General features: G+C 41.9%; 4 protein-coding genes across 11 annotated transcripts; 2 read left to right on the top strand and 2 right to left on the bottom strand.

Moving 5' to 3' along the window:
* Positions 1-401: 401 nt before the first annotated feature.
* On the bottom strand, positions 402-20,034 carry ITGB1BP1 (integrin subunit beta 1 binding protein 1). Of its 6 annotated transcripts, none has more exons than XM_043510270.1 (8): positions 19,876-20,034; positions 18,878-18,976; positions 14,885-14,986; positions 12,456-12,534; positions 6,551-6,687; positions 5,423-5,515; positions 2,382-2,531; positions 402-888 (listed from the first exon to the last, which is right to left on the bottom strand). In XM_043510270.1, exons 3-8 carry the CDS (start codon positions 14,954-14,956, stop codon positions 817-819), a joined length of 603 nt encoding a protein of 200 aa, XP_043366205.1. In that variant the 5' UTR covers positions 14,957-14,986; positions 18,878-18,976; positions 19,876-20,034; the 3' UTR covers positions 402-816. The 6 variants fall into 6 exon arrangements, with proteins under 6 accessions (XP_043366205.1, XP_043366204.1, XP_043366206.1 ...); XM_043510269.1 differs by having other exon boundaries at positions 18,887-18,976; XM_043510271.1 differs by having other exon boundaries at positions 19,850-19,996.
* A 29-nt stretch (positions 20,035-20,063) lies between these two features.
* Positions 20,064-77,965, top strand: CPSF3 (cleavage and polyadenylation specific factor 3). Its single transcript, XM_038397778.1, has 18 exons — positions 20,064-20,218; positions 28,299-28,362; positions 29,065-29,162; positions 32,624-32,752; positions 39,244-39,421; positions 42,673-42,762; positions 44,512-44,662; positions 52,273-52,448; positions 55,769-55,927; positions 56,732-56,878; positions 57,985-58,137; positions 60,403-60,511; positions 62,817-62,915; positions 65,373-65,467; positions 66,269-66,356; positions 71,944-72,013; positions 73,582-73,678; positions 76,060-77,965. The coding sequence occupies exons 1-18, from the start codon at positions 20,148-20,150 to the stop codon at positions 76,159-76,161; spliced, it is 2,076 nt and encodes a 691-aa protein (XP_038253706.1). The 5' UTR covers positions 20,064-20,147; the 3' UTR covers positions 76,162-77,965.
* Positions 77,966-80,632: 2,667 nt separating this feature from the next.
* IAH1 (isoamyl acetate hydrolyzing esterase 1 (putative)) lies at positions 80,633-94,928 on the top strand. 3 transcript variants are annotated; one of them, XM_038397944.2, is made up of 6 exons: positions 80,633-80,752; positions 86,925-86,977; positions 87,454-87,602; positions 89,163-89,324; positions 93,564-93,685; positions 94,533-94,928. In XM_038397944.2, exons 1-6 carry the CDS (start codon positions 80,687-80,689, stop codon positions 94,707-94,709), a joined length of 729 nt encoding a protein of 242 aa, XP_038253872.1. In that variant the 5' UTR covers positions 80,633-80,686; the 3' UTR covers positions 94,710-94,928. The 3 variants fall into 3 exon arrangements, with proteins under 3 accessions (XP_038253872.1, XP_043366203.1, XP_043366202.1); XM_043510267.1 differs by lacking the exon at positions 80,633-80,752 and adding an exon at positions 84,522-84,735; XM_043510268.1 differs by lacking the exon at positions 86,925-86,977.
* A 3,066-nt stretch (positions 94,929-97,994) lies between these two features.
* On the bottom strand, positions 97,995-160,492 carry ADAM17 (ADAM metallopeptidase domain 17). Its single transcript, XM_038396363.2, has 19 exons — positions 159,536-160,492; positions 135,517-135,649; positions 133,850-133,983; positions 132,957-133,045; positions 129,646-129,814; positions 128,729-128,859; positions 120,416-120,505; positions 118,248-118,361; positions 116,518-116,662; positions 115,761-115,849; positions 111,643-111,795; positions 110,504-110,703; positions 109,282-109,385; positions 108,496-108,630; positions 106,794-106,924; positions 104,993-105,071; positions 103,647-103,735; positions 102,520-102,576; positions 97,995-100,129 (listed from the first exon to the last, which is right to left on the bottom strand). The coding sequence occupies exons 1-19, from the start codon at positions 159,798-159,800 to the stop codon at positions 99,779-99,781; spliced, it is 2,658 nt and encodes an 885-aa protein (XP_038252291.1). The 5' UTR covers positions 159,801-160,492; the 3' UTR covers positions 97,995-99,778.
* Between the last annotated feature and the right edge of the window lie 42,367 nt (positions 160,493-202,859).

Genomic DNA, 202,859 nt, shown 5'->3' with positions numbered 1-202,859 from the left:
GCAAAGCAATGTTTTCAGCACTGTGCTTAAAAAACGGACTAGAGCAGCTCAAAATCTTTTGCCTCACATTCTCCCAGTTTGACAGATAATTACTCTTTGAATATGGTTTTTGCACCAACTTTATAGGAATTTCATCTAGACTACATTTCCCTAATTTGCTTATGAAAAAGTTATGCTTTTGACACAGCCGCACATGACAAAAATCAAGGTGTCATGTCACATTACAATAAGTTTGCATAAGCCCACAGTATAATCCAGAGCAACGTACAACCTCTGACATGCAGATAAGTCAAGTCCTATAAGCATTTGCCCTTTCCCATTTGACTACTGCTGTTGTGTGTTCTGAACAATGCTATGTAAACAAAGATGCACTTAATGCTTTGACAGTTTCCTAGACTGTATTTGAGGCAAGTGTCCAACTTTTATTTTGCAGTCCTGCAATATTTACATTCATGTACAAAACACTATTTGGTACAAACTTCATGTGCAGTATAAAATTAACTGTTCATGGTTTTATATTAATTGAAATGTAAGATCAGCGATAGTCTGCAATGACTTCTTCAGGTAAGTCTTAGTTGGGCTGTGGGTTTCCAATTGTCATTCACCAGGGTAAATATCAAAATAACTTCTGTCCTATTTACAAAGTTCTATTATTCTTCTTTGCACAGTGTTAATGATCCTTCTTCAGGCAGTTAAAGGCTCACCTCTATTCCACTCTGAAATGCTTGGTCAGTGCTTATAGTCAGAAAAGGGAGCAGAACTTCCTCCCAGCATGAAGGCTTCTTGTACTGTACCATGACACACAGCTGCAGAAATTCAAGACTTCTCTGAGGTTAAAACTGAGTCAAAGGCTGTTGATAACACTTTACAAATAGCTTGTGCTTGTTCCTACATTGTATAATACAATTAAAAAAAAGTTAATTGTGCTCAAAAGCATAAAGTATTGACAGTTACATTTTCACTAGCATTTACCTAAGTGCTCTGCCTATTACATGATGTAGTACTTCAGCAAAGACTCCCATCTGTTAAACTTCAAGCAGAATATGATCTACAAAAATTTTTCAGTGCTTATACAGAATGAAACAGGAGAGCTGTGTGTGAAATTCTATTGTTTGCCATTATGCCTGCAGACATCTGTTTTAAATTAACTTTGGCGTGAAAAAAAAACAACCAATTTTTAGTCTTGTATTATCTATGCCTTGGTCTACACTGGGCGAGAGGGGAATTGATCCAAGTTAAGCAACTTCAGCTACGTGAATAATGTAGCTGAGGTCGACATACTTGGACCTACTCACTGCGGTGTCTTCACTATGGTGAGTCGACTGCTGCTGCTCCCCATAGACTCCACCTGCGCTTCTCGCAGCGCTGGTAGACAGGAGTTGACGGGAGAGTGCTCAAGGGTTGATTTATCGTGTCTAGACTAGATACGATAAATCGATTGCTGCCTGCCGATCCGGCGGGTAGTATAGACATACCCTATGTTTATAGTGTGTAACCAGCATCCTAAAGCTACTCCACTTGCTTCCTTATGCCTTTGCCAACCCATCTGAAGAGTTGGTTGCAAGGAGACTAGAAAGTATATACTACCATGACACTCTGGCACTATCTCATCTCCTGCTTTCCTTAATATACCACAGGAGGAGATCAAACTCCTCCCATGGTAATATAATGCCTGACTGTAGACGGAATGCATAGTGCCACTAAAATGGTTGCTGTGTTCCTCCAGCAGAGCTAATATGGAGAGGGAAAGAGGCTGTTGTATTTGCATGTATACAAATTGAAGCGCTCTCTAACCACTATCTTTACCAGTGGTCAGACATAGCACAGCAGACTGGTGTCACCAGCTACAATACAATTGCTTCACTGATTTAAATAGGCTTTTGACTAGAAATTTCTCATGTTATAGTCAATATCTTACCAGCTGAAGACAACTGAGCACAACTCCCTTTGTTGCCAATATATCCCTTTTTTACTTATTTTTAGGGAGTACAACTATTAGCCATAAGGATGGTAGACTGCATATCCAAGGGATACTACCTAAAGAACTAAGGAAAAGGCTGATCATATGATTCCTTTGTAATTTTAGAGCAGTAAAGGTATTAAGTCTCAAACAAAGTTAATCCAGTGCAGTCTATGATTTTTCTCCTTAAATGTGGAGCCATTTATTCTCTGTGAAACAGTTAACCCTTCAACTGCCAGAAGGCTGTGATTATGCAAGAGGAGCTACATCTGGGCTGTCCCATACAACAGAGCAGAATGTTACCACTGGGTTTCTGTGCTGTTAGAACATGGTATTTTTAAGTATGAAGCTTGGAGGTAATGAAGTTAGACCTCAAAATATATTGGTACCTAAATTAAGAACCATAAACATGAATTCTTACCAAACTATTACACTGATACACCCAGAGACTGTATTCTTCATAACTTGCATCTGTCGTCTTCAAAGCCAATAAACTCTTTCCTGCTCCCAGACCATCATCGTAGCAGACCATCCGCACAATTAAATACAGAGCATGTCTATGTAAAACATCCTACAACCATATGGCAAATTAGTTATTCTAAAACAGTGCACAGACACTGAAATTTTCTGCACGCTTTCACTACTGCATAAGCTGCTTTTTACAAAAACCTGTGAACATTTCTTTCTAAAGAATACTCTCTCTCACTCTGTGCACTTGTTTACAGAAGACAAACACTCCCACTGTCCCTGGTAACATTTCCTTAGATTACCCCGTAACATTTTGAATCTTCAAATGAGGGCAATAGGTAAAGATTTAAAAACAAAAAATAACCAAACTAGTAGCAGTTTAGCACATGACCAGGATACAACACACAAATTTGGCGGGGTCAAATACATTGGGTGGGTGGGTGGGAGGGAATATCTTGTTATCCCACTGCTGTTTGTCAGTACATTCTTTTAATTAGATTTGAAGCTGTTCAGGATAGGGAACATGTCCCTATCTATCCCATTCTTACATATCTAAGAACATTTTTGGTTGCTATAAATGATGATGAAGCTTTAGACTCAGACTATTAGAATAGATTCTTAATTTACTCTACAAACTATCTCTGCATTAATACAGTCTACATTGTAGCTGGATCTTTATGAAGGAGTGATAGCTGCTAAGTGGTCTAAATAAAATACAAATTGATGTCAATGGGTGACATTCAGCGGCCAGAATTTGTCTACGGAGTACGTAATGCAATATCACAGAACGAGCCAGCGCAAGCTGGCTTAATCATGGATGTCTGTCATCTTGTTTCAGGCTGAAGCCAGCAGAGGATGGATAAAAGACTTTAAAATTAGACAGAGATAAGGATCTCTAAGTACTTTCAACAAACGTGACCAAATAAACATGCTCCTGCATGTGAAATACCTACTGACTTTAGTGAGAGGTATGAATGTAGAATGACTGCAGTGAGATTAGATGTTTAGGTTACAAATACTGCATTTCCGCCTAGACAACAGAAACAAATGATTCTATGAAAAGAGTGAAGGAAGCTTTCTGGTTTTCTTTAAATGTAGCTAAATGTAGCAGTAATACTTATTGTCTTATTTCCAAAGGTTACATTGGAAAGCCTGCCAATGTGATTGTTATTAGGGCTTGACTTTCTAAGGTCAGGCATTTAGAATGGCTGTGGTTCCCAGAGGGGCCTAAAGGGAACCATGTGACTCGAATTTAAGACTATGCATGCGGCAAGGTATGCTCAGTTAGGAGACCAGGCTGAGAAAAGACCTGGAATAGGAACTTTCATGAAGGGATCTGGGGAGATACTGTGAGGAAGCTGGGGAAACATAAAAGGCGGGCAGCAGAAGAACCCTGGAAAAGGGTCTGGGTTTTTTTGGCAGAAATGGTGAGTACTAAAGGGTACTCTCTGTAGGGGAACAAGCAAATGCTCAATGCACTTACAATAACCATCCAGAGAGTGACGCCCTAGTGCATGCGTTTTGCAGTGATGTGCTTATGGGGGAGGTCAAGAGGAAGTGGAAGAAGATTTAGAGAGATGGAGATGCATACTTGAAACAAATGGCAGAAAATCAGCAGAAATAAAACAGAATTTGGTCTGCAGATTTGAAGATATCTTGGAGGAAGACAACAGACTATGTCTGGGGGGCCAGAACTACCAAAGGTATAGAGTACCTAGGTTTGATACTGCAGGATATTGATGAACTCAACAATGAACTTACAAAAGAGCAGGAAAGGCATGGACTAAACAGAGAGAAGTGAGCAGAGTGATCTGCAGTAGGAGAATGCCTATCAAAATGAAAAGTAAAAGCTACAAGATGGTAATTAGGCCTGTGCTTTTGTATGGCTCTGAATGCTGGGCACTGAGGAAGAAACAGGAGCAGATCTTAAATACAGTGGAAATGTAAATGTGAAGATGGAGACTTGGAGTTGCAAGGATGGACCATGTTTGGACAGAGCACATTGGAGAAGTACGAAGTTGGTACCAATGATAGAAAAACTGAAGGAATCCAGGCTTACATGGCTTGGGCATGTGAAAAGAAGATGGGAAGAATATATAGGAAATAGGGTATTAAACTCAGAAGGGGAGGGTAAGAGAAGGGTTAGACGACCCAAAACTAGATGGATGGATGTCATACAAAAGGATGGGGTTAGTCGTGGTGTTTCTGAGGAACTGCTTCAAGACAGACTAGAATGGAACAGAAGCACTCAAAGAGCTGACTTCGTACAGATGGGACTAAGGCTAGAACAAGAAGAGGGGAGACAGCAAGCATAAGGAACATCGAGACAATGAAGAGGCAGTGTGAGGCTTGAGGCCTGGAGTGAGCATGTGCTCTTGTTTAGGGGCTGAAAGATGGGATTTATGAGGGTGGAAGACCACCCCCTTCCATAACCACCTCATCCAGCAAAGACCAAGACAGACCCTAGTGTGTGTGTGTGTGGGGGGGGGGAATTGAACTTATAACCTAGAAAATATTGAATCTGCTGGATCAGCCTTGGTCATCATGGTTAGAGACTTTTACCAGAGGAGGGAAAGAGAACCACCAGCAGGATAAAAATTACTAAACCCAGGGAGGGTGAAAGACTATTTTGTTTTTTGTTTGGAATTCTCACTTGCCCTGAAGGAGAAGACTCTTGCTTTGGCTGGAGGGCCAAGAACCCCAAGTCACTCATGCATGAGAAGGAGAGTACAGACTATGTTCTGAAGAGAAGATCTGAAGCAGTTTTGCTAGAAAGGCAAGAATCTCCTGTCCCTCTGTTTTAGCTTAAAAATCCAAAAATCGGAGTCTTACTCTGAGATCAGAAAATCGGAAGTTTTGAAATGGAAAAGAATTACTGGGTCATCCAGTGTCCTTTAACTACAAACTCATCAAGGCACTGATAAATGTCTTTCCCAGAGTTGCCCACCATTCATCTTCCACTAAATAAAGCCCTTTATGAAGAGACACACTTACATACTGGTCAGATGTTGAGACTTTAATACCGTACTTGGAAACTCCCATAATGAACTCTTCTTCAGCTGGAACAAAAGGTAACTTTCCATCTTGCTTTGGAGAGAAACAAAAAAAGGGTCAAGTGTATAGAGAAGAGCATAAATAATGAAGATATTCATTACAAAACCTGCATTTTCTGTTTTAATTTTATTTCAGACTACCGGAATATTACCATTAATGGGGCTGTTCACCACAAAGGGTTTTCCTCTTTGAACACTCCTTGATACAATGGGAAACACTGCGTTTCTTTTAGTTATTCAGGATTGGGAAGGGAACTTTTTACAGTCCCTTCCTTTGTGTTCGTTCTGTGGCCCAACTACACTAGCAGCACACTGTTTCAGGGACAAACAGTGCAGGCAGAGGAATGTTGACAGTTGTTCCATCTTAGTGCACTGATGCTGATATTGGCAATGCTTGTGCAACACTAGGAATGCTTCTGTATATGGCTATGAGTGCTACCAGAACATATACTATATTTGCAATATCTAATTTCTATAATATAAACTGGCATTTAGGAATTCAAGTATTGAGCTTGCAAAGGAACCCAGACCATTTTTTTTTTTAAATAAAAGCTTGTTTTTATTCCTTTTGACACTACAAGGATCAGCACAGCTCTCTTAACACAATGGAATTATAAATAGCCATAAGTGGTCAGGCTCTCACTTTTATTCCTCAGCTGAAAATGTCCTCTCTGTTGAGAAAGGTTGACATAAGTAGTCTTCTTTCATGGATACTGCCACAAGGGCTGGAGCCAGACTCTTTGGAACTGTAGCTTTCTGCCACCAGAAAATCCCTGACGATATTTGTTCAACCTTGCCTCAGGCTTGTGTATCAACATCACTGCTTCCTGCAGTAGCCATTTGTTTTTCTGAGGTATACCCTTCAACTACTAACCAAGAGGTAGCTTGGCAGTTGTTGAACTCTCAGCATACAGGGTGAATGCTTTAATACAGTAAATTATTTGTACAGTTTAAGGCACTTCAGAAGTAAGACGTTTGATCATATAATAAATACACAGTAGGAAGAAACATATTGGTTTAAAATGTTTTGACTTATTTGTATGTTTTTTCTCTTCTTATAAAGACTTACCTGTGCCACATCTATGTAATTTATCAAGTCCAATGGCCCCTCCAGACCCTTGCTCTCATCAAGTTTCAGTTTTTCAATGGCACCAACATATTTAACTCTAAATTCTGCACAGGTATCTGAATTACTGTTGCTTTGTCCTATAAGAAAAGAATTGTAAATTCAAAGAACGGTTCTACTTAAGCAGTAATGTCTATTGCTCTTTTGGTAATGGAAAGTCTCTTTGGTCTTTTTTAATCTATTAATTTTGAATAATCTTTTGCTCCCTTGGCTCAAACAGTGGATCTTCTCACTGAAACAATTATGAAACAAGGGTAGCAAAGACACCTAACACTTTTTTGTGTTATTTGGTTCATAGTATAGTAACTGCATCTTTCCTTAACTTCTGATTCTTTAGTGTGCTATCACAGAATGGTCTTTGGTACAGAGCAAAATGTTATGACGTGAGAGTCTACCATAAAGTATGGTCTACTCGAACAAAAAAGTTGGGCAACTTAAACCCAAGATTTTTTTTTTTTAAATGTACAAGAGCTAACCATAGCTTACAAAACAAGGATTTTTGTTTGGATTTATACATCTCTTCCCCACGCCCCACCCTCTCCCCGCAGCCATGTTGAGACCCAAGAGTGGAACTTTTAGCTGGTACATAAGAACTGAAAAGTGAAACCAATTGCAGTGAAAGTCTCTGGTAGCAGGGAGCTGCAGAAGCCTTTCCCTGCTGCCTCCTCTCTACCAGAGCCTTTCACTGACAGATGTAGCTACACACTACAGTGTGGACACAGCCCACTTTTTACTGCGGCATATAGAGACACAGACTCTGGGGAACACATTTGACACTGAACTACCATTTTGCCTTCAGAGAGGTGAATGTTCTTTTTGGTATTGTAGTATCCTGTTAAACATTTTGTGAATATGAGCATTAAGTATTTCCTCTTTCAGTGATTATGTATGTAATGAAGAAGCACAATGAGAAGCCAGTTCCCTGGGCTGAGGGCTTTATCCAAAGCCCAGTAAGGCCATGTCTACACTCCGATTTTACAGAAGTCGATTTTTGGGAACAGATTGTATAAAGTCGAGTGCATGCGTCCACACTAAGCACATTAATTCGGCGGTGTGTGTCCACAGTACCGTGGCAAGCGTCGACATTCCGAGCGGTGCACTGTGGGTAGCTATTCCACAGTTCCCACAGTCCCCACTGCCCATAGGAATTCTGGGCTGAGCTCTCAATGCCTGATGGGGCCAAAAATTTGTTGCACGTGGTTCTGGGTAAATGTCGTCAGTCAACCCTCCCTCCCTCTGTGAAAGCAACAGCTGACAATCGTTTTGCGCCCTTTTCCCTGGATTGCCCGAGCAGACCCTATAGCACGGCAAGCAAGGAGCCCATTCAGCTCACCGCAGCAGTTATGACCATTGTAAACACCTCGCGCATTATCGTGTGGTTTATGCAGAACCAGCACCTGAAAAATCAGGCAAGGAGGCGACGGCAGCGCAGTGATGAGGACATGAACACAGATTTCTCTAAAACAGCAGTCCCCAGCAATTTGGAGATCATGGTGTTACTGCGGCAGGCTCAGGCTGTGGAACGCGATTCTGGGCACGGGAAACAAGCACAGAGTGGTGGGACAGCATAGTGTTGCAGGTTTGGGATGATTCCCAGTGGCTCCGAAACTTTTGCATGCGTAAGGGCACTTTCATGGAACTTTGTGACTTGCTTTCCCCTGCCCTGAAGCGCAAGAATATCAAGATCAGCCGCCCTCACAGTTCACAAGTGAGTGGCAATAGTCCTGTGGAAGCTTGCAACGCCAGACAGCTACCGGTCAGTCAGTAATCAATTTGGTGTGGGCAAATCTATCGTGGGGGTTGCTGTGATGCAAGTAGCCAACGCAATCATTGAGCTGCTGCTATCAAAGACAACGACTCTGGGAACTGTGAGGTCATACTAGATGGCTTTGCTGCAATGGGATTCCCTAACTGTGGTGGGGCTATAGACGGAACGCATATCCCCATCTTGGGGCAGGACCACCACAGCATCCAGTACATAAATCGCAAGGAGTACTTTTCAAGGTGCTGCAAACACTGGTGGATCACAAGGGACGTTTCACCAACATCAACGTGGGATGGCCGGGAAAGGTTCATGACGCTCGCGTCTTCAGGAATTCTGGTCTGTTTAAACGGCTGCAGGAAGGGATTTACTTCCCAGACCAGAAAACTGTTGGGGATCTTGAAATGCCTATAGCTATCCATGGGGACCCAGCCTACCCCTTAATGCCCTGGCTCATGAAGCCGTACACAGGCACCCTGGACATTAGTAAGGAGCTGTTCAACTATAGGCTGAGCCAGTGCAGAATGGTAGTAGTGTGTGCATTTGGACGTTTAAAGGGTTGCTGGCGCAGTTTACTGACTTGCTCAGACCTCAGCAAAACCAACATTTCCATTGTTATTGCTGCTTGCTGTGTGCTCCACAATATCTGTGAGAGTAAGGGGGAAGACGTTTATGGCGGGGTGGGAGGTTGAGGCAAATTGCCTGGCCGCTGAATACGCGCAGCCAGACACCAGGGCAGTTAGAAGAGCACAGCAGGAAGCGCTGCGCATCAGAGAAGCTTTGAAAACCAGTTTCATGACTGGCCAGGGTACTGTGTGACACTTCTGTTTGTTTCTCCTTGATGAAACCCACCCCCTTGGTTGCCTCTAAATTCTCTGTAAGCCACCCACCCTCCCCCCTTCGATCACAGCTTGCTTGCAAAGGAAAAAGTCACTATCGTTTAAAAAACATGTATTTATTAAATTGATTATAAAAATAGGGAGATAACTCACAAGGTCACCTGGGTGGAGGAGGGTAGGAGGGAAGGAAAAGGCCACTTTAAAACTTGTTGAATGACAGCCTTCTGTTGCTTGGGCCATCCACTACGGTGGAGTGGTTGGGTGCCTGGAGCCTCTCCTGCCCCGCGTTCTTGAGCATCTGGGTGAGGAGGCAATGGAACTTGGGGAGGAGGGAGGGCAGTTAAAGAGGGGCTGCAGCGGCAGTCTGTGATCCTGCTGCCATTCCTAAACCTCCACCAGATGCCGGAGCATGTCCATTTGATCCCGCAGTAGCCCCAGCATTGCCTCATGCCTCCTCTGATCTTCCTGCCACCACCTCTCCTCACATTCATTGGCCACTTTCCTGTACTCTGCTATTGTGTCCCTCCACGCATTCTGCTGAGCTCTGTTAGTACAGAATGACTGCATGAGCTCAGAGAACATTTCATCGCACGTGCATTTTTTTCGCTGCCTTATCTGAGAGAGCCTTTGGGATGGAGGAGGGAGGCTTAAAACATTTGCAGCTGCGGAAGGAAAAAAAGGGAGTGAAGTATTTAAAAAGATACATTTTACAGAACAATGGCTATACTCTTTCATGGTGAACAACACTATTCACATTACATAACACGTGATTTTGGCACAAGGTCGCATTTTGCATTGTATATTGAGTGCCTGAGGCTTTGGTAAGCCATAGTCTTTCGGCTTCTCCAACTTTAATAACAGCAACGCTCTCCTCTCCCATACCAACCAAAGCATGTTGAGTTGGCCATTTAGTGCTGCAGTGTTTCTGTTAACGTGCAGCATCAGAAACCAAACTAACCCACACCCCCATCCAATTCTCTGGAATGATCGCTTTACCCCTCCAACCACCGCATGGCTGGTATCAGGGAAGATCCCTGCTAGCCAAACGTGAACAGCTCGGCACCAATGCCCCCCCGCCCAGCTAACTACGGGGAGGATTCCTTTTCAGCCACCGGCAAACAGCCCAGTAGGAATGGCCACCTCTGAATGTCCCCTTAATTAAATTCCCCTATTTCAACCAGGTTACCATGAACGATATCACGCTCCTGAGGATAACACAGAGAGATAAAGAACGGGTGTTTCTTGAATGCCAGCAAACACCGGGACCATATGCTGCTAGGCTTTGTCATGCAATGATACCACATCACTTGCATGGTGTGGTAAAGTGTCCTACCATGGAGGACGGAATAAGGCTGCTCTCCCAAGAAACCTTCTGCAAAGGCTTTTAGAGTACCTCCAGGAGAGCTTCATGGAAATGTCCCTGGAGGATTTCCGCTCCGTCCCCAGACATGTTAACAGACTTTTCCAGTAGCTGTACCGGCCATGAATGCATCCTAAGTCCTCAGGGCTACTTAATCATATAAAAGCAAGCGTTTTTTAAACATGTATTATATTTAAAAATGTACACTCACCAGAGGTCCCTTCTCCAGCTTGGTTGGGTTGGGAGGGTATTTCAGTCAGGGTGATAAAAAGATCCTGGCTGTTGGGGAGAACGGTTTGCTGTGTGCTCTCTTCAATCTCGTTGTCGTCGTCCTCCTCATCTTCCCTGTCCGCAAAATCCTCGGGCATGGCGTAAAGTACCCCATCATCAGAGTCCACGGACAGGGGTGGGGTAGTGGTGGCGCCCCCCCCCCCCCCAAATTGCATGCAGCTCAGAGTAGAAGCGGCGTGTCTGGGGCTCTGTCCTGGAGCATCGGTTTGATTCTTTGGTTTTCTGGTACGCTTGTCTGAGCTCCTTAAGTTTCACGTGGCACTGTGTTGCGTCCCTGTTGTAGCCCCTCTCCCTCATGGCCTCAAAGATTTTTTGAAATGTTTTGGCATTTTGTCTTTTGGAACGTAGTTTTAATAGCACAGATTCCTCTCCCCATACAGCGATCAGATGCAGTACCTCCCATTCGGTCCATGCTGGAGCTCTTTTTCGATTCTGGGACTGCATGGTCACCTGTGCTGATGAGCTCGCCTGACCAAATAGGAAATGAGATTCAAAAGTTCCCAGGACTTTTCCTGTACACCTGGCCAGTGCATCCAAGTTCTAAGTGCTGTCCAGAGCGGTCACAATGGTGCACTGTGGGATAGCTCCCGGAAGCCTTGCGTCCATACTAACCCTAATTCAAAACGGTGATGTCGATTTCAGCACTAATCCCCTCGTTGTGGAGGAGTCCAGAAATCAGTTTTAAGAGCCCTTTATGTCGAAAAAAATGGCTTCGTTGTATGGACGGGTGCAGGGTTAATTCAATTTAATGCTGCTAAATCCGACATAAATTCATAGTGTAGGCCAGGCTTAAGTCTATAGAAATACTCTTAGACCTCATAGGGCTTTGGATCTAAGCCTGAAACTTCTTTTCTCTCAGCAATACATCCCTGTAGCATACATACCTGTGACCAAGTGCTAGGCCAGAAAGGCTGTGTCAGCACTTTGTTCACAGCAGCTCCAATCAAGCAAGGCAGAATGGAGCTGACTAAACAGAGCTGTCTCTATTTGTGGGTAGGGCAGGGCAGAAAGGCTAATTAAGCCATTAGCCAGAGCCCACAAATAGGTACAGGATGGAAATGGAAAGGGGGGAAGCAGGCGGTAAGGGGAGAGAGAGATTGCTCTCCTCTGCTTGTTATAGGGACTGTATATGTTATGAAGATGGTGGGACTCCATTTATAAACAAACTGCACAACGTGTTGGACCAGCATAAGGGTCTCTGAGTAGTTTTGTAGACCAGAACAGAGGCAGGAACCACGAGGCTCTGCTACAATACCCCGTTGTTTCAAACCAATCCCTACTGTTGCACCTGTTTTCTTTCCCTCCTTTGCCTTCCACAGTCCTGCTCCACCTCCCTCTGAACTTCTGTATACCTTCTCAGCATTTCTAGTCCCAAAGATCACTTTCAATTTTAGACTGCAGCCACTCATGTGCTAGTAAGTGGGTCATCTAATAGGTTTGCCCTCAGCTGACTACATGTAACTGTGTAAAGCATCATTCTCACAATGCGAACTTACATTTTTCTCACCTCTTCTCTTCTCCCAACTCTTACACAATCACACATTTTATAAAATTAATCCATCTTCAAGCAAGTCTGTCTCGGCACTGGTTACATACCTGAACTTTTAGTGGAGTCTGTATCTAGACTAGCCACAGTACTAGATCTGGAAAGTCCACCAAGACTGGAGTCAACAGACTTGTTAAAAGGGAAAAAAATATAAAAATGCCAATTAATTATTGAAAATGTTAATTTATCTTCAGATTTTCTGCCCCTACATTCTTCATTATAATCTTCTAACTTTTATGGTCTCGAGCTATTTAAAAGAAATTAAATCAACACAGTGAAACATGACCAAAAAAGTCCTACTTCTCCAAAGGATTAATATGATAAAACTTGAAAGAGTATCAGTCTGACTTATTTACACCAATGTAAACTGTACAAGGGTCTCCCAAAAACTTTCAAATGTTTTTGAAACAGGGAAAGGAAAGGTGGAAGAAAGAGCCGAGAAACTTTTTAAAGTTCGTGTCCACGGTCTCTTTCTTTTCATGCATCTGATGAAGTGAGCTGTAGCTCACCAAAGCTTATGCTCAAATAAATGTGTTAGTCTCTTAGGCGCCACAAGCACTCTTTTCTTTTTGCAGATACAGACTAACACGGCTGCTACTCTAAAACCTTTCCTTACACTGAATATCTTAACCTTTAGAAAACTGACAAGTGCATGTTTGTCACTAATATTTGATATAACGTGACCTTTAGCAATGAGATTTATATTAAAAAATGCCAACCATGTCAGAAAACCTACAAGATTTACGTCATCATTCACTGGCTATCAGACAGAATGTACTTATTAGCTGTCAGAGGACTTACGCTTTAAGATAGGAAAGAAATATTTTAGAAATAAATATTGTATAAAATAAAGAGAAGTTTTTTGATTTGGCTAGCTTATTCTGAAGAATCAAGCTCATTCCCACTTTTAACAGCTATTTTAGAGGTTCTTGAAAGATTCACAGATTATAAGGTCAGAAGGAACCACTGTGATCTAAAATGACCACCGGTGTAACGCAGGCTATGGAAATTCTCCCAAATAATTCCTGTTTGAACTGAAGTGTTTCTTTTACAAAAATATCCAATCTTGATTTAAAAACTGCCAATGCCTGAAAATCTACAACAACCCTGATAAATTGTTCCAATAGCTAATTACCCTCACTATTAAGAATTTGCACATTTCTCCCACTCTGACTTTGTCTAGCTTCAGCTTCCAGCCACTGTATCTTGTTATATCTTGGTCTACTAGATTGAAGAGCCCATTATCAAATTTTTGTTCACAAAAACAAAAGATACAAACAGTGATCAGATCAACCCTTAACTTTCTCTTTGTTAAACTAAATTGACTGAGCTCCTTGAGTCTTTCACTATGACATGTTTTCCAATCCTTAGTTACTCTCATGGCTCTCCTCTGAACCTAAGTAACTAATACTTCAACATTACAAAAAGCAGTAAGTTATATTTTTTTGTACAAATCCTCTCTCATGTTCCGTTGGTGTTGAAGTAGTCTCCAAATAGACTCCTAACAACATCAATGGGATTTATGCTTGTATGTTGGAAGGACAGCATGCTACTTACAACCGAAAACTAATTCTGATATTGTTTGATTTCACAGACCAAAAAAAAATAAAAGCAAACAAGATGTTTATTTCAGCAAACATCATCATCATCATATTAAGGACTCCAATAGCAAGGCAGTCAACTATCAACATTTACTATTTATTAAGCATCAGTGTGCTTGATGCTACATGACAAATAAAGATGCAGTCCAAACTCTGAGGGACTTGCAACCTAAAATCCCTTAATTAGTCATTTAACTTGAAATATTACTTTACTGGTCAAAAAAGGTTAAATATTTCATAAAAGAAATTCAGATTAACTCTGACAAGCAAAGTGACTTTTCTTCTTTAGAATGCAAATCTCCCTAAGACTCTGTTAATTTAATCTATCGCCCAAATTTACACCTATTATTAAAAGGGCAAAATAAATTCAACATGTATAAATATTGTATCAGTCAGCTGATTGACCTGTCATCTCTAATTAAAACAATGATTTGTCTTTGTGTAGATCCATTCTAGTTCTGAAAGAGTAATAGTTCTACATTTCTCTCTCCTTTTAAAGAATAGTAGGATTTTGTTTCAGTTAAGGAGTATAAACGACCCTCTTGAAAGCCAGAAAAAAAAAAAGGGGGAGGGGGGGAATTGAGTTCTTAAGGAATAACGTACCGTAACGGGTACCTGATAACGCTTTAATTCCAGTAAGGGTTTCTGATTAGAGCTGGTCAGAAAAATGTAAATTTTTGTCAATTTATTGAAATTAAAACATTTCACGGAGATGGTTTGATTTTGATTACATTCCACCAGAAACAATCTGGTACACCTGGCTAGCTGCCAAGGAGACTGGAAGCGCTAGGAGTCCCAGTTCCAAGCTCTCTGCAAACTATTAATTCACCGCAAATGAAACTGTCCCAAAAACTTACTATACCCCCAATTCAGCTTACCTTGCTTTTAGTACTGATTTCACTGCTTTGGGAGCTGCTGCTGCTGTGTCGTTTTTTCCCTTTTCTGAACATTTTTTCACCATAATTGGATCAAAGAAAATGCTAAAGGAAGGAGAATTAAAAATAAAATCTGTCATATTAATCATTAAGAGGAGGAATCCCGGCCAAAAACCACGATAGGTTTTGTGTCCAAAGTGGAAAATGGTTGGGGGACCACTAGACTAATGATTCTGAGCATGGGACTGGGAGTATGAATCTATTTCTTATGACTGTGCCACTTGTGTATGGCTTCAGGCAAATCACTTAACCTCTCTTCCTGAATTTCCCTATCTATAAGAATAGGAAGGATTTTAACTTTGCTACTTTACCCACATTAGAAAATTGATTCTTACAACAGCCTTGTGAGGTAACTAATTAACAGAACATAAAAGAGCAAAGTTAAAATCCTTCCTATTCTTATAGATATGGAAATTCATGAAGAGAGGTTAAGTGATTTGCCTGAAGCCATAGAGCAGCATAAAATCAGAGGCAGTCTTCACTATTATATTTTCATATTCAACCACTTAAGCTTCTCCTGAGGCTTGAGAACCAAAGGAATTACTTTATAAAGAACTTAAGAAGCAGAACTGTTGTCTATCTCTGACCTAACACCAACTATATCTCTTATTCTGGGAGGCAGGAGAAGTTAATCTGTACTGTACAGGGTTGTTAAACCTTGTTTCTTTGGACACAATTAGGGAAAAGCACTATCTGAACCGACTATAGGCCCCAAAGAGCATCACGTTACATGAACCAGAAAAACGGCCTACTTCCCATGCTATATAATTAGGCTTTATTGTGGTAAATTAAAGGAACTTGCAAGCAGTAACAGGCAGATGAGGAGGACTAGACATCTCCAAAGTCATCAAGAGTAGAAGAGAGAGAGAGAGAGAGATATCAAAATCAGTTTGCCAATAAAATCGTCATCAGGGAAGATAAAGTTTAGGTTTCATTAAGTAAGCTTAGGCAACCCCATTTGATTTTCCAGTGGGCCTCTAAACAAACAGCCCAGTATATTTGATATTGAGCCTGTACTGCACTTTGTTTGTGAGCAACAAAATTTAAAAAGGTGAAAATTGGATGCAGTCCTACTAATATAAGCACACGAGTGTCATTTATATAGCACGAGAAGGGCACAGGGCACTCTACCACAACTAAAAATGACAGGTCCATGCCCTTTAGTGATTGTAACTAACTGAATCACTAGGCTAAAACTGTAAGTTTAGAATGACTGTCTGTGACCTGGGAACCTCTTAGTGCCAACTGGCAAAGGACAAACAAGGGGTGCAGAGGGGTTACAGGGATCTCCTGGGTCTGGCTTACACATGCTAGTTCACCAAGGAGCACCACGTGAGGTCTCAAATACAAGGTGGTGTCACAACAGTCATAGAGTCATAGAGTCATAGAATATCAGGGTTGGAAGGGACCTCAGGAGGTCATCTAGTCCAACCCCCTGCTCAAAGCAGGACCAATCCCCAACTAAATCATCCCAGCCAGGGCTTTGTCAAGCCTGACCTTAAAAACTTCTATAAGGACATTTAGTCACTAAATATTTTTTCTGCCATAGTTCTCAGTTTTAATGGGTTTCCTAATTTTAGATTATGGGTAGTTTTCAAGACTGCATCTGTGATTTAGGAGCCTAAATCCCATTTTTAAAGTGACTAGGGCCAGATTATTAAAGATATTTAGCTGCCTAAAGATGCACTTAGGCATTTAGACCTAGGCTTTTTAGGTGCCTAGAAAATCACTGTGATCCACAAAGCCTGGGTTAGGTGACTAGGCTCTCTATACAATGAATGGGGATAGATGCCTCAGAATGGGATTCACAATAAGCAGCATGCTAGGCAGCTTGGGGCAGCTCCTCCCCCAAGCTATCTATATTGCAAAAGTCATGTGTGGATGTTACATAAGGAATTTTGTATATATACACTGAAAATTACAAGATGGCTAGGGACTAACCACCAGCAAAACTGAAAAACAGGTTTTCTGTCAGGGTATGTGTACCCTCAAACCGTATAGTGCAGGGATGGCCAAATTGTGGCTTGCGAGCCACATGCAGCTCTTTTACAGTTAAAGTGTGGCTCGTGGAACTCTACCAGATGGGGGGTGGGGGCAGAGTTTGGGACCTCTGCCTTGCAGAGAGGTGGTACGGTAGGGGCTTCTGCCCAGCAGGGAGGGGGGAATTGAGGCTTTAGCAGAAGTGGAGCTGAAGCCCTCAGCCCCAGCAGACGCCTCCCACGGGGCTAAAGCCCCAAATCTCGAACTTCTGAAGATTGTCATATGTGGCTTGGAGGGTTAGTAAGTTTGGCCACCCCTACCACAGTTGCACAGCTGTAGCACTTTATGGCCTGTCTACAGTTGAAAGGCTACATCTGTGCTGCTTAGCGCTTTACTGTAAACACTGCTGTTGCTGATTGGAGGGATTCTCCCATGGGTGTAGGTGGTCCCCCTCCCCAAGAGACAGTATGTAGATGGATGAACTCTTCCATCAACCTAGTGCTGTCTCTATGGGGACTTAATGACAGCACAACTATGCCACTCAGGGGTGTGGAATTTTCATACTTCTGAGAGCCATAGTTATGCCAACGTAATTTTCCAGTGTAGATCAGGCCTCAGTGTAGCCACTCGCTACAGACCACAGGCAGTAGCTAAATCAACAGATGAATTTTACCACAAATCTAGCGCTGTCTACACTAGATGTTAGGTTGGCTTAACTACATCGTTAAAGGATGTGCATTTTTCACACCCCTGAGCAAGGTAAGTGGGTCTACTTAACTTTTTAGTGTAAACCTGGCCTTAGACAAAAAACATTTATCTAGCTGGCTGCTTATATATAAATTTACTATTGTAGAATTGGCAATAGATCTCTTCTCACCAGTTTGAACTGAATGCTAATGAGGACTGTAAAAACTTCAAAGAGAGAAAAGTAACGGGTAGAAGCAAAGAGGAGGCAAGAACCCTATCTTGAGGTGCATATTAAAGGTTTGCTCTAATATATTTGGGAGACAAAGAAGACACCCTGTCATCCTTCATCTAGGAAATAAATGGACAGTGAATTTTACTTCATGAAAGAGGGGTCTCAATGAGGCTTGACTGAAAACAATGGAAAGAACTTTGTATGAGATAAATTTCTTTAGACGGGAGGTTAACTTGTTAGGTTTTCTGGACACTAAACTTAACTATGATTTTCTTTTACATTGGAAACCATTTGTTTCCAATATTCTTATTCACTGTTATTGAATCTCTGATCTTTGATAATAAACTTATTCTTGTTTTCGCTATAAATGTATCTAAGTGGCCTTACTTAATGAACCACCATAGTGTTCAGGAAAGAGAAAGCTCTGCATCTCATGCACCATTTCCGTTCTTGGCACATCCAACCCAATTTGATGATATTTTATTAGCCACAGTGAAAGATATGAATAGGCATGGAAAGATTAGATTTTTTATTGGTAAATGCTGATAAATGTCAATTTCACCAGGCACACACAGAAATGGACAAAAATATTTCCATCAATAATTGAAATTTACGAAGTAAGACAAATGCTACTTGAACTTATTAGAGTTTGATTTAAGGATATTTACCTTGTATATTTTGACATGTGATGCCAACGATTTGTATTAAGAGTTATAAAGCTTTAACTTTCTAAATCTCAATGTCTACTGTCATTAATTACTGACTGACACCTCTATTATCTAACCCCCGCCCCTGATTTCCCCCCCAAATGTGAACATTTAAATAAAAATGGGAGGGGGGAAAGCTTAAAACACAATTTTGTGAAAAATGTTAATTGACAAAAATATTTAAAATGCTTACAACAAACATCAACCCTACCCCTCTAAATTATAAACAAACAAATCTAGTTTTGCCAATCCTAGATATGAGTGGCTGGAATTTGGCACACAGAGCCAAAACCTCCGGCCCTGCTCATGAATAGCATAAAAAGCGGTTACCAGCTGCACCTGAGAGCCTACCAGGGGCTTCAGCCCTTTCTATCTGTCTAGGTATTTACATGGTGCGCACCGCCAAGGTATCTGACTCCAGACTGGCTCCTTAAGAAACAAGAAAGATGGGGAACTGACACCCCCATCCTGCCACGGAGCCCGCCACCCCAAGCAAGTCCCAGCTCTGGGATTCTCTCTCTCCCCCCCCCATCTCTACCCCCATCCTGCCACTGAGCCCGCCACCCCAGGCAAGTCCCAGCTCTGGGATTCTCTCTCTCCCCCCCATCTCTACCCCCATCCTGCCACTGAGCCCGCCACCCCAGGCAAGTCCCAGCTCTGGGATTCTCTCTCTTCCCCCCCCCCCATCTCTACCCCCATCCTGCCACTGAGCCCGCCACCCCAGGCAAGTCCCAGCTCTGGGATTCTCTCTCCCCCCCCCCCATCTCTACCCCCATCCTGCACTGAGCCCGCCACCCCAGGCAAGTCCCAGCTCTGGGATTCTCTCTCCCCCCCCCCCATCTCTACCCCCATCCTGCCACTGAGCCCGCCACCCCAGGCAAGTCCCAGCTCTGGGATTCTCTCTCTCCCCCCCCCCATCTCTACCCCCATCCTGCCACTGAGCCCGCCACCCCAGGCAAGTCCCAGCTCTGGGATTCTCTCTCCCCCCCCCCATCCCCACCCCCATCCTGCCACTGAGCCCGCCACCCCAGGCAAGTCCCAGCTCTGGGATTCTCTCTCCCCCCCCCCATCTCTACCCCCATCCTGCCACTGAGCCCGCCACCCCAGGCAAGTCCCAGCTCTGGGATTCTCTCTCCCCCCCCCCCATCTCTACCCCCATCCTGCCACGGACCCCTCCTCCCAGGGCTGGGACCCCCCCTCCCATGGGCCCCTCCACCCCAGACACCTCCCAGCGCTGAAGTCCCCCCATCCCCAGCCCGGCTCGGGAGCCCGGCCCCACCCGGAACGAGGATGGGGCCGCACCGGAAGGCAGGGCTCGCGCTCCTCACCGCAGCGGCCGGGCTCGGTACCCGCCGGGGACTCGCCTTCCGCCCAGGACCCGGCCCGGCTCCCCCAACGCTCGCGGCCCCGGGGACGCGCGTCTGCCGGCCCCCGACCCGCGCGCAGGCGCCGTGACAGGGAGCGCGCGCGGCCCGGCTCCCCGGAAGCGGAGGGAGGAAGGTGTTTGCGGGAGGACCGGAAGCCGGGGCCGGGTGGTGGCGAGGGACCCACCGAGTCGCCGGTTATTCGGCATCGCTGCGCTCGCTCCTCCCTTTCCGGGATGTCGGCGAAGAGAAAAGCCGAGGCCATGATCCCGGCCGAGGAGAGCGACCAGCTGCTCATCCGGCCCCTGTGAGTGACGGCGGGCGGCGGAGCAGCAAGGGGCTGGGGTGCCGGCGGGGGAGGGGCAGCGGCAGCAGGGGCGCTTGGGGGCCAGTGGGAGGCTGGGGCACTGGAGTCCTTTCAAACATAACCTGCACCAACCTGGTGTCGCAGACCTTAAGTGTGTGGCACCGCATTAATGTCACGTTAATGTGTCTGTCGCTCTGTGTGGAGTGACTGTTAGAAAAGGGGGCAGACCCCTTCCTCTCTCTCCCCTCCCCCTCCCTCCCTCCCTGCCCGCTCCCACTGGGCGTGTGTTCTACAATTAGTTTTCTCCAAGTCAGTGACAAATGTGAACTCCTGGATCACTCTACCAGTCTTACCGTTGTAGCATCACAGACGTTCCCCTTAAACTCTCCAGTCTATCTTGCCACCCAGACAAACTGGACTTAGTGATAAAAGGAGGACTTGTGGCACCTTAGAGACGAACAAATTTATTTGAGAATAAGCTTCCCTGAGCTACAGCTAAGTGAGCTGTAGCTCACGAAAGCTTATGCTCAAATAAATTCGTTAGTTTCTAAGGTGCCACAAGTACTCCTTTTCTTTTTGCAAATACAGACTAACACGGCTGCTACTCTGAAACCAGTGATAAAATAGTTACTTACACCAAACATCACATCACATTTCGGTTGCTTCCAGTCCCAAGAGACCAGTCACTTACTCCAGATCACTTAGTATCCTAGACTTTACACAAAGGACTAGGTTGGTAGCCCATTCTATAGTGAACTAACTAAAGGTTTATTAGTTAAGAAAAAGAAATGAGAGTTATTAAGAGGTTAAAATAGGTAAAATATATTAACAGATGAGTCACAGTTTGTAATTCCAAATGGTGGCAGTGATGTAATAAACTGCCAGTTTACCAAAAGTCTTTTCAGGGTTCCCATATTATCTCTGGAGATCTCTGGTTGGCGCCTGGTATACTTCCCTGGAAGAGTTAAAACAGTCCAGAGATATGGGTTCTTTCCTTGAATACATACTTAAAGCTTCTTCTCACAGAAAACAAGCTGACAAGGTCACTATCTCCGTGGGCTTTTCCTTTGATGACAGAGAGTAAGGAATGCATTTTGAGTCTTTGACCTCAGTCATCACACACAATGGTCACTTGCTTTGAAATTAACACTTTTCTGATAAAATTCTTCATTTGCATTCCACAAGGCTTCTTTCTTGTTTGATGGATTATTTAGTTACAGGGGTATACACAATGTAAATGATTGCTACTACATTATAGCATGATACAGCTAAGTGAAAACAACGCACATAACATTCCATTAGTTTTTATGAAGTTTAAACACCAAGTACATTCTTTAACAAAATCACTCTGATCTATATTAATACACAAGTGAATTGGCTTGAGGCTCTGGCATGAGCTGGCACCTGGTTTGTCAGTGTCACAGTGTCTCCTTCATAATCTAGACTCCCAGGTGTTTTACTCCACCGATCCACTGAAATGTAACCATCACTAAGGTTCCGTGTTTGTCACAGATTCCATGACCTCTGTGACTTCTGCAGCAGCCTGGTGCGGCTGGCCCAGGAGCTGCCTCAGCAGCTCAGGCAGCCCCTGGGCCTGTCACACTAGCCACTGCTGGGGCAGTCTTGGGTCTTCCCACCCCCCGGCAGCAGGAGTTTAGGTGTGTGTGTGGGGGTCTCAGGGCTGGGGATTGGGGTGTGGGGTGGTGCTTATCTGGGGGGAGCTCCCTGGAAGGCACCACCCCCACAGCTCCCATTGACCGCAGTTCCGAGCCAATGGGAGCTACAGAACCGGGGCTTGGGGTGGAGCGGAGGCAGCACTTGGAGCTAGGAGCTGGGTAGGAAGCTGTCCATGACTTTTACTAAAAATACTCATGACTAAAACATAGCCTTAACCATCACTGGTGTGTGAGCGCAGCAGTTACGCAAACAGCGTGCTGTCCAGCAGTTAGGGGCTGGGGAAAAGAGAGATTGAGGTAAGTCTGTTGTATCAGGCACAAGTTTAAAGAATCCATGACTCTTTTTAAAGTCCATGTAGAGTAGACAGCACCACTGTTTTTAAGGTCTCCTGTAAAAAGCCCACACATTAACTTCTGATCATGATGGTCCCTTCTGGCCTTATGGTCTGAGTCTATGAACTTGTATGGGATTCATTCTGGGGCTTATCCTGAGTCCTTCCTAGGAGACTCTTGCACCTTCAGGTGCCATTGTCTTCCTAGCATTGGATCCTTTCTGTTTCAGATAAAAGGCTTGTGTGCATAGTGTCAGGATTTTAAATTGGTGGCAAGGAGTCCTAAGTGCTTTGCACAGGTTGCTTAGATTTAGAAGACATCCTCTGCATATAATTTAGTCAGTATAATATTTTTATTATGCTAATAAAATGTTTTCAGTATGTTATAAAATTAAATATGAGAATAAAAATAGAAATGATATAACTAAAGGAAAAGGCTGCAATATCAGCTTGGTGAGATTCTTGTCCACTTAAGTTTAATAGGTCTGTGCAATGGATTTGTAATAAGATTCAAGTATGGATTAAATTTGAAATAGCCTTTTGTGAGGTATTTTTTTAAACTTTTATAAAGCACAGCTTTCTTTTTTTATGCTTTATACATTTTGCTTTGAGCAATGCCCGAACATTTGAAGATGGGCAGTTGAACAGCAACTGTATATACTCTAAGGCCTTTTTTACACTACAAAGTTTTGTTGGCAAAAGGCAGTTTTTGTCGACAAAACCGTGGAAGTGTATACACTATAATGCTCCTCCTGCTGACAAAACTCTCCTGCTTTGTCAACAAAATAAAAGCACCTCGATGAAAGGTGTAATGCTTTTTGCGGCAAAGTTAGAGCAACAGAGCATTAGTGTAGACGCTGCATTTGTTATGTTGCCCTAAGTGGCCTCCAGGAGATATCCCACAATGCTCACCGTGACCCCTCTGCTCACTGTTTTGAACTTCGCTGCCCTGCATCCAGCTGCACACGCATGTGCCCCATCCCTTTCAAAGCCCTAGGAAGTTTTGAAATTCCTCAGCATGGAGAGCTCACATAACTACTGCCCAGCTGAGCATGCTGGCTTCCCGCAGCAAACACATTCCTGCTTGGACTATAGGGGTGGGGGTGGATCTCCTTCATCTGTGGGGAGAGAGGGATGTGGGAGAACTCTGAGGGAGTCACAGAATCAAAACATTAATGCAGAATCTTGCTCTCCCCAGGACTAGAACCAGAGCAGGGGGCAGCGGAGGAAAGAATGCTGTGCTGTGCAGAGTCAGGGAGGGAGGCGCGGGCTGAGCCGTGTCCCTCTCCCCCCCACCAGTGTATTGTTCTCCTCTGGGGTGGGGAGACAGGGGGACACCAGCTGTCTGTGCACCAGCTTCTGTCTCAGGACTGACTGCTGTCTGAACTTGGGCTTTGTCTACACTGGAACCTGAATGACAAAAGTTTTGACAACAAAAAGCTCTGGTGTGAACAGTGTTTTGTCCCAGGAGAGCTCTACTGCCAACAAAGCTACCGCCGCTTGTTGGGGGTGAAACTTTTTTGTCGGTGGGAGAGCTCTCTCCTGCCAACAAACTGCAGCTACACTGCATGCATTTTAGCGGCACAGCTGTAGCGGCACAGCTGTGTCACTAAAAGGTGCGTTGTGTTGACATAGCCTTAGAGTCAGCAGACAGTCACTCTCCCCAACACAGTCTGTCTCTCTCCCTTATGCACACTCCTCCCTATGCACTCTCTGACACATTCCCCTAACACACACTCTGTCTGACTGTCTGTCACTCTCTCACACTCTTCCCCCCCGCCCCTCAACCTTCTGTGGGCTTGTGTTAGTGTTCAGCAATGTCATTTCGGTCATCTTACCAAGTACTACTTTAATAAGTGATTTAAAATGTGTTACTTTTCAGGCACACACAGCAGTCATTACAAAGTTCATAGCATGGTACAAACAAACAATGCGAGGCTCAACACACTACAGCAACACACATTACTGTAGCTCAGTGTTAATATACTCCTTCAAAGCATCCCTCAGCAAAATAGCATCCCCATTGGGCTCCTCTTATAGCCTTGTGTTCATAATGAAGGATCTGTACTTTCTGACAGAGATGGCTGGGTTGCAGGTTACCAGGGCAGTTGAAAAGCAGCTGGCAATCTGGTAGGATAGCCATGGAACGACTGGATTGAGAAACCCCTTATCATGTGATGCTGTACCTGCCCCCATGCAAATCCTTCCCAAAGCACCCTCCGGCCAGTTGCACAGTGGAATAGCTACCCACAGTGCTCTGTTTTCTGTCGATGCAAGAGCTGCTACTGTGGATGCACTCCACCAACACAATGAGCATAGTGTGGACATGCAACAGTGGTTTAAATACAGCGGTGGCTGTATGTCGGCGGAACTTGCGTTGACAAAACTCTGTAGTGTAGATGAGGGGTTCTCAACCCGGGGTCAGACGTCTTTTAATTGGTACATCAACTCATCTAGATATTTGCCTAGTTTTACAACAAGCTACATAAAAAACAGTAGCAAAGTCAGTATAAACTAAAATTTCATACAAACAGACAATGACTTGTTTATACTGCTCTATATACTATAAACTGAAATGTAAGTACAATATTTATATTCCAATTGATTTATTTTATAATTATATGGAAAAAGTGGGAACGTAAACAATTTTTCAATAATAGTGTGCAGTGACACTTTTGTATTTTTATGTCTGATTTTGTAAGCAAGTAGTTTTTAAGTGAGGTGAAACATGGGGGTATGTAAGACAAATCAGACTCCTGAATGGGGTACTGTAGTCTGGAAAGATTGAGAGCCACTGGTGTAGACAAGACCTAAATGGAAGTGAACTGGTTGAAAGGACTGTACATTTGTTTGCAAACTTTTTAACTTTAACAAAAGCTGCTACCATCTGATGGCTGTTTCTTTGCTTGTGTGAAATAGGTTTGGTGATTTCAGTCTAAAATTGCCAGTGAATAGGTATCCACATCACACAAAACACAATCACAGTTGGCACCCTTGGAGTTTCAACACAGAGCCAGGGATTCACACTGAGCTCCCATTACAACCCTCGGGTACTAAGAGACATTACATGACTTCACTTTCCCTCTCCCTTTTGTTCTGTCGCACTCGTTAAAAGGTACTTTGTTTATTTCAGAGGACAGAAGATACAGGTAGCTGCTAATTATTGGTAAAAGAAAGAAGTAAAACTCAGACTTTCAGCAAACATTATGCTAAGGCATATGAGAAAAAGAAAAGGTAGTTTCTTTAGAAGAATCCAAAACCAGTCATGTGGGAATAGAGTTCTAGGGGTAATGAGTTTATTTAAAAAAAAATTATTTTGACTGGTAATTTCTGAAACTACCAAAGGATTTGAAGCAGCTGGTGAGGCTACTGAGCAGTTAAAAGCAAATCTCCCTCAATCATGCAAGAAATATTCTGTGCAAAATGCATTGTACACATACATTAACCTAACCTAAGCTGAAAAAAAGAAAAGCAGTGACACCGCTCTCCTAGAATCATAAGAATCTGAAACCTGTCATAAGAATTACTGTACTGGAACAGACCCAACGTTCATAGAGTCCAGTGTCCTGTCTCTGACAGTGGCCAGTACCAGGCCAATCAGAGGAAGGCGTAAGAACTGTACAGCAGATAGAGCTGGGATAATCTGCTCCCCACTTTAGGTCTCTCCCTGATCACTTCGAAAGAGGTGAAACCCTGAAGTCTGAAGTTTGATCTCCCTTCCAAAATTGGGTATTCCTGTTATCCATATAAACATCTGATCCCTTTAATCTTGCCTTTGGATAAGTGATTTCTACGGTGGTGTAACTGGATGACTTTAGATACATCAGGAAACCAGTGTATACTTTGTTTAGGCTCCCCCTTTGTAATGACTACATTAATATTGACATTTTAGTTTCTTTAGTAATAAATGAAGAAACAGAAAAAATGTTAGATAAATAATTCAAAACTTTTATTCTGTCTCTTAGCATTGAATGCTGAAAGCTTCAAAATACTGTGACTTAAATGGCATTTCATAGCAAGGGAGTTGGGGCTGAGGTAACGGTAGAGAAGGAGCAGAGGGATAGGTTCCCTACCCGTACATGGTACTGTCGTCACCTGATTGTACTGAATTTAGTGAAGCATAAGGAGCTGTGCTCTCTGTTGCATCACCCTCTGAGAAGCTTGATGCTAACATCTTTCTTTATCAGTTTCTTTCTTCTTACTTGGCATCTATCAATTTTTATGCTCTGGAGGCTTGACCTATGCCACCAAATTGCAAAGATGAACTTGAGAGTAGATAAGTTAGGTCACTGCTAAATGACCCAAACTGTATTTACTCATTTATCAGAACAAAGCATATGAATTATTAAAGCATGTGTGTTTGCCAGTGTGGTGAACAAAATATTTTGGAAATGAGTTAGCTTTCAAAACAAATGTTCTCAGCTCAGTCCTTTTTTGTCACAGATGAAAGCATTGCACATCCTTAGGGAAGTAAAGTCGTAGCTGTGCAGGAAAAGGGGAAGTATTAATAACACACAGAGCCCTTTATCTTGGAATTTTCAAAGGCACCTATCGCCACAAAGCATTTCAAAATTTTAAATTGCTTTTTACTAGAGTAAGCCTGTGTCAAGGGCTGATATATTAGTACAGATTATACTGAAATAAAAATGTCTCAGCCCATCAGAATGCAGGGAGGCTGTATAGCTGTGGATACTTAATGTTTAATTCCCCCCAAATTATGCAGTTCACTACACTATGTTGTTTCATAGAGTTTAAGGCCAGAGGAGATCATCTAGTATGGCCTGGATATCACAGACCACTAATTTTTAGCCAGATACCTCTATATTAAAGCCAAGATTTTGTTTTGGGTGTGAGATTTGTACAATGACTGAATGGTTATTTCTTCCCCGTACAGTATGAAAACCTTTGACTGATCACCATTAGATAATCAGAGTACTGGTATTTGCATAATTGCACAAGTTCTTTCTTATTTTCCTTGCTGTGAATATGTAAAACATGAATCTGTTTGGGCTATTGTAATTCTTATCTTTGGGTTGGCTTCCTATTGAGAATTTTCAAGTTGCTTGTCGTCAACAAATATACGACCTCCATTCTTCACTTTTCTGACAGAAACAGAAAATCTCCCTATACATGTGAATCTGAAGGGGGAGTTTGGGGAAGAATAGCACACCAAAAGCAAGGAGATGAGGGCTGATACTCCATTGAAAGGGAGAGTGGCTTTAAAACATAAATTCCTGGATTCATTTTCCTCCTTCCTCTGATTTTTACTCCCTTTCTTTTGTACAGATTACTGAGACTCGTGTTTCTATAATAATAGCCATGCATATGAGTGTTCATTGGCTTTTTTATGTTAGGGGAATCCTGTCTTTCCTTCCCTAACATAAAAACCTATTGCAGTTACTGAGGACAAGCATTTACTTATCTGTAGGGAAGAAACTGAATGGCAGTGAGGAAAAGAGATGGTAAAAGGAAAAGCAAAAAGAGCTTAATTATTTTAAAACAATGTACCTTAGGGTAGTTTGACAATTGGTTTTGCTTTTTGTGTTTTTTCTCCTTTCACTGAAAATTTTGTGTCTAATAAAAAAAATCAGCATAATAACTTGCGGGCATTTCCTGTTAACTCTGAAATAATTCTGTGCTGGGCTAATAGTATCTGATACCTTAAGTTCATTCAGCCTACGAAACAGTTGTTGTATTGTAAATAGAAAGCACCCTCAAGTTATCAAAATATTTCAGGGGTCAGTTTGCTTTTAAGCATTTAGATTGCTTTAGCCCATGTCTGCAACAAGCATTCACTTGCCATCCTAGAGAAAAGATAGTAGTCCTTTCCCAAATTTATGTCTTCTGTGCTTTAGTCATGGACAGGATCTCAGTTTCATTCAATGAAATGTCACTGTTCAGTTTAAATAGTGATTGGCCTATCATTCTACAGTTGGATTGTTAAACAGCAGAATGGTGAGTTCTGCAAACAGGCATCTAAATGCACTTAAAACAGAGTTGTAGTTAACTGTATTTAGATAGCATGGGTGGTTTTTTGTTTTTGCTAACTTTATCATGGATTTCCTTTCACAGAGGTGCTGGACAAGAAGTAGGAAGATCATGCATTATTCTGGAGTTTAAAGGAAGAAAAATAATGGTAATTATTTGTATACACCTGAATTACCAGGATCTGTTGTAAAAAGCTATTGTGTGTTAAATCCAGGTTCCTCACAAAAGTCTGGTATCAATGACTGTCTTTCCCTAAACAGGCAAAGTCTCTGGTTCCCAAGAGCAACGTTACCTAGAGGATGTGATATTATATGAGATTTTAATTTAGTAACAAAAGATGTGTAAAAAATCCTAAGAGAAAATTCAGGTATCTATCTATGTATAAGCGTAGGTGATATGCTCACAATCTAGTTTTCAGTGGTGTCTGAGCCTAACCATTATTTTGTTCACACAGTTGTGTGTGTATGCACAGATGCTCTGTTTGCTTTTCCAGCATTAATGCCTGTGTGCTCAGGTGATAGAATCCACACATGAAAGGCTGTTTACCTATGCTCTCAACTGTTACTGTTGGAAAAGTGTGGCTGGAGGCTCGTGTAGGTACAAAATTGCACATGCAAAGGCTCATGTCTGAAAAATAGGCTTTCAAAAGGCATTCAGTTTTCCACTGAAGATAAGTCACCTATACAGATACCGTAGAGGCTAGCTTGGAGTCTAATATATCACAATGTGTCAAAAACTGTGAATAAGCAAAATGAATTTTTTCCACTCACTTGTAACTGTGCCATAAATTTGTGTGTGGTTTTTTATAGGTTTTTAGTAGGAGTTTTAATTGTTTTTCATCACTTTTCAGCTTGATTGTGGAATTCACCCTGGCCTAGAAGGAATGGATGCCCTTCCTTACATTGACTTGATAGATCCTGCTGAGATTGATCTTCTCTTAATCAGTCAGTAAGTTGCATTTAGAACAAGAATTAATGCTTGCTTTGAATTCTTGCTCTAAGCAGTGTTGACTTCCAACTTTAAGCAGTGTTGACTTTCAACTTTTAAGAAGGGTTGGGAGCAGATGTCATCCAGATACTATTGGTGTGATGAAAGGACAGTAGTTCCCAATATTTTTGTAGTGTGAACTGTTGCATAATATGTTGATTGCATATTGATTATATTACTGATTTAGTTTCCCCAATTAGCAGTCTGAAATTTGGCTGGTTCTTGTCCCAAAATCAGGCTCAGTATTATCAGAATTAGTGTTCAGTTGGGAGCCTTGACATGCACAGTTGCAATACTCTCACTTAGGAAATCACACTATATTTATAATAGTTTTATTAATACAGTTAGCAATTTCACAAACACTCCAACCCAGCAAAGCAGTTAGAGATAATACAAAATGAGCTGAGCATCCATAGGCTTACACCATCTTTTGCAAACAACCTGAAGTGTTAGTTATCTTTCTCATCTTTCCCCTCACCATTGTCAGTGGTTGTCATCCTGACATCTCCCCAGGTACACAGGCCAGGATACAGCTGTTATAATGACAGGTTTCAGAGTAGCAGCCGTGTTAGTCTGTATTCGCAAAAAGAAAAGGAGTACTTGTGGCACCTTAGAGACTAACAAATTTATTTGAGCATAAGCTTTCGTGAGCTACAGCTCACTTCATCGGATGCATTCAGTGGAAAATACCTTGAACAGGTGGTTCCGCAGTTTCTTTGAGAGTGTGTGGCATAAGCTGTCAGCATAGTCTGTGTGGTATGTAGATTATAATGGATTTTTTACCTTCAGTCCTTTTGGTATGATGTCCGTCTGTTTGCATTTGGAAAGGAAGATGATGTCTGTCTGTATCTGTATGAGTATTTTCCACTGAATGCATCCGATGAAGTGAGCTGTAGCTCACGAAAGCTTATGCTCAAATAAATTTGTTAGTCTCTAAGCTTTTATAATATGTTATATTGAGACCACTATGCTTAATGCATGTTCAATAGGGGTTTCAGTCCCTTTTCCTTATTTGTAGTTCCTCTCCCTACTGATATTGGGGTGCCCTTCTTTCATAGGTTATTAATCCTTTTACATCAAGCTTGTTAGCATATGTCAATTAGTTACCATGGCATTCTTGTGATCAGACATCTGCTGATGTCCCCAACTAAAAAATATTCCAAGCTGGTATAAACTAGCATCTTGTGATTACCTGTCAGCAGTTTAGTCATTACAGCATTCCATCTTATGATCTAAGATTACTCTTGGTTAGCTACTTATGCTAAGGCCTTTTGGGCCTTATGCCTTAATTGGTTTAGCTAAATTATTGTCTTGCAGGTTATTGGTTTATTGCCTTAATTTATACCTGTGGCTCACCTAGCAAATACCTATAGGCTACAAAACTATTTCTTAATGTCATGGCTATCCTTCATGTCCATTGTGACCTCGTGGCCACCCTCCCCTCCCTTTTGTGATCACATAAATCACATAAAAAAAGAACAGGAGTACTTGTGGCACCTTAGAGACTAACAAATTTATTAGAGCATAAGCTTTCGTGGGTTACAGCCCACTTCATCGGATGCATAATGTCAACTTCAGCAGTTGTTTATGTTGAAAAGAAATATTAGGAAAGTATTTATTGTATTTGTAGCTGTCTTTAATGGGTATTGGATCAGGAGTTGAGAAGGCACCTGTTGACTTAAATGGGTCTTGGATTGGGCTTATAATATGACTTAGCAGCTGGAAACAAGGAGAGCCAGCGCTGTGTGACCAGTTAGCTCTCCATGGACCACCAATGCCCCACAGACCAGAGTTTGAGAAATGCTGATAAAGGGGTTACAGAGGCATTCACTCAGATACTTTATGTAATTAAGATGCACTTGTTGCACCTTTATCTCAAAACCACTGTTTTAAAATTAGCATCATTAGTAGGAGTGACCAATTTGTTATCTAGTATGCTACTAAAAACATATTTTAGTGGTTCACTTCTAATCTGTGGTGGCCCATGTGCCAACTTTGGGGCTACTGCTATTAGCTTTATTCTGTCGTCCATTGTGTTTGTGTTTGAGATGTTCATTCTCTTACATCAAATTATCAGTCCTTTTTCTTTAGATGCAAAAACCCTGTAATTGTAAGGTTCTATAGTAAAATTTCATCAAGAAATGCAGATATTAAAATGCAAAAGTTAACTTTTCTCTATTCCATTTTAATATATCAATCTTAATATCTTGGAATATACAGAATGCATAATTTAGCCCAGTTAACATTGCTGATGAAAACCTAATTTCCTGATTTTTTGTAACATAGCATTAATGTGGTAAATTAGTGAATGGTTTGGCATTTAAAAAAGACGGTTGAAATCCTACTCAGAGTAGCTATCAATGGTTCACTGTCAAACTGAGATGTTGCATCTAATGGGGTCCTGCAGGGGTCAGTCCTGGGTCCAGTACTAGTCAATATCTCATGACTTGGATAATGAATTGGAGAGTATGCTTATAAAATTTGCAGATGACACCAAGCTGGGAGGGGTCACAAGCACTCTGGAGGGCAGGTTTAGAATTGAAAACGACCTTGACAAAATGGAGGATTGGTCTGAAAGCAACAAGATGGAAATTCAATAAAGACAAGTGCAAAGTATTACACTTAGGAAAGTAAAATCAAATGCAAAATCCCAAATTGGGAATAACTGGCTAGGCAGTAGTACTGCTGAAAAGGATCTTGGGGATTACAGGGGATCAGAAATTTAACAGGAGTGATTCAAGTGTGAAAAAGACTAATATTATTCATTGGGTATATTTAACAAGGAGTGTTGCATGTTAGAAATGGAAGGTAATTGTCCTGCTGTACTAGGCACTGGTGAGGCCTCAGCTGGAGCACTGTGTCCAATTCATGGCATCATACTTTAGGAAAGATGTAGACAAACTGGAAAGAATCCAGTGGAGAGCAACAAAAATGATAAAAAATTTAGCAAACCTGAGCTATGAGGAAAGATTTTAAAAAAACAGACATCTGTAGTCTTGAGAAAAGAAGACTGCGGGAGGGGAGAATCTGATAATAGTCTTTGAATATATTAAGTGCTGTTATAGAAAGAAGTGTGATCAATTGTTCTCCATGCCTATGAAGGTAGGACAAAAAGTAAGCGGTTTAATCTGCATCAGGGAGAGTTAGGTTAGATAGTAGGGAAAAAATTCTAACTGTATGGGTTGTTAAATTCTGGGATAGGCTTCCAAGGAAGGTTGTTGAATGCCCATTATTGGAGGCTTTTAAGAACAGGTTAGACAAATGACTCTCAGGGATGATCTAGCTTTACTTGGTCCTGCCTCAGTGTAGGGGGCTGGACTTGATGACCTCCCAAGGTCTCTCTCAAACCTACATTTCTATGGTTCTGTGATTTGTATTATGTGATATTAATGTATTAACTGTATTCATTTGTCTATTTTAAGTTTTCATTTGGATCACTGTGGGGCTTTACCATGGTTTCTGCAGAAGACCAGTTTTAAAGGAAGAACATTTATGACTCATGCTACAAAAGCTATTTACAGGTGGCTTCTTTCAGATTACGTCAAGGTTAGGTAAGTTGACACTCTGGTTGTTTTTATAATTCCCTCTTGAATTATTGCTCCTGTCTGTCCAGTGGGGGAAGAGTGTGGGAAATGATGCAATGACGTGGGGGGCTTTGAATGCAGTTTGTTATATCTTATATTTTTAAAAGACCACTGTCAATTTAACAGTCATATGTAAATTTCTTTAAAAGTTCACTTACTTAGGTTACTAATAACATTTAATTTAGAGCATTAAAAATGAAGGAAAATACCTCTAATTTACTTTCATTTGTCATGTTTACTTTTTGCATTTCCTGAAGCTCTGATAATGGAAGTAGACAAGTCTATTTCACTTTTAGGTGCTAATGTTGGGTTGCAAACATGAAAAGGGAATTTTGTTTGTTTGTTTTGTTTTAAAAACCCACAAAGATCAAATTGTGTAAAATTCCGTGGAAACACAAGTTTTTGGAAACATGTCCTTTGGTCTTATGAGATGGTTTGTATCAAACCTCGACTTTTTTTTGGTCCAAATTTGAACCTTTAGGCTGCTTTCATAGTTTGAGATTAACAGTGAGCATGGCATTATATATATTAAATTATACATTTCAAATGTTAACTATATTGGTATTGTGTTCAAGTATAAGGATAGTTCCTTTTGGTCTAACTCCCATTCCCCAAACATATATTGCCTGAACTGTGTGTTGGGTGAGTTTATTAGTAGGTAGTTCTGTAATTTATTTTTGCTCTCTTCCACAGGCATCCATTCCCTGAAAGGTCAAACAGTAATTGTCCCTTTGCATTATTGTAATAGTTATTATATAATGTCAAATGTAAACATTAATAGAGATGAGGTTGTGTCCCCGACCAGTATGCAAAATTTTAGGGTGCTTTGCATGCATAAGCCTGTTAAGTGGATGTAATAGGGGAGTCTGTGGAAGCAAAGTATTTGTTTGCAGAAAGCCTTAAGCAGCTTCTTGCCTGAAGGAGGTAATATAGCAGCTTTAAAAATTTTGGATTTATCTCTTGGTGGCAGGAATTATGGGAAAGAGATACAAACTTTGGGAAAGTGGTCCTGCAATCCTTGTCTAATAGACTCTGAGCCCCACCTCCTGTGAGTCACATGTGGAATATGTGTCTGCATCGACTCGAAGAAGAAACTCTTACTTATTGTAACTGTAGTTTTTTGAGAGGTGATGCTGACATGTATTCCACAAAACCACCCTCTGTCCCTTCTGCACTGGAGTTTAGTCTCTGGATATTCAGTACAAAGGAATTCAGGGGTGGAGGGCAGCGTCAGGACAGGCACCGCCTCATGTAGCCAGGGAACGGGCTTTGACCACAAGGTATGAACGCGACCCCTGCAGGTATTGCTAAGTAAAATTCTCTGACTCCAGTACCCTGGGCGCATGCACAGTGAAGTGGAATACACGTCTGCACAACATCTCAAAGAACTAGAGTTACTGTAAGTAACAATTTCTTCTGCCTAAGAGGCCACTAAGGGTTTTGTAGCCTGCTCCTTGATCTGTTCCAGGATGGGAACCTCTGATGATTTGTAGGCTTCCACAATACAGAGTCTAATCAACCTAATGATGGAGGATTTGGAAGCTCTGAGTCCCTAGCACTTTGAGTGGAAGGACATGAAAAGGGAGCCTGATCTTCTTGTAAATTCTATATGCTTAAGAGAGATTTTTTTCAATGGTCTTCTAACATATAAGGAGTGCCAGGCCTTTTCAGTTGGGTGTTGTGGTTTTGGACAAAACAAAGGAAGTATGAGCTCTTAAAGTGTGGAAGGAGGAATTTACCTAAGAAAGGATTCTAGTTCCCCCTTTAGTTATGTGTCTGTTGTCACGGTATCTGACTGAACCAGGACCTGGGCCCCCTTAGGGTGAGCTGGAACCTTTGCAGAGCTAGCTTGACCACTCTCAGTTCTAGGAGATTTAATCTATGAGCCTTTTCCTTCTGGTTTCCAAGGCCCTAGGATGTTGGGTCTCTAGGTGAGCTCCCAAGCCCTCCAGGCTGGCATCTGTTGTGAGGACTGAAGGATCTGGACAGCAGATGGACATATCGTTTTGGACTCACCACCAGTGTAAGGTGTTGAAAACCTGTGTCGGTACCTGTACTTGATCCTTCATTTGTTCCAGAGCCTTAGTATAAAGGCTTGAAAAGATGTCTGAACTGTGACTGTGCCCAGGAAGTGATCCCTATGCACGAGACCTGGAGTCCTAGCAGTTGGCAATATAATTCTATGGTGGGTCTCCTGTGGCTCTGGAGGAAGATAATTCCTGGATTTCCTGAAACCTTTCTAATGATGGGTAGATTCTTGCTATCAAGGTAGCTATTTCTGCCGCTAGGTGTTTTATTCTGGTGGACGGAACCAGGGAACTTTTCTTGGCATTGATGAGTAAGCCATGCACCTGGAGGAGACATGATTAGCTGAATATACAGTCTTTATTCACAGACAGGGAGATCCCTTGACTGTTTATAATGTTCCTTTTTACTTCCAAGTGGTTGATTGTTTGAAGTTGTCTTTGACAGTTTTCCATTGAGTATTCTGAGATGCAGTAAGGGTAGACAATTAAACCTTGTAGTTCATCACTGGCTGATCAGGGAGAGGTGAAAACTCCCTCATATTTGAATGGGCCAGCACTGAGATATATGATTCCTGGTGACTAACTTTTATTCCAAGACCATAAGGTATAATTTTCAATATAGTTACATTATTCCTTAAATATTACACTTGCACAAATTTTGCAATGATTATGAGAATTGATAAGTTACAAGCTTTTAGGAGAGATCTGACATGCTACTTTTCATAGATAAATACCATGGAAATGATATAATAGTTGTAGTGAGTTTGTCAGGTCTGAGATGGGAGTTCCTTATAGAGAGTGGTATATGTTGGCAACGGTGGGTCTCTATGTCCCAAGTAGAACCTGAAGAACATTTATTTTGGGAAACCCCCTTTAACACTGCCATATCCAGAAGATGAGACATTTCATTCTAGATCAGATTGTGTTTTACTGCATTGTTGGATTTAGGTGATTGGATGAAGAACCATTGGACTGGAGCCCACAGCTTGAGGGAATATCCCTGGCTCACTCTTCCTCACTCATTTTTCTGTGGTTGATGAGCCATTCCTCTAGGAAATGTGAAATTCTGTCCCCTAGCTTCAGTTCTGGACGGAGGCCTACACAATCTTGGTCATAAAGTAGGTCGGATGGGTGAGGGGCCAAGGTCCCTCTGGGCTTCCCCCTGAATCTCAATTCTACTTTTTTTCCCTTTGAGAACCTGTTGTCTCCTTGGTGGTACAGGTGTGGTTGTCCCTTCACTGTTACAAAGAGCGAAAGGAGTGCATGTGTCTGAAAGCTGATTAATGTACTCTCTGAACTTAGTGGGGCAGGTTGAGATTTTGCCACACTGTCAGCCACCACCTTCTTCAGCCTTTCTCCAAAAATGAGGGAGTCTGTCAACTTGGCCACACACAGAACCTGCCTAGAGTGAGTGTCCACCTTCCAGGCACAGAGCCCTAGGTGGCATCTAGATACACTGAAAGCCGTGGCTCGGACTGAGAACTTCATTGCATCTATTGAGGCATTAGTTACAAAAGCTGTTGCTAGGGAGACTTTCTTTAAAATTGAACCAAAGTCAGGGTGATCTCTTCCTTTAAGTGTTTTGAGATCTTCCAGCTAGGAAAGAGATGCTCCTGCAAAGCAGGGAACTGCCAGGACACTCGGACGGTGGTGGAGGAGTCCGCAAAGTCATTTTGAGAGTAGCCTCCATCTTTCTGTCTGTTGTGTCCTTAGAACACCCCCTCTAAGGCCTGGGCTACACTTGGGTGGGGGGTGGGGTTTTCGAACTAAATACACAACTTCAGCTATGCTATTCACGTAGCTGAAGTTGAAGTATCTTAGTTCGACTTACCTGGCCGTCCTCACGGCGGCAAGTTGACCTCAGTGGCTTCCCCATCGACTCTGCTTACTCCTTCTGCCAAGGTGGAGTACAGGTGTCGATTCAGGGATTGATTTACCGTGTCTAGATGAGACACAATAAATCGATCCCCGATAGATCGATCACTATGCGCCGATCCGAAGGGTAGTGAAGACGTACCCTTAGGGAATAACCATGTCCCTGGTGAGGGACCCTGTGGCGGGTCAGCCTTTGGTATCAGGAATAGATCCCTTTTGGTTCTTGAAAGTTATGGAGCCTGAAGTTGCTCTTGTTAATGCGCTTGCCCTTATAAGGCTTTTTCCACTCATCCCTAATCACTTTCTTGAAGGAGGAGTGAAGGGGTATCACCACCTCAGGAGTGGATTTTGAGGGAACCTATTTACTCTGAGGTTTACTCTCAAGAACCTGCTCAGGTTGGATTTGAATCATGGAAACAACCTTGTTGCACATAGCTTGAAATTTCTCAGGGGAGAAAAAACTTGGCTGCATTTTCCACCCATCCTGTTCACATTCAGAGAGAGACAGTTCACTTGCCTCGGTGCCCTGAGTCAAGTTGTCAGAGTCCTCATCGGTTTTTGAAGCCTCTCCCTCCTCTGCACGGGGGTTTCTAGTCCATTCTTCCCCCGCTGGAGTTGTGACTGCCTAGGTGGGTAGGGGACCCCACCTGCCTGTTTTGACTTGCAGCCCCAGGACTGGTTGGCTGTGTGCAAGCTGTGCACAACTCACTATCTGCCAAAACTAGGAGATTCACAAATAGAACACTGCTTGGATCTAATCTTGTGTTTTCTTGGCCGCTCTGCCATGACTTCAAGGGGCAGAGGAGCTGGGCAGGGCAATGCTACAGCAGAGGCTTAGAGAGAATTAAATCCTGAGGGAGGAGGACGAATGTCAGAGAGGGAAAACGTTGCTCCCCTCTGCTCAAAAACTGAGCAGAAACAGCTCAAATTGAAAAAGAGCAGGAGCAATAGCAGCCACCACTGTCTGCTGCCATAGAGGCAGAGAAACTGGTGGCAAGTGAGAGCAAAGAGAATGTGGCCAAAGCGTGGTGCCAAACTGCTGATCTGCCTCCATGAAGTTGCAGACAGAGGAGAGCAGCCCTGGTGTCCAGGATTGTGGGAGAATACTGGGCTGCTTGGTTAAATGCCTATATTTGTTCCTCCTTTCTTCATTATTCTTCTGTATTTTGGGAGAGGGGCCATCCTTTTAGTACGACGTTTGAGCCCTGAGCATAATTTGGGAGTTCCACAAATATTAATTGTACATTTTACAGTTTCACCAGATAGTTTAATTTTAAAACACAAAAGGTCAGTTTAAAGGAAAAAAGGTAATGGACCGGTGTATTATGAGAGAGAAGGTGGGTGAGGTAATATCTTTTATCTTCTGTTGGTGAGAGGTCAGATACAGTGTCTCTATCACTCCTAATCCTCAAAGGAAACCTGCACAACACTTTAGGAAGACTAGGCTGGGAGCTTAAATTCATAACTCTGCTCGACACTAGAAATCATGGCCTGAATAGAGACTCTGGATTTATGGCTTATTGCAACAATCTGTAACCCACTAGCCCCTTCCTCTTTATCTTATGACTGCAGGGGTACTAACGAAAGTAGCTTTTGAGCCACTCTACCTTAGGGCAGGTCTACACTACAGCGGGATCGAGGCTCTGAGATCGATCCACCGGCAGTTGATTTAACAGGTCTCGTAAAGACCTCTCCAGTCGACCCCTGTACTCTACCCCCAACAAGAAGAGTAAGATAAGTCAATGGGATATTTTCTGCCCTCGACTTACCGCTGTAATGTAGATATAGCTCACATTCCAAGGCACCATTCTAAGGCTAACTGTAGTAGGAAGAGAGCCTAAAACACTAACCACTGATGCTAAACAATCTGTTCCACCTTGCATTTAGCTGTGAAGCTTGGAGAACCTTTTCTAGCCCTGTATGAAGAGCTCTGTGTGGCTCAAAAGCTTGTCTTCCTCGCCAACAGAGGTTGGTCTAATAAAAGATATTTCCTCACCCATGGTCTCTAATATCCTGGGACATTTGTTTTTACATGAATGACAGAATCTGAATCTGGGAAATATGTCATAATTAACGTATGCTAACTTTCCTCCACATAGATTTTAGCTAAGCAGTATGTGATATCCCTCTCCACATTGGGATCAGATGTATGATAGATATAGCGATCGTTAAGTGTTAGGCATAGGCAGGCTTTTTTGTGTGAGAACTGTGTTATGATCTGGTTACTGAAGCAGGCTATAAATTATATTTTTATTATTTGTATTAAAGTAGTGCCCATTGGGAACCCATTGTGCTGGTAGTACAAGACGCTGCCTTGCATGAAAAAGAAAGTCTAAGGTGGCCTTTCTGAAAATATTACCTGTTCATACTGGTTAGGGAAATTGTGTTTGAAACCATGGCTCTAGCTGGTTCAATATTTAATTTGGAAGGAATCTGCAGTTTTGAATGGGGATCTTAAGTGGAGTTACAAAATCTATCAAAGGAGCACATCTGTAATTATTCTGTAACGTAAACCAATGAAACTAGCTGATACTTAGCCATTTCATTTTTATACAGCAATATTTCAGCAGATGACATGCTGTATACGGAAACAGATCTGGAAGAAAGCATGGACAAAATTGAAACCATCAACTTTCATGAAGTAAAAGAGGTGGCAGGAATCAAGTTCTGGTGTTACCATGCGGGCCATGTCCTGGGAGCAGCCATGTTTATGATTGAAATAGCTGGTGTGAAGGTATTGTTTTAGTATAGAGCAGTAACCCCTTGTCAAAAAAATTTATTATTAGTTTTTAAGCAATGGCAATGTGTTCAGAGCTCAAAATATGAAAACAGGCAAGGAACCCCAATCCAAACACGTTGGAAGACCCAGAAGGAGGCTTTGTCTTGAAATATTATTTTTAATCAATTATAGCGGGTGAGGGACAGCAATTTTATTTAAGTGAGATAGTATATGTGGGCTTTGTGGAAGAGGTGAATTTTAAGTATATGATCTAAGCTTGGAATGATTTAGCACAGAGATTACCAAACTGTGGTCTGCTGAGAGCTGGCTCGTAACCTGTTGCTAGCTGTCCTTGCATCCAGTAGTTAAATTGCATTAAAAGGCAACTTAATCCATAACTACTTTACTTTCCTATGTCTGTCTGTCTATCTAGGAACTTAACTAGCCTCCATCACTATAGTATTATAGTGCCTCACATTAATTAATTAATCTTCACAACACCCTTGTGAGGTAGGGAAATATTCTTTTTCCCATTTTTATGTACAGGGAGCTGAAGCACAGAAAAATGTAATAATTTGTCCAAGCTTTTACAACAAGTCTGTGGAAGAATCAGATGTCAGACACAGATTTGTGAATTCCAGTTCAGTATCTGGACAGGAAAACCAGTCTTCCTCCCTATAAGCAATTTCTAAGATGTCCACAGGCACACTAAGAAGTAATCACAAATGGGAGACAAAATGTTTTGTGTAGTTGCAAATGGGAAGATGGTGATCCACAAGATAATTTCCCTATTAAAATATAGTTTACATTATGAAAGTTTGAGAACCTCTGGCTTAGCAAGATTCAGAAAGGGTTAAGAACATATATTGAGAAGACTCTAGTTCAGTGGTTCCCAAGCTTGTTCCGCCGCTTGTGCACAGAAAGCCCCTGGCGGGCAGCGCCTGTTTGTTTACCTGCCGCGTCCACCGGTTTCGGCCGATCGCGGCTGCCAGTGGCCGCGGTTCGCTGCTCCAGGCCAATAGGAGCTGCTGGAAGCAGCATGGGCCGATGGACGTACTGGCCGCCGCTTCCAGCAGCTCCCATTGGCCTGGAGCAGCAAACCGCAGCCACTGGGAGCTGCGATCGGTCGAACCTGCGGACGCAGCAGGTAAACAAACAGGCGCTGCCCACCGCAGGCTTTCCCTGCACAAGTGGTGGAACAAGTTTGGGAACCACTGCTCTAGTTAAATAACTAGAATAAAAATTAGAACCGGTATTGGTCTTCTTGCTGATCATCACTTGGTGGTAGGAAGAAACAACCTTTCCTCTCTGTTGTGTGTATTGCTCAAATTATTATTTTTTTATGTGCATTATGTTCTGTGCTTTCTCTTGAAGCATGGGGTATCGGCTACAAGCTGCACAGACCAAGCAAGCTCCACAGACCATTTATCTTTTCCACTACTGGTCATCTGTGTTCTTATTCAGATTTTGAGCATGATTTGTATTTAAACTCTGTTCAAATGAGTGATTGTAGGATATAGCATGTTGAAATTATGAAGTGAAAATCCTGTAATTCACTCTGTTTGGGCTCAATTTGCCATTCACTATGCACTTGGGAATTGATCTGAGAGTGACCAATTTGGTTGGAAAGCAGGATAAAGACTTTACAGAAAGCATTTTAAATTATGGGTTTTCCTTTAAAAATAAGTGTGCAGTTTTCTCAGTTTAAAATAATAATGTGGAAATATCAGAGTCTTTAGTACAACATAATCTAATTAAAATAGTTCAGTTTGATGGTTGTTCATTGTGCTGATATTCTCAAATGGAAGCTCTTGAGTTTACTTTCTTGCATCATCAATAGTGTATTTTTTTTAAAAGATCTTAATGGCTTGTGGACTGGTGCAAAACTCTAAAAATGTCACTTTGTAACAGAAAGGAGGAACTACAAAAATATTGATACTTATGTTTATAGCTGCTTATATATACTGCTTGAAATCTTTCAGTCACTGCAATTAGGATTTGTTTATTGTATTCATAATAAAACCTATAAGCACAATGTATTTATCAAAGCAGTCTTCAATACAGGTACGTTTGAACCTTTTATTATAAATCCATAAACATTAGCTTTGCCAAAATATTAAACTTTTCCTCTACAAAACATGTTGTTAATATCTTTTTGCTGACTTAATCATTCTGTCTAGTTTCAGAGTAGCAGCCATGTTAGTCTGTATTCTCAAAAAGAAAAGGAGTACTTGTGGCACCTTAAGAGACTAACAAATTTATTAGAGCATAAGCTTTCGTGAGCTACAGCTCACTTCATCGGATGCATTTGGTGGAAAAAACAGGAGAGATTTATATACACACACAGAGAACATGAAACAATGGGTTTATCATACACACTGTAAGGAGAAAAAAGAAAAGGAGTACTTGTGGCACCTTAGAGACTAACAAATGTATTAGAGCATAAGCTTTCGTGAGCTAACTACGTAAAAGAATGAATGGACACAAATCAGATGTCAAGAATTATAACATTCAAAAACCAGGGTTGGAGAACACTTCAATCTCTCTGGTCACTCGATTACAGACCTAAGAGTGGCTATCCTTCAACAAAAAAGCTTCAAAAACAGACTCCAAGGATAAAAGGAGTACCGGTGGCACCTTAGAGACTAACAAATTTATTAGAGCATAAGCTTTCGTGAGCTACAGCTCACTTCATAGCTTATGCTCTAATAAATTTGTTAGTCTCTAAGGTGCCACCGGTACTCCTTTTCTTTTTGCGAATACAGACTAACACGGCTGCTACTATGGGACTCCAAGGAGAGACTGCTGAATTGGAATTAATTTGCAAACTGGATACAATTAACTTAGGCTTGAATAGAGACTGGGAATGGATGAGTCGTTACACAAAGTAAAACTATTTCCCCATGGTATTTCTCCCCCCCACCCCACCTCCCACTGTTCCTCTGATATTCTTGTTAACTGCTGGAATTAGCCTACCTTGCTTGTCACCATGAAAGGTTTTCCTCCTTTCCCCCCCCTGCTGCTGGTGATGGCTTATCTTAAGTGATCACTCTCCTTACGGTGTGTATGATAAACCCATTGTTTCATGTTCTCTGTGTGTGTATATAAATCTCTCCTCTGTTTTTTCCACCAAATGCATCCGATGAAGTGAGCTGTAGCTCATGAAAGCTTATGCTCTAATAAATTTGTTAGTCTCTAAGGTGCCACAAGTACTCCTTTTCATTCTGTCTAATTACAGGTCAAATATTTTTCTTTCTCTGTCACAGCTCTTATATACAGGTGATTTCTCAAGGCAGGAAGACAGACACTTGATGGCAGCTGAGATTCCTAATATTAAACCTGATATTCTTATCATTGTAAGTTTCACACTGATTTTTTTAAATTCATAGTTGGGAGTGTCTAGAAGAAATTACTAAAATCTGAAGTGCGTGTCAGAATAAAGATAGAAGCTTGATGGTGACATGTATCTTTAACAATGTGCATTATGGGTCCCTTACAGCCAGGCTACAGGGGAATCAGTACAGTATTTAGCATATAATAACTTCTGTATAGTGTGTTTCAGGCCAGTCTCAAAACACTGTCCAAAGCTTTATGTCACTTCTCTAACCTGTGTAAGCCCCAATTTTGTCCCAGAGGTGTTTCCAGAAAGCTGCTATAACAGGAGTAGCAGAAGAAGGAAGTAATTCCAACCACGACGGTTGAAGCTACATCAGGGAAAATGGGCAGGACACAGGTTAATGCTCCTTTTCTTGGTTGAGGGACTTTTAGCGAATACACAGAGTCAAGATCTTGTTTTTACATCTCTGCAAGAGAGCATCTCCGGCATCATAGTGCCTCCTACCAGCATAATGTAGCATTGGTTCAGTATTGACTCAAAGAAAAGAGTGGAATCTGGTACTTTATCTTTGGGATTATATTTAGATTCTGTGAACAGTTTATAGTTAGGGCCCTACCAATTTCACAGCCGTGAAAAATGTGTCCTGGACTGTGAAATAAGCCCTTCCCCATGAAATCTGATTTCCCCCTGGCTACTGGGAGCGCCCCAGCCAGCGGGCTCCTCGCTGCAAGTTGTGGCTGAGCAGGGGAGGGAGAGGACTTGTCCTTCCCCTGCTCTTGGGGAGATCAGACCCATGTCAGAGTGTCTCCCCCGCTGCAGGAAGTTCTAGTCCTGGAGGTTCCTGCAGCTGGAGGCGGCTTGTAGAGGTTGGTATGATCTCCCCCTGTTCCTGGAAGCGCCCCAGCCAGAGGGCTCCTAGCTGTGAGTACCTGCTGGGCTGGGGAGGGACAGGACTTGTCCTTCAATTGCATGGCAGCTCGGGGGTAGAGATGGGGAGAGAAAGGGGAAGATCAGACCCACTTCCAGGTACATTTTGGGTTGGGACCCCCACAATTATAACACTGAAATTTCAGATGTAAACAGCTGAAAATGTGAAATTGACCAATTTTAAAACCCTCTGGCTGTGAAATTGATCAAAATGGACCACAAATTTGTTAGGGGCCCTATTTATAGTGTTTTGAGCTACTTTTATCCTAAAGGAATTCCTTAAGGCTCCAGACGGAGACCTTTTCTAGACCATGGATTTGCCCCGATTTCAGCCACTGGCATAGCTGCAGTCTTACAACCCCTAGTTTGTGCTGGTGGAGCTTATCTTAATTTCGGGCAGGGTAAAGAGCAGCTTTGCCTGTCTACACTAGGGATTTGCACTGGTGAAGCTGCATTGGTGGCTGGCCATCAATGGCGGAAATAAGGGCAAATCTCCCATGCAGACAAGGCTTTAAAGAAAGTGAGGGAGGGTGGGACACCTCAGTGCACCAAAGTACAGCTCTGGCTACCAAGCAGGTTCTTCTGCTGTTGTAGTTTTGACTCGCAGGGATATGCTGGCCACTGCTTCCCACAGCTCCCATTGGCCAGGATCGGCGAACTGCGGCCACTGGGAGCTGCAGAGGGCCATGCCTGCAGACGGTCAACGTCAGCAAAATGTCTCGCAGCCCACAATCAGGTTACCCTGACGGGCCATAGGTTGCCCACCACTGGTATAATAAAATTGGGATGAAGGTCTATACAATTGTTTTAATAATAGCTCTTTATGTACTTTACTACTTAGGAATCCACCTATGGTACCCATATTCATGAAAAAAGGGAAGAGCGAGAAGCAAGATTCTGTAACACTGTTCATGATATTGTAAACAGAGGAGGTAGAGGTCTTATTCCTGTCTTTGCCTTGGGTCGAGCTCAAGAGCTGCTTTTGATCTTAGGTATGTATCTTCACATCATTTAACACTGAATGAGCAAAATACAGTGGCAATTTTTTAATGTCTGTCCTTTTATGTATAATAAGTTTTTATTTATTTATGTATTTATTTATTTATGTATTTAAACAAATCTTTCACCACCTTTGCAGTGAGGTAATGACTTAAAAATTCCAGGGTGATTTGATTTAAATCAAGATGACTTAAATCACCAAGTGGAAAGCCTGGATTTAAATAACTGATTTTAATCAACTTTTCCATTTGTACTTCAGTTAGTGTCTAAAGAAAGGTGCATTCTCATTTGTTGACGTAACCATTAAAGCGTGTTGATTTACAACTAAATAGATCCTTTTACACAAGATTTGGGACATCTTTTTACTACAAAAGACTGTATACTATATCATTACTTAAGCAAATATATAGTTTAATATTTTCCGATTCTTATTAATTGTGTATTTGTAGTATATTAGAAAATTGTGAATGAAGTATAGCTTATTTACTAGATAACTAGCCTTTTGGTCATGATTTGTGTCAAACTGCATTAGGATTGTAATTAGAATTTAATTAAACACACAAAACAGCATATAAAATGTATTTGTATTAAATAAAACAACTTTTAATGTTTTGAATACATAAACTTCTCTTGTCAAAATACATTTCACATTTACAACTAATGATTTATTAAAGAAACAGAGGGATTCTGTAGCCAATGAACTAAACTGATTTATTTCAGAACAGCCTGGGAAATTTTTCAAATATGCCTAAATGCAAGTGACTGGAGCTTAACTTCCTACTCATCTAAGTCCCTTAAAAATGAAACAAGTCTCCTAAGTTACTTAGGCTTTCCTTCAGACTTCTAAAATTGGTAGATCTCATCCCATCCCTTCTTGTTTTTATTCATAGCCTAGAAGAGAGAGAGAGACAATTTTTCCTGCTTTTTTTAATTCCCAATCAATTTCTCAACTTTGAATGAATTAATTCAAATTAAGAAAATATTATTTTTGTGCCTGCAGAAGCAACTACTGCTGTCAAAAACTGGTTTAGCACTTCAACAAATTCTGGTTCCAGGAGCTTAGTTAGTGACTTCCTCCAATTCAGTGCTGTGACTTTCTTACAAACATCATCAGCAAACATGCTCTGCTTGAATGATTCACCTCCAGTTCTGAAATTTACTATGAGTAGCATGATTGATGGCTGATTATTAGATGCCCAGGTCATAGCAGCAACATCTTATACCGTGGTACTCTGGATTGAGAATATTTGCAAGAAAATGAGGAGTAAATGCTTGATCCATCTGCTTCTTTGCTGCCTTCAATTTAACTTTGTGGTTGGTATTTCTTTCCTCATTGCCTCTTGAAGTTCTTTGCAAATTTCAACAGCGTCGGCAATATTTTAGCAATCGTTCTGCAATTTGTCCAAGGCTATGGAAGTAGGTTTACATATATTCAGCATATCTATACATTTTTCTTTAGTCCAATGGTGACTGCTTGGCTGTTCCATCGATTCTGTCACAATATTCTTCACAAATTATCATCAGAATAGGCCAGTTTGTAATAAATAGCTCAAAACAGTCAACCACTGAATTCCATTGTACATCTTGGGGGATAATTAATTTGGCTCTTCCGGTTCTCCTCAGTGAAGCTGAAGCAAAGTGGTTGTTATGGAAGTATTTTCCAATTTCAATAGCATTCTCCTTTATTTCTGGAGTTGTACTTAAGTCTTTGGCTAAAAGATGACTCAAATGAACGCTGCGCCATATGTTATAAATTTCATGTCCCCTTCATTATCTTCTAGGTTTCCTCTCATCTTTGCTACCCATGCAGTGGTAAAGCTACACATTTATTGACATTTGAATTTTTGTTCAGTTTGTTTTAGCTTTTACTGCTACTTCTTTGCATGTACTCTTCTGTATGGGCATTTCCTTGTGTATCAGTTGTTTCTGTAAGACAGACTTCTTTTATTCTTCTCCACCTTCTGTTGTCACACAAGCACATACTACTGTATGTATTGTATACATTGCTTCACCCATCAAGACTAAAAACAATGAATTTTTCTCTAATGTTTTTTGCACATTGTTCAGTTTCCCTCTCACACACTATATCCAGCAACCTTCCAGTGATGTCTGCTCTGCCAGATGAAGTGTAGCCTGTCATAATGATTGAACCATGCAACTGAAATATCTTGTTCTGAACAAGATGAAAGGTTGAATTTGTTGAATAAATTAACTGAGCAGTCTTTTCATCAATGGAGTCTTGTTGAAATCTGCTGGTCCTGATTACAAACTCATCCATCGTTTTACTGGATGATGAGGAAAGTCTTTCTTCTGATACAGGTAATACTGTCTGAGATAGATTCAGTTGTGGCACTGCTGGTGGTTGCAGCACATGACTCTGAAGTTGTAGACATTGCAGATGATGGATGTTCATAACCCCTTATGTCTAAGTTGGAGCCTGAAACAAAATGGTAAAAAAAAGTCTCTCACTGAGCATTACTCAGTGTGTAGTGCTTTAAGGAAAATGAGATTAAGTGAAAGAGTCCTCCGATTGCAGCTGTTTGCACACTATTTAAATGATATGATTTATTCTAAACACCGTTTTATAGGGAATATAATTAATAAATTATAAGGATTATCTAAATCTGTTTAAACGTTTTATATCTAGCAATATACCAAACAGCTTGAAAAAAACTTTTTAAAATGTTAACATTCATTAAATGCATAATGAAACTTCACTTTTAATCAGGAAATCCTCACCTAGGATATTTGATGATATTAAGCAATAAAAAATCATTTCAGAAAATCAGCAGTAACTTTAAAAATGTAACTGATAAATGCACCCACAACAAAACATACCAATTAATATTTTGAACAGAAATATTTTTAAATTCGTCAGTTATTCAACCAAAACACAAATGTATGATCATAATCTGTCATCAGTTGCTAGCATAGTAAGACTTGATATACAATCCGTAAAAATGGTGCAAAAATAAGTTTAATAACCAGTTGATCCAAATTGTTCAGATGTGTCCATATCATCTTCAAAGTCATGGCCTTCTGAGGAGCATTTTTCATAATGTTTCATTCTGAAAGCCAGGCCTTGCGTCTCCTTGTTGCACTATTTCCATTTGGCACGTGGTCCTTTTTTACCTAGAGGTACAGGAATTTCTTGAAACTATCTCCAAATAGTCTTCTATAACCTGCAGCCATGGCAGGTTTTTTTTCCTCCAGTTCTCAGATGTTGAAACACTAGAAGCTACAGTCTGAAGAATGCTACCCCTTCTTCTCGGAGACCTGTTTTGAAACCAGTGTTGCTCCTTTCTGGTTGCACTTTCTGCTCCTTCTCCCTTGTTACATAATTCTGCCACCCATTCCCAGAAAAACAAAAGAACGAACAACAATCCAAGACTTCTGGTCAGGTTACCCACATGCCTTTTGCACTGCACTGTTTTAGTTGTTCAGAGAGTGAGGGGGAGGCAGTTCAGCCGTTAACTGAGTTCTGTTTGTATCTCTGTCTGTATACACATGCAAGGAGACAGCAAGGCTATTTACTTAAAGTGCCAAGAACAATCCAGAAGTAAGGGCTGGTAGTTACTGGGCAGATCAGTGATTTTGCATGAGTCGGAGAGTAAGTTTCCATGGAGATTGGAGTCATAAATATTCTTAATTTTCAAAATGAGCCAGTCAGAACTCACGTAGGGAGAAGCTATAAAATAGGAGTATGAGCTCACACAGTGGATGATCGGGGGGCCATGGATCAATGTTCACATCGCATTTCCCGTCAGTAACTGGCCCAAGTGATGAATCCTGGTCATGTGTCACCTGAGGCACATTGCGCATTCGCTAAAACGAGTGGATAATCCTGCTGATATACGTGATGGTGTCTCTTGGAGTCAGAGGCTGGGTCCCAACACCTGTGATGACTGCAAATTTCTTGCACCCAGTAGCACAGCCCGAGTCCCCCACAAAATCAAGCCCTTAATATGGTACATCACCTATTGTGCCACTTTTATAAAGCTTGACCTCAGAAGTTTGATTTCCACCCTCCCCCCGATTCTTTCCTTACATAGATAAACAGCTTTTAACTCAAAAGATTTTGATAGAGCCTCCTGGATTAAGCATGTTTATTTTTTTATTTAAATGTTTTAAGAGATTATAAATTTAGGCCTTAATATATTTTGTATTAAATTCAGATTTAATTTTAAACAGGTTTATTTTTTTAAAGAAAAATATTATTTAAATAAGAAAATGAAAAATCCGATTTAAATTAAAAACACCTGTTTTTTAATTTTTTTAAAAAATGATTTTTATTCAGGTTCACATAAAATGAGTTTGTTTAACCCAACATTCCTTTACCTTCAGAAAAAAGGGAAAAAAATTGAGCTTGTGCCCTTTTTTTGCTGCTTTGTGATGTAAAAAGAATACCTGGAAGATTTTTGTCCCTCTCTGTAAAAACAAAATAATCTCTCTGCCCCAAAAAAGTGTTTTTGGGAGGGGGTGGGATTTTGGAGAGCAGATGGTTTAAATTTGATAGTGCGGTCTTCTCTACTTGAGAAAACTGGCATACAGAGAACAGTAAAATTATGAAATTACAAGTGACTTAAAACTAAGCAATTAAAAGGAAGTTGTTCATGTTGAAAAGATTCAGTGCCTCTTCCCTTCAATTAAGGCTCAATAATTCAAAAATACATCTGAGAAAACTGGAAAGACCAGACTGGACATCTGATATCATTAAGATTTTTTTCTGCTTTTTTTAAACCTGTCAGCCCTGTTTTACATATCATAAAGAAGCTTAAATAATTGTCAAAAACACGATTGTTATAAATCCTTTACAGTTTACCTTTAAAATGAAAATTAAAAGCAGTGGAAAACATAAACACTTATTTAATCAAACTGTAATCATTAATTTAAGTATAAAGGAAAATACTGCAAGGTTCTTACAATTCCATTTCTGCCCTTACTTGTACTATGTGAATGATTTTTGACAACTTTTTTTTCGCCTCTCATACAAACTTTTCTAAGGGTCCCCTCACAAAACCCTTCAAAGGCAAATACTTATATTTAGGCATGCTGATTCCAAAACAAGAGTGATTTTGAAATACTAGCAGTTCTCTCCAGTTTCCATTTTAACTCCGTTCAGCATTTAAATCTGGTGCTTATTCTCAGAATAAGTTATTGATCTGCATAAGTGTAGACTGGAAGTTCAGGCCTATGGGTGTACATTAGGTATGAGTTATATTTTTCTATATTCTACAATTCCATTATTTAAATATTTTGTTACAGTTGGTCATGGGTGGGGGGGGGAGTTGTAACAAAGGATATTTAAAATATAAATTTTAAAAATCTAATATAACTATTAATTTGTAGTTCTTTGTTCTCTATTTTCTATACATGACATTAGTATGCCTCTTAAAAAAGAGAGAAAGAAAAAAAGAAAATACATCAACTAAAACTAGACACACAAGGGGGTGCCTAATTATGCAGAAAATGTTCTACACTACAATCAATGCTTTTCTTGGAATCCTAACATTTAAAGTAGAGTTCCACTCTTAAAAGTGATTAAGTGACACCTGTTACTCAACAGACCAGCTTCCTGTACATCTTTGCTGGGGTCGTGGCTGCTGCTATCAAGTAACCAAATGAGTGGGGGTTTTACTGGGGGGGGGTTGTCTTTTTGTTTTTTAGTAGATTGGGTTTTTACTACTTCTGTTAGAAGAAACAGCTAAGAGATAGTGAGCTGCAATCTTGAGCTCTTGAATAGAACTGTTCAATAAGTTCCAATACTTATGCTTGTTCAAACCTATTGAAGGCAATAGTTATGTAACCTTTGCGTGGGCTAGAGCTCACTTCATTGCCCTTCTTCAGTGCCTAAAAAACTCAACTCCAATAGAAAAGCTGCTGGAGACCCAGAATTCAGTCTCAAAGGAGTTTCAGCAAGGATTGCCCAGGGTCAACCTTCCCACATTCAAGTCCCCAAAAGAACAAAAGGGATTAACTTAATTAAGTACCAACTTTATAAATCTTAATTTAAAGAATCATAATTAATAGTAATAAATAACTTAATGTTTACAACATAGCATGGCTATTTTAGAATTCACATACATTATCTTCACAGTTATACATAAACATAAAGAAAACAAATTAAATCTAAACAGGAAAATCCCCACAGAAACACAGTGAGAAGGAACTCAGAGTTCCCAAAAGCTTAGGTTGAGTTCACGTGAGTCTCAGAGGCTTTGATCACCAAATCTATAGTCTGTTGAGTCCAAAGCAACATCTTCCCTCCACTTGCTTGTAGGAATCTTCAGTTGGAATCCAGGCAGACTCGTCCTCTTCTGAAATCACTCTTAGCCAGTCAGCTAACTCATTAACCAGTCACACAGTTAAGTGTATAGATTTAAAAAAAAAAAACTGTTACAGAAAATATAAAACTAAGAATAGCAAAATATAAATTACTCTTTCCCCACATTTAAAGAAAAGTTGGTGACTCAGACTAGTTGAGACAATTTAATTAAAACAGTTTGGCTAAAATCAAACAACATTCAAAGTATACAATTAAAATAAATTTATTTTTCCTCCCAGTTTTCCCTTTCTATAATTAACCCTGCCCATGGTTCCCTGTTGGACGGTTAACAATATCACTCACTAAGCTGCTGCAAAACACTTCAGAGTTAGGGAAAACAGCCTGTTTTCTGCTCCTGGGCTCAGCTTCTCCCAACCCTCACAGTTCACATGGGCCTTTTGCAAAGCACCAGCCCTGACGGCTTGTCCTCATCAAGTCTAACCCCAGCAACAGGGAACATATTGGAGCATACCCAGAAACTACCACACCCAATTCCAGAAACTTCTGGATGTGGAGTGCAACTCTGCCTAGCAATAATGACCCACACGCAACTCACTCCTATCCACTCCTCCCCCTCCCCTTCCCTCTCCCCCCCATATATCTCTTAAAGAGAGATCTCCCTCTGAGGCTCTTAGATTAGAGTTGCACAGGTGAAACTGAGGGCAGAATTGTGGCTCAGGGAAAGTGAGTGACATTATAATGGCCTGTGGCATACGGGAGGTCAGGCTAGATGATCTAATGTCCCTTCTGGTCTTAAACTCTATGCATCTGTGAATTTGGCTTGCAGAACTTTTAATGTCTCACTAACAAGACTCTACAGATTTTGTTGCTAGCTGTAAGTTGCTAGCTGTAAGTTTTTTATAATTAACATTTAACATAGATATGTCAGCATGTTGATTAGCAGTAATGCACTAAAACTCATTTCTCTTTAAACAGAGTTGTTATAAAAGTGAATTGAATGCTTTGTGATTCTGCATGTGTATTTACAGGCGATGGTTGGAAATTGGTGGTTATATGGAGTCTGACTGGTCTTCTACTGAGAAAAACTGAGATTTGACTTTTTTGTCTAGTGATTTGTTTTATCTTTACTCCTTTTCAGCCCCCCCACCCATATCCAAGGTCAAAAGAGGCATGTCAACATCTTTTATTACTTTGATTTCCTGTCTCTAATGGCAGTGAAAATGTTTTTAAACCTGGCTTTATAAAACAACGTTGATTCTGAAAAATGCATGTTTGGAAGCTGCTAATATATTTATGCCTTGTAAAATGTTCCTCTAGATGAATACTGGCAGAATCACCCTGAACTCCATGATATCCCAATATACTATGCCTCCTCTTTGGCAAAGAAATGCATGGCAGTGTATCAGACATATGTTAATGCTATGAATGACAAAATCCGCAAGCAAATCAACATCAACAATCCATTTGTTTTCAAACACATTAGTAATCTGAAGGTAAGTGTAAATAAAGGGTGTTTCATGACAGAAGTAAGATGTATCAAATACTTTGCATTTACATGAGGTTTAACTAGTGTGTAAGTGTACTATCCCAGAAATTTAAGCCATTGATTGTTTTAGAGGTTTATAACTGAATCTTTCAGTAAAAATCTGCTCTCCTAGTAATGATATCTTTGTTATTTTAAACTCCATTCTATAATGCTGAATGGGTAATGCACATCCAATCTATGCTGCTTAATTTCCACAGAAATCCCAAGTATGACTTCCCTATAGGGTTTTCTGGCTAACGGCTTGAGTGCATACCCACTGCCTAACTTTACATTTCACCATGATCTCTTTCATTTTATAGTTTGGACAGAAGGATATTTGTGTGTTTCTGCCTCTTATTTTACTCCTGAGGACATTCTGCACCAAAAAAATAAAAATTCTGCTCAGAATATTTTAAAATTCTGCAAAATTTTGCAAATTTTATTTGTCAAATAAATGTGGAGGCTCCAGCATGGCATTGGGGAGCACAGCCACCAGCTGAACAGAGGTGGGAGATCACTGTGCAGCTTCTCCCCAGGACACAGACTCAGTGGTGAGGCTGCACCCAACCCTTACACAGTGCAAGGACCGGGCCTGCCCCAGAAACACCCCAGGGCCCTGCCTCTCCATGCCAGGTGCGCCAGGTGTGGGCAGGCAGGCTCAGCAAGGCAGGATCCAAGGTGTGGAGGGGTTTTGGGTGCTATGGTAATGGGACTCTACAGGGGGGTCCAAGTGAAGGTAGTTGGGGCTCAGCAGAAGGGGTGTCTGGGTGTGTGTGGGGGGAATAGAGCTCACTAGGGGGGTCTGTCTGTGTGGGCTCAGTGGTGGGATCCAGATGCTGGGGGAGTGGGGCTCAGTGGGATGGGGATCCAGGTACAGCTGGTTGGGGCTCAGTACGGTGGGGATCCAGGTGCATGTGGCTAGTTGGGATGGTCCAAGTGAAGGTGGAGTGTGGCTTGTCAGGAGGATCTGGGTATGAAGGGGTGTGACTGCGGTCCCAGTGGGGGCTAGCTGAGGTCACTCAATTAGGGTGAACTGCAAAGAATGGGGAAGACAATCCCCCAAAAGCTGGTGGATATTCCAAGACTTGGATTTACCAAGTCAGCATAATACAGCTTCTTTATTACCTTATTGGTAGCCCAGAAGCCAACAACAAAGTTCCTTTGAAGTAACCCAGCCTCAGGCCTCCATCCAGGTACCCAAGTCAAATTTGATGAAGATTTCTAAAATTTTATTTCATCATATAAAAGAAAAGGGTCTATCAATCCCAAAGGACCAGATACATTATCTTCCAGGTTATTGAATATTCCAGGTTTTACCCAAATACATACTACAGCCATTTTTTATTAACTAAATTAAAATTTATTAAAAAACGAGAGAGAGAGAGAGAGAGAGTATGGTTAAAAGATCAATATACATACAGACATGAGTTCAATTCTTGAGGTTCAGATTCATAGCAGAGATGGTGAGCTTTGTATTTGAAAAGAGTTCTTTTAGAATTTAGTTCATAGGTTATAGTCCAATGTTCAATATCATATCTAGGGTGTATCAGCTTAATTGGGATCACATCCTGTGGCTCAAACTTCCCCTCATGAAGCTTAAGCAGATCTGAGATAAAAAGTATCAGGATCTTTTATACAATTTCAGGTCGTCTTTGACAAGTTGGAGTCCCTCAGGGAACAATAGGCCCTTATTTCCTAAGCATCCTTGTTAATTATTCACACAGATTAACATAAGGCAATTTATCAGTTAGGCAGTCTATCACCCGTATTTAGCTATACATATTAACATAAGACAATTGCCTGTTCCTCCACCATTCACCAATGATTTGCTGTACATTTAAAAGAGAGATGAATACAGAGATATCCCGTGTTTAAAATTAATTTAAATGCTAGGATATTCTTCTGAGCTCTGAATTATCAGAATACAGCATAAACAGGGACTGTTGATTACATTGTTGACCATTACCCATATATATGTAAATACACAAAAACACAAACATTATTTCCCCACGTCTTTAAGCATTGAATTTGAGTCATTTATTTTGCATGATGCTTAACCCTTTCTGGCCATGCCTCACAGTGGGTCTGGATGCACGGGGATTGGGTGGATGGGGGAGCAGCTCCCTGTACAGTGATCCCTCCCCGGCAGCTGAGGAGCAATGGGTTCAGGAAGCACGGGGTGGGGGAGGGGGCTGAGTTTGCAGAGCTTCCTACAGCCAGGGGAGAAATGTGGGGATGGGTCTGATACAGCCCCGGATGCCATATAGAGGAGGAAGTCCCACCGTCCCGAGCCCAGCCAGGACCAGCAGCGGAGTGTGGTGCAGGGTAGGAGCCACCAGCCGGGTCTTCCCTAGTCCTGTCCTTTGCCCCACAGTAATTTACCTCTCTGACGGCTGCCCTGGGCACCTGAAACATACTGCTGGGGAGGGTTGCATGAGCGCTCTTGTGGCTTCCTTTTGCTTCCCCATCAGAAAGTCATTTTTTTGCGGGGAAGCAAAGAAATCTGTGGGGGACATGAATTCCCCCAGGAGTACTATTTGGGTGCTGGGGCCACTGCTATCTGCTTGTCTGACCTTAGAACAAGTACTTTAACTGAAAGTTTATGGAGGATTTAAGTTTAATTTCTAGAACAAACACAAAATCATACTCTTATCTAATATAACGCTTTCTTTGGAGTCAGAGCCGCAGCCGTGTTAGTCTGTATTCGCAAAAAGAAAAGGAGTACTTGTGGCACCTTAGAGACTAACAAATTTATTAGAGCATAAGCTTTCGTGAGCTACAGCTCACTTCATCGGATGCTCTGTTTTTTCCACCAAATGCATCCGATGAAGTGAGCTGTAGCTCACGAAAGCTTATGCTCTAATAAATTTGTTAGTCTCTAAGGTGCCACAAGTACTCCTTTTCTTTCTTTGGAGTGTATCTGAAATAAGTAAATAAATAAATTAAGGCAGTGGTGACCATACTTCTGTAATTTAAAGTAGTCAAATATTTAAATTAGTTATTTCATACAGTAATAGTAGTAGTTATATTGAGACTATCTCATCTATCCATCTGATATGCTTAGGTTTGGTGGGGTGGGGGGCGTTCCCTAATTCTTTCTTCTTCCAGAGATCCACAAAATGTCCTTCATGGGCAAAGGTGGGAGAAACACTGCCAAAGAGGTTAATTCCATGAGGATGAAGTGTGATCTTCCCGCATAGGTCCACTTTTGCGGACCAGGGGATGCAGTCAGGCGCTACTTATTTTAACCAACTGTACGAACTGATGTTCTTTCTTTTTGTTTTGTAGAGTATGGATCACTTTGATGACATTGGCCCCAGTGTTGTTATGGCTTCCCCAGGTATGATGCAGAGTGGCTTATCCAGAGAATTGTTTGAGAGCTGGTGTACTGATAAGAGAAATGGAGTAATAATAGCAGGGTACTGTGTTGAAGGAACACTTGCCAAGGTGAGTTATTACCATTTGACTGCCATGATATTTAGTTTACATGTTATGTTAAAAGGAGCAAGCTCTGGTTGGATTATTTATTTGAACTTGTTAAACAATAAGGTTGTTGTCATGTATGGATGACTGAATACAACCAAAGCCAATTGTACTGTGCAAAAACAAATGAAATGTCCAATAAAATTGCAGATGACAATTTCCAGTAACAGTCTATTCTTGAATGAAAAAATCTTTCTGCATACTATTAAAAAATTAGCAGGTAGCTTGTCCCAAGAAAGTGTGATTAACATACTTCTCTTCTCCCCCTTCACACCTCCCACGTGGTCTTTCAATTTTCTTGCCCTTATCCTGATCTCACTAGAATCAATGCCTAAACTCCCACTTACATCAGAGATCAGATTGAGATATGTAGCACTTTCACTTGCTTTGAAGTTGGGCAGTTGCAGAGAGTAGAACACTATCTAAATTTCTGCAATCAAGAAAGGACCGCAGAATCCAATTCTGCAATCAGAGATAGATACACACACCTTATATTGATTTCAGTGAGAGTTATGGTCATATGTATTAGGGCCGAGTTAAGTCCTAAGTGTTCGGTGCAAGGGACAGGATGCAAGTTTGTGTTTAATTTTTTTATGACTGATCCCAGGTGTTTGTAATTTTTATAATGTATATTTGTTCAAATATTTATTACTTAAACCAACTGCAGATAGTTATTTTTCTGGTTCTGAAAAGTGAAAAACTGGATATATTGCAGAAGATTTTTCAAATACCTTGTTTATTGAAAGACGTACTTTTCTTCTGTGACAGCACATAATGTCTGAACCTGAAGAGATCACAACTATGTCAGGGCAGAAGCTCCCACTGAAGATGTCTGTAGACTACATTTCTTTCTCTGCTCACACGGATTACCAACAAACCAGCGAGTTTATCAGGGCACTGAAACCTCCACATGTGGTTAGTATGTATGTTAATTATTTCTTAGGATATAGGTTGTATCATTGGTTTATCCAATCCAGTATAGTGCCTCTGGCAGTGCCCAGTCCTTGCTGCTTCAAAGGTAGGCGGAATACTCCTCACCATGCTACACCAGCAAAATTTAAATACCTGGTTGATTTGCAGCACTACTGTGGATGTGTTGTGGTGACTTCCCTCTGATGAGGTTACTCTGTACCCTGTTGCAGCAGTTAAGTTCTATGTATGTGGGTACTTATAAGATACACTACAGAACAAATACAATGTGGCATATGGTTACTGTTTCCAAAGTGAATCATGGGATAGGTGGGTTTCCAGGTATTTTGGAAGAATAAGGAGGAGGTTATTTAGTAAAAATTATTTGCAGTGGAATTTGTTTCAAGTGACCAGGGCAATGCGAAAGGAGGTGTAGAGATGCCAATGAAGACAAGGGGAACAGTCAGGGAGAAGCTTGAGCAGGAGGAGATGAGAGCAGGGACAGAGTTATAGGGTGCTTTGAAAGTGAGAAGTAGAATTTGGAACCTAAAATAGGGAGACAAGGAATATCTGTGCCAGCAGCTCCTTTCGAGAAAGGGAGAAGCAGAGGAAAAGGAAGCTGAACTTGGCAGAGATATTTATAAACTTATTAATGTTCATGAAGTTTTAAGTTTAAATACATGAGCAGTTCACAAATATATATGCATACATGTCTGTTGCATGCAAATGTATAAAAACATATGGCTAACTGTGACTTTTCTAGTTAAACTTAAGAACTTTATAAATTCCTTTTTCATAACAAATTACTAGCAGTTAGTCCATGTATTAAAATAAGTGAAAATCTATGTAGATTTTTGTACCTACACTCATCGTGGTATCTGAGCACTTTTATAATGCAAACTATAATGGATAGAATACACAGGCAAATGTGGAACTGACCACAGTGTAGTACAGTTGACCTTACTTATATTGGTGGCCCAAGACAATTAGATATATTTTTAAATATGATGCACAGGAAAGCAGCAACTTTCTTGGATGATTTATTTAATAAAGTGCACCTCTGTTTTGAGAACATACCCCATGTTAAGTGTGAAACTGTCTCTTTCTTGTAGATTTTAGTGCATGGTGAGCAGAATGAAATGGCCAGATTGAAAGCAGCATTAATACGAGAATATGAGGATAACGATGAAGTTCACATAGAAGTTCACAATCCTAGGAATACTGAGGCTGTGACATTAAACTTCAGAGGAGAAAAACTTGCCAAGGTGTATCATTCATGTTTTCTTAACTATAGCACAGCATTTTCCTCTTTGATGAGGGTTATGTTTTTCCTTCAAGAATATGCCTGCTTTTAATCAATTTCAGATTGTGCTTCTGGACGACTTCAGTATACTATGAGAGGGACATAGTGTAAACACTATTTTTTTTCAGTCTGCCAAGGTCTGTGCTGATACAGACAAGTCTGCCAATGCTTTCAGTCTTTTGATCTCGTTCCATATGGAACTTGTTCCAGGACAGCAGCCCTAGATAATTTCTTAACAAAGAATAGTACATTAATCTCTGTAGTGTCAGGTCACTGACATTTATGGAATGATGTAACAGATTTCATTTGCAATTTAGGAAACCATTAGTAAGTCCCACACACCTCAAAAAGACTGTATGTGTGTGTAATATAAAAATTACAGAAAAAGAGAGAAAAAATAAACCACTATATATTTTGGCTGGATTAAATAACACATCCTGACTCCATTAAGACACTCTCTAAAAATTAACGTTCTTGAATGTCTCCCATCTCTGGATACTTTAGGGATGGGATGACACAGGTTAAAAATAGGATTATCCAGCAGATACTTTTTCTGCTTTTTGGAACATGATAGTGAAACTACAAAGGGAATCCAAAGATAATATATTTTACCTAAAGATCTTTCTTGAAAAACAAAGATTTAATTTTGGATATAGTAGGTATTCTTGACAGTTAATGGATCTCCAGTGTTCTAGACTCTCTCTTGCAGAATGAAGGGATTTATGACAAATGACAACTTGATTTGATACAATGTTAAATCTTGCAATAAAAACTGTGAATATTGGACTAGCTGAGAGCAACTGAGCACAAGTGACCTTACAATGGTACATATAGAAAAATGTATTAATCAGCATTTTTCATTTATTCCCCCCCAAAAAATCTATTCTAGACACTGTTTTGATAGTTTGTCCAAAATTGTCATATAATGAACTTTCTCTCTGCTGAATATAGCCTTTAATTTTTTTTAAATGTTACATAAAGATTTAAAGAAGGAGTTTTTGAAAAATGAGTAAATGGTATTCATTAAGCATCTGATCCTACTCCCAACAAAATCACTGACAAAAATCACATAGACTTCCATGGGACAGGATCAAGCCCTAATTGACCTCTTCCAGCCTGGTTGACCAAGTATTTGTAGACTCAGAGGTGGGTAGAATATATAGTGTACACTCAGTATACATACTTACATTCTTTGTATGCATGCTCATCTAGAAATAATCCCCATAGCATATGTCTACTTAAAGATTATCTGTATTGTTATAGGTATATTATTATTTTTTGGTAGTAGGTATTTATATAGAACCTCTGCACTCACACAGTACTTTAGAGATGTTTGGGTTTTTTTTGAAAGGCGAGATCCTTGTCTTTGAAGAGCTTGCAATCTAAATTAGGAAAATATAGAAAGAAAATGAAGGTAATGACATATAATGTACCTGAGTTTGTACAGAGAATCTATAATAGTGAAGGTAATCTCTGGACTTCTGTATCTATGAATTCCCAGCATCCCTTTCTAGCAGGTGCAGTCCTAAAACTTGCATCATAATATACATTGTGCAGTTCTTGAAGGACATAATAGTTACCTGCAAGGGTTATGTTAAAAGTAAGAAGTTTGTTTTGTAAGATTTCAGAAGTGGAAAAGCATATATGGCTGCTGTTTAAGATGTAATTGGTGTTGAATTGTAATAAAAATACCATACTCCGATCCTGAGAAATCTGATCCACAGGCTTCCTTGTTGTTCTGCCGGTTAGTGACCCCAAACACTATAAACAGAGGAGATGAAAAATGTGTTGATAGTATTTATGATGTCGCTTGCTTTGGCTGAGAAACTAGAAAGTCTGCAGTGCTGATTCTGTATGGGATCAGTTGACCATATATATACTTCTCATCACTTGTGTGTTAAGTAGACCATGCATATATGTTCTATATGACAGCTGTTGCAAATGAAGGGAGACAAGATTTAAATATCATTGAGTATCTATGTCACAAGATTTGAATATCATTCTGTTAAAATTGTGCCAGATCTCTCTGTTGTGTTGTGTCTTTGAAATGTGCTTGCTATCAAAAATTACTCTACATGTATCCTTTGGCCGTGTTGTGAGCTTCCAGTGCTGACTTCATCTTCAGTTGTTTAAAAAAGAGCCTCCATTTCAAATCTGCAGAGTTAACCTCTATCCTTCACAGCTTCAGTTTTCCCTGTAACAATTTTGATTTTTCTCTTTTCAATAGGTGATGGGGTTTTTAGCAGATAAGAAGCCAGAGCAAGGACAGCGCGTTTCAGGGATCCTGGTTAAAAGAAACTTTAACTATCACATCCTTTCTCCATGTGACCTGTCAAGTAAGTGAAGATGACATACTGTCATGAATAAAAGATATAGAGGACCTTATATTTGATGCATTATGTTTCTACAATTTCTGTGTGATAAGTACTTGGCTGACATAGATTTTTAAACTTTTTTTAGGCTTAGTGTGGGGAAAAGTTGCTTGATATGGGTTAATTACAGCAGTGCAGGAATGTTTGTAATATGAAATACCTGTCAGAGACCATTCAAACTGATAGAGAAGGCTTATGCGTAAAGAACGCACTTTGCAAGCTTTCTGCCACCATTTCATAGATTCATAGATACTAAGGTCAAAAGGGATCATTCTGATCATCTAGTCCGACCTCCTGCACAGCGCAGGCCACAGAATCTCACCCACCCACTCCTACAAAAAACCTCACGTATGTCTGAGCTATTGAAGTCCTTAAATCATGGTTTAAAGACTTCAAGGAGCAGAGAAGCCTCCCTCAAGTAACCCATGCCCCATGCTACAGAGGAAGGCGAAAAACCTCCAGGGCCTCTCCAATCTGCCCTGGAGGAAAATTCCTTCCTGACCCCAAATATGGCTTTCAGCTAAACCCTGAGCATATGGGCAAGATTCACCAGCCAGATACTATAGAAAATTCTTTCCTGGGTAACTCAGATCCCATCCATCTAATATCCCATCTCGGGATTAGTCCTATTTACCCTGAATATTTAAAGATCAATTACTTACCAAAATCCCATTATCCCATCATACCATCTCCTCCATAAACTTATCGAGTAGAATCTTAAAACCAGATAGATCTTTTGCCCCCACTGCTTCCCTTGGAAGGCTATTCCAAAACTTCACTCCTCTGATGGTTAGAAACCTTTCCCTCCTGCAATGGCAGATGGTAACCTTAAGCCAGGGGTGGCCAACCTGAGCCTGAGAAGGAGCCAGAATTTACTAATATACATTGCCAAAGAGCCACAGTAATACGTCAGCAGCCCCTCGTCAGCTTGCCCCACCCCGCTCCCAGCACCTCCCACCCACCGGCAGACCTGCCAATCAGGCCTCCCCCTCCTTCCCCACACCTCGCGATCAGCTGTTTCATGGTGTGCAGGAGGCTGGGGGTGGGGAGTGAGAGGAGCAAGGGCATGGCAGGCTCAAGGAAGGGGCCAGAAAGGGTGGAGTAGGGGCAGGGCCTGTGGCAGAGCCAGGGGTTGAGCAGTGAGCACCCCCAGCACATTGGAAAGTTGGCGCCTGTAGCTCCAGTCCCGGAGTCGGTGCCTATACAAGTAGCCGCATATTAACTTCTGAAGAGCCGCATATGGCTCCGGAGCCACAGGCGGCCACCTCTGCCTTAACCCTTGGACTGAATCTATGTATTGAAGACAAGCATTTATTTATTTTTTGTAAGGCCTTAACCGATGCATCACTTGCTCTGCCACACATCTGTGTTTTCATTGTGTTTAACTAGACAATGTTGTGAAGTTTGGGTTTGGTATGATGCAAGGAATGGTGCATAAATAGCTTTCAGAACTTCTCACACCTGAATTTGCAGAAAGTCTGAAACAAGGTTGAGACCTAGGAAGCTAACTGCTCCGTTCAGTGGGTGAAGTCTGTCACCTTCAACAATTTCACAGCTGATCACGTTATCGGAAACATCCAACTAATATGCTAACTTGGCATTGTTGGATTTGGAGGCAGATATTAAGGTGGGGCAGTAGGGCAAATAGTTGTTATCGTTGGTTGCTGGAGTAAGAAACAAGGAATTCAAACTCTTCCTCTGTCCCTGCCCAAAAAGGGGGAGAGAAAAAAATGCATTCCCTCCCTGGTATCGAAAACCAAAATCTCCTCCCATTCCTGTATGGGTGCCAAAAATACCATAGATGGTGGAGGTGGGCCCTGGCCAGTTGTCGAAGCAAGCTTTCCCATGACAGCTTCTAAAATGTATTTATTAGTTTTCAGTACAAAAATCTGCAGCAAATTGAAAACTTAAAATGTGCAGAGAGCATGATTTGAATTACATTTATTCTCAAAATAAATAATACAAGGAACAGTATGTTGATTGAATGGGACAGTGAGACAAGGGGACTTGTGGGAGACAGTGGGTCCCTGCTGCATAATTCACATCTAATGGGCCACATAAAATGCAGGGCCTTTTCCATGCCTTAATCACAGACCCAATCTTCTTGTAAGCTGCAACTGGGTTTTTTGTTTTGTTTTTCTGTTTTCTGCCAACTGTATGAAAACTTTTCGAATCAACAATAGCCACCATTCCTCAGCACTGAAAAATCTATTTTTTAGAAAGTAACTTTAAAAGAACTAACTTCCTTTTCTTTTTTTAATTCCTTCAGATTACACTGATTTGGCTATGAGCACTGTAACACAGACACAAGCTATTCCGTATTCTGGCCCTTTCAATCTGCTTTATTACCAGCTACAGAAACTGACAGGTGTGTGTATTTGAAAAGAGATGTTCAAGATCTATTGTCATTTCTTTAAAGGTTTTTGTTTTGTTTTAATGCTATTTCTTGGGGAAATCTGAGTGGTAAATTCTGCTGTCCTTTTACTAACTAAGCTATTAATAATTTGTTGCAAATTTTCACAAGTTTCATTAGATTCTCACTGGCCTTGCCAGTTACCATAGGAGCACAAGTGAGGGATCTTTGTGGGATTCTCCTGTGTATATAATGTAAAAGAATGAGCATGAGAAAATATGGGATTCCCAAAATCCCATATTTCAGTAACTGAAAAATATCCAACTGGTATTCAATTACCTGTGTTAAAATTATTCTGGTCTTCAGTTGTTTTCTAGTAGTTAAATGTCTTTATCACAAAAAGTGCCACCACAGTTATCATCCCGTTAGTAATTTTAGCAGAGGCAATAGTTTAGACATGCTGACTGAAATATCCTCCTCTTGCTGCTTGAAGTTGTCTCTGAGGCTGTGTCTACACTGCAACCCAGTAGTGTGATATCCCCTACTAGTGTGCAGTGAGTATAAATAGTAATGTAACCACAGTGGCACAGGTAACGGCAGCAGAGCCACAACTGAGCCATGTTGAGTACAAATGTGCCTGAAACAGGTGGCAAGCTTGCCCTGCCTCCCAGTTGCCATAACTCTCCCTCTCCCGGCTTCAGAGATGCAACAAGCACTGACCCACCATCCCACTGTATGGAGCCTCCTTCTGATGTGTGTGTCTATATTTCTAGTGCTTTTTTTCCTTTAACTTTGTAGACAACATATGTATAAAAGCTTAAGGAATTTGATCCTAGGGTTCATAAGTATTTGGGAAAGAAGTGATTAACCAAAACAGGAAGCACAACTTCCCAAATTGTCAGTGAAATAGTGAGCGAATTTGAAGTCCTGCCTTTTGGACGCTGTTTGCTGAGACACTTACTCCAGAATAAGAAATGGGTACAAAACAAGGGCAAAGAAAATCAAATTATTTTCTTCCTTGGTATCTTAGTAAGTGTATTGTACATCCACTGGGATAGGGTAAAAATGATAGTCTTATACCTCACTATTTACTTAGTTTCCTTTTGAAAAAGAATCAGTCAACTTAAAGTCTAATTTTTTTAATAGAAGACAAAGATAGAAGCAGGTTGTTCATTTAATTGTAAATATTTGGGTTAAAATCATGGAAGATGTGTCTAAATCTCCTAGACTTCTTTGACAATCTCAACCTTTGTTTGTTGTATCTCACTGCATGATTTACATTCATTGAATTCTGAGGTTCTCCAGGTCACTTTACTATTTGCTTGGCTACTTTTCAATTCCATACATTACTTTTTACACAAGAAAATATTCTTACGTGTTATTTTCTACACAGGTTATAAAACTTGGTATTTGTGAAATCTAGCATCTTTCTAGCAGTCTTCACTAACAAGGCTAATTGTGACCAGATACTTAACACAATTAATATTAACAACAAGGGAGAAGGGCATCAGGCCAGAATAGGAAAAGAACAGGTTATAGAATACTCAGATAAGTTAGATGTATTCAAGTTGGCAAGGCTTGATGAAATTCATCCAATAGTACTTAAAGAACTAGCCCACCCAATCTCTGAACCATTAGTGATTTTCTTTGAGAACTCATGGAGGATGGGTGAAGTCTCAGAGGACTGGAGAAAACAGTAGCTATATTGAAAAAGGAGAAAAAGGAAGACCCAGAGAATCACAGACCAGTCAGCCTAGCTTTGATACGTGAAAAAATACTGGAACAAATTATTAAACAATCAGTTAGTTCAGACCTAGAGGATAAAACAAGTAATAGCGCTCCCAGCGCTGGTAGCTACACCCCTCATGGAGGTGGGTTTTTTTTGAGTGCTGGGAGAGCTCTCTCCCAGCACTCTGCCACAACCACACAAACCATGTTAAAGCGCTGCCAGTGTAGATTAGCCCTCAGATAGCTCCACATCAGAATATCCTATAGCCCAGTGGATAGGGCACACACCTGAGAGGTGGGAGATCAGAGTTCAAATCCCTTCTCCCCTTCAGGTGAAGGAGGGACTTTGAACCAGTTATGAGGGAGGTGGCATCACTACACCCACTTTCTTTGTGAATTTAGCCCTAAGCTGCTTTTTTCTGCTGGTGTGCTTTAGTTAATGCACTGCACTATTAAAACATATCAACTAGAACAGCTAATATGGCGAGTGTTACACACTAAAAAGCCAAAAAACTGTCACTGAGTGTGTGGAGGAGTATATGTTTGAGGGGAAAGAAATGGATTGCATATATATGGCCCACACACTCTAAAACAGAGAACCCCACTGAAATAGAAGAGTTTTCAATCCTTCAGCATTTGTTTAAACCAGATATATTTTCCTGTGCAAATATAGGTACTCTGTTTTATAATAATTTTTTTTGCTATGTAATTTGCTCTCATTAACCAATTTTTGCCACATTGTAGGTGATGTAGAGGAAATTGAAATCCAGCAAAAGCCAGCCTTGAAGGTTTTCAAAAATATTACTGTGATCCAGGAACCTGGCATGGTGGTACTTGAGGTAAGTGTGAAAAGGGGGAGAGAGAAATATTCCATTCCTTGTTTTGTAGAAACCAATGTAATGGACAGTGGTTTTCATGCTGAGTTAAATGAGAGATAATTAAGTTATTTGTGCTGAGTATCGAGTTAAAGGTGTAAGGTCAATGGTAAAGTTTCCTTGAGTGGTCATCTTACTCTGATATGTGTCATTTTATTTAATCTTTTAAAATGTTTATTTTACTTCTTCACTGCAGTTAGATACCCCAGGAGGTTTGATGTGTAAGCATCACTGTTCTTGCCACTAGTATTAGAGAGAAACTTTACAAACACCTTTCTGAGGAGGCAATTGCCTATCAGTGCTAGTCATTAACTAGCACTGTAGAAATGCTTTCAAAGTAATAGAGCAATTCTGTAGTGGTCCAAATTTCAGATCCTGTGCCATTTTCTCCCTGGCAAATAGTAGTTGAAAATAATGCCAAGACTATGTTCATTTGCTGAAGAATCATCTCAGATCGTTTGATAGTAATCCCTCTCGTGTGTCCAAAGAGAGTGAAAAACAAAGGAGAAGGAGCCTCTGGAATCTGAGAATGTGTCATGGTGGGGAATGGAGAACTTCTAGGTGACTCCATTTTCAATTCACAAAGTCATATTTGTTTTAAAATTAATATAGTGCAAAATGTATCCAAAGCTATTGAAGTTAGCCTCTTCAGCACAAATCAGAGTATAGAGTCAAGAGAATTTCATGGCTGTTATGACATTTTTATGTTGTATTATTCATTCGGTCCAGATTATGCTGTTGCCAGAGTATTTTTTTTTTTTCCAGTGGGTGGCAAATCCTGCTAATGATATGTATGCAGACACTGTAACAACAGTGATCCTGGAAGTTCAGTCAAATCCCAAAATACAGAAAGGTATTAAATTAAATTTGTGTATATTTAATTGTAGCATACTCCTTAGCATCTCTGCTGTTGAGAATCTTAGCAGACTTTTTACATTATGATAAATTTATTTTCATTATGAAGCGAAATGCTTATTATGAGCAAACGGACTTGCTGTTTAAAAACAAAACTGATTTGATTTGTATTGTTGGTTAATTGGATTCTTTTATATGTAAATGGCAACCTGTGCATTAATGTATGGAAAAATTACAGCCATATTATTACAGAACAGATGAAGTGGTTTACACATACAAAGCTAAAAGAAAGTAAATTTTACATTGTAAGTGATTCACGGTACCACATCTAAATATTTATTTTAGCCTCTCATTTGAAAGTCCTGTTTAGAAGTGGACTGCATCACGAGTAGCATTTTTCTGAAGAAATCTACATATGTTAATAATGCAATATTTGTATTTTGCCTAGTTCTGGATATATACCCATTGACATCAGTAATCAAATAGCATTACTAGATCATAACAGAATTATTTATCAGATGCTGGATGTGAAGTTGCTGACTAGTTCAAGTAACAAAGCAACTTTGCTGGGACTAATAGTGACGGTGTCTTATGACTAATTCATATGTATTTTACTGTATTAATGAACTGGAACAGGGGCTGCATGATGGATTGAAATGTACTGGTGAAGTTGTTTTCAGTTAGTAGAAAGTATGAAGAATGGTGTGACACTCCAAGAGGATGAACATTTAGGGAGACTGTGCAGCATGATGGCAGTAGAAATTTAAAGTTGGATAAATAATAGTAATGCACATTGGCAAAAATAGTCTAAAAGTTCTCATATCCTCTGTGGTCTGTACCATATACTCTTTGCCAATACATACCTTTATGCTTGGAACACATACAGTCTTCTTCACGTTAAGGGCCAAATCAAATTCTGCCTTCATATGCTCTTGCTCATCTATGAAAATCGATGAGAGCTGTGTGTGTATCTGAGAGCAGGATCTGGTCCCCAATTTTGGACATGGTCACGTAATTTGGACCACGATTTTGGTCCTTGGGGAAGGAGGAAATTTACAAAACGTAATATTTACAACATTCCTATGTGTAGGGTTTTGTTTTGTTTTTTAAATTAATAGATGCTATTCTGTTTTACCTTAAGCATTCCCTGCTGTACTTGCAACCTATTATAGTGAAGTGCCAGCACTGCTATAGTTAAGATTAAAACGAGCTTTCTTTTTAAAGTTTGATTCTAAGTGCTCTAACATCTGTATGATTACTTGGATTGCCTTGAGATTTGATGTGCCTCATGGGGGTTTGGGGTTAGGTTATACTGACCCAAGTTTCTGGCTGTTTGATCAGGAGGTTCCCTAGAAACAGCACACTTCCTCCCTTGGGAAAAAAAACAGATTTTCTTAAAGCTGACATATCTTATCAATGTTTTTTTTCGCACAGGTAGGGTTGCAATCATCACACTGAGATCTCAGACACTTAAGAGTTACCCCAACAGAGGGCATGCCACCTACTAGCCCCTTAGAGGAAATCAAATTACAACCTCATTAGTCAAAGAGTTTTGTTCTCCAGTTAGGTATTCACAAGCACTTCTAAGCCATATCTACACTACCCACTTTGGTCGACACAAGTTATGTCTGCAGAAAGTTGCTGTGGTTAGTATATTGCTTGTGCACGTGCATACTTAGCTCCTTGTGTTGGTGCTGTGTGTACTCACCAGGAGTGCTTGTGCCAGTGGGTAGGTATCCCACTGTGCAACGCACAACCATCCAGTGCTCTGTCTTTTGGGAAGTTTTGGCAATGCATGTGGGGCAGAAACAAATCACACAGAGGTGACTGAGAGCAAGGGAGAAACTTCCCAGAGTTCAAGTATCTCCATCCCATAATTTCATCTATATATCCCATAATTTTCGTGCCTTGTTTAAAAGTCCCACAAACCTATGCAGTCTTTGCTGCTTGCCTACTCTGGCAGAAGCATGGAACCTGCACAGCTCTGCACTCTTGTCCTGAGCATTGCAAGCACAGGTTCCATGATTGCAGAGCCATAAGAACTGCATCACCCGGGAATATGATGATTTTCTGAAAGATGATGATTGCTGTGGGACATAGCAAGAACCAATTCCAGGTTGTTGATGGCATTTGTAAAGCAGCTGCAGATGGTGAAGCGCCACTTCTGGGCCCAAGAAACAAGCACTGACTGGTGGGATTGCCTCCTAATGCGGGCTTGGGATGATGAGCAGTGACTGCAGAACTTTCAGATGTGTAAGGCCAGGTTTTTTTTCGAGTGCTTGCTCATGTTGATTCCATTCTAGGTGTGCACGCACCCATGGGCACGGCTGTCGGAGATTTTTGTCTTAGCGGTACCCGTAGAGCCGACTGTGGCATCCTCTAGCATGCCACGCTCATGCCATGGTATATCAGGCGCTGCTGGCCCACATCCTCTCAGTTCCTTCTTACCTCCCGAGGTGGTCAGTTGGAGCGCCTCTCTTGCTTTACAAGAGCTAGTAGTTTTCTTCCCTTGGACTTTGTGCCTTTCAGCCTCTTGTACATCATTGATAGTGTTAAAAAGTTGTTAAGTAGTTCTTAAATGTTAGTTAGTTAGTTAATAGTTAGGGTCCCAGTGGGGACTTTGCCCCACAGCAGGGCATGCCCCAGGCTCCCAGGTTTAAGCCCTACTCAGACTGCAGCTGGCCTGTGCCTGTGAATGACCACCATAACAGCTGCCTTAAGTGCTTGGAGGAGTCACACATTAAGGAGCATTACCGGATCTGCAGGAACTTTTGGCCCTGTACCCAAAAGGAGAGGGATATTCACCTCAGGGCTCTCCTGATGGAGTCCAATCTCCACCTGGCTTCCGAGCCTTCTACACAGGCTGCACCGAGCACCTCTGCCTCCATGCGCAATGCGCTGCCAGCACCGGCCTCTTCCCGACACAGTTCACCATTGCCGGTACCGAAAATGAGGGCTAAGAAGCACTCTCCAGCACCGAGCAAGAAGGCCCAGGTTCATCCAGCAAAAGGACCCAGGCCTGCCTGCCAGCCTTCGCCAGAGCTATACGAGCATGCCTCCATGGCTGGGGCTCTTAGCCCCTTTAAAGGTCCGCCACTGACTCCTGGGAGCAGTATGGGGCCCACAACTCTGCCTGCACTGTTGTCATCCCAAGCCCAGGTGCAGAGAGAGCACATGTCTCCACCTGCCCCTATGATGTCTTCGGTGCTGCAGGAACAAGCTAAGGCTCCCCAAGAGGGCAAGCCCGCCGTTAAGGCCTCTGAGGAAGCGGGGGAGCGCCACCAGTTACCAGACAACAAACAGTGATCCCGAGGCAGGTCCCAATCTCGTCCCTTGGTGTCCCAATCTCATTGTCGATCACCCAGACCCTCCTCCCAGTCTCCTCGGCGCTACTCTCCGGCATGGGGTCGACGCTCCCCACACTATGACTGGCATTGCTCACCTTCTTGCCGATCTATCTCTAGTCGTTAGTCTAGAGACAGGAAGGGGAGGGTGAGCTGGAAATGGTGGAGGTGGGGAACTTGCTATATATTGCAGGGGATTATGGGTGAGAGGAGACACACACACACACACAAGTCTTCCCTCACATGCCTAAAGTTCCTATAATCACCTTGTAATAAAACTGCCAAGTACTTGGGATATAGACCATGTCTGAGATTTCTCTCACCAGCTGTGCTAGCAACTACGCACTCCCTACATTTCAACAACCATTATCCCCATTCCGCTACAACAAAGTGGGGAGGGGGAGGGACATGTAGGAATCATAAAGCAACCATGCACCCTGGTGGAAACAACAGTGGACTGGGACTCAAAAAACCTAGACTCTGTTCTTGGCTCTGCCATTGGCCTGTGGGATTACGTTGGCCAAATCACTTTGCCTCACTTTCCCTATCAGTACAATGCGGATAATAATGTTTCCTTTCTGAAAATCTACAAAGGAAAAGTGCTGTATAAAAGTTAGGTGGTGGTATTATTTCCTGGCCCCAGTAGCCTCTGAACTGCAAATCTCCATGATAATTACAACTGCCTAAATCACCACTAAGTCTTACCAACAACATTTCTCTTTCTGGTTTTTTTTAAAAAGGGAAATTACTGGCAAAATTAATAAATGGCAAAAACTTCATCAGCGCACAGTAAAGGTTGCCCCATGGTAGCTCAGGGTCTTCCAGAACGTCAAGTTCAGCAAAACCCAAACTTGTGAAAATCAGGTAATACAGACAAATTAAAAGCCCATACTCTTAACACTGCCGTTTTTGAGCAATGCCCCAGTACAACCTTAAAACATATATGGACTCTGCATTTGCACTGTACTGAACAGGAGCTTCCTACATCCACTGCAGCCTATGCCCCAGAAAAGAAACCCCATCTGCTAACTTTTACAAACCCTACAGCTCCTTTTACAAACCTATCACCTTATGCACCAATGTCATTTAACACTATATTTTCAGGTTTCAGAGTAGCAGCCGTGTTAGTCTGTATTCGCAAAAAGAAAAGGAGTACTTGTGGCACCTTAGAGACTAACAAATTTATTAGAGCATAAGCTTTCGTGAGCTACAGCTCACTTGATCATAAATGCATCCGATGAAGTGAGCTGTAGCTCACGAAAGCTTATGCTCTAATAAATTCGTTAGTCTCTAAGGTGCCACAAGTACTCCTTTTCTTTTCACTATACTTTCACTTACTCTTCATTAAACTCACAGACAGCACTCATCTCCCACTTAACTGTTGACAATCCCCATGGCAAGAAGACTCCTGTGCCTTGCTAGTGACAGCCTACACAACACTGCTGAAATATATATACTGGATTTGTCCAGGGATACACTCACTTCTTTCCTTTGATTACACACACACAGGGGTCAAGGAGAGAAAGGAGCTCATATACACTCGCAGCAGGGCATAGTCCCACAGATTGCTTCAGACCACAATCACAACTGTTTTCAAGTTGTTCCAACTAATTCCTCTCTCATTCAATATAACTACACCTAACACAGTGAATGCAGCTGGATTACATGCAGATCATTCCTAGTGGTTAACTCTGTATTTCCTGGTTTTCACAGGAAAAAAAAAGTTTTTGTTTTGTTGCGCTTAATAAGATACTGGAAGGGCAGTCTAAACTGCGCTAAAGAAGTTTTTGCCATTTAAGAGAGTGAAGTATTGTCCGAACTTATGAAACGAGAAAGCAAAGCAGATTATAAACAGAAGTGAAACTTTTGTCATTACCCAACTGAATAAAATGTAAAAATTAAACAAACACCATAAATTGTGAAAAATAAATAGAAATAAGTAAAAATTAGACTTGTAAAACTCTTCCTATTTGAATAGCCTGGTGAAGTTAGTAACAGAAGTGAAGTAACTTGTTTCAAATATGGTCTTTAAGCTCTTCCTTTAAAATGCAACTTTTTTCTTAGTATTTCATGAAACATTTTTGTTTTCAATTATAAATTTCCATAAAGATAATTATGTAGACTTTTAGCAACTATGACTTGTAAATTAACTATATTGTAATGGTAAACATTTGTAAGAGGAAAATACAACACAAGCAAACGTCAATGAAAACCTAATGCTGACTTCTTAATTTTTTTCAGCTGCAGTGCATAAGATTTCAAAAAAAGTAGATATGGATGTATTTAGCAAAAGGATGGAGATCATGCTTCAGTAAGTTTGCTTGTCATATTATTCATAACCAAAACCGGTCAGTTAGAAATATTATTTGTTTGTCATGCAAATAAGGTGATTTTAGCATAATTTATATGGCCACTAAATATATGGCCTATAAAGAAACAGTTCTCTCCTACATTTTGCCCATTTCATTGTTTGCATGTATAGTAATTCAAAAAAGGCTGCAGAGATTTATATCAGTTTCATTTCTGTGAAGCTCAATAATTAAGTAAACCAAAGGATAAAAGGTAATAAATCCTGCAATATCCTGACAGACTGTTTCAGGATATTTTTTCTGATCATTTAAATTTTTTGAAGCAAGGGCGTGATTTTTTTTTTGTTCTGGAGATGCTGAGAATCTGTACTTCCCATTGACTTCAATGAGAGCTGTAGGTACTCAGCACCCCTGAAAATCAAGCCATCACTGTCACAGTTTTAGGGTAACTGCATTCCCCCTGTATTCCCCATCGGTGGTCCATTTCAGAACTGCCCAGGCAGATCTCCCGCGGTTGCCTGTGTCTTGGCAGGGGGACACTTGTCCTACTCCCTTCTGACTAGGGTTTAAGGCTGCACAGTGCTCTGCTTGACACTATCCCCAGCAAGCCAGTCTGCCTAAAGGCTAGCTCCTGGGCTCCCTCTCTGAGGGCTATCAACAGTGTATTGCCCGCAGTTACAAATTAATACACAGTTCTTTCTGAGTTAGCATGTTTATTCTTAAGCTAAAAACATTACAGAGAAAACATATAAAAACAGTAGAAGTTCCTATACACAGGCTAAAAACTTACCAGAAGTCACCCATCAGTCTTTCCAACCCTTTTGCAAGGGTTGGGACCCCTTTGGACAGAAGGTCCTGTCTGTTTGCTGGATCAGAAAGAATGCCTTGGTCAGTTTAAATGCAGCCTTTTTCTATGAAAAGTTCTTTCTTTGCCTGTTGGTCTCTGGGAAACCCATTGTGAACCAGTATATGCAAGACTCCCAAGGGGGTGGGTAGATTTGAGGGGTTTTTACAACCTGAGTAATTTACCTTAACCCCACCCCTCCCCACTGGTTTTGGTTCCTGAAGGAGCTGTGATAACCCTCCCACTGGAGTTGCATACAATACTTGGCCCACAGTGATACATCAACTTAATGCAATATGGTCCCAAAGATATTGCATGGAATTGCAATATCCATCACAATCACTTCTTACTAACATACTGTATTTTGAAATCCTGTAATATCTATATTTTTCGTAGACTTGCCTTGACATTTGTTCTCTCTGTTCCATAGAAGCTTGGGGCGGGGGGAAGGAAGCTGCACTTGCTGAAGTCAGTGGGACTTTTGCCCTTACTTACTAACAGATTTTTTTCGCTAAAATCCTTAAAGTTGTTTAAAAATCCACTTTAATAATAACTGAGGTCAGTATTTGTCATCTATAATTTTAAAGTTAAATTAACCCAGTCAGTGACTGAAACCAGATACTGTGCTAACAGAATCTGTCTGGAATCCAAAGATAATTTAAAAAAAGAGAGAAAAACTAGTTTGCCATTTGGCTATGTTTTTACAATTATAGGCCTTTGTTTTAGGGACATGTTTGGAGAGGACTGTGTTAGTGCAAAAGATGGCTTTGTTCTAAGTGTCACAGTGGATGGAAAGACTGCAAATATTTCATTGGACACACGGGTATGTATAGTTAAATTCATTGATATTATTTAAATTGTGCTCTAGAAGCAAATAGGCAAAAAAAGACAAAATATCTGTCTCATGGGACTCTAAAATCTGAGATATAATGGTGATCCCTGGAATATTGTGCATCACTTGCTAGGGGACATATTTTGGTACACAGCATCACAACAGATTAATCCTATTCAGAACTCTTTCAGTGAAAAAACTAAAAAACTAACATCTGATTCTTCCGCTTTTGAAAGAGAAACTTTCAATATTTTCTTTTGTAGCAACTGTACTTTCTATAAGTAAAATTGCAATTAAATAAAAATGTATAAAAACAGAGTAGGGATGGTAGAGATAGAATAACTGATATAACTTACTGATTTAGAAATTTTAGACTCTTAAAATATAGTCTCGGTCTAAATAAAGGCAAACAATCATCCAGTAGGCAAATGTGCCAAGCAAATCGGATTTGCCTATCTTGATCCTGAGTAACTAAATCCAAAATCTGCAATGCCCACAGAGAGAGTGAAATATCTTGTCTATTTATCAGTTGGATTAAGGAGTAAAGCTGAAATGTATTGAAACTTTGTTTTAGGAAGATGATGTACATCTGATGATTAGAACAATGCGGTGGTGAAATAAATGGTTAATATCCTCCAGTGTTCTAATCTAGTTGTCCCCCGACATGGATTAGGACCCCATTGTACTAGGTGCTGTACAACACAGAACAAAAAGATGGTCCCTTCCCCAGATTGTTTAGACCATGTAGAAGAGAGAAAAGTACCAGAAGCCTAAAAAGAAACTTGTACTGCTTAATCAAAATATATTTTATTATTATATTTTATATCATTTATACTGGTATACACATTACTGACTTCAGCGGCATGTTATTAGGCCACGTTTACTCTGGAAACTTGTGCCAGTATAGTAATGTTGGTGAGAGGTGTGATTTCCCTCCCTCGCCCCTCATTTCTATACTGGCAAAAGCCCTAGTGTTGACACAGTTATGTTGGCAAAAAAGTGCTTTTGACAGCATATCTTATTTCACGCACTGAACCAGTATAAGCTGTGCCAGCCAAAGCACTCTTTTGCCAGTATAAGTTATGTCTACACTAGGAGGATTTGCCAGTATAGTTTCTCCTTTCTGTCTGAACTAAAAGTGCCAGAGTGATTCACCTTAATCAACACTAAGACACTAAGAAACCATAAAGAAATGGATAATTGCCAAAAGCTTCTATTTTAAAAAACAGGGATTTTTTTAAAAAAACACACTAAATGTTAAGTAGGGTTAGGTTCAGATTTGTACACAGTGAATCATAGCATTTTGTTTTTGCATCTTGGCTTAGTGGCGCACAGGGATGTTGCTCAGCCGATTGGTTTTGGCTCAAGGTTACACTTTGTTGCAGAAGGGGGATCATCCAAGCCTCATTTTCATCTGCTTTTAAGGTGGAGCCTTTGTTTGCCCTCGTGGCTGGGGTGCCTGTCCAGAAAGGAGACAAGTTAAGAGTGGAAGGGAGTAAATAGTGTTTTCCAGACTAAAAGAGCCACAAGACGCACCAAAAATATAAATCCTTGTTTGCTGCCATTTGTTAGTTAGTTACATGAGTCAAAGAGCTACTACTGTCAATATATTTGTTAGTCTCTAAGGTGCCACAAGTACTCCTATTCTTTTTGCGAATACAGACTAACATGGCTTCTACTCTGAAACCTACTGTCAATGGGTTTCTCTATGTGGGTGAATTGGCAAGTTTCAAGTAGACATAGATGTTTTGCCTCTCAATAAAAAAACGAATTGCTTTAATGAGTAAAAGGGGCACTGGATTTTATTTTGAAATAAACTTTATTTTCTGAGTGTCCAGGTGACCATGAGTGGGTTAAAATTGAATTATTTTCAGCAGAGGTGTTGATTGGCACTCTATATTTATTCCAAGCTTCTACCTAAAATAATTTAGTAAAGTGCAGATGAGGTCACAGATTAAGTTAAAAACTTGGGAGTGCCACTTGATGGACTAGGACTTGATTTTGAAGCAAATCTAGTTCACAAAACTAGACTTGCTATTCAATAATTCCAAAATTAATGACTAATCAAGCACAAATTTGTATCTAGTTTTGCTGTTTCTCAGCAAGACTGATGTAAATCTTTTGCTGAACTATCTTATGTGTAGGCAAACTGCTTAAAAGACTGCAATGCAGCTGAAATCTCTTTCCTTACAATTTGCTTACAATTTTCCTTACAATTTGCTTCCCCACTGTAGGAAATGTTTTATTGCTGCTTAGACTGTTATCTACTATTCCTTCTCCTAATTGGCTTTACTTACGATTTTTTTAAAAAAAGGTAAATTTACAGGGCTGTTTGATTCTGACTCCTTGATTATACACCTCTCTCCTTCCAGACTGCTGAATGTGAGCCAGGAAATGAAGATGATGAATCCCTTCGGGAAATGGTGGAGTTGGCTGCACAGAGACTCTATGATGCCCTCAGCCCAGTACATTGACCTGACTGACCAGTATATATCTAGGAAACACAAGAACAATCTTTTTAATACTTGATTCAATTTCTCAATTTTCATTAAAAAAAAAAAAACAAAAAAACTTGCCTTTAGTAAGCCATATGTACTTATTTCCTGACCACAAAACTGCTTGGTTCTCATTACAAATAACAGATGGGCAATCTGTTATAGCAACTCAATTTATGTGTAATGTACATAATGAGTGAATTATATGTAAAAATTAACCCATTAATAGGACGTATGAACAAAAGAGGAGAAATTTCTTATCCTGATATGATGTAGTAGACAACCTAAAATGATGATAAAAAATAAATGGGAGGAATCTTATATTTTCAAGGTGTGCTGACCTGTTGGAGGAGGAGTTGGGTTTTCTGCTCCCCTATATATTTTATACAGAGAGTTGTCTTTTTATTTTTTCTTGCTGTTTTTTATGGTAATAGTATAGTGACTGATAAACACACCTCTTGCAGTCATCTGTACTAAATTATCACTTACCCTTAAAATGAGAAAGTAAGGTGAAGATCTGAATAGTAAAGGCTTTTTCAACTAAAATGAGAAATCACAATAGATTCCACACAAACCAAGGATAACTAAGGGCTTGATTTTCAGAAGTGTTGAGCATCCACAGCCCCTGTTGATTTCAGCTGGAGTTGTGTGGTTACCTGGAGCTTCTACAAGTCAGGCCTTTAGGCCCCAATTCAGTAAAGCACTTGAGTCTGAGAGAAGATAAGTAGGTTAAATCCATGCTTAAGTGCTTAGCAGAATTAGAGCCTAGAAGACAACATGGTGGAAGCAATAAAACTGTCTGTAAGGAAGAGGCTGTCAAATACACAAAATAAACTATGAGAGAGATCATTTTAGCCTATCACTATCCATTACAATAGTCTCAGGTGTTAATATTGGCCCAGTTCTGCAGTTCGCTGCATGTGGGCACACCAGTGTGCCCACACAAAGCCCTACTCAAGTCAATATAACTGTAGTTGCAGCTACACACAGTGAATTGTGGGACTAGAGGCCTAAAGTGGGGGAACAAAATTCCTATAGAAATGTGATTTTTAAGTCTGTATTTTTAAATCACACTGAAAAATGGTCAGGGAAAGTGTGGGGTTCCTAACAGAAGAATATAAAGGTATCTTTGCATCATTCACAAGAAATTTGCTTTTTTTTTTTTTCTCCAGAGTTGGTTAAAGTGGCATCAGATAATTCTCAGTAGTAATATCAATGAAGAACATTTATGTGTTAGCGTCTCTCTCTCAAAATAATTGGTTGTCCCCAACCAATTATATAAGGATAAAAAACTATTCATAAAGAAATACTGATAAATGCAGTTAGCATTTTTTTCAAAAAAGAAAACCTCTCTGTGAAATGTTCTTGTTTTTAAAATGATACTGTCAAGGATTTCAGATGCAACATCTGTTTTGCATTAAATGTTTATAATCTCGTGGGAAATATCCTCTAATCTATTTTTACACGCTTTTTTACTATCTATAATTTTTCTATGGTGCCCATCACTGTAGTATTAAAGTCATAGAGAATTTTTTTTTAAATAGCCTCTGTGACAGTGTTAATATTGTTTGGCTACTGCAAAGTGAGCAAAAAGTTAATTATTCCCAAGAGCTGTGTTGACTGCATGAATAACACTTCTATCTTAAGCAGCAAATACAAGAGTTTGAGTCATGCCAGTTTGTTTCATAAAAACTTCAAGTTTATTCAGCTGAAAAGAGGAGAATCATCTCTTGAGTAGAATGCTGTTTTCATGAACCAAAGAAATAAAAAATGGTCTAAAGTATCTGAAATTGTCCTTTTGTATTTAATCATTTAAGTATTTCAGTATATTGGTTTTCAAACTGGTTCATGGAATGCTTGTTGGTGCTTAGCACAGCTGCTTCTGCCGCATTGGAAAAACATTTCTCAATCTTCAAGTAGTAACATTTCCTGCAAATTGTGGTCATGTCTAAGACTCCCTTAGGATTTCCCGAGAAGAGATGCTGTATTTCCTCTCCCATAGCAAAGGACTTTAAATAAAAATAAACAGCTGAGATCCAAAATGGTCTGGGGATGTAACTAAGCAACTTCCTACCAACTCATTGCATTAAACAGGTTATTTTTAGTGGTAGGCAGGAAAGATTAAGTCTTACTTTGCCTGAGTTTGAGTCACTGTTTGAATTTGGCAAATTCTGAGGTCATTCTATAAGCTGTATAATACAGGACATCAAAGTAGATGATCACAATAGACCCTTCAGGCCTTGGAATCTGAATATGAAGAACCTCTTCTGTACAGGTGAGTACATGTTGTTTCAGCTGTGCATCCCTAAATTTATGAGCCCTCAGCAAGAAGGATTTGCACAAGCACTCATCAGGGATGTGGCTCTCTCCCAGCAGGAAAAGGTATCTGTGATGGCTATCAGCTGGAGGATAAACCTTTAAGGGCTTAAACCTTTAAGATTTAGAGTCTGCCATGGTGGCTGGTGCCGCACTCTGATGTGCAGAGTGGAGAATCTCCTGGTTTTTTTCTGAAACAGCCAAATTACAGAATTACTCAAAGATAAAAGGGTAAAGGCAAAGAAGTATATCTCAAACTATTTATAAAAGATGAGTTTACAGCCAAGAGAAAGATAGCTGATTCTACAGGTACGAGATTCAATGTTGCTGTTATGGGCACTAATAAGGAACTGAAGCAGGGTCATGGCTGAGCCTTTGCACGGAAGAATAAGGAGGCACAGGGTGGATGCATGGCCTCAATGTAACTGCTATTCAAAAATGTATTAATGTGTGTATTTTTGCTATCAGAATTGGGCTGCATGCCCAAAGTCCTGTTCAATATTTTCACTAATGACTTGGATAATGGGGTGGAGAATATACTTATAAAAGCGGCAGAGGACACCAAGCTGGGAAGGGATGAAAGCATGTTGCAGGACAGGATTAGAATTCAAAAGACTTTGACAAATTAGAGAATTGCTCTGAATTCAACAAGATGAAATTCAATAAAGACAAGTGCGAAGTACTACATTTAGGGGAAAAAAAATCACATGCACATTAAAAAATGGAGACTAACTGGCTAGGCAGCAATACTGTTGAAAAGGATGAGGGGGTTATAGTGGATCACAAATTGAACATGAGTCAACAATATGATGAAGTTGCAAAAAAGGCTAATACCATGTGCGGTGAGTGCATTAACATTGTTGTATGTAAGACTCTGCAGGTAACTGTCCTGCACTACGCAGCACTGGTGAGGTCTCATCTCGACCACTGTGTCTTCAACTATATTAAAAGCTGTTATAAAGAGGACAGGTTTCAGAGTAGCAGCCGTGTTCGTCTGTATCCGCAAAAAGAAAAGGAGGACTTGTGGCACCTTAGAGACTAACAAATTTATTAGAGCATAAGCTTTCGTGAGCTCTAGCTCACTTCATCGGAGGCATCACGAAGGCTTATGCTCTAATAAATCTGTTAGTCTCTAAGGTGCCACAAGTCCTCCTTTTCTTTTTATAAAGAGGACAGTGATCAATTGTTCTCCATGCTTACAGACGGTAGGACAAGAAGTAACCTACAGGAACAGAGATTTAGGTGGGTTATTAGGAAAAACTTTCTATCAGCGTAAAGCTCTGCAATAGGTTTCCAAGGGAGGTTGTGGAATCTCCCTTACGGGAGGCCTTCGAAGTGAGACAAACAGCCGCCAGAGACAGCTGGTCACCCTAGTCTAGGTTGACGTGGGGGCTAGACTGGATGACCTTGCACGGTCCCTTCCAATCCGACATGTCTGTAATTCTGTGTCATGCAAACTCTTCCCAGAAGGTTTCAGAGTCGCAGCCGTGTTCGTCTGTATTCGCAAAAAGAAAAGGAGGACTTGTGGCACCTTAGAGACTAACAAATTTATTAGAGCATAAGCTTTCGTGAGCTACAGCTCACTTCATCGGATGCATTTTCGATGAAGTGAGCTGTCGCTCACGAAAGCTTATGCTCTAATAAATTTGTTAGTCTCTAAGGTGCCACAAGTCCTCCTTTTCTTCCCCGAAGGGTTTCTAAGCGCCCCGCCCTGTGGCAGGCAGGCAGAGCATCTTTGACGGGGCAGCCCTCGGCAGGGGAAAGGGCTCATGAGCATTGTTTGCCCTGTGGCTGCAAATGCCAAAACGCGGGGCCGCTGCGCTGAGCAGCTTCGGGCATTCGCTCACTTGGCGCAAGCAAAGGGCCTGGGGTTTTGCCCGCGGGACCGGAGCAGCTGCTGCCGGCAGGCATCCCTGGCCCTGGGCAAGGCACCCAGCCCCGGGAGGGGCAGGCCGGGGCGATGCCTGGGCTCACCTGAGGGGCTGGTGCCCGGGCCCGGGCTGCGCCCCACAGCGGCTGCCCCTGGAGGCGGCCGGGCGGGCCTCGGACCCCCGTGGCGCCGCCCGCCGGCTCGCGAGGGTCCCCCCCCCGTGAGAGGAACGGGCGGGTGAGGGGGTGCAGCGGAGGGCGGGGCCGGAAGCCCGGCGGGCTCCCGCCCTGTGGCAGGGGCAGGCCGTCGACGGCGGGGATGGCGCTGCGCAGCCAGCTGGTGTCCTGGCCCCGCGTCGTGCTGTTCGGCGACTCCATCACCGAGGTACCGGGGCTGGCGGCCTCCCCCCGCCCGTTCCCGCCGCGCCGCGCCGCGCCAGGGGGCCGGGCCTGGCGCAGGGCGGAGCTCGGAGGCTGCCGGGCCCGCTCCGCTGTGGGGCCCCCCCCCCGTGGCACTGACCAGCCGCAGCCCCAAGGGAGCCTGTGGCCCTGGCCCCCATCGCCGTGTCGTGTAATCCGTAGGCGCCTTTACACATCCGTGTCCACACACACACACACACACACACACACACACACACACACCCCACTAATTGGCCCAATACACCCGCAATGGCCCAATGCACCTTTACACACACACACACACACACGGGTCCCATACACCCCCCCCACACACGCCACTAATTGGCCCAATACACACACACACCCTGCACCCTGTGGCCCCCTGTGGCCGTGTCCACACACCCGCAATGGCCCAATGCATCTTCACACACACACACACACACACCACTAATTGGCCCAATACACCCGCAATGGCCCAATGCACTTTTACACACACACACACACACACACACACACACACACACACACACGGGTCCCATACACCCCCCCCACACACGCCACTAATTGGCCCAATACACACACACACACCCTGCACCCTGTGGCCCCCTGTGGCCGTGTCCACACACCCGCAATGGCCCAATGCACCTTCACACACACACACACACACCACTAATTGGCCCAATACACCCGCAATGGCCCAATGCACTTTTACACACACACACACACACACACTGGTCCCATACACCCCCCCCCACACACGCCACTAATTGGCCCAATACACACACACACACCCTGCACCCTGTGGCCCCCTGTGGCCGTGTCCACACACCCGCAATGGCCCAATGCACCTTCACACACACACACACACAATGGACCCGTCTCCGTGCCCAAACACACAATGGCCCCATACACCTGGTGCCCCGTGTCCCATGCAGCCCCCCCCCCCCGACCCCACACCCAGTGGGCCTGTGCACCTCTTGGCCATGTTCCATATACCACCCACGCCCCCCCCCCAATCTAATGGCCCATACACCTCAGATTCATGTCCCATAGATGTCCCCACCCACACAATATGACCCTGGCCCCATACACCTACTGGCTCCATGGGTGCCAGGTTTGTATTATTTTTGTTGGTGCCCAGAATGGGTCCAGCAGAGCCAGCCCAGCCATCAGACAGACCAGGCAACCACCCCATGATTGGGGGGGGCTGTGCTTTAGGGGGATGTGAGGTCCAGGGCGGCCTGGGGGGGGCCTGGCACCAGCAAGCAGCCCATCCCACCTGGCCTGATCCTGGCATCATTGCGGGGGGGTGGAGGCAGGGCAGGGGCTTGGGGGAAGGGGTGGCATGGGTGCAGAGAGGGGGCACAGCAGGGATGGAAAGAGGGGCTTGGGGAAAGAGGTGGAGTGGGCAAGGGGGAGGAGGAGGCAGGGCAGGCTGGGGCCAGGTTGCTCGCTGCTGCCAGTGCCAGGTGCCCTGCTAATCACCCAGGCTTTCTTGGACCCCCACATGCCGCCCCATAGTCTCCTGCACACCACAAAACAGCTGATCAGGAGGCGCGGGGAGGGAGGGGGAGGCGCTGATCAGCAGGGCTGCTGGTGGGTTGGAGGAAGCTGATCCGGGGGCTGCTGACGTATTAATGTGGCTCTTAGGCAATGTACAGTGGTAAATTCTGACTCTTTCTCAGGCTCAGGTTGGCCACCCCTAGCCTTGAGTATGTAGTCTATAATCAATGTGCTCATGCCCATGTCCGGTGTGCCTGGTAGCATTTTCAGAGGCTACAAGCTCTCTGTATCACTGTTGGCCTTAACTAGCAGATACAGCATTACTGAATACCGCTGTAGACTAGACCAAGCAAATTATTTGCCTTTTGGGTTCTGTCTATATTAACCACAAGACTAGGCACTTGTAGCACCAATGTAAAACTGTAATTTTATCCACAGAATCACTGGTAGCTACGGTCAGTGGTTTGTCAAATTAGAATTGCTTCTCACCCAGGTGCGAGGCTAATATATTTTCATTCGGGTCAGAATTTTCAGTGAAGCATTGGCCTGGACTGGTGTTAGATTGAACACAAGCCATTGGTTAAGGTTATTTTTTACTTTAAAAGAAAAAAAAATGATACATATTTAATTGAGAGGGAGTTATGTTCTGATCACAAATCAGCCTGGCTACTGAACTGTTGTAGTTATGGCTCCCTGAACATGGCCCTATAGGGGGCCGTGGGCAAAGTATTTTAACTGCTGGTAGAATGTGCAGGGAGAATTCTGTTTTACCGTAAGAATCACTATAGTTCACATGTTGGGGCTGCAGTAGACGTGGCCATTGATGGTTTGCATTCACAGTGTTTATTTCTGGTTTAGTCTTCAATTTCCATCCAGGATTCTGTTATGAGCACAGCTTCATAGTTAAAACCAATATCGAGAGCTAGGTTCTAACAGGGAAAGCAGGAAATCAGAGCTGCTTTCTGCCCTCAGACAGAGTGAGGGTACATTTATCTGAGGTCAGAATTCCGTTCCTGATCTTTACCTACCCATTGAGTTTCTCTTCATTAGAGAAAGCATTTTAGAATCTGCATGCCTGGTGGTACATTATGACTGGATTCAGTCCCGCCTTGCAGCAATTCTGTATGTTCACATGCTGGAAGTAGTTAACTTGACAATGTCGCAGTCAGGAAAAATATGATTGGGACCAGAAAGAGAGCCGCAAAACAATACATTCTAATTGACCTAACTGCCTGATCAATAAAGGCATAAGTGGCAACCTGGCTCCTTACATATAAGCTGAACCGAACATACATGTAACAACCTACTGTGTACTCAAACTGATAATGAATGAATCACTATCCTAATTAGTAATGGACTGTCTACTTGTGTCCAATTTGCCTGTGTTATCAGATGGTAATTAGTTTGGCTGTAAATTAAAGCTAATTAAAATTTATATATTAATCTAAAGGATTTTCCAGCCTAACGCAAAGAAATGTTTTCGTTTTTTTTAAATTTAAAGTTTGTTGTTTATGTTTATGTTGTCCATGCAAATTTTGAAAGGCAAACTATGATGTGAGAATCAAAGTGAAAGGCCATAAACAGAAATGCAAGTGAACGCTTGTCATTATCCAAATTGAGCAGTAAAAAGTAAACAAATGACAAATAATAAAAACTAAATGCGATTATTTTGGTTTTAATCATCTAAGAAGTCATTAATAAAAGGTACAAAGGTTTGGGAGCAGTTAACTGTATTTTTAAAAGATTCTTTAACAGTTGCGAGTGTCTCTTTAATCATGAGCAGGGGTGGCCAACCTGTGGCTCCAGAGCCACATGCAGGTCTTCAGAAGATAATTTACGGCTCCTGCTAGGAGCCGACTCTGGGGGAAAAATGGTGGATGCTCAGCACCCATTGGCAGACCTATTAGTCCCCCCTCCCCAGTGCCTCTTTCCTGCCCGCCTGCAACCCCTCAATCAGCACCTCCTCCTCTCTCCCCCACGTCTCCCGCTCGCTTCGAGCAGCTGTTACGCGGCATTCAGGAGGCTCTGGAGGGGGATGAGAGAGGATGTGGTTTGCAACCTCACCCCTCCCTTCCCCAGCCCCTCCTCCTCTCTCCCTGTGCCTCCCACCCACCGTGATCAGCTGTTTTGTGACTCACAGGAGGCTCTGGGAGGGGGGGCAGGAGCGAGGACATGGCTCATTTGGGGGGCAGGAAGAGGTGGGGTGGAGGTGGCGACTGGAGAAAGAGGTGGACTGGGGGGGGCAGGGCCTGGGACAGAGCCAGGGGTCCAGCACCCCCTGGCCAGCACCAGTGTCTCCTTGAATAAAGCACACAGTGACTAGCTGGTGTGGAAATTTTTAATCAAAATTTTTCTTATACCATCTAACAATGGAATGCAAGTGCAAACAGAAAAGAAAATACACTGATGAAAATCGATGCTTCCAACAGGAGTGGGAGAATAAATACTTTTTTGTTGAACATAATGGTAAGGCCATGTGTCTTTTTTGCCAGACATGTATCTCTCAGTTCAAATCTTCAAACTTGCAGCGTCATTTTGCTTCGAGCCATGCACATATGCATCAAGAAGTCCCACAAGGTTCTGAACACCGCACTTTAAAACTGAAAACTTTGAAAAAACAAACAGATGTAGAAGTCCAGTTCTTCACCAGATTTGCCAACCAATCGCAGACTGTAATGTTAGCCTCCTATTATGTGGCCTGGCACATAGCCTGTGCGAAAAAGCCCTACTCTGAAGGCGAGGTTATAAAAACGTGCCTCACTGATGTATTTCAATCCTGTCACGAGAGAACGAGAATCTACAGAAGAAAATGTCTGGCCTGCAGCTTTCACGCCATACAATAGAACGCAGAATCTCCAACCTGAACAGTGACATCAAATCGCAACTGCATTTGCAACTTCAGCAGTGTGAGTATTTGATCATCACTCTGAATGAGTCGTGCCATACACAGGATAAACCTCAGTTATCGGTATTTGTCTGCACTGTGTCTGACGACTGTGTTGTAAGAACTCCTTGATATCATGTCACTAAAGGACAGAACTCGTGGATGAGATCTAAAGGAGGTGTTGATGTTGGTAGTTGTGAAAAGCCACTTGCCTTTACAGAAGCTCACTGCCATTGCAACAGATGGGTCTCCATCCATGTGGGGATCTGTGAATGGATTAGTAGGGCTTTGTAAGACTGACGAGAGCTTTCCCGAATTTTGGACATTTCACTGTATTATTCATCAGGAGCACCTGGTATCTAAAAATATCAAATTTGATCACATCATGAAACCTGTCTTGCACATTGTGAATTTCATTCTCTCAAATGCACTCAATCACAGACAGATTCAAAATCTAATTGAAGAACTGGATGAAGACGACTCCCCTGCCAATTTGCCATTTCACTGCGCAGTTCGATGGCTCTTGAGAGGTAAAGTTATTTTTTCGAGCTCCTGGAACCGACTTCCCCTCAACGTCACAACATCAAACCAGATCAAAAGAGAATGCAGCAGAACCCCTAAAACGGAGCACAACTAGATATACGAGTGTGACTAAAGATCATAAGGACAGTTTTGAGGGAAAATTCCAAGATTTGCAGCAGAAAAGACCTCAAATCAGATTTCTGACTGAACCTTTTAGTGCTGAAGCAGATTGTCTGAACCCCCCTTTAGTCACTGACGAAGCAACATCCCAGATGGAAATAATAGAACTTTTGGAAGATGCGAGATTGAAATCTGTTCAGAAGACAGAGGGGACCCTTACTTTCTGGAAATCTGTACCAAAGGATAAATACCCCAACATCAGAGGTGCAGCCCTAAAATTAATCTCAATGTTTGCCTTGACCTATCTTTGTGAGCCTGTTTTCTCGACACTCAAACATGTGAAATCCAAGCACCAATCCATTTTGACAGACAGCCACTTAAGAGAATTGCTATGTGTGAGCACAACTGAACACAAACCAACTTCAAGGGAATTGTTGAAAGCGAAGATTGCGAGAAGTCCCTCTATGTAAAAGATTAAGTTATCGTTAACTATATATTATAAATGTATAATAAATATGCATTATCAACTTATATAATGATTATGTGTGTGTGTGTATACACACACACACATATATAATCATTACATATTACTGTGGCTCTTTGGCAATGTACATTGGTAAATTTTGGCTCCTGCTTAGGCTTGCCACCCCTCAAGTATGAGGTAACAGATGCATATTTCATTTATACGAGCTGCTCTGCAAACTGAAATTAAAGCTACAGGTCCACATTTAGAAATGATCAGAAAAAATCCTTGGCATCAATCAGTCACTTGTTACACACCTAGTTGATTTACTTATGTATGGCTTGATCCTACACAGTTCTTTGGCCCATAGCCTGAAATTAGTGATAGTTTTGACTGTGGAAGGACAGTGCGATGTGTACTTCTCCTGTACTGTTCCCTAATGCGGTAACAAAATGTGTGGGGATTGGGCAGGGCCAACAGCAGCCTCAGAGACACACTAATGGCCTACGTTTCAGAAGATAAGAGAGGCCACATAAAAATAAAGGACCGTTAAATTTGGTGGGTGAGGAGAAAGGACAATAAAAAATGCAGGAAGTAGAGTGACATGCTAAATTGTAATCCTAGATATGTTTTAGTTAATATCTAAACTTTGTCCCTTTCATTTAGTTTTCCTTTCAGGACAATGGTTGGGGAGTGTTGCTTGCTCAGAAATTGGTCAGGTGAGACTTGTCAAAGTTTGTATTTTAAATGTAATGTTTAGGATGAAAGAAGGCCAAGCAGCTTTTCTGTAGTAAATTATTTTAGTTTTTTTTTTTTTAAAAATCAGCATTTACTTACTTATATTTGGAATTGTAAAAGGAGCATATGGAATGCCTCAGTACTTTCTCTTTCAGTATCTATAAATCCTTATTAAAGGCTATTGCAAAGGTTGAGTAAATACTCTCTGATTCTGCAGTCAGAGCCATGTATATGGATCTTTGTGGCCATGTGAATCAGATTGCAGGATTGGCACCAATATATTTAGACAAACTCTACACATATACTTTATACAAACTCTACATATATATTTAATTATCCCACTTGTCTACTGTGTAATCTAGTTGATTTTAGAGGGTATCCAAATGGAATGTTTTGAAATTTCTAAAATTTTGCTCTATGAGGGGGATTTTGTTCTTGTTCTTTGTGTTTGTTTCAGAAAATGTGATGTTTTAAATCGAGGACTGTCAGGTTACAATACCAGATGGGCTAACATAGTTCTTCCCAGATTGATCAGCAAAAGTTCTAATGTTGAAAATACTATTGCAATTACCATCTTCTTTGGTGCTAATGACAGTACTTTAAAAGGTAGGTTAATTTACATTTTTTCTCTCTCAATTGTTCTCTTAAAACAAGTTTTAAAAAGTGTAATATGTCAGAGATTACCAAACAGAGTGGGCACAAAGGGGTTAACATTTCTCCTGGTCCTGCTCTATCAGTTTTTTTTTAAAATGAGTTTACTACATTACCGTACCGTTAATCATTTAAATCTCATGTGTACTTTTGGTTTTTGTTGCTCTTTCTCTGGCCAAATATTCATGTGTGAGACTATGGAGGAAATTTTCAAAAAGGCACAAATGGCTCTAAGTGTCTAACTCCCTTGGGACTTTCAGTTGGAGTTAGGTGCCTAACTCCCATTTGTGCCTTTGGAAATAGCCTTGTAATCCACTGGCTGATGGAATTGTAGTCAGAATGTGAGAAAAGACAACGGAATGCCTTTCAGCCTCTGTTAAAGGTATGTATACTAACAAATATAAATATTCTGAGGATAATTATAAAGTCAACAGTGGGATCAGCCCTCTGTAGGGTCCATGAACTTTTTGCAGCAATAAATTATTGTGGGCTATTGTATTCTATCCTCACATAGCATTCATCTGTTTTCTCTCTAATTTTAGTGTGTTTGCTTACTTTATTTTGTAACCCATTGTTCCATGATGACACTTATAGGGAGTGGTTAATCTCAGTCCTAAACTTCTCAACATTTCTTGTCTACTTGTCCTGAATTGGCACTGTGTGTATGACTTGAAATTTTTGTTTTAAATGTTTTTGGACATATTTTGTGATGTCTTTTTCTGTTAATATTGAAAAATCCATTGTTTATTCAGGCTACACTCAGGGCTTGTCCATATGGAGCAGAAATGCATGCTATAGGAGTGTGATTTCTAAGCACACTAATGTGTTGTGCACTAATTGGTCTATACAGTATTATGTTAAAACACACTAGGGAACTTTTAGTGCACACCAACAGGGTCTACAGGGACAAATTGGTGTGTAATACATTTATCCACTTTACAAATCACACCTTGTTGTGTGTATTGCTGCTCCATGTAGACAAGCCCTAAGAAGATAAATGTGCTAAATCTTTGTAATCAATTAATTTTCTATTAGGTAAGTGTACCAAAAAAAAATAATGAATTAATCTGTTAGTGACCTTGGATCATTTTCTTGCTGTTACAACATATTCCTCATTTATTAGGTTAAGCAGCAATATCCCACCTCATGCTTTATTTCTGAAAAGTACAGTTCTGACAGCAAGAAAATGTGTCTCTGTCTGAGGAAAAAAACAAAAAAAAGTTTAATGCCTTATCAGCTTCTCCCTGTACTGTTCAAGTCACCTTCTCTTCAGTTATTTTAAGTGGATAGGAAATTATTTACAGTACTTGCAGTTTTTCCTCTGTCTGGCTCTTATACCTTGGATTTTGCTGTATTTCATTTTCCCACCACATCTGATGAATTTATGAATCATGTAGAAGTTTATATTGAAAAGAAGCAAAGTATCTACATTCGTATGCTGTATAAATAAGTATTGTGTATAATTTACAATGGGCATCTTGGTTTTATATGAACAATTGTTTCTTCCCTAAACAGATGTGAATTCCGACCAACACGTTCCACTGAAGGAATATGCTGATAATTTAAAAAGCATGATACAATATCTGAAGTCCATAGATATTACTGAGGACAAAATTATTTTGATAACACCACCCCCTCTCTATGAACCAGCTTGGGAAAAAGAGTGCATTGCCAAAGGTAAAAGGAATTCTCCCAGTTTGGGGATTAAAAACAAGTAGAAAGATTGTCAGTGTGGGTGTCCAAGTTGCTGACCTCCAGACTGACAAAGGATTTGCTCAGTATTTGTGCCAAACTGAACGTTTATTCTCCGAGCCAATGGAAAGAGGCTGCTGGTAGGTCTGCTAAACATCTGTGGAATATCCATGTGGACAAGCAGATAGCTAATTAATAACATTCTTTTAAAACTGCAGTTTTCATTGGGCTATTCATTAATGTAATTGGTAGAAAAAGCTGCACTTTAAAAACTTAGGGTTTGTCTCAGAACATTTTTTATTTATATAAAAGATGGTGACTTGATAATATTTAAGCTCTGGGCTCCTGTGTTATTACATTATAGATGGTGTAGTCTGACCATGCTGTGCCTTAACACCCTTTGCAAAGCAGCCTCCAAAGTGGGTAGCAATGCGGCACGGTACACCTTGCATCATTTTCTTGCGGTTGCAACATATTCCTCATTTATCAGGTTAAGCAGCAATATCCCACCTCATGCTTTATTTCTGAAAAGTACAATTCTGAGATCAAGAAAATGTGTCTGAGGAAAAAACAAAAAAAAGTTTAATGCCTTATCAGCTTCTCCCTGTACTGTTCAATGGAGACATAACACTGCCTAGTTCCTAGTGGGGAGCTTTCCTGACCTCAGCTGGTGTCAATTGTCATAGCTTCACTGACATCAGCTTTTACAGTTTGCACCAGCTGAACGGCTGCCCCCAGGTGCTCATGTGTGTTTGGACAGCCTGTGCAGTGTCACAGTATTTGCACTTTAAAAAGAATCCTGACAATGTTATTAGTCCATTCTTTGATGGAAATGGTAGAATTATCCATAATAATGCAAAAAAGAAGTGTTCAATAAATATTTGTTCTGTATTTGGGGAAAACACAGATGATATAGTCTCATATAGGGTGATAACACTCTTTCCAGTCCACTAGTGTCTCTAGAAGATGTTAGAATCCACTAAAGTTAGACAGTTTTAAATTAGCAGGGCCAGATAATTTGCATCCAAGAATTTTAAAAGAGCCAGCTAAGGACCAGTAATGTTGTGGACCAGTAATATTGATTTTCAATAAGTCTTGGAGCAATGGGGAAGTTTCAGAAGACTGGAAGAAAGTTAATATTGTGCCAGTTTTTAAAAATAATAAATAGAATGACCCAAGTAATTTTAGATCTGTCAGCCTGACATTGATACCAAGCAAAATAGTGGAGCAACAGATATAGGAGTCAATAAAGAATTAAAGGAGGGTAATGTAATTAATGCAAATGGGTTTATGGAGAATAGATCCTCAGACTAACTTGGTATTAGATTATAGTTTGGTTGATAAAGGTAATAGTGATGACCTAATATACTTAGATATCTGTAAGGCATTTGGCATAGTACTGCACGACATTTTGGTTAAAAAACTAGAATGATAAAAAATTGTCATGGCACACATTAAACTGATAGATTTCACTGATTCAGAGTGATGTGGATCACTTGGTAAACGAGTCAAACAGTATGTGTTTTAATAAATGTATACATGTAGGAACAAAGAATATAGGGGGGCAGGTGGGAAATAATCAGCTGAACATGAGCTCCCAGTGCAGTGCTGTGGCCAAAAGAGATAATGCAATCCTTGGATGCATCAACAGGAGAATCTTGAGTAGAAACAGAGAGGTTATGTTACCTCTATATTTGACAATGGTGTGACCACTGCTGGAATAGCGTGTCCAGTTTGGATGTCCACAATTCAAGAAAGATATTTATAAATGGGAGAGGTTTCAGAGAAGAGCCACGAGAATAATTAAAGGATTAGAAAAACATGCCTTCTAGTGATAGACTGAAAGAGCTCAAAAAGAAAAGGAGTACTTGTGGCACCTTAGAGGCTAACAAATTTATTCGAGCATAAGCTTTAGAGAGCTCAATATATTTAGCTTAACAAAGAGAAGGTTAAGGGGTAACTTGATTACAGTCTAACTATCTACAGGGGAAACAAATTTAATGGGCTTTTCAGTCTAGCAGAAAAAGGTATAATACAATCCAATGACTGGAAGTTGAAGCTAGACAAATTCAGACAGCAAACAAGGGATACATTTTTAAGGGTGAAAGTAATTAACCATTGGAACAATTTACCAAAGGTTGTGGTGGATTCCCCTGACAATTATTAAATCAAGATTGGATGTTTTTCTAAAAGATCTGCTCTAGGAATTATTTTGGGGAAGTTCTATGGCCTGTGTTATACAGGAGGTCAGACTAGATGATCACAGTGGTCTCTTTTGGGCTTGGAATCTATGAATAAATTAGCCGGATCATGGGATTTCTGCCAGACACACACTATAGCGCTAGAGTAGGAGCAGAGGAAGTGGATGTTGGAGATGAATCAGGGCAGCAGGGGGTTGGGCAGGGCAAAACTTCCTATGACAGGGAAGGGCAGAAGAGTCAAGGATGGAGAGGAATGAAGGATGGAGAGAATCAGCAGCCATACCAGGGGAAGAGAGGGAAGACTGACAGCAGATGATGTCATGATTGCTGTTGGAGAAGAAGTCTTGTAAAGACTGAATGACAAGGTGTAAGGGGGAGCCCCGTTTTCCAAAAATGCTTTTCAGTTTAATGAGAGACGCAAGGTGGGTGAGATAATACCTTTTATTGGACCAACTTCTGTGGTGGAAGGTATAAGCTTTCGAGCTACACAGAGCTCTTCAGGTCTGGGGAAGAAAGGAGAGTGTGAGGTTAAATACATGTTGGGACAGATTGTTAAGTGGAAGGGGTAACATCTTGGAGGTGGTCACTTGAAATGCAGGGGGCAATTGGGGGTTAGATTGTTAGAGGGAAGTTTCATTGCATTGAAACAGGAGCTCGACTATAGGTTAATTAGTGCTCAAGGCACATGGAGCATCAATTTCTGTACAATTGCATCTGACATGGGGCAACTGATTTTTAATAAATTTGCACTTTATATATACTCTTATCCCAGGTTTCAGTGGTAGCCGTGTTAGTCTGTATCAGCAAATAAATAAATAAATAAATAAACCGAGGAGTCCTTGTGGCACTTGAGAGGCTAACAAATTTATTTGGGCATAAACTTTCATGGGCTAGAACCCACTTCATCAGATGTATGAAGTAAAAAATACAGGAGCAGGTATAAATACACAAAGGACATGGGTTGCTTTACCAAGTGTTAGGTTAGTCTAATGAGATAAATCAATTAACAGCAGGATACCAAGGGAGGAGAAATAACTTTTGAAGTGGTAAGAGAATGGCCCATTACAGACAGTTGACAAGAAGATGTGAGTAACAGTAGGGAGAAATTAGTATTGGGGAAATTAACTTTAGGTTTTGTAATGAGCCAACCACTCCAGTCGTTATTCAGGCCTAATCTGATGGCATCTAGTTTGCAAATTAATTCCAGTTCTGCAGCTTCACATTGGAGTCTGTTTTTGAAGTTTTTTTGTTGAAGAATTGCCACTTTGTGGTCTGTTAATTGATTTATCTTGTTAGACTGACCTAACACTTGGTAAAGCAACCCACATCCTTTCACATATTTAAACCTGCTCTTGTATCTTTTACTTCACACATCTGATGAAGTGGGTTCTAGCCCACGAAAGCTTATGCCCAAATACATTTGGTAGTCTCTAAGGTGTCACAAGGACTCCTCGGTTTTTTTTTTTACTCTTATTCCAGGATCTCAAAACATTTTACCTAGACAGATAAGTAGTTTACTTTAGTTTCTCCTCTGTAAAATAAGGCTAAGAGAAGTCCCGTGTCACCCAGAACATGGATGGGCAGGCTTGTGATTAGAGCTCACCTCTCTTAACTCTCTTCTATCTGTTGGGGGAATAGGAGCATTGGAAGTTGTAAATAAGTTATGTGGATAAGATGTACATAGGTATTGGACAAAAAGCACTGGCTAAAGGCAAGCCTAACACAGAACAGAGGTGCTATGCTATGTTCTTACACAGCTCTGCCACTGCCTCTTAATTCTCACCAGCCACACTTCTTCTGAACCAAAGTTTGTTTTCAAATTAATCTCAAAAAACAGCAGGCTAAAACAGAAGGCTTTTAAAGAGATGGATTTAGCTCCCACTTGCTTTAAAATTTACAAGGTTCAAAATTTTAGTTTGAAATGGTTTAACATTCAATAAAAATCACATACAGTAGATAGTGACATAGTCTGACTTAATTCCTGTGTTCTAGTTCATTTAATATTTTTCTTAACTTCCAATAGGTGACAAATTAAACCGCTTCAATTCTACCACGGGAGAATACGCCAAGGCATGTGTTCAAGTAGCTAGAGATTGTGGGACTGAGGCTCTTGATCTGTGGACACTTATGCAAAAGAATAATCAGGTATGACGTTCAGAAAAGAAGTTTGTGAAAATGCTGAAGTGTCTTGTGTAAAGCAATAGTTAGTACAGAGCCTGGGGAGGAATAGAATTGTCAATCTTGAAAAATAAAACAAGAAATCATGGGTTATAGTTTGCCCTATTTGGGAGGAAACATGAATCCAGAATACTTCATGCTGGGCTAGGAAAACACTTAAGGTGATTTGTTTAAATACAACTGAATATTGTGTTTGGTTATCAGATAATAATATATGACTGTTCTAAATATAAGTGGTATCCCACGTCGCTGGAACTTCCTTTATAAAGGCAGTCAACAGTTGTATCCCAATATACTTTGCAAGAATATTTGCATAAGTAGCCTTCCTGAAATGCAACTGACTGACCATCACCAGAAGCTGAATTTAGGCCAGATTTTCAGAAGTGCAGTGCACCCAGCAGCTCTTATTCTGACACTTAAAGGCAGATTTTCAAGAGCTCAGTTTTCCATCTGCTGAGCTTTTTTGAAAATCTGATCTTTTACTTTGATCACATTTGAGCTCTTTTGAAAAACTTGGCCCTAGCAGGTAATTCAAGTTTGGCAAAGTGGATCTTTTGAGACAAATAGAGTAGATTCAATATTTTGGTTGCCCCGGTTCATTGATAATTTTCTTATGGGTATCAGTGACATAAGAAATACAATACATTTACCTGTCTTCCTATCCTTTCATAATCTTGGAAAATTTTCTTAGAACTGAGATTGATAAAAACTACATTTTGTGATTACAGTTTATTGCATGGTATTATGAAATTAGCTATTATGATCTTATATTGTTTGTTTCTTAAAGATTTATTTAAATTAACCCCCCCCCCAGGACTTTTCTTCCTATCTATCGGATGGACTTCATTTATCGGTAGTGGGAAATAATTTTTTAGCAGCTCAGCTTTGGTCTCTGCTGGAAAAGAAGATTTCCACATTACCTATACTGCTTCCTTACTGGCGTGATGTAGATCATCAGAATCCTGAAGTTAGCCTTCGTGGGAAATCCTGATCAGTAACATATTGACCAAGTCTGTTGATGGACAGGGGAAAATGTGCATTTCGCAAATACTCCTAGTGTTAGAGAAAAGATAATAGTGATGCAAGTTCTTTCTCAAATGTTATGGTTTATGGGAAAATAAAGTTACCTTTAGACATTCCATAGTATGTTTTAAATAGGTTAATACAATTTTCTCAATAACTGAATGTATTAAAGCTCTATTGGACAGTTGATTTCAAATGTAAATTTCTGACCTTTGCCAACACAAACCAAAACGCAGCTTCAATATTGTCATTATTACTGACAAAGGTTTTTAAAAAACTTTCACTAATGTGGAGTTCAGGACATGAGCTCAAGGACTGTCAAAAATCTCACTCAGCGTTGAATGGGCAACATTGAATTCTTTGTTCCTTTAGTTAGGAACCTCCCAGTCAGGAGAGATTCTAAATATTTCAAATCATAGAGCACCAGCATCTACTACCTGCCAGAGTTTTCCACAAACTCCGTCACTTCTTAATTGAGGTTGTGAAGTTAAACAGCATTCAGCATGGCTAAATGTGTCATTAATATTAAATAATCCCAGCTCCTAGTGTCAAAGAATTTTAACATGTGGTGCTGCAAGCCAGGATTTAGGAAGCTGAAAATGATACATCTGTAATGGGAACTTAAGGACTTGGCTCATAGCAAAGACACACTTTCAGTAGTTTGAACATAAAAAGTACTTTACCTGGCTACTTCTTTAGCAGGATTGTTTTAGACCTCCAGTGTAATTGAAGGGATTTAGGTCAGAAATTACTTCCTGTGCTCTATGCATCCTTTTTTATACCTTGGGTGTTCTATCAATCAGTACACCCTAGTGTTAGTTAATGTTAGGCCTTAATCACAACTGCTTGCTTGATCTACTACTCAACAAAAAAGATAGTCATTGCTTAAGGCAGAGTTCCCAAACTTTTTTCCTTGAGGCCCTCCTGTGCAGCTGCAATAGGCACTCTGGCCCATCACTCTGATTCCCTGCTGCCTCCCTGGGCTCCCCACCCATCGCCCATCCCTAGCTGCCCCCCATTGCCCAAGCACCTTGCTGTTCCCCTTTCCCTGAGCTCCCTTCCAGGGCCTTGCACCCCAGGCCCGCCCCACTTCTTGCCTCTTAACCATCTTGTCCGGAGAGTGGAGCCTGCTGTATGGGCACCAGTGCTGAAGGCAGGGCCGCTGCCAGCCGCAGCACAGCAATACGGATGGCATGCTGTGTATTTACATGCCGCACTTACTGCTGCTGGTGTTGGCACTGCTTTCAGAGTGGGGCACCCAACCAGTAGCCGCCACTCAATGGCTGAGCCTGCAGTCCAGGGACACCCCTTGGCCATACACCTCTATGGGAAGGGGGGGAACCTAAGGGGCACCTGTGAGTTCTGCAGGGGAAAGCCCTGCTGCATGTGCCTCCCTGCCAGGCTGGCAGCCTTGGCCCCCCAAGATAGCCAGGGGCTCCAGCCTCAGGCTCACCCCCCCAAATAGCCAGGGCTCATGGGATACAGCAGCAGACAGTGGGAATGGCCATGAAACCTCCAGCCATCCTGGGAGCTGCCACTTCTAGGGTCGGCCCTGTCTCCTCACCCACTGCCTGGCAGCTCTGCTTCACCCTCTGCCACCAGCCAGGGGTGCTGTGCTCCTCCAGCCCTGGGCAGGGGCCATTGCTGGCTGCCAGTCTGCCAACATAGTTTGGGGTGGCAAACCCCTCCCCCATACCCTCTCCTCAGCTCTGCCCATGGCAGACCACCCAGGACTGGGTCACACCCCATTTTTGGGCCACAGCCCAGGAACTCCTGGCTTAAGGTGATTCCACATCCCAGTGAAGGGATTTCAAAACCACCAGTAATCACTGAATGAATGGTCAGCTCTGCATCCTCCAGAAGTAGCCCAGCCTGTCCTAGTCAGAATGTAATTCCTTCAGTCATGCACCCTCAGGTATGGCAAACACAAAACACAAAAGGGGGGTGAAAGATTTGCTCTTGGAAGTGCATAGAGCAGTGGTTCTAACTTTTTTTTTTTTTTTTGTGGACCACTTGAAAATTGCTGAGGGTCTCAGCAGACCATTTAATGATCTTTCCAAATATTGTTTGTACCGTTAGCTAACTATTGTAAAGCGCTTGGGATAAAAGCGCTACATTAAAAAAACAATAAATAGATAAATTCTATAAATAAAAGCACACAACTCATATTTTATTATCAATAGTCTTCCCTCTCTAATGCGATAGAGGTGTCCTCTCTCCCCCACCGCGGCAGCCCCGGAGCTGAGGCTGGGAAGCGGGGCCATCTCTCCCCGGCAGCCGCAGCCGTGGAGTTGCGGAAAGTTGCCTCTTTCTCTGGCCACTGCAGCCCTGCACATCCCAATTCTTCTCACCCCCTCTTCTCGCCCCACTGCCCCCTCCTACTACCCCCTATTCCCTTGCAAGGCCACCACCTCACCTTACACATGCATCTTCTCCAGGGTCCAGGCACCTAATTAGTGGTGGTATGCTTGCATGGATCCACTAATTAGGTGGATGGCCCTTCATTCTTCCGTGCAGCTGACCAGGCACATACTTTAGAAGGAACTATCTGTGGACCACCTGAATGGCGCTCACGGACCACTGGTGGTCCACCGACCACAGTTTGAGAACCTCTGGCTTAGAGGGTTTAGATAAACAGGACGAAACGCCCACTCCAGAATCCTTAATCAAACTGGCTAATTCCTTGCTGGAAATGAGCTGCTTTAATTTGTGTAGTCTAGGGTGAAAATATTCTATTTGCTTATGTTTCTCTAAAATTCAAGCAACAACCCCAAAATCATAGCAAAATTGAGAGATCCATTCCATTATCAACTCAGATCAGATACCTCAATTACTGTTCCCTTTGGGTCAAAAGGGGCTTGCTAGAGTGCAACTGATAGTCTTCCAGATAGCAGAGGCCTAAACAAGCCTTGGGTTTGTCATCATTGCTATTAGTATTTATAAAAAAAAAAAAAAAAATCATCTTCAGTTTCCACATGCCCAGGGATTTGGTCCTGCTGCTATTTATAAGCACAGATGCATTAGTCGCAGAAGTTATGGAACTTTTCACACACAAGTGAAGGTAGTAAGAAACGTACTCAAAAATAAGAACGATCACTGGGGTTTTGTGCTGAAGGAATGGAGCAAAGTGTATCAAGTTTGGAGCATGACAATTTGCCGCTTACTAAAGATTTTGATCAAGGAGCACTAGTGTCTTAGATAAAATCCTATCTTTGAGAACTGGCAAGTCTTAGTTTCAATGAAACAGTCATCATCCTATAAAAAGCTTTTATTATTCCTTTGTACTGAAAGTTAAATTTATCTCAAACAAATTTTATGGCTACACAAATCAAATCCAAAAACCAGTGTAACTAAAATAATGATTAGTTAGATATGAATACCATAAGGCACAAGTTCAAGTATTAGTGTAACAAGTATCATTGGAAACACACAATTCTTTTGTCACAGGCTTGGTTAACTGCCATCAAATATTAAAAATACAAGTTTTCCATAGTTAAGCTTTCCTGGCTGATGAATACATCTGCTTTCCAGTGGACATTTAAAACAGCTGCAAAACCATTCTAAACAAAGTTTATATAAATTAAAGTTACATTATGACATGATTATGGGGTAAGATAGATGAAGAGCGAAGATCTTTCTGTAGGACCCAAGCAGTAAATAGTTGCCCTATGATTCTACTGTGACAGTCCATCTGTTAATACATATGGAAATAACTTTCATGTAACGTTCATAGCAAACAGATTACACTATTCACATCTCTGCCTTTGGAAATAAGCTTATCTACTTAAAGGGGCACCACTCCATTAAGTTATAGGCTTTTTATATTACACTAATATAATACCCTCTTGGAAACGGTACAATTAAAAAGGTTTCCTTATTAATTTTGTCCTTTCAGATTTGGCAAACCTTGATTTTTATCAGTATTTAGAAATGAGCTAAAATTAATCATTGTTATTCATCAGTATCTGTGCAACTCAGAGTAGTATTTTTCACACAAAGTGCTACTCTAGCAAAAGCTCATAAATTATATGTGGGTCCTACAAGTGGCTTTTCTTTTTAAAATTTCTTGGCAACAGTGTTATGTATATAAACAAGTTGAATCACAGAAACCACTTCAGACTGACACCACCATTGTAAAGGTCAAAACCTAAACTAATTAGGCCAAAATCTAAACTGAGTGTCCTTTCAACATAAGCAGCTGTTCTTTTCTTTCCACTCCCCCAGGCAGAGGTCTGTAATTATAAGGTGTTCTTTCAAGAAATACTTCATTCAGAATGGGAAGACTTATACAAAAGCTATTTTTCAGCAATGTGGGTTATAAAATGTAGGAAAAAAAATAACTGTGCGATTAAATTCAGATCTCAGCATCTGGGACCATTTTCAATGAATTATACGGTGTGGCTTCCATTGACTTTAAAGGAAGTTTTAGAACTGAAACCCAGAGTAACTCTCAACGCGCATCACTTCATTGTATTTATCAGACCGTTTAAAATACAATTTGTACCTATCTCACTGCTCTGATCTTTGTTTGCAAATAAAATAATTTTATACTGTTTAGGATACCTAAACTGCTACATGCTCTAATCTATGCAGAAAACTCACTACAGTTTGTTTTTTTAAAAACACCCAAAACCATGATTTTGTCTATCTGTGTTGTTCCAACTACAAAAAGTTGAGTTATAAAAATGCTAATATACACAACCTAATATTCAGCAGGATGTACCACTTTACACCACAGGTTGAAGGAAATAGTAAAGGTTAAGAAACTAGAAAAACCAAATCCAAAAGCTTCAAAACAAGCTAGTTTTAGTCTGGTGGTTTTTCTTTGTTTTAAAAAGATGTAATTGTCTAATAAGCTAAGGAAGGTCATACACATGACCAGCATCTGCAGTAGGTCACTTCCTTATTTCCCCAGTCTCCCATCCCATCACAAAATATATTTCTATCTATCTGTATTTATATAAACAAAACGGTTTTAGATCAAATCGATGAACATTTATTTTGCACACAGTCATGAGGTTGGAAGGCAGCGAGATGCTAGCATTCAGTTTCTTTGCTGTCCACTCGATTTTGGCGCTGTAGTTTAAAAGATGATGCTTTCTCACTCCTAGTGACAGGGTGATCTGTAAGATCCTCAAAAGATTTAGCAGCTGAACTGCTATTTGGGAAAGGGTCCTTCTCAAAACAATCTTCATCAACATGAGAGTCAGTACTTGGGTCCTCCTGAATAGTGTCCATTCTTTGGTGGTCCAGTTTTGGTGCTGCAGCTACTACAGGCATTGCTGTGATGGGCTGCAGTGGCTGGTGTCGGCTTGTTGACTGCGCGGTAGGAAATGGTTTGACAATTCGAACAGACGCTGAGTCCATACTACTGAGCATCTCAACATTCTGCAAGACACAATAGCTCAGTCAGGTGGGGGTTGGGGAGGGGGGAGAAATTTTTTTCTAATTTGGAATTCAACTTAAGTTCACTGTCCTTTCACAAGGAGAGCAGACCAAAATATCACATTCCTTTTGGGGTTTGGCTACTTGGGGAGGAGAAAGTTACAGTAATTCATAAATAAAAGTTGTCACCTGATGGCTTTGGGGAGCCTTCCAGAAAGAAGAGAAGCTTTGAAGTTCAAGGCAAGACATTCTGATGTTACCTTACACTTGTCAAGTCTAAACCCAAATAGTTGGCCTTTTGTATAGTTCAGCTGATCATTCTTATATGTTATGAATTATTATGTGCTGGCACTGACTTTTAGAAGACTGGCTAAGTTAAACATTAAACATCCTTACAGCAAGGGTGTCGTGGTTTGTGCAGGTTCTAGTCTGCTGCCACTCCTGTTCAATGTGAAGCAATTCAGGGAGGTGGTATGAGCTGGTGTGTCTCCAATATGCAGTTTATGCCTATTTCATTGGAGCCAACTGATGCAACAACAAAGACTGACAGAAGTGATGCCAAATACCCTCAGTTGATAGAATATGCCCCACCTTTTGTTAGTTAAGTTTACAATCTAGGGGCTTATCTTTGTATCTTAACTGTTCTGGTGTGTCCAGGGGCAGCCGTGGCTGTAGATTTATAGATTTTGTAGGCCAGAATGAACCATTATGATCATCTAGATTGAACTCCTGCATAACACAGGCCACAGGACCTCCCTGAATTAAATCCTGCTTCAAGTCCAATAGCTGTAGCAGGAACAGCAGCATATCTTTTAGAAAAAATATGCAATCCTAATTTAAAGATTTCCAGTTATGGAGACTCTATCACAACCCCGGTTCTAATGGTTAATAAAGGTGGAGGGAGCACAGAGAGGTGAAGAGATTTGCCCAAGGTCACACTGCAGATCAGCAGTAGAGTCAGGAAGAGAACCCAGATATCTGAGTCCCAGTCCAGTACCCTATGCACCAGCCATGAGTGCTTTTGATATACTTTGGTTTAGACAAAAGATCGTGCTCTTGCAGTCTTGAGAGTGCAAGGTCACAATGTGTGCTACTGGGGCTGCAATATAAGACCACTCCAACGGCAGTTGGTGCAGAATGTATAGCTTGTTAGGCAGTGTTTCTTGCAAGGGGCACATTACACCTCTGCTGTGCCATTGTACCAGCTTCTAAAGTGTCTCCAGAAAGAGGTTAAGGTACAAAGATGAGACGATTTTGGCCATGTTGTCTAAGACCTGCCGCTTTCACTATATGATACTTTGGCAGTTGAGATGCTCAAGCTAATAGCACTTTGATTTACATATGAGTGGGGCTGGAGGCAGGGATTTTTCAGTACGGAGTCCTTGATTCTGGCATATGCTTCCCCCACTGGTTTATAAGATCTCACATTTATTGACCCTCAGGATCATTCTTCAAGGCCTCTTCTGCAGGTTAAATGAGTGGTGAAGAAAGTTTTTGTCCCCTCCATCTGGGAGGGTTCTAATGTTAACAGATCAGGTTATCTGTTCATTTTATTAATGAAGATTGTGCATGTGCCCAAGGCCCTGGACAAATACATGTAATTATACTGAAATAAAAATGAAAGTCTTGGAATTGCCTACAACTATATAGGTACTTATATGGCCTGCTTCACCACAGTATGAACTAGCAGGAAGTGTCACTGCCTGAAAAGTGACAGATCCTTCAGCCCTGTGACAGAAATTCCAGTGACCAACTGGAAGCAGCCTAAGGATCACAGTGTGAGAATCTACAGTTTCAGCTGGAATATCCAGCTGCTAAAAGGATATTCTGTTACTAAAAGACCACTTTGCAAGGAATAACTAATTCACTAGGTAGAGACTTTTCTGCTACTGCTGAAGTCATCAGATTAATATTTCTGCCTCTGGAAACTCAGTTTTATTTGCATCACTTGGCTAGGGACAAGTATTCAGTGGTTGAAACTTGCTGAGCACACACCCAGACAGGAACTTGAACGCAGACACTTGTCATAGGACACACAGCTTTGCAGAACAAAGCAGCTTCCTGCATAAGATGCCCTGGCCAGTGCTCGGGAGCAAGTGCACCTTCAGCAAGTTAAAGACGTCACCACTCACAGACGCAAAAAGCAAAAGCCACAATATTTCATTTAAGCAAAACTAACATTCCCTCTAGAAGAAAAAAACTCAGCCACAAAACCCCAACTTCTGTTTCATCTGGCAGAGTTTCTGTGCAGAAGACACCATGGCTGGCTTTCATTTCTTTGAGGATTATTCCACAAATGTCTATCAAGATCATTCTTTCTAATAAACATTACATTTCAAAGCTGCTAAAATACAGTTAAAACAATTATTGCTCCTTGAAAGCAGCAAACTTACACTGGGACAAAATAGAGATTTTGTGTTCTCTTCATACTGTTTATCCAATTTCTTGTCCTATAGAGAAAACAAACTAAAACAGTTAGTCCTATATTGTTTACGGACCAGATGAAGACACATTCTTTTCCCCTCACAGCCCATTACACTCCCAGCCTTGAACTGCAGCCAGCTGATTCCCCTTCCATAGATAGCCAATATTACCTCACAGGGAAGAGAAAAAGTAGTAGAGAGAGGCTCCTTTGCAATTAACACATGCAGTGACTCCTGTACAAGAAACTACCCTTATTAGAGAACCTCCCATCTGGAGAGACTGTGTCAAAGTATCCATGGTAGGGCTCCTAGGCACCACAATAATACAAATAATATCATCATCATCCCCAAAACGACCGAGTCGAGTTCCCAGTACTGTTTAAGCAACTGATTTTTGTTGGTTCCTTGAGTGGTCAATTAAAACCTGTAAATGTATCTGAAATACTAGAAAGGTTTGCAGCAAAATGTATACTTCTACAGTATTCATTGCTGCTTCCTCATAATGAGTGCAAATGCCCATTTCTGGGGGTTGTTTAATTAATTCCCTGCTGACAGGGCCAAATTACTTATCCCAGAGTGGGCTGACTTTCTGTGGTTCTGCTCTCTAATGTAAGCTAAAGGATTGTTAGGAAACAGCTGTTTTGGCGACTGAGGGCGGACTTTGCCATACCTGATGTGATCTAACAGACTCAGGGTTAAATTATTCTGTTTGCTACAACAGGCAACTTCCGCTTCTCTACTGAGGACAGAGCCTGACTCCAAGCACATTGCCAGCACTCAAAGTGAGGATAATCATCATCTATTATGTAATTCTAAGCAGCCCTGGCTAGCCAAAATAAACAACCCCAAATTAACATTTATCCACAATCTTCTAATGTTAATAGGAAGTAGTTCAGTGTTTTGGTAACATTAGGGTTCATTACAAAGGGCCCTACAGAAGTTAGTGGGATGATAAGTCCCAAATAGTAACAGTTTTATCTTCATGGGCTCTTATCTGCTAAAAACTTACCCCCTGGATCTTTGCCATTACATGTACGAATAAGTTGCATCTAAAATATGATCAAACTGTTCAGTCACCTTAAAGTAGGTTTACTCACCACAAAATGGACAAGAATACCGAGAGGAATCCAAAATAGCAAGGAAAACACAAGTACGGAGCCCACTATATTGTCTGCAAGGAATTTCCCTGTAAACAAGTCCAAACCAATTAGTTATATGCCAAAGACAACATGCAAACCAGGCTTATGTACATAAATATAGGTCCTGATTCTGCCATCTTTACTCCTGACTAACCCTACTAAAGGATTGGGCCCATATAAAATATCTGTTCAGAAACTTAAACCTCAAAGATGCTTAAAGTCACAAATCCTTTTCTCTGCCTCCTTTCTCTGCCTCCTAACTCTTTAGTACTAGATGTTGCCCAATATTTCACATTAGCAGGCTGGGATCCAGGTGCGCTTAGTTCTCCAAGGCAAATCTTTCATTACTTTGAGCCCCCTCACATGCCAATTCACAACTCTGACCTCATGGGGCAAACAACAAAACACATGCCTACTCTAATACTATGCTTACTCCCAAATATCAAGAAATACACACTACTTCTGTTTGAAGTTACCAAGTAGTTTTAATATCATCATCTGGAAAACTGCAGTTCTTAGATCTTATAAGACTTTAGTCCAGAAGACTGAAAGCCATTTAATTACCCTGCAGATAATATGGCATTTACCTTGAATTTACATTGTCTGTTACCCTATCATTACTGAATCCTATAATTAATATCTTTTGATATGGTTACAACACAGTGAGGAGAGCTGTTATACCAGGAAATAACTCCATGCTTTGTGTTGTAAGGTGCAAGATTAGTAACAACATACATTCAACCACCTGAGGAGTGTGTGGATTCAGTATAACCCCCGCCTTGCAATGCATTACTTTATACTGTGATATTTATTAACTGAAAATTCTGCACGTCTGCCTTGAAATCCCTCTTTAAAGATCCATTTAACTGAGCTGCCTATAAGCAAGTCTAGGTGACTGATATATAAATCACCTATTGTTACTCCTTTTCCTCTGACTTCTGTCTACTGATTGGTCTTTAAATTGAAGGCTTCTTGGAGCAGAATCATCCGTATTAAATGTTTGGAAAGTGCCTAGCAAATAACAACAACAGAGCAGGAAACACAAGAATACTAACTGTAGCTTTAAAGATTTAGAAGGTGACATCAATATTTTCAGTTCTAACATGATGCACTAAGTTACATTAGAAAGACAACTTCTACCCAGCCCCACCTTCCGAGATATGAACAGTGATTTGGCCCGCACACAGTAAGAACAGTCAGCTGCCAATCTGATTCTTTGCACAGTGCCTTCAGGGTAGAAGTAATTGGGAATGTAGGTGCCTCAGCAAATTAAAAAAAAAAAACAGTTGGATTACTTAACTTACCAAAAGTATTGATACTAAGCTGATCGATGAAATCCCAAAATCGTTCAATCACATCCTGCACTTGCTTCTCACATTTGCCCTGCAAAAGCAAACATTTATTTCAAAGAATGATCTTATATTACTTAAGCCTTACCCGTCCTGATTGCAGGGCATGGAAAGGATGTAATATGAAACAATTACACAGTCAAAATTTATTTTGCATAGTTTATGGACATGTATTTACACCATTTTTCAATGGCCGTGGTCCATTTCTGACTAGCTACAGTGACTGCTCTGAGGAAAGTCTCTGTTTTGATTTGCTTGTCTAAAAAGAGCTCTTAGAATCCAATTGTAACTTAAATCCATTAAAGCAGAGCAGTGTTTGATTGAGGTTAGTTGGTGCCTGTACAAAGCTTAGGAGGCCTAGGGTTAAATTTTCAAAAGTGACTTTGGCACTAGACAGCCTAATTCTCACTGAAAGTCAATGGGACTAAGGAGCTTAGGCACCTCAGTCTCCTTGGAAAATGTTACCCCTTGAATTCTAGAACAATATGTAGTATTTATAAACTAAGATCTTTGCATCATATGCATTCTCCATCCATTTCCTCTACCAAAACGGCTACTACATATGTACAGGGAGATTTCACTGTTCAGCAGCAGGTTAGGTCTTGGGCTATTCTGTTGTTGCAACTGACTTGGGAGAGGAAATGGGTGGTGACAAATTCATCATTTGCTCATTTGTTTATCAATCCCCTCCACTGAAGCATCAAGCCACTGCCATCCTTACAGGGGAATGAAATACTCATGTTGTTGGTCTTTTGAGGAAAAGCCAGGGCATGTTTGTGAAATGATTTAAAAACAAAAAACAAAACAAAAAAAGAGGGACCTGATGCTGAGCACCCAGCATTCCTAATGCCCTCGAGAAATGAGGGCACTCAGCTTTGCTTTTCCGCCCCCCAGATCAGGAGCTTAAGCAAAAAAATATTGTTTCAAAATATTGAACAAAAAAACAAGCAAGAGTACTCCAGAAGTCAATGACTAACTTTTTCAACGACTGCTTCACAACTTTAAATGGGATTCCCTGGGGCCCCTTCAGGTGTTGTATATTACTCCTGACCGTTACTCCTATGTTTTGGTTTCTTCGCTTTCCATAGCTTTTCTGTGTTACCAATCCTGATCCCCTCTACAAACAGAGCTCACTCACAAAGTCACTTATTTTCTTTCTATTCAAATCACACGCATGGGGAATCTTATTTCATCAGCTCCATTGATAAAGAAGCTCTGCTCTTGAAATACAAGGGTCATTAAAATGGGCTTGGAATTAAAAAATAAATAAATAAAAATCAAAACTCCAGTGTTACCCGTCTATATAGCAGGGTCCCAGAATGCAGAAACCCCTTGCACAGGGATTGCTTTCACGGACATCACTGGGGAGTTTGTGCAACAGCTGCAGAATCAATCCCACAACATGCAATGCTTGGGGAAAAACCAGGGTTGGCTTTTGGTAGTGTTACACTGTCAGCAGCACCATTACATCAGAGCAGTGCATAAGAGAAAGTCAATCCAGCATGAGTAAGAAGGGCATTTATGGAGATGCATGGTGCCCTGTACAAGGGATTTCCCCCTCCACTGCCCCTGAAAAAATAAGATTTCATTTCAGTGGCAAAAGGGCTGTTCAGCAGAACAGGTCGAGGGCTACTCTAATGTATGAACAAGCAAGAGGAAATAGGTTTTATGAAGGGGAAAGGCTCCTGGTGTTTTAGCTAGAAAGCCTATTCCGTAAATAGAATGCTTGGGGCATCTGGCTCCCAGGAACACTCACATTCATGTCACAGAATCCCACAGTGCAGGGCTTTCCTTTCCGTAAATACAGAAACTGCTGGTTAGCATCGACATACGGACTGCACTTGCCATACTCGTCCCGGCAGCAAACCTTGCAGGAATTGTCCGTTTCTAAAATAAAAGCAGAAAACTATTTTCCCTCTGACTCTTGCGGTTATTTTCAATCCATAACAAGAGTTTCTGAGCACGGAGGGGATTGATTCCTGTTCCCCTTGCTGACCATGCCGCTTCCCAGCAGACAGCGTGTGGAACGGAGAATTGTGTAGTCTCTAGCCACACAAAGAAGCTTCTTGAGCTGCTCAGAATACACAGAGCCTGAAGCTTGGCAAGATGCTCCATGCAGCAGAGTGGGGGAAACACAGGAAGCTCTAGCCTTTTCTGTTCAGCTCTGGAAGTTAAATTACTGCAGCCTTCAGCTGTCAAGGGCAGGTGAAGGGTTTCAAAGGCATCTGAGCCCTGGTTCATATCGATGTGCAAATGACATTTTAAAAGCTTCCTACTGGCCTTGTCAAACTTCTGAGCAGGCATCTGGAGATAGGAAGAGCAGCCACAGCCTGAACAATGAGGGAAGAGGTGCAGGGGTCTGAGCTACAGTGATTCTTTGATCTTTGCCCCTGGATTGTACAGAGCCTGGAAAGAGGGAGAGGAAAGTGGGTGTGGGTGTGTGTGGGGGGGAAATGTATTTCTAAGAGTCTACAGCAGACACGTGCATGAGGGAATTCCTCCTGTCACTAGCCCCTCTGTCTAGAACAGTGGCACACGTGGCAGTTGCTGATGGGCTGGGAAGAGCTGGCTGGTCACATGGTGCTACCTTTTCTTCTGGTTTCAAAACTGCTACATCACATTAAAGACCTTTAATGGATCATTGGGCATGTCTACACTTCAAAAAAACCCCGCAGCACTGATCCTCAGAGCCCAGGTCAGCTGACTCGGGCTCACAAGATTCAGATTGCAGGGTTTAAAATAGCAATGTAGATATCCAGTCTTGGGCTGGAGCCCAGAATCTGAGACCCCACCCCTCTCACGGGACCTCAGACTCCAGCCCTAGCCTGAATGTCTATACTGTAATTTTATAGCCCCGCAACTGAGCCCATGTCAGCTGACCTGGGCCAGCCACTGCTGGGCCATGGGGTCATTTACTGAGATGTAGACATACCCTTAGTTACTTTCCTCAAGTGCTCTTTCTGTGTAGGCAACTGATGTAGCTGCCACAGGATATGGCTTCTGCTACAGCCCTCGGTTGGATCTGCACTGGCAATTCTGTTCTCAGTACAGTTGGAGAAGCAGCCTCCCAGCTAGCTGCCTGTCAGACTTTCTTTCCCTAGCCTGCCTTGCTGAGGCTGAGGGGAAGTGTAGACATCTCTACCGCCGAGAGAGCCCCAACCTATCAGCTTTATCTATAACCCTGTCTGTTTGCTGCTCTGATGGCTCCAGCCCAGATGTGAGAGCAGCTTCCTCAGCCCCTCCCCAAACAGGAAACGAAATCAAGGGCTGAAAGACAAAAACTTCAGCCTGGGACTTTTTGAGGTGTGTGTTTGTTTGTTTTTCTGAAACGCAGATCTGGGATCCAAGGACCTATCCACCGATAGCACGATTCTCCTCCAGGTTACAGGTTAACTGTGATCAGCGGGGCCTTAACAAGAGATGTTGCTTGGGAAAGCTGGCGATCCCGTTTTGCTCACCATTACAGGCACACGATTGCAGGCTCTTCTCCCTCATGCAGAATGGAACACATTCTCCATCTTTGCACTTGCCCAAATCCACGCAGACCGTGTCATCTGGCGCATTCCCCGGGGGCGGACAATCACTGCTGTTCCCTACAGACACAGGCAATTAGAAGGCATGGCTGCATTACTACACACAGGGTTGGTAAAGGCACACATCATTCTCCCTGTGCTGGAGAGGAGACTGAGCCACAGATGCTCATTATATAGTGATTCCCAATAGCCGATTCTTGGAGCAAGACTCTGGTCACCCTCAGTGGGCTGCTGCCAAGCACCCTGAGGAGCAGCAGTACATCTGGCAGATGTCTAGAAGGAAGGGGACCACAGGGGGGAGGGGAATGAAAGAACTGGCTCACAGCATTCAGATACTGCGATAATTCTTAATTAGACAAAATGCACAAAATGGTGGGCAGCCCTGTCAGGATTAGCCAGCCTTCAGCCAGGAAAGGCGACTGTCTGGGCTGATTCCTCATCTTGAAGCAGAGTTGCTATCAGATGCTGGAAGAGGCAGAAAAGGGAAGTGAGCAGCTAGTGCGGAAGCAGAGGTTAAAGCAAAGTCACCCCACCATAGCAAGATTCAGGAGCACACTTCATGCCTCACAATGATGCTTTTTTCTTTTAAATTTTAATTTAACTCTAAAAGTGAACATACAAGTTGCATAAAAGGCAGCAAAAGCTAGTAAAATGGGCCCTGACTCTGCAGCACTCAGTTGCACATGTAAGGGAAATGTAACAATGGCATACCAGTGCAATAGGACTCTCCTTTGCAAGTAGCATTTATGGCTTCCTGGCATTTCTTCTGAGCGCTTTCAAACTGGCAACCTTTACAACAGGGGCTGTTCCGATCACTGTGAGAAGAGTGGAGGGAGAAGATGAATATTAAGCTACACAAGAAATAAATGACTGAAAACATTAAGAGCATGGCAAACCCATGGAAGCACATATACTTCTCCTATTAGAGCTCTGCCTATCAGATATACTTGTCCCCCATTTTCTGAAGTGTGCTGAAGAATGGATTACATAAGCACATGTACAATATTACACATGGAGAGGGAGAGTGGGCCCCGCGACAAGGCACTGGACAGACTCAGGACATATGGGTTCTTTTCCTGTCTCTGCCACTGACCTGCTGTGTGATCCTGGTCAAGTCCCTTCACATCTCTCTGTGCCTGCTTCCCTTCCCACCCTTTGTCAGTCTTGTCTAGTTGGACTATGCTTTTCGGGCAAGGAGCATTTCTTACAGTGTGTTTACAGCATGTAATACAAGGCACCCTAAGCACTACCGCAATGCAAATGTTTAAAATTCCACATTCGTAAGTAAAGTTACAAATGAACTCCATGCTAGGAAAGGACTAAACATTCATGTCTCCTCCAAAACCAGAAGGACTAAAGCACAATTCCTCCAGTATAAATGGGAGCAGATTTGGACCCTGTGTGCAGATTGGACAGTAAAGACAGAGCTCAGTTACCATAGTCACTGTCCCGCTTGACCACCAGGTGTTGCTAGGGTCCTGATAACATATGACCATGGATTTAGACTGCCTTGCAATGCACATGCAGAAGGGGCAGTGTTAAGGTTGCACAGGGAACCTTAATACTGGCACTTTCTGACTTCTGAGTGCTGCAATTGACATCTTTTTTTTGGTACAGAATTTACCATTACACTGCATTGATGTGCAGTTCCTAGCAAAGCAATGGAACAAAGTAGTCTCAATACTACTGCATGAATTAACACCAAGACTACCAAGTAATGGCATGCACCAAAGCTCTCTCCTGGCGTCCTTAACTTTCCCAAGGCTCTGGCATCCTTAACTTTCCCAAGGCTCATTTGCCCAGTAAAGAAAGTCTCAAAGTACTGGAGCCAGGGTCCAGAAGAGTGCATTTTGCTGCACTGCAAACAAATTTTTGACCCAGCCCCATATTCCCTTTCCCTCCCAACCAAAGCAGTGGCTTTAACATCTCTTACCTGCACTTGGCATTTTTTTTCAGTTTACAGTCAGCAGAGCAGCAGGGATCAGCATGCCTGTGCAAAAGGCCAGGATCGCATTCCTCACCTTCATCCACTCTCGAGTTCCCACATACTTGGTTGTTGCGCTCTTTGAAACATTCCTGGGCCTTGCTCTGAATGGTCTTACAGATGGATTGTTTACTGCAGCTTGAGAACATCTAAAGAATCATGAGCGGAAAGTGCAGCAGTGAGAAGGAGTGCATCATTCCTTTCACCAAAATACATCCAAGACTGACACCATCACCCACCTAACCCCCAATTCTGATGTTTTAAGAAACATTTATTCCATTTACAATGCCACTGTGAAAATGTAACACAGAAAATAGTAGCTTGTGTTGAAAAACTGCCTTGTTGCATTGTGATTAACACCTATCTGAACACATATGCACAGCGCTGCATAACCAACTCTTGGGAGGGATTCCAAGGCCAAACCCAAATCCAATCCTTCTGCCAGCATTGGGGGTTCAGGTGGAGCAAAATACATCCCAAGAAATAGTCATGAAGTTGCAAAAAATGGGGATAGACTTTTCTGACCCTGGTTCTGCAGAGCTGCTAGTAACTTTAGGCTAGTCATTCACTTGATATCTCAGTTTCTCCATCTGTAAAATAGGGATAATACCAAGTGCTCAAGAGTGTTATGACATTTATAAGATGAATGGAGACGAGTATGTATTAACTTAGTGATTGGGCCAAACACTAGAGAGAGACATGACGGCAGTGAACAACAGCTTACTATTTAGAAGCCTGTGTTCTGGTGCTGAAGATCCAAGCTGGACTCCTGCTGACAACAGCAATATCAGTAAGTGTAGGCAGCCACAGTTTGTTACAAAATATCACCCTAGTAGGGCTTGAATGCCTGTAGATCTTAGGCATTTGGGAGGAACTTATTTAACACTGGGACTAATAATAATAGTTAATGAGTATGTCTCCCTCTAGTGGCTGATCCAGCAATTAACCGCCTATTAAATACAGGCTAAAGGAGCGCACTTTCGCTAAGCAGACAGGGACTTGTGCTTTTGGGGTGGAAGGTTCTGCGTCAGTCTTTGTTGATTGTAGAGGTGTCTGTAGTGGGATAGTGGAAGTTAAAGTAAATTTACCTTATTGTTTTCATGATCGCCACTCACAGCAATTGGATACATAACATATTTCCCTCCTTGGTCTTCAGTGGGGGCACATTCCGGCAGACTGTCAGGATCATGCTCTGCTCCAAAGTTGTGTCCCAGTTCATGAGTAGTAACCAAGTCTGCTTCCTTGTTCGATACCAAAAAAACACATCTAAAGTCAATATCAACATGAATGGGGGTCTAAGTAATTCCAAATCATTAGATCTTTAGAGATGCACTTAATTAGGAAACAGTTTTTTGGCTAAACGTAAGTGCTAAACTGAAGTCAGGGCCTGTAAAATTATCAAATTCTTGAGAGGCAACTGCTAGAGCAGGGTTCAGATGTTGTATGCGCATATAAGAGCTCAACAGTTGACACGGTGAAATCATTTAAGTTTAAGATTAACAAAATATTTTCTAAAGAAACTTCATGCCACAAAAATTATGCATGTGTCACATTTTCATTTTCTTCCCCTGGCAATTTGCCTTATTTTTATTGAATAGACAGCGGCCATTAAGAGCCTTAACTAACTAAACTCACATTCAACTGTTTTGGTGCTAGATAAAAGCCTAGAAATAATATAGGGTAGGGCTGTCAAGTGATTAAAATAATTAATCCCAATTAATTGCGCTGTCAAACAATAATAGAATACCATTTAATTATTTTCTACATTTTCAAATATATTGATTTCAATTACAAAACAGAATAGAAAGTGTACAGTACTCACTTTATATTTGTTTTTTATTAAATATTTGCATTGTTAAAAACAAAAGAAATAATATTTTTCAATTCCCCCATTACAAGTACTATAGTGCAATCTCTTTATCATTAAAGTTGAATTTACAAAATGTAGAATTATGTATATAAAAAACTGCATCCAAAATAAAAAAATGCAAAACTTTAGCACCTATAAGTCCACTCAGTCCTACCTCTTGTTCAGCCAATCGCTCAGATTGACTAAATAAATTTGTTTACATTTACAGGAGATAATGCTGCCCACTTCTTGTTTACAATGTAACCTGAAAGTGAAAATAGGCTTTCACATAGCACTGCTGTAACTAGCCTCACAAGATGCGCTGAAGATTCACATGCCCCTTCATGCCATTCCAGAGGACATGCTGATGACAGGTTCTGCTAGATAATGATCTAAAGCCGTGCAGACTGACACCCATTCATTTTTATCATCTGAGTCAAATGCCATCGGCAGGTGGTCAGTTCTCTTTTTTGATGGTTTGGGTTTCTGTATCAGAGTGTTGCTCTTTTAAGACTTCTGAAAACATGGTCCACACCTCGTCCTTCTCAGATTTTGGAAGGCACTTCAGACTCTTAAACCTTGGGTCGAGTGCTGTAGCTATCTTTAGAAATCTCATATTGGTACTGTCTCTGCATTTTATCAAATCTGAAGTGAAAGTGTTCTTGAAATGAACAACATGTGCTGGGTTGTCATTCGAGACTGCTGTAACATGAAATATTTGGCAGAATGCGGGTAAAACAGAGCAGGAGACTTACAATTCTCCCCCAAGGAGTTCAGTCACAAATTTAATTAACGCATTATTTTTTTACAAGTGTCAGCTGGAATGGTGGCTGAAGCAGGAAGGGGCATATGAATGTTTAGCATATCTGGCACGTAAATATCTTGCAATGCTACTATAAAAGTGCCATGCAAATGGCTGTTCTCACTTTCAGGTGATGTTGTAAATAAGAAGTGGGGCAGCATTATCTCCCGTAAAATAAACAAACTTGTTTGTCTGAGCGATTGGCTGAACAAGAGTAGGACAGCGTGGACTTGTAGGCTCAAGTTTTACATTGGGCTGTTATTTTTTTTTAGTGCAGTTATGTAACAAAAAAAAACTACATTTGTGAGTTGCACTTTCACGACAGAGACTGAATTACAGTACTTGTATGACATGAATTGAAAAATGCTATTTCTTTTATTCATCATTTTTACAGTGCAAATATTGGTAATAAAAAATAATATAAAGTGACCACTGCACTCTTTGTATTCTGTGTTGTAATTGAAATCCATATATTTGAAAATGAAGAAAAACATCCAAAAATATTTAATACATTTCAATTGGTATTCTATTGTTTAACAGTACGACTAAAACTGTGATTAATTTTTTATAATTGCGATTACTTTTTTTGAGTTAATCACGTAAGTTAACTGCGATTAATCCACAGCCCTAATATAGGGTAGATTTCCAAAAGCCAAGAAGCAAGGCAGGACTCACTCAATATAAAAGTCTCCAAACTGCTACTGGAAACCCTCCCTTTCCACCTCCCTCCCCCCAGCTTGTGCTTCCGTTATGACCTCCCCTCACTTGACCAGCAGGGCAAGTCAGAAACTCAGACTGACAAGGATACCAACAAAGAAACAATAGTTAAGTGCAGGGAAGATGGGCTGGACACAGCACGCCAGGGAAGGGGAAGTTAGGAAGTGGGCAGGAGAGAGAAGTTTGGCAGAATAGCTTTAACTTGTGCTACTCCACAGACATAGGAAGTTTTGAACAGTACAATGACAAGCCAAAGTGGAGCTGGAACACTGGCACACATGCCTATGCATTACAGAACATATGGAGTGAAAGATTTGAGCACTCCTTAGAGACCATTTGTGTGCTTGGTGGTATTTACTGAGTGAGTTTTAGTGCTCTTGGAAGCAAGGGATAGTCTGAGCAGACACTGCGAGATGCTCCACATAAAGCTGATCTGTAATGTCCTGCTGTGCCAACTCCTGAACTCATCTGCATGAACTGTGCCAACCAGTCTGGTGGTTTGGTGACTGAGATAGGAAGAGACCAAACTCAATTTCACTTGTAACAAAGACAGAACTCTAATTCAGAGATGAAAGACTAATGCGCTAGACAGTAGTGACAGCTAGAGCCCTATTACAGCACTCCTCTAAGTTAGAGGTTTCATGACTACTTTTCTTTTTAAACTCTGAGAAGTTTAATTCTTCTTAAGAGTGTCTGTGCCAAGTTTCAGCCCAGAGTAATTCTGATACCAATTATAAACGTCCTTTAAAATCAGGGTTTAACTAAGCAGTGTTAAAGTCAGCATAAGAAAATATTTTACCCAAATGCAAAAGTTTAGCAATTACTATACACATTATAATACTGAGACTGGTGGTGCTAGAACTAGGAGTGTTGGGGGTACTGCCACACCCCCTGGCTTGAAGTAGTACTGTAATAACAAACACCAGCCACATGGTTTCCATCATCAGCACCCCTACTATAAAAATTGTTCCAGCACCCCAACAAACTCCTAATGCTTTCAAAATTTGACGAATTCTGCATCCACACTCTCAATATTTACCACAAAACAGATGATGAACAAAAGATGTAAGACTGAAAAAAGCCCAGACAGTTTACATTAGGTGTAAGGCTAACAACTAAACAGCCCATTCTATAAAGAGCCTGTACCCCCTCTGGAGCCCCAACTCCCTGCCCCAGCCCAGTGAAAGTGAGTGAGGGTGGGGGAGAGTGAGCAACGGGGGGGAGGGGAATGGAGTGAGTGTGGCGGGACTTCGGAGAAGGAATGGGGCCGCAGGGAAGGGGCGGGGTAGATCCTGGGTTGCCCTTAAATTCAAAAAGTGATCTTGGGCATAAAAAGGTTGAGACCATTGTTGCAGAAGTACAAAAGGCCAGAGATGCATAGTTTTTCTTACAACAATCAGCAGTTCAACTTTATTCCACTGCTAATCTACTAGTTTAGTCTTCAGGGTTATTTTGATTTTGGGGGTGGTTCTAAGCACACATTTGGTACGAATTTAGTGCTCTCATCTTTGGAGACATATAGTCTTATTTATCAATAGAAGAGGTCAGCACAATCAGAGGCAGAATGTTTCCTTCTCACTGCTCCACCAGTGTGTCTGATTAGTTCCATCTCCAGAGCCATTCAGTCCTGGCTTTCTCTGTCAACAAGGATGACAATTACGATGGCATTGTTTGCACCACAGATACCTGTCCGTAGGGACCTGGACTGAGAGCAAACGGTTCTTTTCAGAGAGGCATCTAAGAGCCATTCCTCTCACGGTAGTTTTCGCACTGAAGACTAACAGCAAAGCAAATGTTTAACAAATACGTTCCGTATATCCACATTCACTTTACAGTACCTTTGTGAGGATAGTTTTGCCATAGTTCTTTGTGCTGGTTAAGCCACTGTTCAAATAGATGTTTTTTTTGGCAGCTTGACTATAATAAGCTATAGAAAGGAAGATGAAAGAAAGTGAAATTCCTCATATAGCACAAGAAAAGTAACAGGACTTTCTACAGACTTTTGTTTGTTTGTTTGTTTTTTAAAAGAGAAAACCATGTTTAGGAAAACTGAAGATTCTCCCCAGTCTTTTTCTTTGACCTTGTAAATAAATGACTATAACATTACAGCACTCACAGGCTTATAAATGAATCCCCTTCCCCCAATTTTTGCAGTGGGGAATCTGCAGTCAGAACATAAATAAATGCATGCGTTAAAGACTGCGAGGCATTAAGATACTCAAGTAATGAGGGCCATATAAGTACTTAAGAGACAGATGTTGGATTCCCCCTCCCATTGCCAAATTTGGCAGGCCACACCTGTTGAGAGCTGCATCTTTCCAGAGCAGCACATGAAGATTTTTGCTGCTCCAAATGGGACCATGAGGGCTTTCACTCAACCTATGAGTTCAAACTGAAACTGAATGGTTTTACCCTATCCTATTCCTCTTTTTGTATGCAGCCTAGGACACAGCCTTCAGTTCCATTCTTAACTCAGCTACTAGGGAATATTTAAGTAACACACACTGTGCCCCCTTCAATCCATCTACGATTTTCATAACAAAGAACAGATATTCAACCTACAACTAGAGGTCGGGGGGCGGGGGGGAATCTTACCTTTTGGGCAAATGCCACCATGGGTGTTAGGCCTGGGAGATCCAACATAAGCTAGTCCGAGTGTTCCCATATCGAAATCTTGGTACGTAAAGAGATGAGCAAGGCACACGTGAGCTGCTCTCTCAGCTATATCAAAGCTAAATTGCTAAAAGGAAAAAAAGCAAGTGTTAGAAAAATCTGTAATATGTACAGTGAAGAAATTCAAAGATGAAAAAAAAAATCATTTAACAAGCCAGGTATTTTCCAGCTCCAGTTTTTATTACACTACATGAAGAAATCTGCTCCATCCCCAGATCAGAGTAGGATAGTCCCTTCATATATTCTAGCACTTAGTCTGGCCTAGTTTTAAATATCACCTCCTGCCAGAGTATAATATACAGTGTTAAGATTCTCATTCATCAGCAACATCTCAAGGAAAGGAAAAACTATTATAAGGCCCATCTTTCAAAACAGCAAATGCTTGGTAACAGCCAGCATTACAAGATTTCACTAAAGAATGCCTTTAATGACAGTAGGAATTTGCTGCTCCCATTCATGCTGCTGAAAAGGAGCAGAGCTGAATCCATACTCCAACGCTCTCCTTAGCTCCTCTGTTCAATGTAGGTGGTGACCCAGGGCACACTTTCACTTGTGTTTCAGCAATTTATTGAATAATTTTTCTGGCATCCCAAAACATGCTAGATTATACTTCAGAAGAACAAATATGGGGAGGAGTGCACAATCTTGTGCTGAAATGGCATTACCAACGAGGGCAATAGATAGGTGAGGATAAGATCACATGGATCCTCAGTAAGGCATGTCCACTTCTGGATGGTTGGTGTTTTCTGTTGATTCTCTTTCTTCCCCTAGAAGAACCTTGTAAGCATCATTGCAGAAGCAGGTTTTAAGAGGGATCTGAATGAGTCAACAATGCACATGCCTAACAAGTAGCTTCATGATCTTACTGCTAGCCCTGCTCTACTCCTGTCTTTCCCATTTATAACCCCCTTCTGGTGGAATCATGTCAATAAAGTTGTGTGATCTTCTGGGAAGGGGACATGTCTTTATACTTTTGCAAGATTCTGGGGGAACTCCAAATATAACACATTTTAACTTTACTAAAATAAATAAAACCTGTATGCTATCCAGAAAGGCCAAGACATTTGGTAAATCTGGTCAACTGGATGGCAACTTAGAAGATGAAATAGCATGGAGAATTTCAACATGTATGAAAGAAACAAGTTCAACTGTACAGCCACACATTAAATTAGTATCTGAGCAATTCACAAAATATCAGTTTTCCTTCGTTGTGAGGTAGGAAAGTATTGTTAGCCCAATTTTACAGGCAAGAAAATGAGACACAAAGATCAAATGTCTTGAGCCAGGTCATGCAGGGAGTCTGTGGCAGAGCCAGGAATGAACCCAGGCCTCCTGGATGTCACGCCAGTGCTTTAACCACAGGGCTGCCTTCCTATCTCAATAACCATATGATCATTTCTATTTGTTTTGCACTTAATTGTAATAATAATAATAAAAATAAATATCTGGAAGTAGATACTTTTTATAATGAAGCCTCTTGCCATGAGCCTGGGTAGAAATATCCTAGTTTTGTATCCTTGTGATAACTACACATTGTGAAGAGGAAGAAAAGCAGTTTCATTTGCAGTCAGAGACTGATCTTGGATGGCAAATAAGTAATTCTCGTATTTTCTTTTTAGATGGGACATTTTGTTTGAGAAACACAACTTTACCTCCAGCAGTGTCTTCACCTCCCAAGCATCCTTCTCTTCATTTGGCTGATTTTTTGCCATGTTATAATGTTTTTCCCCAGGCTTCACAAGACTTGATTCATTGTGGACAATAATCTATATTCAAGGGTATAATATAATTAGAATAAGGAACTGTAAACAATTCAACACGGTGAAGAAATAGGCAGTGAAAAGCCAAGTACTGCAATTTTAAAGTAAAAATGTTATAGTCAAGGGAAATTTTTCACCCTCCTAAACGATGGCCAAAGCGCCTCATTAAAATGCCATCCTATTCTTAGATTTAAACTTACAAATTCCTAATGGTGAACTCTTGACCTCTTAATTAAGATGACGCCATACACTTTGACCCATACAAATATAATTACACCTAAACATACTGGCAGCCTTACACTTAAGGATGTTAAGTTGCACATCACAAGTTTCCATTAAGATATTAGTTTTCCACTAAGATATTCATTAATCAGTCATAAAAATTCAGGGTTCAAATCTGGTAGAAAAGATCCCCAGTGCACCTCTGATTTTATTTAGCCAAAGCAGATTTACAAGGATACCTATCTTTTAGAAATCTAGATGTGAAAAAAGAAAAACTGAAAAGTTTTATGACTAAAAGCACATTTGTCATATTTACGCTTTTCTGACTAAAGAGGTAGTTAGCTTGCAGTGTGGCATATGTTTAGTTATGTTATAGTAAACGGGAGTAACACTGGGCTTTTAGAGTTTATACTGTAAATAATGGCCATCAGAACCTTTATGACTCAGGATGACGACAAGAAAAGAACATAGCTTGACTCTCAGCTCCCAAAATGAACTTTAAGAGCTGGTTGATGGAAATAGCTTGTAAACTGCATTTGATATGGAAATCATCAACACACAAAGCCGGGCCCCAGAGAGCCATTTTTACAGTCACTTTTCCGAATAAAAATGCATTTTACATTGGAGATAAGTCCCAAAAGTTTCCAGGAATTCAGAATTAAGGTTCCAGCAACAACACAAAACCTTCTTTACAGCATTTTTGCCTCATCTTTTGTCACATGATTACTAAGGCTGCGGAGGTCATAAGTAATTTCCCATAAAATCATGGAAGGGGGAAAACATGGGGACCCCCCTAACTCTGTTTCCTCCATTAGAGACAACTGCAGCCACCTAAGACAGCATTGTCTGGTTGGCTGAAGGAAACAACGTGCTGACTACCTGATTGCACTGACCTTCCCAATTGTGGCCCGTTTCCACACCCGACATTTTCAGGCTTTGGGGGCGGTACTTTGAGATTAGCAAACAGAGAACTCTGCCCTTCCCCCCCAAGGTTTGAACATCTAGTTAGGTTATGCTTAAAGTGGCACTCTGAGATCATATTTGTCTAAGTTAGGCAAGACCACAAGTAACCAGGTCAAAAAAAGTGAACCTGATGTCATGACTCGTTATGAAATATCCTCTGCTTCAGTATACACAACAAAGCATGGCATGCCCTCTGTAAAACCCACTTTTATCATACCTACAAGAAATTAGCCCACTCAGATTTCCATTTATTTTAAATACATTATTCCACCACTCGGAGCTCTAATTTTCAAGAGTTACTACATAAACTTATTGATGTCACCCATCTCCTCCAACCCCCACAATTGCTTGTTACCCCCAGCACCATTCATTACATCATATATGAAATTAATTGCTACTCTTCAGAGGAGGAATTGTGGCTTTTTATCTGTATTGTGGGTCACTTTGAACACTCTGGACGCTGTCAGATAAACACCAACACCACTGGGATATGTGACAATATTTGCACAATAGTACGTTTACGAAAGAACTATACATTTTTCAAATTTAGAAAAAAAAAAGTTCTCCAACAGAGATCAAATGTGCCAAGTCTCAGCTTGAAATCTTCTCCGACAGCTGTAAGTGTCTGTTAAAAGATGGGCCAAAACAAACTTAGCTATGAAAATCCCTAGCATGCTGCTTTTAAGGGGTTACTTATATGATGGAAGTAAACAATTTAATAAGTTTTGATTATTGGTATTCTGATTATTTGTATTCTGATTCCAGACCCCACCCTCCAAATGTATTATATATGTTTTTTTAAAAAAAATCAGAACTTATAACATCCAGTTATAATGCCAAAGATTCACAACTCTTTGCATTGATTCCTTGAATACCTGCTCTATTTGTATGCCATATCCTTTCAAGTTTCCGTTGTCCCAAGAGGTATTTCGATAGATGTCATCCACTCTGTCTATTAATTCAATCTATGCATGGAAGATGAAAATAAACCATTATTTAGATCCAAATTCTTATCATGTAACATAGTCCAAAAACAAGTTGTAGCATATGTATCTATGAACACTCATTTCAAGTCAAAACTGCACCTCATAAAACACAATGGACAAATGTATTGTTCCAAAAACATCAGAGCAGTGTGGTCCAAGGTGTTTTACAATGTTTTCCTGAAAGTTTTCCATAGTCAAGCTATAGCAGACTCTTACCATTTACCATTAATTTGTATAGTGCAGTGGAAAAGCAACATAAGGTTAAGAATAAATCATCTTGGTAAATACTTTATGCATATGCTAGCATTCCACTATCGCCTTTTTAAAAAAACTAGTAAGTACAGTACTGAGCGATCCTGGTGTTCAGGCTCTCTCTGCTGTCCAATAAGCTATTGCTGTCCTCCTCACTACATTTAGTGCTGGGGCTCCAGAGCATCTGCTCCTCTCTCCTGGCTCTTTTGTTCTTTATAGCCCAGGCCACCCCTTCCAAGCAACATCCTCCATCCAGAAATTTGCTTGTCTGTTTATACTGAACAGCACCTCCAAATTCACTCAGGATGAATAGTAACGTTGTTGGCTGGTTTGGGGATTAGGAGGGTAGGGGAATCAAGGGGGGTTCAAATTCTTTTAACAGTAAAACTGATAAAAGAAACACCTAGTGATAGTGATACTTGAAATGTCCCTCCCTTCCTCCTAGCCAATTTTAGATTTTAACGCATTTTGTTTATAAACAGTCATTCTTTAAGATCCATTTAATCAAATTTTGCTGGCATATTAGAAGCAGATGTTTCCCTATTCACAGAGACTGTTCCAAGCGGGTTTCTTCTGGAGAAATAGACTCCTTCCCCACACATAAGGCCAGCTCATTTGTAATCGCATGTGTCATTTATTTTGGCCACAGAAGGAGTCAAAGAAGCTAACAGGAGCAGGCCTTTCCTCCCGCACACATTATCTAAGCATTTCTACATCATCTATCTTTAAAAAGAACAAAGAGGATCTGGGGAATTATAGAACAGTTAGCCTAACTGGAAAAGATATGATAACTAATATTTGTAAGCACTTAGAGGAGAGCAGAGTTATAAGGAATGGCCAGCATGAATTTATCAAGAGCAAATCATGTCAAACCAACCTCATTTCCTTCTCTGAGAGGGTTACTGACCTAGCAGATAGGGGGAAGCCACAGATGTGATTTATCTTCAGTAAAGCTTTTGACACTCTCATAAGCAAACTAGGAAAATGTGGTCTAGATGAAATTACTACAAAGTGAGTGCACAACTGGTTGAAAAACTTTACTCAGAGAGTAATTATCCATGGTTCACTGTCATACTGGGATTACATATCAAGTGGAGTTCTGCAGGGGTCTGTACTGGGTTCCATACTATTCAATATCTTCATTAATGTCTTAGGTAACAGAATGGAGAGTTTGCTTATAAAATTTGTATTTATAAAAAAAGATGACACCAAGCTGGATGGGGTGGCAAAAACTTTGGAGGATAGGATTAGAATTCAAAATGACAAACTGAAGAAATAGAAACTTGATTCTATTTCATCCTGAAATCAACAGAATGAAATTCAATGAAGACTAAACAAAATGGGGAGTAGTACTGCAGATCTGGATGTTACAGTTGATCAGAAAATTAAATATGAGCCAACAATGTGATGCAATTGTGAAAAAGGCTAATATAACTCAGGGGTGTATTAACAGTTTTGCATGGTAATCAGTTTCTCTTCATGTCCACTGAAGGTAGGACCAGTAATAACAGGTTTAATCTGCAGCAAGGAAGATTTAGGTTAGATTATAGTTAGCAAGCTTTTCCTAATAAGGATAGTTAAGCACTAGAATAGGCTTCCAAAGGGCACTGGGGAATTCCTGTCACTGGAAGTTTTTAAGAACAGGTTAGACAAGCAATTGTCAGGGATGATCTAAGTATATTTGGTGTTGCCTCAGCGCAGGAGAATGGATTAGATGACCTCTGGAGGTTCCTTCGGGCCCTCCATTTCTATTATTCTATCTAGGCACCATTCAGGGATTATAAAAACAGTGAGGACTGTCCAGAAGATCAGTACATGGAACTTGAGTGGATCCGTTAATAATAAGGAGCCAGTCTAGGTTGCAAAGCCTGGACACTAACATGTTCTCTCTCATCTCACAGCATCTTTAGTCTCAGGTAGAGCAAGTTACAACAGTTCAGCTTAAAGGTGACCTTTGTCTGTTCTACTTACCTTAACTATAAGGTCGCAAATGGCAACTCCATACTAAGCTACTCTGACATTATCTGAAAGAATGTGCTAATTGTGCACTAAGGCCGAGGGGAGAATATGGTACATTCTGTAATATACTAGCAGCCAGCCAGTTAGTTAGGCAGGTAAGAAATGTTAGAAGTTACACACTTTGTACAGTAATGATAGTTCTTTGAGATGGGTGTCCCTATGGGTGCGCCACTGTAGGTGTGCTTGTGTCCCTGCACTGCTGATTGGAGAACTTTGGTTGCAGTGTCTATTAGGCTCGCAGATGCGCTGTCTCCCCTTTTGCCCCGCCACGAGGCTTGTCAATGTGCACTGGCTAAACCCTCCCCTTCCCCGTTCCTTCTCTACTGCAGAATCATTGACAGGAACTCCGAAGTAGAGGGGAGGTGGGTGGGTTGTGGAACACCCATAGGGGCACACATCTCAAAGACCCATTGTTACTACACAAGGCGAGTAACTTCTTCAAGTAGTGTCCCCCTGGGTGCTCTACTGTAGGTGACTCCCGAGCAGTATCCCCACAGGAGAGCCGGGACTTTGGAGTCGGGTCAGTTACAGATGACAGCACAGTTGAGCCGAAGATGGCATTGGAGGCAGAGTCCCCAGTGACCACATAGTGTTCTGTGAAAGTGTCGACTGACGCCAATGTCACAGCTCTACAGATCTCTGAGACAGGGACATTCTTGGAAAAGGCGATGGATGAGGAGATCGACCTTGTGGAGTGTATACAAATAGTACCTGGAGAGGTCATACTGCTAACTTGGTAGCACTGTCTGATGCAGCTGAAAACCCACTTGGAGTGTCTTTGGGCTGATACTGCTGAGCCCTTCCATCTTTCCACAATAGAGAGGAAAAGTCTTGGGGGCTTCCTGAAAAATCTTCATCCTGTCCAGATAGAAGGCTCGGACTCTCCTGACATCTAGAGTATGTAGTATAGCCTCCCTGTTGTGTCGGTGAGGCTTGGGATAAAAGGTTGGAAGGTAAAGTATTGATTCATGTGAAATAGAGATACCACCTTGGGAGTGAATTTCAGGTGTGGTCTGAACGCAAGCTTGTCACGAAAGAATACCACGTGGGGGGGATATGCTATTAGAGCCGCTAATTCTCCTAGCCGCGGCGATTGCCATCAGGAAGGCTGTTTTCACTGAGAGCTATGTAAGCGAACAGGTGGCTGTGGGTTCAAAGGGAGGCCTAGAAATCAGTCCTTTCAAATACCAGGTTGAGGTCCCATGTGGGAGTAGGAAGTCGAGGTTAGGGGAAGAGGTTAACTATACCCTTGAGGAATCTTTTGATGGTTGGTTGTGACTGCACTGAATATCCCTCTACTGGTTGGCTGAAGGCTGTTATAGCCCCTAGGTGCACTCAGAGAGCCCTGATCTTTTTAGGGTCAGTGCATAGTCTAAGATATGAGGAAGAGTCATGGAGTTGGAAGCAGCATTTGGCTGATATTTGTAGGCTGTTTGGAATGATCTCTACGAGTGTGGCCAGGGAGAAAAATCTGTTTTGAGGTAGGACAGCTCTGCCTCTAGCAAGTTGAGGTCAGCCCCTATGAATTCCAGGTGTTGTAGTGGGTTTTTGGGCATTGATCTATAAACCCAGTTCTACAATGCATTTGTTTACAGGCTTGGTGATGTGGTGAACCTCTTGGAGAGACCAGGCTCTGAGGAGGCAGTTGCACACTTACACTCCCTATGGATCATAATTTACCTTTATCTGGGCAGCCACTACTGAGAGAACCTTGGAAAATATTCTCAGGGCCGATGATAGACTGAAGGGGAGTACCCTGTACTGGTAATGGTCTTGTCCTAGAATGAATCTGAGAAATTATCTGAGAGAGTTAGTAGAATTGAAATATGAAAATAGGGGTCCTGAAGGTTAAGTGCCGAAAACCAGTCTCCCTGTTCCAACACTGGAATGATCATTGCTAGAGTGACCATCTTGAATTTTTGAGCTTTGACAAACTTATTGAGAGCTCTGAGGTCTAGTATAGGTCTCCAACCTCCTTTCCTCTTGGGTATTGGGAAATAGCAAGAGTAAAATTCTTTACTCCGTAGATGTAGTTCTATGCTCCTACCTGAAGGAGACTATCTACCTCTGGTTGTAGTAAACTCTTGTGAGAAGGGTTCCTGAAGTGGAACAGGGAAGGCTGTTGTGGAGAGGGCAAGGAGGTAAAATGGATAGAATACTCTTTGTGAATGATCTCAAGGACCCATTGGTCCAACATTGCACATTTCCAGGTGCTGTTGAACGCTGACAACTGGTGGCCAAATGGGTGGATAGCGGTGGTTGGTTGTAGCAGTTGTGGGAAGTGGTCTATTGACGCTCGACCAACATGTCAAAATTTGTTATTGGACGTAGATGACTAGGATGAGGAAGGTTGCGGGCCAAATGGTTTACACCTCAAAAATGTATCCTTTTTCTTCTGCAGCTCATAGTAGTATTGATCTGGATATTGGGAGGTGTATGGTTTGTGCTGGGGCAGTGGACTAAACTTCCTCTTTTGCCCTGGCATGTAGCTGCCCAACGAATGGAGAGTGGCTCAAGAATCTTTCAGAACGTGAAGAGAAGCATCAGTCTTTTCTGCAAAGAATGCCTTTGAAGGCACTAGACGGTTGACTGTACCTCCTTCAGGAAGCCCAAGAGACAGAGCCATGATGCATGTCGCATCATTACTGCTGTGGAGATGGACCTCACCACTGTGTTGGCTGCATCGAGGGCAGATTGTAGCATTGTTTTTGCTACTAACTGTCCCTCCTGAATAACAGATTTGAATTGATCACAGCTGCTCAATAAAATTGTTCGGTTTCAAATAATTTATGTCGTCTTATTTCACTGTCAGGGCTTGATAGTTGGTGATTTGAAACTGAAGTGTGGCAGAGGAGTACATCTTTATCCCAAAAAAGTCCAAAACACTTCCAGTCCCTATCGTAGAGAGTGGGGGATTCCCACTCATCTGTGGAAAGTAACAGCATTTATCACGATGGAGTTGGGTGGACGGTGGGAGAAGAGGAACTCAGTCTCCCATGCTGGGACATAATATTTTCTGTCTGCCCACCTGCAGGTCAGTGCCACCGATGCTGGGGTCTGCCAGATGGTTCTTGCTGGGTCCAGAATGGCTTTGTTAATGGGTAGAGTGATCTTTGAGGAAAAGGCTGAGTGGAGTATGTCAAGAAGACAATGGTGGGTGTCCTTGACTTCTTCTAGTGATAAGAGTGTCCGCCACTCTTTGGCCAGGTCCTAGCAAAGTAATTTGCCAGAGATGGAGGAGAATGCATGACAGCCTCATCCAGGGAGGAGGAGGATATAGTCCTTGGGGTCACTTCTTGCTCAACAGCTCTCTTCTGTTCCTCCATGACTTCTTCCAGAGGTTCCAAAGCTCTGGAAGTTGTGGCTGAAGGGATGTGCCTCAAGGGTTCTTGGATGGAACTGGAAGCTCAAGAGGCATAGTGGCAATATGCAGCCCAATGGTCCCAGTATGGTCACTGGGGTGCTGGTGGCATAGAGGTCAGTGATGGTTCCAAAAGGTGGTGAGGCCATGAGGATATGCTCGAGGACCCTGTTGTTACCAGCTACTGTAAAGGAGCCTGGAAGTACTGTCATGCCAGCTCATCAGGTTTGCTATGCAAGCCCTCACCGAAGAGCGGGCGAGCATGTCAGGGCAGTGGGGAAGACTCCCATGGCGGTTGAAGACTCGCTGCAGAGGTTCCAGCACTGAGGAGATGAGACTCCGGCACATCCGATACATGGAGATCCCTAGAGTCTCAGAATTCTGGCGGTACCAACTTTTTGATGCTAGGGGGAATGGAGATCTTGTCCATATCTGTCACTCTCGTACTGAATGAGGCATCGATGATGGTACCGATGTAGTATTGCATACCGGCAATATCTTTTTAAAGGAGTGCTTACTCCTATCCTTATCCCTTGGTGCCGTTGACTCGATGCCCATGCCCATCGGTACTTGGACTTGTCAACAGTATATGCCACAGACGACTTTTGTGAGTCATGGGTACTGGTCTGAGAAGGTCTTGGTGCCGACTGTACCAAGGATACAGAGCATGTTGAAAAGTGTTTGCGGCTATCTCGGGGCTCAACGTAGGGACTTCCCGCTCTCTTTTTCAAGGATTAGTGAGAGGGGTCAGTGGGGCTTATTTCTTCAACCCATTGCTTTTAGATATTGAGGGCTGGGTGGAAGACTTGCGTCTGCCAGGTGATTCGTGGTGTGGGTTTGGAGAGCCGCCTCCATGAAAATAATCTTCTGTCTGAGTTCTCTGTCTTTATGAGACCAGGGTCTACATGCTGGCAGAGATCACACTTTTGCTGAATGTGGCAGCAAATGCACAGGCAGTGCTTGTCTGTGACAGCGATAGCTTCTTTGCAAGAGAGGAACTTCTTGAAGCCCAATGAACCAGACATACCCCATTGGGGGAAGGGTCCACAACGAGGGGGGAAAAAGTGGGGAAAAAAGTACCTTATATACTCATTCATAAGCCGAATATTTTTGGTAAAAAAAAGACGCATCAAAGAGCGGGGGTCAGCTTATAAACGGGTCTACACCAAAATTTGATGATTTTAAACTCAATGAACTCATTGAATTGAATATCGAATACATTTTCGTTTTGTTTACCTGGAGCGTCTGTAGGTATGGAGCCCCTCAGTTCCCTCTGGCTGCGGTTTGCCGTTCCCAGCCAACGGGAGCTGCGGGAAGTCGCGCATTGGCTGGGAATGGCAAACCACGGCCACAGGGAACTGAGGGGCTCCATGCCTGCGAACGCTCCAGGTAAACACAATGTCCTGACCCGCCAGCGGCTTACCCTGACGGGGCTGGAAGCCGAAGTTTGCCAACCCCTGAAATATAGGGTCGGCTTATGAAAGGGTCATACAGTTTTTACCATTTTTACTTAGCCATCTTGGGGGGTCGGCTTATAAACGAATTGGCTTATGATTGTGTATATACGGTAGTCTTTTTTTATTTTATTTTTTAAATTTTCAAGGGGAAAAGATAAGAAAAAGGGAAAAGGCTACAACTACAACTCAGAACTACGGGGCTAACTACAGAGATGCAAATCAAAAGTAATGGTCCCAATAGACTGCGAATAGCTCCGTCTCTAGCCAGGGGCGGTTGAGAAGGAACTGAGGGGGGTTAGCCAGCGCACACTCACTAGCCGTTTGACAGGGCATGAAGGGAGACAACACATGTGCAGGCCTAACAGACACTGCTACCGAAGTTCTCCGGTCAGCAGCACAGAGACGCAAGCTCGACACTATTCGAAGAAGAATCATCTGTTGCACTCATGTTTATTCATACAATGAATGTGGGTGATCTTATTTTGATATTTCTTTAAGAACTGCACATTTTTCTTATCACACAAGTTAATCAGGTTCTTCCTGATATTTCTGGCTGTTAGAAGGGAAAGATGTTCTAGATTTGCTATAAATAACTATGCAGTAGGCTGGCTGTGAACTACTTATCCTTTTGGACAGAAGTGTTACACAATTGGAAAAATATCCTGTACTCAAATAGTCACTGTAAGTAGATTTTAAATGAAGAGCTTTACACTAAACAAGCTTTACACTAAACAATTTATTAAACATAAATTAATGCATCTATGATTCTAAAAAATTAAAACTTAAAAAAGACAATTCTTAGAGAAAATCTAAATATGTAACCCAATTGAGGGGACAGGGATGAAAGAAGTTAGAAGAGCTGCTTAAAAATATTCTGCTCAAAGATTTATTTAATTGCAGCATTAGCCACCAGTGCAAAATAATTTCTTTTAAAAAAAAATTAATTTAACACATTTTCAGGTAAACAGCACTCAGAGTTCGCCATTAAATACAGCATTGGATAACATATAGGCCATGATAGATTTCCAACTACTATAGCACCAGCTTCCAGCTGCAGTGCATCTGCTTGCGTGACTTCTTCTAGCAAACAACAACAGACTGTCATGTACTTACTAGGTAATTAATAGTTGTGCTTTCCTCCCCACGGCCCATATACTTGAAGAAGCGATGATCTGCCACCACTAATATCTTGCAAGTGTTCTTGGAATGGTCTGCAATGGCTCTTTTCTCCCGAAGGACGTTCACTGATTTAAATGTTAAAGTGAAACCAAATACATTAGACACACACATTCCTTGACAAATTATAACATCTTTAGTTTCAATTTGATAACATGATTAGGCTGTTGGGGGGTTTTTTTTGAGTAACCCCTCTGAAAGCATAAAAAGTCTTCCTAATACTCCTCCAACCTATTTGTTCTAGGAAAGTAGTGGAGAACAGTGAAACTGTACAGGGAAAGAGTAAGTAAAACTACCTTTATTTCTCCAGTCAGTCAACTAAGCCTTTCACATCACTTCCCCTTAACCAAACCTCCCATCTACATCCCCTGTGTTCTATCAATCCCCCTTCTGACAGAGAAGGTCTAGATCCAACTCTGCACAGAGTCAATCATGGCTCAAAAGACTCTCTAGAAAAGAGCACTAGATGCCATACAGCCTCTCTTTGTACATCATAAAGAGACAAAAGCAAGGCATAATCCCATAAAACCATTTTCAGGTCACCTTTAAAGCAAAACGGGTTAACTATTAAATCATTGTAAAGGTGAGGGACTTGTACTGGTCAGTCCTGTGCTTTGGAGGAGCACAATGTCCTTTCTGAGCATCCTCTTTCCCCCAAATTGGTAAAGACCTTTGGTGGTGTGTTTGCCCTCCCCTGCCATGATGAATTTTAAAAGTTATAAAGTGATGAGAGAGACAGCAAAGTAGACAGTTTTCCACACATGAAAGCCTCATGGCCAGATACTAGTCTTACATTACTACGTAGCTATATGAATAGGTTTCAGACATTTCACTCTAAATAGCAGGATGCTCACCTTCATTTAAATGGCTGCCCTCTAGTCCTTCGGGCAGTAATTCTTCCTCCTTATGTTTTAAATAGCCACATACTTTGGGGGACTGTAACCGTGAGAAATCCTTAATATCTTCAGATTTGTAGACCAAGAGTCTTTCATCTTGAGTATTATCTATATACCTCCAAAGTGGCTAAAAGTAATACAAGAAATGCAAGTGATTTAGGTATAGTGTGCATGCAAGGGTTTCTAGGATTATACATATTTAATAAATATGGCCAAAAAGTCCCACTAAAAATAGCCACAGCTGTGTACATAGAACTTAGGGCCACATGCCACCTACTTTACTCTCACAACTAGTTCTACTAATTTCAGGAGGACTATATGCATGAATAGAACAAGCAGGATTCAAACCCTTATACTGAGAAATGGTCAACAGATAAAATAGACAGACATCAAGAAGTCTTAGACCTTCTTAACTGCTCCATGGGCAAAGCAATAGCAGCAGCCGCTGCCACCATCTACATCCTCATCAAAAGGAGGGGGACTACGCAGCCATTTTTGAAGCCTTAAAACAGCACTTTCAAAAAAGTTTATTTGGAAGAAAAGAAAGCTGAGAGGTCTCTCCCCCCACGATGGTCCTAAGAACTGCAGGATTGGGTACAAGTAGGAAATTTACTACTTAGAACCCTGCCTCATTCAGTACAAGCCATAACAGATAATATGGAATACATCAGTGCATACTTGTATATTTCATGACTCCACAGGTACTTCATGTGCAAGTTCAGCCCCCCTTCCCAGTAGCACACTGGGAAATAGTTATTAAAACCCCTTTTAGTAACAATAAATTACTGAGCCTGCATAAAATATAGTTTTTTAAACCCTCATAACTCAGCCAAATTAATCCCAAATTTTCACAGGACATATTGAGGAAAAAAGAAAAATGTGTTAAAAAAAATCAGTCTAATCTAATTTGGGACCACAAACACTAAAATGTCTTAATCATAATCACATGGTGTCACTGCAGGGCAATGTTAAGGTTGTTTGGCTGCCCTAATTGTGCACTTCTCTACCTTAACATGATAGGATTTCCTTCAAGTTTAAACTTTAACAATGAATTCATGGGTTTATAAACTCTTGGTTTTGAGATAACTGCAATATCCTTAGAATGTGTTTTACCCAATTTACTAATATGTATGGTCAACCTCCACTCTTAACATAATTTTTGTCTGGAAATATACTGCATAGAAACAATTCTTTATGGTAGTATTTAATAGTCTATTTGTGAGATATTTATAGATATTCCCAGCTTTCTGTCAGACACTCAAAACAGTACAAGAATGATAAACAACAAGAATGAAATACTAGGTTTTCAAACTAATCCTGGAGAAAAAAAAAAGTTTAAGAAGTGCCAAATCCAAAATGTAAAAGCTCCCCAAGTTCCTTCTTATGTAGAAGACAGGCACAGCAGGTTACTCTAGAAGAGTAACTCTAAAAGTATGTCGCTAATGTTACAAATGTTACCCATCTTACTTTTTAAAAGCTTTTTCTTGTTTGTTTGTCAGATATAAATCTTACCATGGAGGTGAAAAGCCTCAGAGCTTTAGCAAATGTTCTTTTACATTTAGATGCAGAAATAACTTATCAAGGCTTATCTCTAAGAATCTGACAAACTTTTATTGTAAGGTATAACTGGGAAATATATATAGATGCAGAGAAGTCTATATAAGGAATAAGTTTATATTAAAAGAATAAAATTAAAATTTAGTATTCTGAAGTAAATTTAGTCAGTCCATATTACATAGACGATGGGTTACATTGCTGTTCTTCAGCCACATTTCCTTGGTTGACACAAATGTCATTTTAACTGACATATCTTAAGAGGGCACTAGGAGCATAAAAAGTATAAAAAGAATGTACTTAATTTTGACACCTCCTACTCCTGCATTAGTGAACAAAGCAAACAGCATATTAGGAAACATTAATTGCTCAAAAATGCTTCCCCAATACAAAAACAAAACTTTAAAGTAGGTACTTACTCTTCTGCATAAATTAATCCAAGATAGTAATTCCTAAGGTAGCTTTACCAGATGCCCTGGACCTTGTAGTTACACCACACTTTTAAAATGCTGGCACTACACACATTGAGCAAACAGTGAGCTAGAAGGAATTCATGCACATCAAAGGATTCCACTGAGGACAGGGTTTGATTATTGTGGAAGAAAACGAACTCCACTCTCAGGTTGGAAGCAACAAAATCAGAGACAGCTTTATTTGAGCAAGGGAAGAATACAGCTGGCAGAGAGCATCTCTGCCTCAGTTTCTTCAAAGTACAAGCAATATCACACAAGCATTTATACATTTTAGTGGCATGCATTAATTAAAAACATCTGCAATTTTTTTATGTTATGTCCTGCCCATTCCTGTATTTTCTCACTTCTGTTCTCAAAACATCGCTATCTCAAGGCTGGGTCATGCTGACTATTCTGCTGTTTCCCACTCGCTTCTGACGTGAGCCCTGCTTCTACCGGTCTCGTGATATTAGGCTAAGACTTACCTCAACAGTTGTTCTGTCTCTGACACTTAAATGGCTGCCCTTAAACCATTTCTTTCTTTCCCTACTTCCAAACTATGTTCAAGTGACCAGTCAACCACACACCTCATTTGAAACCAGAAGTATACAATCAGGCAGCAGCAGCGACCAAAAAAAATAAAATAAAATATAATGCAAATACAGTACAATACTGTTAAATGTAAACTACTAAAAAAAAAGGAAAGCAGCATTTTTCTTCATCATAGTTAAGTTTCAAAGCTGTATTAAGTCAGTGTTCAGATGTAAAATTTTGAAAGAACCACCATAACATTTTGTTCAGAGTTACGAACAACCTCCATTCCTAAGGTGTTCATAACTCTGAGGTTCTACTGTAATGACAAGTTGTTTGTTACACCATCAGATTGCCAAGATGCCTGTATGGCCTTATTTTCAGTATTTCTGTGTTGTAGTCTACACATTTAATTGCTCACAGATTTTAATAAGGAACATTCTGCTCTCCTAGAAACAATTTTTCTCACTGTATATTTATTTACATAAACATGCCGCTTTCAGTATGGAACAACAATCTGTTGCTTCTGTCAGTGCTTAGAACCATGCGTGTTTTCGATACAACTGTGTGGAAAAGTAACACTTACAAAAATCAGTCAGACCCCATCCCCCCAAAAAATGTTTTTTTCAGCTACAGAAGTGTAGGGGGCTGGGGTGGCAACAGGGAAATAGTATTGTTTTTCATTAAAGATGTTCCTATTGTCTCAATCTTGTTTTCAACAGCAAACAGTACCTCTACATTGTATTCTTCGCCATCAGTGTTGATTCTTACAGTAAAGTCTTCATCAGCTATGTGCGCTATAACCTTGGAATTATGTTCACCTTTAAATGTAGAAAAGAAAAGGTAAGTTAACTGATGTGACAACTGACTGATCCATTTAGCAAATGGCATTCCCTCTTCTTAAATCAACACTGCTTTCTCTGTAAATACCAGAGAGTAGTTTTCACTCTAAAGCCAGACTATTTCCCTATGCTACACTATCAGGAATTCCAGGGAGACATGTTAAAACACAGTCTCCAATTCTGTAAAAGTTATATGCACTAGGATGCTATTTATTTTTTTTTATTTTTTTGCAAAGGTGGCCCAGGGTATTAGTAATAAGATATGGAGCCTTTTACCAACATAAACAATTATCAATCACCATACCCAATGGAGGTGCCAAGGTTTGGAGACTGGGTCACACTCTCACCCAGAAGAGGTGTCTATCCAGACCTGATTTGAGGCATTTTATCATGATAGCGAGGCTGCACTGCCACTAGCTGGGCTGTTCTGGTTTTGTAAAGAGGACTTCAGTTCCTAGTACTGTAAAATCCAGGATCTCAATGGGAATTAAAGTCAACACTCATTTTCAAAAGAGCAGAAGCCACAGTGGTCATAGTGTGTATTTTTGTAAAATACATCTTGATGATTTTCAAAGCCAGATTGTAAACCCTTACTTATCTCAATACATGCAGCACCAGTCTCACAAAATTGTCGAGAAAATTGACCAGCGCAGGAACAAAATCTACCACTCTGACCACACTTGAGAAAAATGAAAAAGCAATGACACACGATTCACCATGGGCCAGCAGATTTTGACGCTGTGCTACTCCCCAACAATGATGTGTAGTCTAGCCCATACTAACCAACTACATGTCCAGTGAAGAATTCTTGCCATTGTATATGATACTCCTTTTCCTTGCCTTTACCATCCACTATTAGTGCTTGAAAGTTTTCAGAAAAGTGTTCAGCCGTTGACGTTAGGTATAATTTAAAGTGCCTGTAAAATAATTTACTTCCATTTAGTTTTAAGTGAACTACACAGAAGGAAACAGACAACAGCTCCTTGTTCTACTGAAACCTCTTTTATGTTAGAAGAGGATGACTCTTCAATTAATAAGATACAAAAATATGTGTTATTTCTCAAATTACTGTACGACAGCACTTTTTAAGAGCCATTTATAATCTTTGTAAAGTAGTCAGAATGTTTATTAAAAAAAAAAGTTGTTTCATGTTAAAGTTAATATATACAGCCACTCTTGCCAAAAGGTATTTAAACAAAGCTAATTTCTTCTGCATTGCTGGTCTTTGGCGAAAGCCAGACCAGAAGATTTAACAAAACAGGTCAATAGTAAGTAACAAGATATACTCCAATGATCTCATTTCCTGAAATATGTCTAGAAAACCTTGACAAAACTTGGCATCTGTAGCCCTTAATGGAAAATCTACAGCACATGGAGTTTTATCTTGTCTGCCACTAGTGTAACAGATTTTGGGGCACGTATCAGCAATTATTCTTGGGATAGAACTGGCATTATTTTGAACAGTTTGTTACAATGGAAGTGGAAAAGGGACAAGGTATCAAGTAATATAAAATAGGAAATGGGAGATTTTTATCTATTTATTCTATTATTTTGCTCTCATACATGTTCTGTACCTCGTACTTCAGATGGAGGTAAAAAACATGTATACCAATTTATGTGATGCTTTATATCATGATAAGCTGTAGTTGTCTATTTCTGGAGGGGTTGGGGGAGGGGAAGGCACTTGGAAAGAGGCGAGATGAAACTGCCTGAGTATGACCAGTCTACACATTTTAGCAGGAGATGATTCTCACTGCATTTCAAGTTCAGAATTTCAGTGTTTAGAAAGCTATGAGGGATTTTTCCTCGGATGGTCAAATTATTGTCCCCAACGCCCTTGTTCCTGGCCTCATGCCATCTCTCTTCCCTTCCCCCCCCCCTCCATCTTTTGATCAAACTCCAGTCCCCACCAGAGCCCGGAACGTCTTCCCAACATTTCTGTAACAAACTGAGAAATGCTTTGTGGAATGGGGACGTCTATACACAATGTGAGCAAGTGGACTAAGTCCCCATAAACACCAACTCTCAGGCAGCACAACATGGTAGCCACAGACCAAAATACCCAAGGAGACAAGGAGACTTTCAAGAAATGTAAGGTAGGCAAAAGTAATGGAGGGAAGCCAGAATTTGAAGAAAAAGCAGGATCCAACCCAATTAATGAAAAATTAAGGTAAACAATAAAATGAAGAAAATCTCAATCACTGCTTCTTTAACAACAGAGAAATACTATATAGTTAGACAATCTTCCATTCTCTTGGTCTCTGTGAAGCAAATCACATAACCATGCATACCACTGACCCATAAGAATTAGCCAATCTTGACAGCAAATGCAACTGGCATTTCTGTTTTGGCACTTATACAGTATTTATTTCAAAAAGATTTTAAAAAAAAAACCACATAGAATAGAAGAATAATATTAAACCAGTATTTGCCAGTGATGATTTCATTACCTACGCAAGGCTGAAAAACTTAAGAGTCTCTCTATATGCGATTCTGGCTGGAGGTCCCTTTTCCTTAATGAGTGTTGCTGGATATTCGACAGAGAGAGGATGTCATAATCTGAGAGCACGGATTCAAGCCTCTCTGAAATAGATATGGAGACAGTTTATAAGAGTTTCAAGAGGAAAATACACATTAAACAAATATTATAGTATCCAGCTGCAACATACATTACAGATGTTCCAAACTCTACAATCCACTTTAATTTTAGAATAATTATAGGGCATTCCTGTAAAGGTGGTTTTTATACAGTCAGTGAGATGTTACAGTATGTGATAGGTACAGATAAATCCTCAGTTAATGAAATGTGTTCTAGTGGGAAACTTTTTAGTCCACAGGTAGTGTCACAGTTTTACTGTGACCCAAGCAATCATTTCTTAAATTGCTGTTGTGTTGCATATGCACTCTCCCATCCATCGGATCAGTTCAATAGCTTCTACTCTTCTCTGGAGTGAGCCAGAATAATTCATCAGGTCCCTGTGTCATCTAATACAGTGGTTATCAACCAGGGGTACATGTACCCATGGCGGTACTCAAAAGTCTTCCAGAGGGTATTCATCTAGATCAGTGTTTCTCAACCTGGGAGCTGCAGCCCTCAGTGGAGGGGGGGGGTGTTACAGGATGGGTTTAGGAGGGGTTGCAAGTGCACAGCTGGCATTAGGGGATGGCAAAGCTTCGGCTTCGGACAAGCCTCACAAGTGAAAAACAGGCTCAAGTATCACACTGAAATGTAAGTAAAATATTTATATTCAAATTGATTTAATTTATAATTATATGGTAAAAATGAAAAAGTAAGCAATTTTTCAGTAATAGTGGGCTGTGACACTTTTGTATTTGTATGTCTGATTTTGTAAGCAAATAGTTTTTAAGCGAGGTGAAACTGAGGTATGGAAGACAAATCAGACTCCTAAAAGGGGTAGTAGTATGGAAAGGTTGAGAACCACTGATCTAATACATGCCAAACAGTCTTCTGTTCTCCTCCTCCTTTCGGTGGAGGGGAGAAAATTTTCTCAAATGAATGCGTTTTCTTCAGGCATTCCCCTTCTTTCCACAACTTCCTGCAATAGTTAGAGAACGGATAGCCCTGCACTGGGACTCTAGAAATTTGAGAGGAAATCCAAGCTCTGCCACAGACTTCCAGTGTAACCTTGGGCAAATCACTTAGGGCCCATTGGGAGTTAGGTGCTTTTGAAAAACCCATTAGGTTATATCTGCATTTTCAGGTGCCTAGGTAGCTTTAGAAATATGGCTTTAGTTTCTCTGTACCTCCGCTCCCCATATGCAAAATGTAGAAAATACTTCCTTTGATTTCTCTATTTATACGATAAGCTCTTCAAGTGGACAAACAACAGGATACACAATAAAAGTATATAAAATAATGATCTAGAGAAGGGAGAATAGGAACTTCTGTTCTTCCTGTCTCATAGCACAGAACAAGGGGAAGTTCAATGAAATTAAAAGATGGGAAATTCAAAACCGATAAAAGGAAATACTTTTTCACAAAACACGTGATTAAGTTGTGGAACTTACTGCAAAAGAATGTTGTTGAGATCAAGAAGTTAAGATTTCAAAAGTGATTGGATATTTATATGGAGATCAATAATATCCAGAGCTATAATTAATGATAATTTGAAGGGATATTAAACCCCATGCTTTAGGGCTTATCCTAACCTCTAACAGAGGTCAGGAGGAGACCCATCAGGGGGCAGATTATCCGACATCTACTACCCTGATGTTCTTACATCTTCCTCTTAAACACCTGGTGTTGGTACTTGTCAGAGACAAGCTAGATGGACCTTGGGTCTAAACCAGTCTGGCAGTTCCTACATACCTCAATATGGATACGTTCAATGCCTAGGCACAGTGGGACCCCTTCTCTTCCCCCCACCCCAGCTGGAGTCGCTAAGTGCTACTGTAATATTTGTTTATTTTACAGTAGAACTCTGATAGCCACACTAATGGCCCAACCACAAAACCACAGTCTTAAGAAATTGCTTATCTAAAGATCCTAAGATTTCTAATTTTACAGGCCTGTTAGTTAAATAGGCAACACTGCTAGCCAACTGATTTTACCTGAGCTCTTAGGTAATCGGTTAAGACTGTCAGCTTGAAAAAAAATGAATTAGGAGCAGCTTCAGGAACCACACTTGACTCTCAGTGTCTTCTCCCCTGCCCTCCATCAACGCATGTCCCTGGGACCCAGATGCAGAACAACAACTACAGTGTAGCATTGTAACTGGAAAGAAGGGGGGACACTCAGATTTAATTGTCAAGGAGGGTGAATCAATCTCTGAGTGCATTGGGTCGGGGGGAGCTTCAGGAATCTAATATGGGGGAAATTAGGACAGGGACCACTCCCCCCTTCTGGCACTGCACAAGAAACCCTGGCAGGGGCACAGACACCTATACCCTCAAACCCAACTGAAATATGGAATGCCTGTGTTTTGTTGCATCATGAACAGATCAGCGATTCTCAAGCAATTCCATACTTAGACCCCTGACACCATCCCATGTTCCCATTTAGCAATACGAGAAAGGCCACATGGTTGCATCCTCCTAACAACTGTCTGCCATTTGCAGATTTAAAGAACCCACAACAGATTATAATGGTTTTCAAGTAGAAAAACCTGTTCTTAAGGAAGTTTTCTAACCTGTGCAAAACTGGTTTAGGTGATTCACATGGCCATAGTTAACTTATTTCCAAATGCAAAACTGGTTTGATTCACACAATGAGAAAAAAAAAATCCTTAAAATCAAATTTCATACTTCAAAACCATTTTAATCGGTTGCTTAGGCTGCAGTAAGCAATAAAACATAGGTGTTCCACAATTCAGTCATTTGTCACACATCTAGATGGCTCCTGTCACACACTGAACTCACTGAAGGCTGAGAGGTATGGGATTCTGCTTTCCTTTTGACAGGTTTCAGAGTAGCAGCCGTGTTAGTCTGTATTCGCAAAAAGAAAAGGAGTACTTGTGGCACCTTAGAGACTAACAAATTTATTAGAGCAAATGCATCCGATGAAGTGAGCTGTAGCTCACGAAAGCTTATGCTCTAATAAATTTGTTAGTCTCTAAGGTGCCACAAGTACTCCTTTTCTTTTTGCATTCCTTTTGACACTGATTGCTCTATGTCAGCTTCTCACATGCAGCAGTTTGGGGAAATTAAAAACTAGTAGAGGGAGCGATTAGGTCACCCAATGAGTCTTTTCCATCTCTAGATTCTGTGCAATAAATCTCAGCCTCTTTCAATGATCTCAGCTAAGGAGAATAGTCTCTTTTGTTAGGCAAATGGCTTCAAGAGGCCAGCCCCCATCTTCTCTGGTAGCATCTCTGGAGTTACTTTATTGACACACAAGGAAATATTAAAAGAAACTTGGACTGTAGAGTTGATATAGTAGTTGAATAATAAGACTTAGAGATATGTAAAGTAACAAATGACACAACCTGCTACTCTGACACTCCTACTTATAGTACTACATAAACAAGAAGGCATTTGTTAAATTAAATGCAAACACATTTACAATGGATAAAAAAAAATATTTCTTGCAACATATAAGACATGCTGCTGCCAGGTATTATTCAGTTAATTAGTTCAGATATCAAAAGGGAAAAAAAGAATCCAATAGTATCTGCTAAACACTAGAGCCAGAATCCTTATTTGTAAAGTATGTTTAAAAATCTACAGACAAGAGAAATTCCAGTTACTTGTTTATCCAACCTTTGTTAAATATGAACTGTAAGCAGTTCAACAAAATAAACTCCAATCCTGCACCAGGGTCCAACTGTACAGAACTCAATAAAAGGATTGAGGCCACAGTAAGCAAATGTATTTTGGCCAAGTTTAACCTTCTCCATTAGCCTTCCACTGCCTTTGATATGGTCAGCCCTTCCAACTCCTCCATCCCCAGCTTCTCTCCTCTGGACTTCCATGAACTGTGCTGGCATCTTCCCTTTCTGCTCCCTAGTAGTTTCTTTCCCAGGCTCTACCATCTCTTTCTGACAGAGTCCTTGGCTCAATCCGTGGCCCTCTTCTGTTCTTCCTCTGTAATCTCTCTTTGGGAAGTGTCAAATGCTCCCCTGGTTTCAGCTATGAACACATTTATACTGATGACTCCCAAATCTATATCCCAACCCCCGGACTCCCTTCCTCTACATAGTTCCACATCTATAACTCACTCTCTCTTTCCTTTGATATTTTGCTGCCACAAAGATGACTACAGTCCCCAAGGCCCTCTCCCCAAAACTGAAACCACCACCACACTTGTCTCCCAGGTTCATCACTTTGCGGTCACCTTTGATTCCGCCCTCTCTCTCCTCTTTAATATCCACGCCATTTGGGACATTAGGCAGGTTAAAATATTTTTATTTCAATGGGGTTAAGACTTTGCAGATCCCACTTGAGCACAGGCAAACATTTTCTTTTTAAAAAAAAGTTATGTTAACAAGCACTGCATCAGATCTAATATATGATCATAGAACTGTGGTCTTTATTATTGCAGGGGCCACACATCCTTAATAAGAAGTGGAGGTTACTATATATTTTTAGGAAAGAGAAGGATGTCCAATGTTCAGCTACCAATTAAAGTGCTACTAACATCTTTCAACTCCCTTAATTTCTATGATTAACAAAATAAGTTCCCATATCCAATTTATTACCCAGAAAGCAAGAAATAAAATGTAGCAAAAAAAAAAAAAAAATCAAGTCAGCCATTTTATAAACATGCTTTTGAATTCTATCACTTGTACATAAAGGTCAAACTTGTCTAAAAACAGAATTTTAACCTAGATGTAATTAACATTTTTAAAATCCCGTCTAGGGTTCTCTAATGATACATAAACTCTAGTCAAATCACAAGGTCTGTCAGTATTAAAATATGTACTTTCAAGTAATTTTTGAAAAATTCTAAATACACAAGGGTATCAAATGAGAGCCTCTAGGACTAAATTACTATAATTTCTAATTGAATGAAACTTGGAGGTTTCATCACATGACATAATCTTTAATTCCTAGAGACTCCAAGACAACCCAAGCCTCTAGTTCAGTGGTTCTCAATCAGGGATATATATACCCCTAGGGATACAGAGCTCTTCCATGAAGTACATCAATTCATCTAGATATCTGCCTAGTTTTACAACAGGCTACATAAAAAGCACTAGCAAAGTCAGTACAAACTAAAATTTCATACCGACAATGACTTGTTTATACTGGTCAATAAACTATACACTGAAATTTAAATACAATATGTATATTCTAATTGATTTATTTTATAATTATATGGTAAAAATGAGAAAGAAAGCAATTTTTCAGTAATATTGTGCTGTGACATTTTCGTATTTTTATGTCTGATTTTGTAAGCAAGTAGTTTTTAAGTGAGCTGTAACTTAGGGGTACACGAAACAAATCAGATTACTGAAAGGGGTACAGTAGTCTGGAAAGATTGAGAGCCACTGGTCTAGTCTTATCTATCCCATAAGTTGGTAGGCAATTTCTGTGTTTCTATCAAACTAAATAAGTATTTTTTGCCTGTTATGAGCACACGTACACAAACGGGTCAAAACAAAAACTGGTGGTGTAAGTTAGGCTGTTTATCATGGGCCAAGAAACAAGTTTTAAACCCATTTCCAGCTAAACCGATTTGTAATATTTCTAACTGAGTATAACACATTTATACTGATGACTCCCAAATCTATATCCCAACCCCCGGACTCCCTCCCTCTACATAGTTCCACATCTATAACTCACTCTCTCTTTCCTTTGATATTTTGCTGCCACAAAGATGACTACAGTCCCCAAGGCCCTCTCCCCAAAACTGAAACCACCACCACACTTGTCTCCCAGGTTCGTCACTTTGCGGTCACCTTTGATTCCGCCCTCTCTCTCCTCTTTAATATCCACGCCATTTGGGACATTAGGCAGGTTAAAATATTTTTATTTCAATGGGGTTAAGACTTTGCAGATCCCACTTGAGCACAGGCAAACATTTTCTTTTTAAAAAAAAGTTATGTTAACAAGCACTGCATCAGATCTAATATATGAATATATGAAATATAACTGAAAAAATTAGAAATTATAAATTTAAAATTAAATTTCTAACTGAGCTCGTTCCCAACCACCCTGGCTTGCCAAGACAGGTTAGAAAAAAAGGTTACTAACCTTCCATTAACTGTTGTTCTTTGAGATGTGTTGCACAGGTCCATTCCACTCCAGGTGCATGTGCACCCCGAGCACAGTCACCGGAAATTTTTCCCTCAGCGGTATTTGACGGGGTGGCTCAAGTGCCCTCTGCTGCCACTTGCTAATAGTGCCGGTATAAAGTGCCCAGCCAACCCCACGACCCCCTCGGTTACTTCTTTCCAGAAAACTCCCATGTAGAGGGGCAGGAAGGCGAGTCGTGGAATGGACATTTGCAACACATCTCGAAGAACAAGTTATGGAAGGTTAGTAACGGTTTATTCTTCTTATGCACATGTGCATTCCACTCCAGGTGACTTCCAAGCAGTTAAATAGGTGGAGGGATTGGGGTTCACAGACATACAAACTACAGAACAGCTCGACCAAATTTGCATCGTCTGTGGCATGCCGAGGGATGGCGTAATGGGAGGAGAACATGTGCATCGATGACCAGGTCACTGCTTTACAAATGCCCAGAATAGGGATCTGCGCTAATGCTGCTGAGGATCCTTGTGACGTTGTGCAATGAGCAGTCAAGTTAGCTGGTGGCAAAACGCCTGTCTGATTATAACAAGGCCATATACATGAAAATACATAAAGTGATCCAGGACGAAATTGTTTGTGAAGAGATTGGGAGACCCTTAATCCTATCAGATACAGCTAACAACAGTTGGGTGGACCTTTGGAATTATTTAGTTTTCTCTATGTAGAAAGCTACGGCTTGCCTAACATCCAATGAGTGAAGACATTCATTCCTATTTGCATGTGGCTTCGGGTAGAAGACAGGTAGGTACATTGCCTGATTGCTATGAAATTACAAAACCACTTTTGGGAGGAAACTGGGGTGAGGACGTAAATACACCTTGCCTATAAAGAAAACTGTATGGAGGCTCTGATGTGAGGGCACAGAGCTTGAAGATCCTTCTGGCCAAAGTGATGGCCACGAAGAAAACTATTTTCTGGGAGGGGTATAATAAGGAGCAAGTTGCCAAAGTTCAGGTGTTGGTCCCATAAGTTTTTGGAAAGACCAACTTCAGTTCCCAGTGGGAACGGACTCTATTACTTAAGGCATAACCTTTCTAGGCCTTTGAGGAATTGGACAGACAAGTCATTTGAAAAAATGGATCAGAGAATGAAAAGCTGATATCGCTGCAAGGTGAACCTTGATAGAGGAAAGGAGTACTTGTGGCACCTTAGAGCCTAACAAATTTATTAGAGCATAAGCCATCCGTTGAAGTGAGCTGTAGCTCACGAAAGCTTATGCTTTAATAAATTTGTTATTCTCTAAGGTGCCACAAGTACTCCTTTTCTTTTTACAGATACAGTAACACGGCTGCTACTCTGAAACTTGATAGAGGAGATTGCTAAGCCTTCTTGTTTCAGTGCAATAGATATTCAAGTAAGTTTTGTATGGATGAACGCATGGGCGAAACTTTGTGTTGGGACACCCATAGAGAAAATCCACCTCCATTCTGAGAAGTAAGTAGCACTAGTGGAGGGTTTTCTACTACTTAGGAGGATCTAATGAACTTGCGCTGAGCAAATCTTCTCCCTGGCAGTTAGTCATGGAGCTTCCAGGCTGCTAGATGAAGGGAGCTCAGGTTCAGGTGAAGCAGCCAACCATGGTCCTAGGAAATCAGCTCTGGGTGCAACCACAGCAAGATTGCAGTCGCCACAGAGATCTAGTAGAGTGGAGAACCAATTTTTGGTGGGCCCATGCTAGAGTTATCAGAATAATCCGGTCCCTCTTGATCTTTCGCACTGCTCTGTGCATGAGCAGAAAAGGGGAGAAAAGCATAATTAAGATATCCCATCAAAGATAGTAGTAAGGCATCTGTGATACCTGGACTTTTGCCTCGTAGGGAATAGAATTGGTGACACTTTCTCTTCTACCTGTTCGCAAATAGGTCTATCCAGGGAGTTCCCCACTGCTGGAAAACGTCTCTTACCACATCTGGATGAAGGGACCACTCGTGGTGACTGGAGAAAGACCTGCTGAGGCAATCTGCCAGCTCATTTTGCATTCCTGGAAGGTAAGAGGCCTCCAGGTTGATTGAGTGAACTATGCAAAACTCCCATAGCTGTATTGCTTTTTTGATAAAGGAGGGAAGAGTGAGCTCCTCCTTGTCTGTTGAGATAAAATATAGCTGTAATATTGTCTGTGAGAACAAACAAATTTTTGCCTGTAATGTGGGGCAGGAAGGCCTGACAGGGCAGGCAGGCCTGACAGGCCAGGCAAACGGCTCTGAATTCCCTAACGTTGATGTGGAGTGAAAGTTCTGCCAAAGACGAAAGGCCTTGAATCTGGAGGGGTACCACCCTAGTGCTGATATGTCTGAGACCAGGGTCATTGACGGCTGAGGGCATATAAAGGGAAAGCCCACACAAACACTGAGCAGATGCAACCACCAATTGAGGGCGACGAGAACCTGTGGAGCCCAGATGGTGGCAGCTTGGCAAGTACACTGAGGCTAACCACGTCTGGAGGGGTCTGAAGTGTAGCCTTGTATGTTGTACTATGTATGTGCACAACACCATGTGACCCAAAAGCCTCATACAATTTCAGGCGGTTGTAACTGGATGATCTCTGAGGTATGTTATCAGGCATCTGACTGGAATCGTACCTCTGGGAGATAGGCACTAGCCCTAGTAAAGTCAAACATCACTCCAATTAACTCTATCCTCTGCACTGGAGCAAGAGTAGACTTTTCTGCATTTATCAGAAGGCCTATGGCCTTGAACATCAACTGGATAAGTCGAATGTTGGACACTACCCGAGCCCTGGACCAGCCCTTGACTAGCCAGTCATTTAGCTAAGGGTACACCTGCACCCCAAACCTCCTCAAGAAAGCTATAACTACTGCCATACATTTTGTGAACACCCATGGAGCTGCAGACAGACCAAATGGAAGGACCATGAATTGGTAGTGTAAGTGGTTCACCATGAATTTGAAGAATCTTCTGTGTGGATTGTACCAATCCATGGGATCCTGGGAGGGGATAATAGATGGCAGGGTAACCACGCTGAACTTTATTTTGTTGAGATAGAATGATTTTAGAGCTGCATCAGCTCAAAAACTGAGACCTCCCTTGGCTTTTGGGATTATGAAATAACATGAGTAGAACCCCTTCCCTCTTAAATTCTGCAGAACCTCTTCCACGGCTCCTACCAAAGGAGAGATTGAACCTCCTGGGGCAGATGTTCTTCAGGAGAGGGGTCCCTGAAGAGGGAGGATCAGAAGGAGGGGAAGAAAAACTGGAGGGTGTATCCCACTTCCATCATGCTGAATATCCAACTGTCCACAGTGATATGGGACCAAGTACTGAGGAAATGGGAAAGGCAGTTTGCAAATAAAGAAGAAACAGGGTCTGGCATCACAGGAATTGGTATAGCGTCCTCGAGTGTCCCATCAAAATGCCTGCTTAGAACCCCCTGGATGTCTGTGTAGGGCAGGCATTGATGCTGAGATAGAAGGAAGTGATGGTCTCTGCCTAAAACTCCTGTTTCTCTTTCTCTGCAGATCCTGACGGGGAGTTGGGGCAGAGTATCGGATGGGCTGCTGAGGTCTGTAGTGCTTCTTTGAAGGAGCTGGTGTGTACAACCCAATGGACTTAAGGGTTGCCCTGGAGTCTTTTAGACCATGAAGCTTTGCATCAGTCTGTTCTAAAAAGAGCAAAGCTCCTTCGAAAGGTAGGTCCTGAAGAGTTTGTTGGACCTCCTGCAAGATTCCAAGCACATAAACTGCTGCACTTGTAATGAGGCCCTTGTCACCGATTTTCTCTCGTCCATAAGAGAGGAAAATTCTTGTCTAATCTTTTGTGGAAGCAAGTACTTGAATTTCCCGTCCCACATGTTAAAATCATACCTGTCCAGCAGCACCTGCTGGTTTGCAATTCTGAGTTATAACTGTCCGGTAGAATAAACTTTACTATGGAACAAGTCTAATTTGAGTCTTTTGCGTTTTGGGTTGCAACATGATGACCCTGTCTTTCTCATTGGCAGCAGATACCAGCAGGGATCCTGGGAGGTAATGGGTGCACAGAAACTCATAATCCTAGGCAGGAACAAAGTACTTTCATTCAGCCCTTTTTGATCTTTTGTGGGGGAAGGGATCTGCCACAAGGTCTTAATCAGGCCCATAATGGCCTCACTGAGAGGCAGAGCTACTTTTGAAGGGCCTGCAGTGGCTAAAATGTCAACTAGGCTATGGGAGGATTCTTTCACTATTTCCACCTGTATGCCCAGATTCAAGGCCACTCTCTTCAACAACTCTTGCTGAGTCTTATAGTCATTCAAGGAGGCAACATGCCCCGTCATGAGACCGCCTCATCCAGGGAGGAGACTACCAGCATTGGCCGCAAAAGCTCTGCCTCTCTATCTGCCTCAGCAGGATCCCATTGAGCTGGCTCTTGTAGTTTGGTACTGAGCTCAGTACCAGAGTCCATGGTTGGGGTGCTACTTGATGGGATGATATCACTCCTCATTTCAAGGCCACCAAATAGGAGTGCCTGGAATAAGCCCTGAAAACTGGGGAAAATCCCCACGGGTTCCAAAAAGGCTACTGGACCAGCATAGGTCCCCAGTGACCTGGCCATGCACTCAATGGTACTCCTGTGCCCGGGTTCATTGAAGAATAGAAATGCCTGGAGGAGTAGTGAGAATGGTTCCTATCTCTGTCCAGTGACCACAGTGTTGCTGTTCCCACCGGTGCCAGAGACCAGTGCCACAGTAGAGATGCTTGCAGTGAGGCAAGCATAGCTAGTTTCCCTTTTGACGGTATTGAAGGGCATGGTACCGAACAATTATACAATCCAGTAGGGTCCCTCCTGTTCACTGGCACTGATAAAACTTCAACTCTTGTACTGTCGATCATACCAGTACCAACAAAGTGAGGTCTCTGACAGCGGCAAACACCTCCGATATGGTCAGTACCGAGACAGTATTGATACCACACCATGCTGCAGATGTAAATGGCTCTTCCAGTACCAGACTCGACGGTGCTTGCATCAGCAGTGCCAAGTTCTGCAGTACCAAGGCAGAGGAGTGCATTCGTACAGATTTCACTCTACTCTGATCCCCATACCTAGCCATCTTTGGGACCAAGGATTGCCCCCTCTTGGCCACCTGTTTCTTATGCCTTTTCCTAGGTACTGGGGATGGTGATAGGTGCCAGGACCCCGGTATGGTAGGAGGAGCACTCTTTACTGATGCCGAGGCACTCAGTGCAGAGTCTGACTCAACTAGGTCAGATGGAGGTCTCAGAGCTACCTCCATGAGCAAAAACTTCAGCCTGGCCTCCCAGTCCTTCTCCATGCGAGGCTTAAAGCCCCTGCAGATCTGGCAATAGTCCCCAGTCTGAGCTTTTCCTAGGCACTTCAGGCAGCTTGAGTGTGGGTCGCTCAGAGGCATAGCTTTGTTGCAGGAGGCGCAGGGTTTAAAGCCTGGTGACCAAGGCATGCTTTGGCACAGGGAATGGACAAAAACTCTCCTAAAACACAAAGTGACAGAACTTCACTACAATTAACTAAAACTGACTACAACTAACTAACTAACTATGTACAGAAAGAAGAAGATGACAACCACCAGGAGAGCTTGCAAAAGCACGGATAGCAGTTCCAGTGACCATCACAGGTGGTAAGAAGGAACTGAGGGGTTTGTAGGGTCCACTGGGTGCTTCATACCAGCACTGTTGGTTCGGGGCAGTAGAGGGCTCTCAAGCCGCCTGAAAGGTAACACTGGGGGGAAGGAGGAAGAGGATGGGCAAGGAGTACTTGTAGAGAGTACTTAGTACTTAGAGACTAACAAATTTATTTGGGCATAAGCTTTTGTGGGCTAAAACCCACTTCATTGGATGCATGCAGTGGGAAATTTCCAGCATCTGTGCTCAGGGCATGCACACACTTGGAGTTGAATGCACACATGTAATCACTCAAAGAAGCAAACAAAAGTTCCTAAACTCATTTAGATCCCAGACCAGTGTAGACAGGGCTTCACATTACTATAAAATTCCACCTCCGGAGGTTATTTTTATTGATTTTGCTAACAGGAAATACTATAGGGATCTTTTCTTGATGGGGTTCCTGCTAGAGACTGCAGAAAACACTGGTCTGCTCTCTGGACACTGTGAATGTTACTCTGAAAGCATAAATTTCCCCAGTAGCAGTTTAATTAATTAAAAATAGCCAGAAATCATTCAGAGGTTTTGTAAGTGTAAGTATTACCTCACTCACAACATCCTTCAACTTTTCTCCCCCATTCAGAACACCAATAATGTCCCAAACAGTCAGCACTGATGAGTAACATATATTCAGTTTAATATAGTAGGTGTCAGAAATCAGTCTGCCTGTTATCAGTAGACTATGAGCTATACTCCCTCTTAAAGCAAATATTGCCCATTGTGGGTAAAACATATTGCATTGCCTTTTAAAAGCAATATACTGAAAAAAAGTAAGAAACCTCACATCAGTCCTTAATATCACACTTGAAGTGAGACTAATGTAATACAGCTCCATCTTCCTAAACAAGAGAATCATCATGTGACCTGGCTCTTATGAATCATGGGCTTTCATATATTCTGAAGTTGAGAACTGTCAAGTCATATGATGTAATATTTCCTCAGGAAGATGCCATTTTTGTACTTTGTTCAACACTCCAGAAATAAATGCATCAGTACTAGGCTTTTACTGAGCAGAATACAAAGTGCTGCACTGTGATTTAACACATCAGAAAGAAATTTTGTATGGGTCAGAACCCAGGTAGATACCAACCAATAACTGGCCACACCTATAAGACCTTACACTCAACTTGCTGTCATTTCTCTGTTTGGATACAACACAGTATTTTCTGAACACTGCATCCAGTCAATTCCAAAATTTCAGGGAATGTTCTAGGCATCAATGGGCAGAACCCCATTAATATTTGGTGAAAAAGGTGAAAGTTAGAAATGGTGGATACACAGAAACTCTTGAATTTGCTGAGCAGAGCTATCAGCTTTAGCCACCTTAGTAATTGTCTACAGATCAAAGAAATGGTTGATAGCCGCCATTAACATATTTCAGCATAATACTCCTCGTTTTAGCTCTACCCATCTTTCCAATACATTTTAAAAACATTGACAACCTGAAAGAGAATGAGACAAAGGTCATGTTTATGTGAGGAGTAACTATACCAGCAAAACTGGGCTTTTGGCAGTATAGTTTATTCCCTCTTCTCCCCCCACCCCTACCCCAGAACAAAATAAGCTATAGCAATAGACCAGTTTTGGTATAACTACATTAACATTAGGGGCATCTACCAGCAGTTTTGTGGGTCAGGGATCACATCTCTTCACATCCCTGACCAACACTATGCCATCAGAAGCCTGTAGTGTAAATGGGGGGATGGGGAGAGAGAGAATAAGAAAGGTGAGGGTTCAATGGAGGAACACATATCACTCCTAACATGGTGGGAGGGGCAATGGAATCCCTGAAACATAAGGGGATAGGAAAGTGGCACAAAGGGAGGTTGTGGGGGACAATGAAGAGATGGACACAATGAACCCCTGATGTGTGCAGTAAGTGTGTTTTTCAAAAGCACTAAGGTGTGGGACCCCCAAGTCAAAAGTTAGTCAAGAACCAAACTCTGTATGACAGAGGAGTTCCTTGAGATTTCATTGGTTGATACTTTGAAGACTTTCTTGAAAAAGAAAGTTGTGATAAACTTAGATGCACAATCTGTAAATCAATAAAGACTTTTCCAGACAACCAAGGCTATACAACTCCTTTACATCAATATCCTACTGAAATTAAATGTTTGATGTTAAGTTCTTTGTGCCAGAGTCATACCTGATAAACTGCACTAAAGTTACACCAGGAATGAATCTGGATCTTCATGTTTAATAGAGGTTCACATTTGGGACAGACGTTTACATTTGTCTAACCCCCAAACCTGTCTATCCCAACCTTCCCCCAAAGGTGGGTCATATATGTTGGGCTTCCTGCATACACAAGATAAATTCCACAGCAGCAGCAAAGTAAAGCTGTTTCTGTGAGCTATTAATAGCAGCAGCATCAATATCCATCCTCTGCTGCTACTACTGTCTGAGGAGTGGAGCAGGAAAGAGGAGAGAAACAAACCATCATGGAGAATAAAATCTCAGATTTGTTTTGGATTGCTCACAACTCCGGCTGGAGTTGTAACAGAGGAAAGAAAGTCTTGCCATAAGGGAACACACTCAACTTGAAACCTAATCAACTTTTTTTTTTTAAAGTGTCAGAAATAATTTTAAGTACTCTGACTCTGAGTCCCCATCAACTATTGTGATTTTACAAACATTTACTTACTTTTGAAAATCCCCTCCATCCAACTTGTACTTACTTTTGAAAATCCCCTCCACCCACTCAAACAAACAAACATCTGGCCAAACAGTAAAACACACCAAATAACCAACAACAACATCCACAAAGTTACTGAATTACTAAGACCTTACCTACATGGCAAAGTTTTTCAGTATGTTTTTCTGCTAGACCTATACCAAAAGAGTGCGTTCACACCACCTGACTTATGTCAAATTAAGCTACTTCCTATGCAAATCATAGCAGAGAGCTGTGTGGATACATTTTTGAAATAGTAGAATTCTGGAACTTTGGGTCCTATTAACAAACTCCCATGATGGCTGATAATTCATCTGGTTTTAGTGATTCAGTGACATTTTCAAACTGCTGTCAGGCAGCATGGTTAGTACCACATCCTGAGAGTAATTAATATGAACAGGGTGCCACAGACATATTTGCAGTCACAAGGACGGATGGCTTTGTTTGAGTTGGGAGACAGCCATCAGCACAGCTGCCATGATGCCGTGCAGATACTGCTAGAGGAGGAGGAGGAGGTCAAACAGTTAATTCTGCATAACATCTTCCTGAAGCAGCTTCACTTAGTGAAGTTCAGCCAGCACAGACTAATGGAACAGGTGCTACGGAAATGGGCTGACCAGCAGTAGTGGCACAACTTCTGAATGTAAAAGGCTGCCTTCCTCAAGACCAACGCAAAGCTCACCCTAGAGCTGCAGTGGCAGAACACCCATGAGTATTCCCTTCAGCATGGGGAAGCATGTGGAACCATCTGGAAGCTCACCATCCCCGACTGCTAACAGTCAGTACCTGACCAGTTTAATGGTGGTAGACCAGCTGTCAGGGCTGTTGTCACAGAGGTTTGTGCTGCTATTAAGAGGGTGCTGCTGTGTTGGGTCATAAAGCTGGGCAACACACAGGAGGTTATTGATGGATTTGCATGTTGGGGGTTTCTGAATTATATAAAGGGCCACTGATGGGACCCATATGTCTATTATTTGCCCCCGTTGCACCAGGCCTCAGAATTTATCAACCACAGTGGTGTTCCATAGTGCTAAGAGGTCTGGCTGATCACTGTGGTAGATTCACCAACATTAATGTGGGGTGATCTGGAAAGCTTGATGACACCAGGATCTTTAAAAACTCATTCACTTTATGCAATGAAAAAATGGAACTTTTGCTCTCAAGACCACTGTGGATTTTAATGGTGTTACAAGTCCTCTTATCATTCTGGAAATCTCAACTTACTTTCTGCTTCCCTGGCTTACGAAGCCCTTTACTGGGCACTTGGATAGGAGAAAAAGAAGTGGTTTAACTATATCCTGAATAGCCGCAGAACAGTGGATTGTGCACATTTGGAAGACTAAAGGGAAGGGGGAGGAGGTTCATAACAAGACCAGATGATTCTAAGAAGCACCTGCCTCATGTTATAGCTGCTTGCTGTTGTGCAAAACATCTGTGGGAGCAAGGGAGAGTGTCTCTCACCAACGTCTGAGAGGCAGAGGTGAAGAGACTTGCTGAACTTTATAAACAGCCAAAAAGGATGCATCTGCAAAATGACCTAACTCGTCAGGGAAACACTGTGCTCATACTTTGATGTCAGGATGCAGTAGAGGAAAAGGAATGTAATGTAACCAAGGAAATAAATAAAGTGAATACACTTTGTGTGGCACTTTTATGGAACTGTATCTCAACAAAATCTTTCAGCAAAATTGTAATTAATAAAAAAAATTTGATTTAACAACACAGCACAAAGTTAAAGCCAATGGAAATGAGGCACTCAGGTCCAAAATGCACACATCATTGTGCAGATGAGGTAACAAAAATATGTAGGTGAATGTGTAGCTGATCTCCTTGTTTTGTTTTGGGGGTGTTTGTTTTTTGGAGTACACACGGAATGGAACGGAACCATGGGAAGGGCCTCTCTTGTGTACTTGGTGGAGTAAAAGGGTGTCCTAATCTCTTATGTTTTTGACAGGCTGCAGGACATGGTTATGTTGGTGTCCTGGGTATGGGGAAAGAGCAACACCATTCTCCAGAAAGTTGGTCTGCTTCTGTATCACATCCAGTATCTTTTCCCGAAGGTCCCTTTCTCTATCAATGCATTTCCTTGACAGCTCGCTGACATTCTCGCTCATTCTGATACTAGAGCATGAAATCTTCTCTCCATTTTTCTGTCTTTATGCCCTTCTGCTCGGATGCTGTCATGAGGTCAGCAAACATATCCTCCATCATCCTCTCTCCCTTCTCATCTGCCAAGCCTTCGGCCACTGATAATGCCCCTCTCCATTAGGCTTCTGACATGTACAGTGTCTAGCACCTGATGAGTGCCTCACATTCACACACTACAATACCATGCAAGTATTTATTGTCCTATTACTAGTTTCATGTCAATGGTGATAAAATGTGGCTTTTCTTCCTTCCTCAATTTTAGCATACTCTTCTTCTACTTTTACCAGTCTGGGGTACTTTTGGGGATGGCAAGATGTTTTCCACCTTATTTCTCCCTTACACAGGACCAGTACTGGCAGGAGGGCATCCCAAAGGGTTGGTCATTAACTCTGTGTGCACATCTGCATGCTGTCCTTACATTGGAAGATGTTATCCTAAAGTAGAGGTAGTCAACAGGCGGTCCACAGGCCAAATCCAGACCACCAGACGCTTTTGAATGGACCCCCAAAATCTTATTTACTTATTATCATTCTTGTTTTCTATGGAGTTGATGTGTGTTATTTTCTATGGAATCTGGATCTTGACTATACCTTGACCAAAAAATTTGGCCCCTGACAAAAAATAATTGACTATCCCTGTCCTAAGGCATGTTCTCAAGAGGAGGGTCCTGTTCAAAAAAGCTATGGGCAAACCTGAAAGATATGTAGCATGTCTATTAACAAGGATGGTGCCCCATAGCTTGAACAGAGGTAGAAGAAAAACACCATCTATAGGGGATGCCCAAGTAAGTTTCATTGCCTTGCAACGTGTATTCAACACAGAGCAAGATCTCTCTCCTTTCTATTTTATAATGCTTGCCGATCAGTACAAAGTACTCTGTAAGATTGTTTTTCAGTCAAGGGTATGAACCCTTTTTTCTGGAAAGGGGTTAACAAAGCTGAGGGGCTGACTGAAAATAACCATGATCTTCTGTAACTTGTGTATCCACAAATGCCTTATCTCTGCGCATTATGAAATGTCTCTGTGGCCTCATTTGGACAATTCACATCATATTCTAATGCGTGTTTGATAATGTAAAGGTGACTAGCAGCTCAGGGCACTGATCAAACTGTAACCCAAAGTACTTTTTTTATTATTATTATTATTTTTCTCTTTCTGTATCTGCTGCTACAGTTCCTCCCATGAAATGTGTACGGTTTTTTAACTACTGTGGTGCCACTACCTTAAGCAGGGAGGGGGGCCCATAGTTGACTGGGAGGGAGAAGCAGCATGTTTAGTCCATGGTTGTGGGATTTGGTATTTCAGGGAAATAAATTCTTGCACTTCTGAGGCTGTTGCTATTTTGAACACATGGGAGGTGGGGGGAGGGGAGGGGAGGGAAGATAGGACAATAAAAGGTAAGTAGGCAGAAAGGCACATCTGTCCATTCATATATAGCTCACATCTGCCCAGCGTTGCAGTGCCCAGCTAGTATCCAGAACAAAGTTGTTTAAATTTCCGTATTCAGCTAGTACCAGGACAGTTTACAGTGGAGTCGCATCTTACGCGGGGGTTAGGTTCTAAAGTCAGCGCATAAGGCTAAAATCAAGAATAGTCAAAATTACCCTTGAAAAATCCCTTAAATCACCCATAAAGTATACAGTACATGGTTTTTGGTATACAACCCTGTACAGTAATGTATAAATGTACAATGTACAGTATATAATAAAGAGTACATATGCAAAATATAATTTTACAATATTGTATTTTTAATTACAGGGGGTAATTACAGAGGGCGTCAGGGCTTGATGTCGATCCAGGAGACAAAGAGCTTGGGTGACGGAGAGCGAGTCGTAGATAAAGTACTTGGCTCTGGTTCAGCTCAAGAAGTTGATTGTATAGGCTCATCTGCTCCTGGTTGTTTTTCCTTGAAAAACATGGTGATCGGCAACTGTCGCTGTTGTCTCTTGAGCTGCTCAAACATTTCTTGGTACCGTCTCAAATTGCCCATAATACTACGTGCGATTTTGAGGCTTCATTCCATAGACGGATTGTATTCAGAAATTAAATAATTCTTCATTGGCAGATGCAGCTTCACCAGTAGTCAACACGTTTTTGAGGTTGAAGCAGTTCCTAAAACTGTTAAGCCAAGCTTGGCTGGCTTTGAATTCTCTCCCCTCAGAAGGCTGTCCTGTCCCTCTTCGGTGGGAGGTTTGAACAGCGCATAGAGGCTAAGAGCCTTTTTTCGCAACGTGTTGCCATTGATAGGCACATGTTTACGGTTCATGTCTTCCAGCCATAAGTTTAATGCCTTTTCAGCCTTCACTAAAGTCTTATCACGCACCTGGCTCGTCACCTTAGCAGTTATTGGAGCACTTGATGTCAAGGCTTGATGAATTTCTCTCTCTCGAATCTTGATGGCACAGATGCTAGATTTGTTGCAGCCATATTTAAGCGCCACGTTGGAGACCGACATACCATCTCTCAATAAGTCCAACACAACCAGTTTTTCCTCCAGTGTTGTAACAGATCGCTGTTTCTTCAGTTGAGCACAGATGAAGTAGTTGGCTTGCATTTAGGGGCCATGTTGTACGAAAAAAACGTATCTTTAAATACTAAAATCCACTCAGCGCGGCAAGATGCTCACACTAAGAGATTCGCAGGAACTGAGACCGACTGAGGGAACAGCAGATTCACGTCTCCCATCTCACGCTCACTCCGGGGCATACGCTCATTGAGTGGAATGGTGGACAGAATCGCCCGCACTATTTACAGGTATCTTGTTATTTTTCTTGCTGAGCGCGTACAATTGAATTCATGTAAGTTAAATGCGCGTATGATGTGACTCACTGTATTGCAATACAACACATAATACTAACTGGTTGAGATCCCCTCTGCAATACTATCAGGCGGGCTCCCTGCCTGGATCTCAGGGCCTATCTCCAATGCAGTCTCTACTTGGGATCAATCCAGGGTTAGGTATGCCAAAGAGATCTTGGTTGTCTGAAGGAACCTCTTCCTTGCTGGGTTCTGAAGTTGGCTGAGTGCCCTATAAACTGCCACAATTTAGCAGAATTAGACAGTGGCCTACTTGCAAAAATCCAGTCCAGTTCCTCATTCTATCCACATGTACAGGGAACATTAACGGAGATTTTGTTTTTGTGTCTGCTGAAAAATGAGTTCTTCTACGAAACAGAAATTGATACGTGAAGGATTCTGACTGGGCAAACATTGCGGCACTTCTGAAGTGTAATAAAAATAGTCTAGAACATATGAAAGTATATGTAGTGTTGGAAAGAGCTTGAAATTCATTTAATGAAAGGGAAAACAATTGATCCTTCAGAAATGTATCTTACTGAAGATTAAAAAAGTACTGGTGAAATGTTTTGATGCACCTGATTTCAATCGTGCAGTCATTTGCAGAAATGACTTTCCATTGTTCTTCTGGCTCAGAGAATTTATACAAGCCAAACAGTGGAAACTTCTTGAAAGAAGTGGATCAAGTAATGGAACAACATGTAGGATGTGTTCAAAGGGATATGACCCAGACTCACTATTTAGGGAAAAGACATTCAGAATGAATTGACTGAATAAGTCAGCAAGAAATTGCGCCAGAAAATAGTTTAAAGTGAAGGATTCAAAATATTACTATCATTTTAGACTGCAATCCCAATGTTATCCATCAGGAACTGATGTATGTAATCATTAGAACAGTTGCAGTTTCTTGCTCTTATTCTTCTGCTAACCTGCATGATGTTTGCAATTTGTAATGACTAACAATGACTATATAATTTTACTGATAATTTAAGAAAAATATTAAACCTACTTGTAATTACTTCCTATTGTATGCATTTTTCAAAATCAGTGAGCCTGTTCAAAGCAATAAAAACAATGATGGGTAACTCAGAAGGAGTGTAACATGTTTGAAAAGTTTCAGTTCTCTGTAAGGACAGTCACTGACAAACTATGTCTCAGTCACATAAACAATTATCTATACAAGTAGTGCCATCAAAGTCACTGGGATTACTTCTGTGAAAAAGGGTTACAGAGATGAGCCCTATACTCTCAGCATCCCACAAGGAAGGTGGAATTTGGCTGCTCCATGACACTTTTATGAAGCCAGTTTTTAGATAACAGTTTACTGGTTTTTGAGTACTGTTTTGTTAAAGGACTTTTAAATGTTCTCCTTCCTGGCAGTTTTTTCATAGGAACATAGGAATTGTCACATCAGATCAGGCCCAAGGCCCTTCTAGTCCAATAACTCGTCTCTCATAGCGGTCAGTGCCAGATGCATTAGAGCAGTGTTTCCCAAACTTGGGACACCACTTGTTCAGGGAAAGTCCCTGGCAGGGCAGGCCGGTTTGTTTACCTGCCGCATCCGCAGGTTCTGCCGATCGCGGCTCCCACTGGCCGCGGTTCGCTGTGCCCAGCCAATGGGGGCTTCAGGAAGCAGCAGCCCGTCCCGTGCCATCGGCCAAACCTGCGGACGCGGCAGGTAAACAAACCGGCCCAGCCCGCCAGGGGCTTTCCCTGAACAAGCGGCGTCCCAAGTTTGGGAAACACTGCATTAGAAGTAGGTGTAAGAACCCTCTAGTAGGAGTAGCTGTGGGATAATCTCTCTCCTACTGCCCCCCACACATACCCTGCCCCTCACATAATGGTGAATTAGGCAATGTAGCTCAGGTAGGCATACCTGTATTAGCTTTATTCTAGCTAGCACAGTTAAAATAGTAACAAACTTGTGGCGACAGTGGACAGGTTACCAACATGAGTACGTACGTACCCAGGGTTCCAGGTGGTCTTTTACAGTCCACACTACTGCCAGTGCCACCCTGTCTTCACTGATATTTTTAGCCATGCTAGCTAAATTAAAATGCAGTAATGTCTACCTGAGGTGCAACCACAGCTTCAATTGCACATCTACTGCAGCGTAAACATAGCCTTTGAAATTGGCCTATGCCCTGAAGCACAAAATTCTTTACGAACATTCTGTTGTCATTAAGACAATGCTCAGTATTCTTGAATTCATACAAATATCCAAAATGTTTTACAACCTGAAGTGAAGAATTTAACAATGACTTCCTGTAGTAACAGGTTCTGCAGTCTAATCACATGTTGTGTGCAAAAGTATTTCCTTGTATCAGTTTTGAAATTTCCATCTTTTCATTTCATTGAATGTCCACTTGTTATTCTGTCATGAGACAGGAATTCCTAATCTACTTTTCCTGTACCAATCATCATTTTAAATTTTATCGTCTCCTTTCTACAGTAAACAATCCCCAGCTTTCCAATCTCTCTTCACAGGAGTGTATGGCCTTGCTCAGAAAACTTCATTTACCCTGCACTTCTGTTACCCTCGCATTTCTGTAAAATGGCGATAGTAGCTCTTCCCTGCCTCACAATGGGATAGTGAGGAAAAACTCACTATTGCTTGTGAGATGCTGAAAGGCTACGAAGCGAAACAGAGCGGGATTAAGAAAGGGAAAGATAATAAAACAGAAAATATCATATGGTCTCTATATAAATCCATGGTACGCCCAAATCTTGAACACTGCGTGCAGTTGTGGTTGCCCCATCTCAAAAAAGATACACTGGAATTGGAAAAAGTTCAAAAAGGGGCAACAAAAATTATTAGGGGTATTGAGCTTCTGCCATATGAGGAGAGATTAATAAGCCTGGGATTTTTCAGCTTGGAAAAGAAAAGACTAAGGGAGGATATGAGAGGTCTATAAAATCACGAGTGGAGTGGAGAAAGTAAATAAGGAAGTGTTATTTTCTCCTTCTCATAACACAAGAACTAAAGGTCACCAAACAAAATTACTAGGCAGCAGGTTTAAACACACAAAAGGAAGTATTTTTTCCACACAATGCACAGTCAACCTGTGGAATTCCTTGCAAGAGGATGTTGTGAAGGCCAAGACTATAATAGGGTTCAAAAAAGAACTACATAAATTCATGGAGGATAGGTCCATCAATGGTTACTAGCTGGGCAGGGATGGTGTCCCTAGCCACCTTTTGCCAGAAGCTGAGATGGGAGACAGGGGATTGATAACTTTATTACCACCTGTTCTGTTCATTCCCTCAGGGACACCTGGCATTGGCCACTGTCGGAAGACAGGATACTGGATCTTTGGTCTTGACCCAGTTGACCAGTCTTATGTACAGCAATTAGAGCCATGTAAACACACTCTGTATGGTGTGCCCACCCATTAAAGTAGGCATTAGTAACAGATATGAAGCGTGCACAGTGGCTATTATGATAGCAAGAGGTGTGCATGAATTGATTTCTCTCAATGCAGAGGAGACATTCACTTTCATGGAGGCTTCATTAATGAAGAAATTTCCCACCTGGCAGCTTAAGTTGTCAGCTATGAATGGATAGTCCTGCAAACACTGACCATTTAACAGTACTGGTTAAAGAATCACTGTCATGGAGATAGATCCCAAAGTTAAGTTTTGTTTAAACACAATGTCTAATATGGTGGAAAATTGATATTTTGTTTAAATGCAGTAAACTCAGTTTTGAATTTAAACATCTGATTTGGAATAGAAACACCACCAAAACAACAGGCAGGAATTTGCTCTCCCTTTGTAGTGTTCATCACTAGTCCGCCGAAGCTACCATAATAAACATGATTAATAACACCACAAAGTCTGTGGCAGAGCCAGGAACTGACCCCAAACATCCTGAGAACCAGTCTAATTCTTCCTTGCCCAGTCCCCAGCAGGGTGAGTTTATGTTCCCATGTACACAAGCACACACACCCCAGCCCAAAATACATCCATCACTCCTCCCCGTCCCCCCAGCAGTGGTCTCTTGCGCAATTCTTCCCTCCCTCCCTCCCAAACAATGCTCTCTCCTATCCGCTGCCCCATACTGTGATCACTCCTCCCTTCCCCTACCCCATACTGTGATCACTCCTCCCCTCCCCTACCCCATACTGTGATCACTCCTCCCCTCCCCTACCCCATACTGTGATCACTCCTCCCCATATCTCCCCCTCCACCCCCCAAACTACAGTCACTCCTCCCCTTACCTGTCCCCATACTATACTCATTCCTCCCCTTATTCCCCACAAACTATGGTCACGCCTCCTCCCCCTCCCCCCAGCAGTAGTCTCCCCTCCCTCACAGTGTGACCATTCCCCTCCCCCGGCAGTGATCTCTCCTGCCCCACATACTGATCACTCCTCTCCTTACCCACCCCTCATACTAGGTCATTCCTTCCCCCCCCCCAGCGGTGATCACTCCTCCCCTTCTCGTCGTCCCCTCCCGCAACAGAAGCCTCCCCTCCCCCAAGCCCTGCCCGCCCCTTACCGAGGCGCTGCTCCGCTGGGCGCGGCGGGTGTTTGAGCGCCCCGAGTGCGGGCGCCCGCAGCAGCAGCAGGAGCGCGGGGACCAGCGCACGGAGCCGGAGCCTCATGGTCCGAGCGCGGCTCCCGCTCACATCGGTCCGGGAAGCCTCCTCTGCACCCGCCGACAGGCTCCGCCGCAAGGCGCCTCCCTCAGCTCTCCACCGGCGGCTACACCCGGAAACCCAGCTGCTCGCGGAGCATTGTGGGGGCGGCGGGGCCGCCGCCATCTTGTGCCCGGGTCGGGTCGCGGGGCGAGCCCGGGGGGCAGCCCCCGCAAGGGCCGGGCCGCGGGCGGGGGAATCTGACGCCGGCGTGAAGGGGACACCCAGCCAGCCAGCCAGCGAGCGAGCGGGGCCGCTGCCGGCCCCAGCCCGGAGCGAGCGGCTGACTCAAGGGGATCCGGTCCCCCCCCCAAGGGGAGGAGCCTCCCCCCCGAGTGCCTGGGCGCCCGCGCCGCGGCCCTGGCGCTGAGCCCCGCGGTGGCCCCCGGCGCGCCCCTTTCCGGGGGAAGCTCGGCCCGGGCGGAAAATGAGCTGCCGGCGTCACGGCGGACGGCTCGGTTTCAGTGTGGTTGTGCTGCCGAGGGCTAGCGCGCCGTGCCCTCGGCGGGGACCGGATCGCCGAGCGGGTCGCTGGGCATACAGAGCCTAGCCCACGGGGGCCCTGATTGAGGCCTGTATGCGCTGCCCCATATAAATAAATAACCATATCTCATGCGTTACGTCTCTTCCCAAGTCATGGGCCAGTATTGGGGTTTAAACGCCTCCGCGTCACCTGCACTGCAAGCCTCAAGCAGGGGTTGGGGACATAGGGCCTGCTCTACTCGATGGGAACAACCGTCCATCTGGTCTGGTACCACCTCTCCAGCAGTGAGGAGTAGGGTGGGAGGTGGGGTAAAAAGATGAAAGCCCAGGGACAGGAGGGCAACATGACGGTGTGCTGCCTTCCAGGAGCCAAGACATGAGGTCATGCTAACATTGGACAGACTTCTGAAGTCAATGAGGAAGGATCCATTGGTGATAGTTAAGGATACGATTCTGTCACGGATTCTGTTGTCTTTCCGGGACCTCCCTCCCACTCTGCCCTGAAGCCGTGGGGACTCGACTCCAGCCAGTGGCCTGGAGCTCTGGCCCACTGGTAGCTGGGGTGGCACTCGGGCCACCCTGTGAGGGGGGGTAGGATGCTGGGGCTGGCTGGGGCACGGGATTGAGTAAGCAGCGCTGGGACTAGTTCAGCTTGGGGAGGGAGACAGCGGCCTGGCAGCTCAGCCCAGCACTGGGGGCCAGCCCGGAGCCTCAGGCAGAAGGGTTAGGGCCGGCAGGCTAACCTCCCTGAAGGGGGGCTTCCCACCCACTGCCCATGAAGTCTTTGTGTGTGTGTGTCTCCTATCACCTTCGTAATTAATCTCTAAGTAGAATCATAGGACATTGATTTGGTCTAAGTTTGGACAATAAAACTGAATAAAAGAGACTGTAGGCTCTCCTTAGCAAGCTGGGGAGAAGCCCTGCCTTGCTACAAGGGTGCAAATAGAAGAGAGAGAAGAATTATTTAGGGCAGTGGTAGGCAACCTGCGGCTTGCACGCAGCCCATCAGGATAATCCACTGGCAGGCCGCGAGACTATTTACATTGACCATCCACAGGCATGGCCACTTGCAGCTTCCAGTGGCCGCAGTTTGCTGTTCCCAGCCAATCGGAGCTGTGGGGGGCCGTGCCTGCAGACAGTCAATGTAAATAAACTGTCTCGTGGCCCTCCAGCAGATTACCCTGACGGTAATCAGTTGCCTACCACCGATTTAGGGCATGTCTACACTACAAAATTATATCGACCTAAGTTACCTCGACGTACAGCCACCACAGTAATGAAATCAGTTCTGCATGTCTACATTACACTCCTTGTGCTGGCGTCCTCACCAGGAGCACTTGCAGCAATTGAACTGCCAGCGTAGGGCATTGTGGGAAGGCTTCTGAAAGCCAGCAACAGTCAATGTAAGCAATGCCATGTCTACACTGACACTGCGTCGACCTAAGCACTATGCCTTTCTTGGAGGTGGAGTTATTAAATTGGCATAGCAGACATGTTACATCGGCGGGAGCAACATTTTAGTGTAATCACTTACAGAGTTAGGTCGTAAGCTCCCTTGCATCAACCTAGCTCTGTGGCATAGACCAGGGCATGAGTACCTGAGTAGTACATGATGTGTGTATAAATTGGAGTAGTAGAATGAAACTAAGGGAAAATATAGGATGAATAGTAGGAAAAACAACAAAATTAAATTAGTTGTTTTCCTATCTAAAAAAACTCAAGGCTGCATAATAATCTTCCAGGGGAAGTGGTAGAACTCCCATTGTATATGACTTCTGAAACTAGACTGGACAAAGCATTAGGAAGTGTCCTGTAAGGAACAATCCCGCACTCCCAGGAAGATGGACTGAATGAGCTCATTGGCATAGGTGCTGGAACTAGCAATGCTGGGGCCCCTGGATTGAAGTGGTTTCCATTATATACAGAGTTTACAATTTGGTTCAATGGCTCTCAGTACCCCCACTATAAAAATTGGTCCAGGACCCCGGCTCACTGGTCTTTTCCATTTTAACTTCTGTGATATTCTACAAAGTATTCTACTGTACATTGATTTAGGAATTTCTCAAAACAAAATCATTCATATAGGAAAGGCTCACGTTTGCACAACATAAGGGAAAATTGGACACAGTACTGAGAACAATTTTAGAGAATTAAAATATATGATGAGATTAGCAGGTTAGTATATTCACATTTGTCATAAATATAAAGGGAAGGGTAAACACCTTTAAAATTCCTCCTGGCCAAAGGAAAAAACCTTTCACCTGTAAAGGGTTAAGAAGCTAGGATAACCTCGCTGGCACCTGATCAAAATGACCAATGAGGAGACAGATACTTTCAAAGCTAGAGGGGGGGAGAAACAAAGGTTCTCTCTGTGTGATGCTTTTGCCGGGAACAGAACAGGAATAGAGTCTTAGAACTTAGTAAGTAATCTAGCTAGATATGCTAGATCTAGCTAGATATGCGTTAGATTCTGTTTTCTTTAAATGGCTGATAAAATAAGCTGTGCTAAATGGAATGTATATTCCTGGTTTTGTGTCTTTTTGTAACTTAAGGTTTTGCCTAGAGGGCAAATGTTTTGAATCTGATTTGAATCTCTATGTTTTGAATCTGATTACCCTGTAAGGTATTTACCATCCTGATTTTACAGAGGTGATTCTTTTATTTTTTCTTCAATTAAAATTCTTCTTTTAAGAACCTGATGGCTTCTTCATTGTTCTTAAGATCCAAGGGTTTGGATCTGTGTTCACTGATGCAAATTGGTGAGGATTTTTATTAAGCTTTCCCCAGGAAATGGGGTGTAGGGTTTGGGGAGGATTTTGGGGGGAAAGACGTTTCCAAGCGGGCTCTTTCCCTGTTATATATTTGTTAGACGCTTGGTGGTGGCAGCAATAAAGTCCAAGGGCAAAAGGTAAAATAATTTGTACCTTGGGGAAGTTTTAACCTAAGCAGGTAAAAATAAGCTTAGGGGGGTTTTATGCAGGTCCCCACATCTGTACCTTAGAGCTCAGAGTGGGGAAGGAACCTTGACAACATCTCTTGATTGTATTAGACAAGGTCAATCCTTCTCTTTATTGATCTGGACTTGGCCTACTATGGACTAATGAGATCTGGAGTCTCTGTAAACTAGCAATCCCTAATTGCTAAAGGATACACAAGGAAGTTTTCCAGAATGTCTGTTTCTTTCCTACTTCCTCTTCTGCTGTCCTCATGACTGAAAGTAAAGACTCTAAAGCTAATGGAGTTACAAAGGTATAGTAAAACCTGGAAACTTGAGTTATCTTCTTGTTAACTAGTACTTCCCTCGATCCTGTTTTCCTGAACTTTATAAGTGGTCCAACATTTTACAATGTTAATTTTGCACAATTTTGGGCAATTACTGTAGTATTGTTTCTATAAGGATATATATACTCCTTTCCCCTCAGTTTCCCCCTCTCTGACCAGTAAGACAGAAATTGGTCATAACCCATTAAATCTACTTATTCCTTATTTTCTAACCCCAGAGGACTTCCATGATCTTCGAGGACCACCTTGATGCATTGCAACTGGCTTACCTAGCCTACCAAGGCAAGCCTGAAACACCAGTACTACTATAATACATGTAGGAGCACAGAGAAGTGGGCTGATGTGACAGGGCTACTAAAAATAACAGCCTGAAATTGTGACTTCAAGAAAATATAGTGATGCTTCTGGGAAGTTTGACTGAAACTATAGCCACATGCTCTACAGCATCTTCAAAGCTCTTCTGAATTAATGTGTCTGGAGGTAAGTACATTACTGTGAAGTTGTTGTCCCGCTAGGATCTTTTCAAGGGACAAAGTAATTCTTAATGTCCATACTTTTTGTCCTAAGGAGGTCCCTATTTTCCACATCAACCAGAAGACAATGCTGCCATCCTTCTGTCTGGTTCTTTCCTACTCCAAAGAAAGATGACTGCACCTTTGTTTAGAAGGCCATAAATATGTACAGTAATTAGCAAGGACCAGTGCCTCTCTCTGTCCGATAGACTTTTGTGCTGCTGGGAATTTATTAAAAAAGCCTGACTTCCCAAAGCTGTTAGAGCCAATCAAGTGTTAAAGAATCTACCATTTAGGGGTTAAAGGCAGGTCTAGTCCAGGAGTGCTGGAGCAATTTTTATAGTGGGGGTGCTGCTGATGAAAACCATATATTTGGTGTTTGTTATTACTACTTCAAATCAGGGGGTGCAGCAGCACCCCAGCACCCTTAGTTCCAGCACCACTGGTCCAGGCTTGAGTTTTCCAGGCTTGTTCTCCTGTTTGGCAGTGATGTAAATTTAAAAAGCTTGAGATTTGTTGGGCAGTTCCTACAGCTCCCTTTCACACCTTCTTTGCAGGCATCCCTTCGAACATGGTTCATTTTTTGACTGTCCTCCTTCCAGCTTTGTTTAGATCTTGATCCTGATGTCGTGAATACCACAGGGCATTTTGCCATTGATTTCAATGGGAGCAGGATTGGGCCCTTAATAAACATTGCCTTAGAAGGCTCTGTGGTCAGGGATAGTATGCAAGGATGAAATATACATATTTTACCTGATAATTATAATTTTATTATTCCAACTATCCTAAGGTCAAATGTTATATATATTAAAATATAGTAAACCAACACATTTCCCCCTCTGTTAGAGGGATCTGTCTGGTTTTTTGGGGGTTTTCTACTAGCACAAATTTGTGGTCATTCTTTTTGTGGCTGCAAATGCTTTAAAACAGAAAAGGACTGAAAATTCTTTTGAGGATTTTTTGAATATATTCCAGTGGTTTCTTTTACCCCTAGGACAGACATCAGTGCCACTGGAAAATGTTTACGCTCTTGGCACCAATGCCCTTGCCTTCAAGATCACATCACCAGAGTTTTGATTAGTTCTATTTTTTCTGCAAGAATATTCCTATCATCTGAGATAATGTGATAAACAGAATCTAATTATCAGGAAAGACATACGTACCTCTTCTGGATGAAAGCCTTTGAGCAGGCTAATGTATCTTCAGAAGATGTTGATGCTGATATGAAGACCAGCAAGGAGCTATGGAAAGAGATATGTGGGCTAGACTCCAGCTGTACTGTTTTGAGGTATGGGAGAGGAAGGAATTAACTGATAGCCATTACACTCCAGCAATCCATATAAAACCTGGCAACGAGGCATCAGAACATGGGACTGTTGAATTGCAAAAAGCATTAGCAAAGAACTTAACCGATGGATTTGCCCACATGAAGATATCAAAAGAGCTCAGGAATCTAGCCTACACAGCATGTTTTTGCTGTTTATTATATGTTTCCTGCACATGACTGAAAGTATAATGGAAGCTTTATAAACAGCAAATGCAGCCTTATAGTCCAAATCCTAAAATCTTTACTCATTGACTTCCCCGCAACTTCAGAAGTGAGGTTTATTTGCGTGAGTAGGGTTGCAGGGTTGAACTCTTGAATTTTTTTCCCAACAGGATGCACTGACAAAATGGGATGTAAGTGTAAATGAAGACTTAAAAATGCCATGAAAAATTCATTTATTGAATGGTAGGCAACCTAGATTGCTAAGAAAAAGAAAAGAGCGTGAGCTAAAAAAGGACTCTGTCAGAATGGAGTCATGTTAAAGTTTCATAACCTACTAGTGAAAAAATATCAGGATTGTTGAGGCTGTGAACTAAAACCTCTGAAGTGAGGAGAGATTTCCCATATGGAATATAGATTGTCAGTCTAAGACTTCTGTGTTTTATGTTATTCTTTGTTAGAGTTGTAGTAGATTTTGTAAACTCAAATACAATATTACAAAATCTTTAATGGTAACTTTAAAACAATTGTTTTAAGATGCTAGTCAGCATGCTACCTTTTCCACAAAATTGAGATTCTACTCTAATGGCTGCAGATTTCTTTTTAAGTTAAATAAATTCTTAATGATTGTAAGAACACAGAAATAAAAAGGAATACGGACCAAATAGAATGTGAGTACAACATATTACAACAAATCTGGGAACAAAAGGGGGAAAAGTAAGCTGAAAATATGGAAGGAAATACATAAATTAATATGAAAAAGAAAGATATCAGATGCAACTAACTGGCTGAGGTAGGGCAGGAAGCAAGAGCCAAAACCTTATGCTCCTTGCTAAGGGCCCAATTCTGCATGCCCTGCTCAGACCTGAGTTCTTATGCAATTAGTAGGACTACTTAAGTGAAGAAGAACTATTGAGCATAAGGACTGCAAAATGGTTTCCTCAGTTTTTACACTGCTATCCAGGGGAGTTTGTCTAAATAAGGACTTATGCCCCAGTCTTGCAAGCAGCTCCATTCGGATGGACTGTGTTCTCTCCATGAATGTATGCTGTATGCTTGAAGCAGCTGAAGAGATCCACCTCTGCCGAGTTCTGTGCAGGATCGGGGCCTTAGTCTGGGCTTAAAAAATATTCTGCTGTGCTGGTGTGAACAGGCTGCAGGGGAATATACCTGCACAAGAGGCTAGCTGCACAGCAGGATCTGTGCCTCTCAATCCAACATGGGTAACAAGTATAATAGACCAGGGGAGGCTAAGCCTTCCCAACCCAGACCAAGGCCCTGCCCTCACTCCCCCTCTCCTCTGAAGCCGGCGGGGGCTCAGCTCCAGCAGGCAGCCTGGAGCTTTGGGGCTCTGCCAGCTGGCAGCTCTGGCTGGCGGGTGGCTTGGGCCAGTGCTCAGGCTGGCCAACGCAGCTGGGACGGCCTGGCCAGCGTCCCGTGGCAGCTGAGACGGGTGAGCTGATGCTTGGGTTGGCTGACGTGGCTGGAGCAGGCTGGCCAGCAGCCTGGGGCTCGGGGCGGTTCATCCAGGGCTCCTCTGGCCATGGGGGGACAGTCAGGGCTCCAGCAGGCAAGGAGGGGCGGAAGGAGTGGGGCAGGTCATTGTCGGAACCAGACCCTGGTAGCCCTAGAATTGGAGAAACACAAGACACTTCTCCTCTGACCCTGTGTTGGCCCAGGGATGAATCTCTCACTGAGGCCTTGATTCTTCACTGTTTTCTACCTTGTGGAGTGATTCACATCTGAACAAAGTGAATGTCAATCGGAGCTATTCTGGCCTGGTAATAAATGGTGTAAATGACTGCACAAAGTAGGGAATCAGGACTCGGGGCCAAATCCTACTTGCCTTTCTTATACAAGTAGTCCTATGGAGTGCAATGGAGGGTGGCACCTGAGTAAGGCAAACAGGATATAGTCCATTTTGAGGACTTCCTCAATAGTTTTGGGTAGGTATCCTGACCCTATGGAAGTTAATGGCAAAACTCCCATTTTGACTTCAGTGGAGCCAACTTGTGTGTAAACCTTCTGCAGAAAGTCTCCACTCAGATATCTATTTCACTAAAGTTACTGATGTTCTGTCTTTATCCCTTTTGTGAAATATATTTGTAGGGTTCCTTGCTTCCCCAGGTCTTCCTCTATTCCCCTTGCTCCTGGGGACCCAGTCTCTCTTTAAGTCTGTCCTTGAGACCCTAACAGCTCCTCCATGCCAACTGGCAAAGGGTCACTGTTCTGTAACAGCAACGCCTATCAGGCCTGACAAACTTGCTACACCTAACATTTTGCTGTCATAGGATTTATCTAGCTGTCGTGTAAGATCCTAAATGAAAGACAGCATCATGCTGATCCTTAATATCATTGTGAAATGTGTCTACTAATCACATTAAAAAAATTATGACAATATATTGAAAATATATCCTCATAGTTTGTATCAAACTGTTACTCCCCAGCAGAGGTGAAAAACCACTTTTGACAAACAAAGGGATGTATATTCACGGTCTGCATAGGATTAAGCATTGTAAGCCAAACACAACGGGAGCTACAATTGCATTTAAAGTCAACAGGAGGATGTGAAGACAAGCTGGAGCCAGCAGACAGGGGAACAAACAATGGGACAGGGGCCTGTCCTCCTGATTCTGGGGTCAAAACAATGAGTTTTGGAAAATATAAGTGAAGCAAAAAGCCATTTTGGTATCCATTTACTGGGGAGACCCCTGAAAGGCTTGGGGATAATCATGAAAAAGTGGATCCTCCTTTTGACTGAAAACCAGCAGCTCTATCAAAGACTAAATACTTGGGAGAAAATCTACTTTATTAAATAGGGACGGTAACCATTACTAAGGGTAATTCTAGGATTATGTGTTATGGGTTTATTTTTTTTACATGTATAACCAGCTCTGTTTCCACTCATAATCCTTGGTCAGTATCTCTTAATCTTTCTTAATAAACTTATGATAGTTGGCACTAGAAATGTATTTCAATGCCGTGTTGTTATAAAGGACCTGATCCTATACTGTACCAGTCAAGCTGTGTGTACCCAGTCTCTTTGGGGACAGCCTACCTGGGAATTACGCTGAGTGTCCATTGACAGGGCTAGGTACTGCAGGGAGCACTGTGAGGACTTGGTGGCTGGTGTGTACCCAGCAGTAGCCTGCACATAGAGGGTGAGGTCTGCGGAGACCTGGAAGTCAGTGCTTGTGTGGCCAAAGACTGGTGGTTTCAGGAAACTAATCCACAGTAGGCACAGACAAAGCTGCTTCATGCTAAGGGCAGGTAGTGACGGGATGCCTCTGTGACGTTGCACTCTATATGATTTTATAAAAATATGCTAATGAGGGTGAAGATAATGTAACTTGAATATGTTTCGTGCAAAAGGTCTCTTGTAAGGTATCATTACAAATCTTAATCTACTGAGTGTGTCATCCTATTTGCATAAATGTATCACTCTTGTATCTGAAACTAGAGATAAGAAATATAACTCTGAGGTCCTATTGTAATTATGCAAAGTGTGGGTCATTAATAGTGGTTTGGAATCTTGATGGCTCCCATCAGCCAGGACAATTGACTGTGGGGTGGCTGTTTGCTTGCAGGCCTTCCTGTGAGTCAAGCTGGAAGGAATGAAGGCTTGAGGGTCTCAAAGGACATATGACCATGTCACCTCGTACTGAAATCCATCTTAAACCTGGTGCTTTTCCATTTAGACGGGGCAGTGGGGACCCAGAGAGGGACAAAGAATTCCCACCTTATGCAAAAGATATATAAGTGGGTGGAACAGAACAAAGGAGGAGCCATCATGAGAAATCCCCTAGCTACTACCTGAGCTGGAACAAGAGCTGTAGCAGGGGAAAGGTTTGTGCCCAGACTAGGAAGGTGTCCAGTCTGTGAAAGAAACTTATTGAAACATCTCTGAGGGTGAGATTTTATCCGTTTTCAGTTTTATTACTGTACTAGGCTCAGACTTGTTTTATTTTATTTTGCTCCATAATTCACTTTGTTCTGTCTGTTACTACTTAGAACCACTTAAATCCTACTTTCTGTATTTAATAAAATCACTTTTTACTTATTAATTAACCTAGAGTATATATTAGTAGCGGGGGTGGCAAACAGTTGTGTGTATCTCTCTATCAGTGGTATAGAGGGCAAACAATTTATGAGTTTACCCTGTATAAGCTTTATACAGGGTAAAACAGATTTATTTGGGGTTTGGACCCCATTGGAAGTTGATCTGAGTGTTAAAGGCGGGAACACTTTTTAAGTTGCTTTCAGCTAAATCTGCAGCTTTGGGGCCCGTGGTTCAGACTCTGGGTCTGTGTTGGAGCAGACTGGTGTGTCTGACTCAGCAAGACAGGGTGCTGGAGTCTCAAGCTGGCAGGGAAAGCAGGGGCAGAAGTAGTCTTGGCAACCCCAAGGGGGTTTCTGTGATGAAACCTGTCACAGCTTCACAACCTGGGTGCCCCTGGGGAGCATCACAGGTCTCTTCTTCATCCTCTCCTACTCCCCCTTGCTTCCTTCCAGTCTTTGATCTCTCATGATGTCTCCCTTTCTGTTCACTGGGATTTCCCTTTGTCTTCCTTCTCTGACAGGAGGGCTACTGCTTTGTCAGCTGAGGGTATGTGTGCAAGATTTAGGTCCTCTTTAATGCCTCCATTGTGTCAGCAATGTGCAAATGAGCTGGATCATTCACTGGGCTGCACTTAGGCCAGAAGCCACACTGGCCACTCAGCAAATGAACCAGCTCAGCTTTGCAGGCAACTGGTAGCTAAAAGGAAGTTGGGTGGTTCTAACGCTGCTGATAGCAGACTAGCGCCACTGCAAACTGGTCATAGGTCCTCCCAAAAATCAGATGACCCTTAGATAAGTCACCTCCTGTGCCTTAGTTTCCCCATATTTGAAATGGGGATAATTATACTGATCTCCTCTGTAAAGTGCTTTGAGATTTACAGTTGAAAAGTTCTACACAAGAACAGCCATACTGGGTCAGACCAAAAGTCCATCTAGCCTAGTATACTGTTTTCTGACAGTGGCCAATGCCAATGCTCCAGAGAGAATGAACAGAATAGGTAATTGTTACAGACTTCAAAAGTCTCAAACACCTGTCTTGGGTAGCTGCAGTGCTGTCCCTGAGTAATTATTGACAAAATGTCACTGCTAGTAATGTTTTCATTTCGTAGGTTACCTTTGCATTGAAAATAACTGATTGACAGACACTTATAGGGTCCCAAAAATGTACCCTGTGGGGTGTGAACTTTGCAAAGGCCCCAGTGACCAGTTCTGAAAAACTCTTCCTTATTTCTTACAATCCTACCTTTCAGGATGGCCGTGAAGCACAGGCACTTTGAGCAGGGTGTTAACAATTGGATCTGGGGTAGGACTTCTGCACTCTTGTCACGGCTCTAACCCTCAGAATAATAGTACCCTATGCCTGACTCAGGAAACTAGTTTAACTGAAAGCAGATTAAAAAGCTTTACCTTAGAAAATGTAATGTTCAATTGAATTTATATTTTCAGAAATGAACTCCTGTTATTTGAGACTGTGGTTAAGCAGACAGAGCTCTAATCAAAGGAGTCAAACTCTTTTGAAGTTCCAGAGGAAATATGTGGCAAATGCAGTCAAGAGTGAAGTTCAAAAGGAGTCTCTGCATTCAGTTCATAACATTTAGACAAAAACATGGGGCCTGATTCTGACCTTATACCAGTTTTACAGCTGTTTACCTTCAATTATTACTTCTGATTTTCTCCAGTAATACCCCCATATGGGCAAACCCCAATCGCCTCTTTTGTGGCCTCAAAGGGACCTGGATCAGTTATGCCATAGAGAAGGAGCATGGAAGGATTTAGGGATCTCCTACAGTGGATGTTTTGGAGGAAGGGAAGGTGGTTACAAAAAAAACCCACAAACATGTCAAGTCATGTCACTTCCTACTCAGCTAACCTCTTAATCTTATCGTCACCCTGGAACCTTCTCCTTTTTGACTGGTTATGGTCTTAAAAAAGACCAAGCATGTTAACCACTTTTTACATGGTTTGTCCTTGTCTATACTTGTAATCAAACCATGCTCAGCACTGGTTTAGCTACCCATCCTCCCATTGCTGACACCCATTATTAACAATGGCTTATTTGTATCGCATAAACTAGGTTTATTTGTCTTCCTCACAAACATAGCTGACAGAAAGAGGGGCTGGAGAATAGTTATACAGAATCAAGAGAGCCGTCACCTGCAGCAGATTCTGGACTAGAAATAAAGACATATTCAGAGTTTCCAAGAGTCATTTAACTAAGGAAAAAAGCAGACATGGGGGATAATTTTGTGACACTATCCCAAGGCCATTTGCTTATCTTTTGCATACGAGTTGGTGATCTCAGCCTAGCTTCTTGTGAACAGGTATCTATGTCACAAAACTACCACCATTCTCTTTACTAATTGACTCCCTTATTGGCTTCCTTCAACAGAAACACTGAAAGGCCAGGGGACCAGATTCTGCTAATCACACACAGGTTGAGTAGTACCTGACTCCAGTAGTAGTATCATAAAAGGAAATGAATAAGGGCAGCAGAATTTGGCCCATGGAAATTAAACTGTCCTCTCACTCATTGAGATGTTTGTTCTAAGTGTCATGGTGGAGGCACATTGGTAGGGCCAGTGGAAGGAAGTCTGCATTGTCCCTTTACTTGGTCTGACTTTTCTGCTAATAAAGAGGGTTTCACTTTCACAAACTCTAGACTCACTAAAAAAATTAAGGTGGGGGGGACCCAACAACCCCACGTGATAGTCACTGTGTATAGTTATCAGACATACTCTGTCATTACCCTCAGCTGATATAAATGCAGGGCTCTTTAGCACTTAAAATTGCCAAGAAATTACTTGATTTTATTGGTATCAGAGTAATATTTAGTTTAAAAGCATAAACCCCAAGATGCTAGCCCACCTAGAGTGGGATGAAGTGTAGTGATATTTCACAAAGCATAGTCAGCAAAAAGTTGAGTTACCACAAGGTATAATTTGGAGTTCAAGAGCTTTAATGTGTTCCTAAGGTATCAATTTTTAGATATATATTAAAAATAAATGTATTTTTATAAGCAACATGACCATTGATTAATTTGCTAAATGGCTTTGAATGATGCTCTACTTGTGCTAGGGGGCATATTTGATGTGTGATTGAGTCCTAGAGACATTTCTCCCTTTTTATTTAAAAAAAGAGAAATCTGAATCCTGTAGGGGATTGGCTGGCTCAGGTGACTGAGGTCCTTCACCTGTAAACTAATGGTTTGAAGCCAACCAGTTCAGTAGTAGTTGAAAGTAGCTGAAACCCTCAGCTTAGCCAAAATGAAATGACTCATAGTCCACCTCCCACACCAACAATTCACCCTTGCAATTGGCACGGATTGGTGCTTCTCTCAAACATGCTGTATCCCTTTAATTATATCTTCGGGGTGGAATAACTCTGTTCCCAGTGAAGTCAGTAGGAGTCTTACCTCTAGCTTATTATTTTTGTAGTCAGTTAAAACTCCTTCTAATGAGTTAATTTTGCAGGGGTGGGTCATAGTCTGGGATTCAACCCAGACCAGTGAGAGGCTGTGTCACTGCCTGCTTTGTAACCCAGGGTGGCTTAAATGTTCTGATGATTCAGCTCACAGCCCACACAACAAGAGGCAGTGGACACGCATGCAGTTCCCTGAGCATCTGTGTGCTGTGCAGCCTGAGTTCAGTGCTCTCACCCCATCAGCCTGCCTACAACATAACAGGCCTGCAATAGTTTCCACCAGCCTTGGTTACTACTTGCAGTAGTGACCCCAATCCACTCCTATTTCTGAATTTCCTCAACATGGTCTGACCTGAAATGTTCAGCCCTCTTCTGGAACACTCAGAGGAGTAATAAGGCCCATTGCTCTTCTAAAGAGATAAAAGCACAGCAGCTTGTTGCTTTACCTAGAGTTAGCAATCACTTCAATTCAAACACAGCACTGGGGTGGTTTAAATTAAAGTAAAACAAGTTTACTAACAAAAAAAAGGTTGTGAGTGAGTTCAAGCACAAGGGATAAAGACAAAAATGGTCACAAGCAAATAAAAGTAAAATACACTTTCTAATGGCTAAGACCAACTTTACAAGCAACAGCCTTACTTAAAGCTAGGTTTTTTTTAAACCACTCTTTCTTTTCCAGCTATGGCTGACTCTCTCTCTCAGTCAGGACCTTCCACAGAAGTACAAGTGTAAGGATTCTCTTGTCTTCCTAGGTGAAAAATCTTTGTCTAAGATATAGATATATATATATATATATATATATATATATAGATATATATATATATTCAGGTCCCAGAGATTTCAAACACTGTAACCAAAGGACCCATCTTTTTCTGCTTGCAAGAGCTCTGGCCCTTGTGTCTGTCCAGTGATGGATGTCAAGATGGCTTCTTCTCTCACCTTATATCTTCCCAAACTCATTGTTTTGTCCCCAGATTTAGGGTGATCGCATGCTGTTCTTCCCTTTTTGTGGGCTTCCCATGCCCTGCTGATTTGTATGTCAATTAGGCTTCCATTGTTTTTGGTCACACCCTGCTTAATTTCATTGGAGATAACTGCCTTCCTTCCTGTCTGGGTGAAAACCTGCGTTTGGTCACTGACTTTAAAGCACATTAATGAGTATTCATAATGCCTCAGTTTTAATATATACATTTTACAGTGATATTAATTACCAGTGCATCATTAGCTTTCATAAAAGACCTTAACTGACACTTTTATAATACTGTATACAATCAGTTGATTCGATTACTTATCACTTCAGGGTCAGACTCCTTCTCTTTATAGTTAAGGCTAATCTCCTCCCATTTATTAGATTGATGGCACGTTTACATAAAAGGCAAACACAGCCTTCATTGTCTCTGCCTGATGACCAAGCTGGCCAGCCAAGCAAATACACATTCCATTGTCTAAGGCAGACTAGGCTTACAGACTGATTGCCAAACACGTTAAGAACATAGTTCTAGCACATATCCATAACTCTTTGCATAAATTCCATACATAGATCATGCAAGAATATTAATGACCAGTGAGCTATTAGTTTTCCAAAGATGTTTTACATGCTGCTTTTTAGATACAGATTATGACAAGTGTGTTAGATGTAATGAGTATGTCAGGCCTGACGAAAATTGAACTACCAATGGGCCTCACCTGTTGTATTACGCCTACATTTTCCCACTAGAGTCTTTGTTAATCCGTTAGTCCAAGCTGTTTTTTTTAATTCCACTGTCAGATCTAAGAACATTGCTGAGTCATCAAGTTCTAGGATCCTACCAGAAGTGCAGAGCTAGCCAGGCACCAGCCTAGGTGTGTTCTAAGAGTACAAAAGCCTTTGAGGTGTCTGAGGCACTGAGAAATAGGGACAGGGAGGCCTTACGGGGAATGCCCTAAAACAGCTAAGTGCAGGGGAAAGCTTAGAGTGAGGATTATGTTTCTCATTGTTTAAATCAACAATAAAAGCCAACTCCAGAAAATAGGTAAATTTGGATCGTATGCAGTATACGAGTGCAGTATGAGGAGCAGGGTGGAATTACCACCCGAGTACAGTATCTTTGGGCTTCAAGGTCACATTAAGAGTCAACAGTGATGGTTCTGCTAAGGCTATAAGTGCCATTTTCTTATCCAATAAAGAAGATCACTTTGATCTTTTGGATCCAATCTCTTTTTATACATTTTATTTTGTATGTTTTAGGAAGAATTGGTTACTCATCCTATGCCATTACAAAGGTTTTTTTTTTTTTGAGATTTCCCCCCTCCCCCATGGGTGCTCTACTCTAGGTGTGCTTGCACCTCCTGTGCCTCTGATCAGATATTTCTCATAGGGTTGTCTATTCAATTCGCGCATGCATGTTACTCAGTCTTGTGCTTTGTGCTGTTGTATACCCTTTTACCTAGGGAGGTGGTGGAATCTCCTTCCTTTGAAGTTTTTAAGGTCAGGCTTGACAAAGCCTTGCCTGGGATTATTTAGTTGGGGATTGGCCCTGCTTTGAGCAGGGGGTTGGACTAGATGACCTCCTGAGGTCCCTTCCAACCCTGCTATTCTATGATATAGCACTGTGCAGGCAAACTGCTCTCAGTTCCTTCTCTACCACAAAGCTCCATAGCAGAGAACTCCAAAGCCAAGGGGAAGGACAGTGAGTAGTGGATTACGCATAGAGGAACAACTCGAAGAACCATAGTTACTGCACAGAGTGAGTAACCATTTCAAGTAGTAGCCCTATGTGTGCTCCACTCTAGATGACTACTGAGCAGTTCCCTCAAGGAAGAAGGAGGCGGCTTCAAAGTTGAGTCCAGTTTCGAAGAAAATGTAGCCATGCCGAATGCAGCACTGGAAGCAGAGTAGTGAGATATTGCATAATGCTTAGCAAATGTGTGTATAGAGGCCCAAGTTGCAGCTCTATGTGATGGGGACTGTGGCAAAGCAGAGGAACCACCCACCAGCACAGAAGGGGCTCACGAGAGCCTTTAGGCCTAGCTAGTCCCAACCCATTATACCCATGGCCAATGGCAGGCCTATAAAAGAGAGAAAAGGAGTGAGCCTGCCTCTGTTCAGGGTTGACTGGCAAAGAGGCAAGAGCTAGCTGCCTCCCTACCTGAAGGAAGGACCACTAGCCTGCCAGCTGAGGCAGCCCCCAAGCATTGTCTTCCTGGTCAAAAGAGACTAAGAAAGAGGCCTAGGAACACCTGGCCTGAGAGGAAACAGGGTGACTGAAGCACAGAGATCGTGTGGGGATTCTGACCCAAACTTACAGCTGCCCCCGCCTCCCGGAGGAAACTGGGACCACAGCAGGATGCTACCCAGGGTTCACAAGAGGACACTACTAAGAGGCAAGCCACCACAGGAACTTGGACTATAGGGACCATGCCCCAAACTAAAGGGGCAACAGTGGAAAGTAGTCTAGGGGAGCGAAGGTAGACTCTCTGCTAGGAGGTCCCCTATTCAGTTGTGACTTACACAGGGACCAGGGCTGGGACCTGGTGGAATGGGAGGGCTTGGGTCTCCCTACTTCCCCTCCCCTAAATATTGAGGAACCTTGACCCCAGAAGCAGGAGCAGGAAACCAGGTACTCTAAACCCTAGACTGACTGGCCCTCCAAGCCCCCCTTGTTATAGGAACATTTTTGAGAAAGGCTGCAGAAGTAGAAATAGATCGTGTAGAATGAATTTGTATGTCCGAGTGTGCTTGGAGATTACAAGATTGGTAGCAACAACTAATGCAATTAGATATACACTTGGAAAGTCTTTGTTTAGAGACTGCAGACATTTTTGATCTGTTTGCAATTGAGACAAATAATTTTGGAGTCTTTCTGAACGGTTCAGTCCTGTCAACACAGAAGGCTACTGCTTTCCTGACATCAAGGGTGTGTAACAGCACCTCCTCTTTCTCCAGGTGAGATTTAGAGTGGAAGATTGGGAGGTGAATGGGATTGGTTAATATGGCACTCGGAAGGTATTTTTGGTAAAAATTTGAGTGTGATCACAATGTGACCTTGTCTTTGAGAAATATTGTGAAAGGGGGGTATGCCATAAGGGCCCATTCGTTCAAACTGAGATCTTGTAAGGTGTTTAAGAACCAGATTGAGGGCCCAAAGTGAAGTAGAATGCCTCTGGAACCCTAGTTTTGAACCTTTGACTTCCACTCCTGTCCCTGTTATTCCTGTCCCCTATACTCAGTTGGATCCTGGGTCCAGTGGTTCCTCCTTCAAGGCTGGGAGAGGGACCTTTTGACACGGGCAGGCTTTTGCCTGCCTGCCTCCCAGAATTTCAATAAGACTTGACTGGTAGAAAGACATTCCCAAGCCCCCTGGAGCACCACATCGTTGTTGGATGGGCAAATATGGAAATAGCATTCTAGTGGAGAACAGAAAGCCGTGATGGCTGCCAAGTGGATTCTAATGGAACTCAGTGAAGCCCCAAGTCTTTTAGTTTTTAGGATGTAGTCCAATATATCCGACAGTGATAAGGTTGTTGGTGGAATGTGTAAGATGTCACATTAGCTGTCTAATCTTGTCCATTTTTGTAAGTGTAATGCGTAGATGATTTTCTGCTGTGTAACAGCTCTTCTTTTACTTCCTCTGAAAGGTCATTTCTAATCCTGTGAACCATCAATTAGCCATGCTTTAAGGCAAAGAACTCTAAGATTGGGCTGAATGATCTTCCTACTTTCCTGGGAGAGGAGATTAGGAGGGGCCTGGAGAGTGATTGATGAGTAAACAGCCAGCTGAATCAGATAAAGAAACCCTGTTTGTCTGGTCCAGATGGTGACTATTATAATAGCTCTGGCTTTGTCCTGTTTTATTTTGAGTAGAACTTTGGATGCGAGAGGAATCAGGGGAACACAGAGTAGACCCAATGACCCCTGAAGGTGAAAGGCATTTCCCAAAGATCGCCTCTGGACCAGAGTTGGGTGCATTTCTTATTTGTCACCAAGGTGAACAGGTCTATTTGAGGAGTACCCTATAGCCAAAATATGTGGTATAGTATGATGGACTCTGTTTCCCACCTGTGGTCTTGAGAGAAGGGTTTGCTGAGTGTGTCCACAGTCACATTCTGTACTCCTGGAAGGTCAGCTGCTGTGATGACAATTTGATTGCATATACACCATGCATGACATGTTGTCTGTCATGACCTTTATGTGTTTGCCCCTAATAAGTGGTAGAAATCGAACAAAGTAGTATCTGATGTCCTGAGTTCCAGAAGGTTGATGTGCAGAGTGGTTTCTTGAGATGTCCACCTGCCCTGGGCTATGTGGGTGTCTAGATGTGCCACCCCCACAAACAGGGATGCAGCCATCCTTATAACCTCTGTGGAAGGGCAATTGAAAGGGACTCTTGCACAAACCTTGTGAGGATATTTCCATCGGTTGAGAGATTCCTTTATGAAGGTGGATATGGAAAGTAGCATAGATAGACTGTATCAATTCAGTGAATAAATAGTCCTGAGTCACCCTTGAAGGCATCACATTTGCAGTCTTGCATGGTCTATAATGAAAGTACCAGCTGCCATATGCCCCAAGAGCTGAAGATAGTTCTTGACTGGGGTTTGAGGGCTGATCTGGATCATGACGACTGTTTTGGACAGAGCCACGAATCTGTTCATTGGGAGATAGACTCTTACCACTGTTAAACTGAGATGAGCTATGAATTCTAACTTTTGCACAGGGATCAAGGTGAATTTTTTAATGTTCAATTGTAGGCCTGCAGGTCTATGGATTCGCAAGTTGGCTGTGAAATTACCTCCGGAGAGCGACCTTTCAGAAGCCAATCATCTAGGTAAAGGAACAGCAGAATTCCTTTTCTGCAGAGGTGTGCCACTACTACTGATATGTCCTTTGAAAAGACCCTTGGGCCCTGAAGTTCTTTAACATGTGCAGAGATTCATCCATGTTGTCAGCAAACAATTTAGTACCATCAAAGGGGAGGTCCTTAATGGTATTTTGGACTTCCTTTGGAAATCCTGACAGCAGGAGCCAGGAGGCCCTCCTCATAACTACTGCTATAGAAATCAAATGGGTAGCAGTATCAGTAATGTTGAGGGACGCTTACAGAGATGTTCTGGTGAGTAGCTGGCCTTCCACAATAAATTGCCTGGACTTGCTCTTTATGTTTTGCTGGTAGATGCTCAATAAATTAGTTCAGCTTGATATAATTTGTATGATTGTATTTTGCCATTAAAGTCTGGTAGTTGGTGATTCTGAGTTGCTAAGTAGGTGCCAAATACAATTTTTTCCAAACAGGTAAAGACGCTTATGATCCTTGTCATAGGGAGTGGATTTAGCGTGGTGTTGCCTCCCACATTTGTTAACCACGTTGACAACCAAAGAGCTAGGGGAGGGATAGGAGAATAAAAATTCTGAGTCCTTAGATAGAACATAATATTTCTTGCATGTAGATCTTGCACATCTCTCTTGCATGTAGTTGGAAATGTGGATAGGGTGTGCCAGATAACCTTTGCAAGGTCCAGTAGGGCCTCATTAACAGGCAAGGCAATACATGCAGAGGAAGTCATATGAAGGATATTAAGCATCTTACGATGTGACTCTTTGACCTCCTCAAAAGGGATCTGCAAAAAATCTGCAGTTCTCTTGATAAGATCCTGAAACTGCTTGAAATCATCTGCCAGGGATGAAGGAGGTGGTAAAACCATTTCATCTGGGAATGAAGAACAGATATTGGGTGGTGGAGAGACGTCTTCATCAGCCTCAGCTCCTATTCCTCAAAAATTTTTTCCTGAAGTTCCTGTGTCCTAGAGAGGAAGGGGGAAGAAGATTGTCTCTCTGTGGTGGGCGAGAGGCGAGACTCTAGAGAGAATTCCTGGGGATAGGCTGCCCAAGAGTCCCAGTATTGCCAAGGAGGTGGTGCATATGGCATGGGTGGAGGCATACCAGCAAGATGGTGGTTGTGGCTACCTCTCATGAGTGACACCAATCTCCTCAGGAGAGCTCTGGAAAAAAAGCCTACATAGGAATGAAGAGAAGAGCCTTGCACCCCTATTTGGGAGACCAAGGCAAGATCTTCATCAAAACCCTCTTCCAAATCACTCTGTAGCAATGGAGCATGGAAAGAAACATGGGGTGAACCACCCGGGAAATATGAGATTCCCTGAGGCAACGGATGCACCTGGAGTCCTCATTGAAATTGCCTCCTGGCACAACAGGCAAAGTTTGAAACTGGGAGAACTGGGCAAGGAGTTTCAGGACCTTATCAAGAGAACTGCAGATTTTTTGCAGATCCCTTTTGAGGAGGTCAAAGAGTCACATCATAAGATGCTTAACATTCTTCATATGACTTCCTCTGCATGTATTGCCTTGCCTGTTAATGAGGCCCTACTGGACCTTGCAAAGGTTATCTGGCACACCCTATCCACATTTCCAACTACATGCAAGAGATATGTGCAAGATCTACATGCAAGAAAAAACTCCCAGGAGGGGAGAAACTAAGTACTAAATACGAACTACTACTAAGAACAGCTATAATCAACTAACTACTAAAAGAGCTAAGGGGACATGTGACGTAAAACTCAACATGGATAAGTGCTAAGGCTCCTTCTCAGGCCCAGGAGATTGAGAAGGAACAGATGATGCATCACCCACATGGTGCAGTATGCCCCATTGAAGAGTCATCCCCCTGTACACAGAGACACATTCCAGTAGTGTAGAGCTCTTGTAGTAGCTCCCATGTCATAATTCTACCAGGCTACCAGTTCCAGGCGGGGGGGGGGGGGAGGGAGGGAAGAGAAGGGGGAGAGTGGGAAGCAAAGAGTCAGGGGAAAAGGGTTGTGACCGAAGATACAATAAATGGGGATTGCTAGGACATAGGGTAACATCCCTCAGATGCTGTTGGCGGTCAGCACAGAAACAGTGCTTCAGTGAAGACCTTTAATACTACAGTAATGACATCACTAAAGATAATATCAGAGCAGACTCCCATAGTTGTTAAAAATCCATTGAATATTTATGGCGAGATTGTGAAGCCCAATACAGCTGTTTTGTGCTGTTGTGCACAAAAGCCAGCTCAACCAGCTACCTAGTGAGTCTCCTGGGGTAGAACTGAGCTGGGACACCCACCCCATGCTGCTGCCAACCTACTCCTGGCCCGGAGGGCATGGTGGTGGTGGTGGGGTATGGCCACAGTGCTCCTGCACTCCAAGAATCCTTGACTTCAGAACAGTTGTTTTGGGACCATCGCAGCAGGCATAATTTAGAGCATCCCTGAGCCTGCTAATGAAAGTTACGTAGAGCTCTGGTGAAACTGAGGACCTATTCCTTAGTGTCTATGTGGCACTGATGGGCACATGATTTTTAAGGTGTCAGCTAAAAGACTGACCAATGCACAGAAAGTTGTATATAGTGTTCTATTAATCGATGTCTGAAAAGTTGGCTGAGTCAAGCATAGCAGGGTCGCTGTTGCTTGTTTCTTATGCAATGAGCTTTCCATAACATTTTGAACTTCCAATCATGTGCCTGCATGACTAGACACAGAATCATCAACTTTAATGGAAAAAAGACAAAATTAGGTCATCTAAACTATCATCAATGCCAGGGCAGGATTGCTCCCTAAAGTTGATCACTTCCCCCACTCAGTTATCTTTCCAGCAGCCTTTTACAAGATGGAAAGCAAGTTCACGTTTCCATTTGAATTTCGTAACTGGAAGTTTGGAGAACATCTACTTTTTTCAAACAAGTTACTCTGATAAAAGCGCTAATAAGAGTTTAAAGAGAGCTGAACCCTCAAAACAAACTGAAATTTCAACTACATGAAGGAAAAAAATCCTAACCCTCCATGGGTCAGAGGAATCTTGCAAAAGGACTCTGTGTTAGTAAGAGATGTGTTTTTTGTTTTTTGTTTTTTTTGGTACAGTGTTTAGGAAAACCAAGGGGACACAGCCTCTCTCTGAGCCAGGAAATGGTTTCTGTGACTCAGTGTTACCAGTCAAACAATAGGTTTCCTGCTACAGCATCCAGCAAGTAAGTATGCTGTTCAACAAGACACCACCATTTATGAAGCTATTAGCACGTCCCATCAGAAGACTCAGTGCTTGCTTAACTCTTCTGCCAGGGTGATTAACAGCAGCAAAAAAGGGCTGGAGGTCAATATAGCTTATGTTCCTCTTGACAAATAACTAAACTGTCTTGAACCCCACCCAGAAACTGGGAAAAAAAACCTCTCTCCCTGCATGCCTCTAACAGGCAGAGCTTTCCCTCTCACAACCACTCAGAGTAGGTACAAACAAGGAAAACTTTATTAGTGGAAAGAACAGTCATAAACTTGAGAAAACAGCAATAGCATAACTATGCAAATAAAAAATAAAATACCCCCTCCTAGTAAACACTGACAATAGCCCATTTAACACCCTTCTCACCCACCAGAAAGAATGTCCTTAATCACACCATCGCCTGTGGGACAATCTCACCAGTGCACCAAACCCCACTCATGGGTTGGGTCAGTGAATAGCAGCCGCCCCAGGGGCCCTTTCGAGCTCATTCCCCAGTCCCCAGGGAGCCACTTACTTGTTCTCACCTGGAGGTACAACCTGACCCAACTTAGTGATTCAGTCTTGTTAAGTTTCCGGGTAGGCAGGGCTTCACTGGAGTCCACTCAGCTTTCCCATTGCCCTCTGCATCATCCTTCAGCATGAAGTCCTCACTCTCCATCATTTATCAATGCAAAATACTTAGTTTGTGTTATCCTTTGCCACAAAGTCCTCTGTACTCTCTCCTGCAGCAAAATCCTCATAGGAAATAAACTGAAAGTACTTAGAACCCTTGAGCACAGTCCTAGCTGCCTAGAAATGAAAGCTTTGTGCCACAAGATCAGAAATCTTTCCCTGCTTTCAGCCTCTAAGGAGCCCACTGCCCCCCTCCATACAAAAAAACAAGTTCCTGTCTGCTTATGGTGACTTCCCAAGGGGTCACTAGAGGAATTGTGGGTAGGTAGTGTGTGCAAATGAAGCTAAGGTAGCACTTTTCCCTTGTCACCAATAGAGGGAGTAGAGCGCTCTTTCCCCTATAGAAATTCTGACCATAAGGTTTACACTTGTTTAATGGAAAAAAGAATTTACTTCCCCCTGACACCTCTTAGATGTGGCTATATAATTCTTGTTATGACTGGACAGGATATCCTTACCAGTCACCTTAAGTGACTGAGCAAAAGAACAAAGGAGGAACTGAAATGTATACAATTCATTTGTTCTCTCAAGAAAGCTCTAGAAATAACTCAGAACCAACTCATATGTTCCATTTTCTACTATGCATCAGATTTTGCTCTCAGTTACACAACTCCAGGGTAACTCCATTGAAGTCAGGGTAGAACAGTAATCTTTCTGTTAAGGAGCAGTTGATTCCAAAGGCTCTGGGGAAAGGATAGTCTCCTGTGGAATAGATTCAGATTCCCAAGATGGGAGTCTATTTAAATTTGGCTCTTCTCTGCAGATAAATAAAGCATTGCATAGCTCTTATTATAGTACTTAAACTTTTAAGTTTATGCAGGTGCCAAGGGGGTTAACTCCTTTTTGTAAATTATACTACTGTACATTGTTTTAAATGAAATTACCGAGATCTTATATTTTGTGCCATGACTGAGTGGTCCAGTCCAACTCCCAAAGAAGTCAATGGAAGTTTTTCCATCGAGTAATGGGAGTAGAAGCAGGTCCTCAGAGTGTAAGCTCTTTGGGACTACTCTTCCATCACAGAATGTCAACTGATTTTCTTGAAGTAATTCTAATAAATAAAGTCACAGGAAGGAAAGAGACAGGTACCACCACTGGCAAGGCAAATACTAGTACAGGGAAAAAAATATCTTGTGATGAAATTATGGTGCTGTTTTCTCTCTTGTGGTTCTTCTTTACACTTATGGAAGAAGATGGTTAATTAAACCACTTGATATGAAATCACTGTGTTCATTTTGATTTACTTCTAAATTTATCATTACATTTTTCATCAGTTGTACTGTCTACTAATTAATAATGCTCAGCTGTCCCTTCAGGTGAGTGTTTGGAATGTAGAATACCTGCTAATGATGGAGTATCAAGGTCCAGGATATTGACAGACTCTTATTTCCATTCAAAAACTGTGACTTGCATTACATTTTAGGATTCAAGTATTGTTTTTTGTATAGTATTTTTATATGCATGGCTGACTTTAATCTATTTGGAACCCAATTGAAGAGAGGCCATCTTTGCAGGGGGCCCTTTCCCAGACAGAAGCAAATAAGCAAGAAATTCCTAGAGCAAACACTTCCTCCCTTCCCAAGGCAGTGCAATAAGCAGGAGACTACCTTTCTACAGAGCAGTCTTCTGCAAAGAGATACAAAATGTGGGTGTATACAGGAAAAAAGCACCAGTTTTTCTGGAGAACGGTGATGGGTGCTAAATTTCCTTGCAAAATAAACAACTACAGCATTGTTACAGAGCATCACATCTACCATCCAACACTGATGCATGGTACAACAAACAGGCAACCCCGGTAAGAATACAAAAGATTTTCCCCTCTTTTCATTCATCCTCCTTGAAGGTAAATATTTTGCTAAAACGAAGGTGGCTACAATCACTAATCAACACAATGCATACATACATATGCAGCAAGCCATCAGCATACAGAACACCCACTGAAATCAGTAAGAGTTGATAAGCAGAGGGTTTGCAATACTAAGCCCCATCTATGAAAACCTAGGACTGGTTTACAAAAAGTAAATATATTCAAGTCTATACACAAGTCCTGTCATTCTTGAGAACTGCAGAACCTACAGAAGGTATCTGGAATACTCTAGTCTAATGATTCATGGGAAACAGATGCCTTTCTGCTCAAGCCAACCCGAGAATAGAATGCTTACCAGGGACAGGCCTATAAATTGCTCAGGCAGTGGAAAGGCTTAATTCCCCCCCACTAGTGGAACACTTCTGTCTCTTGTGAGGGGCAACATTCTTCATTCAGGTGTGTATGACACTTCTCTAGTACATTCTTACTGGTCCCCAGGAAACCACTTCAATGACCTTTGTTTAAATAATTTTAAAAGGTATTATTTACCAGAGCTGCTTCCTGTACTGTATTTTTGGACCACAATCAACTACGCTGTCAGAGGTAGTGACACACTCTTGATAAACCACAGAGTGCTTAATTTTTAAGGCTTGAAGAATGGATTACTATACATTAAGATAAAAAGAAAAGGAGTACTTGTGGCACCTTAGAGACTAACAAATTTATTAGAGCAATATACTATAAATAAATTTTAAATAATTTAATAATATTTTAAATAATTTTAAACTAATAAATAAATAAATTTATTAGTGTCCACTTCCTGGACACTACGGTGCTAATACGCGATGGTCACATAACCACCACCCTATATCGAAAACCTACTGACCACTATTCCTACCTACATGCCTCTAGCTTTCATCCAGATCATAGCACACGATCCATTGTCTACAGCCAAGCTCTACGATATAACCGCATTTGCTCCAACCCCTCAGACAGAGAAACACCTACAAGTTCTCTATCATGCATTCTTACAACTACAATACCAACCTGCTGAAGTGAAGAAACAGATTGACAGGGCCAGAAGAGTACCCAGAAGTCACCTACTACAGGACAGGCCCAACAAAGAAAATAACAGAACGCCACTAGCCATCACCTTCAGCCCCCAACTAAAACCTTTCCAACATATCATCATCAAGGATCTACAACCTATCCTGAAGGACGACCCATCACTCTCACAGACCTTGGGAGACAGGCCAGTCCTTGCTTACAGACAGCCCCCCAATCTGAAGCAAATACTCACCAGCAACCACACACCACACAACAGAACCACTAACCCAGGAACCTATCCTTGCAACAAAGCCCGTTGCCAACTCTGTCCACATATCTATTCAGGGGACACCATCATAGGGCCTAATCACATCAGCTACGCTATCAGAGGCTCGTTCACCTGCGCATCTACCAATGTGATGTATGCCATCATGTGCCAGCAATGCCCCTCTGCCATGTACATTGGTCAAACTGGACAGTCTCTACGTAAAAGAATAAATGGACACAAATCAGATGTCAAGAATTATAACATTCAAAAACCAATAGGAGAACACTTCAATCTCTGGTCACTCGATTACAGACTTGAGGGTGGCTATCCTTCAAACAAAATAACTTCAAAAACAGACTCCAATGAGAGACTGCTGAATTGGAATTAATTTGCAAACTGGATACAATTAATTTAGGCTTGAATAGAAACTGGGAATGGATGAGTCATTACACAAAGTAAAACTATTTCCCCATGTTATTTCTCCCCCCCACCCCACCCCGCACTGTTCCTCAGATGTTCTTGTTAACTGCTGGAAATACCTTGCTTGTCACCATGAAAGGTTTTCCTCCTTTCCCCGCCCTGCTGTTGGTGATGGCTCATCTTAAGTGATCACTCTCCTTACAGTGTGTATGATAAAACCCATTGTTTCATGTTCTCTGTATGTGTATATAAATCTCCCCACTGTATTTTCCACCAAATGCATCCGATGAAGTGAGCTGTAGCTCACGAAAGCTTATGCTCAGATAAATTTGTTAGTCTCTAAGTTGCCACAAGTACTCCTTTTCTTTTTGCAAATACAGACTAACATGGCTGCTACTCTGAAACCTAGCGTGAGTTTGTCTACATGGGCTGTGAGACTCCATCCCAGCTCCCTGGCAGGAGGATAGAGTACAAGTGGAGAGGAAAAGGAGGCAAGGTTAAAGGAGAGCTGGAAAATGATTGGGGAAAAGGTGAATACAAGAACACTGGGAGTAATGGGGACAGAACGCTTATAGAGAGAAAAAAGCACTAGATTTTGAACTCAGCTGATGAGAGTAGGGGCTTACTGCATAGAGCATTAATTAAAATACATGTAATGCTGAGGACAAGAGAAATAAAGACCACAAGCAGGAATCCATATGGAGGGGAACAAGAATGGGAGAAAACAGCAATATGTTTTAGATGTGGAGTGAGCTATGTAAGCATCTGTACATTACCTTCTGCAAGCCACCCTAATGATGCTAAAGATCAGCTGAGAATCCCCTCTGCCCTTGCTCCTTTCTGACTGACTGACACTGCACTCCCAGTAGGGCAGTCCCTTAGCATGAAACTGACTAGCCACCGAATGATTTGTGGCAATCAGCTGGCAGACTCCCACCAAGAACGGTATTTACTAGAAAATCCAATGAAGTGAGCTGTAGCTCCCAAAAGCTTATGCTCAAATAAATTTGTTAGTCTCTAAGTGCCACCAATACTCTTTTTTTTTTTTTTTTTTTTGCGAATACAGACTAACACGGCTGCAACTCTGAAACCAGTATTTACTAGGAGCTTCTTAACTCTTTCTCAGCTTTTTTACAGGTTTCAGAGTAGCAGCCGTGTTAGTCTGTATTCGCAAAAAGAAAAGGAGTACTTGTGGCACCTTAGAGACGAACAAATTTATTAGAGCACAAGCTTTCGTGAGCTACAGCTCACTTCATCGGATGCATTTGGTGGAAAAAACAGAGGAGAGATTTATATACACACACACAGAGAACATGAAACAATGGGTTTATCATACACACTGTAAGGAGAGTGATCACTTAAGATAAGCCATCACCAACAGCAGGGGGGGGGAAGGAGGAAAACCTTTCATGGTGACAAGCAGGTAGGCTAATTCCAGCAGTTAACAAGAATATCAGAGGAACAGTGGGGGGTGGGGTGGGAGGGAGAAATACCATGGGGAAATAGTTTTACTTTGTGTAATGACTCATCCATTCCCAGTCTCTATTCAAGCCTAAATTAATTGTATCCAGTTTGCAAATTAATTCCAATTCAGCAGTCTCTCGTTGGAGTCTGTTTTTGAAGCTTTTTTGTTGAAGTATAGCCACTCTTAGGTCTGTGATCGAGTGACCAGAGAGATTGAAGTGTTCTCCAACTGGTTTTTGAATGTTATAATTCTTGACGTCTGATTTGTGTCCATTCATTCTTTTACGTAGAGACTGTCCAGTTTGGCCAATGTACATGGCAGAGGGGCATTGCTGGCACATGATGGCATATATCACATTGGTAGATGCGCAGGTGAACGAGCCTCTGATAGTGTGGCTGATGTGATTAGGCCCTATGATGGTATCCCCTGAATAGATATGTGGACAGAGTTGACAACGGGCTTTGTTGCAAGGATAGGTTCCTGGGTTAGTGGTTCTGTTGTGTGGTGTGTGGTTGCTGGTGAGTATTTGCTTCAGATTGGGGGGCTGTCTGTAAGCAAGGACTGGTCTGTCTCCCAAGATCTGAGAGAGCGATGGCTCGTCCTTCAGGATAGGTTGTAGATCCTTGATGATGCGTTGGAGGGGTTTTAGTTGGGGGCTGAAGGTGATGGCTAATGGCGTTCTGTTGTTTTCTTTGTTGGGCCTGTCCTGTAGTAGGTGACTTCTGGGTACTCTTCTGGCTCTGTCAATCTGTTTCTTCACTTCAGCAGGTGGGTACTGTAGTTGTAGGAATGCATGATAGAGATCTTGTAGGTGTTTGTCTCTGTCTGAGGGGTTGGAGCAAATGCGGTTATATCGTAGCGCTTGGCTGTAGACAATGGATCGAGTGGTATGATCTGGATGAAAGCTAGAGGCATGTAGGTAGGAATAGCGGTCAGTAGGTTTCCGATATAGGGTGGTGTTTATGTGACCATCGCTTATTAGCACCGTAGTGTCCAGGAAGTGGATCTCTTGTGTGGACTGGTCCAGGCTGAGGTTGATGGTGGGATGGAAATTGTTGAAATCATGGTGGAATTCCTCAAGAGCTTCTTTTCCATGGGTCCAGATGATGAAGATGTCATCAATGTAGCGCAAGTAGAGTAGGGGCATTAGGGGACGAGAGCTGAGGAAGCGTTGTTCTAAGTCAGCCATAAAAATGTTGGCATACTGTGGGGCCATGCGGGTACCCATCGCAGTGCCGCTGATTTGAAGGTATACATTGTCACCAAATGTGAAATAGTTGTGGGTCAGGACAAAGTCACAAAGTTCTGCCACCAGGTTAGCCGTGACAGTATCGGGGATACTGTTCCTGACGGCTTGTAGTCCATCTTTGTGTGGAATGTTGGTGTAGAGGGCTTCTACATCCATAGTGGCTAGGATGGTGTTTTTAGGAAGATCACCAATGGACTGTAGTTTCTTCAGGAAATCGGTGGTGTCTCGAAGATAGCTGGGAGTGCTGGTAACGAAGGGCCTGAGGAGGGAGTCTACATAGCCAGACAATCCTGCTGTCAGGGTGCCAATGCCTGAGATGATGGGGCATCCAGGATTTCCAGGTTTATGGATCTTGGGTAGCAGATAGAATACCCCAGGTCCTGGCTCCAGGGGTGTGTCTGTGCGGATTTGTTCTTGTGCTTTTTCAGGGAGTTTCTTGAGCAAATGCTGTAGTTTCTTTTGGTAACTCTCAGTGGGATCAGAGGGTAATGGCTTGTAGAAAGTGGTGTTGGAGAGCTGCCTAGTAGCCTCTTGTTCATACTCTGACCTATTCATGATGACGACAGCACCTCCTTTGTCAGCCTTTTTGATTATGATGTCAGAGTTGTTTCTGAAACAGTTCAAAACAGTTCAAAAACAGACTCCAACGAGAGACTGCTGAATTGGAATTAATTTGCAAACTGGATACAATTAACTTAGGCTTGAATAGAGACTGGGAATGGATGAGTCATTACACAAAGTAAAACTATTTCCCCATGGTATTTCTCCCTCCCACCCCACCCCCCACTGTTCCTCTGATATTCTTGTTAACTGCTGGAATTAGCCTACCTGCTTGTCACCATGAAAGGTTTTCCTCCTTCCCCCCCCTGCTGTTGGTGATGGCTTATCTTAAGTGATCACTCTCCTTACAGTGTGTATGATAAACCCATTGTTTCATGTTCTCTGTGTGTGTGTATATAAATCTCTCCTCTGTTTTTTCCACCAAATGCATCCGATGAAGTGAGCTGTAGCTCACGAAAGCTTATGCTCTAATAAATTTGTTAGTCTCTAAGGTGCCACAAGTACTCCTTTTCTTTCAGCTTTTTTAGAAGCTTGTATATCAGAGTGTTTGCTATATAAGCCTAATAAGCATACAAATGTGTAATTGCTCATCTAAAAATAAACTACTTCATGCGCTAGCATAAAATCCTGCAAAACTGAAATCCAGATTGAACTACACAAATTAAGTCAGATGGATAAGGTCCACTATTTATGCTGATGAATCATATCCCATACTTAATACACATTTAATATTAAATATTTGAATAGATTACTAAAATTTACAAGATTTGAAAATGCCTATTCTATCGAATCCTCCAATGTGAATTTAATGCATTTATTCAGACCATACATTTGGAGACAGTTGGTATTGGTCCTAATTGTAGCAGAATAGTTTTGTTCCAGTCAAAAAAAACTCTCAAAAGGGATGGTAGAGCAGCTCAAACCTGACTGAGCTGGATTATAAAATGGCTTGGATGAAAGTAGCCTTCCGAGTTCCAAAACTCCGTAATGGTCTCCCAATACATACACTTAGAATATACAGTCAGTAGATTAGATCACTGACATTTTGTAAAATAAAAATATGATTTTTAAAATATTTTAATTCCTAATTGAGCAATTGTACTCGAGATGCACAGTTATGCATGTGTGGTCTCGCTGGCAGTCAGTTCAGTGGAGACTGCTTTCAGTTCACTCTTTCTACTCTCAATTTTTCCTCCTCCTCACCAGCACTTCTGGGACAAACAGCCCAAACATTTGTAAGTTTTGACAAAACTTCCCAGCTAGTACATCTGCAATGCCGCTGCCACTGCAAGGGTCAGACATAGACCTTTAATACTACAATAGTGACAATATTAAAGATAAATTGCCATTTGTGCACAACAAGAGGAAAAAATAGCTATGTAGGGCAGTGCTTCCCTGCTAAAACACTTCTTTCCCAAATACAACCCAATGAGAGGCTGTCTTCATTGCTTCTCCCAGATTCGTAATAATACCAAAGGGTCCAGCGCAGAAACGATGAGCTGACTATAGTTTTTCAGGCCTGGACTTCAAATGTTTTGGGAACTGAGCTTTTGCTTGAAAGTACAAGTTTTTGAGGGTTGTGAAGGAGATTACAACCTGGGAACAACGAAAACAATAAGGAGTTGATTGCGCAAAAGGAGATGAGATCAAAAGCTGTAACTTGTATTAGTCAGTAAAATTCCATTTTTTGTAAGGAGCATATTTTTCAGAATTGCTGGTCCAGATTGATCCCTCCATTGATCTGCGTGGAATTTATAGTAGAACTCAATTTGGTTGTGTTTCTTTTACAGAACTGAAAGTTTTTACGTACAGAAACCTCAACTTTAAATACTTAATCGCTATTGCCTGTAACTGGCAAAGATTAGACGAGGCACACCGGTAGTTACCAATTTAAAGATTCTGCCACTGAAAGCCTTGGAGGACGATCTTTGCCAAGCTAGAGTCTCCACAGTAGAAAACAGTTTGGCCAGTTTTGGATTTTTGCCACTTGTACCTCACCCTTCCCCTCACTACATCTTATTCATCTGAACACCAGCCCAAACTGTTATTGTGGCAGCTTTCATCAATCATGACATCTTATATTCACACACAAATGGGGGGAGGAGGGAGAAGTAATTTCTGAAGTTGCAAGTCTAGGACTTCATTTGCAGACTGATTAACTTGAAGTTCCAATTCCACCAACACCAAATATTAGCAAACTTGCCAGTAGAAAAGCATTGGCTGCCAATCAATATATAGGTGGTCATGTTCCATCTCACAAGAAATAGGCTGTTAAAATTGGTTTGGTTTAGTAAAGGGGTCTATTAGATGAAGAGGAATTTTGTGGGGCCTGGGACCCTGCAAGTAACTTTTAGATCCTTCTATGGATATTATTTCCCCATTTCAGATAATGGTTTTATTAGTGTTACGTTGCAGTCAGCAGATTCATTCAAAGAAAAGGAGTACGTGTGGCACCTTAGAGACTAACAAATTTATTAGAGCATAAGCTTTTGTGAGCTACAGCTCACTTCATCCGATGAAGTGAGCTGTAGCTCACGAAAGCTTATGCTCTAATAAATTTGTTAGTCTCTAAGGTGCCACAAGTACTCCTTTTCTTTTTGCGAATACAGACTAACACGGCTGCTACTCTGAAACCTGTCAGATTCATTCAGTGTACTCCTGGAACTCTTGGCTGTTTCAATCAGCCATTTCTTTGTTAATTTACATTTAGTTTCTTTCTACAAGTCAATATAAACACTTAATTCAAAGCTTGCTCTAGACAGCATATGCTGCTTTCAACTGTACACTGATGAAGGAAAGGATGGTTCTGAGATGGCAAGCTTCTTGCTTGTTTTATCTACAGCTGGTTGTATAATGAATAGCCAGCCACCATGCCAGCAAAATGAATGCAACAGAATATTAAACAGGAGTTAAAAAGAATAGCAAACACTTTGCTTGAAGTGAAAGATTTTGAAAGAAAGTACTACATGGCTGTTAAAAAGTTACTGAATTATAACAAAGTTACCTCACCAAGATCCTAAGAAATAAATTGAAAGCTTCCTTGTTTCTCTGCTGAAGTGAGTTACCGCATAGACACCCAAATAGATCCAGGAGGAAAACAGGGGCTCAGAATAGAATAACTTTTCTAAACTTTTATTTATAGTACTCATGTCACTACTTTAGCACAAAAACCCAGAAAATAAGAGCTTAAGTTTCTTAGAATCTCAAGTTTCTTAGAAAAGCTAATTGTTTCAACTTCTTAAACTATGTATTAGTGCACCAGTGTCATATAATAAAAAAGACATTCAGATGAATGAGGAAGGATGGTCTACAAATGAGTGTGGTGAAATGGAGCATGTTTGTCGGCTCTGCAGCTTTTAATGAAGTATATTTCCTACTTCTAATCTGTTTACAGTTACGGGGAGGTAGTAACAGCTATAGAATATGAACTTAATAGTAGCTATACTCCCTTCTGGAATCTTGATTTGTTAGTAGTTAAGGTCTAACAGCTGTAACTTGCAGAACTGTCACCTCTTCATATGCAACCCATTAGAAGATAATTTGCAAAGCTTTGGAAGACTACTGTCCACTCCTGGTCTCACTGAAGTGACTGTCAACTGGAGCATCATAGATCAGTTGCCATTGCTTGCATTTTTATACCTCCAAGACTACACCATTAGTCCAAGATAGCAGAATACTAGTTATTACTAGAAAATACTACATCAAAATGAGACATCAGTAAACTTTTGCCCCGTCGCATCAACATACTTAACTGCGGCAGAAACTATGCAACAAATGAAAACAGAACCACTGTATTTCATGTGGAAGCTATGACAAAACTGGTTCAGGATGCCATACAAGATCCATCTTAAGTATGCAGAATTTGCTATACAAGAACACACTTTTTTATGGTTGATAGATCAAAATCTTCTTTCTATAATTATTTTAAATGATATACATGACTTGGGCAGATCAAGCCTCAAAAATTATTCCATTTTTTTCCGTGGGCTGGGCTATCTATATAATGAAGTTTCAATAATACTCCCTCACTTATATGGGAGCTCATTGAGAAAGGACGTTTCTGAACAGTATTACTGACCACATGAAAAATTGTTACTATCCTTTCCGTAACTGTTCTTTGAAATATGTTGCTCATGTCCACTCCACGTTAGGTGTGCATGTGCTGTGGTGCACCATTGCCAGAGATTTCTTCCCTCAGTGGCATGCATCGAGCTGGCTCTAGCGCCCGCTGGTACTGCATGTTTATGCACCGGTATAAGGAGCACTGTTGGCCCTGTATCTTCAAAGTTCCTTCTTTATAGTTAACTCCGATTGAGGGGAGGAGAGTGGGTCATGGAATGGACATGAGCAAATATGGAATAGAAAAGGGCAAACATAGTGCCAATCTATAAAAAGGGAAATAAGGACAACCCGGAGAATTACAGACCAGTCAGCTTAACTTCTGTACCCAGAAAGATAATGGAGCAAATAATTAAGCAATTTGCAAACATCTAGAAGATAAGGTGATAAGTAACAGTCAGCAAAGATTTGTCCAAAACAAATAATTTCCAACCAACCTGATAGGTTTCTTTGACAGGCAACAAGCCTTGTGGATGAGGGGAGGGGGTAGATGTGGTATATCTTACTGTCTCACATCACAGACTCAAACAAACTAGGGAAATGCTACCTGGATGGAGCGACTATAAGGTGGGTTCAAAACTGATTGGAAAACCATGGTTCAGTCATGCTGGAAGGGCATAACGAGTGGGGTCCTGCAGGGATCTGTTCTGGGCCAGTTCTGTTCAATATCTTCACCAGTGATTTAAATAATGGCATAGAGTGTACACTTAAAGTTTGCGGACGATACCAAGCTGGGAGGGGGCTGCAAGTGCTTTGGAGGAAAAGATTAAAACTCAAAATGATCTGGACAAACTGGAGAAATGGTCTGAAGTAAATAGGATGAAATAAGGACAAATGCAAAGTACTCCACTCAGGAAGGAACAATCAGTTGCATACATACAAAATGGAACATGACTGCCTAGGAAGGAATACTGCGGAAAAAGATTGGAGGGGAAGGGAGGTTCATAGCGGACCACAAGCTAAATACGAGTCAACAGTGTAACACTGTTGCGCAAAAAAAAAAAAAAAAAGTGAACATCATTCTAGGATATATTAGCAGGAGTGTTGTAAGCAAGACACAAGAAATAATTCTTCTGCTCTACTCCATGCTAATTAGGCCTCAACTGGAGTATTCTGGGCGCCACATTTCAGAAAAGATATGGACAAATTGGAGAAAGTCCGGAGAAGAGCAACAAAAATGATTCAAGGTCTAGAAAACGTAACCTATGAGGGAAGACTGAAAAAGCTGGGTTTGTTTAGTCTGGAAAAGAGAAGACAGAGGGGACATGATAATTTTCAAGTGCACCTCTACCCCTATATAACAGTCCTCAGGAACCAAAAAATCTTACAGTCTTATAGGTGAGACTGCATTATATCAGGGTAGGGAGAGGAACCGCTCCCTGCCCCAGCTCACCTCTGCTCTGCCTCCTCCCCTGAGCACGCTGCTGCCACTCCACTTCTCCCCCCGCCCTCTTCCAGGCTTGCTGTGCCAATCAGCTGTTTGGCACCAGAAGGAAGGAAGGGGGGGGAAGCAGAGCGGCGGCACACTCAGGGGAGGGGAAGGAGGCGAAGCGGAGGAGACCTCCGGCATGGAGCAGTTCCCTCTGCACCCTCCCCCTTCCCAGTTACTTGCTGCGGCCCTCCTCGTGCCTCCCCACCCCAGCTCACCTCCACTCCGCCTCCGCCCCTGAGCACGCTGCCACCACTCCACTTCTTCCCCCTCCAAGGCTTGCCGTGAATCAGCCGTTTGGCACGGCAAGCCTGAGAGGGAGAGGAGAGAAGCGGAGTGGTGGCATGCTCGTGGGAGGAGGCAGAGGTGAGCTGGGGTGGGGCACAGCAAGTAAGGGTGAGGTGCAGAGGAACCGCTTGTGGTAACACTAATTCGGATATAATGAGGTAAAGCAGGCCTGCTCCCCAGAGCACTGCTTTACCGCATTATATCTGAATTTGCATTATATCGGACTGGATTATATCGGGGTAGAGGTGTACATAAAAGGTTTTTCATAGATTCATAGATACTAAGGTCAGAAGGGACCATTCTGATCATCTAGTCCGACCTCCTGCACAGCGCAGGCCACAGAATCTCACCAACCCAGTCCTATGAAAAACCTCATCTATGTGTGAGCTATTGAAGTCCTCAAATCGTGGTTTAAAGACTTCAAGGAGCAGAGAATCCTCCCTCAAGTGACCCGTGCCCCATGCTACAGAGGAAGGCGAAAAACCTCAGGGGCCTCTCCAATCTGCCCTGGAGGAAAATTCCTTCCCGACCCCAAATATGGCGATCAGCTAAACCCTGAGCATATGGGCAAGATTCACCAGCCAGATACTACAGAAAATTCTTTCCTGGGTAACTCAGATCCCATCCATCTAATATCCCATCTCAGGGGGTTAGGCCTATTTACCCTGAACATTTAAAGATCAATTACTTACCAAAATCCCATCATACCACCTCCTCCATAAACTTATCGAGGAGAATCTTAAAACCAGATAGATCTTTTGCCCCCACTGCTTCCCTTGGAAGGCTATTCCAAAACTTCACTCCTCTGATGGTTAGAAACCTTAGTCTAATTTCAAGTCTAAACTTCCTGGTGGCCAGGTTGTTACAAGGAGGAGGAGGAGGGGGAGGGGGAGGAATTGTTCTTCTAAACCTCTGAGTATACAAGAAACAATGGGCCTAAATTGCAGCAAGGGAGGTTTAGGCTAAGTATTAGGAAAAACTTCCTGTCAGGGTGATTAAGCACTGGAAAAAATTGCCTTGTTGTGGAATCTCCATCATTGGAGATTAAGAGCAGCTTAGACAAACACTTGTCAGGAATGGTCTAGATAACACTTAGTTCTGCCATGAATGTAGGGGACTGGACTTGATGACCTCTCAAGGTTCCTTCTAGTCCTACGATTCTGTGAATACATCCTGAAGAACAACAGTTATGGAAAGGCTAGTAACTTTTTTCTTTGAGTGCTTGCTCATGTCCATTCCACATTAGGTGACTCTTAAGCAATAGCCAAGGAGGTGGGCTCTGAGTTCAGGGACACGCGAATTGCAACACTGCTCTCCTGAACCTTGTGTCATCTCGAGCCTATTGGGTAATGGTGTAGTGGGACCAGAAGGTATGCACTGACGACCAGGGTGCAGCCCCACAGATGTCTTGGATCGGGACCTGGGCCAGAAATGCTTCTGAAGAGGCCTGAGCTCTCATGGAATGAGTGATCAAGATGGCCGGAGATGGAATGTTCACCTGCTCATAGCATGCCTGAATACAAGAGGTTATCCAGGAGGAGATTCTCTTGGTTGAAACCAGCAGGCCTTTCATCCTCTCTGCTACTGCCACAAAGAGTTGCATATATCTGCAGAACAGTTTAGTCCTCTCAGTGGGTAGAAGGTAATGGCATGCCTAACATCCAATGAGTGAAGCCACCGCTCTTCTGAATTCTTGTGTGGCTTCCAGAAGAAAACAGTCAGGAAAATGGTTTGGTTGCTTGGAACTGGCAACTGCAAAGGCCTCTGGGGGAGAAGGCACTGTGATTCCACTGATGCTGCAATGACCTCCTGGCGTCAATGGCGGGTCCTGCACTCAACATACCTCTGTGCAAAGTCAAGGGTACCACTATGAGACTGGAGGTGGAGCGGCCTGATGCAGGTCGCACTCCACTACCCTTCCCCTTCTTTGCCTTTCTGCTGCACTGGAGCGCGCCCTCTCAGACAGCTGGTTTTTATGTTTCTTTCTTGGCACTGGAGATGGAGAACAGTGCTGGGAAATGTGTGGTGCTGGAGGGGCACTTTGCACCAAGGCCAAAGTGGTTGGTGCTGAATCTGAGCAACTTTTGCTCTAATGCTGGTCTAAGAGTGGCTACCATTAGGATAGCCTTCAATCAAGCCTCTCCATCTTTCTTTGTACGAGGCTTAAAGTCCTGACAAATCTGACAGTGCTCTTATGTGAGCCTCTCCCAGACACTTCAGACAACTGGAGTGTGGGTCGCTCACTAGCATAGGCTTGCCGCAAGGTTTGAAGCCTGGGGACAGGAGCATTAGAATAAGATAAATTAAAAATTAGATCAATCCAGCTACATTGCGCAGAGCTGTGAAAAACTGTGTGCTCCGAGTACAGTAGTTATGTTGACATAGCCCCTGGTGTAGATGTGGCTAGGTCAACAGAATTACTTCGCCGACCTAGCTGCTGCCGTCTCTAGATAGGTCGATTAACTACATTGTCAAAAACCCCTTCTGTTGATGCAGGAAGTCTCTATACTATGGTGCTACAGTGGCACAGCTGCAGCGTTGTACTTGTGTCGCTGTAGCATAAACATGGCCTCAGCTACCATCGTGCAAGTTTAACTTCTACCTCTACTACAGAGTTCTCAACTGGGGGGCAGGGCCCCCCCCAGGGGGGGCAGAGAATGTTCTCTGTGGGGGCATGAGACACTTTAGGAAAAAAGGTTACTGAACACATTTTACCCACAGGAAGTAATAACTAGCAAAGCTGATTTCTCCAGACATATCGGGTCCTCAGATGGTGCTTTGCATTTTGAGATTTCTGTTCAGTTTGCACAACATTATACAAAGTTGCTGCCATCTGCATGTTAATCTGTTTGCTCTGATGTGGTGTGCACATTTAACTATAAGCACTGACTACAACAGCAGTTTTGCTTTTGCTCTTATTACAATGGATCGTTTGCTCTGTTTGAATCAATGCCTTACTTTTAATATTTAGTGAGTTGCAGGGTTTGTTTTTGTTTTTTGACAACATCACAATGTTATCAGATTAAGGAAACAAAGTGGATGTAGTTAGCTTTGATTTTAGTAAAGCACTTAATATGATTAATTCTTGCTCGTTAAGACTGTTCAGATAAGGTAGAAACAGTTGCAAATACACCTGTTGAAAGCTCAGACAAAACAGTAATGGTTATCAGCAATGTAATTAAGTGGGTGTGGAAAGCCCTGATATGGGTTAACCACATGGATTGGCGTTAGGTCCAATTTCTGATCAGTGATCTAGCAGAGGGAGTTGAAGAATTTCAAAAGTTAACCTACATGGGGAAGTAAAGAAACTGAGGAGAGAAATAAACAGTTCAGAAACATGGAGAGAAAAAACTGACTGTATTTGAAAAATACGCAAGCTAATGCATTAGGAGAAAAATCTAGAAACAGATTGGACGAAGAAATCTGTAAATCAGTAGGGGTAAAAGTCAAATAGAGAGCTAATTAGACGAGTTTAGCATGAGAAGCAAAAAGACAAATACAATTGTAGGCTGCAGTCTGTATGAACCAGAGCAGGAAAATAATTATTCCTCAGAGGCTCAGGTCAGAGTGCATCTGGAATACTGCAGTAAAATGGTGCTCATAGTTGAAAGACAGTGGTGGGATATCAGAGGAATTCAAGGGATTTAGAAGAGTTTTTTTTAAATTATACATGCATAGTTTGAGATGAAGTTACTCACCTTGTGCAGTAACAATGGTTCTTCGAGATGTCCCCCTCTCTGGGTGCTCCACTGTAGGTGTGCTTGCGTCCCTGTGCTCCTGATTTGGGAACTTCGGTAGCAATGTCTGTTAGGCCAGTACATTTGTTGTTCCTCCTCATGTCCTGCCACGAAGCTTGTCAGTTTGTGAGGGCTAATCCCCCTCAGTTCCTTCTCTACTGCAGTCATTGACAAGAACTCTGAAGTAGAGGGGAGCAGGGTAGGTTGTAGAGCACCCAAAGGGACACTCATGTTGAAGAGCCATTGTTATTGCACAAGGTGAGTAACTTCGAGTAGTGTCCCTACGGGTGCCTCACTGTAGGTAACCCCCAAGCAGTACTGTGTTCTGCAAAAGTGTGGACAGATGTCCATGTTGCCGCTCTACAGATCTGAGATAGGGACATTCTTGAAAAAGGTGACCTAGTGGAATGTGTACAAATAGAGTCTGGAGGGGTCATGTTGCAAGATTGGCAATAGTGATGCAAGTTGAGACCACTTGGAGAGCCTTTGGGCTAATATTGCTGAGCCCTTCGATCTGTCTGCAACAGAAAGAAAAAGTCTGGGGGACTTCCTGAAGGCCTTTGTCCTGAGCAGATAAAAGGCCAGGGCTCTCCTAGAGTATTCAATAGAGCCTCCCTGTTATCCTGGTGAGGCTTGGGGTAAATAAATTAATTCATATGAAACAGAGGTTATCTTACGGATGAATTTTGGATGCAATCTGAGCATAACCTTCTCTGGGGAAAATATTGTGGAGTGGGGTGGTGGGGAGGATGAGTCATCAGAGCTGCTAACTCCCCTATTCTCCTGGCTGAGGTAATTGCTACCAGGAACGCTGTTTTCACTGATAGGTATGTCAGCAAACAGGTGGCCATGGGTTTGAAAGGAGGCTGTGTCAGTCTTTTCAGTACCAGATTTAGGTCCCACGTGGGGATAGGAAGTCGAGGTTGTGGGAAGTTTACTATACCTTTGATGAACCTGTTAGTAGTTGGGTGTGTACCCCTCAACAGGTCAGTGGAAAGCTGTTATAGCATTAGGTGGACCCTGAGAGAGCTTAGAGATGGATCTAAAGAGATCCTAAAGAGATCTGTACTATGCATAGTCTAGGGTATGTGAAGAATCACGGCTGTCAGGGAGAGCTTTTGGGACATGCACCAAATATGGAACCTGGACCATTTTTACACTCCAGTATATCTTGTAAAGGATTTTCTACTGTGTAATAGAACTTCTTGAACCTCCCTTGAACAGCTGCTTTCTTAGATGTTGGAACCAAATAGGAACCATGCCTTGAGGTAGAGAATCCCCAAGTTGGGATGCAGGAGAGGTCCTCCGTTCTGCGAGAAATGGTGTGGAATGGGCAGGAAAGGGTTCGACGGGCACGTCACAAGCTGTGACAAGTATGGCTACCAGATCTGCCTCAGCCAAGTAGGAGCAATCAGAATGACGTGACCTCTGTCCCTTTTTATTTTCAGTAGGACCTTTGACAGTAGGGGAAATGGAGGAAAGGCATAGAGAAAGTCCCTGTCCTAGAGGAGGAGGAGGAGGAGGAGGAGCAGCAGCAGGAGCATTGCCCAAGGAGTGTAGTCCCATCTCTGCTCTGGAGCAGTGGTATGGACATTTCTTGGTCAGGAGAGTGGCAAACAGGTCTGTGGACGGTGTTCCCCAATGTCTGGGTAGGTCATGGAGTACTGTCGGGTCTATCTCCCACTCAGTCATGCAGGAATTTGTGACTGAGACTGTCCACTATCAACGGTGTGCACCAACTGCAGAGCTTTGTCACCACCATGCAGAGAGAGGGAGACCTGTCTCCCGCATGATGACTGATTTAGTACATACTGGCTATGTTGTCTGTTAGGCTCTTTGATCAGCAGGAGGAAATGAGTACAGGTGTTCCTGACTGCTCTTAGCTCAAGGAGATTGATTTGAAGGGATATTTTCATGGATGACTATTTGCCTTGTGTTGTGAGGCCATGTAGATGTGTGCCCCACCCTATAAATGTGACAGTGGGTTTTGTGAAAAGGGGATTCCTTTCCCAATGTTGGCTGGGTCCTTCCATTAGTCTAAGGAATTTGTGGTGGTTGGTGTTTATCCAATCTGTCGCTGCTTGGTCTGTAAACTGAGCTAAACCACTTCTGAAGGGATCAGATGCGAAGTCTGGCATGTGGGCTTACCGCTGTGCCCGTGCCATATGCCTCAAGAGTTGGAGGCCAAGTCTGGCTTATATTTGTGGGCTGCTGTGAACAGACTCCACGAGCATGACCAAGGAGAGGAACCTGTGTTAAGGCAAGAGAACTCTGAACTGTAATGAATCAAGATCAGCTCCTATGAATTTCAGGTGTTGCACTGGGACAAGAGTTGACTTCTGGGTTTTGATCTGTAGGCACCGTTCTGTAAATAAGTGCACTGCAGCTTTGGTGACTTTTTGAGCCTCCTGGAGAGATCAGGCTCTGAGGAGCCAATTGTCAACATACGGGTAAATCACACTCCCAAGGGATCGTGAGTGGCCACCATTGACAGAATCTTGAAAAACACTCTCCGGGCCAATGATAGTCCAGAGGGGAGCACCCTACATTGGTCTTGTCCCAGAGTGAATCTGAGAAATTGTCTGAGTTGGTAGGACTGAGATATTAAAGTAGGCGTCCTAAAGGTTGAGGGCCAAAACCAGTCTCCCTGTTCTAGTCCTGGAACGATTGTTTATAACATGACCATCTTGAACTTTTGAGCCATGAAAAACTTGAGAGCTCTGAAGTCCACTATGGGTCTCCAAACTCCTTTTCTTTTGGGTATTAGGAAATTAGAGCAGAATCCTTTGCCTCAGATTTTGAGGTACTGGTTCTACGGCTCCTAACTGGAGGAGACTACCTACCTTTTGTTACAATAAACTCTTGCGAGAAGGGTCCCTGAGGGATGGGAAAGGGTGTTGTGAAAGGGTAAGAAGGTACAGTGGATCAAGTACAGAGTTTGAACAATCTCTAGGACTCATTGGTCCAATGTTATGCATTCCCAAGCACTGTGGAACACTGCTAAATCGATGGTCAAATGGGTGTAAAGCAATGGTCAGCTATTTTGGGGGGGGAGGGAGGGAGGAGTGGCACAACATGCCACACCCATCTGTCAAAACTGGTATTTGGACGTAGAGGGCTGGGATAAAGAAGACCGTAGGCCAGATAATGGTGTTGAGCCATATATTGAGGCGTGTGTGGTCTACGCTGGGATTGGGAACTGGACAGTCTTTGTCCTGGTTTGTTGATGCCTAGCAACTGCAGAGTGGCCCTAGAGTCCTTCAGGATATGAAAGGAGGCATCAGTCTTCTGCACAAAGAGCTTCATGACCTCAAAAGTGAGATCTTCAACTGTAGACTGTACCTCCTTCGGGAAGCTTGAGACATGGAGCCAAGATATCACATCACCACAGCCATGGAGATGGACCTAGTCACCATGTCGGCTGCTTTGAGGAAAGATTGCAGCAATGTCTTCACCACTAACTGGCCCTCTTGGACAATGGCCTTAAATTGGTCATTGAGATTCCAGCATCCATTCAATAAAAATGAATTCGGTTTTGAATAGTTTACATATCAGAAGAAGAAAAATCTATAACTATAACTGGGAACTAAGAACTACAGAAATCAAATTGAAGTAATGCAGTCTTAACGGACTGCGAACAGCTCAGTCACTAGCTGGAGTGGATGAGAAAAAAAAAAACTGAGGGGAATTAGCTTGCACGTGCTAGCCTTGTGGTGTAGCATGAGGAGGGGCAGTGAATGTGTAGGACCTAACAGACACTGACACAGAAGTTCCCCGATTAGCAGCACAGGGATGCAACATGCCTACACTGGAGCATCCATAGGGATGCCACTTGAAGAATTAGGAGATAA

The sequence above is a fragment of the Dermochelys coriacea genome, chromosome 3 (assembly GCF_009764565.3).
Source record: "Dermochelys coriacea isolate rDerCor1 chromosome 3, rDerCor1.pri.v4, whole genome shotgun sequence".
NCBI lineage: Eukaryota > Metazoa > Chordata > Testudines > Dermochelyidae > Dermochelys > Dermochelys coriacea.
This window is presented reverse-complemented; position numbering and strand designations above follow the sequence as displayed.

What these genes read in the sequence shown, in the direction of transcription:
- ITGB1BP1 (XM_043510270.1), bottom strand. Translation starts at nt 14,956, where the DNA reads ATGTTCAGAAAAGGGAAAAAACGACACAGCAGCAGCAGCTCCCAAAGC. An exon ending in AGACTCCACTAAAAGTTCAG is followed by an intron (nt 6,688 to 12,455) that starts GTATGTAACCAG and finishes CTTTTCTTATAG; the next exon opens with GACAAAGCAACAGTAATTCA. An exon ending in TCTCAACATCTGACCAGTAT is followed by an intron (nt 2,532 to 5,422) that starts GTAAGTGTGTCT and finishes ATATGGTTGTAG; the next exon opens with GATGTTTTACATAGACATGC.
- CPSF3 (XM_038397778.1), top strand. Translation starts at nt 20,148, where the DNA reads ATGTCGGCGAAGAGAAAAGCCGAGGCCATGATCCCGGCCGAGGAGAGC. An exon ending in CAGCTGCTCATCCGGCCCCT is followed by an intron (nt 20,219 to 28,298) that starts GTGAGTGACGGC and finishes TTCCTTTCACAG; the next exon opens with AGGTGCTGGACAAGAAGTAG. An exon ending in TTGAAGGAACACTTGCCAAG is followed by an intron (nt 55,928 to 56,731) that starts GTGAGTTATTAC and finishes CTTCTGTGACAG; the next exon opens with CACATAATGTCTGAACCTGA.
- IAH1 (XM_038397944.2), top strand. Translation starts at nt 80,687, where the DNA reads ATGGCGCTGCGCAGCCAGCTGGTGTCCTGGCCCCGCGTCGTGCTGTTC. An exon ending in TAATGACAGTACTTTAAAAG is followed by an intron (nt 87,603 to 89,162) that starts GTAGGTTAATTT and finishes TTCCCTAAACAG; the next exon opens with ATGTGAATTCCGACCAACAC. An exon ending in AAAAGAGTGCATTGCCAAAG is followed by an intron (nt 89,325 to 93,563) that starts GTAAAAGGAATT and finishes AACTTCCAATAG; the next exon opens with GTGACAAATTAAACCGCTTC.
- ADAM17 (XM_038396363.2), bottom strand. Translation starts at nt 159,800, where the DNA reads ATGGCGGCGGCCCCGCCGCCCCCACAATGCTCCGCGAGCAGCTGGGTT. An exon ending in AGTTTTTCAGCCTTGCGTAG is followed by an intron (nt 133,984 to 135,516) that starts GTAATGAAATCA and finishes ATTATTTTACAG; the next exon opens with GCACTTTAAATTATACCTAA. An exon ending in GTATTCTTGTCCATTTTGTG is followed by an intron (nt 102,577 to 103,646) that starts GTGAGTAAACCT and finishes TTTTCTCTATAG; the next exon opens with GACAAGAAATTGGATAAACA.